General features: G+C 37.7%; 5 protein-coding genes, 1 long non-coding RNA gene and 1 pseudogene across 10 annotated transcripts; 3 read left to right on the top strand and 4 right to left on the bottom strand.

The window, feature by feature from the left end:
- The first annotated feature begins 22161 nt into the window (after nucleotides 1-22161).
- Nucleotides 22162-25953, top strand: LOC127410405 (insulin-like growth factor-binding protein 1). Its single transcript, XM_051645661.1, has 4 exons — nucleotides 22162-22655; nucleotides 22862-23019; nucleotides 24471-24599; nucleotides 24834-25953. Exons 1-4 carry the CDS (start codon nucleotides 22280-22282, stop codon nucleotides 24957-24959), a joined length of 789 nt encoding a protein of 262 aa, XP_051501621.1. The 5' UTR covers nucleotides 22162-22279; the 3' UTR covers nucleotides 24960-25953.
- A 2044-nt stretch (nucleotides 25954-27997) lies between these two features.
- Nucleotides 27998-51661, bottom strand: LOC127410401 (insulin-like growth factor-binding protein 3). The gene is made up of 4 exons (XM_051645658.1): nucleotides 51060-51661; nucleotides 43945-44204; nucleotides 43691-43810; nucleotides 27998-30395 (listed from the first exon to the last, which is right to left on the bottom strand). The coding sequence occupies exons 1-4, from the start codon at nucleotides 51406-51408 to the stop codon at nucleotides 30270-30272; spliced, it is 855 nt and encodes a 284-aa protein (XP_051501618.1). The 5' UTR covers nucleotides 51409-51661; the 3' UTR covers nucleotides 27998-30269.
- A 17306-nt stretch (nucleotides 51662-68967) lies between these two features.
- LOC127410423 (uncharacterized) lies at nucleotides 68968-102423 on the top strand. Its single transcript, XR_007892121.1, has 4 exons — nucleotides 68968-68997; nucleotides 69301-69354; nucleotides 102116-102181; nucleotides 102308-102423. It is a non-coding gene; the product is annotated as an uncharacterized LOC127410423 (long non-coding RNA).
- A 12778-nt stretch (nucleotides 102424-115201) lies between these two features.
- LOC127410373 (tensin-3-like) lies at nucleotides 115202-190204 on the bottom strand. 4 transcript variants are annotated; one of them, XM_051645602.1, is made up of 27 exons: nucleotides 190015-190204; nucleotides 186386-186564; nucleotides 186144-186194; nucleotides 184471-184593; nucleotides 183379-183443; nucleotides 181769-181852; nucleotides 180262-180371; nucleotides 177648-177708; nucleotides 177426-177501; nucleotides 177183-177312; nucleotides 175500-175577; nucleotides 175299-175373; nucleotides 156894-157736; nucleotides 151970-152079; nucleotides 143321-143450; nucleotides 142777-142857; nucleotides 127745-127901; nucleotides 127141-127499; nucleotides 126964-127050; nucleotides 126060-126191; nucleotides 124626-124721; nucleotides 124039-124116; nucleotides 123877-123954; nucleotides 123608-123776; nucleotides 123325-123393; nucleotides 118321-118350; nucleotides 115202-117035 (listed from the first exon to the last, which is right to left on the bottom strand). In XM_051645602.1, exons 2-27 carry the CDS (start codon nucleotides 186533-186535, stop codon nucleotides 116894-116896), a joined length of 3564 nt encoding a protein of 1187 aa, XP_051501562.1. In that variant the 5' UTR covers nucleotides 186536-186564; nucleotides 190015-190204; the 3' UTR covers nucleotides 115202-116893. The 4 variants fall into 4 exon arrangements, with proteins under 4 accessions (XP_051501562.1, XP_051501564.1, XP_051501563.1 ...); XM_051645604.1 differs by lacking the exon at nucleotides 180262-180371 and having other exon boundaries at nucleotides 177426-177446; XM_051645603.1 differs by lacking the exon at nucleotides 175299-175373.
- Nucleotides 190205-191687: 1483 nt separating this feature from the next.
- LOC127410400 (MARVEL domain-containing protein 3-like) lies at nucleotides 191688-197125 on the bottom strand. 2 transcript variants are annotated; one of them, XM_051645657.1, is made up of 5 exons: nucleotides 197029-197125; nucleotides 194847-194985; nucleotides 194555-194664; nucleotides 192974-193128; nucleotides 192735-192870 (listed from the first exon to the last, which is right to left on the bottom strand). In XM_051645657.1, exons 2-5 carry the CDS (start codon nucleotides 194972-194974, stop codon nucleotides 192826-192828), a joined length of 438 nt encoding a protein of 145 aa, XP_051501617.1. In that variant the 5' UTR covers nucleotides 194975-194985; nucleotides 197029-197125; the 3' UTR covers nucleotides 192735-192825. The 2 variants fall into 2 exon arrangements, with proteins under 2 accessions (XP_051501616.1, XP_051501617.1); XM_051645656.1 differs by having other exon boundaries at nucleotides 191688-193128.
- A 21-nt stretch (nucleotides 197126-197146) lies between these two features.
- Nucleotides 197147-204214, top strand: LOC127410483 (maternal DNA replication licensing factor mcm3-like; annotated as a pseudogene).
- A 16504-nt stretch (nucleotides 204215-220718) lies between these two features.
- Nucleotides 220719-225305, bottom strand: LOC127410397 (uncharacterized). The gene is made up of 8 exons (XM_051645644.1): nucleotides 225105-225305; nucleotides 224459-224558; nucleotides 224140-224237; nucleotides 223081-223374; nucleotides 222944-223000; nucleotides 222498-222606; nucleotides 221643-221750; nucleotides 220719-221559 (listed from the first exon to the last, which is right to left on the bottom strand). The coding sequence occupies exons 1-8, from the start codon at nucleotides 225185-225187 to the stop codon at nucleotides 221470-221472; spliced, it is 939 nt and encodes a 312-aa protein (XP_051501604.1). The 5' UTR covers nucleotides 225188-225305; the 3' UTR covers nucleotides 220719-221469.
- Between the last annotated feature and the right edge of the window lie 1649 nt (nucleotides 225306-226954).

Here is a 226954-nt window from a genome sequence, read left to right on the forward strand (position 1 = left end):
GCTACCTTTCTTTTTCACTGGTTTAAAATTTTACAAATGATATTTTATCATCCTTTAATTTTACAAAAACATCTTTTTACTAATATAATAATAATAAAAAAATAAATAATAAACATTTTCTAAAAAAAGAAAACTTTGCGATAATGAGAATTGGAAGAATAAAATGTGCTTATTTGTCCTGAAAAGCCACAATGCAAAAAAAAAAAAAAAAAAAAAAAACATTAAAATATATATTTTTTAAATATCCTAAATGTAGGCTTTATTTTCTTTATGCAAAAATTAACTTAATATATATTATTTTGGGATTGATTTAGGGTTAATTAATCAGGACAGTTTTCTTGACAATCATCCATACAAGAATGTGTTTTGCTGTGATGATCATTTTTGCTTTTTTGACCACACCATCCACAAACCCATGCACCAGTGTTTTTATGTATCTGTGTGTGACGAAAACACTGAGTGTGTGAGCTGTTAAGTGAAATCAGAGGACGACTGATGGGAAAACCGGTTTCCTAACCCAGAGGAGCCTATGTCTTCCTGCCTGGATATTTGTATTAGTCTATGTGCCTGTAAGTTTGTGTGATATAAACAGCAGTGTTTCTGAACATTGAGGCTTTAGGAACTACTGAATATCCGGCCTATTGTCCCACTTCTCTTTTCTGTATGTTTACTCGATTTTCCTGACCAAGAGCTGCATTTTTCCCACATCCAGGATGTGCCAATTCTGAAAGCGTTTTGGGGGAACAGAGCAAAACAAAGGAGGTCTTATCAGGCTGGCATGTGCAAGCAGCAAACAGACTGGATATGACACATTGTACAACCGGAAAAAAACTTACAAAATGCTGCCATGAGTTTAATTGGAGAGAAACTCACATGCTGTATACACTATACACAAACACACGAGGGCACCGTGTCAGATTGGATGGAAATTGCAGTATGACACAGAGACCTACACTGAACTGTTTAGCATAATAGCTTGCTCCAGGTCAAACCATCACTCTTAAATGGCCAAGTGCCAGCTATTTAATATTACCCTGCATCATCCTTTACCCAACAAAAATGTTTCAATAATGTCATAAATTATTGCAAAATTATTTTTAAAGGGGTAGTTAAGTCAAAAATAAAAACTGTCATCATTTACTCATCTTCATGTCATTCCAAACCCATATAACTTTCTTACTGCCAAGGAACACAAAAGAAGGAATGTTCATACTGCTACAGTATTACAGTATATATAAGTGAATGGGGAAAAACACAAGTTAGCTTTGTGTGAGGGACAGGCCAAAATGTATGCTGTTATTCAATGAAAATCTTCCCCTCCGCTGTAGCTTTCAAATTTAATTAGCACATCAAAATATGCAAACTTTCTATGTTAAATTTGGTTTCTGATGTTTGGCAACATACCTGGGGCATGACCATTTTGATGCACCATATTAGCATGAATGCAAATGAAATTTGAGAGCTAGCCTGTGGCAGAGCAAAAGATTTTCAGTGAATAACACATTTTTGGTCTGTTCCTCATGCAAAACTATAGAGCGCAACAGTGCCCACCTACTTTTTCAGCCATCTTGGTTCCGGAAGTATTTTTCCCATTAATTATTCCAGTAGGAATTTAAAAAAAATCCTTCATCAAAGAGTTCTAATCCATGAACTAAACCAACCAGCTCCAAGATGAATCACTAGATTAAAACCTTGGATTTAAAGCAAAAACAAAAAAACTAAAAACTAAAATTAGAAAACCAGACAAAAAGACGAAGGTACAAGACTATGTCCTTTCCATTTGTAATGAGGGAATGAACTACAATTCCATAAAGCATTGCGAACGATGTAATCAAAATAAAAACTATGGAAAAATATAAAATGATTCATTTAAAGTGGTTGGTTTTTAGAATAGAACAATATATTTACATTTTATTGCAAAATATTCAGATATATGCAAATATGTACTGTAAGTAGTTTCAGAGTGTAGGGAGACCAAATCAATTGCATCAATTCAGTGTGTCATGGAAATGGGCGGTCTCTGCTGGGTTCACTTGCCACACTTTGTTGGTCGCTATTCTCTGATTAGTGGATCGTTTCCCTTCAGGATCAAGGGTAGTGTAGTTCTTTATGTGCAATTCCGCTATAAAACACGATAAAAAAAGTTGAAAAAATTAAGATGGATGTCTTCAACAGAAGCATACACTCACAAAGCACTTTATTAGGAACACCTGTACACCTACTTATTTATGCAATTATCTAATCAGCCAATCGTGTGGCAGCAGTGCTATGCATAAAATCATGCATATATGGGTCAGGAGCTTAATTTTCAAATCAACCATCAGAAAGGGGGAAAAAATGTGATCACAGTGATTTCGACCGTGGCATGATTATTGGTGCCAGGTGGGCTGGTTTGAGTATTTCTGTAACTGCTGATCTCCTGGGATTTTCATGCACAACAGTCTCTAGAGTTTACTCAGAATGGTGCCAAAAATAAATAAATAAACATCCAGTGAGTGGCAGTTCTGTGGATGGAAATATCGTGTTGATGAGAGAGGTCAGCGGAGAATGGCTAGACTGGTTTGAGCTGACAGAAAGGCTACGGTAACTCAGATAACCTCTCTGTACAATTGTAGTGAGCAGAATAGTATCTCAGAATGCACAACACGTCGAACCTTGAGGCTCAGTGAGGGTAATTCTAATCTAAATCTCCTTTTGTGTTCCATGGAAAAAGAGAATCATATTGAATTGAAATTAAATGAGGGTGAATATGACCAAAGTCTTTCTAGCAAGTTAGTCCACTGGTGGCCATCTTTGAAACGCTCCCAGGAAGCTATTTCCAGTCATGAAAGTACAGCTCCTGTCTACTTGAATGGGGAAAGACCAAAATCTCCAAAACGGTTGGCCAAAATTATGATCAAGGAACATATTTCAAATCAGCAATAAAATCTGACAACACTGGAATCGTAAATTGTGCTACTTTACCTTAGATTACATTAAAATATATATATATATTTCCCAACTTGTAAAGCTAATGTGCATGCGTATTTTCAATTTGATTGACAGGTGATGTCTGTATTTAAAAGGTGATTGGCTCTTTTACCTGACTTCCTTTCTACATCCGTTGATCGTTGGGCATTCCAATGTCTCCCATTCATTTTAAAAGAAGTGGCCAGTCTCTGCTAAATAGTCTCTGGTATAACATAAAAACATACATTTTGGTGTAAACTTTTCCTTTCAATGCTGAATTACTAGTGCCATTACATGCAGAGTAAATGGAATGGAATACACACAGTCATGCCTAGTGTTTTGAACCTATTGTGAGCTAACAAGGACCTTTGCTTATGGAAACCCTGCATACTTGTTTCTGTTACCAGTCCTGTACCTCATAATAGCAGTGTCAGTTAAGTGAAATCAAGTACAGGTCTGGGCTTGCTCTTCCAGTGCTTAACCAAGCCCATTCTTTACCTCATCTCTCCAACCTCAACCACTAACGATAATCTCTGCCCTCCAGCACATCAACACACACAATGACTTTCATATGAAGATGCTCCCATTTTAACTCCCACTGAACACCCTGCCAGAACTTGTCTTTTCCCCCTTCCTTAACCGTCTGTGCCCTTTTACTGGAAACTGGAAACGATTCAAGCTAAATGAAGATGCACGTGTGTGTATGTGTGTGTGCGCGCTGTGTACATGTTGATGAGTAAGGCGTAGGAGTGTTTATTACCTGTAGGGAGGAAATGACTCATGACTTTTTTTATGGTCGACATACCAAGATAAACACCAGCGCTAACAGGTCATCAGCTTGCACACTTCAAACCCAGCTGCTGCTGAGATCACAACTACACAACGACTTGATTGGTTAAGCTGGCCTCAGATCTGCATGGGGCTATCAATCTATTTCCACTTCGAGTTACCCAACTGAACAATCATGACAAAATACACTGAGCTCTCGGGCATACAGTACAAGTTCAATGTGGACACCATATCTGATAAGAGGAAAACAGTAGATCCACAGTTGCCCAATCCTGGATTTTTTATGGTTTGTGTGTATGGGTTATATATGAAAAGTTTTATGCAAGGAACAGGATGGTCTTAAATTAAAGGTGCTGTAAGTGATTTTTTTCATGGAAATGTATGCTAAAGAAGTAGAATGGCTGAAATCGCTTACAGTACCTTTAATTAAATCATACAGATTGAAAGAGTAATGGATTGCGTGAATCAGTTCAGATTGATTGTTCAGATTGATGACTACTGCAGTATGCTGATGCACTGAACACCAGTGGCATGCACAGACCTCAGCAGGGGTGGAAGGATAAAAAAGGGCACTATACTTATACACCATTTAAAGGAATATTCTGGGTTCAATACAAGTTAAGCTCAATCAACAGAATTTGTGGCATTGTGTTGATTACCACAAATAAATAAATAAATATTAGCAGAACCATGGTAGAATGATGTTCCTACAATAGTAATATTATGGTTCTGAATAAAAAAAATGGTAATTCCATTGGTACTTTTTAGAAAGTGATTAGTCTAATGGCTTATTTGTTAAAACAGTATTATTGAGTATTATTTTTCCAACTGCATTTTTGCACCCTTGAGGGCCACTGCGTGAAGGGGAAGCCACTCGATAGCTCGCTCCAAATGAAAGTGAGAAAATTAATCATTTCTCAAAGGGCCGATCTGCTGTAATGCATATTGTTAAAGGCATCTCCTAGGCATCCATAAACTAGGCTTTAGTTTACAACCACAACACACAAACAGACACACACACCCCTTTCCACCATACTGCTCATGTCAGAGTCGTTTACCGGGGAAACTTGAGAGGTGACCTCAATACCAGCTTTTCTAAAAAACTAACGATGATCTAACTTACAACATTAATCCATAACCAGCCCACAAATGCACACAACACATTGCTTTGCTTACGACGAGCCTGGAGCCGTTGTGCAAGTCCAATGCAGACGAATGAGAAACAAGCGATTAAAAGATCATATATCCATGTATTGAATCACAATATATTAAGCATAAAGAATAAAGAACACTTACTTACTTACACTTAAACTGTACATCCCAAGAAACCTCCAGCAGCACAAAAACACATTATCTATATCAGTGGTTCTCAACTGGTTTTGCTTCAGAGCCCAGATTTTAAATTGGACATCAAATGGCAACCCAGCACAGTACTAAAATTGTTTAGCATCAAAAAAATAAAACATTGAAAGTTTGAATTCAAATCAATATAACCGTAAAATGCATAGACCCAACAAAATGCAACATTATTAACATTGTTTATGATTGAACTGTCTCTTGTTTTATGCTCTCTGCAACCAATAATTCAATGCACAAAACTCATTATGAGCACAAAATATCCTTGCAGCAAGTAAACCCATCCTTAATGTAGTCTGGGCCGTATTTTCATTTACCTTGCACAGTTTTGTTCATAGTTTTCTAGGATGAGGGCTTGTCACACAACCTGTCCATGTTGGAATCTACCTAATTGGCCTAGCTTCTGCCAAGGTGACAGATAAATCTGCACCAAATAGTTTAATTAGCCTTTGACATCAACAAAAATATGGAAAGCGTTTTCTTCTCCCTTTTAAAAGTATATTTATTTGGTTATGCTAATTATACATGATTATATGGTTTGCTGCATTTATTACATGCATTTAGCATTGTTTTTCCTCTGTTGTCCGTACCCTTTTGGAATGGACCTGCGATGAAAACATTCCAGTTAGTCCTCAAAAACCTAATAAAGGCTTTCGGTGGTGCCCCCTTGTTAGAATGCACAATCTATATCATCAATCACACTCTCAATCAATGAAACTCAGTTGCTCAGATTAACAAGCTCAACTTGGCAATAAGAAAGGTATAAAAATAGCAGCGAAACACACTCCACCATTTATTTCAGAATATGATGAGTTTGGCACAGCAGGTTGCAATGTAATGGGCTTTTGGCAGGTCATCAATCCATTTCACTGCCACCAACAAAAAAAGGCATGACTCACTGGCAATGTAATTAAATTTAAGACTTTTATTCCAAGAACTTTAAAATGGCAGTGGTGATCAGAAATAACTGTGAAACCTGTTGCACATGAGAGGTCGAAGTGTAAATGGAATATTGTGAAACTGCAAATATGGAGATACCACATTCTTTATACTGTAGTCAGAGCTGCTTACACGAAAGGGGAGGTATATTTCATGAGCAGTAGAATGGTGGCTCTTGATAAATACCTCTAAAATTTGTTTGATGACAAATTACTTTTGAAATATGTTATGTGTTGGGGCAGTGTAAGTAGTAATTTACTTAAAAAGTAATTAATTACTATAATAAAATTTCTTTTTAACTACAAAAATTAGCCCATTATGCACTCTATTTTGGTGACCGCGCTAGGTGCATTGCTATGCTCAACAACCAATACAATATCCAATTTTTGTAAGAGCGCTAATTCTAAGTGCAATTTTCGTGCTTTAGAGCAAAGCATAACTGGCCGTAGTTGGGAGTGCTTGTGCTATCTGTGCATATATGCACAAACTTTGGGTGTATTCATTGTATGTTAATGAAGTGCCGCAAAGTATTGCGCTGAGACTTCTAACAACCACATCTATTCTTGGTGCAAAGTCTAAACTCAGTTCCTGCATTTGCGGTTGGGGATTCCACCAGCAGATTACATCAAAGAGCTATCAATCTCTTTTAATACTGGCCGTGATCTGTGTGTCAGTAGGTTAATATGATTAATAATAATAATAAAAAATATAATTATAGTAGGTTTATTCTGTATTTTCCAAAGCTCAAAGACGCTGTACAGAAATCAAACAGAGAAACATATAACATATATACATTACAAAACAATGAACAATGAGAGAGCAGCAAAGAAAGTTCCAAGCATCCCGTAACAATGTCAAGACCGCAGGTAAGACATGAGCGAGCAGGACAAGAGTAAACAGTCCCAGATAGGCCAATAGAGAACACATACAACAACACATACATCGCGGTCCGGAGCAGAACAGCTGACAATACAGTCACAGAGCAGGGTGAAAATGGTCCATATTTCTATTTTTCTAATGAATTGCATTAAGCCCATTTACACTACCAAATTCTTATGAATAGGCTGCCTTCATTTAAATCAACATTGCTTGACAGGTAATGGAATATTCTATGTAAAAGGACACAGACGGAGCAATAACCGGAGAAGAACTTCAGAATTATATTGCACTTGACCCAGCCCATTAGCGCTTTGAGCGTGTGATTTTGACAACCCCCTTGTGCCTAGACTGCACAAAAATATCAAAACTTCATGCTATGCCCACTGACTTTGGGAGTATAACTTATTGCATAGCACTGTGCTTAAGATTAAAAAAAAAAAAAACATTGTTTTCTTGTTAAACCACAGCCTATACTTATTTACAAACTTTTCTTTACTGCTTAAATTTATTTTTTCAAAGTATAACATTTTTGCCAACTCTGCTTTTCATTTTTCCAGCAGAAGTGCTTGATTTTTCTCACAAAATAAATGCCCTCTAACGTGACTGGTTAGACATTTTTTTTTTAATTTATTTAATTTTTTATATATGTGCTCTATAATTTCAGTTTCATAATTTAGTATAGGCATTGGTAAATTGCATTCAGTTGATAACGTATGGTCAATGCTAATGCTGTTAAATCCAAATAAATAGAAAAAGCATTGTCGTTTATAGCTTGCAAATCTGTAATTTCTTACAGCATTTCAATCAAAGATCTTCTTCAGGCATTCTATTAATTTCTCTGAAGATTCTTCCAGTTGCAAGTGTATCACTGTTACCATCATGATTTACTCAAAAAGTTTCACAAATAATGCTGGCGATGTGTTGTGAACTGAACCAGAGAAGTTTAATGGTGGTGGACATCCTCCTCCCAGCATGAACTGAACATTTTTTACACTCATGTCAAACCATTTTTTTTTTACTTCTTGAACTGTTTGATTAAAAAAAGAGCCTCATATAATTGCAAAAACATGCAGTGACAGTAAGTCCTCACTTTCTTTGAGATACTATTGTTGCTAAATCAAAATTTTACAATGGGAATGCACATCATTCATAGAACGATTTCATTACTGTTCGCGTAGATGTTAACAGCATTTACTAGCTAGTCTGGTGCCTTCCTTATATGGTGTTTTCATAGGCGTGGATTATGATAATTGTGAATGAACGTACATATGTTATTATAAAAATATTGTAAAAAACATTTAAAACAGGGGAAGATTTTTAAACGATTAAAACCTTCAGTTTCATTCTGTTCGTCACACGGCACTACCGTGTGACTCTGAAGGACTATAAAGGCAGCATAAGTTGTTTGGAATACTTTTAGAGTGCTTTTTTGTCATTCTCCACTTTAGTGTACGCCACTGCATACAAGAGATCAAGTTTGGTGAACTCTGACCTGTGAATCCATTTGACGAGAGGATGCAAAACATCACATGCTGACCCCTTGGCTCAGCACAAATAATACATATTTCAAAGCTGCTTGTTTAATTGTTGCAGGAAAGAAGACAATATATTTTTACATTTTCAATTTAATATTATTTGTTTTTTGTGATGTATTATTTACTTACACTAGAAGCCCTCCCATGTGACATCATATCCTGGTCCGATGCATTGTCTGAAATAAAATTGCATGCTCAAAGCCTAGTGTGACCACCCCTTTAGTCAAAGGTCTGGCTACGTGAGACTAGTGTCCATCAAGTCTGAGTGTTGTTTGTTCTCTGTAAGGCAGCACATTGCTTAAAAAGCTGAAGTTTTGCTTACTGCCCCCTGCTGAAAACAGGTGATATCAAGCTTAAATTCCTCTGATGGTAGGACGATTCCTTACTTGGCCTAGGGATCATCAAACAACATAGGTTGAACTTAAACTCGCATCCCCAAAGGAGCATCAAGCCTCATGATTGTAAGTGATTGGACTTGTATTATGCCAAATGCGTAAATGTAAATAAATGGCATAGAAGACCAAACTCAAGCTAGCCGCAATTACTACATTTGCCAAAAATCTGTCCATCTCTGCAGAAGGGGGTGGAGACAATTACATTTGTTGAATCCAAGAAATGTTTTGAAATGCTGACATTTGTAGCTCAGCAAGTTTTGAGATGAACTCCTGCAAGTAAGAGTTTGTGTGTGCACAAAGGAAAGTTTCCCACTACATTTAAGAAGGCTCAAGTAACCCTAGTGCTTAAGAAACCCACACTAGACCCTGCACTCCTAGAAAATTACAGGCCGATCTCCCTCCTACCATTCATATCAAAAACTCTTGAACGCATCCAACCAAGTTCAAACAAGTCTCCTTTTTTCTTGCATAAAACAACCTTCAAGATGCCAACCAGTCTGGCTTCAGAAGTGGACACTCAACTGAGACTGCCTTGCTGTCTGTTACTGAAGCTAGAGCAACATCCAAATCATCTATCTTCATTCTACTGGACCTTTCTGCTGCTTTTGTCACTGTCAACCACCAGATCCTCCTTTCAACTCTCACAGCAATGGGCATCACAGGAAACGTGCTCTGCTGGTTTGAGTCTTACCTCACAGGAAGAACCTTCAAGGTGTCCAAGTCTCACCAACTAGCCACTGGGGTACCTCAGGGTTCAGTGCTTGGGCCCCTCCTCTTCTCCATTTACATGACATCACTGAGATCTGTCATTAAGGCACATGGCTTTTCCCATCATTGCTATGCCGATGACACAACTCAACCTTTCATTTAAGCCAGACGATCCTATGGTTGCTGCACAAATCTCAGCATGCCTGGCGGACATTTCGTGTTGGATGAAAGAACACCACCAACTCAGCCCAGCAAAGACAGAACTTCTCATTCTTCCAGCTAGCCCAACAGTTCATCATAACTTTCCCATTCAGGAAAACTAGACTCATCAACAATTACACCATCCAGGACAGCCAGAAATCTCAGGGTTATGTTTGACTATCAGTTGAACTTCATAGACCACATTGCAATAACAGCAATGCAATTTTTTCCCAAATGATTTTAGCTGTATAACATTAGGAAGATCAGACCCTTTTAATCTGAGCATGCTACACAACTCCTTGTCCAGGCTCTTGCTGTATCTAGACTGGACTACTGTAATGCTCTTCTGGCAGGACTTCCTGCATGCACAGTCAAACCTCTGCAACTGATCCAGAATGCAGCAGCATGATTGGTCTTTAATGAGCCCAAGAGAGTGTATGTCACACCTCTTTAAATCAAACTGCACTGGTTGCCAATGGTTGCTCGCATCAAATTCAAGGCATTGATGCTTGCCTACAGAACAACCACTGGCTCTGCACCCCCCCATCTACACTCACTTTTTCAAGTCTATGTGCCCCCAGAAGCTCAAGATCAGCGGGTGAGCGGTGCCTCAAGGTACCTCACAGGGAAACAAAATCACTTTCCCTGACCTTCACTATATCCATTCTTTGTTGGTGGAATGACCTTCCAAACCCCACCCAAGCAGCTGATTCTCTAGCCACCTTCAAGAACATCTGAAGACGCATCTCTTTCGTGAGCACTTGACTCAATCCCACTAATCCTCTTCTTTCTTTACAAAAAAAAAGAAATTCTTTCTTGTTCACCACTCCCTCACCTTCCTCTCTACTCTCTACTTTCTCACAAGGCAATTTGCAACTTTGTAATACAGCACTTCTCTTATTACTGCCTACTTAGGATAAATCGCTTCTATTGTACTCATCATTTGTAAGTCACTTTGGAGCATCTGCTTAATGAATAAATGTAAATGTATGTGTCCGAAAAATGAGTTTAGATATGCCTGGACTTTAGCGTTGGTCAAATAAACACCTCTCGTTTGGCCATTTCCATGCTAGCTGGAGAGAGAAGCTAGAGGAAGCCATACACAATGGATGACTTTGCATGGGAGCACATGCAAGAATGTTTTCCCACACACACACATACATTAAATAATTTTGACACTTGGACTTCTGTGCATTTCACACACGCACCCACAAACATACACAAAATCCTGAACAAATTACTGTTATACACTTGCACACCACAATAATTTTCTGAAGTATATAGTGTATGTGACATTAAGAACTAAGGAATAAAAATAACTTGTAAGATCCAGTGAGGTAAGAGTCATCCTATATGTGTGTGTATATATTAGGAATAAAGGCTTGCATGAGAATGGATGGAAACGCACGCTGTGACAGGAGTTCTGGCGCTGGGGAGAAAATGCTTCTTTAAACAACAAACATTCATGGTCACACCCACAATAATCTATGATATTTCTGATACAAAGTCTTGTATTCATAACCAGCAACTCTTTTATTCAACTGTCTGTGGACAATGTGGGTGAAAGGTAGTGTATGTGTGTATGACAGTACTCCAATTAATGTGTGTTTCTGAGTATGTGTGCACACGTGAGTTTGCGTAAGTGTGTAATTTTTTTAAACTCAGAATGGTACGTACAATGGGACCTCATAGGTCTTTCGCTACTGACTGATCTTTTTATATGAGTGACAAAATGCATGCATACTGTATTAATATGTGTGTACTGTATGTATGCATGTGTGTGTGTTGCACAGATAACTGAAAGGATTTTAGATGCACTAATTACATTAGATTCTTGCGGAGCGGGACGTGGTCGTGTGTCTGTCAGTGGGGAGAGAGGAAGCAGTGGGGAAGAGCCATCACCTGGTGATTATTGATACTAAACACCTGTGTCTCATTTCAGTGATGGCAGAGACGGGCTTGAAAAGGTCTGCGAAATGCCAGAGAGGCAGAGAGAGTCTGAACCAGACACACACCCCGGAGCTGTATGCTGCAAAGCGTTTATTTAGTACTTAAATTTGTTCTGACTGACTGTTATCAGTGAAGCTGTGTCTATAAAGTGAAAAGGCTTGCTGAAAAGCACCTTTTTTTGTTAAACTTGGAGAATAAAATCACACTTACATGGACTGCAACCCCAGCTCCCGCTTCCTTCTTACTAAAACCTGCTACACTGATGCCGAAACCTGGGAATTTGGAAGAAGACTGGCCGCCATGGACACCTCACTGCTGGGCGAAGTCATCCGTGCCCTGGCTAGCATCCAGGAGACTCACCACCAAACCCTCCTCGCCCAGGAGTGGTGTTTTCAGGAGCTCCTCCAAGCGCAGGCCAAGGATCGGCAGGCCTTACGGAGCTGGTTAGCTCCAGGCGGGTCCTCCATGTGGCCTCAGAAGTCAGTTATGAAGCCACACCTGCTGCTCTCAAAGATGGGGCCCCAGGATGATCTGGAGGCATTTCTGAGCCTGTTTGAGCAGTCGGCCACTGCCTCTGGCTGGCTGCAAACCCAGTGGGCCCTCCACCTGCTGCTGCTGCTTTCCGGGGAGGCCCAGCTTGTGGCACAGCAACTACCAGCTGAGGACTGCCTGGACTACATGAAGCTGAAAACCTCTGTCCTGCAATGGGCTGGCCACACCCCAGAACAACACTGCCAGCAGTTCCGCTCCCTCACCCTGAGCAACGCTGGCCGCCTGTTTACATTTGCCCAGAAGCTCCGTGATGAATGCCGAAAATGGGTGCTAACCGAGGAATGGTGCGGTGTGGAGGACGTCATTGAGCTGATGATGCTGGAGCAGCTGACCGTTCGCCTGCCTCAAAGCACTGCATAATGGGTCCAGTGCCATCGCCCCACGTCGGTGGATGACGCCATCCAGCTGGCTGAAGCCCACATGGCGGCCTACCCGGAAGCCAGCGAGCAGCAATCCAGATCTCTCTCTCTCTCTCATTCTCTCCCTCTTTCTGCTCCTCCCCTCTTGTCTCTCCCTCTCCTCCCTCTCGCCCTATACCCAAACCGGCGCCCCGCCTCCGCAGGCTGCACTATGCACCAGCCCCCTCCCCTACCCCTCTCCGTCACCCTTCCCAGGATGATGTCTCCGCTGCCACGAGTGCAGCCGGGGAGCCTGGGCCAGTCTGTTGGAGTTGCTGGGAGCCGGGACACATCCAAGACCAATGTCCAGTAATGGAGGAGGGGATGTGGATCCGGGTCCCCAACATGCCACAGACTGCCCCTGATCGAGCAGGGACATACCGCATACCGGTAAAGATTAAGGGGTGTACATACCAAGCCCTGGAGTATTCTGGTTGTAATCAAACCTCAATTCACCACAGCTTGGTGCAAAACACATGGTGATGGTGAGGTGTGTGCATAGGATGTTCACGAGTATCCAGTAGTGACAGCAATTATTCAATTCCGGGGGAAAAAGCATAGAGTGGAGGCCGTGGTTAATTCCCACCTCACACATCCACTGATTCTGGGGACCAATTGGCTGGGGTTTAAAAGATTACTAAAAGCACTGTGTGTGAATGGGTCCTGAAAACTGAAATCTCAGTGTGTGATGTGTGATGCGATGGCTGGGGAGGCGGAGCCAGGGCTGTCCACATCTGTCAGTGTCAGAATGATGCAGGAGGGGAATCCTCCAGCATTCCTGCCCTTAGGGAGTTCCTGGAGGGGGATTTCCCTCTAGAGCAGACACGTGACGAAACCCTTATGCACGCCTTTGACCAAGTGAGAGTAATCGATGGCCAGCAACTCCAGCCTGACATCGCCCTCACATATCCATATTTTCCGATTATCAGGGACCGGTTGTATTGAGTGATGCAGGACACTCAATCCCATGAAAATACAACCCAGTTATTAGTCCCGAGGAGCCGTCAGGAAACACGGGTCACTTAGGACAAGAAAGAACACTGCACCGGTTAATGACCCACATTTATTGGCCAGGCATTTGCGGGGATGTGCGCAGATGGTGTGCGGAATGCCACGAATGTCAGTTGGTGAATCCACTGGCCACCCCAAGAGTGCCGTTGCGTCAATTACTGTTAATCGAGGCCCCCTTTGAAAGAATTGGTATGGACCTCGTCGGGCCATTAGAGCGGTCAGCACGTGGATATCGGTTTGTATTAGTCCTGGTGGATTATGCAACGTGATATCTGGAAACGGTGCTTTTACGCAACATCTCAGCATGCAGTGTTGCGGAGGCACTCTTCAAAATGATCTCCTGGGTGGGGATTCTGAAGGAGATCCTTACCGATCAATGCTCAACTTTTATGTTACGTACACTGCGTGAACTTTATGAATTGCTGGGGATTCAATCGATTCGCACCAGTGTTTACCACCCACAAACTGATTGTCTGGTTGAACGATTTAATCGAACCCTGAAAAATATGATTCATAAGTTTGTACACGAGGATGTTAGAAACTGGGACAAATGGCTGGAACCACTATTATTTGCAGTCAGGGAGGTCCTCCATGGGGTTTCCCCCTTTGAGCTCCTGTATGGACGTAAGCCCTGTGGGGTATTTGACAAACATAAGTTCGGGAGAGGCTTGTTCATCTAGGCCTACCATTCATATCCCAAGGATATATAAGCAGCTGCTTCCCTCAAAGTGGTGATTCTTCCGGTATCCCTTCACCTCCCCACCTCCATATTTATATTTTATTATGCCTATACCAATATTTTTTTCTCTCCCCTTTTTCTCCCCAATTTGGAATGCCCAATCCCCAGTGCACTCTAAATCCTCATGGTGGCATAGTGATTCGCTTCAATCCGGGTGGCGGAGGACGAATCTCAGTTGCCTCCACATCTGAGACCGTCAATCTGCACATCTTATCACATGACTTGTTGACTGCGTTACCGCGGACACATAACGCATGTGGAGGCTTCACGCTATTCTCCGCAGCATCCACACACAACTCACCATGTGCCCTACCAAGAGCGAGAACCACATTATGGTTAAGCAACTGGGCCAATTTGGGTGCTTAGGAGACCTGGCTGGAGTCACTCAGCATGACCTGGATTAGAACTCGTGACTCCAGGGGTGGTAGTCAGCGTCTTTACTCACTGAGCTACCCAGGCCCCACGCCTATACCAATTATTATACAAAAAAATGTCTTTCTATTTCTTGCTTTGGCCAGATAGTCCGGCTGGGGGGGGGGGGCAATCTGATATTATGGACAGGATACCATATCTGTTTACCTTAATGCGCTCCAGGACTACATGAACCAGTGAACTCGTGAACTTTGAACTGGATGACAATAACAGCAGAGTTGCCATTTGTAAGCTTTGCACTGCTAGAGTTTCATGAGGTGGAAAAAACGTTAAAACTTTTAACAAGACTAATTTGATCTTAAACTCATCTTAACTCAGCTTCACATAGCAAGGAATAAGACGAGTTTGTTAAAGCTAAAGCGGAGGCTGCTTCAGCTTAAAGGGATAGTTCACCCAAAAACGACAATTCTCTCAGCATTTACTCACACTCATGCCATGCCAGATGTGTATGACTTTCTTCTGCTGGAACAAATGAATATTTTAAGAATATCTCAGCTCTGTAGGTCCATACAATGCAAGTGAATGGTGGCAAGAAATTTGAAAGTCCAAAAAGCAGATAAAAGCAGCATAAAAGTAATCCATAAGAGTCCAGTGGTTTAATCCATATCTTCAAAAGCGATATGATAAATGTGGGTAAGAAACAGATAAAAAAAATAATAATAATTCTGCTGCTTTTTGGACCTCCAGATTTCTGGTCATTCACTTGCATTTTATGGGCCTTCAGAGCTAAGATATTCTTCTAAAAAAAATTGTTTGAGTTCTTCAGAAGAAAGAAAGACATACACATCTGTGATGTCGTGAGGGTGAACTATCCCTTTAAAAGGGACAAGCTCAGGATTCAGTTAATGTGAGTTAAGAATGTTAATGTGACCTACTAATGTGCTATCTGTTGCAGCGTTTTGTTTATAACTGAGACATAGATAGAAAGTAAAGTTATTATTTAAATTACTTTTGAAGTTGTGTAATTAATTGTCAGTGATTTGAAACAATAGGCTATAGAATAAAAAAGCAGACCGACCGAACTATTGTTATTGGTATTGGCAGATGTTGTTCTAAATAATCAGATATCAGTATCTGAACACAAAGTCTTCTGAAGGCATATGGTAGGTTTTCAGGAAGTGAGCTGTGAACTGTGAACATACTTCTTTCTTAGAGCTCATGAAAGCGCAATGTACGTCAAGGTTTTCACTGAAAAATGACTTGGAATATAATGCATGAGTTGCATGGACTACTTTAAAGACACTTATTCATCCTTTTTTATGCTTGAAAGTGAAGCACTATTCACTGATGACTCTAAGTTAAACACATGAGCAACTTTTGCAATTTACATTACCTTTTATGTCCTGCTGTTTATGTTGGCTCGCTTGATGACAGTGTGGGTGTGTGTTGTTTCTCCCTCTTTCAAAATGGGTTTGGCCCTGACCCTAAACAACACTGTTTTGATGATTTTTTTTTTTTTTTTTTTTTTGCTCTATTTGATGTCATAGTTGATCACACTGATGATACCAAACTCCGAAGTTCCCAGAGACAAAATGGCTAAATGGCTCTGCTTAACAAGGGATTACTTTGTTAAGCTTGTAATGTCCAGGTAATGAACACAATGTCCAGGAGTTTGATTATATTCGGATGGACTCATGCATGCATACTACCACAAGGCTTAACACACTACCCACATTCCTTTATTTTCTGAAAAAACAAGGTCATTTGGGTAGAAATTGTGGGTAAAGGTGGGATTGTCAGGGGTGGAGAAAGGATAATCCATCAAGGTTATTATTGTAAACTAAAACTAAATGTAAAAAATAAATACTTTCATTCTATCAATCCGCAGCAGTCCGCTCAGAATCCATCTGGTTACCACAACGACTCATGCGCTTGGCGCTCTCTGCTGCTCTGTGTCATCGTCCAATGTAAATTAGAAATGCCCAAATGAAAATGCATGTTCAACAAGCTGAAGAAGCTGATCTATTTCTTTGTGCAGCATGTGAAAATGGAATTGAAATGTTTTGCTGTCACTGTAATTGTTCACTTTCTCATGGCCACAGTGTTAAATAAGAGATTTCAGGTCATATTCATATGGTTGTATATATATATATATATATATATATATAGTACAAGCACTTAAATGTGGAAATGTGGAATTGTTTATTAACTTTTAAGTTCCAATGTTGCAAATTTTGTGTAAAAATGCGTAGCTGACAAGAAATTTCAAGCACGCACAAGTCATATCATTATTAAACATGCAATATGACATCATATGGATAGAATAGGCTATATGGAATGTGTACATTTTACAAATATATAAAATGTGGTTAAAATTGTATAAAACAATATATAATAAAATAAATTAACATTTCAAATACTAAAAGATGTTATGTTGAATTTAGCTACATATTTTAATACAATGTATGTATGTGTGTATATATATATATATACACACATATACATACACCGATCAGCCACAACATTAAAACCACCTGCCTAATATTGTGTAGGTCCCCCTCGTGCCACCAAAACAACTCCAACCCACATTTCAGAATAACCCCAGAACCAGCCCATCTGGCACCAACAATCATCCATGCGATTATCTAATCAGCCAATCATGTGGCAGCAGTGCAGTGCTTAACATCATGCAGATACGGGTCTGGAGCTTTCAGTTAATGTTCACATCAACCATCAGAATGGGGAAAATGTGATCTCAGTGATTTGGACCGTGGCATGATTGTTGGTGCCAGACAGGCTGCTCTGAGTATTTCTGGAACTCCTGATCTCCTGGGATTTTCACACACAACAGTCTCTAGAGTTTACTCAGAATGGTGCCAAAAACAAAAAACATCTGGAGAGCGGCAGTTCTGTGGATGGAAATGCCTTGTTGATGAGAGAGTTCAGCGGAGAATGGCCAGACTGGTTCAAACTAACAAAGTCTACGGTAACTCAGATAACCACTCAGTACAATTGTGGTGAGAAGAATATCATCTCAGAATGCTATTCTGAGATGCGGGCTGGAGCAGTTTTGGCAGCACGAGGGGGACCTGCACAATATTAGGCAGGTGGTTTTAATGTTGTGGCTGATTGGTGTATATATATATATATATATACATATATATATATATACATATTTATACAGGGTTGGGGAGTAATGGAATACATGTAACGGGAATACGTATTTAAGATACAGAATATGGATTCCCGTTACATGGAATACATGTAATCGCGAATACTGTATATATAAGTATATATATATATATATATTTCCACTATTATATTCCACTACAGTTACAATTTAAATCATTGGTAATTAGAATACAGTTACATTCAAAAAGTATTTTGATTACTGAAGAGATTACTTTGCATTTTATTGTCATTTGTTTCATTTAATATTTAGTCCTTTCAGATGGAAAACATTTATACATATAAATTATGCGATCCAAAATGCATTTAAACAGCGGTGAAACACTTTCTTATGATGTTTTACGTTCATACGAGCAGACAGAGAAGTAAGTTTGAAGTAAGTTTGGAGCAGAAGAAATAGAAATAAACATTGTGTAAATTGTCAGCTTTACGCAAAGCTATAATGCTATTTCTAGCCTTTTTAAATGCACGTTATCAGGCACAATCATATTTTTTTATCAAGAAAATTCACATTAGATCATCATTTTTTTTTTTTTCTAGTAAGACCTTTGATATTAGGGCAAAAATAGTATACTTGATAATAATTTTTGTATTGTTTTCCTGTAAAAATATCTAAAAATCCTTAAAATAAGATCAATTTGATTGATCTTGTTTTAGAAACAACACTGCATAAGATATTTAGGTTTTGCGGAGAATGTATTTTTAACATGTGTATTTTGTCTTACTGTACTGGAAGAGTTTTTATAGTCAAAACAAGTGAAAAAAATCTACCAGTGCTGAAGAAATAATCCAAAGTATTTAGAATACGTTACTGACCTTGAGTAATCTAATGGAATACGTTACAAATTACATTTTACAGGATGTATTCTGTAATCTGTAGTGGAATACATTTCAAAAGTAACCCTCCCAACCCTGTATATCTATATCTATATCTGTCTATCTATCTATCTATCTATCTATATATATATATATATTTATTTATTTATTTATAGAAACTTATAGAAACTATAAGTTAGCTAGCTGTGTCTGGGACTTCTATTATGGCACATTTGAACATTAATTTGAATGACTGTTCATTCTGTTGCCAATGCATGATTTTAAAACAAAGATAAAAGAAACAATATAATATCCAGTAATTTATTCTGACTTTCTCTCTCTCTCTCTCTCTCTCTCTCTCTCTCTCTCTCCCACACACACACACACACACACACACACACACACATTCTCTCCCTCACACACACACTCTCTCTCTCTCTCTCTCTCTCTCTCTCTCTCTCTCTCTCTCACACACACACACACACACACACACACACACACAGTCTTTTCACTCATTCTGTCTTACACTGTCAATCAGTGATTTGTTTAACATTTCATTTGGCATTGGTATAGAGTTTTTTTATGTTTTCAGAGTTGCGACAAGACTTACTTTCACATGTCAAATGCACTAAGGAGGACTTTGTGGTTAAAGTTCAATAAAAAAAAACATACGAATTATGTGTTTTCTTCTATTGTAATGAAATTAAGTTGGTCTTAATGAATGATCTTAAATAAAGATTTTTAATATTATAAGTATTATGTACAAACTGTACACTGTAAAAAGAATCCTGTTGTTTTTACAAAAAAAAATTAAAAAAAAAAAAAAAAAAAAAAAAAAAAATGGTAGCTGTGGTTGCCAGAATAATTATGTAAAAAATACAGTAAGAATTTAAACAACTTTACAGAACAACCTGTAAATTTTACAGTTTAAAACTGCTGTAATTTACATGACCACAATGGAACTGTAAAAAAAAAAATAATGTTAAATTTACAGTTAAAAAAAAAAAAAAAACGTCGTAAACTTGATATGAGCCTTCTGAAACTGTAAAAATCAGCTTTTTACTTTATAATGTATTGTTAATCACCGTAGTAATTACAGAAGAGTACATGATGACATGAAGTTCACCAACAGTGGCTCTTCCAGGAGCAACGACCAATAAACATGTAGAGACAGTGCTCAGTGTCACTCACACAAACACTAAACACCATCAGGGTAGCACATGTGAAATTAAAATAATGCAGTAAACATTTACTAAACTACATTAAATATAACATAGAACACCCCAAAGTACATAACTGATATGAGAAATAAGAAGAAACATAACTATTCCCATAAAATATAATGAAATATGATGTGTCATGCAGTGTTAGCTATATCAACAGCATTTGTGGTGGGATGTTGATTACCACAAAAAATTTATTTGACTTGTCCCTCCTTTCCTTTAAAAAAGCAGAAATCGAGGTAACAGTGAGGCACTTACAATGGAAGTGAATGGGGCCAATTTGTGGAGGGTTTAAAGGCAGAAATGTGAAGCTTATAATTTTATAATTTTAAAATCACAAATTATTCTCATCTATTATTTGAGCTTTAAAGATGTTTAAATCATCGTTTTTGTGGCGGTCTGCTAAATTACCGGGATTATGGTGTAATGTCGTCATGGCAACAAAGTTGCAAAACTGGATATAACTTTACAAAGGAAAGGTTAGTAAGTGATATTATCACATTAAAATCATGTTAACACACATATTGTTTATGTCTTGTGGCTATAGTTTTCAAACAGTGAGCATTTGAATGTTTACAGATTGGCCCCATTCACTTCCACTGTAAGAGCCTCACTGTAACCAAGATGTTTTGCTTTTATTAATGAAAAGAAGGAACGAGTCGCAATAAATTTTTGCGGTAATTGAAATTTTGCCATAAATGCCGTCGATTGAGCTTAACTTGTTGAACCTGGAATATTCTTTTAACATAACAATATCCTTTTATAGGCTACTTCTGTAAAAATCTGACTTTTACTGAATTATGTATCAGCATTATAGACTCATATCATATGCTATATACTTTAGAACTTTTTTTTTTTCCCACCCATAGTCATTCTTATTTTACAGTAATAAATGTAGCGAAAACTATGGTTACCACTGTGAATTTTTGTAAGAGAAGAATTAAACTGTCACTGTCACCCTGTCCAACATAGCCTGGCAACATTCACAATTTTGAAATTACTCCACACTTGCACATTCTGCGCAGTGTAGCCTTGGCATTCATGTTGTTGATATCTGTTGATGAAAGAGCGTTCTGTTACAGTAACTCAGTGCTGAATGACGAGCGTCCCGCTTTATCTCCGTCAGCAGATACTCGAGCTTATACACGCGCGTGAACGGACAACTCAATCACGTGACACGCAGAGGAACTCTCCACGCGCTGAAGAAAAAAAAAAAAAAATGATGATGCAACACGCAAGACAATTGCGTCGAGCATGTGAGCTCATCAAACTCCCCTGAGAGACATTCGAGTGCCCACAACTACAGGTTAACACATTATTAAAGCTCCCTTCCCCAGCTGCATGTCACATCCTGTATCCCATTCATAAACTCCGCGGTGAGGCCAAAGGCCTCGCGACGCGCGTGGAGGAGAGGAGGAGACGAGTAGATGGCCATGTCGTTATCCCCGCTCTGTCACAACGCGCGGCTATTATTATCATCACAGGAAAGGGGCAATAACAATAGCGGTACTATCGAGCTGTCCAAAACGGGCTCATGTCCTGACCTGAGAGAGGTCATGTACCACAGCGCGAGGGCGCGCGCTCTAACCCCATTACAGGCGCAAACGTGTCAAATTAATGCCAGACCAAAGCACAGGGATGCGATAATTTACCGTCATAAATTGGTCACCAATGCTTGCATAAGAGTTTTTCAAGAGGGGATCTTAATGAATGAGGGGCTTTGTTCGCCCGGTCCTATAATAGATAAAAAAAATAAAAAAAAATAATGCATTTCTCAGTTGCTTAGTTCAGCTTCACTAAACACAACAAACTTGAATGGATCATTCAGTGAAAAACTGCATGAAAAAAAAATATGTATATAGAAATAGGCTTACTGTCACTTGTTTTATTGCAATGAATGACTGCCACTTGGGCACAGTCCAGTGAATTAAGTTTCACACCGTTCAAATGGGGCAAAATCATCATTATGCATGCACATTATGTTCCAAAATAAACATTGACGCACTTTACGCGCTATGTTCAAGGAAGCCCCTCGGACTGGACCTACAACAGCGAATCGGAGGTGAGGGGGAGCATTTAAGAAATCATTGATATTGCCAATGCGTCAAACATGACCGTGTCAGGGGGATCCAGTGCGCGTATAAATACGGCGAGCCGATTCGGAGAGAGGTAGTCATTTTGGAGAGCGCAAAGAGAGCGGTGTCAACCCGAGGAACTCCACGTTTCACTTCAGCCGATATTTATTTATTTATCTATTTATTCTGACCTTTGCTTTGGGATGAGCGGACTGCTTTTGAATATTTTCTGGGTGGCAGCATTTAGCGCACTCTTATCGGCGCCGGGGCTCCGAGCTTCTCCGGTGGTGGGGCAGGAACCCATTCGCTGCGCTCCGTGCCCCCCGGAACGGCTGGCCGAGTGTCCCTTGGTGGATGCCGGTTGTGAGGAAGTCCGTCCGGAGCCGGGCTGCGGCTGCTGCCTTGCTTGCGCGCTGAAGAGGGGCGACCCGTGCGGCATCTACACTGCGCCCTGCGGCTCGGGGCTCCGCTGCTTACCCAAACCAGGAGAACCCCGACCTCTACACGCGCTCAACCGAGGACAAGCGGTGTGCACTGAGACCCCCGAACCCGATCAGAACCAAAACGCACAGACGCCAGGTACCCCTTCTTATAAACTGTATTTTAGCTCATAATTACAGCTGTCGAGATGATCATTTCGCTGACTCAATCTTTGACCCGATTTCATCATCATTAACCGATCAACTGAATAGTTGGTTTTAGATGCGCGTTTTATTTCAGTACTAATTCAACTATTAAATAGCTGCGTATTATAATGATTCTCAACGCACTTATTCTTCTTGCAGATCATCCTGAGACTAACAACGGGGCAACGGCGGTGAATGAAGGCAGCTCTTCCCTCTTTGTGCCCGGGCACGGCAAGCCCTTCGACCCGCGGGTCATCACCGCTAAAGAGAGCATGAAGGCCAAAGTCAACGCCATACGCAGAAAACTCGTCGAGCAGGTGAGTTTAAGCCACTCATTTTCGGAGCTCTGAATCATCACAATCCTAAAAAGTTTATAGACATAAAATGAGACTCTGAGACTCGGTCACAAGGGGGCAGGGGAGGGTTTCTTGGGTTTTATCTTTTGCAAGGGGCAGGGAAAGAATTTGAGGACCTATTGTGGGAATGCATGGCTTGATAGTGCATGTGCTTATTTTATAATATAAACCATATTTATTAAATGAACCCTTTAATGCATGGGAATTTCACCAAACACTCTTACATATTCGTGCCTTTAGAGACCCGGCACATATCTGTATATCTATCAAAAATGGATCTGCATAATACCCAGCTAGTGTAAAAAATGTCAAAATATTTTCATGACAATTTGAAAATAGTATAATGAAATATATTTTGATGCTTTATTTTTCACATATCAAAGAACAAATCAGGACAAATCTAGAACAGGATTCATCACTTTAACACTGAAATTTCATGAGACGCAACTGGCTTTCAATAAAATATTGAGCTACACATAAGATACACATAATCTACACATAAGCTACACATACATATTTTCTCAGGCACTTATTGAGTCTAAAAAAGATGCACAGCTTACATAATTTCAATAGTACACCCAAATGACAATTGTAAAATCATACTGTTCAAGTGTTGTACTTGCTATAGTTTATTTCCATGTTGTTTCATCATCAAATAGCAATGTCAAATGTAAATCAAGTCAATCACTGAGACAACAGCGACACCTTGAGTAAGAAACAGCATGTAAATTATGTATGTGTACACGCATATGAGATACTGATAATTAGAGATAGACCTATATATCGGTTTTACCGATTAATCCACTATATTATATAATATTTGCCTGCCATATTAAAGAAAGAATAAGAAATGTTTTTGACATTCTATAAATCGAATTACTGGTCGATTAATCGGTCATCTTCCTTTCCCATCACCTTAGTTATCGGTATCGGCAAAATCCACTATCGGTCGACCTCTACTGATAATTCACCATTGTTGCACAGAAAATCAACGTGAAATAGTATTTATCTATATGAATATAGTACTAATTTCTCTTGTGAATAACAAAGAAATAGATATCCTGTGATAAAAAAAAAAAAAGACACTCTTACATACCATGGGTCTCTAATGACCCTATACACTTGGTGCTTAAACCAGTATAATAATTATTATTATTTTGTGTGTGTGTGTGTGTGTGTGTGTGTGTGTGTGTGTGTGTTACACTATTCATAAGAGAGAGATTGATAAATACTAACGAGCTGTGGGCACAGCTCCAAAAAATGGATGAGGTACGGGGGGGTTAAAAGAGGTCCCGGGTCTCTAAAGACCTGAGGCATGCGTTTAAGGGTTAAATATGGTATATTCGAATTTATTCTGCTACTAATACATTTGCAGTAGTCTGTCTCTTAATGACCACATTTTATCTCTCTAGGGTCCTTGTCATATTGAACTGCAGACAGCTCTTGATAAGATTACTAAATCACAACAGAAACTGGGAGACAAACTGACCAGATTCTACCTTCCAAATTGTGACAAGCATGGTCTATACAAAGCCAAACAGGTAAGAACAAATCTTCTGTGCTTGTGTGCAAACATGTGCTACAGAAACCAACCAAACAGTCTTCATTTTACATTGATTTTGTGTTGGTACATAAACACTCAACATTGATATATGTGTGCTGACTGAGTGTTAAAACCACAATCAACCAAGAACTTAACTGTGTATGCATGCATTGTGTTTCTAGACAATGAAATAAGCCATCTCACACACAAACTGTCTCATTTGTCTCTGCAGTGTGAATCGTCTCTGGATGGTCAGAGGGGGAAGTGTTGGTGTGTGTCATCCTGGAATGGGAAGAAAATTCCTGGATCAAGTGACCTGCCAACAGATGTTGAGTGTCCCGATGAACTCAACCACTGATCTTTCACAAATGCACACACACTGGAGGATCTAAAGGAACTCAACCACTGATTTCTCTCTTACACACACACACACACACACACACACACACACACATATATAGACCATTATGCCACTGATTTTTATCATTATATTTTTTATCTTGGTATTTATTTATTGTTAGTGGTGATATTTAATTCAGGTACACTGTTTTTGATTTGGTAAATTCCCTGAACTCTCCAAAAAAAAAAAAAAAAAAAAAAAAAAATCTTGAATATGTATTTTCCATGAAGTACCCTGACTTATTTATTTAAACTGAATGTATTCATTTCGATACCTGGATAAGAATATTTATTCCTTATGCCTTATACATATTTTTGTATGGTGTAAATCTGTGTATATTTGGTGTATATAGACTACTATGTCTCTTGTCTTAACCTTCCTCCAGGCTTGCTTTGTTGGGAAGGAAAGAAATGGAAAAAAGCACTGCATGACCAAATCTCTTTGTCACTGTCCATACATTGCCATTTTTTTTAAATACTGTATTTGTTATATATTGAAATGTACTAATGATCTTTTTTTATGATTTGAGATTAGATGGGCATGAAAGATTCTGTATTTTTTTACATGCAAAGTATTGGTCTTCACAGCTTTTGAAACGGGTAATCGCCTGTTCCTACCTCTGCCTTTTAAGTTGTTTATGTGTTAAATCTTAGAGCTTTTTTTTTTTATCAAGTTTGTTATTATTGTTTTTGTTTGAAAAGGACTTTCGAAAATGTCTGTATGACAGTGAGATCACACTCTTGCTGTATTTGTTGATAATGTTTGTGCTGTCTAAATACTGTGGTCCAGTTATTTTTATTATTATTTTTAAGCGATGCAATGTCTACACTCACATTACAGTGAGAAAAGAAGATATACTCCAAAGCAATTGCTCTTGTATAATAAATTTTTCATGGTTTGTAATTGTTATTCATTGTGGGAAAAACAAGAGCTATTTAATAAAATATCTTTACCAGCATTGTGATTGTGTCCGTGATTTAAACTTTAGCCCTCAGGCTTGCTGTAGTGAACTATGAAGCAAGACCCAATTAAACTCAATTTGCAAGATAGTAATGTCAGAACAAAACAACATCTGAACATAACGTGAAACCTGTTAACACAAACCACAAACTCTTTATTTTTTTCTCTTTATTTCCTTTTTTACACCTTGCCGTGCTTGATTATGCTCTGTCTTGTCTATATTTTAAAAATTGCCTGAGGGCAGAACTGTGTGCGCACGCATACAGTATGCTTGTCCTTATCGCGGTAATCTCGAATGGGGTAGACTATCTTTAGCTTGGTATTTTGGGGAACCAGTCTCCACTCTCTACAGTGCCTTTGACCTGGACTCTGTTTGTGCTGGGCGGGCAGTGGTGTGCCCTCCCCTACCCCTCAATGACCAGCCTATATACCTTTATCTTATTTTCACATTTTTAAACCGTAGAAGAAGTCATTTAGCTTCTTCGGCTTCATTGGACATACACAACCTACAATCCTGGCCTGTCCGTAAAAAAAGGGAATTACTTGATAGTTACAGCACAAATACAGAATAATCAATGTGCAAGTAATGTTGCTGTGTAACAACCTGCTTGTAGTTACATTATAACAACATTTTTATAATTCAAAGGGCATTTGCAAATAATGTGAATATATAGAGCACTTGCAAACAGATGTGAAACTCTCTCAAAATGCACAATTTTGGGAAGATTGGGATTATATTCTTGTAGATATTCTTAATGATTTAATAATTCATGCATCATAGGGTTAAGGACACCTAAAATTAAGTTGGAAAAAAAAGTAGCCTGCGGAGTAGCTGACTAGTTTATCCATGTGAGCGATTGTGGCATCACAGCTTATTTTTTTTAATCGGCTGCGTTGACATGGCTCAGACAAGCGAATAACTATGCTAATGTGAATGGGGTCTCTGTGTGTAGATTTGAGGAGTAATGACTTATGTGAGGCTCAAGGTAGAGTATGAAATGAAGTGGTTCAAATATGTTGACCCTGCTACACAGATGAGATTCTGAGTCTCCAATGCCCTTGGCTCTTTGTTATGTATACTAATGACAAAATTACTGTAGCTTTCTGTGAAAGAAACATTGTTTTGAAGAGAAGAAACTCTTAAAAAGCCACATAAGAATGAATGACATTATCTAAATGAATAGATGAGCCCTCTTATACAAATACTGAAGAGAAATCTGCAAAGAGCCATATATAAATCATATGCATCCTCTGTCCTGTCATATGGCTGGACCATACAGGGGTATGTTGCTGGATAAGTTAATAAAAAATAGTAATCCAATACAAATTACTAATTATTTATCTAAAATTGTAATCAGATTACTTTACTAATTACTTAATGTGAAAAGTAATCACATTACTAATTACTTCTAAGTTACTTTCTGAAACACTTTTCTGCTCAACAAATTCCAAATAATGTCTGTATTTCTTTCTTGTTCATTGTTCCACACAAGTCATACACTCACCACCTCACATCTCATTCACAATGACTCGTTTATGGGCCATAATTCATGTTTCCTACATAAATAATATATTAGAAAAAGCATAACCCTATAATGTACTTAAAAGTGAATAAATTAATTGAAAGTCAGTCACTGTAATCTGATTACAAGAATTTAAAAAGTAATGCATTTCACTACCTTTTTGGCAAATTAGATTACAGTAACTAATTACTTTGTAATTAGACTACAACCAACACTGATTGTAAGATGCTGTCAATAGAGCTTATCTTGGCACATGTCTTCAAACCTTTCACTTTATACCTTTGGCTAAATGTAATTTTACTATATGTTTTAGTCAAATTAGAATGTTTTCTTGCAGTATTCTCAAGTACAGGAATAAGAATTGTGCCTTTAACTGGTTTTAGATTTCCTACTTCAGCTGTTTCATGTTTTAGGCTTGTACAAATATAGCAGAGTAATTCACTAAAAGTATATACACAAGTACACATGTGAAAAGAAGCTTAGAAATTAAAGTATGTCATTGTGTAATAAAAATAGTGTTTACATTTTTTATTTAAAAAAGGCATTAAATACAAATTATATTTGAACAAAACATTTCCTTTCTTGAAGAAAGTAATAGCTGTATAATTTCTAGTTTAATAACATAAGCTTTTTAAAGAATCAAAATTATATATATATATATATATAAAAAAAGCAATTACCCGTGAACGGAGGGATCTTTAAAAGTGACTTGTGGGCAAGAAGTGACCCTGGCATTGCACAGAATGATGGTGGCAAGCTTTTTCAAAGATCAAATAGCTTGAACATTGACGTTGATGTTCTTCAAAACATAAGCTTGGCCTCAGCTCTACTTAGTCTTAGCGTTCACTTTGCTTTAGCTTAGTTTAGCTTATGGTTAGCTAAAGATTTAGCTTAATTCATACTATAGAAAGGTCTACAAAACCTGAAGATTCAAATTAGCGAACGATTCAAATGAGGACAGCATCTTTGATAAGCTAACAAATTTGTCCTCGTACTCCGCACAACAAATCTACAACAAAAAAGACTTTAGTGATTATATTCCCAAAAACAGACTGAGTTCTATGTATTCACTACTGTGCAATCAACATGTCATTGAATTGTTTTCAAAGACATATAGTTTGGATCAGCTTATATTTCTTTCTTGGCTTTCTTGGATAAATAATTTCTATCTTTTTAGTATCACGTGCCTCTTTAGACATTTAGCTGGCCTGAAACAAAATATATATTCATATAAAAAAGACACAAGTACAAGTTAAGGAAGGGGCAAATAGCCAAGCATACTTTCATGCTCTTTCCCCATAATCAAGTCAGATATGGTGTAGCACCAAACATTGTTTTGTTTAGTTTCTTTTTTTTCTGTTTTGTTTAGCTGTTTGGGAGGGGGTTAAGCTTTTAGCTGATGCTAGGCTACTGAGCTAATGTGTGGGCTATCTCTCTGGCACCATCCACCTTTTAAATATTTTCTCAGTGGCTCAGTTTCGAGACAACAACACAAGCCATGTAATTCAAAATCAGTTTTCTAACATGGCGGCCATGTCAATATTTAGAGAGACAGAGGGTGAAACAACCCTCACCACTAACAGACACATTTCTGCATGGGTTCATTAAAGCATTAATATCAAAAGTTTCAGACCACACTGATTTCGCAGCATCAATTCAGGGCACTGTAGCATTACGGTTACATTCAAACCCATAAAAAAGACATAGCGATACATGCTTTCAGCAAAGGCCTAGAAATGTGAAGGACAATGATGGCCATACTGAAGCATCTGGAGCATCTATCTTATATTCAAAGTGTGCTCCATGATGTTTTGAAAGTCTGGTGAGATAATGCGCTTGTGGATATATTTTAGGGCCCATTTCAATGCTTTCCAAGCCCTGACTCAGTCCCACTAACTGAATATAAGGCCAGTAGGACAACAGCTCCTAGATGCATTACTTGGGTATAAACCACAAATGTTCAAACAAATATATATGGTAGATGTAAAATAATGAAACAGAAAGAGATATTGGCATTTAACTTTTTCTTAAAAACAAAAAAACAGAGTATGTCCTGGAATAGAATAATTTACAAATTAAACCCTCAATGGTTAAATTGCTCTATAGATCATCTTTTTGAACAAGTATTTGTATTGAACCTTGTTTGGTTGCATGCCAAGGCCATAGTAAAAGGCTGGAGTATGCATTCAATGAGGGGCCAAAGTGCATGAAGTGCTTGTGCTTCAGATGGAGTCGATGGCAAGAGATGCCTAGTGCCACTGAGCATGCCAAGTTTAAATGATGCTACACCAGGAGGGCAGAAACAGGAAGTGGGACTAAGAGAGAACTGCTGATAGTTATGGCAAAGAGGAATACACCCTGTAGCAGGAGAGATAGGGCCAGCTACCTATACACACTCAAATGCACATAGCACGAGTACAAAAGCATCCCTCACATACACAAGAGTACATACGCTCAGACTTTACATGGTGTTACTGAGGGCTGGATTTTGTTTGCGAGTTGAATTTTGCTTGTACTTTCGAATATGTTCACACTTCCCTCTTGGGAAACAGAAAACAGAAAAAAACAAATAGTACAGATCACACTCTCTCTTTCTCCCCACTCCCCTGAAGTGTAAAGTGACTTGTTAATCACATGAGTCCGTGCCTCAGCATACAAGTGTGGAGGTCAGCTTTGGGACAGCACCTTGAAAAATCTCCCCCCACACCCTTGACATTATATTCATGCAGTTCTTCAGGGGAGACATCCTTCTTTCTCTCCCTGTTTCCACCATTCTGTCTCTCCCTCACTTCTTCTCCAGGTGATAGCAGTGGATTTGACCTTTTTCTTTGCCATCGAAGCTGGGTAGAGGCTGTCCGTACTTGTCCACGCACCAGCAGTAACCTCTTCTGCGCCCCTTGGATGGACGACACTGTGGGGAGAGTGGGCGAGACAGGGAGAGAAATGCATAACTATATGATATTTGGAACAGGTATATGCAAAACAGAAAGCATCCTCCAAATGGAAGAGGCAGTGTCATAAACGCACATTTCTCATCGCATCACACTTATGTGTGAGAGAGTAACACGGATACTAGAGCCAGAGAGAACAGAGAGAGAGAGATAGAGACAGAGGGAGAGAAAGAGGGGAATTGGGGTAATAGAATGTCATAAAGAATTTAAGTTGAAGTATAGAAGGAATAGAGAGAGAGAGAGAGAGAGGGAGAGAGAGAGAGAGAGAGAGAGAGAGAGAGAGAGAGAGAGAGAGGATATCTGGAGACAGAAAAGTCTCAAAAATGTGTAACTTAATCAGGTTCTGGAGTAGTATTATATCACATATAAGATTTTTTGTAGTTTATCATGTACTAATGAATTTACACTTTACAACAATTATTAAAAATTATTTGTTAGCACTTTCCAATAAGGGTGTATTAATGAACTACATAGTTAACATGAACTAACAATAAAAAAATTACAGCACTTATTAATTACAGCACTTATTAATAATCTTGGTTACATTCTAATTTCAGCATATACTAATCATTTTTTTTTAAATCTAAAGTTGTAAATGTTAACTTTAGTTAATGCACTATGAACAAACATGAACAAACAATGAACAATTGTATCATTATAAATTAACATTAACCAAGATAAATAAATGCTGCAAAAATATACTGTCAATTGTAATTTCATGATACCAAATGCTTTTACTGATGTTAATGAATAGTCAATTAAATTTTTTAATCAAGATTAATCATAATAATTGTTGAAGTTAATCAAAATTAATCCAAGATTTTTTTTTTTTTTTTTTTTTAAATTTGACACTATATATACTTATTTTCCTGTCAAAATGCATTTATTTCCATCTAAGGAAAGAAAACAGAACAAACAATATGTAACAATATAATGCTTTATTAACATTTTCCAAACAAAACCTTCCACAGTATAAAGATAGAAATCCACTAAAATAGCACCAATTCAAGTAACATTAAACATTTCCCAAAGTCTAACTGGGAGGTTGACTAATTGAAAGACCTAGTCTCCACATACAGAAGGTTGCATTTTCATTGCAATGGGCATTAAATCTCTTAAATTCAAATCCTCCACAATCTGCAGGAAGAATGTGGCTATCAGCTTTCCTATAGCAATCGTGAAGTTCATGATGCATCAGGGCATCAGCGTCGCTTTGAACTCCACATGAAAAGCGCTTGCAGACAAAAACGTCTCATTCTGCATTTTGGTGATGGTTAAGACTTGACAACTTTTTTGTGGTAATTAAAATACGCCTTACATAGGCTGAAAAATACTTGATTTCTATCACAAGTCCCATCTGGGCTTGTTTTGTATATCAAATAGCATTAAGAGCTCTTTTCTCCATTATTTTACCACAGAAGCGCTGTTGTGTGCAGATATTATTTTATTTACTGAGACAACAATCTCCGCAGCTCTATCATAGGAGAGAGTGTAACGGTCAACTAGCGTGCTACGACAGTACCACCCATAGAATGTCTATGGGACCGCCACGTTATGCTATTTTACGCTAAGCTTGTAGGCTGACTTGGTAGAAGGGCTTTGGTGTGTGTGTGTGGCATCAGTGTTATGACACATTACAAATGTTCCGCCCTTCCCAAGTGTTTATGCTGGTTTATGTTGTATTAATGGTATATGCGTTAATCACAATTAAGAAAAGTGAATGTCTTAGGGGGACCTGCGTAGCTCAGTGATAAAATACGCTGGCTACCACCCCTGGAGTTCGCTAGTTCGAATCCCAGGGTATGCTGAGTGACTCCAGCCAGGTCTCCTAAGCAACCAAATTGGCCCGGTTGCTACGGAGGGTAGAGTCACATGGGGTAAACTCCTCGTGGTCGCTATAATATGGTTCGTTCTCAGTGGGGTGCGTGGTGAGTTGAGCGTGGTTGCCGCAGTGGATGGTGTGAAGCCTCCACATGCGCTATGTCTCCGTGGCAATGCACTCAACAAGCCACGTGATAAGATGTGTGGGTTGACGGTCTCAGATGCGGAGGCAACTGGGACTCGTCCTCCACCACCCGGACTGAGGCGAATCACTATGCAACCATGAGGACTTAAAAAGCACATTGGGAATTGGGCATTCCAAATAAAAAAAATAAATAAAAAAAAAGTGAATGCGTTAAGTAAGGAATAAATGACAACGGACCATTGAATTATTGAAAAATAATGCACACCAGAGATGGTAATGCGGTCACGATGCACAGTGGGGTTACACCACAGATGTGCATTATTTTTCCAGAATTCAACGGGCCGGAGTCAATTATTCCAATTATACCACGGTTACTACACCTTAAGACATCGTTCAGGGTTTTATCACAAGACATTTTCTGGTTTTCGTCCCTAAAACGATTTTGTGAGTGGAACTACTTTCTTCCGCCACGGATTCAGCGTCTTGCTTTGATTCCCGAGAGAGTTTGTGTGTGTGCGAGAGGGAGTGCTAACCCTCCCCCTCCCTCTCGCACACACACAAACTCTCTTTCCAATATAGCTACAGGTATGTGAGGCTGATTAGGGTGAAATACATTGAAACATAAACTCACATATTAAAAGTTATTTCGGATAATTGAAACTGTTGTATTGATCAAGTCACGGGGGTGCGGCTCTGTTTGTTGGTCACGACTCAAGTCTCTATGTGTGTGTATATGCGTGTAAGTGTGGGTGAGATGACGGAGCGCGAGGGCTCTATTTAACCAAGATTGAAATAAATGTAAGATAGACATTGTTTGATATTCTTAACCGATTTAATTTAACCAATGACTTTGTTTATATGGTTATTTTGTTTTGGTAGCCTGTAGTGCTCTTTGAAATAACTGAAATAATTGGCGAAGTGATATGGAACCGTTATGCGGTCAAGACCTAGAACTACTTCATAGCTGTGCGTTTACTGGAAAATAATGGCACACCTTAGACACCTTAGAACGTCCGTCAAGCAATCAGAATCAAGCATTTAACAGACCTGTTGTATAAACTTTTTTAATTAATTGCATGCTTTAACGTGTTAATTATGACAGCTCTAATTTTAAAATAAAATAATTAAAAAAATTATGATATTTAATTATTTTTATTATGTATACAAAAGGTTTTATATGAAGCCAGTTCTGTACCTTTTTGTTTAAAAAGTGCTGAATTCAATGGGTTAACTATCCATTTCTTTTCTTGTGTGAGTATATAGTTATTCCTCTGTCTGTCTTTTGGCAGTGAGTTGGAGACATGTGCAAGTCAAACTTCACATCTAAGTTGGAAGAATGCACGACTGCAATTCAGTGTGTTTATGTGTTTATAAGAAATAGATAAATCAATGCATCAAACAGCTGTCTTCAGTGGTTAGGGGGAATTTAACAGACACATACACAGTACTGTAAAATTATCTGTAGTCTGTACTTTATTTCTTTTGTTTGTATTTGCAGATTGTTCACATGCAAGTTTTGACACCTTGTGAATATCACACACACCCACACACACACACACACACACACACACACACACACGTTGGTGCAGCTATCATTACGAGGACTCTCCATAGACATAATGATTTTTATACTGTACGAACTATAGATTATATCCACTAACTCTAACCCTACCCCTAAACCTAACCCTCACAAAAAACGTTCTGCATTTTTACATTTTCAAAAAAAGACATCGTTTAGTATGTTTTTTAAGCGATTTGAATTATGGGGACACTAGAAATGTCCTCATAAACCACATTTATAGCATAATACCCTTGTAATTACCAGTTTGTAAAAATATCCTTGTAAACCACCCAAACCCATCCGCACACACACACACAATTCAGGGCCTATTTACACTGTGTCACCTCATGTGTCTTGATTGATTGAATTGTACTGTTATACTATTGGGTATGCTAATTCCATTTACACTTGACCACATAAATGTTATCTGACAAAATGTATATAAATCTACTATTCCTATGCTATATGCAAATATAATAGATAGGACTTTTAATCGATTACAAAATTGTAATGAAATGAAATACATGATATGCCTATTAATTAATCAAATTTATCGCAATTAATCGCATATATAAATATTTGCTGAGAAAGGCCCTCAAACAACAATTATTTTACTCATAATGGTAAAATAATTATAGTTATTTTAAAATAATATAACATAATATATTTTATAAATATAATAATTCAGATAATTAAAATTACATTATTATGGCAGAAGAGTTAAGTATTGATAAGACAATACAAAAAGTGGCTTCAGAAGGCAATATACTGTTTATTTCTTATTAGACTATTGTTTATTTCTTATTAGACTATTGTTTATTTCTTATAAGACTATCATTGGCCTATAGTCCACAGTAATTCATTTTGCATTTTAATATGTCAGTCTGTCAGAGATAGATGTATTATTAGGGCTTTTACAAGGAAGCTCAATGTACATATACATCAGATGGATTCTTCTGGAGCGTCTCACTTTGGTTGTGCCGCATTAAACGCAGTGTTTTTAGGTCGCTGTGTCAAGTTAAGTGTATTTTGAAATGTAGAAAAACATGTTTCAAGAGCCCTGCATTTGGAATTGTGCTCCGTCCAGCTTTGTTTGAACGCAAGAACACATTCTCATCTTGTGCTGTCGCTAATGTCAAGCAAGCCTGAACCTGCGTCCGAAATCAAGTACTGTCAGATTAGATACTGTATTTGAAAAAGGACACACTTCTCGGATGGTAAAACAGAACATTCTTAAGGTATGCATGCAAGTATGAATAGTTTTCTGACATACTTCATCCGGGGACGTGTGCACTGTCATGTGACCCGAATATATGACGGAATCACAACAACTGAGAAAATATTCTACTCTGGTTTTGTTAAACAAGCACCATTTAAGCACAAGTAACAACTTTCTTGGTATATAATGCACTTACAGCTGAGAAAAGCCATCTGACCCTCGGTTCACTGCCATTCCTTTAAATCCAGTATATTGTACGTGACTTCTCTACAGCTCCCATGGGATTATGGTATCGTAAAGTGTCCAGTCGATCTGCACTTCAGAATCTCGCCAGAAATAGTAGGTCATACGGTATTTCTCGCTTACTGTTTCATGAATACTGAGGCTTCGGACATACTACTCTGTTGGCATACTGTTTTTGGCATACTATTCAGTGAGTAAATAGTAGGGAAGAGTGGATATTCAGACGCAGCATGAGTGTGGTTTGCTCTCTGTAGAGCTGCGCGTAACGGAGGAGGCAACTAAAATTGCTTTAATGATAGCAGTAAAATAGGCAACAGCGGTTATGAGACACATTTTTGTTGTCAGCTTTGTGGCCTCAACAGCCAGATGCATTTACACTAGCTAAGTCACATCCTGTGAGTGAATATCCTCCTGCGGTGGTTTGATTGATCGGATTGCTGTCTGTCCCGAATATGTTTTGGGAAGTTTTTCCACTTGGTCTTTTCATGATTGCGATGAGTAGAAACGCATGAAGAGACCAATTGTAAATACCCCTTTTGTTTTCCATGTACGAGGGGCTTAAATGTCCCTGTCAGCCTGTTGCTGATAGAATTGTGATTTCTGCATTCATAAAAACAGTCGAAAGTGAGAAGATAAATTTAGCCAAGCTAAAATATTTGCCATGAATCATTAAAGAGCTGCTAGGCCTATTTTAGGAAACTGCCATCCACTCAAAATCATCTGGAGCTTATTATACTACACAGGCCAAACAAACACACGCATACACATACAAACAAACACACGCTCACACACCCACATATCCTCATGTGGTACATTCATTAATAAAAAAGAAAGAAAGAAAGAAAAGACAGATAAACAGACATTGTGAGAGGAAAAAGAAGATGAGTCAGAAAGATCAGTGAAACAGAGATCAAACGTGGTTTTATTGAAAGAGTACCAAATGAAATTACCTCAAGTGGAACAAAAGCAGTCTGGGAAATGAAACCTGGCCTCTACAAGAGGCTGCTTCAGATGTTACACATCCTTTCCATTGCAATTGTCTCTTGCTCTGCACCCACTCCATCTCTTTGCTACGTCAAATATTCGGATTTGCCTAAATAAGTAAAATCTCTCTTTTAAAAGACGTTTTGATTGTTTGGTTATGAGCTTATGTCTGTGCTTGAGATAAGAGGAAGATTAGTGTACTGGAAATCACTATTTAAGTTGTAAATTATGATGTCCTGGAACAAAGTGACCGATCCAGCAGGTTGTTCTGATTGGCCGTGATTGTGCCTTTTCACATTCAGTGCAGACAGACAAATTAGTTAGCACCTAGTTAGGACACGGTCTAACCAGCATCCCATCCAACCAAAAGTTATTATGATACATCCATTAAAACCACAGAACAGCTTAATTGATGATTGATTACCACATGTGTATATTTGTGTGTGTGTTTTTATCGGTGAGAGATATATTTAGGGTGTAGGGCACACCCCTGTCAGCGTGGTGATTTCTGGAGACTGTAACACAACGGACCTGTGTAAGTGTGTACTGTATGTGTATATGAGAGAGGGAGAAAGAGAGCACGTGTATGTGTTTGTCACAAAGCAAGCCTTAGTCAGCGCTGGCCCATAATGATGCCCTTATGGGCAGCAGGAAGGCAGAAGGGCATTAAAAGCAGCCAAAGGGTAAACACAGACCCATAAAACACACACAAACACACACGCATACACAATATGTGGATGCAACAACTGCATGTGAATAAGAACAGTGGTTGTTTTCTTTGCCAGACTATGAATGATGTGTGCACGCCTGATTGTGTCAGCTAGGTAGCATGTAGTTTGGTATAGATGGCGCTACCCTGAGAGTACGTGATCATTATATAGTCATTTTGGTGTAATGGCAATCTCAGAGACTAGAAAAACAGCATGGTAAGGGTAAGTTCACCATAAAATGAAAATTCAGTCATCATTTACACACTCTCATGTTGTTCCAAACCTGTCTGACTTTCTTTCTTCCATGGAACATAAAAGGAGATGTTAAGCAGAATCCCTTTCAGTGTATCTTTTTTGCATATAATGAAAGTGAATGGTGATTGAACATAAATTTAAATGATGACAGAATGTTCATTTTTGGGTGAATTATCTTCTTATAGCATCCAATCAAAAAGAGATTGAATTGACAGTCAGGGAAGATTATTGAACGTGTAACATGGAATAGCCTAAATAATTATCTATGGGTGTCTGGTGGGTTGGGGGAGTGTATTTCTGTGTATGCATGCTTTTTTTTCATATGTATTTGTGTTTGGATCTCTGGATCATTCCAGCATGTCTGGCATTCTCCACTCATCTCTCACCCAGCATCACTGAGATCCCATTCAGCGTGAGAGCTTAAGTGGACTTCTGGCCATGGAAGTGGCAGCAGATCAGGGGGCAGAGCAAAGCTCTAGCCCAGCGCAGGAGTACAGTAACCTGGGTGAAAGATGAGTCTGGCCTGGGAGGAGGGTGTGCCGTTGGGGCCGGCATGCATGGCCTCCACTAACACACTGAGCCAATTCATATCATCAAGGCTAAAATTAGCCCGGATTGGACTCTGCTCTCCCCGGGAATGGCCTTCAGACACATATTGCCCCACATACATACACAAACGCTCCCATTACAGAGCTTATTCCAGGGAGTGTAGGGACCCCCAGGCACTCAGGACATCTACAGTTCACTTGTGTGAGTATGTATGCACAGGGCTTGATGGATGATTGCGATCTCAGGGTCAACCGTGACTCGGGCTACAGTTCAAACCTCCCAAATGGAGGATTGAAATTGAGAGAAATGGAATCTGATCGGCTTGATCTTCGTTAGGGACAGTCTCATGTGCTGACCCAGCATGTCCTACAGATGTTTCTCTCTATAACTAGCAGAGATATAAGCAAAGGAGTTTGAATTTAGCTTGTTGTAGGATCTCATGTATAAAGTTGTCCATTGTTATGTCTCTTGCCAGAGCTGTAAAACCAACTTATGCACAATTGATTTGTTAACTTTATCAACCTATTTACCTTAATGTTTACCCTGTGTTTTTCAATCCTGGTCCTGGAGGACCCCAGCAATCACATTTTGGATGTCTCCTTTATCTGATAAATCAAGTTCAGGGGTGCATCTCATCTCGCTCCCTAGCTCCCCATGTCGTGAATTAGTATATCGTGAACACTAATTCTGGCACTGACAAAGGTATTGATCCAATGAGCATTGGGACACTTTAGGACACAATTACCTGCATTCTCATTTTAGATATTAAAACGTACAGTGTTAATAAGAAAGACAAATGAAGAAATCAAAATTCAAAGGAGAGCATTTTTTAAAGGGATTGTTCACCCAAAAATTTGAATTCTCTTACTTTTTTACTATAAATCTCTACTTTCACATTCACATTCTTCTTTATTTGTTTTTGGAGATTTGCATTCTTCGTGCATATCGCCACCTACTGGGCAGGGAGGAGAATTTATAGTAAAAAAGGACTTTGATATATGATGAAATATATAGTATAAATAATTAAACTATAAATTAATGAAATATTAATCTGTTTCTCACCCACACTTATCATATCACTTCTGAAGAAATAGATTTAACCACTGGAGTCATATGGATTACTTTTATGCTGCCTTTATATACTTTTTTGGCCTTCAAAGTTTTGGTCACCATTCACTTGTATTGTATGGAGCTACAGAGCTGAAATATTCTTCTAAAAATCTTTGTTTGTGTTCAGCAGAATAAATAAAGTCAAACACATCTGGGATGGTATGAGAGTGAGTAAATGATGAGAGAATTTTCATTTTTGAGTGAACTATCCCTTCAAGCTACTACAATTCATGCACATTATGAATGAAAGATAATTACAAACAGAATTCTCTTTAAAAGAGAAAGTAAGGCTTTTCTAATTTTACATTTGCGCTCATCTTCTAACGACTTGAGAGTCTTCAAAAGACATGACGACATATCCGATAAGGTAACATAGTTACAAACGATACTTTTTTTTTACATTTGTGAGCCTAAACAGAAAATTATTAGACTTCTGTTTTGTTTACCCTTACAAAACAAATTAGCATGGTTTCACTACAGTAACTATAGATTAACCATGTGATTTAGTTAAACCATAGTTGCTACACAATTAACCATGGTTACTACTACAATATTACAGTAGTAAAACCATGGTTTCAGCCCAAACAAAAAACATAGTTACAACAATATTACTTTAGCAAAACCATGGTAACAATTTTTTTAAATGACTTATTAACAATAATTACACACAATTATAAGAAATAAGAAATGTCACCTTTATATATGTTGTTATTTTAGCGTGAATTTACTCAAGAAGCAGTGGTGTAGTAGTGTCTGAAGAGGTGGGCATACTGTGAATTTATGAAAAACGCATGCACCCGATCTCTAACATTAATTTACATTTATATACAGGTCATGTAAAATGTGTAAGATTTTATTATTATTATTATTGTTATTTATTTATTTATTTATTTATTTATTCTTTCATTAAAATTGGGACTGTTGTAATTATAGTCCCACATAAACTTACAATATGTATATCAGGGTAAGTTTCTTGCTGGCATGGTGTAGAGTATTGTGCTAAGAACAATGGTATGGTAACTTCATGTTAAATAGGTATTTAAATTAATAGGTGTCATTAATGTTCCTTTTATTGGGCTAGTATGAAAATTGTTAATACTTTATTATTATTCTAACTAATAAACTAATTCATAATATGTAATAAACTGTTAAGCATTGTAGCTAATATGAGTAGTAATGTTCACGTTAACACGTTATCTTGTATTACCATATATAGCCTACATAAAAATTAATGGTTATTTTTTTTTATTTGTGTACTATTATGTGCTTTTCTATGTATAGTGAAATTGTTTTCCTACTTAGAAATATCAATTTAACTTATTTGATATCACGAGAAAAAGGCACCACCGACAGCAGTAAAAGGCAAAGAAAAAAAAAAAGAGCATTAAAAACTAGCAGGGGTGCAATAACATGCAGTATTTTAAGTTTAATTACATAAGTTACATTTGAATGTATATATATATATATATATATATATATATATATATATATATATATATATATATATATATATATATATATATATACAGGGAAAACATTTACAGTGCAAATTATAGTTACTCCAGGGATGCTTGAGTATCAGACACTGGAAATGTCCCCCCACTTACTGAAAAGGAAAATATGATTGGTTAGCAAATATGCAATCGCATCTGAAATGAATGTTCTGATTGGTGGATCAGCTTAGTCGGCTTTCTGTCTTGCCAGTGTCATCAGTTGTGCGCCCGCTGCTCTGTGCGTGTTTAGAGAGAACAACTGTACACTTTATAAAATAAAATAAAAACTATTTTATTTTAAAAACAATTTACTCAGCGGTGGTGCGGCATCACGTTAGTAGAATGAAAAAGTTCCAGGGTCAAAAGACTACTCGTTGTACTGGCAGCCACACGTATCATCACTTATTTCAGGTGGGCATACGGCATGTGCCTGCGTACGCCCTAGACTACACTGCTGTCCAGAAGCTGTTTCTCTGATTTTCTATCATTACCTTTACAAGACACTGATCCCTCTTGTTTGAACAAGTCTTGTGATGGCGCAAGCGCTTGTCTGCTTGTGTTTTTCAGCATTTATGCATGTTAAGATGAGCGGAAGAAGAAATGGTTCCCATCCTGCACAAGTATTTTCTAATATAGCCTAATCCTTTTTATTTCACTTTGAAGCTTATGATCACTGTTCATGTTCATGGTAACCAAATAATAATATCCCTAGTTTAAAATAAATAAATAATTTGAATCAATATTTTTGTGTGAGGATCAATATTTTTGATACAACATCAGTATCGGAAGAATCGATACTTTATGATCAATCCGCCCATTCCTAGTAGCCGTTTTAAGGGACACTTTTAGTTCATACTCCAGGGTAGGCACTTTTGGGGGCGTAGAGGGACTGTGGGAGGTGCTGCACTCTGTAATTTGTCAAAAATGACACACAAAGCAATGAGAAATGCAAGGAGTCGGTAGCCACTATTTGTAAACAAACTTTTAGCTACTAATTTGTGCTAATTTTACAATTCCCTTAACAGAATTAACATAAAACCAACAAAGTATCCAAAGAGTATCACGTGTGTGTGTGTTTGAGGGGTGAGCAGAGCTGCTGTCATCTGGTGTTGCTAGGTAAGCTAGCCAACTTTTTTTTCTCCCCTTTTCTCCCCAATTTGGAATGCCCAATTCCCAGGTCCTCGTGGTGGCATAGTGACTCGCCTCAATCCAGGTGGCGGAGGACGAATCTCAGTTGCCTCCGCATCTGAGACCATCAATCCGTGCATCTTATCACGTGGCTAGTGCGTGTGGAGGCACACGCTATTCTCTGCAGCATCCACGCACAACTCACTACATGCCCCACCGAGAGCGAGAACCCCACACTATAGTGACCACAAGGAGGTTACCCCATGTGACTCTACCCTCCCTAGCAACCGGGCCAATTTGGTTGCTTAGGAGACCTGGCTGGAGTCACTCAGCACACCCTGGATTCGCACTCGCAACTTTAAGTTACTTTCAGTGTTCCGCATTATTTTTACCACAAGACTTTTTGATAATTGACTAATCTAGCAATTATTAGAATGAACAATCAAAAATTGGGTGATTAAAGCAAGTTTTAATCAACAGATTTTGCAAAACACTTTAGTGATCGTACCTGGATTCTTTTACATGACAAACTACAGAATCCCATCAGATTTTAACATTAATTCAGTGATGTTTATATTGAGATTTCAATGTTATTTCAACATTAACGCAGGGTGGAGAAATTATGTAGAATCAACATCAGATTGTAACGTTAATTCAACGCCATCAACGTTGAGGCATCTTAAATTTTCTCAATGCTTGTTTGCTACCTGGGAAGTGTTTATTAATTTAAAATCTGGCGTTTTACCCCCGATTTGTGTGAAAAGGAATAAAAGTCATTGATGTTGTAGCGCCTGTAGTGTTCATTTCATCAGAAAACTGCCACGATACGTAGAACAAGCCATGTAAAAATAATTTAGCAAAAATGTAGGTATAGTATTGTGTATTCATGAAACCAGGGAAGGAACAACAGTTCAAAGTGTCGGAGCACGAGCACTATCCACTAATCCATGTTCCCCAATGCTTCTTAATTCCTAACAGGTGCCACTATGAAGGCCTTACATTTTACCTTATATTACCTTATATTCTTATGCAAACCATCTGCAAGACTCCCGTTTCTCACCTTGAGGCTTTGCTGCATGTACTTCTTGAGATATCAGACCTGAATCTATCATAAGTTTTACTCTAATCTGAGATCCCAGCCCTAGAGCCCAGTCAGTTTTTCCATCCTAAAGACCCCCAGTACCTTCAATGGACCCATATGTTCAATAGAACCACATGCCATCTAAACATGTGTGCGGGTATATGTGTATCAGTTAGACCACTCTTACACAGGCAACTACAATACAGAGGTAGCTTCCATGCCCTGCAGCTCCAGCATGTGTTTTACATTTATTCTAAATCTTTTCCCTTTTTCAAAGATTTTTTCAAAACACCCCTCTCAATCCTTTGCTTTCATAGTGGCTCCAGTGTCACCCAGAAATACTGCATAAAATCTGACTCATGAGACAATTAGAACTTCGGGATCGCTGTGGTATCAGTACAAAATGTTTTCCATTCAGAAAAACGAATGAATAATCTGTCTACCCCATTTTCACCCGAACTCATTAGGGCCATTCAGACAGGCCCTTTGGCTCATCCTCTTAATAGGGGGTTTGTGGGTGACTCACAAATTTCCATGAATTCCATTTGCCCCTGCCAACTTCCTTCTCTTATTCAGACTCACTGATGCACCCCGTCAATTGAGGAAACAGCACATACTTTCATGTACCAACATGTACATACCGTACAAAGAGGCCCCCACACAGGTTCCCCCATCACACACAGACACTTTTCTAATGCTGCTTTGACAGTTGCCATGACAGTTCACCCCCTTTTTTTTAGAAGGGTAGTGGTGGAATAATGGTTTGAGGATCTGGGCTGATAACACAAAGGTTTCACGTTTGATCCCCATTGATGATCTAAAAATAGGAACTTCCCCTTGAGCAAGGAACTTAGCCACATGGGGGATAGGCTCTGTAATTGATGTAATGCAAGTTACTTTAAATAAAAAGCATCTGCAAAAGACAAGTCCAGTAACCTGGGTTAAAGCTAATTTACCTGTTTTTTCTTGTAGAAACCCCTTTGGTCACAGTTTGGAATGCGAAAGCCTCTTGGGTTCAGCACATTTGAGATTTTAAAAATGTTCAGAACACTCTCCATCTCCCGGCGACATGGGCCCTGTACAAACACACACAACAAATGCAGAATTAAGTGAACAAATCTATATACAAGCATATCAAGAGACACGAGAATGAAGTAAGAAGAATGGGAATAGAACATGCTGTCTTCCAGCACATGATGAAAGTACTTACATATTCAGTTTCTCTCTTCGACTCCAGACTAAAGTTGTGAAAATCTGTATGGACCTTGCTGGAAACTTGCTCGAATTTATAGCTCTGAGTTTTCTTGGTTTGTTCTTTTTGGATCAGTCCCAGTTTTGAGTGCACTATCTGTGGTGCTCCCTGCATGTCCCCGGATATGACTATCGTCTGCTGGACCATCTCTGCCCCTTCGGATCCTGCTGCCTTGGTACCATTAGAGATAGGCTCCTCTCCTTCCTCCTCAGGGTTATCTGAATTATAAGAGAGGATGAGAGGGTGTATGAATGCACATGTACACTCCAAAAAATCCTTGTCATATTCAGTATTTTTGTCTCGTTTTCCAGAAAGAATATCAAGATCCTTAAAACAAGATACATTGGTAACACTTTACAATACGGTTCTATTTGTTAACAGTAATTAATGCATTAAGTTTCAGGAACTAACCATGAACAATTATTAATTAATTTTTTATTTTATTTTATTTATTTTTTTATCTTGGTTAATGTTATTAATAAAAATATTACAAGTGTCCATTGTTTATTCATGTAACTTTATAATGCATTAACTAATGTTAACATATACAACTTTTAATTTTAAAATTATTTAAAATTAATTAATGATAAGTGTAGGTGAGAAACAGGTCAATATAAGTCCTTTTTTACATTCTTCTTTTGTTTTTGGCAATTCAAATTCTTCATGCAAATCATCACCTACCGGGCATGGAAAAAATGACTTAAATATTGACCTGTTTTACACCCACTGTTTTATGTACTTTTTGGACCTTCAAAGTTCTGTCCACCATTCACTTGAATTGTATGGACCTACAGAGGTAAAATATTCTTCTAAAAATCTTTGTTTGTGTTCAGCAGAAGAAAGAAAGTCTGGTGTGAGAGTGAGTAAATGATGAGAGAATTTTAATTTTTGGGTGAACTATCCCTTTGATAATGAACTAATAATGACCAATACTTTTTACACCATTTATTAATCTTGGTTAATGTTAATTATAGTACATTCTGTCTAATAACATCTTTTGTGTTGAGTAAATGATGACTCAGTTTTCATTTTTGAGTCAACTATACATTTAAAACAAGAAAAAACTAAATTCTTAATATCTTAAATGTATCTCGTTTTAAAGGATGTTTAGTATTTTTACTGGAAAACAAGGCAAAAAACACAAATTCAAAAATTAGTTTTTGCAGTGTGCGATTCTTTCAACTGCAGCTTTGTGATCACAGCCACCTTCACCGTGTTAAAAAGGAATAGCATGAACCTAAAAATCCATTATTCTAACCAGACTCTGTCCCTCAGACAGCTTTTTTAGCCTGTAGTGCTGTCTGATATTTGTTTTATAAGCAAACATGAGACATTAGATGAATGCCTCATCAACTAAAAGTCTTAAGGCTCATGTGAGAGAGACTGAGAAAAAGGCAACAGGAGAGAAAGAGATACAGAAAGGGGAGATGAGGAAGTGGAGGAGTATTTATAGAGGCCTAAGTTAGAATGGTTACAGGTGGAAGACAGACCACCTGACTCGAAACCCAGAAACCAAATACGGCTGCAGGACGGAGCATTTGCCTGCCTTCACTAACATGGTCCGGGACCAACAAACATCACATGCTTTCCTCTCGGTGCCCAGCTGAAGACTTTGCTGTTGGTGCTCAGAAAATCTATTCAATGCAAATGTGGTTTAAATATGGCATAAATATCCTTTCCACTTATTCCACATCATTCCTAAATACACGAACCCCTCTTCTATCCTACTACATAACATTAGGAACTGTATTATACAGTCACCATTCACTTTCATTGTATGGAAAAATTATGCAATGAAAGTAAATGGTGACTGAGGCCAACATTCTGCCTAGCATCTCCTTTTGTGGACCTCCGGCGAAAGTAAGTCATACAAGTTTGGAACAACATGAGGATGATTAAATGATGACAGAATTTTTATTTTGGGTGAACTATCCTTTTAATTGCACTTGATGTCTTAGTACTGAACTTGTATTCTTAATTACTAGCTCCATTACAGAAATAGTTTAATCAAAAATGTATGTTAAAAAATTAATATTTTTGTCATCATAAGAGTTATCAAGAAGAATGACCAGGCTGCTCTTTTCCATACAATACAAATGGATGGTGACTGTCAAGCTTTGTGTTATGCTTCCGCATGTTCAGACAATATATGCAGCACCTTCTTTGCTTGCGCACAGACAGAAGAGAGTGCAATTGGCAACATTAATTAATGTTAGAGAGGAAGAGAAATAAACTACACAAAAGCTCCACTGGTTCTCACATGTATCGTGAATGGGCAAGATTTGAATGTGCAGAAACGTGATTCGGAAGGCAAAAGGCAAGATTTGCAGTAAATAAATTAAATTTGGGTCTGTTCTAGGGCTGGGTATTGATACAGATTTCATGATTCGATTCGGATTCACAAGCTCTCGATTCGATTTGATTCTGTTCCAAATCGATATAGAATCATATGTTTAAAGTATAATGTACCTTTTGCTTACATATGAAATAATTTTTCTCCCAGCTAATGCTGTTAATTATACAGGGGACCGTCTAACTAAGTACATTATGAACAAATCAATGTATTCAATAAATAAATATTATATTATATTACATATATTATTTTTGTTACATGTGTATTGTTTAATTACATAATTTGTACTATTTATAGGTATTTACATTGTTTTGTTGAACATGTGATAAAAACCGGTACATCTCGTCTTTGGACACATTACACAGAACAACTTTTACTCTCAATAAAGGATCTCACTGCTGAATACTCCACCACTATACTACACAACTGCTGAGTGAAACTGAAACATTTACCAGCTAGTTGCCAAACAAATAGATCACATAGCATGAAATTTGGTTGCAAATGAGAGTGACTTCCTCTCATTGTGGTGGAGGGTTGCGCATAGAGTAAAAGAATCAATATCAAGATAGTTTAAAAGAAGATCACAATGCATCGCAAAATTGATTTTCTTACCCACCCCTAGTCTGTTCCAAACCCAAAGCTGTTGAATGGCTTTAGAAGACTTGGAATATAGCACACAAGTCATATGGACCACTTTTATGGTATTGTTATGGTGCTTTATTATCCGTTTTATAGCTTGACAGCCGCCGGTCACCATACACATGCCTTGTAAGGAAAAGAGCAGCCTAGACATCCTGTAGATGATGATGGAAATTTCCTCACATTAATTCTCCCAGACAAAATATGTGCACTTGTAAGTCACTTTAATAAGAAAACGTAAAATTAAACTTAATAATAAGACGACAGCAAGCCAATGTGCACTTGTTTTGCAGGGCAACTTAATCACTCCTTTATAAGTGCCTTTGAGCTGCTATTTATAGTTGACAAAAAGTGTGCACTAGAGACAATGATGTCCCAAGTTGCACTGTAATCTCTGTTTTCACTAACTGCATGGTCATTTCTCAAATGCGAGCAAAAGCAAATGTTAAAAGGTCTAGCGAGGAGTGCATTTGTCAGCTTCAACAAATGCCTGGGGAGAGTGCTGGGAGAAGATGAATTATGGCAATGTTTAAACATGCTGTCCTCTTGGAGTTTTTAACAGCTCTTGTCTATTGAATAAATATTCACTCTCTGGCAGTACAAAATAAAGCAGAGCCCACGCAGGAACGAGAGATTAATAAACAGCTGGAGCGTACGAGAAAGAGATATTTAGAAAGTTAGAGCAACAAAACAGGCCTTTAAAGATGTGAGAGAGAAAGATGGGAAGGGAGAGTGTGGTAGGACAGGACTGGCATCAAGACATAGATGATGGGTCATTTATTGCAAAGGACCAGAATCCGATGGAATGACTTGAATAACGTGAAGATTTGTAGAGATAGTGAACAGAGTTCAGCAGAAAGGAAGAGTTAAGTGAAAACAGATTTTCTGTGTGTGTGGGGGTGGGTTTGGGTGGTTTACAAGGAAATTTTTTTTAGATTGCAACTGGTAATTACAAGGGTATTATGCTATAAATGTGGTTTATGAGGACATTTCTAGTGTCCCCATAATTCAAATTGCTTAAAAAAATTTGTTTAAATGTAAAAATGCAGAACGTTTTTTGTGAGGGTTAGGTTTAAGGGTAGGGTTAGGTTTAGGGGATAGAATCTATAGTTCGTACAGTATAAAAATCATTATGTCAATGGAGAGTCCTCATAATGATAGCCGCACCAACATATGTGTGTGTGTGTGTGTGTGTGTGTGTGTGTGTTGTGCGTAATTGTGGCACACCAAACACTCTTCTGTAACCATGGCAGCTGCACTCCAAACCAGAATTAAACCATGCCTTCATTGGCAATGACATAACAACATCAACAACAAAAACAACAGCAACATAACAACTCGAACAAGGCAAGTAATTGAAATGATGGCATATTATGATAGCTAACAATGTGTAGAACATGCTGTTGCCTGTTTTTCCCTGCATGACCCATGGTTGCTCTCACATAAACAAATCCATGGCTGGAGGAAGCAAATGGAGGGCCATCTAATTCAGGAACTTGGAAAACATCAACATTTAAACCCAGTGTAAACTTTTAAAACTTTTTATTGCTTTTCCCAGCAACTATTGGCCAGTTTTAAAATCACTTAACCTCACTTATTTGTCCAATCCGGAAAGAGCAAACAATTTAACATTCTAGCAAAACGGGCAGTGCATGAATGGGAGATTAAAAAATATGCATGGAGGAAGATAGGGATGTGTGGCTTTTTCTGACTGGTCTCACTTTTCTTTAGCCAAAACTCTGCTTACTGAAATTTCAAAACACTGCCCCCAGTGGCCAAAGAGGTAAGTGTTGTAGGGCGTATGGGCATGTGTGAGCTCCATTTTCAGGGTGAAATGTCCACCGAGGGGCGCCAAAAGCGAGTTGTGATATGAGTTGTTTTCAGCTGTACAGGCTGTAATCCAGTGAAGAGGAATGCATATTTTATAAACAGTAGCCCCAAACCCCAACCCTAAACATAGAGCTCGTCAATGATCATGCGAAAACGATTACTTAATGGTTTCAATGCGGGATCCCAACCCGGGTCTCCCACACTGCTGACGCAATGCGCTTCCGTTCGCGCCACAAGGAAAAGTAAACAAGCTGAAGCCGATGTCTGATAAAAGTACCACTTGTCAGTGAATCGACATAATGTGGCTGATCCTATGGTACCAGAGCTCTTGGAAACAACATGCCGACTTCCTGTGCGATCATTTTGTTTTCTGGGCAAACGTCACTGCAAACGTCACTGCACTGCCACATTTTCGCCAATAGGGGGATATGGGCAGGTGAAACTAATCGCCAAAGCCCTAGACGAGAATGAACCTATTCTGAGAATCCGCACGATTAAGTATATAACTGCACACGCACAAACATCGTAACTCATAACCTCATGATCTCTCATCCCGCTTTCTCCCTGCCACCGTTCCCACCTAGAATCACGCTGGGCCACACTGCTACCAGACCTATCAAGCCCTGCAAAAATATCATAATTCATGTGTGGCAGAGCCATGGGGTGGAGCCACGCACACCATGGCAATTGAGCCCTGCTCTCTGGTTGGCCAGAGTGTGTAATTACCATAAAGTGTGGTATGATCGGAAAGGAGCACTGAAAAGAAACATGGGCTCAAATGAAAGGGCAGCGGAGGGAGAAAACATGAGGTAAAGCACTACTGTAAAATGGTTGGCGCCCCCAAACTGCTTTTTAAAAGTGACTCTAGGGCCTAACAATAGCCTTTGTGTGTGTGACAATATCATGGCTGATTGCTTCAGCACACCACTGCGGCTCTTTCAAATAACTAGAGAGGGTAAAAACAAATTCACTTGGGTAGGCTTGACGTCAGATATGTTACTTGTTTTTCCTTTATGTGTGTGTGTGTGTACATACTTAGCTATAGTTTGGGGCCAAATTTGTCACCAGAAGTGAGCCAAATCTGACAAAACCTCACTTTTAGAGACATTTGGATGTCCTCGTTTGGAAAAAATTATCCATAAACAAACTGAATTATGTTTATTATTATTCGAAACATTCCTTCTATTAGAGTTAAGGTTAGTCTATTGTAACTATAATGAACCTTATATAAAAACAACATAAGTATGTGGTATGCCATCATTTATATAGCTAAGTAAACATGTGTGTGTCCGTGTGTAACCTTTCCTTTCTTAAAGAATTCACTTGGCTGAATGTATTAGCCAAGGTGCATGCTCATTGATTGCGTTTTAATAGATGCACAATAAATGCTTTGGCACAGGTGGTGCTCTGACTTTATTTCAGTAGCTCGTTTAATTTTGAAATGGCTTTACTATAAATACCGAAAACCCACAAGAACGCTTTGTTTCCATGCTAGCTGCGTCTTGACATTCTCAATGGAGACAGAGAGCTCAGGAGTCCCTGAGCCAGTAAACGGGAGAGAGAGCATCATTCACAAAACGGTGATCTCCGCTCTTCTGCATGGGCTAAATATAAACGAATGTGGTATTCTTAACGATTGGGTTGGTGAGGCCAAATTTTAGTGCGCACACACACGCACACAGAGCTGTCTATCTCTAACTCTGGCGTGCGCTCTCTCTCTCTCTCTCTCTCTCAGTCACACGCGCGCGCGCGCGCACACACACACACACACACACACAAACGGCATAGAGAGACCGCTTTAGCACTGAGCCTCGAGCTGGAGAGAACAACGGTGGTAGTGTGGGGCTGTCTCACGGTGGCTGGACTTCATGACGACTGCCTGATACCAGAGGTCGCTGTGTCATGCCGGTAAACCAGTAAGCACTGCATGGAGATGCTAAATACACATGCGTAACATGTATTTAAGAAAAGCGAATGGCATGTAGTGGCTTTAGCGAGCAGTCAAACTGTGTTTCGAAGCTGCATCTCTGTGCACCTCCCCGCCCCCTATATAGAAATGCCAACCATGAGCGCGCAGCAGCAAATGCCAACCTGTGAACATCTGAACCGCGCACATTATGAATAGCAGAGTAACCCGGACAAGTACGCCCGGACAATGTGAAAGCGCCTGTTGGGATACAAGACAGCAATATGAGAGTGATTGCAATTATTAAGCCTTTGCATTATACCCACACAAGCAGTGCGCACTTACCGTGAACCTGTGGATGCGCCGTAGTTTTGTTCGGCGCTTTTGCGCACACGCCTCGTCCCTCCAGCAGAGCCTGCAGCGGTTTGCTCTCCCCTGGGCGCTGTTGACAGCTCAGCCCGGTACCGCAGCGCCTCGTGTACACTCCGCACGCCTCGCCCTCGCTCAGCGCGCACGTCATGCAGCACCCGCAGCCCGGTTCCTTTACTTGCTCGCAGTCCGGGGGCAGCGGCGTACACAGCACACGTGCCCCGTCGTCACACGGCTCGCAGCGGACCACGGGGCTGACGCTGTCGGCCAGCCGGGCGAAAGCTGCGAGCAACGCGGTCAGACAGAGCGCACACAGTCCCGTCATGGAGCCGAGGGGCTACACACACACACACACACACACGCGCACACACGCACGCACTTAGGAGAGACGCCTGAAGAAACTGTGCTCGGCGTCAGATAAATGATTATAGGTCTTAAGCATGAGCTTCTCTCTCAGCAGATGCCTTGTGAAAACAGCGACGTACCGACTTTCTCAGTGTGGAGACTGTTTTACGCTGTTGTCACGTCGGTTTTACTAGGCTACGAACTGAACGGTCGGGTGTCTCCATCTGAAACTTCAGGTTTTATACAGGCAGGGAAAGCATGGCAGTAAGTCACTCCCCCCGGTATGAATAATGTAGTCACCGGTGTCTGTCTTAAGGGACCGCGCGCAGACCTAATAAAACCCCTCAACACAAATGAAGATGAGGGAAATATAGTGAATCTGCGCGCGCGCTTACAGGACAGTTATGGGCACTTGGAATTGCCAAAAAGATAATGTTGCAAGCTTGTCGTGGTTAGCAACACTTGTTGACGCCGCACAGGTAATGAAATTTAAAGTATTCATCATGGAAATTAAGTTCTTAATGAAAACACTATCGTCATATTGCATATTGACTGAGGGACGTCGTTTTACGCGCAAGAGGTGCGCAAGCGCGGGCCAGTGGTTTTGACATTTTGACTTTGACAATTGATACAGACAATTAGCATACTTTGTTCATTTGTTAACGTTAACCGTACAGTACAACATAAAATAATAATAATAAATACATAAATACATAAATACATAAATACTGCGATCCTCACTCATTTGGTCACATTTAATCCCAAATCAATAATAATAATAATGAAAATATTATAATATGAAATTATATTTTGCAAAGAAAATGAGGCCTACATTTTGGACCAGTATTTATTTTTGCATTGTGACGCTGTTTTCAGGACATTTAAAGGGACAGATCACCCAAAAATGAAAATTCTCTCATCATTTACTCACTCTAATGCCATCCCAGATGTGTATGACTTTCTTTTTTCTGCTGAACACAAACTTAGATTTTTAGAAGGATATTTAAACTCTGTAGGTCTTTAAAATGCAAGTGCATGGGCACCAACATTTTTAAGCTCCAAAAAACACATAAAGGCTGCATAAAAGTAATCCCTAAAATGCCAGTGGTTAAATCCATGTCTTCAGAAGCGATTTGATAAGTGTGGGTGAGAAACAGATCAATATAAGTCCTTTTTTACTACTTTTATCACTTTCTATTTTCACTTTCTTCTTTTGTTTTTGGTGATTTGCATTCTTTGTGCATATTGCCAAGGGATGGAGGAGAATTCATAGTAAAAAAAAAAAAAAAGGACTTAAATATTGATCTGTTTCTCACCCACACTTATCAGATTGCTTCTGAAGACATGGATTAACAACTGGATTCTTATGGATTACTTTTATGATGCCTTTATGTGCATTTTGGAGCTTCAAAATTTTGGCACGTATTCAATTGTATGGACCAACAGAGCTGAAATATTCTTCTAAAAACATATCCAGATGTTTTACTTTTACAATGTGTTTTCAATGAAGATTCTCATTACCGTAACATAGTAATTTTTACTGTATCAGTAAGATGCTGTTGTACAAAGTGTTGGGTGTATCCGATTACAAATTAATTAATTACTGTATTTGAATTACTTTTTAGTCAAAAAGTAATGTAACACATTACATGTTAAATTGTTGTAATCAGATTACAGTTAATGTCTTTCAATTAAAGTTTTTACTGTTAAGTACATTACTTGGGCTAAAGTAATATGCACTGTATAATACATTTAAAATATAAATTCATATATATGTCTGTTAGCATTTCTGTGACAGCTGAAGGGTGTGAAGGGTTGATAGGAAAAGCAAAAACTTTAGGAAAAGTGATTTATAAAGTGAAAGGAGTCCAAAAGTGTACTTCATTAATGTATAAATACTTTACAATTTAAAAAATTTTTCACGTTACGGTAATGAGACTTTCATAATTACCATATTTTTTGCCATTGTGGTAATTTGGGTATAAAATGCGTAAAACAATCTTCATTGCCCTAAAATAGGCTTCATTTTCTGTATGCAAAATATAATTATCTATATTTTCTTTTGATTTTGGAGTAAAGTGGGACCAGGACATTTTTTCTTGAAAGGTTTCATGTTGTAAAAGTCAAATCGTGTGAGGTACTGTATATGCCAAATTTGCAACGTAACATTATGAAAAAAATGGCATGTTGCAAACCAAAATATTAATTGAGTGCATGGTGTACAAATATGAAGTGCTTTAATGGAATATGGAGAAGCGGAGCATGGATTTGAATCCACTTTTGACAATAAATACATGGTAAACTCCTTCAGTACTGGTTTAAATTATTTCAAGAGAGCACAGTTGACACTAATATCGACTGATTAATCCACGTGGTTGACATACCAATCTTTCAATAGAAAATATACCTCAGTTATCTGTGCTAAGCCTGTATGCACCAGAACATAATACAAAGTTCTCAGAGACCTATGACTATAATAAGAAAATGGTTACATTCTAAACATCCCAAGGCACTTTTTAAAATGGTCTAGACCACATTCCACCACTGAATATTAGGGCAACTCTCTGGGCACACTTCAAAATAATGTGGAAAATGCTCTTTGGGTGGTCAGGCGTTAGAAGTCTCATGACACCTGCTGCACCAAGATCAGTCCATTCATCCATATAAAATCTCTATTGTCCATTTTCTTAACATTTCCATCCATATATCCATCCATCCATACCTCTCTGTCTCTTTTTTTCTGTCTGTCTCTCCTACTCTCTGGGTGGTAAGAGATGATTAGAGTGTGGGTTGGATGTTGAATTGTGCTGCTTCAGCGCTGAACACCCCTCCTGCCTCTGCTCTGTAATAACACAAAGTCTGAACAGGCTGTACAGCTCCGTGGCTCCAGCTTTGGGAAAATAAAGGCCTACAGGCCTGCCTGCAGACCCCATTGTTGAGACTGGCCCACTGAAAACAAGCAGAGGGGGTAAGGAAATACCCCCCAGCACACCCCCACTAACAGCCACCTCTGCTACTAAGATTAGTTTTCTTATGACTCTGCATATTTCTCCCTCAGTCTCCCGCTCTTGATTTCTTATTGTCTGTTTCTTTCTCTTTCTCTCCTTCATACCTCAAGAATTCCTCACATTTAGGGATTCGGCATGTGAGTGCTCTCCTCCAGTCTCCAGGAGCATTCTGGGAATGGAATGCATAGAGCTTTGCCGAGTGTTTCGGCACTGAGGGACAGAGCGCTCTTGTCCAATGAGGACTCGAACTGCGCCCAGTTTCATGATGTGACTGTAAAATCTGATAAGACAGCAATAGCATTTTGGGGCCATCTATGACAACAATCACAGGGTGAGAACTATAGTAATTCACCTAGATTTGATCAGCATTTTACTAAGTCTAGTTCCTCATAAGTGCAATCATACACAGCCAATAAACTCCCAACGTCAGCTTTCATGTCTCAAAACCATTTGATTGTGTTTAGAAGTGTGTTTGCTGGCCTGCACGGCGGGTATGCGAGAGGTTTGTGCAAGGTTGAGTTGGAGTGTTTATTTCTGTGAATATTATTGCAGCTGGCTGAATGTTTATTGAAAATGCTGTGCTCCAAAGGAGGAAAGCCAAACTGGGGGCCTACATTTTAAGGGCCTCTTACTCTTAATTTCCTCTATAATCTGTCGGAATCTCACACGTTTTATTTGAGTGTCAGTACGTCTCCAACACTTGCTCTCTCATTCGCATTCCTCTCTCTCGTTCTCTGGCTGATGTCTAAGTTGGATGGTAAATCATTAATTATCCTTCCTGCTCTGCTCTGTGTCAGAAATGACAGCCCTCACTATGACACTCACTTAATAAAGGGTTTTATCGTCCATTTCTGGAGTGGGACGGATGGAATTAGAGTTCCTCTAAGGAACATTTTATAGTAAACAGCACATCCTTGATGGCACTGCCACTCCACGCACACAAAAATTCCTTAATGCACTAATTTATCACTTTTACGGAGGCTTTCTGTCACATTAACCATATTAGCTTGCACGTTTTTGTGTCAGGCCGTGTTTTGCTAACATATGTGTACCTCTTGCACACTCAAGTGCGAGTACCTACTCAGTGCGAGGTCTCTGTGCCCATTTGGAGGCTAAAAAATGTAAACAACATTATCAGATAAATGGCCTCATTGAATTTAAACTCTCGCAAAACATAATTTTTCACATCTGACTCAAAAGAACTCATTGCCTGTAAAGACCAACATCATCTTTCCATGGCACATTTCCCAAAACTGCTCCAGATTTCGATATCAACCGTAGCTCAACCAGGAAGGAAACCAAATGCGCACAGCGCTCAGAGGCCAGAGCTAAATATGTCCTGAATGTTTGTGTGCTCTGTTCTTCTGTTGTGCCCAACTTTCTCTCTCTTCAGGGGCGAATAATTTCAGTCACAGCATGTGACTTAACAGTGCAGAGATCAAATTCCACCGTGTTATAATCACTCGCTGTTCGGCTATTGCAGCAGCAAAAAAGAGAGGAGCTAATGGGGGTGGCGTTGGGAGCAGAAAAAATTTGCTTTTACTAGGTTACACAGCATGATCAGAATGGAAATTGAGGGAACTCAGACCGATTTAGAGAAAGCAGGCTTGACGAACAGGTGGTTTGGTTTGTCACTGTAAGAAATACCCGAAAAGCAAAGCGTTCTGAACATAATCATTTTGTGTTTTCTTGCGATAAGCTCTCTGAGCTTTGCTCTATTTTTGGAAAAGCTTTTCCGTGAGAGCAATTCTGAAGATGGAAATAGTGAGCGCACAATAGAGCGTATAAAGCTGAAGGAATGAGTGAGTTCCAAGCATGACTTCACACTGCATGGTTGGAGTATGAGCCAAAACAGATTGAACAGACCCAATAAAGGTTTAGACCAACACTGTCCCCATTCACTAAATGCACAACACACACATACACACACACCTTCACGAGATCAGTGTGTGTCACTCTTGAAATGTTTAACCTCTCAGAGATTACATTGACACAGTTACAATAGTGTTTGAAACTGACAACTGCATGTACCCACAGGTGTGAATCTCAAATCGTCCTGTTCATACAGTGCATCCGGAAAGTATTCACAGCACTTCACTTTTTCCACATTTTGTTATGTTACAGCCTTATTCCAAAATGGATTAAATTCATTATTTTCCTCAAAATTCTACAAACAATACCCCATAATGACAACGTGAAAGAAGTTTGTTTGAAATCTTTGCAAATTTATTAAAAATAAAAAATGAAAAAAATCACATGTACATAAGTATTTACAGCCTTTGCCATGACACTCAAAATTGAGCTCAGGTGTATCCTGTTTCCACTGATCATCCTTGAGATGTTTCTACAACTTGATTGGAGTCCACCTGTGGTAAATTCAGTTGATTGGACATGATTTGGAAAGGCACACACCTGTCTATATAAGGTCCCACAGTTAACAGTGCATGTCAGAGCACAAACCAAACCATGAAGTCCAAGGAATTGTCTGTAGACCTCCGAGACAGGATTGTATCGAGGCACAGATCTGAGGAAGGGTACAGAAAAATTTCTGCAGCATTGAAGTTCCCAATGAAGAGTTTGGAACCACCGGCACTCTTCCTAGAGCTGGCCGCCCGGCCAAACTGAGCGATCGGGGGAGAAGGGCCTTAGTCAGGGAGGTGACCAAGAACCCGATGGTCACTCTGACAGAGCTCCAGCGTTTCTCTGTGGAGAGAGGAGAACCTGTTCCAGAAGAACAACCATCTCTTTCAGCACTCCACCAATCAGGTCTGTATGGTAGAGTGGCCAGATGGAAGCCACTCCTCAGTAAAAGGCACATGACAGCTCGCCTGGAGTTTGCCAAAAGGCACCTGAAGGACTCTCAGACCATGAGAAACAAAGATTGAACTCTTTGGCCTGAATGGTAAGCGTCATGTCTGGAGGAAACCAGGCACCGCTCATCACCTGGCCAATACCATCCCTACAGTGAAGCATGGTGGTGGCAGCATTATGCTGTGGGGATGTTTTTCAGCGGCAGGAACTGGGAGACTAGTCAGGATTGAGGGAAAGATGAATGCAGCAATGTACAGAGACATCCTTGATGAAAACCTGCTCCAGAGCGCTCTGGACCTCAGACTGGGGCGAAGGTTCATCTTCCAACAGGACAACGACCCCAAGCACACAGCCAAGATAACAAAGGAGTGGCTACGGGACAACTCTGTGAATGTCCTTGAGTGGCCCAGCTTCAACAAAGTATTGAGCAAAGGCTGTGAATACTTATGTACATGTGATTTTTATTTTTATTTATTTTTTTTAATAAATTTGCAAAGATTTCAAACAAACTTTCACGTTGTCATTATGGGGTACTGTTTGTAGAATTTTGAGGAAAATAATGAATTTAATCCATTTTGGAATAAGGCTGTAAAATAACAAAATGTGGAAAAAGTGAAGTGCTGTGAATACTTTCCGGATGCACTGTAGCTCTAACCTACTCCTCCAATCTCGTTTCATTAACTGGATGACAGGTTTGACAACTCCTGACTCTAATTCGCTTTTGCTGATGTCATTAGCCTAGTGGTTCACATACTTTTCCCAACCTACACTGTGAATGTTTGAATGATGTTTTCAATATGTACAAGAACTATACAATAATTTGTGTGTATTAGTTACTGTATTGTATACATTATTGTAACTTATATGAAGATCAAACCAGATTTTAAGACAAATTTATCCATAAATGCAGGTAGGGGTTCACAAAAAGGGTTCACATACTTTTTCTTGCCACTGTATATAGCCCTAGCTTTCTCCACTGAGGTGGCTGGTGTGGTGTTTGTGATGTAAGTATTGTTTGGTAATGTTATGCTGGAAAAGTGTAAATAACACTCCCACGCCAGTCACTTTTCTCCCCTGCCAGGCTCATTTGGAGGAAATTAAGTCTTGAGCTCCCTAACTCACTCTCTGTGATGACAGAACCGACAGTCTCTATCACTTACGGGCTGACCGCCAGCCAATCATGACAGGAATGTGAAGGGAGGAAGGGAAGGGATGGATTTTGGGTCGTAGATTAGCTATGGGACACTGGAGTCTGCAAATGCACTTGAGAATAAGCATGTCAATGCAGTCTCCAGAATGTCCTTGAGTTCAAGTAGCTGGGGTGGTGGGCGAAAAAGCCTCCTCAGCAAGATCTGCAAATTCTTCTCCTGTACTTGACTTGAAGGAGGGTAGAACTTAGCAGTGGGAGCAAATTTATGAAATACACAAGAGGAATAATGAACAGTATGTCTATGTAATGGTAATGTCCATGACTCATTTGGTGTGCCAGATTATGTCAGCTTGTGGGCCTCCTGCCGTTTAACTACCTCCAATTTGAAGTGAACTACAGCTTTGCTAGCTTAAAGGAATATTTCTGGATAAATACAAGTTAAGCTCAATCAACAACATTTGTGGCATAATGTTGATAACCACAAAAAATATTTTTGACTCGCCCCTCGTTTATTCAAAAACAGTTACAGTAAGGAACACATTTCACTTTTATTCATTTATTGAAACATGAAAAATTAAACCAAAAAATATTTCTAAATTCAAAAAACACTTAAAACAAACTGAAAATATAATCAAATCAACAAAGTGGTTAAGAAATCATATTAAACCACCATACCTAAATAAATAAATAAATAATAATAAAAATGTACCTCTCCAACTTCTTCCACCAGCCCCTTTTGCAGTGACTTAAAAATCACTCTAAAAACAAGTGAAAAAATACCAATACAAATTAGATCATTAATACAGTTGAACATAAAATATGAACATAATAATAATTGTAAAATAATCCATGACCAATAGATAGTAACACAAATCTCATAAATTTTAGTTTCATAAAACTGATTGTCAGGGGCAGAATTTTATGTTTCACAATATTTTCAGAGTTTGGACATGAACTTTATTACCACCTGCTTGTGGAATCTCCAGACTGCATGTTCAGGAACTAAGTTTGGACTTGTTTCTCAGGAAAATAGCAAATTGTGCTTTGTGCCACATTAACATACAATACACCCACAGTTTGCATGCATACACCCACAGATAACACAAACACTCCCAGCCATGCCCACTTGTGCTTTTCTACAGCATATACCATATACCACCTCTCAGAGATCACGGTAGGCATGTTTTGAAAGGTTTATATATCCGTCTATGTAGTACATATGGGAGCAACTGAGATGCTCGAGTTTTCTTCTAGAAGTCTTACATATCATTCTCCATGAGGTAGTCCTGTATCTTAGTGTTTCACCCAAAAGCCTTGATGGTCTTTCCTGCAGCAGCTCTATAAATGGGAACCAGGTCGTTCCGCTCTTGAACTCTTCAGCTTTTGTTTGCTTTTGTTTTATTTTTCCTTCTTACCACTCCATAAAACATATTTTCCTGAGTCAACATCCGTGCCTGGAATTTTTGTTGCTGTTTTCTTGGACGTAGAATAATGTGCTTCACTTCAGAGAGTCTTCAATCTTTCCCAGCATTTCCCATTTATGGTTAGAGTCACACCATGTGTGTGTTTCACCACTCTGTAAAACCAAAAATCTGAGTTTACTTAATAAGAATTTGGGCATTTGTGTTTTCCAGTACAATTAGAAGTTCTTGCTATGGCTTTTTCAAAACCCCTTACCCTAAGTATTTAACTTCGCTGTGTAACTCATTGTGAAAAACAAAAGGTGCACTATTAAACTTTTTGTCTGGATTATTTGCTTGGCAGATGATAAAACAAACATCCATTAGACTTACATTGAAAGACCCAATCTATATACATTATAGAGACTTTTCATCTGGCAGACAATAAAACAGGTGAAAAAATCCCATAGATTTATATTGAAGGTGGGACCTGAGACATGCGGGTGGGCTCTTTTGAGTTTGCAAAAATCTAGTTTGTTACTGTAATGCAGTGTCTCCCATTTAATGGAGATTATAAGATGACTCTTTAAGGCCTGTTAAAGCTTGGACATCAGCATAACACAAGCTATTGCCTACTTGTTCTCAGAGAGCGGGTGCTTTTCAGGAACAAACTGGAACAATGCCTGGCAATAAATCTATGGTACGAGTCCCTCCAAGCGGGTTGCTGTGGGTTAGTGTGTAGAGAGTGTTTCTTGGGAAACATCTGGAGCTGAATTCCATGAAACACTCAAATGAGGTTTTGGCCATTTCACAGTCAGCGGGGAGCATATCCCTCAACCTTTTAACTTGGAGAGAGAAAGAGAGGGAGGCAGATGGGGGAGAGAAAGATACCGATGAGGGCAAAAAGAAAGTGCAATGGAGAATGGAAAAAGTGAAGAGGATATGAGCTGGGGGTGGGGTAGGGGGGTATCTAGTGGTAGTTGAGAGACTAAGGATCAAGTGTGTGAATGGAATGCTTTCTACTATGTGTAAAATCAAACCAACCTACGCAAGGTTGATTTCATGCATTGTTGGGTTCTGAAGTGTGTCAAATCAGAATTTATAACACAATGCAAAGATGCATTGAATTGTAAGCATAGCTGCAAGGGGTGCTGTATGGGGTATTAGTGTAAAGTCTTCTTCAACGTTCAACGTTACAGCCTTTTTGAGTACTGAAGTTTGTTGCCATCCCAGTAAACCAAGAATGCAAGTAAAGTATGTACAATGGAAATGCATGCTTGCAATGCATTGGACAAGCATTGGCATTTGCTTTTTTGCATAGACCCATTGATGAACCCATATGGCATCTAAGGCTTCAGTTGACCACTCAATTGTCCTTTATTATGAAAAAGCAATCACAGCCAATATTTATTTAAAGTAAAATAATGTGGAGTGGAATTGTAGACAAATTAGATTTCCCAGTGGGCAGGGCTTCCCAGCATGACATTGCAGAAATAGAAAGCAATTAATCGACACAATGTTCTGTAACTCATCACTTGTTGTGGCTGTGGTGGTTAGGACAAAAACTCATGGAACAAAAATCGCTTGTTGTGTTAGATAAATCACTTAATGGTCAAGACACTGTGGACTAGGATGTTTAGCCCGTGCCCAGCTAAGAGACTCTGCTCAGTCAGACATGTTCAGCAGATCCCTGGACTAGAGTTCTGCAAACACATGACCAGAGCGTGCAAAGAGTCATGCTCTGCAGACAGAATAACCCCCACTGGAACTGCACACATTTAAATGAACAAACACACATAAATTCATGCATGTCAAAATACATAAGACACAAATACACACACATACAAAACAACTGCTATACATACACATTTGGTTTACAGCAAACACTGTTAATGTGAGACTTATTTAGTTGTGGTTGGATGATGTTGAGGTATATTATGTCCTTAAATTATGTGTTCATAAATCTTTGTGAAAAAGGGTCAGTAGAATACTGCATAATAGTAATAATAACAATAATATAAATTTTAATCCGTTTTTGTTTTTTTTACAGTATCACGTGGCTCGTTGTGCATGACACCGTGGAGACTCCTGCTGCACTCTGAGATCCACGCACAACTTACCAGGTTCCATTTTAGGAAGGTTGCTGTCTTAGAAGGCGGTGTAGGCAGTGGAAAGGAACTCATGACACACACTATGCAAGAGATACAACCGTTGCCCAATGAATGGGATGAGAATACACCTTACCCTCATGGTGACATCCCACCTTGTAAAGCTTTTCTACACAGACACTCACATGCATGTTCAATCAAATCTGAAACAGTATATGTAGCTGGTGTTTAAAAAATGAGTTTTAAAGCAAACTATTGAACAAACTTAGGTCTTTATATATGGTTTATATGAAAGTGTGAATAATGAGTCCACATAAGTGCTAAGTAACCATATGGAGTATTCACAGTACAGTACAGTATGTGTCAGACTGTATTGGAAAGTTAAGATACACCTTGTCTTGATACGTAAGCACAACTGTCTTTGGAATTGATTTCATTAAATTTACTTCACTTTACATCAAATATCCCTGAGCACACTAAAAGAGGCCAGTTGTGCAACAGGTCAAGGCTATGGGGATGGTTTAGGGGTTCTTAGAAATTCGGGTCCAAAGCATGCTCGGCCTGGGGTATCCAGAACTTTCTACCGTGAACTAAAACAATGGAAATATCCTCTATTGGAGGGTGTTTTGTGCTTTCCATGGGAAATCCAGGAACAAAAAATGTTTATTTTTATTTTTCAGCTTATTCATTTGATTCATCAGGCCAGGTTTTGTTTTTCCAGTCTTTAACTGTCCAGTTTTGGTGAGTCTGTGCCCACTGCAGCCTCAGCTTTCTGTTCTTGGCTGACAGAAGTGGAACCCGACATGGTCTTCTGCTGTTGTAGCCCATTTGCCTCAAGGTTTGACATGTTGTGCATCTGAGATGCTATTCTGCTCACTACAATTGTAACGAGTGGTTATCTGAGTTACCGGAGCCTTTCTGTCAGCTTGAACCAGTCTGGTCATTCTCCGTTGACCTCTCTCATCAACAAAGCATTTCCTTCTGCAGAATCACAGCTCACTGGATGTTTTTGGCACCATTCTGGGTAAACTCTAGAGACTGTTGTGCGTGAAAATCCCTGGAGATCAGCAGTTACAGAAATACTCAAGCCAGCCCGTCTGGCACCAACAATCATGCTATGGTCGAAATCACTGAGATCAAATTTTTTCCACATTCTGATGCTTAATGTAAACATTAACTGAAGCTCCTGACCCATATCTGCATGGTTTTATGCATTGCACTGCTGCCACATGACTGGCTGATTAGATAATCACATTAATAAGTAGGTGTACAGGAGTACATAATAGAGTGGTCGGTGAGTTATGTATGTATGCATGTATGCAAGTATGTGTTTATGACCTACATAGAACCATAGCCAAAAAAGAATGCAAAAATATGAAGAAAAAAAAAAAGGACAACAACATGGTAATATAATACATTATGTGATTCTAGGCCCACATAGAATCTGTGCCCTCTCTCTGGAAAGCTCTGCAGAATTTGAATCTGTCACTCTAGAAGTTCTACGGACCTTTTCCGTGCACCTTGCATGTTCATTGACTTAACATTTTGGCTAATTTGAAAACGTGTGTACCCTTTTTGGTATCATAAACCAAGGGGTCGATATTTGGCTGGTTAGCATGGCCCATTAGCCCCTGCTTGTAGATTTCCTAAATACAACATTCTACAAAAAAGTATACTTATGGAATAAAAGCAAGCAACATATGAATTGCAAATATTTCATTATATTATAGATGATTTGCCATTTTCAGTGAACTCTTGAAAGCTTGAAATAGACTTACTGTATGTTTTGCCTGTCTGCTGTCTTTGATTAACAGCTAAGGATAGTCGCTATTGAAGGGCTTGGGACTCTGTGCTACCTTTCTGGTGCCATTAACCAATCAAAGTTGTTAGGATGTCAATTTCCTATGGCTCCAGAGTGATAATGTTTAATGTATAAAAAAATAATGAGTTAATCATGCCCCCGGACCACAATAAGGAGTTTCCTATCATCGGAGCAATTCAAGCTTGAAGTACCACCTACATGTTTTTACGACTCCCAGTCAGCAGGGGGCAGTAAGCGGAACTGCAACTGTACAGGCAAGAAACAAGCTCTAAAAAGGCAACAAACCACACTTACTGACAGCATACAGCACAAGCTGACAGATGTGTTCTTGCATTCAAACACAGCTGGAAGTAACGCAACTCCGAATGAGTTTTCAAACAACATTTAACACTGTGTTGACGCGACACCACCAAAGTGAGACACTCTAAATGCGTCCTTAGAAAAGCCCTTATAAAAAGTTTACCTCAGACAGATTGATGAATTCAACTGCCAAATGGATTGCTGTGGACTTTAGGTCAAAGATAGGTTTATGTTAGGGAAATAAATTAGTTTTATTTGGGGGCCTTTCAAGGCAAATACTGATGCATGCATTTATTTTGAGCTAATACAATTCATTAATTGGCATATCATGCAATTAATTCTATTATAATTTTAACAGATTGACAACACTAAAATGAATATAAAAATGATAATAAAAAAGGAGTGCAACAATGCTGTAATAAGTTATATATTTATATAAAGTATATTATTCTAAATTATTCTTTTTAATGCATTAATTGTTCATACTATGTTCATTATTTTACATGTTGCTAGAGAACATAGTAAAACACAGTGTATAGAAGTGCTAATGAAGAATTATTATGCACAATTTTATAAAATCCAACTGACCACAGATCCACAGATGTCATGACCAAATCTCGGCATAGCAGGGTTCATAAAATTCTCAACAGGGGTGACCAGTGAAGGTCACCATATAAATCCTAGACAAATGCTGACTCTTCGTTTTGTTTTGTGCATGCATGACAAACTTGGCTTAGATATTTTAATTTTATCACTATTGGATCTGCACATGTGAAATTCTTGATAATTATGTGTAAATATCAACTGCTGTTTCTGAAATCAAAACAACTTGGCCACAGTGCGATTAAAGCAGCAAAGTGCAAACACACAAATGAATCGCTCTTGGAAAACCCACAAGTTGGACCTAATGATCGACTGGAGAAGGGCTTCTCATCTGGGGACAATAAAAACTTTATTTATTTTTAATAGATATTGTTTTTTATTAAAAAGCATTCCACTCAGAATACTTCCTATGCATGATTTATTAGATCTTACTTTTCATCAGAGGAATTAAGGGTGGAGGATGATCCTTCAATTGTAGGAATATGTGGGAATATATCAATAACACATTCCTCACGATCCCAGTATTTACAGTAACAGCACCCAAAGCCCTTAGAAATGCTTTTGTCTGAAAGTTCTTGTTAGTTTATAATTCAGCCAGCGTTGTGGTCAACCAGTTTGTTTTAACTAATGCTCATATCGGAGGTGGAATAAGACAAATCACAATGCTAATCAAAGCAGGTGTGAGTGGACACAGTCATGTGGAGCAGGTGTTTGAGAGTCACTCAGTTCAGTGGTCTACATCATATAGCCTCATTAATCTTGCAGCATGTAGAATGGTAAGAAGCCAAGGGTGGTAACCACTGTAGACACTAGGGTTTACCTGATTACTCATTTAAATAGTCTGATAGTCATCCAGAAGAGTAGTTGACTTGCTGGAGGGTCAGTGTTTACATAAATGACTCAAAATATGCTGCACAGTATCAGCGGTCTTAGCTGTTAATGGGAAGTCCAGCACTTTGTTAACAGAGAGTGTGTGAGTGGAGAGAATGTCCACAAAGCTGAGATGATGCAGGTGAGAAACTAAAGTGTTTCCTATGGTCACTATATCTACCTCAGAAAGATTGACAACCTGACTGAAAATTGACTGCTGTGGACTGTAGTCCACTCAGGGGCTTGTGTTCAATGATATGTAAACAAAGCAAAATATAAGTTTTTCAAAGGCAGATTCCTAAACTTTTTCATTTGGCCTCTCCAGTCTTAAACATTTGAACCTGATCTCAGTAAAATTTTATGACTGTGGCTACCTTTTGCAAAATGTGGTTCATAACATCTAGTGTGGCAGTTCGGAGGTGAAATGTCCACTGCGTGGCGGTAAAAGCGAGTGAAATGTTTTCCCAAACAGATTAGGTTGTTAAGGTTAAAGCTCTGTTGAGGATTAAATCAACAAAACCTACCCTAAACCTAAACAAAACCAATAATGTCAAGCAAATTTAAGATGAAAAAACGTAATTGCGGAAGTAACTACATCATTTTGTGGAACTTCAATGAACTACACAATTTTGGGGGGGGGGGTGAATTGCCCCACCAAATAATGAGTCTGACCTTGTTATATATTTTTAATCAACACTGAAAATAATTGAGTATGAGGTATCGGCCTGTAAGACAATGGCGTGACTGTGAGTTTGTCATATTCAGACAAAAATCTAAAGTCCCACCTCCGTTGTAACGGCCAACTAGTATAGTGCAATCTCCTCCAACAACACAATTGCTCTGATTGATTCAAACGTGAACAGTGGTTCCACGTGTTTTAAATGACTTTTCTTAACTTAAATTAACTGTTATCTCAACACAAACACTTTGTGTAGAAAAAGCCTTGAATTGGGTAAACCCAACAAAATTAGACATGTCAATGTAACCCGAATAAATCAATTATAAGTCTTACATGTACTAACTATTGAAAGTAAAAGTTAGCATGTTAAATACATGTTAGTTTGAAGCACTTTAGAGTGTAGTTTATTAACTATGCTATGGTTAGCATAACTAAATTAAACAATCCCTGTCATGTCCTTATCGTTAGCTCAAGCTCCACTTTTCATCATAATGGTAACCCCCAAAACTTCAACATAACAGAAACACTTCTAAATCTTAACAAAACATTAAACATAAACAAATATCCCCCTTTTGCACAAAAACACATAAAATAACACTTAATTTTATTCTCCCTATCAAGTCCCATGCAAAGCATGCTGGGAAATGGAAATCTCCTGCACTGTAAAAAAAAAAAAAAAAATGCTGTATATTTACGGCCAAATTCCTACTGCAATTTACTGTGATTCTTAAATACAGTAGTTTGCTGTTAAAAATTGTGCATTCTGGGAGATCAAGAGCAGGCTCACTGTGAAGTGACTAGTTTTACAGTAAATAGCTGTTCTGTTCAAGGCATTAGGGGGAAATTAACATTTAAAATCATGATATCATCTTGGTGAAAGCTATAGGGACATTTTGAAATGTATATTTTAACCACCGCCCCCCACCCCATGATAATTTTGTGATCATGATGTTTCTGAACAACACCTCTGTTCTTTATCATCTCACATCAGCCTTCACTTGTCTGTCTAATGAGAAGTCAAATAATAAAAAAAAAATCAACCTTAGAAGCAGTGTACATATTAAATGTACAATTTTGCAAGGATTGAACAGTGTATTTTTAATGAAAAACAAACAAAAAAAATAAAAAACAACAACATGTACACAGTAAAATAACAGTATAGCACTGCATTGTGGGTTATAATGGTGAAGTACCCATAAGCCTTTGCACTTGAATAAGTATGTATGCTTTGGCAAATGCATTGGAGCTACAAAAAAAAAAAAAAAAAAAAAAAAAAAAAAAACGTACAAAATTATTTATTCAGACTTAATAGAAGTCTTAGTTTAATTAGTGTTGCTGTTTTGTTATCAATAGCTGTGTTTTGATTGAAGTCACCATTATGGTGATTAGTGTTCTCTTGAGCTGGCACCTTGGACCTTCCTTATTATTATATTATGTTCTTCCAGCCAGTCAATTTACGTTTAAGTAAAAGACAAGATGTTGCACTGTGCTACTTGGAAGACAAAACCTAAGGTCAGACTGAATATCTGATCATACCTTGCAAATGGCACTATATGTGGCAATAGTGATGCATTACACATAAAAGCAAAACCATAAAGGATATTTCAGCAAAATGATTTCAGCAAATTGAGTGTTTGATGTTTTTGATGAACTTACAGCATAACTTGAGTTGTTATCAAGACATACATATATCAACTCTCGGCATAAAAAACGCAACAGTGATAACAATTAACAAACATACTTTTACGTAATAAGTAAGAGCTGAACATTAAAATACAAGTAACTACAACAAAAACAACGTTAAAATAAACCAGTAAATAGTAAAAAAATCAAAGTAATTTCTTCATGCCGCAGTGCATGCTGGGAACATATCTGTTAATTTCAACAACAGTAGATAGTATGTAATTTGACTGCTATATGCTGCTAAATTACAGTTGTATACTGTAGTTGTAAAAACAGTATCTAGCTGTTAATTTCAGCAACAGCAAGACACCGTTAATTTTACAGTAACATGCTGGTAACCCTGCTGCCAGTTCTTTACTGTTTTTTGACGGGAAAATCTTTAAGAGTGTGCCCAGTTTCATCAATGCTCATTAACGCCACAAAAAGCATTCATGTAGTCCCAACTCAAATGGATTAACTAAACTTCCATTTTACAAATGTAAACGCATAGAATGCTATGAAATCAAGTTGTGACAACATTTTCTAGAATTGTGTTGCTTTAGTTCAAGTAAACTTTTTTTTTTTTTTTGACTGTCCCCAGCAGACCATTTAGCATTGCTGAGCAAAGAGGTACTGTAAAAATAAAATTAAACCTGCACTCACTCATAAGTAGTACAGGCTAATAACGACTAGCTAATAACACTCCAGCTATACTATAACTATTTAGCTACTGTAATGCAATTCAGTCCCAAAACTATCAATATATCAAGTTAGCAAAACTTTTTACTTTGTCACTTTATGTTAACTAAATACCTCCCATTATAATCAACGACGTTGTTCACACTGGAAGGATCCTTTGCATCACGTCACATAGCACCTTCTGTTGACGGACACCCTGATTCTACTTCAGATATCCACTGTACTGTTGTTGATGTCTGGCACGTGGTTTCTGAACATTCTGAGGTGTCGTGAAGCTTTCAATGTGAACATCCTCAGTCGATGCGATGTTGTACGCTTCCATTTCTTTTCCACTTTTACTGAAAGTGTACATCTTAAGAAAATATGCATTGGACGTGTTCTTTTTGTATCAGATCTGAGGTGAATGAAGCCGCAGGATAGACCAGACAGAAGAGGTAGAGGAGGAACAGCTGATCAGGTAAAGATGCCATTCAAGAAATAATATACTGAGGCAAACAAACACTATTGAAAAGATCAGTGATCCAGTCAGGTCATTTTTATTTGTAGTGCCTTTCACAACACACATTTCAAAAGCAACTTTACAGAAAGTTATGCCTAATGTCTTAAAATGTTATAAAGCCCCCATGTACACACGCCAATATAATTATGCTATATTGCATGTGTAATAAAAGTCATGTATTCAATGGAGTTGCTAAAGACCATAGAAATGATAAGGTGTTTTTTTTTTTTTTTTTTTTTTTTTGGGCTTATGTGGATATAGGAGTGTGATGGACAGGGTGAGGACAACAGCCAGGCAGGAATTTCAGATTAGCAGGTAAGAATTTTAATTTCCTGAAATGGAAAATGTTTTGATATGTTACACAGTGAACAACTAGATAAGATACTGCTATGAATATAAATTTCTATTTATCTTGGCATTAATTTTAACTGTTATTTTGCACTGTGTAATGTATTGTAATGAAACAATCTTTTGATCTTAAATGCTTGAGGACTCTTCATAAAGTACAAGAATGTGTTGATGGCTGACAGGGTATTGGCCTATAAATGTTAACCCTGATAGTGTACCTAATTTGTATATTGTATTTTGTACATTGTTTGCTCATCTGCAATACGTCAATATGTCTTGGATGTCAATAAGACATTCAGCAGATGTCTTTGAGACATTTATGATTGACCCTTTTCACACTTCCGCGTTCAGGAAGCGGAAGTCAACATAGTTGGGTAAAGGCAACTATGGCCACTGCCGAGGTGTATGTGTTTTCACAGTCCTTCAAAGTTTTGTCCTTCAAAGGAACGATCTACAAATCTGTCGCCATAAATTGCAAAAATGCAAAAAAAGATGGCACAGTTAACAAATCTGTGAGTTGTACTTGGTGAAACTAATACCTGATGGGGGCCAATGCAGGATGTGAAGGAGTGGAGAGACTCATGTCCCACTCCATCTGACTTCTAACCCTGTCAAACACACACTCTTGTGTCGACTGTGATGTGTAATCATTCCAATGAAACCGTGACAGTACAGCTCAGATTTGAAAGTGTTTCACAATTCCACCTGTGAGCGACTGCTGTAAGTCCTCATCTTGAAAATACTTTCCACAGAACTTCCTCATTTAATAACGAAGTTATCTTCTTCACGTTTAATTGCCTGAACCCACAAGCTCGTACAAAGTTTACCATCTTTTGGAAATTCATGGAAACATAAATCCAGACGTTTTCTTTTAGAATTTGTGCAAATAGGAACACTGTTGTTGCACTAGTTATTACTGTTCTTCCTGAACGCCACCATAGTTTACCCAGCTATGACAACTTCCGCTTCACAAATGCAGAAGTGTGAAAAGGGTCAATTTAGAATGTTTGTAAATCTTTTTAAGATATTTAGCAGATGTTAATTAGAGTGTGATGATTAACAGATGAAAAGATCTTAAACAGACATCTTGGACATGTACATGTGCTGTCTGGGAATAATGTTGTCCTGTTATTATTATAGCATAAGGATAAATAAAACTTGTATTATTTCCCAATGTTAGTACTAGATAGATAGATAGATAGGGAAGCAGAAGGAAATTAAGCAGTAACACTTTAAATGTTACAAAGTAAAAATAAATAAATAAATAAAATAGTCACATGGAAGCATGTTTTCATTTAATTTAAAGTGCGCTTTTCTCCCTTTAATCATGCGTGCTCCGCGTCTGTTGCGAGAAGGCTTGTGTAATCTAAGACTGTATCTGTATAACATTTGATATTAATATAGTAATGATAATCTATTTTTATATTCCTTAATTGATGCATAGAAATGTCTTTGTCAGATTGATGCATTTACAACCCTAGTTAAAATGTATCGCCTTTCAAGTGATGCGCTGTAGTAAAAGTGTTTTGATGTTATTAGTGTGACGAACAGGACAAGTATTTATAAACTGACAACTTGTCGTTTTTCTAATGATTTTTGTGAAAGGGAATAAAATTAATTGTTGTTGTCCATTGTAAATCCTAATAAGTTAGCAAAACTCAAAAAACAAATTGTAGGCAATATGTGATTTTTTTTTTCGCTAATAAACTCTTTGGCTAAACTTAAAACTATCATCTAAGCTCAACTTAAATACTTAAAGTAGAGATAACCTAACTAGCTAGAAGTAGCTTGTACAGTGAATGCTAGCACACTGAATGCATGCTAATTGGAAATACTCTGCTTTGATTAACATAGCAATCACTCAATAAGTAAAGCAATTTACTGTAGAACAATCTTAACTTGTACCTGTCCTCAACATAATCTCAAGCTCCACTATTCACCAAAATTGATTAAATTTTTCCCTACTCAAAAAAATATTTTGAGCATTAGGGTTTACAGTGTAGCGCCTCTAGTGTTAATTTCACCAGGAAACTGCCGCAATACAAACAAAGAGCCCCATAAAAATCATTTTGCAATAATGTAGATTTATTAATGTGATTTTAAGAGACCAGGTTGGAACATTTGGTTACATTCTTGCAAAAAGCCAATACCTAAGAAGTGCATATGAAAGCTATCGAGTTAATAGCATGTATGTGCATTTGTGTGTCTATTAAAATGGTAGGGTGTGTATCTCAGGGCTGAGTATCTGCGTCTGAGTGTAGGAGAAAGTTTGTGGTGTGTGTAGAGTTAAGCGAGTGTGGGTGTGCACGTCTGGGTCTGGTTTGGTCTTTTCTGAAGCGATTTGTAATGATATGCTGCTCTGTCTGTACAACGTGTATTTGTGCCCTAGTGAGACATACAGAACATACTCTCATTAAGTTAAAAGGACGGCATCCAACCACAACGACTTTAGGGCACACACACACAAATGCCCGTGCACTGGCCAGCACTTACAGACACACAAACACACATATTGCCAGTGCCATAAAAAGCAGAGAATTTAGACAAATAACATTTCTACCATCATATTAGGTTTACTTAAAAGAGACTGTAGAACTCCAGAACCAAATGCCAAAAGGAAAGCAAGCCGAGGGTACATTTCAGAAAGTCGCTTTTTAGATGATAGTTAAGACAGACAGACAGACAGACAGACAGACAGGTAGGTAGCTAGATAGATATTTCTACAGTAATAAATAAATTCCTTAACCTTTAGATGAGATTTATTGTGAGATTTTATCCACATTTTAATGATTTGAATTCAATCCATTAATAAATAAAATGTATCTTATTGTACCATAGATCTTAACCATGTTTATTTATTCATATTTAAATCATATTTATTAAAATTAACATTTATTTAGCTTTATGGATGTGGTGTTGTGGTAGCACTGACTTTGTCAATTCTAGGTAATATTCATACTAATATTGATTGTTTTGATAACGTGTGTGTGCTTGTATGTGCATGTGTGATTTTTGCACGTCATATGGTGTGACATACGTCCTGCAGTCCACGGCTATCAGGAGATCAAACTGACCAATCAGAGGGACTTATATAGAAACGGTGCAATCTGTCAGTCATCCCACTGCGGCAAAAGCAATAATGATGCTCCTCCCCCATAGCTGTGATGCTAAAGCGGTTAAATAATTGTGTGCCCACACAATCACACGCACACACAGACCTCCTTTCACACTTTCATATACAGGTTTTCTTTCCTTTACCAGAATGCTATCTTATAACACTGGCATTTGTTGCAACAATAAATCCATTGTAATTTGCATAGTAATTATTGTAGTTATAACAAAATCTGAATAAGAAGAAATGGCAAATAGATTTGAAGCTTTGTGTGGGTTGACCTGCTATCTTCATACACAAATTTACTAGTAAAACCTGTACACCTACTTATTCATTCGATTATCTAATCAGCCAATCATGTGGCAGCATTACAGTGCATAAAATCAGCAGATACGGGTCAGGAGCTTCAGTTAATTTTCACATCAACCATCAGAATGGGGGAAAAAACTATATTTCAGTGATTTTGACCGTGGCATTTCTGCAGACGGAAATGCATTGTTGATGAGAGAGGTCAACAGAGAATGACCAGACTAGTTTGAGCTGACAGAAAACCTACGGTAACTCAGATAACCACTCTGTACAATTGTAGTGAGCAGAATAGCATCTCAGAATGTACAACACTTCGAAAGTTGAGCGACCACGTCAGGCACTTTATTAGGACCATAGTGTTCCTAATAAAGTGCTCAATGAGATTACGTATATGCAGAAGATAATGTGTAATTTGTCATTTTTACATTCTGCATTTATGGCGCTAACACTACTATGCTATATGTGGCCATGATATGCACCGGTTACCATCTGTCATTGTATTATATGATCAATTTTGTTAAAAGATGACACGGATCAATGGCAGGAAGGTGTTTAACAGCCATTACAAAGTGTTTCTGAAAGTTCGGGCTGGCAAGCTGTTTGGAACCACTGCGACGAACTGAAAAACATCTTTTTGGCCAATTTTTTGTCTCCTCATTTGCGCAGTCCTAGCTTTTGGTGCCCTAGGCAATCGCCTAGTTTGCCTATGCCAGAAACAGCCTTGGTGGGGTCTTTCAATTTCAGATGTAATAAAAATCTGTCCCATAGCATCTGTATGTATACACCGTTTTGTAATAATGACTTAATGACAAAGTGTATTACACTGTAATAACCTATAGAATGTGTCACAGGATAAATGTGGTTGGGTTGAATGTGCGCTATTTTTGAATGTGTCCTGTGTCTCGTGAATGGACAGCGTGTGGCCTCGTGCTCGATCTGTCCGCAATGCTGATGCAATTTCCCTCCGCTGATTGCAAGCCTGCGCAGCTGTTCATTGAGAAAGTATAGCACACAAAGAGTTAATGTAAAAAGCATGTCTGTTATGCATATGCATGCATACACATGAAACAAGCATATGCACTCTATGCCTTTTTACGAGACATTTGTGGAAGGCATTTGCTCTGCATTAACTGTTTGTAGCTGACGTGTTGAAGTCACATCACAGCACAACCAGTGAATCGCACAGACGTCAAACAAGAAATTAAATGCTCAAATGAGGATTTCCAGCTACTAATTTATATGAGGATTTGCTTACAAATACACATCTATAGGACCTGATGAATAAACATCTAATGTAATATGAGACCCCCCACCCAATCTACTGTATATGGTGTGTGTATGTTTGTTAGGTCATGAATGTTTGTGTTTGTGTGCTCTCTACATCATTTCCTGGACTGGGTAATGAAAACTTTACAACTCACCTATGACTTTTGAACTCTGGACACATTCTCCCTCTGACCTCTTTTCCCCTTTCTCTGACACACACACACACACACACACACACACACACATAGCCCTAACCTTGACTTTTGGAAATGCTGACTCCAATATACTACAGATATCTGGCTACCAGACAGCAGAGCCGCCACATACTGCAGATGGCTGTTTAAAACAGCAAAATGTCACACAGACCGACTTCGTGTCATGGGACAAACTTTTATAGCATCTCAGATTACTGTCACTGTATCCAAATCTTTTAAACAGAGTGATGATATGATGATGACGATCAGCATTAGGTCCACATTATGTCATGTCACTTGTCAATTTCTGACATGTGGCATGCAACAAAGGCAAATTTTTACCTACTTTTATTCACTTTTACACAACTTACTAATAAAAGTCCTGAAGAGCACGTGAGTTAATATGTGAGCCATAAGTGTCATAGAAGCACAATATGGAGTTTTTCATTTCACATTTGCTTTTTATGACATTATCTGTTAGGCTTAGGTTTAAGGTTTAGGGTAGGATGGTCGTTTTTTTTTTTTATTGGGAATCTGTTTGGAAAACTCGCTTTTACCGCCAATCAGTGGACATTTCACCTCAGATATTTTGTGATACGTGTAATGAACAATGCAATATCATTTAGAATAAATGTCGCCACAGTCACGTAATTTTCATGAGATCAGGTTGTTCTTGAACCATTATTTGATCAGACAACTTGCCAAAAGTTAAGATATTTACTACAAGAATTTGGAAAGTAATTGGATTAAAAATGCAAAATAACAGTTTATTCCTAAAATGATAACTGGACGTCACTTGCTGTGACAACAGTGAGGTCATTTGACAACAATGTTGCATACTACCATTTGAACTCTTTTTATTGCATAATGCTTTGTTTCAAATACTGTTTTTTAAAACAGATAATAGTATACAGTGTAAGTAGTGTGTATGTATTTAATTCATGTTTTTGTGTTTGTGTAGGCCTACTTGCAAGGCAAAGAGACTTGTTTTTTGGCATCCTCATCAAAACACACACACACATCAGAATCAGTCAGGAGGAAGTGAGGGGACGAGCATTTAGAGCATGTCAGGAATCTAAATACTGTGCCAGTTATACATACACACAGAGGAGCTCTCTCTCTCTCTCTCTCTCTCACACACACACACACACAGACACACACAGGTTTTAAGTTAGGCTTCTGAGAAATGTTGCTTCAGAAACAGACTTCAGGGCCTGCACCCTCAAACACATGGAAAGTGTGACAGCCAACTCAAATCAAAGGATGTTTAATCATTGTGCTAGAGATTTGATAAAATTTGTTTCAGTATTTCACACATTCTCACACTCATATATACTTATATTTTTCTCATTTTCTCTTTCTCTCTGTGTACTTTAACACAACTCCTGCTCAGTGATTAGAGCTGGACAGGCCAACACTCCAACTCAATTCATCTATAAATCTCAATGGGAGAAGTCCCTTTCACAAACTTTGTGTCTTGGTCTCTTCATCCTCCCAACAGCCTCTCAATCTTTTTGTTGGTATGACAAAAGAGTGTACATTTGTATTGCCAAAGCGTTTGCTATCAGTATTGGGTAAATTACTTAAAAAGTAACTCATTACATATTACTAATTACTTCTCTGAAATTGTAATCAGATTACTGCTGATTATTTAATAAAAAAGTAATCACGTTACTAATTACTTTTAAGTTACTGTCTAAGGCCACATCCACACTAATACGTTTTTGTCTGAAAACGCATCTCTATGTTTTGGCTTTCTGACCACACTGAGACAGCATTTTGGACAGCAAAAACTGAGCTTTTCAAAAACAATCTCCCAAGTGGATAAATCTGAAAACACTGTCTTTGTGTTTTAGTGTGGACAGAGGAAATGGAGATATCTAAAAACGATGACATATTTGTTGTCATGAGACGCAGTCATGTGATCCATTCGACCTAAAACAATCAAGAAGGTGGCCCATATTGTAGTGGCGTTGATGTGCCTGCTATTCACTTTGATTGCGTTGTTAAAGATAATGTTACTTTGGACAACCTTCACATTGTCTTCCTTCAATGGTGATGGGTTGTTTACTCAGAATTGCTGTTCGGCAGTGGAACATGAGGACAATTGCATTTAAGACAGTATATGGAACGCCAATTTTTCACATGCGCAGTAAGGGGATTTAAGCGTTTTAATACTTTTCAGTATGGACGTGCAAGTTTTGAAAAATAGCAGTGTGGACAGAGAGCATTTAAATAATGAAAATGCCATTTTCAAATGTACCCAGATTAATGTGGACATAGTCTAAAACACATTTGACACACTGTTCAACAAATTCAAAATAGCATCTACTTACATGCCTTTCAGCTGTCGCAGAAATGCAAACAGACATATATAGGAACATAATACATGTTCAATTAACTAATTAATTGAAAGTCAGTAACTGTTCTCTGATTACTGTAATGACACACCAACTCGGGAGCTGAGATGAACCCAGATGCAGGAGTTTATTGCACTGAACACAGCAAAAGCAGATAAGCAATGTGAGGTGAGTATTCAGTTAAGGAACAAAGTCTTTGAACACAGCCTTTGGTCATACAGTGAACTAAGGTAGTAGGCACAGACACACCAATGGTTAATTCCAAACCAACATGTGCCCAAACAGGTAACTTAAACTTCAGACAGGGTCAAAAGGTGAGTCACTTTCATAAACTGAGGAGCAGGTTTGTATAACAAGACATAAAGTACATTCAAAGTTCTCCAAGTCACGTTTCCAGCACATTCAGAGAAGTTTGTTGTATAACAGGTGTCGTAAATCCTGACTGAGGCCTACACATAATCAAAATCTTACTGATAACAACCGCGCCAAAATCAAACAAAGGGAGTCCAAAAGAGACTACAAATACCATGAAGCCTTGCTCACTTTACACCTAAGTATCGAACTCTCAACTCCTATTGGATGAGGTGCACGACAGAACGCCCCTCAACGATGACGTCATCGGGAGTAGAAATACCTCTGAGATCTGAGTAACTTTGCATGCCGTGTGTAGACGCAGCTCATCGCTGCTCTCAAGTGTAGCCTCGTTGCACAAGGAAGTAACATATGACTTGAAACTGTGGCCATACTATCTCCATCTCGCTGGATGAGTTGAGATTACTCTGTGTTCCACCAAACATTCTAACGGATCCGAAGGAGACCGCCGAGCAATCCGCATCTTCATCCGTTCGCCTGCAGAAGTGAAGAAAGAAGATTTCTCTTCCCTCTTCAACCGAGTCGAAATTGCTGATTTCTCTGCCAGCCCGCAGAGAATCAGCAGCCGTACCGCCCACCGACAAAGCGAGGAAATGGCCTCCCGTCATCACCCGATCCTCGAGGAACCGAGTCTGAGTCAAACGAGGGATGAACACACATTCTACCTGCGTCCTCATGCGATTCAAGTAAGAGGTTTACGTCTGGGCAGAGATAGAATATTATAGTGTGGTATTCTTGTGTATCGAGGTTATTGCTTTATATTTATATTATTTATATTATATTATTGGTTACTGATAATTATTTTTGATGATTTTTGAATTTGAAGGATCAATAAGCTAATGTTAATTCTAATCTATGTTTCATTGATTTTAATAATTAATGATTATCTTTGATGATAATTAATATTCTATTGAATTTGACAATTGATGGTTATCTTTGATTGTTGATTTAAAGGAATAAGAAGCTAACACTGATTCCAATCAATGTTCTATTGATTTTAATAATTAATAATTATCTTTGATAATTATTAATTATTGCTAATAACCAAACCCCTCTCCTGAACGTAGCACACAACACAGGCGAGTTTCAAACAGGTGAGTAGATATGCAGTAAACTCAGGTTTCACAAAGTCATTTATCTTGCACGTCTGGAGCAGATCGTTGACAAACAGATGAGGTTAACACAGGTGAGTAGGTATGCCGTAATCTCAGAATTCTCTGAGTCACTTATCTTGTATCCGGAACAGATCGTTGACAATCAGGTAAGTAATAAAAAGAAAAGCAGTATTCCACCCCGGCAGAGCGAAAGGGAAGTCTAAGGTACCTACAACAAGGCCAGGCACTGACTGAGTGTGAGTGTGGGGTTAAAGTGCAAGTCCAAACCAGATGGTAATGAGCTGCAGGTGTGCGTGATTAACACTCAGGCGAGTGAGAGCGGGTGATTGACGGTGAGGGAGAGCCCAGTGCACTCGTGACAATTACAGTATTTATAAAAAAATAAAGTTACATTAATTTTTGACTGAAAGAGTAATTAAGAAATTGTATACAATGAGAAATTGTGCAAAATTATAGACCGATAACAGTATTGTACATGGAACAAATGAGTTATAAGAAAAAATGAAAATATGAAATAATATAAAAGGGAAATGGGAGATATGTCAAAGAGTAGTGCAAATGGACATTATTAACAATTATTTAATACAATTTTATACTAAATAATAAAAAATAAAATATTAATAGGGCAAAATAAAATAATGAAATAAAATAAAAGAATGTACAAAATAAATATAATAGAGTCCAATAACAGTATTTTGAATGGAATAAATGAGGAGTATTAACACATAATATGAAGAAGAAGAAGAAGAAGAAGAAGAAGAAGAAGAAGAAGAAGAAGAAGAAGAATATAGCAGCAAGCAGCGAAGATGGGCCCAAGCACAACTGGTCCATTTCCACCTGGTGACTTTCAGAAAACAATGCAAGGTGGACACATGCATTTGACATTATTCTAAACAATTTTGAAGTAATTTGAGAAAATATAAGAGGACTATTTTAAAGTCTGTTGTGAGAGCCACACTTCCTGCTGCCAGGTGGTGGCGCTATGACCATGACCCAATATAGTAAAATCCATGTGATTAGCCCACAAGACTAAACATACATCTCAATTTTGATCTAAATCACACATTGCACACAGAAGATATAAGGGACTTACTGTTTCCTATTTTTTGCCATTAATTTAATGCCTCACCATAGCAACACCATTCCATATATCAAACATCTGTTCGCAACTTAGCATCTACAATGTCTTGGCATGATGTTGCACAAATTTGGTGCCAGTCACATGAATCCCCTAGGAGGAGTATTTAAAAGTGCAGAGCCTGCGATTTTCATAAAATCCAAAATGGCCGACTTCCTGTTGGGCGAGCTAATGACAGTAAATATGAAAGTTGTTCGGCTTGATGAGAACAATATATGTGCCAAGTTTGGTGACTCTAGGTGAAAATGGGGGTGCTACAGAGACCCCGTTACATGCCTATTTTAAAGGGGGCACTACAGAGCCCCCTCTACATGCCCATGTGTGAACATTCACCCAGTCCTAATGGCCGACGACTCTGATGCGTGTGCAAAATTTCATGAAATTTTAAGCATGCCAAGTGCCTCAAAAACACCCAAATAAAGGAATAATAACAATTAATGCATTGCCATGGCAACAGTATTTGAGATATCAAATATCCCTTTACAAATTTACATCAGCAGTGTCTGGACATTATTCTAAAGAATTTTGAAGCAATTCAGGTAAACAAAAGAGGGATGTTTCAAAGTCTGTTAAAAGTGCCACACTTCCTTATGCCAGTTGGTGGCACTATGACTGTGACCCACAATAGCACATCAATGTGATCAGCCCGCAAGGCCAAACATTTGGCTCAATTTTGATGCACGCAGAAGATATGAAACACTTCCTTTTTCCCATTTTTTTAGTTTAATTTATCGCGTCGCCATGGCAACATAGATATATCAAAAATCTGTTTGCAATTTAGGATCGTCAATGTCTTGGCATGATGTCACCCACATTTGGTACCTGTAACATGAAATCCCTAGGAGGAGGATTTCAAATTCCAGAGCATGCATTTTTCAAACATTCCAAAATGGCAGACTTCCTGTTGGGCGGAGCTTATGACTGTCAGCACGAAAGTTGTCCGGCTTGATGATATCTATACGTGTACAAAGTTTGTTGTTGGTAGCTCAAAAGGGATGTGCTACAGAGCCCCCCGAACATGCCCATCTTCTAGGTGGCCCTACAGAGCCCCCGCTGCATGACCCCCGCTTGCAACTTTGTCCACCCCTAATGGCCGATGACTCTGATGTGTGTGCAAACTTTCAAGAGATTTCACGCATGCTAAGTACCCCAAAAGTACCGAAAACCTTGAAAAGAAAAAGAAGAATCCTTAGAAGAACAATAGGTCTTCCTATTTTCAGAGCTTGGGCCATAATAATCCTTAGAAGAACAATAGGGTCTCCCAACTTCTAGTGCTTGGGCCCTAAAAATAAAACTCTGGGAGAGAGGAATGAGAAATTGTTCAAAATATGTAAAATAAAGTAAGAGTAGTGAAAATGGTTATTATTAACAATTATTAAATCATATTTAATTCTAAAGAATAAAATATCAATAGGGAGAAACAAAATAAAATAATATTCTATCACATAAGTGCACAAGGCAAATCACTCTTTCTCTCTCTCTTTCATTTTGAATGTGATGGTAATTTTTCCGCTTGCCCTTCATTTCCAGCCCTGCTCCCCATGCCCACTTAACTGTTTTTCTCACCCCTCTCTCTCTCTCTCTCTCTCTCTCTCTCTCTCTCTCTCTCTCTCTCTCTCTCTCTCTCTCTCTGCCCCCTTGCACTCCTTGGCAAATGACGAGGCATCAGCTGATTTCTGCAGAGGAAGGGATTTGGTGTTCCATGAAGTCTATTTAAAAGTGCCAATGCATTGCTTTCTATCTCTCTCTTTCTCCCCCATCTCTCTGACTTTCTACCCTCTCTTTTCTGCTACATTTATAATATTGTGGTTTTTTTTTTTGCAGACTTTCTTACCGGGGCCATGTTTTTACAGTCCTTTTAATCGGTCTTTATCTCTGCCCTGCTGCAAATGGAAAAAATCTCACAAACTCCAACTTACCAGCTATTTATGTCCCAATCTGAGCTATAAAAAGACAGAAAAAGAAACTATCCTTGTGGGTATTCATAGAAAAATTCCTCATTTAGCAGATTTTATACATTTTTTACATGTCTAAAAACACACATATAAACATACAAACCATACAGGGGTGTGTTTCCTGTACAACTATGTAACTCACTGCTCCTCCACCAAAGTATGATGCATCACTGGAGAAATTAACAAGCTTGTCACAACTGCTTTTCAAAACCATAGTAACTATGTCACACATCCATCGTTTGAACCACGCAGGTTCAACAATAAAGAGCTGTCGTTAATGACGTTACACGTGGGAGAAGTAATAATTTCTGTGGATATTAAATTATAATTATAAGCTCATTTACATGTACTCCAGAAAGCTGTTTAATGCGAGAAAGCTGCTGAAGACACAAAAGCGGTGTGCACTGTGTAATGCAACAGATGATTGCGCTGCAATAGTGGGTTTTCCCTTTACCTAAGACTTCGGGATTCCCCCAATGCACTTGAGCACTTACACAAATCCACACTCTTCAAACACATAAGCTGTGTTCTCCAACAGAAACCGTGTGTATTATAAGCGCTTTCCCTTAATAGCCTTTTATCTCTTAAACGGTTGCATTCGTGTTTACACTACGATTCAGATCAGGGTAAGCAGTTTTTTTAAGTGCATGTAAATATTGTCAAAGTCTTAACAGAATGAATGATATATATGGAATAAAAGATAGAGAAGCCTCAGTAAAGTAAATTATGTCCACACATCAAACTAACAATGAACTATGCTTCTAACCACAGGTGAAGAGCTGTAGGTTCAGTAAACACCAAATCGTTGAATTATGTTGGTAACGATGGAACTTGCGACCATAGTTGGCTAACAATGCCTTTGGGAAACGCACCCCAGACCAATCAATGTATTCTGTATTATTACAAAGCTCTCTGGAATACTTGATGCTGATTGGTCAATTGTAGAATTCTACAGTCAGATATTTTTGTGTAATGACTTCTAAACTGTTTATTTTGACCAATGTCCAATATTGTTTTAGTTTCAAGTTTGTTGTAGCACTCTGTGGTCTCTTTTATTCTCACATAATAAAATAATTTATTAATGACTCAAACCGATATTTTATGTGCATTTCTTTACTTATTTGGTAAGCAGGACCGTATTAATGCACAGGCTTAACGGGGCTTAAGCCCCAGGGCCCTTGGCTGCAGGGGGGGCCTGAACTCCCACTGTACATCATCCCTTACATATTTCTCTAAAGACTTATTTAATATGCAAGGAAAATAATGCATATTTGAAAAAATTGTGGGTACCATGCCATGTATCCCAGCAAGCCCATGCTCAAAACCTCAAAAGGATTCTGTAAATCTAAAAGACATATGTACAATACCATGACTTTGGATGTTGTACAACTTTACAAACACTGATGCATTAAGAAGGACTGATCTTCTGTCTAAAATGCTTTAAATCCAAACTGCAGATTTGATCTCTCTTTTTTGGCTTCTTTTTAAAGTTGTTCTTGGTTTCTAAACAGTAGAACATCATAGGTTTAAACTGTGGTTCAGTAAGGCTTTTATTTTGACAAACCATGTGTGAGTGATGATTACAAAATAGTCCAAATACCAGAGAGAGAATCCATCTTCTCTTTCCTTTAGTCTCTGATGCTAAAAGGAACATGAATGTGAAAGTACATATGTAATTCACTGAAACATAAACCTCTAGCAGGCCAACCTTCTCACTGTTAGTAGGCTTTCAGTACAGCTCTGAAAACCAGGGATTGGATGCCACCAGCACAATTCCTCACGTTTTCTTTTACACACAAGCCCCTCTGGAGATTGAGGTCACTTGTTGGTCTAGAACTATTTCCTCTTTCAGTGTCAACTTCATCCATAGGAGAGCTCCTCGCCGTGAGATAGAAAAGTAGGCCAGTGTTAAAGAGGATATCTGGCATGGCCATAAAAAGATGGAACGGCAGTGAGAGAGAGAGGAAAAGACAGATAGAGAGAATGCCAGAGACTTCTAAATAGAGAAAGACAGAAGACAGAGGAAAAGAGTATATCTAAATGAACTTTTAGAGCTTTTCTTGTCATATATCATAAATTCCACATCATGGCATGAAATGAAATATTATCTGTTGGTTTTTGCCAGTATGTGCATCTTAATTGTATAACACAGATTTGAAAAATGTCCATTTATCCAAGGCCAATGTTTGGACTCTTGGACAATCTAAAAGAACAGCATACAGTTTGATATAGTACTGAGTGCCATTTTAATTAATATCTGTAAGTTTACAACTCTTTACAATAAGGTTGTCTACCATAACACAATAGTTAACATGGATTAACAACGATCAATATGTTTGTAGAATTTATTAATCTTGGTTAATGATCATTTCTATAATCATTTTATGATCATTTCTACATATACTGTAGTCTAATACATATTTAACTTTGAAAGTTTTATATTAAATTTATTTATTTATTTATTTTAACTACAACTTTACTAAAAGTAAAATACTTATAAATTAACTTTAACTAAATAAATAAATGCTGTAAAAAAATATTGTTCATTGTTATTTCATGATACTTAATGCATTAACCCTTAAACGCATACCTCTGTGCCCGGTTGCATAAAACACCTTAAGTTTTTCCCTTAAGTATAACACTCCACCCCGCTCACCTTTCTGAACAGCACTGTGGCAGCAGTGGCATTATTCAGGTTCCTGGGCTCTACCATCTCACAGAACCTGAAGTGGGAGACCCACATTGACTGATACAGTTCTACTTAGCAGTCATTGAGTCTGTCCTCTGCACTTCAGTAACTGTCTGGTTTTGTTCAGCTATGAAATCAGACATCAGAAGACTACAAAGGACAGTTCAGACTGCTGAGTGGATTATTGGTTGTCCCCTGCCCCCCCTTCAAGAACTGTACACTTCCAGAGTGAGGAAAACGGCTGTCCAAAAATCACTAGACCCCACTCACCCAGCCCACTACCTCTTTGAACTGTTGCCTTCTGGCCAGCGCTACAGAGCACTGAGCACCAGAACCATCAGGCACAAGAAATTTTTTTTTCCCTCAGGCCATTCATCTCATGAACAGTTAAAACTGCCCCATTGAGCTTAGTCTATTTATATTTATCCAACATATCCTACCTCTTCTGCCATTACATTCCCTTGCACTATATGAATATAACAGATTTGTATTTGTACACACACACACACACAAATATATATATATATATATATATATATATATATATATATATATATATATATATATATATATATATATATATATGTCTTATTGTGTATTTTCTATTCACTTTTTATTTTTATTCTATTTTTTTATTATTATCTCTGTCTTGTTGTTGTATTGTTTGTGCACTGGAAGCTTCTGTCCCCAGACAAATTTCTTGTATGTGTAAGCATACTTGCCAATAAAGCTCATACTGATTCTGAACACTTAAAGTGTGATTTTCTATTACCTAAGGAAATTACATGAGGGTGTTGCATATAATCCCTTAGTGTCATGCCCTCCTCAGCCTCTGCTCCTCCAAACTCCTCTCACTCTCCCTTTGTCTAGTCTTGTTTGGACCTGCTTTTACTGTGTTCAGCACTTCCTTGAATCCTGGTTGAGCGTTATTTACCAGTTGGTCATCGTTTGACTTTGTTACCTGGAATCCTGATTTTTAATCTGTGGTTTTTCCTTGTTTTTCTCTGTTTCTTCCTGAGTTGTGCAATGAACTGCATCTGGGTTAAACTCCTCGTCTAGGCTTTGTAACACTTAGACTTATCTTAGCTAAGGGGAACTGTTAAGGAATTTGCTAGTGAGTCAGATTTTTCCGTAATAAAATTCTGCTGTTACCATGGATACAACATGTCCCTACCTACTTTCAGAAGATCGGAAATGTCCTGACCAACATTTGGGCAATTTTACCACATAGAATATACTTTAACTTATACTATTTAATTTAAATGACTAAACTTTCTCAGGATTATTATTAATGTGTAAATAATTGTCTGACCTCTTCTGAAGTGGCAAATGCATGAGGGGAGTGTTGTCACATGACAACTGTTCCTTTTCTCAGCACTTTTCAGGCTGCACCAGTCACAGTCGTTTGTGATTACTGCATAAAGATGTTTTCAAACTAATTTCTGGAGGAAACACGGGCAGATTTCCATTTGTATGATGTACAATCCTCGAAATTAATAGATTCAAACACGAGTTAAAATCTTTCCTGTGTGTGTAAAAAAACCATCCTGAGAATTAATGAAGGACTCCGCTTTTATGTGGTAAGCACCCTCCTGAGGAGCACACCTTTGAATTTGAATGACTGTGCCAGGTAAGGGGTGCATGGTGGTGCAAGATGTTTAGATGCTTGTATAACTGTGCAGAGAACTGATTGCCATCCTAAATCAAGAATATTAGTGGCGGTCAGAAAGACTGTGAGATATATATATATATATATAGCCTATATAGTACATATTCGCAATATATCGCAAATGAACTTGCGGCATGATTTTAATACATCTGTTTATAAAGCTGCAGAGAGTAGAAAATACTAGGCACACTTCTGTGTGTGTGTTCCTATTAGACCACCCTCCAGCTTGTTTTTGATTTCTCATATTGAGTGACGGTCATATATGTACTCCTGCAATATTTTTTCTATCACTGAAAAAATCGCCTTGACCTACTGTACTCTTCAATTTGTTCTATAAACTAAGCCAACTCTTAACGTACACTTAAGGTGAAGTTTTCCCAACCTTAAGGTTTACTTAGAAAAATGGTACTTAAGGGGCTTTATGCAACACTTAATGTGTTTTAAGGGCGTTCTTTAAAAAAAAAAAAAAAAAAAAAATACTTAAGGGAAACCGAAAGGGATTATGACGTTTTACTTATAAAACCCCTTAAAGGACACTTAACGGTTATTTTCTGAAACTCCCTTAAATTTAAGGGAAACATTTACATATACATATATATATATATATATACAGGGTTGGGGAGTAATGGAATACATGTAACGGGAATACGTATTTAAAATACTAAATATAAGTAACTGTATTCCACTACAGTTACAATTTAAATCATTGATATTTAGAATACAGTTACATTCAAAAAATATTTTGATTACTGAAGAGATTTCTTTGCATTTTATTGTCATTTGTTTCATTTAATATTTAGTCCTTTCAGATGGAAAACATTTATACATATAAATGATGCGATCCAAAGTGCATTTGAACAGCGGTGAAACACTTTCTTATGATGTGTTACATTCATACGAGCAGACAGAGAAGTAAGTTTGAAGTAAGTTTGGAGCAGAAGAAATAGAAATAAACATTGTGTAAATTGTCATGTGAATATTTAGCTTTATGCTAAGCAAAAATGCTATTTCTAGCCATTTTTCATAACCTGTTACCAGACACTAACATATATTTTTATCAAGAAAATCCACATTAGAACATTAATTCTTTATTCTCTAGTAAGACCTTTGATATTAGGGCAAAAATCTTATTCTTGATCAGAATTTTTGTATTGTTTTTCTGTAAAAATATCTAAAAATCCTTTAATTTTCCAATTTGTTTTCTTGTTTTAGAAGCAACACTGGATAAGATATTTAGGATTGTTTCAGGGAATGTATTTTAATTTTTTTTATTTTATTTTTTTGTCTTACTGTACAGGCAGATTTTTTAAAGTCAAAACAAGTGAAAAAATCTACCAGTGCTGAAGAAGTAATCCAAAGTATTTAGAAAACATTACTGATCTTGATAATCTAATGAAATACATTACAAATTAAATTTTACAGCATGTATTCTGTAATCTGTAGTGGAATACATTTCAAAAGTAACCCTCCCAACCCTGTATGTTAATATACATATATATATATATATATATATATATATATATATATATATATATATATATATATATATATATATATATATAAGACCTGAATATGTAAGAGTGGATGGTGAAATTCCCATGCATTTAAGGAATAGTTCACTCAAAAAGTTACATTCTGTGATCATTTACTCAACCTTGTGTTGTTCCAAACCTGTATGACTTTTTGTTCTGTTGTGGAACTCAAAAGTTAATTTAAGGAAAAATGACAGCCTTAGTCACCATTTACATTCATTGTATGAAAAAAGGATGCAATGAAAGTGCATGGTGTCTAAGGCTGTCAGAAAAAAGTCATTGATTTGGACTAACATGAAGTTGAGTAAATGAGTAAAAAATAATTTTTGGTTGACTATTGCTTTAAATAATAACATATAAAACCTTATTGTAATTTGTTACCCAGCCATAGCGGTTTATTGCCAATTGTGTGTTTGAGAGTGCTGCTAATTGTGCGTGAGAGTGTGTGTATTTGTGATGATGTAAAGTTCTTATCAGCTGGAGAGAGGGGTGACCAGGTGCATTTCCTCCTGGACTCTGGATTCTGATGCCACAAAAGCTTCTTTGTCCAAGCCTGTTCCCTGACTTTGCACTAAAGCAGTGATTCAGTTGGGCTTCTTCCCCTCTCCAACCTGGTCCTTCTTTTCTCTCTTCCTGCTCCAGAGAGACCAATTAGAGACAATGTAAGTAGGTTAGACTGCCCATTAACTGAGGGCATTGTTAAGCACAATGCCAAAAGGATTGTACGCTAACAATAAAACCCATAAGCCGGTACTAGAGTGTCACTAACATTGTTGGGCTAAACCAAGAGAGCCATTTTGTTCCTATGTGTGAGTGTGTGTGTGCTGGATCACAGACTGCACAGACAAGTTCCTTGTCACTTAAATAGAATCTCTGTGTTCCAATTTTCTATCCTATCTCTTTATCCCTTTCTGTTCCTGGACATCTCCATCTCTCACCCACTGACCCATACACATACAAACACACAGAGTCAGTCCTGATAATGATGGGAAAAGGATGATGTAACGCCCCCAGCCGAGGGGTTTAGAGTGAGATGAGGTCACTTTTAAAAGGCAAACTCTTGTGGGCCCATCTGGGGGTCTTGACCTGTGACCTTGGGGGGTCATGGGGTTCGCCCACTATTGAGGGAAATTAATTTTGATAACCACTTGCTTTTGCTTTTACAGCACATTTACACAATTATGCAAACATACAGTCCTCTGAATAACATGTTATTTCTGTTTTTAATGCATTTTGTGTTTTATTTTACATAGATGTCTGTTTTGTACATGGTATATTATTTGTACTGGGTTTGTCATGGTGTTTTGTTTATTGACAGTGTAAAATGTGCCTAAAATGGGTAATGTTTGCTGGCAACATCACATATTTTCAGCTATGTTTATTAATGAAAATGTATAATGATTAAAAAAAGCATACTACACTAAAAAGTGTTCCTGCATACACCAAGATTAAAAAGTCCATCAGAAGTGTAAATAAGAATGTTAACTTGGAATCCAACATCTAACTTTTATTTCACATGGCTATTTTGTACATACCATATTATTTGTAATAATGCCATATTATTTACCACAGTGTTTTGCTTATCAGGTAACACTTTACAATAAAGTTCCATTTGTTAACATTACTTAACTACATTAGTTAAAATGAACGTACAAGGATCAATACTTTCACAGCATTTATCAATCTTGGTTAATATTAAAATAAGTAAGGAATAATTGATGATGGACCATTGAATTATTGAAAAATAATGCCACCCGCAGCGGAGTTTTCAACAATTCAACGGGCCGGAGTCAATTATTCCGCTTATACCACAGGTTACCACACCTTAAGACATCGTTCGGGCTTTTATCTCAAGACATTTTCTGGTTTTCGTCCCTAAAACGCTCTTGTGAGTGGAACTATTTTCTTCCACTGCAGGTTCAGCGTTTTGTTTTGATGCAGCCCAAGCCTTCATTGCTAGTTCGAAAATGTCACTTTAGAACTAGCAACGGAGGCTTGCACTGCTAGTGAGTGAGTGTGTGTGTGTGTGTGTGTGTGTGAGTGTGTTTGTGTGTGTGTGTGCATGCCTGCGTGTCGTGCGTATGTGTCTCAGCACGTAAGTGTGAGACGAGAGCGAGAAAGAGGGAGCACAAGTGCGCTTTTCAACTGAAATTGAAATAAATTTAGGATATTATAGACATTGAGCACATTTACATGCACACCAATATGCTGATAACTCCCAAAAATCAGCTTATTTAAAAAAATCTGACGAAGCAAGAAAACCGTGTGTACATGAGATTGGAAATAATCACGTTATTATTTGCTTTTGACATCAAACCGTGAAGAGACATGCGCTCAATGCGTGCGCACATTGGATAAACCAGTGAGAACACAGGTAAAGGTGTTTACATGCCACGCAAAATCGGGATAATGGGCAACAATCTACCAGTGTCGATCAGTTTATTGTTACGCCATTTATGACCCACACCGATAAAGGAACACCGTTTATTGCATTTACATGACCACACGCGTTGTCGGCTTATTAAGCATAATTGGTGTAAGAATGTGCATGTAAAAGTTTGTCATTCTTATCCAGTTTACTTAGTCAATGTCCTTGTTTTAATTGGTTATCTTGCTGCGGTAGCCTGTACGGCCCTTTGAAATAACTGAAATAATTTGGTGATGTAATATGGAACTGTTATGCGGTCAAGACCTGGAACTACTTCATAGCTGTGCGTTTACTGAAAAATAATTGCACACCTTTGAATGTCTGTAAACCAGACCTGTGGTACATGTTAATTGTAGTTAATGCATAATGAACTAACAATGAACAATAGTATTAACATTAACCAAGATTAATAAATGCTGTTAAAATATATTGTTTATTGTTAGTTTGATACCTAATGCATAAACTAATGTTTACAAATAGAACCTTATTATAAAGTGTTACCTCTTATTGGCACCGTAAAATATGCAGAGCTAATCATATTCAGAGAAACTTTAAGGCTATATTATATTTTCAGCTATGTTGATTGTATACTGTATATTGATACATAAAAACAAAAACAAAACTGTCTTGCACTAAAAAGTGCATCACCAATACCTGTATCTCCTGTTTATAGGTTTAAAAAGTACATCAGAAATTGAATTAGAATGTTAACTTGAAATCCAATATATAATTTATCTTAATCCAAAGCTCTGTGCCGGATTATCCTGCTGACTGTTAAGAGTCTTCACTCTGTCCACTGGACAGTTCTGACCCTACTTAAGTGTTGGGGAATGGGTGGTTGCCCTTGACAACAGTCCTTTCAGCCCGTGACAATGCTGTTATCCCAAACGAACTTAAGGCTATTTATAAACCCACCTCATCTGTCTCTCATGCACCTCCTCTTTCTCTCTCTGTCATTTGTGCTCTTCCTCTCTTTCTTTCTCTCAATCTCTTTCCTCTCTCTTTCACTGGCTGATTAGCTAGTTTCTATGTCTTTTCCTCCTAACAAGTCATTGGAATCTGGGTCAGAACTCACAGCTGCTCTGGATCAAGAACTGGCATTGGACCAGCATTGGGGCCAATATTAGATTTTAATCAACTATACAGTAAATCAATAGTGACAAAACAATAATTGCAGTCATTAAGCCATAAATCCGTTGTTAAGATAACCACAAAGCAATCCAATAATGTAATTACAAATCTCCACAATAGACAGACTAACCATAACGTAATGAAACGTAAATCACACTACAAGCTTATAGTTACTGAACAGCCATAATTGGTCAAATATGTTCATATCGCATGTCCATGTGAAAATGTTTGCTATTCTTTGCAAAGCTGCATACGAACAATATAATGTTTGCTCCAAAATCTAGTGAGCTGCCTCGCTGCCTACATAGGCAGCATCCAAAGAGTCATAGATTCCCAAAAGTGACCAATTTGGATGCTCTAAATGACCGCAACTCTGTACACCACTCAAACTGTGCAAGGGAAATTCAATTCGCAATGGATTTCAATAGAGTTTGGCGTTAGCATTAGGGATGGGCATGAGTACTCAGACTTGGCAGCAATTTTCAAAATGAAAATGATGATTGATGGTGATCATGCATAATGTGACTTTTCACTTGATTCGAAATTCAGTGACATCTGACAACTAAACACAAACGTGTCAAAGAGGGAGCTTATTTTAAATTTTGAGATTGATTACGTTGTGATTTTGAGGGGTACATTGATTGTCAGAGACATCTCATAGCAACCAAACTGATATACGATGCTACAATGCTATCGTTACGATAATCAAAAGAGAGTGTAATTCACTGTGTTTTGAACACCTGTCTCTGCAAAACATTTGCTAAACACATTTTATTATCATTTAATACAAGAATGTTGGATATTATTGGATATTATTTAATAAAAGTGAATGTTTGTCACTGACTGTAAACCTTCCTGTCCTGGGCGCCGACATGTTTGTGTGACGTAACACACACCTGCATCTCTATGAAATGGGAGTTGAAGATTTCTGCATGAGTTTCCAAGTTAGAAGTCTGACATAAAGTGTCATTCCTTTGCACTTTCCCCAGCTAAAAGGTGGAAATTCCGACTCTCCGAGTTGAATGGAATGCTTCATGAATCATCACAGCAACAACAATTCGGAGCATCGCGGCTTTCCCCACAGGAGCGAACACTTGGGGACGGGGTGGATCTACTGGGGTGGCATGGAGTGGCAAATGCCACCCTAAGAAAAAGCATTACCACCCTATCTGCCACCCCAGCATAAGTATACAAATGTATTAAATATAAATGTAAGTATATCATCGTTGAGTTTGACATTGTATAGGGGTTTATTCATGTCAAACTGCCAAAACTCTCACTGAACGCACAAATGACTAAAGATCCATTGATTTATTACAGCAGCAACCAATCCCGTGATTGTTTACAGCAGCAGCCAATCACAGCATTGACCAATTGCCTACCTACTATTGTACAGCGTGTACAGTGTTTGGGCTCTCACGGGTTGATGAGCTTATTTCCTCAACAACAATGACCACGTGGACAAATACGTAGAAAAAAGAGGTAAAAGATGAATTTCTCAGTAGTTTACAATATTCACTGAATGATTATTAGATACATCGCTGACAGTTATGGGTTGAGACGGGTGAGACTTTTCCTCACCACTTTTTGAAATAGCTTTCGTCAGGTATGTGTATAATCCACAGGAAACATCTCCAGTTCTTGAGTTGGAGTTTCTATTTCATCTGTGTGTGTTTTGACTGGTGATCCGGCACTGAATGTGTTATGATAAGTGTTCATTGCGGCTGTTATCAGTGTCATTTAGCATCAGCAGTTTTGCCACAGCTCACGCTCTTTTCTGTGTCCCCCACTGTGATGGCCTTCTCGACCGTATTGCTTGTGTGTATGTAGTATGTGTGTGTGTTGTCTTTTTCTCTTACTCTCCCCCTCTCTCAATCGCTCTCTGGTGTGGGGTAACCAGGTGAGCTGACTGTTGATGGTGCGCACCTGTGCGCAGTGTGTTTCCTCACATAAATGGATTGTTTCAATGCTGGGTTGTGTGATGGGAGACGGTTGTTCATGAACTGTGTCATCTCGTTCACGGTTGCTCAGGCGCATTTCGGGCTCCTGCTGCTGGAGCGGAGAGTTTGTCGTTGTCGCTGTCTGAATTTCGGAGTTCGCTGTTCTTTCATATACAGAACTGTCGATAAATGTGTTTGTGTTTCCGCTACTCTCGTCTCCCCGCATCTTTTATTGCATTTTAATTTTAATATGTAACACCCATCCACTGATATACAGATGGAATCTTGTTTTATTAAAAAAAAAAAAAAAAAAAAAAAAAAAAAAAAATTATATTTGGGAGAATTTGAATCCAAAACCTCTAAAAACTAAATGCAAAAAGTTACCACTAGATCACTCAGTCATGTTCTTAGTCAAAGTGCTGATCTATATATTCATCTACTGATTAACAAAATTCCAAGACTGATAGTTGCAGATGTAAAAATGAAATGACCATATTATGTGAAATATTTATTTGGGTGCTTGAATCGGTCATTAAATATCTTCGCTTTCAAATTGATTATTCCAGCTGTCACAAAGCTGATAGGCCTACAGGATTTTATTAGCAGAATAACATGGGATATACATGCATTTTCCATCCGTGGGTACACTTAACAAAGGTGGTGATGTTTAGTCCAGATTGCTGGTACTATTCACCTTATTCAGCCCCGCCCCTTTTCCGCACTCTGCTCTTCCGAATTTTGTCATCTTTTTTTTTTTTCTCCCCAATTTGGAATGCCCAATTCCCAATGTGCTCTAAGTCCTCATGGTGGCATAGTGACTCAATCCGGGTGGCGGAGGACGAATCTAAGTTGCCTCCGCGTCTGAGACCGTCAACCCGTGGCTTGTTGAGCACGTTACTGCGGAGACATAGAACGTGTGGAGGCTTCACGGCATCCACCGCGGCATCCACACACAACTCACCACGTGCCCCACCGAGAGCGAACCACATTATAGCCACCACGAAGTGGTTACCCTGTGACTCTACCCTCCCTAGCAACCGGGCCAACTGGGTTGCTTAAGAGACCTGGCTGGAGTCACTCAGCATGCCCTGGATTAGAACTTGCGACTCCAGGGGTGGTAGTCAGTGTCTTTACTCGCTGAGTTACCCAGGCCCCCCCCCCCGAATTTTGTCATCTAACTTCCTGTTTGTATTGCAGCTACTAAGAAGTGTCGATCAAAATGGATTACGTGTGGGAGTACAGAAAGTATTTTTCAGCAAGAGTTAATGGTGTGAGTCTACAGCACCCCTTTACTGTGTGAAAATGATGGTGAGGTGTTTTTTCTGCCACTTAAATGTTCGTTTTTACAACACCCGTGGAGATAAATTGGACCTGGCAGATCAGAATCAGACAGCTATGACACACTGCACTTTTTCATAATACAAGCGTTTAATTGTTATACATGTAATTCTGCTTAATTTTTAGGTTTCAACTTGTTAATATTTTGTGTTAAAATGTGTAGTTGATATGAAATGAAACAGTGACAGCTCATATTACACATGCAAGTTGAACATTAAAGAAAATTAAAAAATTTAGAAGCTTAAATGTGATTAAAATGGTTGTAAATGGAATATAAAATAAAACATACACTTTCACATGTGTATGTATGTGTATAAATATAGTATCACCCCACCCCCCCTCCCGGTTTAATGCTCAAATCTGCTTACCTTAACTATAACGCAATGGGTGAATGACATGAGAAGATGGCCAGAGGTGTCATACAGAGATATTTTTAATGACTTTGTGTTGTCTCTTGGATTTTCATGAGCACAGAAGAATATCAGTATGTCCACAGTGTGACGGTAGGATCTTGTGTATTTATGAATGAAGTACTCTTGTTTTACTCTATAACTCTATAACCTGTAAATCAACTTTGCTAGCTAATTACACTTTGACATCAACACCATAGATATCTATATAGAACCACTAGAAGGGAAGTTCAGAGACAACATTTTTTAAGATGGCAGCACACTAGTTTCACTGGCATATAAGGTGAATATGTGAAGCATAGGAACATTTATAATTTGTTGATGTGTTTAATAGACAGTGTCTTGGTGCTTTGGAGAATAGAGAATTTTGTTACTTATTTTTTATTATGCAAAAAAAAATATATATATATATATATATATATATATATATATATATATATATATATATATATATTTTTTTTTTTTTTTTTTAATGTTGGCAAATCAGTATCAAAATGGTTACCATGTGGTACCTGTGGAAATGTAGTTGTATCACAAATTCATGGACATTTATAATTTGATAGTGACTCCAATTAATGAACTAGTACTTGTTGCAATGAAGCTTGGTACCTTAATCCATAAGAACTACGCATGGGCGCTTGCTTTAGTGTTGCCACCCCTCATAGTCGGCATACCACCCCATTGCCACCGCCTAAAAAATTGTCTAGATCCACCACTGCTTGGGGAGATAAACACACCAGGCATGTGGCAGTGGACTCAAAGCGCCGAAGCAATGCATATACAGCAGGTGAGTGTTTCAAACAGCTAGACAGAACGCAGCTAAATGGAATAGAATGCAGTGTCTTTAAAACTGAACTTCAACTTAACACGCATATTAAAAACACGATGGTTATGGTGTCTCCTGTTAAGCCAACAGCGATTTGAAAATAGACGGTTCAGACAGTCACTAAAAAAACTGGTGTGTGCTTACTAAGATTACTACAGTAACCTGAAGGAAGAACAGACAGACACGCTTTGTGCACATTCTTTCATTGAGTTGGGCAGCACACAAATAAAAATTTTATTTTAACTTTTCAATATTGAATGAAATATAAGATTCTGGGATTGCCTTCTCTGCGAAGGATACATGCGATGCTGTCTTAGAATTAGGTCAAAACAAGGAGGTTAGCATAATAAGGTTGCTTTATACTAAAACCTTGTCATCTGTGGACTCCTTGGCGTTTGAGAGCTCGATTACACTTGATCTGTGCATGTGTCAAGGAAGTTTAATTTATAGTGAAAAAGGAGTTACATTACATTTATGCTGCCTTTATGTGCTTTTTGGAGCTTGAAAGTTTTGGACCCTATTGACAAAAACACATCATATATCCTTAAAAAAAATCTTGTTTGTGTTCGGCGAAAGAAATAAAAAGTAATGCCAGTTTTAGATGGCATAAAGGTGAGTAAATGATGAGAGGATTAGCTTTTTTGGGTGAACTTTTCCTTAAACTTCATTCCAAAACCTAGTGAGCTGCAGACCTCGAAATAAATTTAAGGTGTGCTCCTGATGTGAAGGCTATTCCAGTATTGGGAGCAAAATGATGGTGCCTTCTAAGATACCTCGTACTGGCCAGTTTTTAAAGGTGCACTGAATAATTTAAAAAGTTTTACTTCTAAAGAAATGAATAGTAATTTTGAAACATATGTATAAAATAATGACCACTCATGTGAGATGAAGAGTTCAGTCATATCAGTAACTTTATAAGAGCTATTTTATTGTACATGGATCGGGGGCGCCTCATGGGGGCAGCCATCTTAGCATCACATGACCTGCTGAATACTACTCGCTTAATCTCAGTAACTGCCTGTTATTGGACAGTTTCATTCATGGATTTAATTAATCCTGTCTTACTGTGCAAAGTGAATTCCTACAATGGAACTGGTAACTGAAAACTACTGGTTGAATGATGCAGCATCCAGGCCACTAGCTGTCAGTGTAAGCCATACTTCAACATACTTCATAAAGTTACTGAGTCTACCTTTAAAGCAGTATAGCATGCCTCCTTTGTGAAATGAAAAATTCCAGGTGGTGGACAGATTTGTGAGAAATTCTGAATGAAATTTCAGTAAATATCCTAATATTAATTAATTCAATAAAAAGTTCAAAATATTAAAAAATTCACAATTTCACTTAACATTCGTCCCATCTGAAAACACACACACACACACACAAACACACACACACACACACACACACACACTATACAATAGAAACCTCAAAGAAATTCCAGTGGTTTTAATGGTTAGAATGGGAACTGGATTGACTTTGATGAAAACTAAAATGGTCCCTGTGGGTCTCTACTGGTAATGTGTCGGCTTCTATTGGTAGCATGTTATGTCTAGTGGATACCTTAAGGGACCAATACAGATCTGTAATGGAAACCAATACAAAACATTAAATCCTAATGGGATATGGCCCAAACACTACACTTGTAAAGGCCTATTTGTTGTGTTGTGTTTTATGCAGCAGCTGTGCTATTTGTTTTTTTATGAGTATAACTAGCTTAGCAACATGTGTTAAAGCCAAGCTCTACTAAAATAATTTGTTAAGACTTCCATGCACTTAGCGTGAGGAGCATTATTTGTGTAGTGTCTGGAGCTGCTGCTAATATAGAGCATTTCAAATCAGTCATTTATTTAGTTCAGTCAGTCAGGATGCTGTCTTAGAAGTCAGCTGCCTATGTAGACAGTATACCACTGAACTATTCCTCTCATTTGACACAGGTCAAACCACATACTGTATATTCACACTTTGTGTCTGAATTCTTCCTCACTGACCTGAAAATATTAGAATGAAATCCACCAATTTATCATACAGTGAACTACATTCTTAGCCAAAAGAAACCATATTGGAGGGTAAAAGCTGAGCGGAAGGAACAAATAAGTAAGGGGTAATATACAGTCAACGGGTCGTTATCGAAAAATAAATCCATTGAGGATGATACAAGGCAAGTTCTGACCATCCTGACCACCCTTTATTTTGAGAATGTGACCGTACATTATTATCCTGCGTATTACATGGCTACCTAGTGAATAAAAAAATGGATTTGACTTCAATTCATTTTATTATGTGAGAAGAAAGAGACTCTGGAGTGCTACAAGAGACATGCAACTAGTGTAGAAGATTGGTTGCCAGGGATAACAGTCAAATATACATTATAGTGTTCAAAATGTTTGAAATGCTGCAGTTGACCAATCAGATTTAAGTACAGTATTTGACAAAGCCGAAATAGACAGTGCCCAATAATTCCAAGTATTCCTCACTGCAGACTGTAGCACGATGATGTAGAGGATCTAATCCTCTGTGTAGTGGATTTTAGTGACATAGTGGATGTTTTAATGCATATGCGTTTTCACATTTAAATGTTTTTTGTCATTACTGTAGCCCACTTAAAGATCATGAATATATTTATTCATATAACACACACACACACACACACACACACACACACAGATGTGCTCCGTGTTCGGTTCTGTTTGCTGACGTGTGCTGAACTCCTGATTCACTTTAATCTCACTTTTGCATACTTTCAAACATGTTTGGCTGCTACATGTTAATAATAAACAAGTACAAACAATACACTCCATGGCAGGGGTATTTATTTTGTGGGTGAACAGGAATAACTAGGTCAACTAATTAACGAAATCCATGGTTTTACCATTTTTAAATGCTAAGCTGTATTAAACAAATGTGTCAGTGTAATACTTTAATATGAAGTAATATACTACTCATGTAACGCATAAAAAACAAAACATCCATACGTCACCAAAATCCACTACGCAGAGGATTAGATCCACTACGTCATCGTGCTACATTCTGCAGCGAGGACCCTCTCAATAATTCACTCTCTCAAACATACACACATGGACTCCCTCATTAAGTTTATTGTAGAATTGCTGATGTAATGAAAAGAATCTGCTGGCCTATTTTTGGCAGAGAAGTGAGTATGATTATCCTGTCCACCCCCACACACAGGTTCATTAAGTCTCTGAGTGACTGTGAATGTGTGTATTTCAATACACAGACAATACAGAGAGGGAATAAATCACGAAAATGCTCTGGGCATGTGCTTTACAGCACGTAGGCTACAGCTGAAAGGGAACGTGAGAGTGAGAGACATTCCTGTTTCTGAGTGAGGACAAGAGAAATTGCTGAGTTTATTGTCATGATATAGAGACAGGGTGCCGCAAAGGGAATGTTCTAAAAAATTAGGCATGTGCTTGTGCAGACTATTCGCTTTAAAGCTGCAGCCTTTGGGCATCTTAGCACACAAAGCCTCAGGTCAACATGAGGACCAAAGCCTCCTTAGACTCACTGAGAAGTAGAAGCTTTCTCATTTGAAGTGCACATATGTTTTTCCTCTGAAGAACTCTTTAGAGCATTTGTTTTTTCTTTCTTTTTTTAGTTATAATCTAATCCTCAGTGTCATAAGAACACTGAGTAAATAAAACCCTTATTTGCTCTGAGTGAGCACTGCTTCAGCTCATGGATGTCAAGTTTAAGGCATTCTAAAGCTGCCTTTTGACTGCTTCCTACAAATTACAAACAATAAACTGAAAGTCACTTGATTCTATCGAACCCCGGTCCATTTGCGTTCATCTTACATCATCACAAACACGCATGGAGAACACAACGCAACTCATCATACTTTTTTTTATTTTTTTATTTTGGTGCCATTACGCACAGTAGAGTGAACGACAACTGCATATATGTGCGCTTCATGGTGTAACTCAGATGTCCAGGGGAAGGCAGCTTGCTTCTGCTCGCAAACGGCGTTTTTTGATGAGACAGCTAATTGCAAGGAATTCATTTGTATCTTTGTTTACACTGCATGCTTACTCATGCTCGTGTCCAAGGTGGAGTTATCGCCACTGTCATCTCCTATTAAACCCTATATTTATTAGTCAAAACTAATGATGACTTCATCGGCTAAAACACATGCGCAGATTACTTTACTTCCAGAACGAGTGCGCACCCGAGTCCGAGTTGCTTTCACATTCATGCGAATCGCGCTACAGTTCCATTGCAACTGAACTCAGTCCACCTCCTACAGGAAGTCTGGGGTTCGGTACCGCAGTGAGCTCCCCGGTCCGCATGACAGCTTTCACATTACCAATTTTTCATGTGAACCGTGCTCTGTTCCGAACTAAACTGCCAGTGTGAAAGCACCCAGAGACTCTTCTAAATCTCAACATAAAGTATTAAACACAAACAAGTATCCCCCTTTATATTCATCTTGCACAAAACACATAAATTAATACTTAATTTTAACATTTACTCTGCATATCGAGTCCCATGCAAAGCATGCTGGGAAATGGAAATCCCCTGCCCAGTTTCATCAATGCTACATTAATGCAACAAAAAGTATTCATGTAGTCCCAACTCAAATTGATTAACTAAACTTCTATTTTAAACATTTAAATAGTTTGAATGCAATGAAATCAAGTTGTGACAAAATGTTCTAGAATTGTGTTGCTTGAATTCATTTTAATTAAGTAAATTGAACAAGTAATACAAATATTTTTTGAGTGTACACGGGATGTGATGTATTCCAATCAAAACTTTAAGACGGTGGCTAATGTTATTAACAAACATTAACAAAGATTAATAAATGCTGTAAAAATAACTTGTTAATTGTTTGTTCATGATACCCAAAGCATTATCTAATGTCAACAAATGGAACCTTATTGTAAAGTGTTATCTCAATTTTGATAATATTACAGAGATATCAGTAATTTTATAAAAATGGGTGAAATGTTTTTGACAGCAAAAAAATCTGCATAATTTTGTTTGGATGTTAACTGGCATTTATTATATTGTATTAAGCTGCCTATGGGCTTAGAGGTGACTCACAATCACACAATCTCACATTTTTACACACTGAGCAGCAGATTGGCCCAGTAAACAGTCTAGCAGTTTACTAGCATGTTGTGCTTTGGAAGTGGGTCTACATGGGATGCTGGTGTGCTGGCTTAAATATCTTAACCAGCAAAGACTTGGTCAACCAGCATCATCATAGACTATGCTGGTCAAAAAACAAGATCAGCTTCAAACTAGCACTAACACAAACATTTTGTTAATAAATGTGGCATACTTAAAATACAAACACTCAACCACGTAGGCCTACTCCGTGTACGCCATCAAACCCTGTCAATCCCACCTCATTCTAATAAACATTTTTGGTGACCCCTTCGGAACCACTTTATATCAGGTGTCTTTTACTACTATGTACTTAAGCACTTAATACAATGTACTTATTATGTACATGTATGTTGTTGCATTGCACTTACATTTAAAATACCTGTATTTAATTACATCCGTAGTTACGTACACTGTGAAACTTAGCCCTAACCCTAACCCAACACCAACTATTACCCAAAACCTTATCCCCAACCCTATCCCTACTCCTAAACCTACCTGTACAGTACCTCTACCTCAGTAGCAGCAAATGTGAATCTTGTGAGAATTTTGCAGAACAACATTACACAATAAATATATTGTTTTGTATGTATTTTAACATTAATACATAGTAGTTAAAGGCACCAAATATAAAGTGGAACTACCCCTTCTACCCCATCATCTTTGCTCATAAGCCCTCAGTTCTGCACACAGTTTTTAAGCCAATAACCTCAGTCGTAAATGCTATATGACAAATTACTCTGAAGCCGCAGGAAAATGACAGTGCTCGTTGGCTGATGGCACCACAAGAATGCACACACCAAGCCCTATAGCAACTATGTTGCGGTGCATGAGCCATGACATCAAAAGCAGCAGACGGGAAAAATATACATTCATGTTTTAAAATAAAACAAAAACAATTAATATTGGGCACTGGTAAAACATATACTATAATATTTGCAATATTAATATTTTCTAGATTAATATTTGTGATTTATATGATGCTTACAAAATATTATTTAGGCAGAATATACATTTACTTTTGAATGTCCATTAATGGAGAAAGATTTCCCCCCCACACAATGGTGTAGTTGTGGCCTCTACCAGCAGGGCCTAATTGCTACCCAAGCTAACAAGCCAAACCCTGACACCTTCGGACTGGACCAGCATGGAAATTCATGTAGCACAACAGATGCCAAAAATGTTTCACACAAACTAAAAGCTTCATTCAAAAATACTGAAGCATTTCAGGCACCAGATGACCTTTTGTACCAGTATACCACTATGTTGGACTGTGTTAGAAACAACAGAATCCCTCATCCAAAGTGCCATAGAGCATTTTCATATTTCACATGGTAACATTCACACACTTTTATGGCGTTTCTGCAATCTGCGGCCCATCTGAGAGGAGGTCTAAGAATGTGGCTCTGTCGTATTGCATGAGAGGTTCATGTTGTGTAAAAACTTAAACCCGATTTCCAGGAAAGAAGACATTCAGTCTTCATTTAGAAACCACTGCAATCTGCTATCCAGACACAAACACTTGACAATTTAATAGCAAAACATTGTTAGGCCTCTGTTCTGTCACAGAAGCATAACTTGTGCATTTGGACTCTATGTAATTATCACCCCTGAATGAATTGTCGCTGCTTATTTTAAGACAGAGAGCCTAGGGACATTGCTGTGTTCCAGAATGGAATTAAACATGTCAAGAGTGTTTAAGGAAGACATATGTCATTTAAAATGCTGACAGTCATTAAGCAAATATCTGTTTGTGTGATAAACTGATGACCCCCCTCCCCCTAAATGGCTGTTAACATCTTGGCAACAAGACAGGACACAATGGCACTTCAGCATCTTGCCCAGAACTCCTCTTTAATGGAACAAATTTAATGCAAGTAAGAGCCACTATTTATTCACTGCTAAATATTTGGGCCGAGATGTCTTTTTTAGAGTGGCTGTATATTGAGATTAGGCCAGCTTTTTATCCAGTGTGTGTTAAATTTCTTCTCTTTCTCTTTCAGTTCACCTTTTGACAGCAGGCTTTGTGTACAGACTGTGGGAAAGTTTCCTTTCCTGATGAGGTCATCCCTCAACCCCCGAGATCTGTTTCACTTACACACAAACACACAGGAAGGAGGTATACAACAAGGTCTTGGCTTTTCGTTTGTTTGTGTATGCAGCGTGCAAACATGTAATTATGATTAACTTTATTGTTGTATAGAAAATATAATTTTGCATTAAAATGCAGCATCAATCTGACAGCTTCACTGAGTATCTTTGTCTTGTTTTCCGGTAAATATATATTAAAGTCCTTAAAACAAGATAAATGCACTCAATAATTCTCAAAATTGCATAAGATTAAGGTTTGTTTTCAGATAATAAATCTTGAATAATCTTGGCACTGGTCAAATTTTTTTTTTTTTTAATTTATTTATTTGTTCCAAGATTATTCAAGATTTATTATAAAAAAAAAAAAAAAACATAATAATAAAAAAATAATAATAATAATTATATTTAAGCTATATTCTCTAAAAAAATCTAGATTTTCTATAATATATCTTAAATATTAAAATAATATTGTTGTTGTTGTTGTTTTTTTATATTAAATCTTGAAAAATCTTGGCACTAGCAAAAAAAAATCAGCCAGTGCGAAGTATCTTGAAAATTTTCTTTTGCAGTGTGCATACAATTTAGCTAACAAGGAATGTTTGTTTAAGTTGATTGTTAGGAATATGATTTTTTTTGCAATGTTAAACTGTTTTATGGTTCAGTTCAGTTAAGAAAAGAGAAAGAAAATGAAAAAAAAAACAAAAGAAATTGCGATTATAATATGTGATAATGATGAACTTCATTTGTCATGTATAAAATGTAATTGAGTATAAAAATGCAGCCTCAGTCTGACACTTACAATAAGTGTCTTTGTCTTGTTTTTGGTAAAAAAAAAATATATATATTTTAAAAATGTGAAATCCTTAAAACAAGAAAAGTTCACCTGATATGCAAAACTGCAAATTATTAAAGCTTGTTATAATATATCTTGAATAATCTTGGCACTGGTAAAAATAAATAAATAAATCTGCCAGTGCTACAAAACAAAACACACTTATATTCAAGATATATTCTCTGAAAACAAGATTATATTGTTTACATATTGTATTGTTAAGAATGTGATTCTTTTTTATTTATTTATTTATTTATTATTTTTTTTTTGAAATTTTAAAACTCTTTTATGGTTCAATTCAGAAAAGAAAAGAAAAACCTTTTACACATGCATTTTGTCAATAAATTTGACATACTCAAATACAAATAACCACGTACTCCACGTACGCCATCACACACTGCCTATCACACTTCATTCAAATACAAATTTTAGGTGACCCCCTCCACCCCTAACACATGAATAATTAAGCTCAGGGTCAAAGTGTTTATACATACAGGCAAGCAAAAACGTGCAAAACTAAACACACACATACACAAACAGAGACAAAGGGCTTCACAGAGCTTAAACACAGAGCTCATAGTTCATCATTACCATGACTCTGACAAAGAGGAATGCCTGACAGACAGCTCTCCAGACAAGCACTCACACACTCTCTCTCTCACACACACACACACACACATAAAAATATCTCTTGTAAAACAAAGAGCTCTGTGTGTAATACAGTCACAAACACTTAATCAAACTCTCCCGACGATGACTCTTTCCAATGTGTGTTTAACCAAACATGTGGAGACCTGTGGGGTGTTGAGATGAAGTGTGTCTGGAGAGTTGCATGACTAGCATTCTTCTCAATAAGAAAGAAGCCTTCAGTGAGAAGGTTAAATGTGCACTCAGTAAAATTTCTGTTTATGTTCGCTGACACCTAGCGATGTAGATGCAGCATCTTGCAAAAGTCTAATCACACTGTGAATTCGGCAAACTCATTTACCGATCCTCGAAGCATTGCCCCCAGTGGCCGGAGCAGGAAGTATTGCTGAACGTATGGGCACGTGCAAGCTCCAGTTTCCAGGTGAAATGTCCATAGAGGGGCCCCAAAAGATGTAATACAGTCAAAAGGTATGCATATTTTATTAACTCTACATTCAAACCCTAAACTTAACCATTAGTGGAATAAAAATACAATTTTAGAGGGAAAATGGAACCTCTGAATCATGGTCGTCACTGATTAAGCAAAGGTGAATACTTCCTGGTTTCAGTACGGGACAGGGACCCAGCCTCACCACGGGAAAAGGTACACACACTTGAGCTGATACAAAAATGTCTGATGGGAGATATCGCTTGTCAGTAACTACACAAAATAGAACATTCGGTAGCAACATGTCAGCCCTTACAAAGAAATCTAGAGTTCTGGCAAACTTGCTGTAAATTTGCCACTCATTATTTTCACATGCAAATGAGCTTGTAATTCACTGCAGATGTTTGCCAGAAGTTTGCAGCTCTTCACTGGTTGTGGTGAACCTGCAACAAACCTTTGGCAATAATGTACAATTTTCCGCAAGTTTGGTGCAAAGCTTATTTGTGTTTGAAAATAATCAGAGGCGAATTTGCAGCAAGTTTATGGCAAACTTGGCATGAATTCTCGATTTTTTAAGGGGTCTTCTTCCTGTGTGAACATGTGGCGAAAACAGACATCCTTAGTTACGAATGTAATTATGTAAAAAATTTGCTGTTCGCAGTCAGCCATGATTTATTAAAAACATCAATAACTGCCAATTATTCAGATAAAGCGAATAATTTTCAGCTGGTCATGTGATCTCAACATGGCGATGCTCATGAATGTGCGCCCAGCACCATATGTAGAATAAAGCAGCTTTTACTTTTAGATTGAAATGTCTAGAGTCGTCATCTCACTTGAGTGTAACTTCATTTTAAACTTAGGCTGTTGATTTAACGTGTTAATTCAGTGCGATTAATTATATATAAAATTAAAGCGTACATAATACAAAATACATAAAGCATGTAACTCAGAACGAACACTTCGATGTTTGCACTAAATATCTCTGAAAATGTCTGTTTGTATCTTACCTCAGTTTCATTAAACTATTTCGTTTACATTCAGCTGATCTGTTCGCCACTGAAGTTAGGGGAAAACTGTTTGATATAGATAAACACAACTTGCAAGAAACAGAAAAAAAAATCCAGACTTTAAATAAATAAATGGTTACATGTGTTGAACATTTGCTTTTTAGGGATGTACTGGCAGATTTCAGATATAAAATCAGATTGAATGGCTAATGTTTACTCACCTAAATGAGTAGATTTTCTGTTAATTCAATAGGCATACTGGAATGTTTGAGCAAAGCAATTTGGCGGGGCAGTGGTTATGATGTCATCAGCAATTTAGTTCTATATAATTGATCAGTGGTGTAAACACAACTGAACGATGCACAATTCCGAATGCATGGATCTCAAGATGTGATTTTCAAAATGTAATCCTACGTTTAATTTGACACAGCGACCTAAAAACACTGTTTATGATGCAACAGAACCAAAGTGAGATACTCTAAAAGCATCTGTCTGTTGCATGTGTAAATTGACGCATACTTAAAAAAGCCCTTAATAAATAAATCTATCCTGGACAGATTGACGAATTTAATTGCAAAATAGATGGTTGGGGATTGTATGCCAAAGATAGGCTTATGTTCAATAACAGACCAAAATATAAATGTTTTAATTTTTTAAAATAAAATCTTGCCATTGCACAATCACGATTCAGGCTCGATTACACATGATGTACACTTAGTGTAATCGAACCTGAAATAATGATCACAAAGGAGACTATTGTCAAGCTGTACAGTGAAAAAGGAGTTACATTTGGGTCTGTTCTCACCCAAAACCAACTGGATTGCTTCAGAAGACATCGGTAATCTTAATTTGTGTTCTGCAGAAGAAAGAAAGTCATACACATCTGGGATGGCATGATGGAGAGTGAATGATGAGAGAATTTTCCTTTTGGGATATCTATCCCTTTAAGGTCTTTGACAATGGTGTATTTGTGAGGGTTTGCCAAAAGGGGGAGCTCTAATGGAGGAATGCAGCATGTAGCTGACTCAAGTTTCTTTTTGTCTCATTCTTTCTTGTTTGATTTCCACCTCCACCCTGCTCCCCCTTTCCCCAAGTCCATATAAATGGGTAACTTTGTTTAATCAGTAATCACATCAGAACAAGTGAGACACTATCTCTCTATCCAACCAAACCTCTGAATAAGCAAACCATTATACTCTATTCTCTGTCTCTCACCAAAAAATATGGTAAGCTCATGCTGCAGGCTACCACATTATGTTGAATAAATGTCTTTGGGATTTCTCTGAGGGTTGCATTAACTGCAAATTGTTTTTTGTTTTTTTTTTTGGAATGCTGTATGGAAAATGTACTTAGATACTTGTCCCTATGACATCTCCAAGGAGGTCTATAATACCTGGAGAGAGTGATCTGTTGCATTCGCATTCATCTCAAAGGCAGTTGCTCGACTGGTGCATGAACCCTGGTAAAACATTCACTATAATAATATAATGCTGGTTGATGTCATAATTGTCTCAGCCTCAGACTGCCCACTGTCCGTGTTATGTATTGGATCCTCTGTGTTGGTGCTTTATGTCCCTTGTGATGTTCCGTCTTTGTTTCCCTTCGGTGTCATGCATGTGCTATAAGTTTACTGTTCTACCATATATGGAAAATAGTAAAGCAAGCAACAGCTAAATTAATTTAATTCCTTACATTTATATAGCGCTTTTCTAGGCACTCAAAGTGCTTTACATAGTATAGGGGGAATCTCCTCAACCACCACCAGTGTGCAGCATCCACCTGGATGATGCGACAGCAGCCATAGTGCACCAGAACACCCACCACACACCAGCTATTGGTGGAGAGGAGAGTAGAGTGATGTAGCCAATTCAGGGATGAAGACTATTAGGGGGCTATGATAGATAAGGGCCAATGGGGGAATTTGGCCAGGACACCGGGGTTACACCCCTACTCTTTACGAGAAGTGCCCTGGGATTTTTAATTTCCACAGAGAGTCAGGACCTCAGTTTAACGTCTCATCCGAAAGACGGTGCCTTTTTACAGTATAGTGTCCCCGTCACTATACTGGGGCATTAGGACCCACACAGACCGCAAGGTGAGCACCCCCTGCTGGCCTCCCTACTACCACTTCCAGCAGCAACCTTAGTTTTTCCCGAGGAGGTCTCCCATCCAGGTACTGGCCAGGCTCAACCCTGCTTAGCTTTAGTGGGCAACCAGACGAGAGCTATAGGGTGATATGGCTGCTGACTAAAGTGTAGCTCTGTGTCTGTGTTGTCTTTTATGCAGTGTGCGGTCACCATGGCGATATAACAAAACTGGCGACGAGGATAAAAGTTCCAGTGTTCTTGACTGGTGCTTTAGAAGAAAGTGTAATACAGTTTAAATTGCGCGGTACACGTTTCTAGTGACCATGTATGGTTGGCTAACGTTAGCACCAGTAAGCTATCTAGCAGGTGCACAGGTGGAGCTTGTCACACTCGTAGGAGTCTCAGTGAAATTAAGAAACAAGATGGCCTACACATCATAACATAAGGAATTTGGCTAGTTAACTTGTAAATGGCACACAGTCAGTACTAAATGGCAGGTCTCGTAGGACAAATTGGACCATATGATGAAAATGATGAACACTGGAGTTCATATATGGAGCAGTTTGATTATTTTGTCAAGGCCAACGGGATAAAGGATGAGGTTTTAGTATGAACCTTCCTGAGTGTAATGGGCAGCAAGATATATAATCTACTGCATAGCCTGGTCCAGCTGTCGCTGTACTGAAACAGCTGCCTGAACATTGCGAGTTTGGAACAATGCTGAATGACACTATAAGAGATAGACTTGTGTGTGGATTGCGCAGTAAGACCATTCAAAAGCATCTTCTGTGTGAAAGTAACCTGACATTAGAGAGAGCAATCAAAGTCAGTGTATCCATGGAAATGGCTGCAAAAGAGGCGGAAGAGTTAAGATTGTCCAGTCAAGTTCACAAAATATACAGCAAAAAACAGAAACATGAGAATAGGAAATCATGTTACTGCTGTAAGAAAAGTGGCCATCAGGAACAGGAATGCTAGTTCAAGGACATGGAGTGTAGAACCTGTTGAAAAAAAGGACATATTGAACGTCTATGTAGAAGTAAAAAGCTGACGGTAAATGAGAAAGCAAATGTAACCAAACCTGCTGAACCAAAGGAAAGCCACTTCAGAAAACCGAAAAAGAAACATATAAATTAAGTGAAGAATACAGAAGAACGAGATGATGAATCTGATGAAAATGAATACTTACATGTGATGTCAGTGTCTGGTAGCTCTGATAGCTATTGGGTGACACCACTGCTGGAGGAAGAAGCCATTCCCATGCAAGTGGACACAGGTGCAGTTGTACCACTGGTGGCAGAGACGACTTGCGGAGAGAAGTTGCCACACCTCATTCCAAGTGTTGCTAAGTTGACACTAAAAGTGGACACGGGTGAGGTTGTGCATGTAAAAGGAGTTGTGGATGTTATAGTGGAGCTCAACAAACAGAAGGTAAAGCTACCCCTGTATATTGTGAATGGTAATCACCCAGCACTGCTGGGTCAGTCATGGCTAGAAAAATTGAAGTTAAACTGGCAGGAAGTACATCTGGTCGCAAAAGAGACAACCAGTCTGCCAAACATTCTAAAAAAGCATGTAGAGGTATTTGAGGAGAAACTTGGCAGCATAAAAGACATTACCGTGAAGCTCACCATTAAGCCAGACAATAAACCAAAATTCCTAAAAGCTCGCCCTGTTCCATATGCTATTAATAAGTTGAACTTAACCGTCTGGTAGAAACAGGAGTGCTGAAACAGATGAGTGTTAGCAAATGGGCCACACCAGTTTTTCCAGTAATGAAGAAAGACAGATCAGTTAGAATCTTTGGCCATTTTAAGGTTACTGCCAACCCAGTTTTAACCGTGGAACAATATCCCCTGTCTTTAATTGATGATCTATTCGCAGGATTAGCAGGTGGCCAAAACTTCAGCAAAACAGACTTTTGTCAGGCTTACTTGCAGATGTATGTCAACCCTGGATCATAAGAACTGCTAATCATTGTCACTCACAACAGTCTTTACAGATATCAGTGGCTTCCGTTTGGCATAACTTCGGTCCCAGCTTTGTTCCAATGAGAAATGGATCAGATTCTGAGTGGACTGAATGGAGTGCAGTGTTATCTCGATGATCTACTGATCACAGGAAAAGACGATGAGGATCATATCAGAAATCTGAATGCTTCTCTTCAGAGACTAAAAGTATAGGACCTTCATGTCAGGACAGACAAATATGAGTTCTTTTGCCCTGCCGTTGAATAGCTTGGTCATTTGATTGACAGTGCAGGTCTACACAAGGCACCATCAAAGGTCAAAGCTATCACAGATGTACCATCTCCAAAAAATGTGAGCCAGTTGAGATCCCTCTTAGGACTACTGACATACTACTCAAAGATTATGCCTCACCTCGCTAGCAGACTACAACCTCTGCATTAATTGTTGAATAAAGCCAAACAGTGGAAATGGTCAGACAAATGTGAGAAAGCATTCAAGGATGTGAAGATCTTATTAAAACAATCAGAGGCCCTCACACATTTCAATCTGTTGTTACCTATACAGTTGGCCTGTGATGCCTCGCCATATGGTGTTGGTACGGTATTGTCACATGTCATGCCATCTGGTGAAGAGAGGCCATTTGCTTTCGCATCCAGGACCCTGAGCATAGCTGAGAGCAATTATGCTCAAATCGAACAGGAAGCTTTAGCAATCATGTTTGAGGTCAAGAAATTTCACCAATATATTTTTTGGGTGCAGATTCACCCTACTCACAATGACCATCGACCACTCACTTCCATCTTTGGTCCCCAGGCAGGTATTCCCTCACTCACAGCCAGTCGCATGCAGCGTTAGGCCCTTCTGTTGTCTGCTCATCAGTACAACATTAAGTTCAGGGGGTCTGAACAGCACTGTAATGCAGACGGATTTTCAAGGCTGCCACTTCCTGGCACACACACCGAATGCCCACAAGTGGAAATGTGGGGAACACCCTCATGACCACTGCTCATGTAAAATTGTTCACAAGAACCAATCCAGTCTTGTCAAAAGTGTTGGCTTGTGTCTCTATCGGAAAGGGAGGAGAGATGGCAAAAGAATTAAAGCCTTATCTGATATGAAGGAATGAGTTGACTGTTCAGTCGGGTTGCCGGTTGTTTGAAGAATTCCATTCGAGCCACTGTGGAGTAGTGAGGATGAAGGAGATTGCATGAAGCTATTCCTGTTGGCCTGGCTTAGAAATTGGGGAGAAAGCCAAGGCTTGCCCTGATTGCCAGAACCAGAGGAACATGCCACAAGCAGCTCCCTTACATCCATGGGATTTTCTAGAGGAGCAATGGCAGAGAATACATATCGACTTTGCAGCTCCATTGAAGACAGCTTCTTGCAGCTCCACATGTTCCTAGTAATCATTGATGCTCATAGCAAATGGCCTGAGGTTGCAGTCATGAAGAACACTTCCTCCGAGAAAACCATTGAGGAGCTCAAGTCTGTCAGCCGCTTTGGACTGCCGGCACAGCTTGTAAGTGATAATGGTCCCCAACTGAAGAGTTCCAATCTTTCTTGAGTACAAATGGAATTTAGTACATCAGATTGGCTCCCTATCACCCATCAACTAATGGTCTTGTGGAAAGATTTGTGCAGACTTTGAAGCAAGCTCTGAAGACATCTCAGGGTAAGGGCTCTCTAGGCCGATGGTTGAACATTTTCCTGTTGACATATAGAAATACATCTCATGCCATAACAAAAGTTTCACCAACCACAGCATTGTTGAAATGACAGCTTTGCACTAGACTAGACATCTTGAGACCCCCAAGAACCAAACAAGTAGTGCAGTCACAAGAGCAAACTCAGGTGGAGAGGAGGTGCAAGGCCAAGTACAGGAATTTTAGAAAAGGTGAGAACGTTCTGGCTCGCAACTACTGCAAAGGGGCAAAATGGGTCATACACAGTTCAAATGCAAGACAACATGACATGGAGGAGACATGTAGACCAGCTATTGACTTCAACGACCATCAGTGATGATCCACGTGATCTGGAGGCACATGGCTAAACATCTCACACCAACACCAGCCAGGAATAATTTCCTGAAACTCTGCCCATAAAACCCTCAAGAGCAGTTTTGGTAAGCTCCCTTTCTTCAGCTCCATCACCTGTCCTGGACACCTCTACAGACACCCTAGTAAATACACCATCAGTGCTACACAATAATCACTACCCATCTAGAGTGAGACGACCACCACAAAGATTCGACCTTTAGACTAGTGGCTAACCCAGAACATTTGGGGCAGAATGATCCCCAGGGTTAAGCCTGGGAACTGGGGGCCTGGGTAGCTCAGCGAGTATTGACGCTGACTACCACCCCTGGAGTCGCGAGTTCGAATCCAGGGCATGCTGAGTGACTCCAGCCAGGTCTCCTAAGCAACCAAATAGGCCCGGTTGCTAGGGAGGGTAGAGTCACATGGGTTAACCTCCTCGTGGTTGCTATAATGTGTGGTTCTCGCTCTCGGTGGGGCGCGTGGTGAGTTGTGCATGGATGCTGTGGAGAATAGCGTGGGCATCCTCTGCGGTAACACGCTCAACAAGCCACGTGATAAGATGCACGGATTGACGGTTTCAGGCAACTGAGACTGAGAGTCGTCCTCCGCCACCCGGATTGAGGCGAGTCACTACACCACCACGAGGACTTAGAGCGCATTGGGAATTGGGCATTCCAAATTGGGGAGAAAAGGGGAGAAAATAATAAATAAATAAAACCTGGGAACTTAGGCAGTCTACCCTCTTTCCCTAGTAAGGAAATTATATTAAAAATATTTTTTTTTAAATATATATAATAATAATTATAATAATAATAATAATAATAATTATATATATATATATATATATACATACACACACACACACACACACACACACACACACACACACACACACACACACTACCGGTCAAAAGTTTTTAAACACTTGACTGAAATGATTCTCATGATCTGAAGGCGTATGCTTAAATGTTTGAAATTAGTTTTGTAGACAAAAATATAATTGTGCCACCATATTAATTTATTTCATTATAAAACTAACATTTTATTAAAAAAAAAAAAAAAACATATTTTTTTAGATTGATGACTTGGACCAAATAATAAAGAAATGCAGCCAATAAGTGTACAACATAGATGGGAACTCCTTCATTACTGTTTAAAAAGCATCCCAGGGTGATACCTCAAGAAGTTGGTTGAGAAAATGCAGAGAGTACATGTCTGTAAATTCTAGACAAAGGGTGACTACTTTGAAGATGCTAAAATATAACACAGTTTTTGATTTTGTTTAGTCACAACATAATTTCCATAGTTCCATTTATTTTATTCCACAGTTTGATGATTTTACTATTATTCTAAAATGTGAAAAAAAAATAAAATAAAATAAATAAATAAATAAAATAATAATAATAATTACTATTATTCTAATAAAGAATGAGTGAGTGTTTCAAAATGTTTGACCAGTAGTGTGTGTGTGTGTGTGTGTATATATATATATATATATATATATATATATATATATATATATATATATATATATATATATATATATATATATATCACTTTCTTTCATGTTGATGGTTATTGCTGTTGAATGTTAATGAAAGAAGAAATGAAACATTGCAAGAATATTACCTTGTTTAAATTCAAAGGTGCTATATCAGTTGTTAGTGGACATTGAAAGTAAAAGGGGAGGAATATATTATGTATTGGATCCTCTGTGTTGGTGTTTTTTGTGCCTTGTGATGTTCAGTCTTTGTTTCCCTTTGGTGGTGCTATAAGTGTACTGTTCTGTCATATATGGAAAATAGTAAAGCAAGCAACAGCTAAAGCGTAGCTCTGTGTCTGTGTCATCTTTCATGCAGTGCACGGTCACCATGGTGATATAACAGTCCGTGCTCTATGTCTGAGGCACACTGCACACAAAACTTGAAAATGCTTTCTCAATCAACTCAGCGCAAATCTTATTGGCTGGTTCGGTGAAACTTCCGCGAGTAGATGCACACAGGACGTTTTATCAGTCTGCATGGAAGCCGAGTTGTGTTCGCAATGTTCCACGTTGATAGAATGAGTACTTTGGAGGATGAAATAATCACAGAATTTGCCCAAGTTTGCCAGGTTAGTGACATCAAATCTTTTAAATATATTCAGAGTTTCGTCTGAGTCACATAGCAGAAAGTGATGCGGATATCCAAGAGCAAAGCTGCATTTTCTGCTTTGTTTACTTTGCTATGTCTGTGAAATTCTCTATAATGAGGTTTTCTGTGCTGTATTTAGAATCTCTACGCATTTTCTGCTTTTTTTCTGTGTGTTTTCTGTGCTATCGGTTGCAGAGACTCGCATGCCAATATATAAATTATTAATTTTTTCATGTTGGTCTTTATTATAATATGATACATCTCCTATAACCCTGCCCCTAAACACCTCATATCAAAACCGACTGTGATTGGTTGTTTAACTTGTCAGTTAGATGGCTTTTCCTGTCTAAATGGGTGGTTCTAGGCCAACTGAAGCTGCCATAGAGCCCAGACCTATGCCGTCTTAGGTCTGGCTACGTGAGACTAATGTCATAACTACACCATCTTGGCCAAAATGTATCTTTCTCCAGTGATGGCCATTCAAAAGCTTTGTATTCGGACTAAATACATTGCAAGCAAAATATACATTGCAAATATTTCGTTATATTTTAATAGTTGGCAGTGGACTTTTTTTTTCTTTTTTTTTTTAGACGGCTCTTAAAAGTGCAAAATGGACATCTCTCTGCAGTACTTATGGTACCATCAGCCAATTAGCATTGTCAGGAGTTTCCTGTAGCTCCAGTGATTGTGTGTTGCATTCTCAGCATTGCCACAAGGGGCACTATAGTGGGCATTAGCTTAACCTTCTTAGGCTATTTGGTCATTTTTGACTGATTTCAGATTGTTTTTTTGTTTTTTAAATGGTTTCCTCAGTCTGAGTGGTACAAGACTTTGTGACCTTTCCTAGACTTTAAATCTGAACATACAAAAACAATTTTGACTTGATTCGATGAGTCGAAGTGGTCTTAAAAAAAAAAAAAAAGTACTGCTGTTCGAGATCAAAATTGACCGACCATAGTAAATGGATGGGAGAGACCCTTACACAGAGCAAGTTTTTTTAAGATTTGTTGATTGCGTGTTGTGATTAAAGCAGACATAAAACGAGTCTTTGCCAAGGAATTGTCACTGAATGATATGGGACAGTTAAAAACACTATTGGACTCAATCAAAAATGTAAGTAAAAAAGTTCCATTCATTAATATTTCAAATGTCATGATTGTTAATGATGCTGACACGCTGTCTACACCAGGCGTGTCCGTTGACGCGACGCAGCGGCTTGAGGCTGTCTACACCGGGCACGTCGACACGAACTTCCTGAAATGTTTTTTTGTGTTGTTGGCAGTAGTAGCGGCAGCGCAAAATGGAACAGGACACCTGTTTGTTTACTGTTGGAGTGACGCGCCGCAACGGATGCTTCCATGGTAGACAGCATAATTGATTAAAGCATCTGGTGTAGACAGGGTGTGAGTATTAACAGTTGTGCTTGAGATGAATAATGTAATATATTAAAATGCAATGTGTTGGATGTGCGTTGTGTAAACCGTGAAATGTAAATTTCTAATGTTTTGGTGCTTGTTCATTCTCTTCCAACTGAGTTTAAAAAATGGCTGAATTTGAGGGGCTGCATGCTGTTAGCCAGTCATTACAGTGGGCGTTTACATTGAAGTTAAAAGGAGGAGCTGAGGCAAAAATCAAGCTTTTCAGAAAGATTGTCAGAGACAGGGTGGAAAATTATCATATATTACAAAATTATGAATGTTTTGGTGAAAACAAATTTAAAAAAACTTTACTAACATTATCAGTGGACCTCAGGGAAGATAATGAAACTATAAAAAAAGAGCATTTCTTGACCCCTTTAAGAATGTACAACTTGAGCTGCACTGGCTGAGCTCTCGCATCTGCATTTGTATACTTGCATAGAATATGCTTTTGGCCTCAAAATACTGGCATGTCAATGGCAGCTCATGATAGACATCATATCATAACATACATTTAGAACCATACAATTTCTTTATTGTATTCTGTGCATGTATGTTACAGTACAGGGGCGGACTGGCCATAGGGAGAACCGGGCCACCGTGTTATGCTGAACGGGCCGCGACAGGCTGAAGAGGGCCGCAAAACGACGCCACGATATGCCGAAGGGGGCCACGATATGCAAAAAAGGACAGCGACACCCCTCACACACCCCTCCCCCGCTCAACAACTTTTGGCCCAGGTAAAATCCACGGCCGATTTCTCTTCCCAGTCTGCCCCGTTACTGTAAATAAAACATTAATTTAAAAATATACAAAAATAGTTTGGCTGGACAAGAAACGTGATAGAAAACAAACTCCATCACAGAACTGCCTTTCCAGAATGTGGTACTTGTTTCTTAAAGTAAGACTGGTGCGGTTTACATATTCATGTCTGCTTCAGATGAATCCCATGTGAAACTTTTCACCTTTACCATTTGAAAAGCATTTATACACTTATTCAGTAAAAGAATTTGCAAGGTGAGTTTGGGAATTTATAGGTCTTGCCCATTTGATGTCATCTTGCACATCTCACACAAGGCGATCTATCAAATACCAAGAGTGTTATCCATTATAATCTGACAACTGGCATAACTGAACACTCATGCCATGTGTAAAAGATGAATATGAGTTATATGATAAATATTTCCAAATATATATAAACAAGGTCAAAGTCAATATGATTTTTTTTAAGGCAACCACTTATAATTGACTGTAAATGTTAGCTCACCCCACATAAACAAAGAAATACACAGATAAAAAAAAAAATTACTAAATATTTTGAACTATAAAAATGTTAATAGGGATATCTGATAATGTACACATTTATTTATAAAATCGAAGACATTAAAGTTTTGTTAATTAATATGAAAATGTGAGCACTTTGGTCGACTTCATGTGGATGTGTGCCGAGACAGATCAAAGAATCTAATCTGCAGTTACACCTCCATGATTTTTGGACACATCCTCAGTGATTTCTGTGCCACTAGCAATATGAAATAGAACTGGAAAAATAATTGTAAGAGTGATAGTTAACCAAAGAAATGTGTCTCCCCCTACTGGACATGCTATGTAATGCATGGGCAAGAATCACAAAAACTCCCTTTGGAATGTATCTCGTCCCAAAATAGGGAGTAAAAGTCACAGAATAAAGTTTCATCTTTGACCATACTGATGTTTACTGTCTAATCACAATCAAATGCCATCAGCAAGTAAAGCCGCTAACAGAACAGGAATGAAACTGTTACTCTGTGCTTTGGGCCTACACATTTGAAGGTAAGAACACAGCAGTCTCCAATGTTTGTTGTTTGTGGTTTAATGCAATGCCAGCTTCCATGGCTTTTTTCATGGCAACAGCAGTCCCCAATGCAGTTCAGTAGGAATCTCTATGTGTAATATTGTCTATTTCTTCTGAGAGCCTATCATCACCTTGGAGACAAAGTTGACAATGGCACTGGCGGGCTGTTCAGGGTCATGTTCAGCAAACAGGTGACACATATTCTCTGTGCTGCTTCCACTTTTCCTTGCGATGAAGCCAAAAATCCTATTACACACACACATACACAACAATAAATAAATGTCCACACAAAAGCCACTAATGGCACTTTTCCACTGCACGTTACGGTTCGACTCAACTCGACTCTGCTCGCTTTACTTTTCTGAGCTTTTTTTTCCACTGCAGTTTAGTGCAGCCTCAACGTGGGTGGGATTATAGGCTGATCGTCATAGTTGCACTGCCTCTACTGCCGTGACATCATCATAAACAATAGCATGACCGCTAGCTGTTAGCTACTAGCTCATTGTGCTGCATAAAGCAGTTGATTCATGGTGATTTTACACAAGTGTAACAGTTAAATTGGCGTGGTTGTTTTAGAAGCAAGCTTTCCAGTAGCTGGTCAATTAAATAAAGTGAAGCTTTCAAGCAGAATATAGAGTTAACGTAGCAAAACGTACCATCCTCCATCGTGGACTCCAGCAACGCCATGGCTGAGTCCAGGGCACTCTCCCTCCCATTGCTCACTGGTCTATTGCCATAGATAGCGTCCATTTGGTCAAACCACTTCCACTTCTGTTTGAACCACTCTGGCTGTTGTGGTCCTTGATGGTTCTGTAGTCACTTTTAAGTTTTTTTAACTTTTCCCTACACTGTTGTTAGCCGTGTGCAGCCAACAGATGAGAAACTTCCTGAAAGTCTTTTTCGTTTCGTGTCACCACATCCAGCTCTCATTGGGTCCTCTCCTCGGCTACTAACGAGAGGAATGTCTGCACCTCGTTTATTGACCACGGCGTGGTTTTGCACACAGCGCAAGTCACGTGAACAAATGATACTGCTATCGCTGTTGCTAACTTTAAAACTAACGGGTTGATGTCCCGTGTCACAAATCCAGTGACACTGGTAGTGACGATTCTCTCTGACCAATCAGTGATCTGCAGGGTTTTGACGTCACGTTTAGTATCGGCTCGGCTCGCTTGGAACCTCGACTAAGGTGGTACTAAAAAAAGTACCAGGTACTATCCACAGTGGAAAACCCCCAAAAAGCGAGCAGAGTCAAGTTGAGTCGAGCCGTACCGTGCAGTGGAAAAGCCCCATAAGTGCCATTTCAAGCATGCCCCTTCATTTGTGAGCCAAGTAGATTTTGAGTGCAACTTACAAGATTTGTATCTTTGATAAGATACACCGAACACAAAAGGAGTTTTTATCAAAACATCAAAGCTGCTTTTTTCCATACAATAAAAGTGCATTGGTGATCACTGTGGAGCGATTTTGCTAGATTTATAAAAGAAAAAAAAACTATATGGATAGTGAGAATGTGATGTAGGAGGCTCACTTTGCAGCTGAGCAGCCATCTCGCATCCACCTGGAAAACAGAGTAATGGAGAGGTCAGAACATCACACAGAAACACAAATATCACAACACACCACTTATAAAACCTGTCAAACATTTAGACCAGAGGTGCCCAAACTTTTTCCTGCTTATTAAAAAAACTTCATGCCAATTAAATAAAACAATGCAAAAATAAATATTTAACAATGAACATCAGAGATATGATTCATAGACCAAAAGTGGTTAATGTTCTGTAAAATTATTATCGGAGTGTCTATTTACACTAAGTGCATACAGCCCTTCTTGTTGGCAGAGGCTATTTACACTAACTCCTCCCACCACTGCTCAGACCAAACTCAAGACAGCCACGACAGATTTATTTGGGGTCAACTGCTGATCAGGCATATTTGAATTTTTCGCGATGGGGCAGAGACATCAAACTGGTTAACAGGTTAGACATTAAGTGGATTAAGAGACTGGATAACTAAGTGAATATTTGCTCTCCAATAGTCTGATGGAAACACAGGATTTTATGACAAACTGTGCACCCCATGTGCAGCTGTAGTAGCTCTGGGTGTAACAATGGTATGTGTATGTGTTGTCATGCTGGAGATCTGGGTTCAAATCCCACCCCTTGACATACTTTTTTCCATGTCTCTACTCTAATATTTCCTATAATAGTACTTATAGTAATAAATAAAAGAGATTTCTCACAGTGATTTGGTCACAGTGAAGGTCAGGGAGTTGAAAGAAGGATTTGATCTGGATAAAATTAACCATGATTTTACTGTAGTAATATTGTAGTAACCATGTGTTTTGGAAACTATATAGTTCTGATGCACTAACCATGGTGTTACTACAGTTATTAACTACAGTTGTTGTTTTAATTTGATGTTTTAAGTTGTGTAATTATGTATAACAGATGTTTAAATTGTGCTGTGTTAATTTGATGTTTTAAGTCGAGTTTAATTATGTATAACAGATGTTTAAATTGTGCTGTGTTAATTTGATGTTTTAAGTCGAGTTTAATTATGTATAACAGATGTTTAAATTGTGTTGTGTTAATTTGATGTTTATTGTAGATTGGCGTATGTCTCATCACTGTCACGACTGCTATGTTGATCGGAACTGCACCCAAGAATTTCACACACCATTGCACTTGTGTATATGGCTGTGTGACAATAAAGTGATTTGATTTGATTTGATTTGATTTAATAGTAGTTAACCCTCAGGTGTCGACGGACGTGCCGGCACGTCCTGCTGGATTTTTTCCTCATAACAGCGGAAACACTTAAAATACTCCGTCATTTTTGGCATACAGATAAGTGTAAGACATCATTAGAGACTATAAAGGGTCTACTTTTATTTGAGTACACTCACAATAACAACAAAACCTTGTGCTATTGTAAAATAAAGAAAATAAACAGGGTGCGCTTTCAGCCGTCTCTGTCTCCGCGAGCATCTTAAACACGTCACAAAAATTAACTGAAACTCCGCGAATACTTATCAGACAAACATGAAACATATGTCTAAAGAAAGCTTAAAATGTCTACTTTTAAAGAAAAAAAAATCTAATTTAAAACAAATATTCTCCTGCAATGTAATCTGTATGAAACAAAGCGATGTACGGTTTCTCCTGGCTCAGCTAATTATCCCTAATGTGATCACACCCACCAGCAGAGCGCGCTATTCATACGGTAATGTACTGAGGCGATCAATGCAAATGGTAAACACCCCCAACAGTGCCTTAAAAAACATTAAATTCATTCACTTTTCCACGCATTTGGAAGATGGCATGCTACACAGGTGAGGAAGCTCCTGGATAGTGACAAAGAATTCACATTTTCCTCAGAAGAAGAGCAGGAATCCGACGAGGAACATTTGCATTTTGAAGAGCGACTTGATGCAGCCAAGGATACAATTTCGGATGAGTAAGTCTTTTAGTTTTACTTTTACATATTAGTTGACATGCTATTTTATATAAACATGTACATATTTTACTAGCTGGACTATTTCCAAACTTGCCAGTCAGGATTCAGAGTATTGAAATTTGAAATATGTCCTAATAGGCAAGTTTTAGTTACATTTAAATGTTGTTTCGGCTAAAGGAGGTATTTAAATTGTATGCTGTATGATATAAATATGATATGTAATATGATATAAAAATAATATGAATGTTTAGATTATATTTTAACTAGTGTTTATGCTGCCTCATTATCATCAACAAAGCTTGTGCTTGCAAATATCTGTTCGGGTGTAAATGTGTAAAATGTGCTGTAAATATGCCCATATTAGAAAATCAGCATATAAGAATGATTTCTGAAGGATCATGTGACACTGAAGACTGCAGTAATGATGCTGAAAATTCAGCTTTGATCACAGGAATAAATTGCATTTGACAATATATTCAAATAGAAAAGTTATTTTAAATATTTCACAATTTCACTGTTTTTGCTGTATTTTGATCAAATAAATGCAGCCTTGGTGAGCAGAAGAGACTTTTTTTAAAAATATTTAAAAATCTTACAGATCTAAAACTTTTAAACTGTAGTGTAGGTCTAAAGTTTTTAAGTAAAGACTTTATGTAAAGAAATATATAGTCAGATTACTTCTTTTAACTTAAACTTGATTTTGTGAATAAGCTACAAACATTCATTCTCTCTCAGGGGAGGGGTCTTTGTCTCCTCAGGTGTGAATCACATCAATATTCATGATCATTCACGCCTCCTCGCATATGGCCTTTCTAACACTAAAAGTGTCTTACAAAAGTTAAATGACTATATTGTTTTGTATGAATGAGTATTCAGGATGGTTTTCACATCATTTTTGTAGCAAAAACTCTAGGCTACAAGATCCAGTTCTCAAAAGTCTTGTGAACAAATGTTTAGTATGTGAAATATGGCCTTATTTCAGTGACTTAAATTTTTTGTTTTTTCAAAAACCACGCATAAACGTTATTTTCTCAACAATACAAACATGTACATACATGTTGCTCACATATTATTGTAGCCCAGTTTGTGCTGAATACAGTGTTATCAGACTTCAGCCATTAATATGTTTTTAAGCAACTGAAAAAAGCACAAATGTCAAGGCATGTCAAAACTTCTCCAGGGCCAAAAACACCCTCAGACCCCAGAGGGTTAATAGTAACTTAAATAGTAATTAAATGTTTAATTTTGTGGTTAATATGATTTTACTAGAGAAATACCATGGTGATACTATGGTTACTGTAGTAAAGCCATGATTAATTTTTGTAAGGTAGGGTTAGGGGTAGGAGTTGGTGTAGGGTGTCAATGGGACTCCAGATAAACACAATAAAAAAATGCTGCAGTGATGCCACTATACTGTATGCTAGTATTTAAACAGGGGTGTAAGAGTATCTGCCACTATTTGCACTAGAGTGCATATAGCATCTAACGCTATTTGCACTTAGTGCAAAGAAGATGCTTATTGTTGCTTTTTACACTTAGTGCAAATAGCCTCTTCCAATTATTATTGTATCAATAATAATGTTTTATTTAACATCAAGGCAATTTAACACATCCAGATATTACTTTTGTAAATATTCTCATTAACTACATTGTAGCATTTGGTCATTTTAGTGCGTGAGCACGACACTGACTGGCGCACAGCATGAGAAGCGGAGTGCACGTATGTGCTCATTTATGGCGCGGGCATCTGCCACTGACATGGCAACATCTGCACAACGGACGTCACGAAACAATTAATGTTCAGTGAAAATTCAAATGAAGATTGCGATGCATGTATTTGGAACTATATCAGATTGCAGGGGGATTTGTTTTGCTCAGAGCCTCCATTAATTTCTGACCCTGGATGAAACTAGAGATGGAGATGAGAGGTGTAACATGTTTAAGTGTCTTTCTTCACCATGCAGCTGGTACATTACACAAAGCATTTTTGCTATTTCTGCTTTTCTTGCAAATGTGCAGCATTATGAATAATGAGGGAGAGCCAAGATATGAAAGGCGTTCGCCGTCAATGCTTGCAATTTTATACAGCTTAGTTAATTATAAACAGGAACGATATAGTTTTATTGCATTGCTTGCTTACGGAGACGCTGTATAACGCCATTTGCATGTGGAATTGACAGGTTTAGAAAGGTTTATACACCTGTAACATCTTAAGTTCAGTAACTATGTGACAAAGCGCACTCTCACACTAAATATAACAAGTGCTCAACGCGCTGCTGACAGCTGCAAGAGAGAGAGCGGATTTACCCTTGCAGCTTCTGGAATTACAGTTTGATACAAAAACAAGTTTATTGATTTGATTCGTTCATCTGTATCTATTGGTTTACTAATTAACAGCTGCACTGTAAAGTGAATAAAAGTGTGTGGGAATTTTCTGCATTATGAACGTGGAACTTGTGGAAATAATTAGGATTGTGTGCAATACCGGCAAACCCGCACCGAATTTCAGGCTCTGCAAACTGTATTATATTAAAATATGAAAGTTGTCTTGGTTCCCCTACTTTATGATTTCATTATACAAAACAAAAAAAAAAGAAAAAAATGACTGCAATCTGCTAAATTTTTTCAATGAAAAGCGGCATCAATAGCATTCTGAATAAACTCTAGAGACTGTTGTACGTGAAAATCCCAGGAGATCAGCAGTTACAGAAATACTCAAACCAGCCTGTCTGGCACCAACAATCATGCAACGATCAAATTTTTACCCTTTCTGATGATTGATGTGAACATTAACTGAAGCTCCTGACCCATATCTGCATGATTTTATTAATTGCACTGCTGATTAGATAAATCGCATGAATGAAGTAGGTGTACAGGTCTTCCTAATAAAGTGCTCAGTGAGTGTATATTTTTTTTTAGCAAAACTAACATTTGCACCAGATAGTAAAGGAAAAGCAGCAAGGAACAAGTGTACAGAGTGTAGAGCTGTAATCTAGGCAATGGCAACTTTGAAGAAGATAAAATATGCTGTAAGATAGTTTTGATTAGTACATAATATGTGTTTTGTGTTACATACTTCCTGTCCTGAGGATCGAGGGCACAGAATATCACTGTGCTGACGGCATAGTGTCTCCTAAAGAACAACCTGGACACACATGATAATACAACAATTCAAAATAAGGACAACTTTTTATGTTTACATGCATGTCAAGTTTTTAGTTATAACTTTATGTACAAAAAGGTGTAAGCATTAGACAACAATCAATTAAGTCATTTGCAATGCTTTATGAGAGAGAACTAACCCTAACCTGACTTTACTGAACCTCACTGTTGTATGTTAGAAAGAGAAAAACACTCACTTCCTCTGGTTGTCTGTGAGTGTAATTCCCTGTGAAGACACTTTAAAGTGAACTACAGTGGATGTGGGTGGCGGATCCATACTAAAGATCACAGTCGTGGCCTTTTGAACGCCCTGAACTCCTGTCAAAGACTCCAGCTCCACACTGCCCAGGAACCACACGTTACACGCTGAACAGTACACAAACACAGATACACATGAACATATGGATTAGATCCAACAAAATAAGCATTATCAATGTTATATAGCTTATACTAATTTAACAGTTACCTGCTCCCTGTTTTAGTAGCTCTGCTGCAGAGTTTGTTGATGACTGTGTTTGAGATTCATTCATCTCCTCTAGAGGGTCTAAATAAAAAGCGTGCAGTTTGAATGGAAAAAAACTAGAAACAAGAAACTCACGCAGACACACACACAAATATTGGTGAATACCTCTGCTCGGGATGATGAGTCTGCAGGGTAACGCCAAGGGTGTGATTGAATGTTGGCACACTAAAGCTGTGAGGCTTCCTGTACATTCAAGGATATAGAACACATGAATCAATATATTTTTTAATTAGATTAATTCCTAAGAACTATAATTAGAAGAAACTGCTGAAGTACATTATGACACAAAAAAAAATATGTGGATTACTGCCACTAGAGGGAGATCATGACAGTGAAATTAGCATTTCTATATTGTGAGACTTTGACTAACACTTTAAAGGGATAGTTCACCCAAAAAAGAATATTCTCTCATCATTTACTTACCCTCAAGCCACCCCATGTGTATAATTTTCTTTCTTTCTCTTCAGTAGTGATATAATAGCTGACATTTTGGTATCAATTCACTTGCATTGTCTGGACCTACAGAGCTGAGAAATTCTTCTAAAAATCTTCGTTTGTGTTCAGCAGAAGAACGAAAGTCCTACACATCTGGGATGGCATGAGGGTGAGTAAATGATGAGAGAATTTAGATTTTTTTTTTTTTTTAGTGAGCTAACCCTTTAACATACATGCAGACATTAAAAGATACTTACCAAAATATGGTTCATTAGGGCACCCTTTTAACCGTACACCTTTCGGTGTGCATTCAATCAGGAAGTGTCGCACAAGCTCATTGGACAGGTCCCCCACTGAGACAGGAAATGACATCACAGATAAAACATTAATCATTAATTGTCATTAATTATGAATGCAATAATTACATATATGCATCAAGATTTTTGGAATTTGGAAAGACCCAGTTTACTCTGAAAGATCTACTCTACTCTATAAGAAAGTAAAAATCAACTACATACACAAATAAACACAAACATTCCTGCACTTCGTGATAAACGTTGAGAAAGTCAAAACTGATTATGCTGTATTTTCGTCAAACCCAAAACCCCACTTATGGAGAACTGTGAATCAGGTTGTGAGGGACTTTGTGTGTGTGTGTCTCCCTTCCTTCCTCTGATTGAGATGCACACACTGTTTACAGAGGGGCTCTGGATATGAACGCTCCAGCTGTGTTCACACTCATTCAGCTGTTCCTCACACAATAGTGTTGGTCTGCAAAGTCTTAAACTCCACCAAATATTTAACTGAGAAAGGACCTCTTAACCATAATTTTTTATACAAATCAAACCCAGATTGGACTTGTAATAAGCGCATTCACACGACCCGCTGGAGTGAAGCATCAGCAATACCCCTGCGTCGTGTTCAAGACAATTTGGATGAAGTATCATTACATTGAAAGTGCCAACTCAAAAAGCCAAACAAGTTATTCTCTGCAAGCACTTTGTAAATGTGGCAAATCATGTAAATGCGGATTCACAATTGCTGTAGCAAAGTGGATAGCGTCTATTAATATTTTGGAGGATGAGGGTTTAAAGGAATAGTTCATGCAAAAAAATTCTCTCTTCTGAGATATATATATATATATATATATATATATATATATATATTTGTAATCTTTGTGTTCAGCAGAAGAAAGTTGTACACATCTGGGATGGCATGAGGGTGAGTAAATGTTGAGAGAATTTTTATTTTTATTTAAGAGATTTAATGCCCATTGCTATGAAAACGCAAACTATGGGGACGAAATATTTGTAATTAGTTAATCTCTCACTTTGATTTTGGGAAACATTTAACGTTACATAGATTAGTGCTATTTTAGTGCATTTCTATCTTTATACTGTATAATGCTTTGTTAATAAAACATTATATTTTTACATAGTGTTTTCTTCTCTTTTCTAAAAAGGAACAATATGTGTTTTGACAGGAAGTGTATATGGAGTGAAATTTCAGCACTTTCAAAATCTTCAATTAATCGCGATTAACTATGAAAAATCACGCGATTAATCACGATTAAATATTTTCATCGACTGACAGCACTATTGTTTATACACATAACAGGAGTACAAAAAGAATACAATATGTAGATAAAGAATGATAAAGAGAGAGGTGTCATGACTGTGCCATTTTCGTACTTTTTCTGCTTTGCTGTAGAACAGAGGGTGGGGGCGTAGCCACCTTCATGGCCAATCCATAAGCTCCTCTGAATGAGTGACTGTCTCTGATGATGAAGGAGCCCGGCTCTTTGTCCTTGAGAATGGCAATTGCTACAGCATTAAAGTGGGAGTAGAAAAAAGACACATTCTCCTGTCAGCTTAATCAAAGAAGCATTAATGCTCACTTATAGACCTTAGCCAGACTAAACAGTGCTATTTAATTTAATGCGACTGAAAGCAAAGCCGTGAAAAACAGAAGTACAGTCCTTCCTGTGTGTCATGCTGTTGTAAACTTGAGTGTTGATCATTCAGCCAATAAAACATTAAAAATAAGTCTTTCCACAAATTACCAGTAGTACCAGAATATTTGTTGCTGAGAAGATTTTGAAAAGAAACAATGGCTTCCTAGGGACCTTTTCATACCGGGCACGAAAATTAGTCCACTGACAGACTGAAGTTTCTTTTAGGAAAATCTGTTTTTTTTCTTCAGCAGACAAAGAAAATAGACCGCCCAATTAGGTACAGTATAAGCTTTTGGTCACGTTTCTTGAGCCACCGCTGCTGCTCAATCCAGCGCATAAAGCTATTTTGTATTTTTTTCCCCGCATCAAATTAAACATTCTGCTGACTAAAGCCACGTCCACACTAATCAGTTTTCATTTAAAAACACATTTACTGTGCTACGTTTACGCCTCTAATCCACACTGGAATGGTATTTTCCTCCTCCAAAAAGGAAGACTTTCGAAAAACACTGTCCATAACTGCATCCTTTAAAAAAAAAAAAAAAAAAAGATGAAGTTAGGAAACTAAAAACTGAGGTTTCAAACGAAAACAGATTAGTGTGGGTGTGGCCTAAGATCTATTGAGAAATCAATATCCTTACTTTGCTCTCTAGAGATGTCCTGCTTGTACCAGAACTTTGTCGTATCCTGAACGAACTTCACATTTTCAGTTTTACTGGCAAGGAAATCTGCATATAAGAAAAATCACATGAAATGTGAGGTTGCAAAAGTGAATTTGTGTGTGTGCACGCATGCTTACAGATAGACACACCCCTAACCTGGACTCGGCGTAGATCTAGTAGGTGAGGTGTTATGACTGGCAAAAGACGCACTGATTCCACTCCTGTTGAAAGAGGAACTGAGCATTGTCTCTGGCCCGTCTGTTCCTCTCCTCTTCAGGGGTAGAAGGGGAGGTTGAGCCACATCTAGACCCAGGGCCTCCAGACCTTCTACTGCCTCCAGCAGGCTGCTCTCCAGTCCCCCGACATCCAGAGAGGAGGACAGGCTCCGGTGAGCCCCACGCGGAGAGCTGTGGGAGTTGGGGGCAGACAGGGTGATGGGGGGGGAGGGTTGGGGGGTGTAGTGACTAAGGGGGGTGCTGGAGCCGCCCTCTAACCAGGAATGAGCTGGAGTGGGGCTACATGGATAGAAGGAAACAGTGGAGGGTTATCTGACATATCCTGTCAATAGACGAACACAATCCACAGGGTGTTTATACACTGTTAAGTATAGCCAACATTTAGACAATACTAGACGACACATAAAGCCTATTATTACTGGAATGCTAAACTTAAAAAAAAAAATAGTTTTCCAGTAGAAATATCTAAACATCCTTAAACTGTGTAAGCTCATTGATTGGTTGCTGTTTTTAATTGACAGTACCTGTCTGTATTGACCAATGGGCTGGGTGTCGAGATAGAACGCATGGATCCAAACATCCTCTGACAGGAGGCAGGACTTCCTGTGACTTCTGAGTGGAAGATCTCACTGTCTGATGACGTGGACGTGTGTGTAATGCTGTCCACGTATCCTCGTGACTCTTAAAGGAGACAAACAACAGAAACTTTGAATCAACAAAACTGCCTAAAGTTGTTTAGACTAACATGTTGTAAAAAGTGTTATTTAAAGTTCTTTTTAAGGGGCCATTCACACTAAATGCATTCTTGCGTTAAAAAAAACAAAAAAACGAATTGCAGAGCCACAAGTAGAGAAGAACGCAGGTGTCTTGTAGCATGTTTTTAACAGTTGACATTCTTTTAAACTTGACACGGCGTCTAAAAAACTGGTCAAAGGCATCCATCTAGTGCAAAACAATTGAAAAACAATGAAAATGGACACAAAAACATGTACAGTGTAAACAAATCCTTACTGTGGTATCATTATAAGAACACAAAGTAACTTCAAGACCTGGACACAAACCTTTTTTTCTGTTAGATTCCGTTCTGCAATTTATTATTACATGCCCAAAAAATATTTGAATACCTGCTAATAGTTGCCAAATCCAGGTCATAAATCAAACGGTATTACCATATAGACCACTGTTGTGGTTGTAAGTTTGGCAGATGCCCATACACATACATTCTTCAGATTGTGCACATAACAAACCACAGGGGAGGGACCCTCGAGGAATTTTTCTTTATTTGCCTCCTACTCCCTCCTTTAATGACTGTCTGAAAACTAGCTAGCTATAAACAAATAATTTTGTGGGATATTTAAGATGAATTTAGTATTCCAAAAACTCTTGAAAACTTGGAAGAAAATTCAAACAAAATAAAATATTGCATTGTATCCGGTCCATACTTGATGTATGAGGGTCTGAATCTCTAATAGGTCTGAATTTATTGCATTTTTGATCAAACAAAAATAAAAATAAATAAAAATAAAAACAGGGAGCATAGACATAGCTTGTGATGCTAAAACTCTGCTTCTTCTTCAGCACTGACCGCACCCCTAACCAAACCACATCTGAAGATAGGTTGTCAAGGAGATGCTGTCTTTGAAAATGCTACCAAGAAATTATATAAGCATAAACAAGTACACACACAACATCTGGAAGCAGAAAAGTCTCAGAGTTTTAGATTAAAATGATTACCATACAGTAAATATAGCACTTGTGACTAGTGACCCACCCGGAAAATCCTGAAAATCATTCTCATGATGCTGGAATCCCAACTGTTTCTTCCCTGACATTCATCTGGTCTGCCTTTGGGATTCGACTAGGAGGGGGGGATGGGGGAGTGTACACAAGTGTTTGGTGTTGTTTTGGTGTTTTTAAAGTGTATTTATGGGTTAGAATGAACCAGAAAAGTAGCAATCTTCCAACCACCCCAACATGATCCTCCCAAAACCAACAGCATCAACATGTATCACATCTGAGGGGTCAATGATCTGTTGAACTAAGGCAGCTCTTCAGAAGGAAAAAGCTGGATGACCCCTGGAGCAGATGTGTTCTCCAGACAGAAGAGAGAGGTCAGAGGGCCAAACGTCCCTCTGAGTAGGCCAAAAATAAGCAGCACTGCATTAGTTAAAGTTTACTCAAAAGTGACAATTTATAGGGGGCATGGGTAGCTCAGTGGTAAAAGACACTGGCTACCACCCCTGGAGTTCGCTAGTTTGCTAGTTCGAATCCCAGTGCGTGCTGAGTGACTCCAGCCAGGTCTCCTAAGTAACCAAATTGGCCCAGTTGCTAGGGAGGGTAGAGTCACATGGGGTAACCTCCTCGTGGTCGCTAAAATGTGGTTCGTTCTCAGTGGGGCGCATGGCGAGTTGAGCACGGATGCTGCGGTGGATGGTGTGAAGCCTCAACACGCGCTGTCTCCATGGCAACGCGCTCAACAAGTCACATGATAAGATGCGCGGGTCGACGGTCTCAGACGGGGGAGTTAGCTGGGATTCATCCTCCGCCATCCGGATTAAGGCAAATCACTATGTGACCACAAGGACTTAAAAGCGCACTGGGAATTGGGCATTCCAAATTGGGTGAAAAAAAAAAAGTAACAATTCATCAGTTATCATTTACTCAACCACAAGTGATTCCAAAAACATATGACTTTATTTTTTAGTGGAACATAGAAGTCACTGTTCACTTTGGAAGAAATATGCAATAAAAGTTAATTGTGAATGGGGCAAACATTATACTTAACATGTTTGAACCGTTTGTGTTCCACAAAATAATGAAAGTCAAATGGCTTTGGAACATGAGAGCGAGTAAAGGATAACATAATTTTCATTTTGGGTGAACTATCCCTTTAAAGACTGTTTAAATGAATTAAATGCAGTCACACACCGAATGTGCAAGCCTTGCCAATAGTGTCATGCAATATATTTATCTCACACAATTTGGAATTTGTAGGATGATAAAAGTGTATGAAAGCGTGTTTGTATGTGCATCTGCTCAAACTAGGTCTTTCAGGATTAAATCTCCTGCATGCCAGAAGAGACAAAGGATGACTTCAGTTTTACGGACTTAACAATCTCGCCATTCAAGAGGAGGAATGCACACACACACACACACACGCACACACACACAGACACACATATGTAGTGAGCCAAGTTGAAAAATGTCCAGCTGTTGTGATTAAAGCTGCAAGGCTGAGCTGTAAAAATAGTGGTCAAAGAGAAAAAAAGTTCAATATAGGAGGATCACATACTTTTCATTCAAAGCATTACTTCAATAAGAGAAGATATTGTGTAAAATGTGTCTGCAATAACTCTTTAATAAGCTTTAGCTCCATGATCTCTTTGATTCAGCTTTATATCTGACACAATGGTTTCCACTAATACTTCATTTGCAATGGCGGCATCACACATTTTTTCCCCCCCTTCATTGTAAATACTAATAGTTATTTCAAATTAATAACTATTAATACTATAGTACAAAAAAAAAAAAATTTCTTTTTAAAAATTGTTTACTCAGCTTAAGCTTAATTTTTTACTATTCTTACTAGTTTTAACCCTTTGAGCTTGGATGGGCCCATATTGAAATATTAATAACTACAGTCTTGACCAACACAAAATAGGTATCGTTTTAAAGCTTAGAAGCTGGACTTTACAATGCATGTAGGCATTATGACCAAAACTGAACATGGGCTTTTGAAATTTGCAGACAAATCAGAAGTGTTCCATTTTTTTCATCAGCAAAAACAGTAAACTGATTAAATAGCCATGTGTCATATGTCGTTGGAAAGCTCTCAAAGAGTAGAATACAACCCCTATTTGTTTTACTCTCAGACAAAAATATAGGGAGTAATAGCTAAGTATATGTCTTTGTATGAGCAACTCCTGTTCACATGTCAATGTTTTTGCTTATAACTTCACGAAATATAAATAGAACATAAAGTATCACATATTATTATTTAGAGGAGGTGATTATCTTTAAAACAAGCCCAGACACAACATAATCGGATGTGAAGATCATTAGATAATTGACACGAAGCACAATGTGCACACAGCATGGCAATCTGGCATCTTGCCATCTAGCTACAAACACCTTAGCTTTCCTGGATCAGATGACGTCATCGGAAATGATGTAGCATCATGGAACGCTAAACCAATCATATTGCGTTCAGATGGGTACAAAAATTTATCCATATTTGGGCAGAGAGACATGTAATTGGTGACTGTTATTACATATGGCCACCAGGAGATGGCGCCAAGTACATGACAGACTCAATGATGACTCAGATGGCACAGAATGAAACCCATGCTGTGAAATCTCATTACTTTAATCATGTCTTCATGCTATGCAAACCTTTAGTCACTGTTGTGTTTGCATGTGTAATTAGAACTTATATACAATTACCACAGGCTGCAAATTCCTTAAACTCCTGTAGATCTGTTTTTGGGGGGAGCAGCTCCACCTGTGCTGCTATAGATCGACCCCACCCATCACACAAACACACTAGGACTGATCTATGATGAAATATTTTTGTTGCATGTCCTGCCACATTGTGTAATGTCCCAGCATGTAAATACATGTTTTTTAGGGCACTTACTTATTATTCTGTGCACTTTTTTATAGGTGTAGGCACTTTGTGTGAGCTATTTGGAGGAGATGATGCTACTCAACATTTCATTGTAAAAGCAATGACAATCAATCAATCAATCAATCAATCAATCATGTAGTATTCGTTTGGAGAGGCTTTTGGACAATTGGAGACCTTTTTGGACACTAGGATAAATAATTTTTGTAATGCTATAATTTTTTATTGCTTTGACGTATCAACACAACATTTGACTCAGTTACAGGTGACATGATTGACAAAACAAAAGCAGTTTTTTTGAACAACCTTATATACACCTTGAGATATATAATGTCAAATCAGAAAAATACAGGGGGAAAAAAAAGTGTATTTTTTGCTCAATTGTTTTTGTTATTTTTTCAGCAGTTTCTTAGACTGAGAGTCTCAGAATTTATTATAATCTATATCATTAAAACATATGAAAAGCTTTTTTTCCTTTTTTTTTTTTTTTAATGATACCAAACAATTGACCCACTTTGTGTGTGTGTGTGTGTGTGTGTGTGTGTGTGTGTGTGTGTGTATCCAGGTATTCCCTACGTTGTGGGTACCAAATGTCCCCACAAGGATAGTAAAACCTGACATTTTTGATGTTGTGGGGGCAAACAGTCGGTCCCCATGAGGAAAACAGCTTATAAATCATACTAAATTATGTTTTTTGAAAATGTAAAAATGCAGAAAGTTTTCTGTGAGGTTCAGAGGATAGAATATAAAGTTTGTACAGTATAAAAACCATTATGTCTATGGAGAGTCCTCATAAAACATGAAAACTCAACGTGTGTGTGTGTGTGTGTGTGTGTGTGTGTGTGTGTGTGTGTGTGTGTGAAGATATGAGCCTTTAATTTTGGGCATGCCACTGAAACAGGAATTCCTTAAAAACACCTTCAAGTTACTACTAACTCAAAATGATCAAAAAGTACAAAATCGCAACAGTGTGGAATACCCATAAGCCTTGCGCTACAATAAACTATGTATATTTGGTCAAAACAAGAGAACTTATGTAGAAAAATAATAATTGTTATTAAAAATGTATGTAGTTTTAATTCTTATGACTTTTGTTGTTGTTTTGTTGTAGCTGGTTGACATTTGTGATTTGTGTGAAGTCACAATGAGTGATTAATGTTACCTCTGATGAACTTGAAGCCTGTTAAATTTAAGCCGTTCTTCTTTACTCAATTGTACTTTACAAATGTTCAGTTTACTTGAGCCAAATAAGTACGTTTACTTAGAAAAAGCATACAAACCGATTGCCTTAAAAAAAAATCTAAGTAAGTTCAACTAATTCGATTTTACAGTGTTGATATAAGACTTGCCAGCTAGAAGCTACCCATTTGTCAACCAAACATACAGACCAAAAATAACACTTGTCATAGCGTAGGTATTTAGCACACTAAAATGGCTATGGAATATTTAGAATCCGTTTACGGTCTTTATATACTTTTATTTAATACTACATATTCAAACCGCTGGATACAGCCATTCATGTGTGACTCATTTACATTTATGTATTTGTGCAGACACTTTTACTCAAAGCAACTAATAGTGCATGGAAGGTACACACTGTGATTGTTCTCTGAAAATCTAACCCATGACCTTGGCATATGTTCTGATCTATTGAACTAGTCATATGATGTAAATATTAAGTGTACAAGATTATAATTACATTATATGCATATGGACATTTGACAAATAGCATGGACATGGGCCTTTCTTGATCAACATCAAGGTTTTAGATGAACATTTATATGAATCTATAAAGTGTGTATTTTAGGTGCTGTAACTGCTCATAGTTTCCCTTAAGTTTTTCACCCCATCAATTGCCTTTTACTTTTTTGCAGATTACTTGATTTGCTATCCAATGTGACTAATAGTTTTTTAAAAGTATATATATATATATATATATATATATATATATAAAACGTATGAAGTTAGGTCAACCCTGGTTAAAAAGTGGTAATACACAAACAAACCAAATTGCTTGTTTTTTGGATGGCTTTGTTGAGGGCATAGTTTATGGTGCTGACATCCTGTTTACACCAGGCACATCCATTGATGCAACGCAACAGCTTGAGGCGGTCTACACCAGGCGCATCAACACAAACTTTCTAAACCGTTTATTTGTGTTGTTGGCAGTAGTAGCGCAACCTCATGCAGTACAAAATGGAACAGGACATCTGTTTACTGTCGGCGCAACGTGACGTGCTGCAATGGACGCTTCCATGGTAGACAGCATCATTGATTATAATGGGTTCTATTGCTTTTGATGCAATGTGACTCTCGTGTCCAGTGTAGACAGGGTGTGAGTATTAAATGTTGTGCTTGAGATGAACAGTTTAATATATTTGGATGCAATATGTTGGATGTGTGTTATGTGTAAACACCGACATTTAGTTTTATAATGTTGTTAAGCTGGTTCATTGTCTTCCGATTGAGTTTCAAAAATGGCTATATCCGAGGGGCTGCACAATGTTAGCCAGTCATAAAGCCCAAAGTATACTTCGCCTGTCCGTGTTCCGCGACAGTCCGCATGACGTAATTTTCGTCATCAGGAGTGTACGTGGACAAACACGCTTGCGCATGGTTGACTGTTGAGATAGGAGAGTCCACTAGGTGGCAATACGTTCAGTTGGGCTGTACAGTCAAGCAGTTGTCGAAGAACATATCCTCCTCCATCATTTTGTTGTTGTTGTTCTTGCTTCCTCTAATGGCGGATCCTCAGTTTTTCTTCTTCTTTATCCTTCAGAGCAGATATCCTGTAAATGACACGACTTGGTACTGCCCTCTAACATCTGGTAGCGTATAACAAATCAATTGTAATGTGCATGTGACGAACGCATCCATTCGCGCTCATCTGCGTGAGGTATACTTTCAAAGCTGTGCACACACAACTGTGCGTGAGACGGAATGTAACACGCAAACTGAAGTATACCTGGGCCTTAACAGTGGGCGTTTACTTTGAAGTTTAAAGGAGGTGCTTAAGCCAAAACCAGTTTTGAAAATAATAATTTATTACTAAATTATGACTTTTTAATGCAAAAAACTTGACTAACATTATCAGTGGAGCCCAAACATTCAGCAGGACAGTCTGAATATCCAGCTGCATGTATATAGAATATCCTCAGTTCAATTAGAAATGGAAGTCTTGTTATTATCTTAATTTATTTGTCTGTTTTTGTGTAATATTTACCTATGTTTGTTTGTGCTTAAATGTGTAAGCATTGTATATGTAACACAATGCTAAACTAAAGACAATACTGAATTCACATTTTCAAACACACTGTCCACAAGTTTTAGGGGCAGCTAAAACAGGAAACATTCACATATAAACAAACCAAAATAGCACTCTAAAACACATATATTCCATGTACAGACATACACAAATGTCCTTAACCCTCTTCAACTTGAAAGAAAACTCTTGACTCCGGCCTTTTATTTTGGCATCCCAGATGTTTGGTGTGCAAAAATTAGGCAGTGTGAATGGTGATCACATATTACACAGCAAAAATCCTAAAGAAATATCAAAACATCTTTTAAACAAGATAAATTTACCTGATAAGCAAAATTGCAGACATTGCAAAGACATTAAGATATGGTCAATTTGCAGATTTTGTCTCACTTGTTTTAAGCCTTAACCTTATTAAAAATAGAATAGTATATGCTTAAAAGAAATGCAATAATCTGCCAATGGAACAATTCCCAAAACACCTAAGTTCAGGATACTCTGTCTGAAAACAAGTACTGGAAAAAAATATATATTTTCTTACTGAGTATTTTTGTCTTATTTTCTGGTAAAAAATATCAAAATTCCTTAAAACAAGAAAAGATTACTTGAGAAACAAAAGATATTAAGTCTTGTTTTCAGAAAAATCTAACAAAATTTAATGGGGTTTATGCCTTTCCAATGGGGTAAGAAAAATAAACCTGTTTTCCCTTTAAATCAGTCTTGTTTTCTAGTAAAAAATTCATTCTTCAGGGATAGTTCACCCAAAAATGAAAATTCCCTCATTATTTACTCACCCTAATGCCATCCCAGATGTGTATGACTTACCTTTTTCTGCAGAACACAAAGAAAGAATTTTAGAAGAATATTTAAACTCTATATGTCCATACAATGCAAGTGAATGGTGACCAGATATTTGAAGCTACAAAAATGGGCAGCATAAAAGTAATCCATACGACTGGTTTAATATATGTCTTCTGAAGCGATGCAATCACTTTGGGTGAGAAACAGATCAATATTTAAGCCCATTTTTACCATAAATTCTCCTCCCTGCCCAGTAGGTGGCAATATGCACAAAGAATGCAAATCACCAAAAACAAAAGAAGAAGAATGTGAAAGTGAAAGAGTAGATTTTTAGTAAAAAAGGACTTATTTACACTGATCTGTTTCTCATCCACAGCTGTCATATCACTTCAGAAGACATGGATTTAACCACTGGAGTTGTATGGATTACTTTTATGCTGCCTTTATGCCCTTTTGGAGCTTCAAATTTTTGGTACCCATTCACTAGCATTGTGAGGACCTACAGAGCTGAAATATTCTTAAAATCTTCGTTTGTGCTCAGCAGAAGAAAGTCATACAAATCTAGGATGTCATTAGGGTGAGTAAATGATGAAAGAATTTTAATTTTTGGGTGAACTATCCCTTTAAGAATGACATTTTTACTGGAAAACAAGACTTGAAAATATTTTTGCAGTGCATTTTTTATTAAATTTGCATATTGAGTAAAGATAAAGATGTTCAGACATGTTTTACTCAAAACAAGACCAATATACTGTGTCTACGGTAAATATGATTTCAATGAACTAATGATGCAAATGTCCAAATACAAACAAGAAGAGAAGAGAAGAGAAGAGAAGAGAAGAGAAGAGAAGAGAAGAGAAGACTATGCTCCATGGTGAGGGGGGTATTTACATAAACTTCCTGCTGACAAGGAGACAATTCAAGTCTGCCAGAGATGGCCAAAGCAAATGGCTGATGTTTTAGCATACAAACAGGCAGACAAATGCTCTCTATCACACACACAAACACAAGCACAAAAGCTGATCAAAAGTTGGATTAAAATTAGACAAAATACCTCCTTACATACCTAGAGAAGCAGTCATTCTGAAGAATTCCTCATGAAAGACTCATCAACAGAGTGAAGTATGAATTACCACCCACTGCTGAGTCAAAATGCTCCAGCACGCTCAATTTGTTTTTAAGTGACACTGAAACTCTTCCTTCTTTTCAAGTGCTCATTCACAGTCTCACTATCTAACGTCCACTTTGTCTCTTACTCCATATCTCCCACTTTCTCTCTCTTCTTGAGTGCTGTCTGCTTCCCAGCACAAACACTGACCACGGACGGCACGTCATACAGTTGCTGTCTGTTTTGTCTAACTCTCCCCCTACCCCTCTCTCTCTGCTCTCTACTCATTTGTGCCCAGCCTGAATGAAGTCATTGAGTTTTTGGAATTCTGTTAGACCCCAGATGGAAAACTATTTCGCTCAATTCTCCCAGCAGGACAGTGCCACTGGTTGACTGAATCCAGCTTTTGGGAGGGAGGAAGGGGTACAGACAAGGGGGAGGGCTGAAGGAAAGGAAGAGGGAGGGAGGAACAACTTTCCCCAACTGGTATGAGGGAGAAAGACAGAGCAAGACCCCCATGGCTTAATTAACATGTGAGTTCATGAGCACTCTTCTGCCTTTTGATAAATGGTTCAAGCATTGTTCTGGGCAGACTCTCAAAGTCTGTTTCACCAATCCTGTTTCACCAACTGCAGCACCAGGGGTCAGAGGTGAGAATGTCCTTTTATGGGCACCCTTATGCACCACAACATGTGCTGCTGTTCAGAACATCTACACATGTAAAACACACTCTGTACAACAATATACTGTACATCAAATAAAATAAAATCACTTTTATTGTCACACAACCATATACACAAGTGCAATAGTGTGTGAAATTCTTGGGTGCAGTTCCGAGCAACATAGCAGTCGTGACAGTGATGAGACAATCTACAATAAACATCAAATTTACACAACACAATTTAAAATCTAATATATACATAATTACACACAACACAATATACAGATAATACATACAATGTACATTATACAATACACACAATATAGAATATACATTATACAATAAAAAAAATAGTATATATAGTATATATAAAATGTGCAGTAGGTTGTATTGTACTATATTGACATTCAGGCTGTCGGTTGATAGTCAGTTGCCAGTGTGTTGTTAAGAGAATATAATTTATGACAGTCCAGTGTGAGATAATAAGATAAATAAAGTGCAGTGCTGATGTATTTTGATCGTGGGAGATCAAGAGTTCAGAAGCCTAATTGCTTGGGGGAAGAAGCTGTCATGGAGTCGGCTGGTGCAGGTCCTGATGCTGCGATACCGCCTGCCTGATGGTAGCAGTGAGAACAGCCCATGGCTCGGGTGGCTGGAGTCTCTGATGATCCTCCGGGCTTTTTTCACACACCGCCTGGTGTATATGTCCTGGAGGGGAGGGAAGCTCACCTCCGATGATGTGTCTGGCAGTTCACACCACCCCTTGCAGGGCTTTGCGGTTGTGGGCGGTGCTATTGCCATACCAGGCAGAGATGCAGCCAGTCAGGATGCTCTCTACAGTGCTGGTGTAGAACCGTGTGAGGATGTGGCGGTTCATTCCAAACTTCCTCAGCCGTCTCAGGATGAAGAGGCGCTGATGAGCCTTCTTCACAATGGCCTCAGTGTGGACGGACCATGTGAGTTCCTCAGTGATGTGGACACCCAGGAGCTTGAAGCTGCTGACTCTCTCCACTGGTGCTCCATTGATGGTGATAGGGCTGTGTTCTCTTTCTCTTCTCCTGAAGTCCACCACAAGTTCCTTTGTCTTACTGACATTGAGGGAGAGGTTGTGCTTCTGACACGTGTGTCAGAGTGTGCACCTCCTCTCTGTAGGCTGTTTCATCTTTGTCAGTGATCAGACCTACCACCGTCGTATCATCAGCAAACTTAATGATGGCATTGGAGCTGTGTGTTACCACACAGTCATGTGTGTACAGGGAATACAGGAGTGGGCTAAGAACACAGCCCTGCAGGGCTCCAATGTTGAGGGTCAGTGATGAGGAGATGTAACTGCCCATTCTAACCACCTGGCGTCTGCTTGACAGGAAGTCCAGGATCCAGCTACACAGCGAGCTGTTTAAGCCCAGAGCCCGGAGTTTCTCGTCAAACTTGCCACAGGACCATATCAAAAAGAGGCTAGAAAGCAACCAACCAGAACAGCAACCATCATAGCAATGTCCTGGCAATGTATTTGTGACATTTGCATAGGCAAAAGTTATGTTTATTAACTTTTAATGAATTTTTTTTAGTTACAGTCATTTATAAAATAGTGTATTCTGAATGTGACCCTTGTAGCCCTGCCCCTGTAGCATATACAGTGGCAAGAACAAGTATGTGAACCCTTTGGAATTAGTTGGTTTTCTGCATTAATCATTAAAATAAAATGTGATCTCATCTTCATCAAAGTCACAAGTATAGACAAACAAAATGTGCTTAAGCTAACAACACACAAACAGATATTTCATGTCTTATTGAACACATCCCATTAAACATTTTCAGTGCCGTGGAAAAAGTATGTGAACCCTTGGATTTAAAAACTGGTCGATTCTCCTTTGGCAGCAATAACCTCAACCAAGCATTTCCAATAGCTGTGGATTAGACCTGTACAACATTCAGAAGGAATTTTGGACCATTCGTCCTTACAGAACTGCTTCAGCTCAGGAATATTCTTAGGATGTCTGGTGTGAACAGCTCTCTTAAGGTCATTCCATGGTGTCTCTGTTGAGTTAAGGTCTGTGCTCTGACTGGGCCACTTCAAGTGGTGGATTTTCTTTTTTTGAAGCCATTCTGTAGTGGAGTTACTTTAATGTTTAGGGTCATTGTTCTGCTGCATAATTCAACTTCTACTGAGCTTCAGTTGAGGCACTGCCAACCTGACATTATCCTGTAGGATATCTTGATAAACTTCCCTCGATGATGGAAAGCGGTTCAGGCCTTGAAGCAGCAGCATCACTGTTGGGATGATGTTATCATGTTGGTATGCACTGGCCTTTATATGCCATACATAGTGCTGAGTGTTCTTCCCAAACAATTCAACCTTAGTTTCATCAGTCCACAAAACATTTTCCTTGTAGCGTTGTGGAGTGTCAGCATGGTCTTTGGCAAACTTCAGGCACGCCGCTTCTAGGAAGAGTAGCCACAGAACTAAATTGTCTCCATTTATCAACAATTTCTCTAACTGTGGACAGATGAATATCTAATCTCTTCTGGATAACTTTGTAACCCATTCCAGCTATATGCAAAGCAACAACTGATAGTAGGTCTCCTGAGATCTTTTTTTTTTTTTTCTTTTTACGAGGCATGGTCAACATCAGCAGATGTTTTCTTGTGAGTAGCAAACTCAAAATGTTTGAGTGCTTTTTATAAGTCAAAGTAGCTCTAACCCACACCTCCAATCTCATTTCATTAATAAGCTTTTGTTGACATCATTCACAAACTTTTTCCAACCTATGCTGTGAATGTTTGAATAACGTATTCAATATATTCAAGGACAATACAATAATGTGCGTGTTATTAGTTAAAACAGATTGTGATTGCTCATTATTGTAATTTAGATGAAGATCAAACCAGATTATAAAACAAATGTATACAAAAATGCTGGTAATTCCAAAGGGTTCACATACTTTTTCTTTCCACTGTACATCCATTTTTAGGGAACGTGCTTTCCCTTCATTCCCCCTTCAAACTTCTGTGTAAATATTTAGATTTGTCTATCAGTGAGAGTTTGGCTGGAAGAGCTTCTATTTCTCCTGTTTACTTGGGAATTAAAACATAAGTGGACTGAAATTATGTAACCAGCAAATCTTCCCACATCAGGAAATTAAAATATACAACATATCCTCTAAACATAACCTCCATCCTCTAGACCATCTTTCTGGAGGCTAAACGTAAGATAAATTGTAAACTGTACAAGTTTGTTTCATTATAACATTGTTATTATTATGTAATTAGGCGGAAAAGGTTTTTAAGCTGGAAAGTGGACTACCGGACAACTAATTTGACTTAGAGTATTTAATTATATTTTCCTGTCTCCCAGTACCCAATTCATGTACAGGATTTATCTTACTGTAACCCTAAAATTGTTTTCTTTTGTTTTATTCCACATTTGTAAGTTTATTTTGATAAAATAATCTATAAGAACAATTAATGCTACACTATTATTTTATTTTCTTTCTTAATCAGTATTTTTGGCTTGCTTTCCAATAAAAATATCTAAAAATTTTTTTTTACAAATTGCACCACATATGCATTTTTTTTAAGCATATAACACACTAAAGTCAACTTAAAGTCAAGAAATATTATATCTAAATATTATATCTTGACTTAAGTCTAGTCTTATTATATTACCACATTTAGCATCTCAAGCAAATTTATCTTGTCTTAAGAATGTTTAGATTTTTACTGGAAAATAAGACAAATAAATAAATGAAATAAAATAAATAACTGCACTGCAGCTCCCTCTACAGGACAGGAAGTGTTACAAATCCCAGTGTGGTAACTCAGAGATCGGAGAATGCAATATTTGACCACATGCAGTGTGCACTGATTTTCAGTTTAAATAAATAATATAAATATAAATATATATATATATCTTGTTTTGTTTTGTTAATTACAAGCTAAAATTTGCACTTCAGTTTTAAATTAAATTAACTGTAACATTCAGTCTAAAATCAAACATGAATCAACTCAAACTAAATCACTCATCATAGACATTGCTATTGTTTTGTAATGCAAAAGAGCAACTTAATTCCCCAGTGGTCCCAAGAATTGGCTAAAAGTCAAATTTTTTAACCTCAAATTTCAATCGTAAAGGATCTGACAAATCCTTCTTTTGCAATTCCAGTGTATCTTTATCCTTCCCCATTTTCCTGTGTCTCCTCAAAGATGTAATCAGGCAATAGTATTTCCCTAATTACTAGTAACATAGCTGACAGAATGGCAGAGAAAAAAATGCTGTATGTGCAATACTTCTACATTTTGTGTTTATGTAGGAATGTTTGTGAATGTAAAGATAATTTATTTTATTGTTTTTAAGTATGCATTGACGATTGACTAGTAAAGTCAATAAATGGTCAACAGAGAGACATTAGTAAAAGCTATAGTACTCTAATATAAAGTTTAGACGCTAAGTTCCAGTTCCCAAAGTACTGAATGGCCAGGTTACAGGAAGTATGCATCCTGACCCAGAGCGCCACATCCTGAACCGGAGTTATTTTGAGTAGCACAGATTATTTTGTACAACAGCAAGGGAGACTTTGCTACAGGGGCCAATTTTTAAAGGTCATAATCGTGTGAGATAGAGTTAAATGCTTTCCTTGCCTGGATCAACCAAAGACTATCTATCTGTATGCGGAAGACACACAAACTGTGATATCCGCATGCATTTTTAAAGATGAAGTGTGTGCATTTTTCATTTGTAAAATACTCCTATCCAAGATTAATATGTAGACCAATATTAGTAATACATTTGTAGGTTGTATTTCCCCAAAGAGTGTAACATTGTTGCTTTTTGGTGCATCTTGACATAGCAATAATTACATAGTTCATGGTGGGACTATCTGTTTTTTAGACCAATGGCAGACAGAGGGAGCGAGCATTATTTTTGCAATCCCATTTGGTGGCACTAGTAGCACAAAAATTACACATTCAATTATACTTCATATTTAAGATGGGACTTTTTCCTGGAACGTCCTCTCTAAAGTAGATGTAGACATGATATTGCTACACAAGCACAAGTATGTTGCAATCAATATTAATCACTAGAATATCATAGCAACTGATTACCTTGCCATGTTGAAAATGTCATGTTGTGTTTATTGGTTTGAGAGCCAGTATTTGAAGGGATGAAGTCATGAACACTCTTCACTGTGAGGAGAAAGATAACCGACATAATCACAATTCATTACATCATAGACTGAACATATCTGCTACCCATTATGGAAAAACACTGTGATGATACAGTGATTAGATGGCAATACAATGGAACTTTGATATATACCATTGTTCTAAATAAGAATCACATTAATATACAATACTTAAGTATTTCAATGAATACTGTGGTTTAACCATCATGATGACAGTGTCCAAAAACGGTATAACCAAGGTATTATCATGTTATCGTGTGCAAATAACATGGATATATTAGGGTAATTTTTTAAGTGAATAAAATTTGAATTATTCTGTTAGTAAATCGCTGCTAAAACAGTAGACAGCACATGCAAATAAACAATGCTATCAGCAGGTGCCATTCATTCTTGGTGAAGGTGACTGTTAAATGCAAATGTCTACGTCTCACACACTCACAATACAAACAAAGTGTCACTCTTACCATATGGAGTGGGAGGTGACACAGGGAAAGCTGGTGTGGGTGGAACTTGGTTAAGGCCCTCCCATGGTGGACTGTCAACCTCTGGAGTGAGGTCACCAAACTCAGCTCTGTCAGTGTGATACAGACTTCGCTGAAACAGACAAAAAACAAATATGAGGCATTGTTTTTGGAATGTTCCAAGTTCAATGCAAGTTAAGCTTGATCAAGTTAAAATATAACTTTGTACAGACTTTCAACTGTATATATGTGTACTGTGTATACTCACCAACCACTTTATTAGGTACACCTGTACACCTACTTCTTCATGTGATTACACCGTGAAACAAATGTTTTATTTATTTATTTATTTTTTGGTTCCTGGGTAGTGAGTGTTATTTCCTAATTTCTTATGCCTCAAAAATATAGAAAATGGCTATTATTCCCCACAAAATTTGCTTTTGTGACCAGGACAGTGATATTTTGAAATTTACCTATTTTCCAGAACATTCCAGATAGATTCAGTGCTGAGTAAATTTGGAGTAACTTCTGGAACTTTCTAGAACTTTCTAGTAATATAAAAACAGGAGCCTTAAGCCCACCAGTTCAGTTAAGTTCCAGTTGCCTAAGTGAATACATATCTGCATTTTTCTGAGATGGCAACAAGAGGCTGCAAGCATCCGGCAGATGCATTTTGCTATGTCTGCGGCCAATTTATCAAGATAAGAGTGAAAAAGTACTCCGTGGAAGCATCTGCTAAGATGTGTGAGGCCTACAAGGCATATTTTGGCATGCCTGTCGGGGATCAAGACAAACCCTGGGCACCTCATTTCACCTGCGAGCACTGCAAAAAAAACTCTGGAAGGTAAGATGGACAATTGTTGCTCGGAATTATATGTTATAAAAAATAAAATAAACATTTAAATTGTAAAAGTTTTTAAATATTAAAATGTTTTTACAATTTTCAATGTTATTGAAAAAATATATCATATATGAAAAATGTTGCGAGAATCTCTTACACATTAGTCATAGGTGAAATAAATGTATTTTTGTAGGATGGTACAGAGGGGAAAAGAGAGCCATGAAGTTCACTATCCCAAGAATTTTGCGGGAACCCACTGACCACTCGGGCAACTGCTACTTCTACATGGTGGACCCTTCCAAACGTTGGACTGGCAAGAATGCACCTGCTATCACATATCCAGACCTTCCTTCATCCATTGCCCTGGTGTCACACTGCCATGAGCTCCCCGTACCCACTCCTCCGGAGAGAGAGCAGCCGTCTTTAGAAGAGAGCAGCAAGTCAGAGAGCGAGGAAGACTTTGTAGATCCAGATGACAATTTCAGAGGTGGAGCTGAGGAGAGAAACCCATACTACCCCAACCAAAAAGACCTCAACGACTTGATTAGAGATCTTGTTCTCACCAAGTCCAATGCCGAGCTTTTGACGTCTAGGCTCAAGCAGTGGAACTTGTTTGATGAAAGTGTGCAAGTTGCAGATCAAAGGAAGCATCACCAACCATTTTCCAGGTTCTTCACCCATCAAGATGGGCTCTGCTTCTGTCACAATGTGACCAGTCTGTTCGAGGCAATCAGAATCGCCTGTAACCAGAATGAGTGGCACCTCTTCATTGACAGCTCATCGAGGAGCCTCAAAGCCGTGCTGCTCCATAATGGTAACAAGTACCCATCTCTTCCCCTGGCTCATTCCATGCACCTCAAAGAGGATTACAACAGCATCAAGACCTTGCTGGACTCCTTGAAATATGAGGAGTGCATCTGGGGGCTGATTCGTACAGTATAATTGTAAATCTCGAAAAACTACTCACTTCTAAATCTTTTGTAGTCATTTTTGTATTACTTAGTATAAATACATGTTAATTTGGATTCATATGTTGTTTTTTTCTGACTTTATGTGAACGAAAAGACACAAATTCGCCCGTTTTCTCATTGGAAATAGGTAAATTTCTAAATATCACTGTCCTGGTCACAAAAGCAAAGTTTGTGGGGAATAATAGCCATTTTCTATACTTTTGAGGCATAAGCAATTAGGAAATAACACTTACTACCCAGGAACAAAAATTGTGTTACACAGTGTTATCTAATCAGTCAATCAAGTGGCAGCAGTGCAATGCATAAATCATGCATATACGGGTAAAGAACTTCAGTTAATATTCACATCAACCATCAGAATGGGGAAATAATATGATCTCAGTGATTTCAACCGTGGCATGATTTTTGGTGCCAGACAGGCTGGTTTGAGTATTTTGGTAACTGCTGATCTCCTGGGATTTTCGCACACAACAGTCTCTTGAGTTTACTCAGAATGAGGCCACAAACCAGAGAGCAGTAGTTCTGCAGACGGAAACGCTTGTTGATGAGAGAGGTCAATGGAGGATGGCCAGAGTGGATCAAGCTGACAAAAAGGCTACTGTAAGTCAAATAACCACTCTGTACAATTGTAGTGAGCAGAATAGCATCTCAGAATGCACAACGCGTCGAACCTTGAGGCAGATAGGCTACAACAGCAGAACATGACATCGGGTTCCACTTCTGTCAGCCAAGAACAGAAAGCTGAGGCTGCAGTGGGCACAGGCTCACCAAAACTGGACAGTTGAAGAATGGAAAAACAAAGCCTGGTCTGATGAATCCTGATTTCTGCTGAGGTACACAGATGGTAGCCCCACTGCAAACTCAGCTTTCTGTTCTTGGCTGACAGAAGTGGAACCCGATATTTTGTCTGCTTTTTTAGCCCTAACATATATATATATATATACACAGGTGCATCTCAATAAATTAGAATGTCGTGGAAAAGTTCATTTATTTCAGTAATTCAACTCAAATTGTGAAACTCGTGTATTAAATAAATTCAATGCACACAGACTGAAGTAGTTTAAATCTTTGGTTCTTTTAATTGTGATGATTTTGGCTCACATTTAACAAAAACCCACCAATTCACTATCTCAAAAAATTAGAATACATCATAAGACCAATAAAAAAAAAACATTTTTAGTGAATTGTTGGCCTTCTGGAAAGTATGTTCATTTACTGTATATGTACTCAATACTTGGTAGGGGCTCCTTTTGCTTTAATTACTGCCTCAATTCGGCGTGGCATGGAGGTGATCAGTTTGTGGCACTGCTGAGGTGGTATGGAAGCCCAGGTTTCTTTGACAGTGGCCTTCAGCTCATCTGCATTTTTTGGTCTCTTGTTTCTCATTTTCCTCTTGACAATACCCCATAGATTCTCTATGGGGTTCAGGTCTGGTGAGTTTGCTGGCCAGTCAAGCACACCAACACCATGGTCATTTAACCAACTTTTGGTGCTTTTAGCAGTGTGGGCAGGTGCCAAATCCTGCTGGAAAATGAAATCAGCATCTTTAAAAAGCTGGTCAGCAGAAGGAAGCATGAAGTGCTCCAAATTTTCTTGGTAAACGGGTGCAGTGACTTTGGTTTTCAAAAAACACAATGGACCAACACCAGCAGATGACATTGCACCCCAAATCATCACAGACTGTGGAAACTTAACACTGGACTTCAAGCAACTTGGGCTATGAGTTTCTCCACCCTTCTTCCAGACTCTAGGACCTTGGTTTCCAAATGAAATACAAAACTTGCTCTCATCTGAAAAGAGGATTTTGGACCACTGGGCAACAGTCCAGTTCTTCTCCTTAGCCCAGGTAAGACGCCTCTGACGTTGTCTGTGGTTCAGGAGTGGCTTAACAAGAGGAATACGACAACTGTAGCCAAATTCCTTGACACGTCTGTGTGTGGTGGCTCTTGATGCCTTGACCCCAGCCTCAGTCCATTCCTTGTGAAGTTCACCCAAATTCTTGAATCGATTTTGCTTGACAATCGTAAGGCTGCGGTTCTCTCGGTTGGTTGTGCATCTTTTTCTTCCACACTTTTTCCTTCCACTCAACTTTCTGTTAACATGCTTGGATACAGCACTCTGTGAACAGCCAGCTTCTTTGGCAATGAATGTTAGTGGCTTACCCTCCTTGTGAAGGGTGTCAATGATTGTCTTCTGGACAGCTGTCAGATCAGCAGTCTTCCCCATGATTGTGTAGCCTAGTGAACCAAACTGAGAGACCATTTTGAAGGCTCAGGAAACCTTTGCAGGTGTTTTGAGTTGATTAGCTGATTGGCATGTCACCATATTCTAATTTGTTGAGATAGTGAATTGGTGGGTTTTTGTTAAATGTGAGCCAAAATCATCACAATTAAAAGAACCAAAGACTTAAACTACTTCAGTCTGTGTGCATTGAATTTATTTAATACACGAGTTTCACAATTTGAGTTGAATTACTGAAATAAATGAACTTTTCCACGACATTCTATATATATATATATATATATGCATATATATATACACAGGTGCATCTCAATATATATATATATATATATATATATATATATATATATATATATATATATATATATATATATACACACAGTGCATCCAGAAAGTATTCACAGCGCTTCACTTTTTCCACATTTTGTTATGTTACAGCCTTATTCCAAAATGGATTAAATTCATTATTTTCCTCAAAATTCTACAAACAATACCCCATAATGACAACGTGAAAGATGTTTGTTTGAAATCTTTGCAAATTTATTAAAAATAAAAAAACGAAAAAAATCACATGTACATAAGTATTCACAGCCTTTGCCATGACACTCAAAATTGAGCTCAGGTGCATCCTGTTTCCACTGATCATCCTTGAGATGTTTCTACAACTTGATTGGAGTCCACCTGTGGTAAATTCAGTTGATTGGACATGATTTGGAAAGGCACACACCTGTCTATATAAGGTCCCATAGTTAACAGTGCATGTCAGAGCACAAACCAAGCCATGAAGTCCAAGGAATTGTCTGTAGACCTCCGAGACAGGATTGTATCAAGGCACAGATCTGGGGAAGTGTACAGAAACATTTCTGCAGCATTGAAGGTCCCAATGAGCACAGTGGCCTCCATCTGTAAATGGAAGAAGTTTGGAACCACCAGTACTCTTCCTTGAGCTGGCCGCCCGGCCAAACTGAGCGATCGGGGGAGAAGGGCCTTAGTCAGGGAGGTGACCAAGAACCCGATGGTCACTCTGACAGAGCTCCAGCATTTCTCTGTGGAGAGAGAAGAACCTTCCAGAAGAAAACCATCTCTGCAGCACTCCACCAATCAGGCCTGTATGGTAGAGTGGCCAGACAGAAGCCACTCCTCAGTAAAAGGAACATGACAGCCCACCTGGAGTTTGCCAAAAGGCACCTGAAGGACTCTCAGACCATGAGAAACAAAGATTGAACTCTTTGGCCTGAATGGCAAGCGTCATGTCTAGAGGAAACCAGGCACCTCTCATCACCTGGCCAATACCATCCCTACAGTGAAGCATGGTGGTGGCAGCATCATGCTGTGGGGATGTTTTTCAGCGGCAGGAACTGGGAGACTAATCAGGATCGAGGGAAAGATGAATGCAGCAATGTACAGAGACATCCTTGATGAAAACCTGCTCCAGAGCGCTCTGGACCTCAGACTGGGGCAAAGGTTCATCTTCCAACAGGACAACGACCCTAAGCACACAGCCAAGATAACAAAGGAGTGGCTACGGGACAACTCTGTGAATGTCCTTGAGTGGCCCAGCCAGAGCCCAGACTTGAACCCGACTGAACATCTCTGGAGAGATCTGAAAATGGCTGTGTACCGACGCTCCCCATCCAACCTGATGGAGTTTGAGTGGTGCTGCAAAGAAGAATGGGAGAAACTGCCCAAAAATAGGTGTGCCAAGCTTGTAGCATCATACTCAAAAAGACTTGAGGCTGTAATTGGTGCCAAAGGTGCTTCAACAAAGTATTGAGCAAAGGCTGTGAATACTTATGTACATGTGATTTTTTTCATTTTTTATTTGTAATAAATTTGCAAAGATTTCAAACAAACCTCTTTCACGTTGTCATTATGGGGTATTGTTTGTAGAATTTTGAGGAAAATAATGAATTTAATCAATTTTGGACAGGCTGTAACATAACAAAATGTGGAAAAAGTGAAGCGCTGTGAATACTTTCCGGATGCACTGTACATACATAAATACTGATTTTGAAAATATGACTGATCATGCAAAAAAAAACAACAATACTTGTTGACCCCTCTCCAAACATAGTGCTTATGGTTGTGACAATAAAGCTCTATTTTGGTCTCATCACTCCAAATTAGAGTGTGCCAGAAGCTGTGAGGCGTGTCAAGGTGTTGTCGGGCATATTGTAACCGGGCTATTTTGTGGCACTGGCTTCTTTCTGGCAACTCGACCATGCAGCTCATTTTTGTTCAAGTATCGTCGTATTGTGCTCCTTGAAACAACCACACCATCTTTTTCCAGAGCAGCTTGTTTTTCTCCTGAGGTTACCTGGCAGTTGTGGCTGAAATCTTTCTTGGTCTACCTGACCTTGGCTTGGTATCAAGAGATCCCAGAATTTTCCACTTCTTAATAAGTGATTGAACAGTACTGACTGGCATTTTCAAGGCTTTGGATATATTTTTATATCCTTTTCCATCTTTATATAGTTCCATTACCTTGTTACGCAGGTCTTTTGACAGTTCTTTTCTGCTCCCCATGGCTCAGTATCTAGCCTGCTCAGTGCATCCACGTGAGAGCTAACAAACTCATTGACTATTTATACACAGACACTAACTGCAATTTTAAAAGCCACAGATGTGGGAAATTAACCTTTAATTGTCATTTAAACCTGTGTGTGTCACCTTGTGTGTCTGTAACAAGGCCAAACATGCAAGGGTATGTAAACTTATGATCAGGGCCATTTGGGTGATTTCAGTTATCATTAGGATTTAAAAAGGAGCCAAACAACTATGTGATAATAAATGGCTTCATATGATCACTATCCTTAAATAAAAGATTTTTTTTTTTTTGCATGATCAGTCATATTTTCAAGATCAATGCCAAAATTTCACAATTTCTGCCAGGGTATGCAAACGTTTGAGCACAACTGTGTGTGTATATACAGGTGCATCTCAATAAATTAGAATGTCGTGGAAAAGTTCATTTATTTCAGTAATTCAACTCAAATTGTGAAACTCGTGTATTAAATAAATTCAATGCACACAGACTGAAGTAGTTTAAGTCTTTGGTTCTTTTAATTGTGATGATTTTGGCTCACATTTAACAAAAACCCACCAATTCACTATCTCAACAAATTAGAATACATCATAAGACCAATAAAAAAAAAACATTTTTAGTGAATTGTTGGCCTTCTGGAAAGTATGTTCATTTACTGTATATGTACTCAATACTTGGTAGGGGCTCCTTTTGCTTTAATTACTGCCTCAATTCGGCGTGGCATGGAGGTGATCAGTTTGTGGCACTGCTGAGGTGGTATGGAAGCCCAGGTTTCTTTGACAGTGGCCTTCAGCTCATCTGCATTTTTTGGTCTCTTGTTTCTCATTTTCCTCTTGACAATACCCCATAGATTCTCTATGGGGTTCAGGTCTGGTGAGTTTGCTGGCCAGTCAAGCACACCAACACCATGGTCATTTAACCAACTTTTGGTGCTTTTGGCAGTGTGGGCAGGTGCCAAATCCTGCTGGAAAATGAAATCAGCATCTTTAAAAAGCTGGTCAGCAGAAGGAAGCATGAAGTGCTCCAAAATTTCTTGGTAAATGGGTGCAGTGACTTTGGTTTTCAAAAAACACAATGGACCAACACCAGCAGATGACATTGCACCCCAAATCATCACAGACTGTGGAAACTTAACACTGGACTTCAAGCAACTTGGGCTATGAGCTTCTCCACCCTTCCTCCAGACTCTAGGACCTTTGTTTCCAAATGAAATACAAAACTTGCTCTCATCTGAAAAGAGGACTTTGGACCACTGGGCAACAGTCCAGTTCTTCTTCTCCTTAGCCCAGGTAAGACGCCTCTGACGTTGTCTGTGGTTCAGGAGTGGAATAACAAGAGGAATACGACAACTGTAGTCAAATTCCTTGACATGTCTGTGTGTGGTGGCTCTTGATGCCTTGACCCCAGACTCAGTCCATTCCTTGTGAAGTTCACCAAAATTCTTGAATCGATTTTGCTTGACAATCATAAGGCTGCGGTTCTCTCGGTTGGTTGTGCATCTTTTTCTTCCCCACTTTTCCCTTCCACTCAACTTTCTGTTAACATGCTTGGATACAGCACTCTGTGAACAGCCAGCTTCTTTGGCAATGAATGTTTGTGGCTTACCCTCCTTGTGAAGGGTGTCAATGATTGTCTTCTGGACAACTGTCAGATCAGCAGTCTTCCCCATGATTGTGTAGCCTAGGAACCAAACTGAGAGACCATTTTGAAGGCTCAGGAAACCTTTGCAGGTGTTTTGAGTTGATTAGCTGATTGGCATGTCACCATATTCTAATTTTTTGAGATAGTGAATTGGTGGGTTTTTGTTAAATGTGAGCCAAAATCATCACTTTTAAAAGAACCAAAGACTTAAACTACTTCAGTCTGTGTGCATTGAATTTATTTAATACACGAGTTTCACAATTTGAGTTGAATTACTGAAATAAATGAACTTTTCCACGACATTCTAATTTATTGAGATGCACCTGTATATATATATATATATATATATATATATAAAGTGAAGCATTCTTCAAAATATGTTCATCAGTATGGGTGTATGTGCATCTGCATACCTGAGATGGCTTGCAGATGGCAAAGGTCTGGATGTTCTGGGTTAGATCACTACCTGCACTCCGTAGTATTGAGTATTCAGAGACATCACTGAGCTGTTTTTGCCTCCAACCTGTAAAGAGAGTGAAAGGGACACAGGAAAAAAAACAAAACAAAAACATTTATTTAATGGACATTCACAGAATGACTGCTCACACTCCACTCTGTCCAGTCATTCAGAATATCCGTTCAGCAATGGGATACTGTCTGTGTGGACATACCATACAAAAACATTATATTTACAGTAAAGGAAAAAATAGAAATATCTGACTCTTAGCCATGCTTTTCTAACACTAAAACACCAACAAGCAAAATGAAACATAGTTACAAACAGAGAACTAAAATAACATATTCTCAAACAATGCTTGTTTTGATAAGATCCCTGAGAAGAGGCATATAACTTTACATAAGCAATCAGGGCTATCATACTGTACAATGCACCCTATAAAAACATCATTTTCTAAAACCATGACAAAATATCTTTGGCATTTATATAAGAAATTATCAGTACATACCTTCAGTGATTCATAATGATAATGAAAACATGGTAAGAATGCACAAACAGTACTGGCTTTGTATACTAACATTCTACAGACAAACAAAATTCTTTATAGAGACTCAGCGATGGGGAATGACAACATGTTATCTGTCAGTAGTGGCTCACTTCAAAGGCATTCCTCAGCCCTTACACTATGTAATCAAACACAAACACACACACATACTTGCACCATAGGACATATATCAGGTGACACACTACAGTAATAATAACACTCTGCATTCATCTCTGTTCATCAGGATCAATTAACTCTTCTAATCAAAGACCACTCCATACCAGATGTCTTAGTGCCAGAGCTCTTTGACTTGGGGCTTGCAGCTATAGTCTGTTCCAGAACAATCTAGGATCATGGGATCTTTTTAGTGATTGGACAGGGGACTTGTGCAATGCAGGATAAACGTCTAGAGCACACATAAACAGAGGCTTGCACAGACTAGTCGATTAGTTCTGCGACTGGTCAACATGGGGTCTTGTGCTTTGACTAGTCATGGATCACATGACACAAAGGTTTAATTCAAGCAAAAAATTCTGCCATCATTTACTCACACTCATCTATAACGTATTGATGCTGCTTCTTTTTTCCAAACAACAGAAGTAAATGGCAATTGAGTCTGTCAGTCTCAAAAATTCTGATAAATATCGATTTTTTTGTTCCAAGGACGAAAGAAAGTCAAACAGGTTTGGAACATGAGATTAAGTAAATGATGGCATAAGTTATATTTTTGTGCGAAGTATCCCTTTAAGTTGCACTTGTTCTATACATGAAATATTAGTTTGGTATAATAACCTGTAAAGGTTAAATATATTTGGAATTACGTAAAAGTGAAAATAAAATGGCCTGGAGCACTTTGCGTTCACAAAGGACATCAGACATGGCCTGTCTTCTGATTGGATTTCACCAAAAGTCAAAATTCTTGTAAAGTGCTCTGATACAAATCAAGATGCCCAGAGGTCTACAGAGAATATAAGCAACTAAAGCAAGTCAAACGTGACTGTTGCTTGCGCTGTTAATAGCAATGCAAGCTGCATGAATCTGCAGTGGAGATATGCAAGCTGTCGTTTCTCACCCTCATCATATCAGCTGTGTAAACATTACAGTTTATTCACTCACACATTCTCTGTTGGACTTTTAGTCAGACTGCTGATACTGTACGGTGTATGTTAAGTCATTTACACAAGGTAAACAGTGAGCTGCCAGCTAGAATATGGCAACTAAAATGAGAAGTCTTGCAAGCCCAAAAATAAACTTCTAAACATCAAAAGAAACATGAACCGCTCAACGTGCATAGGTCATAGGATCCATAGTATTGAGTTTGTGAAGACTGTATGGGTTTAAACAGATGTGTTTAGTAAAGACAAACTGACAAAATAACATAATTAGGGTGTCACTAAATAGTTGCCATACTTGTCAAGGGCTGTGTTTTTCTAACACCGTTAGAAATACGATTGTGTCAATTTTTAAACAAAGAAGCAGTTCAGAGGTCACATTTACACTATGCAAGCATTACATACCAGACCTGGATGTTTACATGCTCAAGCAAAGACACACATTTGTGCACGTGCACACACACACACACACACACGTTGGTGCGGCTATCTTTATGAGGACTCTTCATAGACATAAGGATTTTTATATTGTACGAACTATAGATTCTATCCCCTAACCCTACCCCTAAACTTTTTTACATTTTCAAAAAAACAAAACATCATTTAGTATGTTTTTTAAGCAATTTGAATTATGGGGACACTAGAAATGTCCTCATAAACCACATTTATAGCATAATACCCTTGTAATTACCAGTTTGTAACCTAAAAAAGGTCCTTGAAAACCACCCAAACCCGCCCATCCACACACACACACACTCATTCACAGAAATGAAAATATGAAATGAAGGCAGGGCTTTATTTTCTTTAGCTATACCTGTCAGGAGCTGCACACAGAGGACTATTGTATATCGTATATGTCTACTTGTGTGCATTCGTTAGCTTAAATTAAGTCCCTGCCAATATAAATTTCAAACATCACATTTAAAAGAGACTGGACTACACAGGTAGCCATATTGGGCAAGTACAAAAATTGTAGACAGTGTATATAGAGTCTGTGACCCCTTACAAACAGCACTGGGGCAGTAAACATGGTACGAAAATTAACTTTTTTGCCCATCTGCCACAGTGGCTGGTGAATGCCAAATTTAACCAGCCACTTTTATTTTTCATATACTGTATAGATTATATGTTTTTTGTACTATATACTATATATATAGTAGAAATGAACACATATAAACCATACTGTATATAGTAGAGCATATATAACACATCATAATATCATAATATTATTATTATCATAATGGTAAATTTGCAACATACACAGAGGCTAAAAAGTAGACAAGTACAGAAGATAAACTTTTTGTTCAAGCACCATTTCTAAAGCTGTACTGAATTATTATGACTACACATGACAAATCACCTGAAGTTCCAATTTCGCTGCATGCCCTTTGCTTACGGTAATTAGGGATGTAATAAAATATCGATATATTGATTACTGATCGGCACTATTTTATTTATTATTTATCAATATATTAACATAAGCCGACATTTGAATTAGAAGCCTAATCTGTGTGCTTTCAATACACTGACAGTTGCCTTCCATTCAATGTAATCTGATGTAATAGCTTTGGGAGACCACAAGGGGGCATTTATTGAATAACATTTACTGAAGTCGGTCACGGCATGGACAAGATATTACACACACATTACACACATTATGAGCTGATGGCAGTCCAAAGTTACAAACGTTTTTGTACTTCTTTGTGTATGAAACTGGTGTAAATGTGCAAACTTAATGATTAGAAATGGCAACGTTTATTATGCAATTTCCCTGTATGTACTGTAGCATTGTAAAAGGTCTTCCATTCAAGCTGTCAAACCACAAAAAGACATACTTGTATCAACCAGTATTGACTAGAGTAAATAATCTATCCTTTGATAATGATTTGGGTCACATGTAATGGAAAACTATGAAATTTGAGCTCCGTGGCGCTGCAGAATTATTAACAGCCTCCGGAGATGGCGAGCCTGTGGTGTGGGCAAACGTACCTTCATGGAAAATAATTGTTTTAAATTTTAAAACCCACTTTGATTAACCCTGCCTCTCATACTTTACAAAAGTTGTGTTAAGAAATATGTTTGAAAAGACAAAGACTATTGTGCAACAAGCAGCCCTATTTATATCTGAAAAAAAAAACAAATATATATCGATAATCATCTGGAAAATCTTCCGATTATCGATATGTGAAAACGTCATCGATCCCAGGCCTATTGGTAACATATACAGCAACAAATATCTGGATTTGTAATGCCAAAATGAAGTGAACCTGCATAGTTGCATTCAAAATGCATGTACTGTAAAACACAAACTGCTCCATTAAAATAAAGCTAAACTCAGAGCACCTCATGAGGTGGTCGGAAATCATTTGCAGCGTTCACATATACGACACTATTCTTGCGAATTGCTTCCACACGACTGTCAGAGAAGAAAGAGTGAAAATTCTCCACATGCGCGTGTTCCGTGAGAAGCTCTCACGTGTGTGCATGAGTGGGAGAGCGCCACTTAATCTCTGAAAACACAGCAAATCAGGCACAGGCATGACAGCTTTTTTCCATCTGTTCATCAAAATATAATCAGGTGTGTTTGTTCAAGCATGAGTCTGTGTGTCTAAAGGCATTTATTTTCGTATTTCACTCTGAGACGTCAAAATAACTTGCCACTGCACAAAAAGTACCCCCATTTGCTATGTGGCAGGTGCTAATATCATACCCTGGCAGTAACAAGGGTACAATGATGGTCTCAGATAGTGATACCATGGGGCTTTGATATATATCATGGTACCGAATGATAACCATATTCAAGTACCACAGTATTTACATGGTACACCAGAGTACTTCAAGGAATACCATGGTACTACCATGGTACAAGTCCAAGAAAAAGCCATAATACTGTAGTACTCTGTTTTTTTTTGTTTTGTTTTTTTTTTTGGCTACTTAGTGAAGTTTTGGGAATGGTTGTCATCAAAAAGAGGGTCTATAATACCTCAAAATGGCTATCCATTAGCATTCTCATTCATTGCTTGCAAAAATGATTTCATCAGAATACTTGGCTACTACTGAATGTCCGTCAATAGAGAAAGAAGCTTTTGCCATTATAATGGTATAGTAACATTTCTACCAGCAGGAGCTAACTGAGAAGCTAACTAGCCAAACCCTGACCCCTTGGTTGTCGTCAACAAAGCTATTTATTCAAGTCTGGTGAATGTGTCAGGATTAGCTCTTACCAGATTGCATGTCTTTGGCCCTTCCACCAGAGTGCATCTTTCCATTGGTGTGCAGGGAGGCTGAACGGGTCATGTGACCCCTTGCCTGTGTGGGGACTGGCTCAAACTCAGGGTCTAGGTCCAGGATAAGCTGATTAAGCTGTTCAATTGATTGATCTATATCCAAAGCAAGCGTAGCGAACTCATCATTCTTGTCTGCCTCTGACTGCGCCTCTGGAAAGCCATTGCCAGGTAATGAGGGTTTGCTTGCACCCTTGCAGAGCTCCATCTCCTCCCTTCCTTCCAATCTGTCTGATGGAGTGTGCGTGTAAGAACTGGTTGATACCGACTGCTGCTGTTTCACCCATATATGTGTCTGATATCCAGTAGATACTGATGTGCGTGTAAGAGTGTTTGAGGAATTCACCCCTTGACCAACATCTGATTGGACAGAGTTCTGACATCTTTGTTCACCTCTAAGTGAAGACAAACCAGACTTTTCCCTTGAAGAAAGTGTCTCTTTAGAGTCTGAAACAGCAGCAATTGCATCATTAGGGGTGGGGATATCGTCGTCATCATCTATAATGTCTGTTTCACGCTCTTTAAACATAGCTTCACCATTTAAGTGTCTAGAGTTATCAAATGCAGCATCTCTACAACTGATAGCTTTAGGGTCAGGCCGTGTGATGCCTGGAGAAGGTGGTTCCTCCTCCATTCTGAGTCCAGGGATAGCTCTCTGGAGTTGGGTCTGCTCCTCAGAGCTGTAGCTGACTTGGAGCCCAGAGACTAGTCCTCCAGTCCACTGGGAGGAGCTAGAGAGTCCAGAGTCACTGCTCAGAGAGTTGGTGCCTTCATGTGGCTTGGCTGTGGAATAAAGAAGGAAAGAGTCAGTACAAAAGGACCGTCAATAAGGTTGAGAAACAAAATTCTAATTTTTCATTAAAATTTTACCAAAATTCAAATTATATTCAAAATGTAAAGACACTATTTCAGTTAGGGGGGAAATGCTAGAAAACATCAATGATCACCAGATTCTTAAATCAACATTAAGCACGTTTACATGCACACCAAATGCTAATTCCTCCCAAAATTCAGCTTATTTAAAAAAATCTGACAAAGCAACAAAACCATGTTTACATGAGATTTGAAATAATCGCATTACTCTCTGCTTTTAACGTCAAACCATGAAGAGACATGCGCTCAACAAGTGTGCACATTGGATAAGCCAGTGAGGTGTTTACATGCCATGCAAAATCAGCATAATAGGCAAAAATCTACCCGTGTCGACCGCTTTATTCTTACGCCGTTTATGACCTTACACTGATAAAGGAACACTGTTTATTGCGTTTACATGGCTACACGTGTTATTGGCTTAATAAGCATATTCGGTAATAAATTATACAATTAAGAGATTTAGCCAGTTCATGCTCTCAAATCTTAAGTAAAATGTAAAACAAGAAAAAAAGAATTTTCAATAGACAGTTCAATGTATAACAGTGCAACAAAACTACTGCAGTACTCAAATTTCAAAATATTCCCAGAGAGTAGTGGTATTCGGTTGAACTTGGTTGTGAAGCAGTATTTGCAGCTCAGACTCAAAAGTATCAGAATGCTACACAGAGCACAATGGAATGGAACAGAAAGCAGGATCTCAAAACAAACATTCCCAAACGGAATTCCTTTCAATTTGATAGCATTTTAAAACAAATAGCTTTGGGGGCCATTCAGACCAAACATGTTCTTGTGCTAAAACATATAGATGCAGTTCAGTGCTTATAACTGAACATAGGTGTCTCAAGAAAAAGGTGCCCTTTTTTTTTACCTTACACATACTACAAACACAGCGCTCCTGCACGAGATGCTGAGAAAACAGCTGGACATGGCGATACGGTCAAAGACGTCCATCTAGCATATGTTTACATAGAAAAACAATGGAAAAAGAGTGCAAAAACAGTTCTGCGTGAACGTGTATGCTGCAATACTCTAATAAAAGACCAAGAAACAACTGGCAAAGTCCTCCACCCAAGTAATTGTCAGTGCTTGGCACACATCTCAAATTTAATGCACAGTTTTTTAATTTTAAATTCAAATTAATTTTGACAGCTTTACAGTACTATTGGTTCAAGGCACAATATGTAATTTTTTGTTTACTTTAACTTTAACTAGACTTTATATTGACCCCTATAGGTGTCGATGAAGCATTACTCAAAAGCTGATGCCATTGTAGAAATGCCATTGTAGAAAAACCCTATTTCCAGAGATATTTTTTAGCCATTATTAATTTATTACACAACGGAAAGTGTATGATAAAAGCAGGGCTCTAAACAAATACATCTCCTGTAAATAAAAAAAAATCTATTTTGTCAACTTTTCAGCAGTACCACTTCTACTCTTGCTTCTGTGCTACTCTGGTTTACTTAGTAACTCTGTATTAGCGGTACTGCTAAAATTGTTGGCTCCTGTATGATACATTTCTTGTGATGTTCCACATATGTAAGCCACTTTGAATAAATGGGTCTTCCAAATTCTAAATTCTCTAATGTAGCATAAAATAGCTGTTTATAGGTCGCTGATGTGACTGCAGCCTTCATCTCATGTGAATGTACATCACTTAACACATTTGTCAAAAATACTATGCATTTCTTTAGGTGGAAAAAAATTACTTAGTGTGTCTTTAATGTTACCGTGGTGATACAAAGGTGTTGAAAACAAAGTCACACCTATGGTCCCTATCTTCACTAACATCCACCCCCTAGATTAAGAATTACTGTATGTGTCAGAGTCTGGGGTCCAGATAAAATGTAAACACCCCTTCAATGAGTTGTAGACACCTTTGTCATCATACGCTTACACAATTACACTAGACAGGCACCATGATATGTCTTTGTTTGGCCGGTGTGTGTGTTTTCTATGTAAAAACACATCAGTCAGTCGGTGGCAGCAGAACACAGATCGCAGAAGATAACATCATGTGTCATGACACACTCACACACACTCAGAGTCTTGCAATACTGATCCCCACTGAGAATTTTTTTCCACAATTCAGAATAAAACCAAAATGCAGCATCACACATGCAGGCTGTACAAATTAGTGATATGCACGAGTAATCGAGTAATCGTTCTGCACCAGCTAGTCAACTATTAAAAACACTACTCGAATTTTGCAAATTGATTTTCCTTGCATGTTTACCTGCCGTAGGCAATGCCGAATTATCCCGTACTTTCCGTTACAACTGAGTCCACTGTGGGCGCTGTGGATGTGCGTGTGGTGTGATTTTGATTAATCTCAGTGACTCGATTATTTTGAATCAGCTCACCAAAACGATTTGTTCCGATTTATTCCGATTTGTTCATTGATTCGTTTATTGACCATTTCTGCAAATTACAACTTTGCGAATGTAGACTGCATCAAATGACCAACTTTTACATTTTGAATGAGTATTTAGATTTAACTAAAAGCACGGAGTCATTCACGACTTGAACAAGCCTAATTATTTTTTTATTAAAATTTGTGTGTCTGCAGAGTGTTTAAACATATAATGCGTTTCTCCACAAATGACAACAAAGTATATCGATCATATTGTGAACTGATAAGCAAAACTATCTTATGTAACTACACAAAAAAACAAAACTATATAAACTTATGATTTATAATTATGAATTTCAATAGAAGAAAAAAAAAAAGAAAACCATAGTTTGTTGAAGTTAGCTTTTTTTGAAACTATTCTTTGTAACAAAATATAAATTTCACGTACGTATAATACTTGATATTTTTAAATGACATTTTAATTTACAAATAATCGAATACTAATGTTTTGTGGATAAGAGTACTCAACTTCAACATTGCTCGAAAATGCCCATCAATAGTACAAATGCATCCACCCAGACAGACAAACACTGACAATTATCATCATTCCACACTCCAGAGCCAGCAGAGCTTAAACAAGGCATCCACTCTACACAAACTGTAGCCTCCAAGATATACAGTGGCTCCAAAAAGTAGTTGGACACTTACTTAATGTATGAATGTCTTGCATTAAAAGAAAAATATCAAACCAAGTGACATATATTTTAAACAAATATAGCACAAACACCATTTAAGCAAAACATTTCATAAAAAGACATTTCACATTCACAACAGATATTGTTCTAATCGAGACAAAAAGTATTTGGACAATTTCTGTTGTCAAACTTTGAAGAACATTTTCATAGTTAATGATGGAACTGTGGTTACTCTGCTAGGGCACCTGTGTGAACTTGAAGGGAAATGACTTCATTCACAAAATTTTTTTTAAAAAAAATAAAAATCACCAGTTGGTTAAATTTCATTACAAAAATGGCTAAGGCAAGTGAAGTTAGTTATCAGAAAAGCTCTAGCATCATTTGTTTGCAGATACCAATTGGTTTGATAAGTTGTATCTAATGCAGGGACTTTCAGACATTGAATTGTGTTTTGTATACCAGATCACACAATGACAAAAGTGGTCAGTAGAGTAAACTGGTGAAAACATGCAGACTCTCTTAACTAAACCAGTAAAGCTTCCTTAAGTCTCGGGAGGCTGAAATCCAAATACCACGCATGCATGATAAAATGCCACAGCTGGCAACTTTCACATGCATGCATACACATATAAACACCCAACAACTGTGATTTCATTGTCAAACTATCAGTGTTTGATCAACAAAATATCAAAACTAAATAGTATAATGCATTCACCAATTAGAAAAAATGACTATAAACTTGACTTTGACTTTCAATTTGACTTTAACACAATATTATTCTTCCCAAAAATCCATTATAAATGCACTATACATTTCATTAGTGTCAACCGTATTTAGACTGCATTAAACACCCAATGCAAAACTTGTTGCTGTGAACCTTCTTTTTTCTTTAAAAATTACTATAAAATTGACTTATGCAACAGCTTTGTTTTATAAATAAAGAACATTATTTTACCACTGGAGCTTTCAACAACACACAAAACAAATCAAACATTCTCAACACATATTCTTATTGAAAGTACTCCATAGCGCTTCATAAACACACAGAACATCACATACTTAATACTTTCCAGAAACATCCTCTCGAGTCAGACCCCAAAGGTATCCGAGAGGACAACAGATGACTTTGACCATGAAAGGTCTGACAAAGATCATGAGAAAAACACGTTTGACAGAATGAAAAAGGAAAAGAGAGTTTGTACAATATAGTAAAAGAAAACAATAAAAAAAACAATGAAATTTTAAGTAGCTCTGACCATGTTATCTTGCAGGCAAATCTACAGATTGTGCCCATTTTCTCCTTCTCTCGCTCTCCTTCTGTGTCTTTCTCTCTTCATGCAGTTTTAAACAGACAGGCTGCTTGCATTCTTTCCCATAAGGTGATAACAGCTCCCCCGGGTCTCCATTTCTTTCCTCTCCTTTTTTCTTTCTCTCACTCTATCTTTTTCCTCGCTTTCCCAGTTTTCCCTCCTCCCTTTTCTCTTACACTGCTGCATGCGCTCCCTCTCTCTTTCTCCCTCCCTCTCTTTTTCTTTCCCTCTCTTTCTCTCTCTCTCTCTACCTCCACACACAGGTAACCCCTTTTAGGTGCCCCTCCTGGGTGTACGGGAAAATCCTGGCTTGGGAAGCAGTATTCCGCTCAAGCCAGCCAATGCTCCTCAGAATACAGCTGTATTCACCACACACACACACCCACACACACAACACACATACATATGCTTGTTGTAGAGCACACACGGACGCTCTGAGGACCTTGAGCCCTCCAAATATGGAGTGGGGAATGTAAACAGAGGGGCGGAGTTATGTGTGGGTGGAGAGATGGAGCACAGAAATGAGACAGAGGGCAAAAAGAGAGAAAGATAAGGGAGGTATTGATGTAGTAGATAAAAAGAATAGGATAGAAAGAAAGAAAAAAGATAGCAAAAGGGAGGCATTGATATTATAGATAAAAAGAGTAGGATAGATAGAAATGAAAAAAGAAAAAGAAAGAATGAAAAACAGAATGAAAGAAAGAATTAATGAAAAACTGAAAGAAAGAAAGAAAGAAAAAGACAGAAAGAACAAATTAACGAAAAAGTGAATGAATGAAAGATGAAAAATGAGTGATGTGCACGAGTAATCGTTCTGCACAAGCTAGTCAACAATTAAAAATACTAATCGGGGGGGGGGGGGGGTTCCAAATCCCAGGGTGTGCTGTGTGTGACTCCAGCCAGGTCTCTTAAGCAACCAAATTGGCCCGGTTGCTAGGGAGGGTAGAGTCACATGGGGTAACCTCCACGTGGTCGCTATAATGTGGTTCGCTCCCGGTGGGGCATGTGGAGTTGTGCGTGGATGCCATGGTGGATGGCGTGAAGCCTCCATACGTGCTAGGTCTCCGCGGTAACGCACTCAAGCCACGTCATAAGATGCGTGGGTTGACGATCTCAGATGCGGAGGCAACTCCGCGTCTGAAATCAAAAACAACAAACAAACACTAAACACTGGAGTAGTTTTCCTTGGGCAGCAGCAGCCATGAAGTGCAGCCAGCACCTCTTTAAATAAGCAGGACTCCAGGTGTAGCAGGTTAGAGTCTCCACCTAAATCTGATTGGCAGCCTACACAGGAAAAAACAGAAGCCAAAGAGCAGGGGCTTGTAATACCCCCACCCATAAAACTTCTCTGTAGCATGCTTCATTTCTGCCACAGGTCTGCATCGCTACTTTGTTTTCCGTAGCAATGCTTCATTTCTGCCATTGTCCAGCATTGCTACTTTTGTTGTTTGTAGCATGCTTTTGTTTCTGGCTTTGGCATGCATTGCTACTTTGAGTTTCGTAGGATGCTTTGGTTCTGTCGCTGGCATGCTTTGCTACTTTGCTTCCCATAGCATGCTTCATTTCTGCTGCATTTTGATTTTAGACATGTGGCAGTTTTGAGTGGTGGCTCTTCACAACCACTATTTTGCTGTTGTTTTGAAGTCGCTTTTGCTTGGCCATATGTTTAGGCTAATTTATGGGGTAGAGTCTAGTTTTTACTTAATTGTATTTTTCTCTATGCTAGGCTTTAATGGGTTACTTCTCTTGTGTCAAAGAAAAAAAAGAAAAAAAATTGGAAAAGGAAAAGAACCTGCCTTTTGAAAGCGCTAGAAATTTAGGCCTTTAGCTCAACTGAACTGCTACTGCTCTTACTGCAATTACTACTGAATTCAATATAAATAGAAACATTTGTTCTGTGGAAAAGGATGACAATTATTTCACTCACTTCAAGCATGTTGCTAGTTCTTCAGTTGGCCTAAGTGTGTTTGGTAATAACTCTTGAAATGTGTTTTAGTAGATACTCTTTTCTTTCTTCTGTCCACACCACTGTCCTGTTATTGAACTGCCTTTTTTATTCCTTTGGACCTGTCTGAATTGTGCTTCTGCTTTTGTTCCAGGCAGTAGGTATATTGCAGGTATTGTTAGATTTATCTGTGTTTCATTTAATAATTTTTGATTATTTAATGTTTTATGGTTGGGGGTGTTATGAGCCCCTGCTCTTTGGCTTCTGTTTTTTCCTGTGTAGGCTGCCAATAAGATTTAGGTGGAGACTCTAACCTGCTACACCTGGAGTCCTGCTTATTTAAAGAGGTGCTGGCTGCACTTCATGCCTGCTGCTGCCCCAGGAAACCTACTCCAGTGTTTAGTGTTTGTTTGTTGTATTTTTTTATTTTGCCAAGGTAAAAGAGGGTGAGTAACAGAAAGAAAGAAAGAAAGAAAGAAAAAAGAACAAAGAGAGCAAAAGGGAGGTATGGATATTGTAGATAAAAAGAGTAGGATAGAAAGAAAGAAAGAAAGAAAGAAAGAAAGAAAGAAAGAAAGAAAGAAAGACAGATATAATTCATGAAAACTGAATGAAAGAAAGAAAACAACAGAAAGAAAGAATTAATGAAAAAAGAAAAAATGAAAAAATTAAGAACTGATTGAAAGAGAAAGAAAGAATTAATGAAATATTGAATGAAAGAAAAAGAAAGAAAGAAAAAGAAAGAATTAATGAAAAACTGAATGAAAGAAAGAAAAAAAGAAAAAAGACAGCAACCGGGAGGTATTGATAATGCAGATAAAAAGAGTTGGAAAGAAAGAAAGAAAGAATGAAAAACTGAATGAAAGAAAGAAGAAAGTCAGAAAGAAAGAATTAATGAAAAACTGAATGAAGAGAGAGCAAAGAAAAGAGAGAGCAAAAGATTCATTGATATTGTAAATAAAGAGTAGGAAAGAAAGAAAGAAAGAAAGAAAGAAAGAAAGAAAGAAAGAAAAGAGAAAAAACTGATGAATAACTAAATGAATGAAAGAGAAAAATTTCATGAATAACTGAATGAAAAAAAACACAGAAAAAGAATGAAAGAAAGAAAAAAGACAGAAAATGGGAGGTATTGATAATGTAGATAAAAACAGTAGGAAAGAAAGAGAATGAAAGAAAAACTGAAAGAAAAGAAAAAAGACAAACAGAGACAATTAATGAAAAATTGAATGAAAGAAAAAAAGAAAGAAGAAAAAGAAAGAAAAGAGACAGAAAATGGGAGGTATTGATAATGTAGATAAAAACAGTAGGAAAGAAAGAGAATGAAAGAAAAACTGAAAGAAAAGAAAAAAGACAAACAGAGACAATTAATGAAAAATTGAATGAAAGAAAAAAAGAAAGAAGAAAAAGAAAGAAAAGAGACAGAAAATGGGAGGTATTGATAATGTAGATAAAAACAGTAGGAAAGAAAGAATTAACAAAAAACTAAATGAAAGAAAGAAAGAAAGAAGAAAGAAAATCATAAAGAAAGAATTAATGAAAGACTGAATGAAAGAAAGAAAGAAAAGAGATCAAAAAGGCATTGATATTGTAAATAAAAAGAGCTGGAAAGAAAGAGAGAAAGAAAGAAAGAAAGAGAAAAAAACTGAATGAAAGAAAAAGACAGAAAAAACTGATGAATAACTGAATGAAAGAAAGAAAGAGAAAGAAAACTGAATGAAAGAAAAAGACAGAAAAAACTGATGAATAACTGAATGATAGAAAGACAGAAAGAAAGAAAGAAAGAAAGAAAAAAGCAAAAGGGAGATATTGATATTTAAGATAAAAACAGTAGGATAGATAGAAAGAAAGAAAAAAGACAGCAAACAGGAGGTATTGATAAATTAGATAAAAAGAGTAGGAAAGAAAGACAGACAGACAGAAAGAATTAATGAAAAACTGAATGAAAAAGACAGAAAGATTGAATGAAAAACTGAATGAAAGAAAGAAAAAGAAAGAAAGAAAGAAAGAAAGAAAGAGCAAAAGGGAGGTATTGATATTGTAGATTAAAGAGTAGGATAGAAAGAAAGGAATGAAAACTGAATGAAAGACAGAATAAACTGATGAATAACTAAATGAAAGAAAGAGAAAATTTTGATGAATAATTGAATGAAAAAAGACAGAAAAAGAAAGAAAAAGGACAGAAAACTGGAGGTATTGATAATGTAGATAAAAACAGTAGGAAAGAAAGAAAGAAAGAAACCAGAAAGAATTAATGAAAAACTGAATGAAAGACAGAAAGAAAGAAAGAATGAAAAACTGAATGAAAGAAAAAGAAAAAAAGAACAAAAGAAAGAAATAATGAAAAACTGAATGAAAGAAAGAAAAAGAAAGACAGAAAGAAAGAGAGCAAAAGGGAGGTACTGATATTGTAGATAAAGAGTAAAAAAAGAAAGAAAGAAAAGCTGAATGAAAGAAAAAAGAAAGAAAAGAAAGAAAAAGAACAAAAGAAAGAATTAAAGAAAAACTGAATGAAAGAAAGAAAAAGAATGAAAGAAAGAAAGAAAGAAAGAAAAGAAAGAAACCAGAAAGAATTAATGAAAAACTGAATGAAAGAAAGAAAGAGAGCAAAAGGGAGGTACTGATATTGTAGATAAAGAGTAAGAAAAGAAAGAAAGAAAGAAAGAAAAACTGAATGAAAGAAAAAGAAAGAAAAGAAAGAAAAAGAACAAAAGAAAGAATTAATGAAAAACTGAATGAAAGAAAGAAAAAGAAAGAAAGACAGAAAGAAAGAGAGCAAAAGGGAGGTACTGATATTGTAGATAAAGAGTAAGAAAGAAAGAAAGAAAGAATGAAAAAGAACAAAAGAAAGAATTAATGAAAAACTGAATGAAAGAAAAAAGAAAGAATGAAAAGAATTAATGAAAACAATGAAAGAAAGAATTAATGAAAAACTGAATGAATGAAAGAAAGAAAAACTGAATGAAAGAAAAAGAACAAAAGAGAATTAATGAAAAACTGAATGAAAGAAAGAAAGAAAAACTGAATGAAAGAAAAAGAACAAAAGAAAGAATTAATGAAAAACTGAATGAAAGAAAGAAAGAAAAAGAAAGACAGAAGAGAACAAAAGGGAAGTACTGATATTGTAGATAAAGAGTAAGAAAGAAAGAAAGAAAGAATGAAATACTGAATGAAAGAAAAAGAAAGAAAAAGAACAAAAGAAAGAATTAATGAAAAACTGAATGAAAGAAAAAAGAAAGAATGAAAAGAATTAATGAAAACAATGAAAGAATTAATGAAAAACTGAATGAAAGAAAGAAAGAAAAGAAAGAAACCAGAAAGAATTAATGAAAAACTGAAAGAAAGAAAGAAAGAGAGCAAAAGGGAGGTACTGATATTGTAGATAAAGAGTAAGAAAGAAAGAAAGAAAAACTGAATGAAAGAAAAAGAAAGAAAAGAAAGAAAGACAGAAAGAACGAGAGCAAAAGGGAGGTTCTGATATTGTAGATAAAGAGTAAGAAAGAAAGAAAGAAAGAAAGAATTAATGAAAAACTGAATGAAAGAAAGAAAAAGAATGAAACCAGAAAGAATTAATGAAAAACTGAATGAAAGAAAGAAAGAAAGAAAGAAAGAGAGCAAAAGGGAGGTACTGATATTGTAGATAAAGAGTAAGAAAAGAAAGAAAGAAAGAAAGAAAAACTGAATGAAAGAAAAAGAAAGAAAAGAAAGAAAAAGAACAAAAGAAATAATTAATGAAAAACTGAATGAAAGAAAGAAAGACAGAAAGAAAGATAGAAAGAAAGAAAGAGAGCAAAAGGGAGGTACTGATATTGTAGATAAAGAGTAAGAAAGAAAGAAAGAATGAAAGAAAAAGAAAGAAAATAATGAAAAACAATGAAAGAAAGACACAAAAATTGATGAATAACTGAATGAATGAATGAATGAAAGAAAAGAAAGAAAGAGCAAAAGGGAGGTATTGATACTGTAGATAAAGAGAAAGAAAGAAAAACTGAATGAAAGAAAAAAGAAAGAAAGAAAGAAAGAAACCAGAAAGAATTAATGAAAAATTAAATGAAAGAAAGAAAAAGAAAGAAAGAAAGACAGACAGAAAGAAAGAGAGCAAAAGGGAGGTACTGATATTGTAGATAAAGAGTAAGAAAAGAAAGAAAGAAAGAAAGAAAAACTGAATGAAAGAAAGAAAAAGAACAAAAGAAAGAATTAATGAAAAACTGAATGAAATAAAGAAAGAAAAAGAAAGACAGAAAGAAAGAAAGAGCAAAAGGGAGGTACTGATATTGTAGATAAAGAGTAAGAAAGAAAGAAAGAAAGAGAAAAACTGAATGAAAGAAAAAAGAAAGAAAAGAAAGAAAAAGAACAAAAGAAAGAATTAATGAAAAACTGAATGAAAGAAAGAAAAAGAATGAAAGAAAGACAGAAAGAAAGAAAGAGCAAAAGGGAGGTACTGATATTGTAGATAAAGAGTAAGAAAGAAAGAAAGAAAGAAAGAAAGAAAGAATGAAAAACTGAATGAAAGAAAAAGAAAGAAAAGAAAGAAAAAGAACAAAAGAAAGAATTAATGAAAAACTGAATGAAAGAAAGAAAAAGAATGAAAGAAAGAAAGAAAGAAAAGAAAGAAACCAGAAAGAATTAATGAAAAACTGAATGAAAGAAAGAAAGAGAGCAAAAGGGAGGTACTGATATTGTAGATAAAGAGTAAGAAAGAAAGAAAGAAAGAATGAAAAACTGAATGAAAGAAAAAGAAAGAAAAGAAAGAAACCAGAAAGAATTAATGAAAAACTGAATGAAAGAAAGAAAAAGAATGAAAGAAAGAAAGAAAGAAAAGAAAGAAACCAGAAAGAATTAATGAAAAACTGAATGAAAGAAAGAAAAGAAAGACAGAAAGAAAGAGAGCAAAAGGGAGGTACTGATATTGTAGATAAAGAGTAAGAAAGAAAGAAAGAATGAAAAAGAACAAAAGAAAGAATTAATGAAAAACTGAATGAAAGAAAGAAAAGAAAGACAGAAAGAAAGAGAGCAAAAGGGAGGTACTGATATTGTAGATAAAGAGTAAGAAAAGAAAGAAAGAAAGAAAAAGAACAAAAGAAAGAATTAATGAAAAACTGAATGAAAGAAAGACAGAAAGAAAGAGAGCAAAAGGAGGTACTGATATTGTAGATAAAGAGTAAGAAAGAAAGAAAGAATGAAAAAGAACAAAAGAAAGAATTAATGAAAAACTGAATGAAAGAAAGAAAGAAAAGAAAGAAAGAAGGATAGAAAGAAAAAAAGAAAATAATGAAAAACAATGAAAGAAAGAAAGACACAAAAATTTATGAATAACTGAATGAATGAATGAATGAAAGAAAAGAAAGAAAGAGCAAAAGGGAGGTATTGATACTGTAGATAAAGAAAGAAAGAAAGAAAGAAAGAAAGAAAGAAAGAAAAACTGAATGAATGAAAGAAAGAAAGAAAGAAAGAAAAGAAAGAAACCAGAAAGAATTAATGAAAAACTGAATGAAAGAAAGAAAGAGAGCAAAAGGGAGGTACTGATATTGCAGATAAAGAGTAAAAGAAAGAAAGAATGAAAAACTGAATGAAAGAAAGAAAAGAAAGAAAAAGAACAAAAGAAAGAATTAATGAAAAACTGAATGAAAGAAAGAAAGACAGAAAGAAAGAGAGCAAAAGGGAGGTACTGATATTGTAGATAGAGTAAGAAAGAAAGAATGAAAAACTGAATGAAAGAAAAAGAAAGAAAAAGAACAAAAGAAAGAATTAATGAAAAACTGAATGAAAGAAAAAAGAAAAGAAAGAAAGGAAAGAAAGAAAAAGAAAGAAAATAATGAAAAACAATGAAAGAAAGAAAAAGACACAAAAATTGATGAATAACTGAATGAATGAATGAAAAGAAAGAAAGAGAGCAAAAAGGGAGGTACTGATATTGCAGATAAAGAGTAAAAGAAAGAAAGAATGAAAAACTGAATGAAAGAAAGAAAAGAAAGAAAAAGAACAAAAGAAAGAATTAATGAAAAACTGAATGAAAGAAAGAAAGACAGAAAGAAAGAGAGCAAAAGGGAGGTACTGATATTGTAGATAGAGTAAGAAAGAAAGAATGAAAAACTGAATGAAAGAAAAAGAAAGAAAAGAAAGAAAAAGAACAAAAGAAAGAATTAATGAAAAACTGAATGAAAGAAAAAAGAAAAGAAAGAAAGGAAAGAAAGAAAAAGAAAGAAAATAATGAAAAACAATGAAAGAAAGAAAAAGACACAAAAATTGATGAATAACTGAATGAATGAATGAAAAGAAAGAAAGAGAGCAAAAAGGGAGGTATTGATATTGTAGATAAAGAGAAAAAAAAACAGAATGAAAGAAGAAAGAATGAAAAGAATTAATGAAAAACTGAATGAATGAAAGAAAGAAAGAAAGAAACCAGAAAGAATTAATGAAAAATTAAATGAAAGAAAGAAAAAGAAAGAAAGAAAGACAGAAAGAAAGAGAGCAAAAGGGAGGTACTGATATTGTAGATAAAGAGTAAGAAAGAATGAAAAACTGAATGAAAGAAAAAGAAAGAAAAGAAAGAAAAAGAACAAAAGAAAGAATTAATGAAAAACTGAATGAAAGAAAAAAGAAAAGAAAAGAAAGAAAATAATGAAAAACAAGAAAGAAAGACACAAAAATTTATGAATAACTGAATGAATGAATGAAAAGAAAGAAAGAGAGCAAAAAGGGAGGTATTGATATTGTAGATAAAGAGAAAGAAAAAGAAAAACTGAATGAAAGAAAAAAGAATGAAAAGAATTAATGAAAACAATGAAAAAGAATTAATGAAAAACTGAATGAATGAAAGAAAGAAAGAAAGAAAAGAAAAGAAAAGAAACCAGAAAGAATTAATGAAAAATTAAATGAAAGAAAGAAAAAGAAAGAAAGAAAGAAAGAAAGAAAGAGAGCAAAAGGGAGGTACTGATATTGTAGATAAAGAGTAAGAAAAGAAAGAAAGAAAGAAAGAAAAACTGAATGAAAGAAAAAGAAAGAAAAGAAAGAAAAAGAACAAAAGAAAGAATGAAAAACTGAATGAATGAAAGAAAGAAAAAGAAAGACAGAAAGAAAGAAAAAGAACAAAAGAAAGAATTAATGAAAAACTGAATGAAAGAAAGAAAAGAAAGACAGAAAGAAAGAGAGCAAAAGGGAGGTACTGATATTGTAGATAAAGAGTAAGAAAGAAAGAAAGAAAGAAAAAGAACAAAAGAAAGAATTAATGAAAAACTGAATGAAAGAAAATAGAAAAGAGAAAGGAAAGAAAAAGAAAGAAAAAAATGAAAAACAATAAAAAGAAAAAGACACAAAAATTGATGAATAACTGAATGAATGAATGAAAGAAAAGAAAGAAAGAGAGCAAAAGGGAGGTACTGATATTGTAGATAAAGAGAAAGAAAGAAAGAAAGAATTAATGAAAAACTGAAAGAAAGAAAAAGAAAGAAAGAAAGAAAAGAATTAATGAAAAACAATGAAGGAAAGAAAAAGACAGAAAATTGATGAATAACTGAATGAATGAATGAATGAATGAAAGAAAGACTGAAAAAGAATGACAGAAAGAAAGAAAAAAGAGAAAAGGGGAGTTATTTGATATTGTAGATAAAAAAGTAGGTTAGATAGAAAGAAAGAAAGAAAGAAAGAATTAATGAAAAACTGAATGAAAGAAAAAAGAAAAAGAAAGAAAAAGAATTAATGAAAGAAAGAAAGAAAGATTTGATTATTTGGTAGCAGCATTCCTTCAGACTGTTTGTCGCTTCAACTGGGAATAATTACAGACATACAAGTGTGTTTGTGAGTGTGTGCAATGCTATATTTGAGCTTATGTATTGTAAATTGTGAAGGCTGTTTGTGCTCCAACCATCAGTTATCATTAAATTACATGGCTGCTCAGAACTGAATCACACAACCAGATGTGCATCAACCCTCAGTACCATGTGACACATTCACATGCACATTTAGCTGTTTGGATTGATTTTTGTAAAGAGTCGCAGACAGAAACTGCCATCCTTTAAATATTACCCCTTGGAATTTCCAATTTCCCAAGCTTTACTATACAAAACACTTTACTCTGTGCAGCCAAAAGCAATGGAAAGGTCACCCTAACAAGTGCACTAACTTAATAGTTCCTATCTGATCACTGAACTTTATCTGGACGAGGAGAACAAAGTTCATTTTGATGAAGTTAAACACTCACCGAATTCAAATCCATGAAGCAAATTTACTTTTAAATAATAGCAGAGAGTGGGGTAAAATGTGCCACTGGTAAGTGTTTTGGTATGTGGCCATATACATACGTGCCCATCCTTTCTAGCCATCTGTGATTAAGAAGAGCACATGGGAAAAAGATTTTTATAGGCTAAAACCTGTTTTTGCAAGTCAAAGAAAATATTCTACATGCTAGGTAAAATGACATTTACATCGAACCAAATTTATGCACATCAAAAAAGATGTATCATATATGTTGGTAACTTGCCAAAAGTTATCACTGAATTACTAAATGATCCAAGGTACCTTTTTTCCAAAATGGACATTTTGTTTTACCACTGTCTCATTTCTCCTTGTTTAGAAGTAAAATCTAGCACTAAATGTTACCCCACTTCCCACATGGTGGCACTTGATGATTCATTTAGTCTGTTATGACTCTTCTGTGTTCACTTGGACAAAACATTGTACTCAGTTCTTTGAGCATGCCCTCTCTCATCACAGTATGGTAACTGGCAGGTCTGGTTGGGAGCTCATTATGGTCTGGAGACCTCAACCAAGATTAGATGAGGGTGGAATACAAGAATTTTACTATTATTGAAGGAGGTTCATGCCTGAGAAGTCTCATATGTTCCAATTTGCCACAGCTAACAGTGCCCAGATTTAATAAGGGTTTTAAAGATAAAGGGTGTTTCCTGTAGCCTGACAATTACTAGACCATTACCGAGACTTTGTGTCTCTGAAAACTGTTCTTTACATCCCAAAATAAACATGTTCCTCCATGTGCATTCATTCTTTGTTTTCTCTCTTAAAATAAAGAGCCACAATGCCATGGTTTTACCACTAAAGTCACATAAGGGTCCTTATGAGGTCCTGCAAGTATTATGAAGACATGTCAGATTTGTGCATTTCTAGTGTGTTACTAAAGATGTTGTAAATATATATAGACCGATCTGTTTGAAACAGATAAACAACAAATGAACAAAACTCCAGAAAAAGAAAAAAAATTATGATGTGTTACAAATGTTTTTTGGGCTTTTGTAGACTACCTGCATTGACAGACAACAATGACATAATGGCTGATTAACAGAATTGTTACTCCTCCCTTGTTCTTTTCCAAAATTTACTGTTTGAGTGAAATATTACAATATTTTTGGTAAATACTGTGTAAAGTTTGATGTCATAATATCATATATAGGGTTGATTGAGGTTAGTTGTCACAAGGGCTTTATTTCAGTAACTAAAGGTCTTTAGTTAAAGGAATATATCGGGTTCAATACAAGTTAAGCTCAATCGACAACATTTGTGGCATAATGTTGATTACCGCAAAAAACATTTCAACTCGTCCCTCCTTTCCTTTGAAAATAGCAAAAATTGAAGCTACAGTGATGTACTTACAATGGAAGTGAATGGGGCCAATTTTTGGAGGGTTTAAACAAAGAAATGTGAAGCTTATAATTTTATAAAAGCACTTACATGAATTCTTCTGTTAAAACTCATGTGTTATTTGAGATGTAAAGTTGTTAAAATCATCATTTTGGGGTTTTAGGGTTTGTTGACATTACATCGTCATGTAACATTGTTGTAAAATTGGCTATAACTTTACACAGAAAAGGTTTGTTAGTGATTTTATAACACTAAAATCATGTTAACACACATATTGTTTATGTCTTGTGGCTATAGTTTTGAAACAGTGAGTATTTTAACGTTTACAGTTTGGCCCCATTCACTTCCATTGAAAGTGTCTCACTGTAACCCAGATTTGTGCTTTTTTTTTTAAAGAAAAGGAGAGACGAGTCGAAATACATTTTTGTGGTAATTAATATTATGCCACAAATGCTGTCGATTGAGCTTAACTTGTATAAAACACGGAATGTTCCTTTAAAAGTCCAGTTGCATAAATGTTTTTCTTTAGCAGTTGCTTTGTAAATTGTTTCCAACGTCTGACTTAAATTAAAATAATTATTGCAAATTCAATCTTCCAAACTAAAATTTCAATATCATCAAATTTTTTCTGCAGTTGTTGGGTAAACAAGTGAACACAATGAAATAAAATCACACTGGCATTCATTCAGTTAAGGGTTCAATTATGCGATAAAGGTAGATTTTAACCGAAAGGTTCTAAGCTGTCACATGTGCTTTTATACAAATTCTGTTTCCTTTTGCATTCTTTTTAATTATCTAGTGTTTCATAATGTTGTACTTTTTAAATTTTCCTGAAAAGCCATTAAACAGCCTAAAATAAATTTTTAAATACAGATTTGTTTGATAACACATTTTTTTTCTTTGGAATGCCCAATTCCCATTGCACTCTAAGTGCTCGTGGTGGTGTAGTGACTTGCCCCAATCTGGGTGCCGGAGGACGAATCTCAGTTGCCTCCACATCTGAGACAGTCAATCCGCGAATCTTATCACGTGGCTTTTTGAGCACGTTACCGCGGAGACCTAGCGCGTGTGAAGGCTTCACGCTATTCTCCTATTCACACGCCCAACGAGAGCGAGAACCACATTATAGTGGCCACGAGGAGGTTACCCCATGTGACTCTACCCTCCCTAGTAACCGGGCCAATTTGGTTGCTTAAGAGACCTTGCTGGAGTCACTCAGCACGTCTTGGATTTGAACTTGAAACTCCAGGGGTGGTAGTCAGCGTCTTTACTCACTGTGCTACCCAGGCCCCCTAAAGATGGACTTTTTATACTTTAGAAAGCATTTGATAGTTTAAAAGAAGGCATTTTCTCAAATCAGTGTCAATAAACAGCAGGTTCCCATAATGACAACTTACCACATATTATAGTGTGACAAACAACGCTATATAGTCTTGCTATTTAAATCGGACATTGTTGACCCTGCTCTACTGATACAGTATGGAATCAGCCATTAAAAACCCCACACTGTGCGACCACTAATCTTGACATTCTAAAGAACTTTGTGATCACTCATTTAGGTGACAGAGGATGTGTTACCTCCTGCTGGAACATTTTCACATGAGTCCCACTGAGCCAGTGAATCTAGATGGTCATTTTCAACACAACCACAACCTTGAAATGGATAAACAAGCAAAAAAAAACAAAAAAAAACCTTTTTTACTTCAAACAGTTCTGAACCTCTTTCAGCTGTTGTTTTAACAACATTACAGGAACAATCAAACAGAAATGTGAGCATACCTGAAGCAAGGGATGGATCTCCTTCAACGTTCTTGGAAAACAGCACCTCCACCACACCGTTCTCTGGAAATCTTGGATCTTGAATGGAGACAAGAACAAATGATATAGACTGTATGTAATAGAAAAACTGTACCGCACAGCAATGCGGGAACATCAACACACATGACAGACGTGTTTCATGACAGCTGATGAATCAGTGACTTATAAACACACTCTCCACAGCCATGTGACCTTTCTATGCTTCTGTCAATCCAAATGACAGTTATATTGATTGTGTAAGGTTTCCCATTGCACAAGGATGGCAGAAGTGTAGTATATAACTATAGTTTGGGGGACAAAACTGTTCCTAAAGGTGAGCTGAATCTTGCTGAGTCTTTCTCCCTTTTGTAACATCCAGTGATGCACTGCACTGGATAAACGATTCATAAATTGGTAACACTTTACAATGAGGCTGCATTCATTAATGTTTGTTAACTACACTACAACTTAATTAACATGACCTTACAATGAACAGTACTTTTACAGCATTCATTATTCTTGGTTTATGTTCATTTCTACATATACTGATACATTTTATTTACATTAAAAGTTGTATATGTTAACATTAGTTAATGCAATATGAACTTACATGAACATACAATGATAAATTAACATTAACCAAGATTAATAAATGCTCTGAAAAAATAACTGTTTATTTGTTAGTTCATGATACCTAATCAGTGTTGGATGTAATTGGATTACAAAGTAGTTAGTTACTGTAATAAAATTACTTTTAGGCACAAAAAGCACATTACATTTTAAATTCTTGTAATCCGATTACAGTTACTGACTTTCACTGAAAGTAATTACTTTTAAGTACATTACTTGGGTTACAAATATTTCCAAAAAATACATTTATGTGTAATACAATTAAAATGTTCATATGTACATCTGTTTGCATTTCAGTGACAGCTAAAGGGTGTGTGACACTGAACAAGAAGAAAATCGACATTATTTTGATATACAAAAAAACTTGTGCCAAGTGTTTTAGAAGGTAGCTTAAAAGTACAGTAATTAGTAATGCAATTACTTTTTCAATGAAGTAATTAGTAAAGTAATCTGATTATAAGAATTCAGTAATTTGCAGTGGATTCTTTTTTTTTTAGTTACTTACCCAACACTGTACCTAATACATTAACTAATGTTAACAAATAGAACTTATTGTAAAGCATTACCAATATATATATATATATATATATATATATATATTAATTAGTTTATTACGAATTTTTAATCATTAAAATGCAAAAAGTTTAAGGTTAGTCAAAAGTGATTATATTTAGCTTTATATAAAAACAATAAAAGTTTATAGTATTTTCTTATTTCGATAGCCAATTAAAACATGTGTGTGTGTGTGTGTATGTGTGTTTGTGTGTATTTGTCTGTGAGTAAAGAGTTAATTTGTAAGTCTATTTCTCAGATCCGCCTGTGTCTTGTCTGTCATTATTTACGTAAAAACACTGCACATTCACATGCTCAGTCACACACACACACACACACACACACACACACACACACTTCTATTCAGGATCTGAAAAAGAAACACCAACCTGTCTCCTAAAAATAATTTGTAGTACAAACATATTTGGGATTAAATCCTATTATTGTGACGTTATCAAAAGCAGTTTTGGGTCGCACATGTACCTTTGTTTGCATGATCAAGGTCTTCTTTCTTCAGAGAAAGCATTTGTCCACACAGAAAGCCTGTATGGAACTGCACACTAAACACTATCTCATGGGTCCTCATGGAAACATTTTTATGATAACATGCAATCTGCAGGGAAGAAGAATGTCAAATAAACACAATAAGGTTTGCAACATTCATAAGGTCACTGCTTTCTGTTTGTGTATTTGCAAGAGAAAGAGAGGGATGTATAGACATCTCACCATGATATCACCTTTGAACATCTGTGGGGGTTCCAGAACAAAACACATTCTGTCCATTTGATCTACAGCAAGCTGACTGAGAGTCATACAAAAACACTTTGCATGCATGCATAGACACATTGACACATAATACAGCCACCATTTTCACAATAAAACAAAGATATAATGTCATTGCAGAAATACTTTTGTTGTATTTTTTATATATAATATACTGTGACTCACTGTACTCCTGTTGTGTATACAGTCTGCAGGCCTTGATACACTCGGATAAACATCTGACACACTAAAAAGAAACAAACCCAGAGAAAAAATTTTATTGCTCAGATGTTTCATAGTTCAAAAGACTTGGTTAAATGTCATTAAAGTATCTGCTTTTTCTCAAATGTTTCTCCTAAATTCACTTCAGCAAAACTACAAATAGACGCAAATAAGATACTTGTTGAGATACAATAAGAGCAAAGAGCTACAGAATCAATGTAGATTGCAGAGACCACATCATTTGGTCTTGGAAGAATTTTATAAGAAATGTTAACGATGAAATCTTTGACTGTTGATAGCAGGTATCTTTGCAAATCTGAGCACAGTTTGTGACATTGTTGATAGTCTCAGCCTCAGACGGCACACCCATGGACCGCCCACAATCTGTGTTCTACGTCTGATGCTTATAGCACCAATAAAAAAAATGGAAAACGCTGTCTCGATCAACTCAGCGCAAATCTGATTGGCAGGTTCAATGAAACTTCCACGAGTAAATGCACACACACAGGACATTTTATCAGTCTGCCTGGAAGCAGAGTTGTGTTCACAAGTTTCCACGCTGATGGAATGAGCACTTTTGAGGATGAAATAATCACAGAATGTGCCCAAGTTTGCCAAGTTAGTGACATCAGGGGTGCCTGCAGCTGTACGGCTGTATGCACTGTGCATACCATGAGTGCTCCAACTGACCTAAGAAATATTTACTCTCAGAATATTTCATCAATCATGAAATGTGTCCCGTATTTCTATTGGCTGTTTAAAAGAACTAGCAATGCCCAATTTGCAAATGAATAATTTTTCTGAGTTGGTTCTTTTCAGTGAATTGGCCAAACAGGCTTACAAAACGGTTTGAATTGATTCATGATTCAGTACAATTAGTTCAGTGCGCTCTCACACTGAATCATTTAGAGCAGTTTTTCAAACAGTAAAACAGTATCGGGATATTTACGAATACAGAGAACAAACAGCGCTCGATACAGTGGAAATGTGCCAACAATCATCTGAAACAAAAGTCTCTCTTTTTGAGAGGTAACTTTGAGTGTCATGTGAAAAAGGGGCTGTTCAAACTGAACGTGTTTTTTGCATCCGCTCGCGCTGTTTTTCAGTCTTTTTCCATGTAAACATTCACTAGATGAATGTCTTTTGAGAACTGTGTCACGTTTCACTGTGTTTTAGCATCTCTCATGGGAGCGCTGCATTTTTAGACGCTGTCACGTTAAAATAACTTCAACTGATAAAACGCGTCTCGAGACACTTGCGTTCTGCTCTATTCGTTGTGGTGCGTTTTGCTTTTTTAGCACGAAAATGCGTCTGTCTGAACGGTTACTAGAAGAAATGCCTTAGTCAATAGTTACATGAATGCTGCACATCCTCAAGAAAATAAAACAAATGCTTATCTCAAAGTCATCCAGAATTGAACGCTTTGGTGTTGTTTTTTTGTACAAAAAAAAAAAAAACCATGACCCCAGACCCCACTAGATATAAGGTTTATTAGGCAGATTTCTGTGTGTACCCTCAGATTAAATCCTGCAGGCGCCCCTGAGTGACATCACATTTTTTTAAAGATATTCAGAGTTTCGTTTGAGGCACCTAGCAGAAACAAACGCGGGTATCCACGAGCAGAGCTGCATTTTCTTCTTAGTTTACTTAGTTATGTCTGTGAAATTCTCTATAATAAGGTTTTCTAAACTTTTTCTGCTCTTCTGTGTCTTCTGTGCAATCGCTCACGGAGACTCGTGCGCCATAATATAAATTACCCCACCCCCCCATGTTGATCTTTACAATAACCCCACCCATAAACACCCCGTAATGAAACAAACAACTGTGATTGGTCACTCAACATGTCAGTTAGGTTCATGGGCAATTAAAGCTGCTATAGAGCCCAGATCTTTGCCGCAGTCATAGGTCTGGCTACATGAGACTACATTGATGAGATCTCTTTGGAAACTCTAGTGGAGATGCACGTGAAATTACTATCAGGGTTTTTTCTCAGGCAAAAAACAAAACAAAACAAAAATTAAAAACTGAGAAGCAAGAGACCCAAGCAAAAGCTTATTATACCTTATTATAAAATGTACCTACATTTTTGTAAAATGCTAAATTCCACATTGTATGTATCGCAGCAACCACTAGAGGTGCTACAACAATGACTGTTATTCACTTTCACACAAGTAAAACGGCAGATTAACGGTTCATAAATTATTTAGCAAAATACATTTATAATGGCACGTCTGTCCTGAAAATCATGCAAGTCGACATGTGAGCCGAAAGTGTCACAGAAGCACCACAAAATGTCATGGTTGCTTCAGCAATTGCGTTTTTCATTTCACATTTGCTTTTTATAGGTTTAGGTTTAAGGTTTATGGTAAGTAGGTCAATTTTGTTGATTTTAAACTAGGTTAATTAACCTTTTTAATTGTACTCGCTTTTAGCGCCACACAGTGGATATTTCATATTGGAACAGCCACGATAAGTGTAATGAGCCATGTGAGTCTTGTTTAAACCCACTCTTTTAGAGTATAATTTTATGATTTGGAATCTACTAACACAGTGTGTTGTGTGTGTGTTTTTTCCTCACCTGTAGGGTGAAAATCAGGAATGGGATGGATATTGATATGATGGATGAATAGAGGGGAAGAGTTCATGTGGACCTGACGGGTTAGCAGCTTGCCAAACACCTGCACATACCTGAACCATCCGCAAACACCTCTGTCATTCACACTAACATCTCTATATACCAGTCAACAATAAATCCACCCTCACAATACCAGCATAACTTCAAATGAAGTCAACAGATTAGTATAAATTACCTGAAAAACAATGTTTCACAATAATAAAACAGCTAAAAATGCAGTTATCATTATTTAAAAAGAATGCAATTTGAGGATAACGCTTGCAACTTAAAGGTGTTATTGATTATGAAACCTGACAGACGCCACACTTTTAGACATTTCTCCTTGATTTACAATACAGGGTGTGCCTAACTCAAAGAGAACAAATAGTTTCTTTACAGTGCTGCCAAAAACAGCTTCTTTGTGTGATTCCAGCAACTGATCAGAGACGAATATTTATGTTGATATTCTCTGGGCAACCATGGGTATTACAATCATTCACCTTACTGCTAAAAACTGTTTCAAAACATGGGAGAATATAAGGGGAAAAAAAATATGATGCACTAAATAGTAAGTGGAAGAGTTTAAAGTAAAACTCATCCTCAATTTACATGTTCGTACTGTATGCATGTGGAGAGATGGTGGCGTTAAGGATAGTGCAAATAAGAGGCACAAAAAGAGATGTTTCATAGAAAAAGGAAGTGGGAATAATGTCAGGACATCCAAACTGCAAAAAGGGATGTCCTCCTGTCCCGTGACCCTGAATCACTGTTCACAGCTTAACCTTCACTCATTTACAAACTGCTGATTGACAAAAAGTCACAACAGCACCAACTACACAAAGTTTCAAGGAGAAAAGCAGTATACACTACCAGTCAAAAGTTTGGAAACACTTTGATTGAAACGGTTTCTCATAACAATATAGACCTTTGGATCTAAAGGCTTATGCTTATTGCTTACATGCTTGAAATTAGTTTTGTAGACAAATAAAAAAAAAAAAGTGTGCCCTTTATATGAATTTCTTAAATTTTAATTTTTTAATTTTATTTTATTTATTTATTTTTAAATACAGGAGTTGGACTGGATTGTCAGGGGGAAAAGCAGTCAATAAGTGCCCAGCATATGAACTCCTTCAATAATGTTTAAAAGCATCCCAGGTGTCTACACTTCATGAATTTGTTTGAGAGAATGCCCAGAGATTGAAAAGCTGTAATCTAAGCAAAGGGTGGCTACTTTGTAGAAGCTAAAATATAAGCTAGTATTATTTTTTTTAGCCTTTTTTTTTATCACTACATAAATCCCATATATTTGTGTTGATTAATTATTTTAAAATGTGAAAACAATAATAAAGAATGAGCAAATGTGTCCAAACTATTGGCTGGTAGCGTATTTGAAATGTTTCTTTAAGGCAAATTCCTTTACGGCAAAAAGGGCAAAAAGAAGTTGTTGCAAAATAATAATACTAATCCTTGCCTTTTCTGTGATGGAGTCATGAGGTTTGCCATTTTATCACTGCAGAATTTCTTCATGGAGTACAGATCCAATGCTTGCTCCTCACTAGAGACAGAGAGCGGGATGAAGAACATGAAACATAGCTGACAAATTAATGTGCAAACCTTTAAAATCTACACTGCAAAAAAATTAAAATTTGTATTTTCTTGTTTTCCAGTAAACATATCTAAACATTCTTATATACTAATATATATATATATATATACTTGAGAAGCAAAATGCAGTTTTTTTTTTCAGTATATTTTACTGCAAACTATCGTTTTAATTATCTGCAATTTTGTCTTCTTTGAGTAAAAATATCTAAACATCCTTAACACTAGATACAGTAGGCTTAGCAAAATTACATTATATTTTCAATTTAAGAAATCTGAACAATTCAGTAAGATTTATGCTTTAAAAAAACAGTTTGCAAAATGTCTTCTTTTGAGAAACACATCAATATTTAAGACCATTTTTACTATAAATATCCAACTTTTACCAGCCCAGACCAGTAGGTGGCACAAAGAATGTGAATCGGCAAAAATCAAAAGAAGAAGAATGCGGAAGTGAAAGTGGAGATTTATAGTAAAAAAAGAACTTGAATATTGATCTTTTTCTCACCCACACTCATCATATCGCTTCAGAAGACATGGGTTTAACCACTGGAGTCGTATGGATTACTTTTGTGATGCCTTTATGTGATTTCTGGAGAATCAAAGTTCTGGCCACCATTCACTTGCATTGTATGGACATATGGGATGGCATGAGGGTGAGTAAATGGTGAGAGAATTTTCATATTGAGGTAAACTATCCCTTTAAACATAAATCTCACTAAAATTTGTTAGATGTCAAAAAAAAAAAAAAAAAAAAAAAAAAAAAAAAAAACAAGAATTCTAATCTTTTGTTATTTTGCTTCACTAGTAAATACATCTTGTTTGAAGGATGTTTGGACATTTTTATTATAAAAAACAAGACAAAAATACTTAATGTTTTGCAGTGTTGTTGGTTACTTGTGTGAGTATTGAGCAGTCCAATGTGGCTATTTAATATTTGAAAACAGAAAATCTGCATTATCAGTTGGCAAGCCATTTGATAGATTTTGGAACTCACACCAGAGTGAGCAAACACATCTAATAATCAGCAATTCCGTAATCTCAAATGATCAATATAATGGCTCATCACTTCAAATATTAACCATATTGCTCATTACTGGTAGTGTGGACATGGCAACAAATCTCTTACGAATCACAAAACAAAACAATGCTTTAGTACAAAGTCCAATTGTGTCTCTAGCATAGTATCTACACTTAATTTAGAACCAAATACCATTTGTTTCCTTCAGAGTGCTTATTAAATAAGACACTGTTTGCATCGCTCTGAAAAATTAAGTTCCGATCGAGCAACTCTAGGGACTGAACGTATAATTTAAAAACAAACAACCAGATGTTTTGAGACTGAAAACAGAAGCATGTAAAGACCCTTTCAGCGAGACAACATGTATGGAAAATGAGAAATGTCTCAAAAAGCTCACAGGAGAAATTATTTGTCTTTTTAATCATAGTTTACAATGGATAAGAATTTCTAAGTTTTACCTGGTTGAAACATAAGACAGCTGGATGAAAGAGGATATTACCACACCCACCCTGTCTTTGCTGCCCTATGAGAGAGACAGGAAGAAATTAACTAACTGTGTCATTCCTAAAAGAAGGTTCAAGATTTGCAAAGACTTCCTAACAACAATCAGATATTTACATTTTTCTAAAGAAAAAGTGAGTGGTGCTTGCCCAAGCAGGAGGATGAAATACATTTTTGCTTGTCTGCTAGACAGGAGGTTGAATGTTTTGTCTGCTAGACAGGAGGTTGAATGTTTTGTCTGCTAAAATCAGTCTATGCTTTCCAAATATCTGGACTACCCCAGTGGCCGAAGCTGGAACTACTGTCGCGAGCATGCTGCGCAATTCAAGTGCAACTTACTTCTTTGAACAAATGTGACATAAAAAGCAGAGGGCATCAGTTTTTCACTAACATTTAAGCAGTAATTACATTTATATTAATTACATTAATATATTTATACTAACCCTAAACCTAACCCTAACAGTACCGAGACCAAAACTGTGTTCTTTCACTTCTTGGCAAATGTATTATCACGGTAGTTGGAGATCAGAAGAGATGTGATATCAAAGGCACAGAGAAGGCTATTTTCAAGCCTGAATTTGGGTGGGAAAACAGTCTAAACTACTGTAACTTGCCACTTTCCCTTGAATATTTCCATGATTTCCCATGTCTCTTTAATATTTTGGTGCTAAGGTCATGGGGGGTTCACAGTCACATTTAAATAAACATTCAAATAGTGTAATTCTAATGCATTTTCTTCTTCTTTTTTTTTTTTTGCTTGCTTTTTCATCCACCAAGCAACATTGTAAAAAAAAAAAAGTAACACTCCTCTCTTCAACAAGCCTCAAAACGTCAGGCATCATTCATGTCCATAGCATAAATGGTGCAAGACGAGTTACACATTGAAGTTTAATACTTAGGATTAAGGTTTTTTATTTTTTATTTTTCAAATCAATAGTTATAGTGATTAGCAAGCACCACTAATGGAAACATAACAAACTATAGCCTGAGAATATAATTAGAATGAAATTAGATAGAATGAAAACACTAAACAAGTGTAGATGTCTTACTTTGCAGTGTAGGAGTAGCACATGTTCAGAGTGTGCACTGAGCCAGTTGTCCATGCTTTTACACACTGAACAAAGCAGATGAAGGGATGGAGCATGCTGCTCTGGCCAGCCCAAGTCCACCACCTAACAATCAGTGATTTAGGGTAAGTGTTATACTTTAGACCATTATAGTGGAGTCCAAAAGTCTTCAGTCCACAAGTCAAAATGCTTCGGTTTTGCAGTTTTCGAATTGAATAAATATTTTAAATTAAACATTGCAGCGCTACACGCTACAACCGTGTGCTACGTCTTATCCAATCTTGCTGAGAGTGTTAATTCTAAATAAAAATTTCCTGCTAGCACAAAGCGCAAGTGGGCGTGGGTGGGAGTGTTTGTGCCATTTGTGGCAGGCGCGGACTGGCCATTGGGAGAACTGGGACTTTTCCCAGTGGGCCGGCCATGAAATGGGGCCGCATGCGCTGACCGCGTTATGCAGAACACACCACAAAACAGCGCCACGATATGCGGAAGGGGGCAGCGATATGCAGAAAAGGACAGCAACCAGATTTGGTATTATTTTTTTTAACCATTGTGTTATTTTTATTATATTTTAGTTGCATTTGCAGTTTAATTTGAATTTAGAATTTTTTTTCAATAAATTAATTTAATTAGAATCGACCAGTAGAAGTGAAGTGCGTGCCGATACAGTCACTGTTTTTAGCCTTGATTTGTGTTTCAGTAGATGAAAATTATTAATAATACAAACATTCTCCATAACTTCAAGGAGCGAAATCCAAACCCTGAGGAGAACCACATTTTTCCACGCGTATAAAAGGAACGTGTCACTGTTTTAGAAATATGCCTTCAACAAGTTACACGCACAACATAATATACGTCCACATTTCTATTCTTCTAATTAATTGCATAGAGTTTATTTACACAAGCAACTTCTTATTAATGTGCTGTCTTTGTTTATATCACTGGTGCTTGAGGGAATGGACTACATAAATGGACGCAGACGCTGGAATAACCGGAGAAGAACCTCAGAATTAAACTGCACTTGACCCAGCCCATTAGCACTTTGCACGCGCAATTTCCCCAAACCCACTTGCGCCTAGACTTAGTGCATGCTGGCACTAAAATACCAAAACTTCCTGGCCATGCCCATTGACTTTACGGTTATAATTTAAAGCATAGTGCTGCGTTGTGCTCTTAAAATAGGGTCCTATATTATCAGCATGACTGTCTGAGTCAAAAGTAGAATACAAAAATTACTGAAACATGAATTTCAGAATGTCTAAGAATTTGGAATGTGCTTTGTTTTAAAGACAGCATGCATTTGAACTGGCACAGACTTGACAAGTTTGTGCAAAACCTGATGATCCATGTTATCTCACCATGATTTTTGAGAGATCATAGAGCATTTTGTGATGTTACTGAATGGTTGGCTTTGATGACCCTTTGCTCAAAAGAAATTGATTATTGTTACAATTTGACTAATGACTAAGTTCAAATGTAATTTTAAATCACAACTTTGGACTCAAGACTTCTGGTCCCCACTGTTTACTGTTATAATAGATGTACCGTATTTACTGTAGACAGATTATGATAGATTTATATATGTTATAGATTAATCACACAGCATCTGTAACAGTCACATGGCAATTGTCATATGACACATGGCTTAACTTTACCCTGGGATTCATTCTGCTGAGGTCATCCCTGGGTTCAGATAAGTTGATGACCTGTTTGTGGCAAAATATGGGTTTTGTTACACATAACCACAACAGACCCCAAACTAGTATGACACTCAAAAATAGAAATAGCATATTTACACTAAGGTCAGTCAATAAATACACAAAGACTTATGATTAATAGCACAAGTAAGTTCTGGTTGGTACACACTGATGTATGGTTGTTGTTTCTGGCTGCTCACCATGTATTGATCAGCATGTTTGGACTGCAGCATGTGCGTGATACTGCGCAGGTTGTGCTGGTAGGTCTGCTCTGTGCAGGACTGGTGGAAACTTAAGGCAATGATGCGCTCTGTAATGTAGTTCAGGTCAAATTCATATCCATCTGCCATTACAACACTGTTCACTCATGTGAGGAGATCTATAGAGAGGGAGGGACTGGCTTCAGTTCAATAATGTACAGAACTCTTTGAAAGTATTAGTTTTGGTAGCAATGAAGCAAGTATGAGCAAATCTGTAAAGATCCATGGAAAATCTGCACTGGTTGAAACAATAGTCAAGAGGCAGTAACAGCTGGTCATAAAAATCATAGAACAAAGCTTGCTATTCACTTAAAGTTAGCCATCTAAAAGAAATTATGTAAAAAGTTCTGAAAAATCCTAAATGTTTTTAATATGTAACAATCTGCATGTTCTCATTTTAATCACAATTTAAATATATTATTTATGCATGAATTGAAGTGGTAAGCTTGCAACACAGCTCTGAGTTAATATCCTCAGCTCACACTGCTAAAAAAAAAAATATATAAATACTGGTCGCACTTTATATTAGGTGGCCTTAACTACTATGTACTAACATTAAATATATACAAGACTATGTATTTACTGTGTAACTACATGTTGTTCTGCAAAATTCCCACATTTGCTGCTACTGAGGTTGAGGTATGGGTAGGTTTAGGAGTAAGGGTAGGGTTAGGATTAGGGGTTAGAGTTAGGTTTTGGGTAAGGATTGGGTTAGGGGTAAAGTTAACAGTGTAACTACAAATGTAATGCAAGTACTTTAAATGTAATTACAATGCAACAAGATGTACATAATAAGTACATTGTGTCAAATGGTTAAGTACATAGTAGTTAAGGCCACCTAATATAAAGTGGGTCCAAAATACTACTTTAATACATGTTCTTATATCAGACTTAGAATTCTTAGATACAGTGAAATATCTATGCAGAGAGTACATTGAAAAAAATATTTTGTGATGAAATATAGCTGAAAAGCTTAAAGGGATAGTTCACCCAAAAATGAAAATCCTCTCATAATTTACTTACCCTGATGACTTTCCTTCTTCTGCCGAACACAAATAACGATTTTTAGAAGAATATTTAAGCTCTGTAGGTCCATACAATGCAAGTGAATGATGATCAGACCTTTGAAGCTCCAGAAAGGAGATAAAGTCAGCATAAAAGTAATCCATACGACTCCAGTGGTTTAATCCATGTCTTCTGAAGTGATCCAGTTGGTTTTGGGGGAAAACAGTCCAAAATTTAACTCCTTTTTCACTGTACATCTTGCCATTGCAGTCTCTAGACACAATCATGATTTCAAGCTCAATTACACTCCCTAGTGCTTGACTTATACGCAGAGCTCTAGAAAGTGCATTAGGAAGTGTAAATGAGCTTAAAATCATTATTGCATGGAGACTGCTGTCAAGATGTACAATGAAAAAGGAGTTATATTTTGGTCTGTTCTCACCCAAAACCAACTGGATCGCTTCAGAAGACAAGAATTAAACCACTGGAATCTGGTGGATTATGTTTATGCTGACTTTATCTGCTTTTTGGAGCTTCGGAGGCCTGATCACCATTCACTTGCATTATGTGGATCGACAGAGCTGAGATATTCTTCTAAAAATCTTCGTTTGGTGAGTAAATGATGAGAGAATTATCATTTTTGAGTGAAGTAATCCTTTAAGTAGGATACTTTCAACATTGGATATGTTAGTTTAAGCGTGAATTGAAAATATTAAGTAAATTCTACATTTGTACTTAATTCAATCATGTTAACATTAACGTAATAGCTAAATAAGTAAATATTATTTATGATTGTTAATTATCTTTACAAAGTGTCATCATGTATTAATCTTAAAGTAGAAACCCTTGTCATATTTATTTGCTAATTTGAGTAAATTTCACAAGTAAATTAAATAAGTAAAATGTACTTAACTTTTCAAAGCTGGTATTTCCAGCATGGACCAGGCTTGAATAATTAATGAGCTTGCATGGTTTCATTGTTTGTTTGTCTTCTAAAAACCGATCTCAAGGATGAATAGAAACACATTCAATTTAGTAAGCTAGGTCAAGATTTACTGTGCTGACAAATGTTTGGTAATGTATGTAGTTGAAGGCAATATACATGAACATGAACAATATCTGATACTGAAGATTATATTACACTTCCAGGTAAAAGTTTAGACACTTTCTCATTCTTTGTTATTATTATTACTATTACTATTATCCACTCTGTAGATAACAAGGGGTACCTGCTCCAACTATATGTCCCCCAAGTGGTGAAAAAAAAAAAAAAAAGAAAAACCCTGCTTTAAATAAAAAGGTATTTAAAGTCATGAAAAACACCACTCAGTCTTATTCAGTCAAGAGAGTTCAAGCCTTTGACAGGCAGTGTACATACAGTATGTACGAATATTATGAAACTGAAACCTCAGTCTGATTCAGCAGCTACAGTTCCCTTGTCAAGGACTCAAGTCACGAGACATAAATATCTTGCTTTTGTTCTGAAACATACTCTTTTTTTCTCTCTCACACACAAAGGCCACTTCCTCTATTGTTTTCATTCAGTACCTCTCTTCCTCTAGACAGTATAAAGAACGGTTTGTCTCATATTCCTAGGGCATTTCAGGTTTTGTGTGATGACAGCAGCATAAAGCACATGTGTGCAACATCTCACACAGTCCAATACACAAACATATGAAATCACATGAATCTCTAAGCCGACATTTGTCTGACCCTGGTTATGTGACTGCGGAGGGGCAAAAACAGATCCACTGAACTAAAGTGAGACTCAACACAGGTATTAGCCAGTCAGGCAGCCTCTTTTGTTAGCTGACCTGATACAAAGTGGACACACCTATTGACAGCACAAGACTAAAAATAGAAAAAGATGAAGAGAGTTAACTATACAATGTTTTCAGTTCTCTTTTCTATTTAGAAAAGTCATTAATGCTCGGTATATCACTAATACTGCTCACCCATCTGCTTCTAAATATAGCTGCCAGTTCTCAACTAAAAGTTGTTCTTTTTTAAGAATAATACAACTCTGTATATAAAGGTGTGATCTCCGTGTTCTCTTTTCACACTGCATTTCTTAAAGGAATCCTTCACTCAAAACTGAAAATTCTGTCTCGGTTACCATTCACTTTCATTGCATCTTTTTTCCATACAATGAAAGTGAATGGTGACTGAAGCTAACATTCTGCCTAACATCTCCTTTTTGTTCCACAGAAAATACAAACAGCTCATTCAGGTTTGGAACAACACGAGGGTGAGTAAATGATGCCGGTATTTTAGTTTTTGGGTAAAGGGTCCATTAAAGGTTTACCCACCACTTAACTTCACGTACTGCAGTGCACACTTACTCCATGTGGTCCTTGACCGTGGCTGTGTGCCCGATATCAGCAGTGTACGAGTTTCGTCACTTATCAATATTTAATCCTTAACCTGTTTCTACTGCATTTAAGAGGGGGAAAAAAAAACACAAAACTGCTCACCTGAGTGCTGTCTTCTCAGACCCTGCAATTTAAGTGAACAAGTGGTGGATACACACTTTACAGTGTATAATCACAACTGAAAGGACTTACCCTACTGTAGACGACAAACCCTGAAGTCCAGCTGAAACTGTCACCTTATTGTCCACTCTTCTCAGCGACAGACATTCAGAATACGGAAAAATAATAGAACGGGATCGAAAGAGGCTTTGTCTGTACTGCAACGGACAAAGTGCATGTGAGCTCTGTCGCAGTGTATCTGCACACGTTCAACAGTTGTCAGCACTTGTTATGTGGTAAGCATGAGTTAAGAAACATTACCAGGGGAACACACCTCCCTATTACAATGAAAAACCCTTGAGTCACACAATGGACATCTGATGTGGTAATGCTGAATACTTTATTTCTTGTTTTACAGGCCAGAATTAATATCAAACAGATGATATTATAAAATATGCATACAGTATATATATATCATTGTAAATTGGTACTTCCTAATTAATTCACAAAGCTATGTGAGCTCACGTACGTTCTTTCCAGGTGTAAACTTTAACTGGGTCATACTGGTTAAATATTACCAGCTGTTTCATTCTACATCCTTGCTGTATCTAGACCTGTAAGATTATACCTGTCATCACAAACAGAAAAAAACAGTTCTGGAAGACTTGTAGAATAGTGTCAACAAATTTTTTTTCTTCTTCCTCAACAAATTGAAACATGGCAACAGTGGAAACTTTAATCAAATTTGTTTACATTATTGCCAAAAAATGTGAGGTCCGTCTAGTTGTTGCTATAAATATAGCCGTGTCCAAAAGCCTGACACGACATTGACAATTCTTCTAATTTGCATACAATACAATTTCATACCAATTATCAGCATATTTTTGTGAAAAGCTGAATTTCAGAATGTCCTAGTATTTGGTATGTCCCCCTGTTACTTTAACTGCATGCACCTGGACATGGACTACACAAGTTTGTACAAAACTTGATGATCCATGTTATCCTAGCATCAAGATGGGAGCAAGGAAACCTTATTTTATCTCATAACATTTCTTTTAAAAAAGTAATTTTAATCATACTTACATAAAAATTTCTATTTACCTCCAAGTTTAAATTTTCAATGTGGTCTCAGACTTTTGGACCCCACTCTACAGTATATTTACTAAACTATTTAATTCCAAATGTTGTAATTTAACAAACAACTCTGTATCCATTAGGAATGCTATCTTCAAAATGATTTTTATTGACTTCTAGAAAGAGATTATATTTTTCTAAGCAGATCAAAAGATATAAACAGCAGCATGGCTAGTTAAGGTCATACTGTACAGCATAGTAATTTTGAGGTCACAATATATATCTGCTGCCCCCTAGTGGGAAATCAGTCAAAGAGAATTAAGAAACTTTTCAAACGAAAATTCTGTCATCATTCACTCGCCACTCAACATGTTGTTCCAAACCTGTATGACTTTCTTTCTTTTGTGGAACACAAAAGGACATGTTAGTGAGGCTAACATTCTGCCTCACTTGTCCTTTTGTGTTCCACAAAAGAAAGAAAGTCAAGTAAATACCCATTGCACTCATTCTAACAGTAAATACAGATTTTAAATCTGAGGCTTTTCATTTTTAATATATTTTTTTCTTAATGAAGCAAAATTTCACAGTTTCATTTGATCATATGCAGGTTTTATGCGGTCTATTTATTGAAAAAAAATTTTTTTAATAAATTAATATATATATATATATATATATATATATATATATATATATATATATATTTATTAATATATATATATATATACACACTCACTGATCACTTTATTAGGAACACCTTTACACCTACTTATTAATGCGATTATCTAATCAGCCAATTGTGTGCCAGCAGTGCAATGCATAAAATCAACAGATACAGGTCAGGAGCTTCAGTTAATGATCACATCAACCATCAGAATGGGGATTCTTATTTGATCTTAGTGATTTCAACCGTGATTTTTGGTGCCAGACGGGCTGGTTTGAGTATTTCTCTAACTGCTGATCTACTGGGATTTTTACACACACACACACACACACACACACACACAACAGTTTCTAGAGTTTACTCAGAATGGTGCCAAAAACAAAAAAACATCCAGTGAGCGGTAGTTCTGTGGACAACAACACCTTGTTTTTGTGAGAGGTCAACGGAGAATGGCCAGACTGGTTCGAGCTGACAGAAAGGCTACGGTAACTCAGATAAACGCTCTGTACAATTGTGGTGAACAGAATAGAATCTCAGAATGCACATGTCGAACCTTGAGGCGGATGGGCTACAACAGCAGAAGACCATGTCGGGCACTTTATTAACACCAAAGAGTTCCTAATAAAGTGCTCAGTGAGTGTATATATTAACAGCAAAACTATTTTGAGTGTCTGTTGAAGCCTGAAACCAATATTAATATGCATAAATTAAATGATAAAAAAAAAGTTTCTCAGTCAAAAAGTTTTTAAAAGGGTAAAAAAAAAAAATTTAAAAAAAAGTAAGAACAGTTTATGTACATCCAGTCTCAAGTCTATATTTTCACTACAAACCTCAGACATAAGTATCAGGATGAGCACGTTTGGGTTGTTCTCTTCTTTTGGTTTCATAGCGGTCACGCTCCTTATAGTAGCAACTGACATCTTGGAGTGTTTGGCCAGTTAGAAAGGCCCCAACAGCATACAAAATTGTGGTTATGATTCCAAACATTGCGACAGCTGCATCCCCCCCACTTACACTACAGTTCATCCAGGTATATCCGTTGCGCGCATAAAGTCGTTCGCGTCGAATGCATACGTCGGTTGAGTTCACAGAGATCACTAAATGCAGGTACAAACCCACCGCAATCACGTAAGCCACTGCGCCAATTATCTGGAACACAAATTGCCCAATCAGGAGCTTCCTTGGCAGCAGGTGGGCGGGTTTACTGCTGGACACTACAAACAGGAGTGAAAGTGCACAAAAAGTGAGACAGAAGGCCACGCCTCCATAGACTCCAGGTGCTCTCATCTGTCCATACTGCATGTCAAGATCACGCACCTGCTGAAGCTCCGTTCCCTCGAAGGGAATGATGGCGTCAACAAAGCTTGTTCCGCCCATGCCCATCGCAGACATGCCCAACTGAGCCATGTGAGCAGCTACCACGCAGATAAACACCAATGCATTGGTCAAGACAGCGCATATCAAGACAATACCTGAAAACACACACAAAAACATACAATTACTCAAAAAAAACTGCAAGCCAGTCTAGATGAAAATCACTTGATCTGCAAGTACACATTCTAATATTATTGTGTAAGAATGAACATGTCTGAATGAATGAGCATGTATCCGTGTGGGAGAAACAACTGAGAGTGTGCCCTGTATTTGTGTCATACAATGAAAGAGCTTTTGTGAATACAGGTCACCTGCTAACATAACAGCAAGTGAACAATAAATAAAGATTTTCACAGAATATGTGCTCACACAAACATTGATTCATATGCTATGCTTGATGTACACTTATTGAAAACTTGATTATGAACACCTGTACATCTACTTATTCATGCGATTATCTAATCAGCCAATCGTGTGGCAGCAGTGCAGTGCATAAAATCATTCAGATACGGGTCAGGAGCTTCAGTTAATGTTCACATCAACCATCAGAACGGGGAAAAATGTGATCTCGATGATTTTGACCGTGGCATGATTGTTGGTGCCAGACAGGCTGGTTTGAGTATTTCTGTAACTGCTAATCTCGTAGGATTTCCATGCACAACAGTCTCTAGAATTTACTCAGAATGGTGCCAAAAACAAAAAACATACAGTGAGCGGCAGTTCTGCGGACGGAAACGCCTTGTTGATTAGAGAGGTTAACGGAAATGGCCAGACTGGTTTGAGCTGACAGAAAGGCTACGATAACTCAGATAACCACTCTGTACAATTGTAAAGAGCAAAATAGCATCTCAGAAAGCACAACACGTCGAACCTTGAGGCGGATGGGCTACAACAGGCAGAAGACCACGTCCGGCACTTTGTTAGGACCATAGTGTTCCTAATAAAGTGCTCAGTGAGTGTATGTGTTCATTAAAAAAAAACAAAAAAACAATAGTGACAATGTCCAGAGTTTTGCATATCTTTGCCAGATCGCAAAGAGTAATGTATGGTTCTTCATGACAGATTGGTATCAACAGGCCTAAAAAAGATAACCGGTTAGACAAGAAGGAAGGAGGAAACTACATAGTGTTATGTCAAAGGGCGTGGTTTGAACTAGAGAAAAAGCAGACCTGTGTGTGTACGCATGTTTAAAAAGACATGAACCAAGAATTGACACCCATATTCAGAGAATTCCCACAAACAGGTTTCAGACATTTTGACCTAGCTGTTAAAAAATACAATTCCAAAAACGTATTTCAGGATTAGGGGGAACCAAATGTAATAATGTAAGAATCAACCATAGAAAACCCCAAATCAGTCGAGCAGTTATTTTAATATGGTGCGCGGGACATGCCTCCATCAATTTCTCTGGTGGTAAAAGCCCTGTAATCTTCCAAAATGCATAATGCAAAGATATTTTTATTGCAAAAATTATCTCACATTCATAGTTGCTTATATCCCTAATGTCAGTGAGTGAATGCCTACCTCTCCTGGAACAGACATTAGAGCATTTGGACTCCCTGTGTTCCTCTCGAGGAGCACTCCTCGCATTTCTCTGAGAACCTCTCGGGTAGTATGGAGGCTGGCCGGATGACCTGGGTCAGACACAAAACCATTGCTGCTGAGGTTCCTCAAAGCCATACATCTGCTAACTAAATGATAACATACTGCATGAAAGTAAATATTACTTCCATCTCTCTTTTTTTTTTTTTTTTTTCCTGGAAAAAATTGTTTTACCTGTAAATTGTTTTTTGTTTTAAAGTGTCATGTTACCCACCTGTCACTACCTGATCGTCGGTCATTTGGACTGTCCCGTCGGCTGCGGGGCTCTCTCTCTCTCTTCTCACTGTAGTCTCCTCCATTTCTCTCTCTCTGTGCACGCTGGTTTCTGGGCGGCTGGCTCATTGCTTCATAAGCTTAAGGAAGGGAGAGATGCTGTTGAGTGTTATGCATTTACACTGGTTGCCAAAAGTTTGGAATAATGTACAGATTTTGCTCTTACAGAAAGAAAAGATACTTTTATTCCCCAAAGTGGCATTCAACTGATCACAATGTATAGTCAGGACATTAATAATGTGAAAAATTACTATTACAATTTGAAACAAATGTTCAGAACTTCTTAAACTACTTCAAAGGGTCTCATTTTAAAAAATCCTCCACGTGCAGCAATGACAGCTTTGCAGATCCTTGGCATTCTAGCTGTCAGTTTGTCCAGATACTCAGGTGACATTTCACCCCACCGCTTCCTGTAGCACTTGCCATAGATGTGGCTGTCTTGTCAGGCACTTCTCATGCACCTTACAGTCTAGCTGATCCCACAAAAGCTCAATGGGGTTAAGATCCATAACACTCTTTTCCAATTATCTGTTGCCTAATGTTTGTGTTTCTTTGCCCACTCCAAAATTTTCTTTTTGTTTTTCTGTTTCAGAAGTGGCTTTTTCTTTGCAGTTCTTCCCATAAGGTCTGCACCTCTGCGTCTTCTCTTTACTTTTGAACATGAAACTGGTGTTGAGCAGGTAGAATTCAATGAAGCGGTCAGCTGAGGACATGTGAGACGTCTATTTCTCAAACTAGAGACTCTGATGTGCTTATCCTCTTGTTTAGTTGTACATCTGGCCTTCCACATCTCTTTCTGTCCTTGTTAGAGCCAGTTGTCCTTTGTCTTTGAAGACTGTAGTGTACACCTTTGTATGAAATCAGCTTTCAACTGTGTTTGATATAATGGCAAGTGAATGTCTAGTACCAAATTAGCAATTTAGCATGATTACTCAAGGATAGGGTGTTGGAGTGATGGCTGCTGGTAATGGGGCCTGTCTAGATTTGATCAAAAATGACTTTTTTCAAATAGTGATGGTGCTGTTTTTTCACATCAGTAATGTCCTGACTATACTTTGTGATCAGATGAATGCCACTTTAGTGAATTAAAGTACCAACTTCCTTCCGAAACAGCAGAATCTGTACATTATTCCAAACTTTTGGCCACCAGTGTATATTACGGTTTTCAATCCCCCAGGAATGGAATCCCCCACCCAAACACTAAGCCAACCCAGGGATCCCCAACATACAAATGTAACGCTTTATAATAACTTTCATTAATAACAATAAAAGATTACAAAAACAGTATTACTGTCCACATCAATAATGTACAACACTTAAAAAATATTTAGAATATTTTTTAAGAAAATTCGATAACACCTTACAATCCGGTTCCATTCGTTAACAATAGTTAATGCATTAGGCATCATGAACTAACAATGAATGAAACATTTTTTACAGCATTTATTAATCTTTACTAATCCCAGTTAGCCTAAATACAATTGTTAGATCATGTTAGTTCATAGTGCATTAACTAAATGTTGAAATTAACATTAACCAAGATACTGTAAAAGTATTGTTCATTGTTATTTCATGTTAACTCATGTTGTTAACTAATGTTAACAATTAGAACCTTATTTGTAAAGTGTTACCGCACATTCATTTTGGTTACTGTTAATTTTTACATTAAAAGTTGTAATCATTCATTAGTTAATCAATATGAATTTAAATGAACAATATTTTGATAAAATACCATTAACCCAGATTAATAAATGGACAATAAACAAACCCTCTGAATGACAGAGTAGTGCAATCTCTATACAATTGTGCTTTCAACACTATAGTAAACACGAACAAGTCAATAGTAGCTTAATTACATTTTAGAAATGCAAGCTCCTACTTTAGCTATATGATAATCAAAAATAGTTCTTTTTATGTTTATTGTTAAACAAAATATGTTTTTATCCTTTAGCCCCAGTTTAGCGCAAAACAGCTTCCAAAAACAGAGCCAACCGCTTGTCACTGAAAGTAAAGTTTTGCTCGTCTCTAGTTTAACTTGACACCTTAACAAAATGAAACTTCCGATCTATATACGCAGATTCACAAAACATCGTTTATAAACAAACCGTACAAAGACGACTTACTTGCTTGAATGACGTCGGTCACATTTGTTTTTGTTTTCCAAATCAAAACTCCACTTTTTGACCGTACCTACTCAGTCAACTCTCGCGATGAACGCTACTTCAGTTCTGCACCTGTAGAATGGGTGGGGCACAGGCTGAGTCAGGTAAGGAGCACGTGACAGACGCGCAGCCGTAAAAACAGAGTGTCAAGCCTGGTTTATTCACTGTCCCGATGAGGGACTCAACAGAAGTGCTTATGTCTTGAATCAGACAAAGTGCATGAATCCATTGTAACGTGAGAAGAAAAAGAGTAGCGGGTCGTTGCGGTTGCCCGACCGGAGGCTCCTGGAATGTCGCAGTAAAAGAAAATTAGATCATTTATATGCTGGTTATGCAGCTCTTTGTCAGAGTGTCAACCGTAAAGATCGCACAGCAAGAAACACAAACCCCTACTTAGATCATAAAATAGGTCTTTGTCAAAGTAAGACACTGTGATGTCTTTATGTATGGGTTTCTAGTATGATATCAAGTAAATCTCTCTAAAATATTGGCTTTGTCAAATATAAAGAATAATTTAATACTTTGTGGGTTGCATGAAAAAAGACACTGCAAGGCACTTGGCATTTCACAAGGGCCACACAGTCAGGTGAAAATCTTGATTACTTTTGTCTTTTTAGTGTTCAAGCAAAGCTGTTCACAAAAGTGAAAAAAGCTTTACTTGTAATTCTCAGGATCCAATGACTTCAGTGTGCCAATTCTTTACAATTTTCTTAAAATGATCATCAAATTCATTTTTCTGCTTTGAGCTAATCAAATGCTCCGAAAAGGTTAATGAGCCTAATTAACATAAGTGATTTACCTCACCTGTCGTCTGAGACAGACATCTGATTGCATTTCCTCCTGTTTCTCTCCCTAATTTACTGAAAAATATAATCAGATAGAGTTCCTGATGTCGTAGAAACAGCACATTGGCCAGAAGTAAGTTATCTTTCTAATTATCAAGCTTTTTCTACTCTTGTATTTATAATGTTGGTCACAAAGAAGTTGAACAAACCTTGCAATGTCAGTTGTTTGATGGATATGTAGTAAAAGACAATGTGAAAAGATTGTATCCTTTGTGTCTTTGATTTTTTTTCATGTTGAACCTCATATAATTTGATCTTTTTAATACACAGGTGTAGTGAAAATGGAAACTGGGCTTGAGGACCTTGAGCTGAGAGAGTCCCAGAGAGAGTACCTGGACTTTTTAGATGATGATGTGAATTCTGATTTTATTCTCTATCCTTCTGTCTTTGAGCTATGGAGGGTCTCTTGGTTTGATTACATTTAAAGGAATAGTCCACCCAAAAATGAAATGTCTCATTTACTCACCCTTATGCCATCCCAGATGTGTTTGATTTTTTTTTTTCTTCTGCTGAACCCAAAGATTTTTAGAAGAATATTTCAGCTCTGTAGGTCTATACAATTCAAGTGACTGATGGACAGAACTTTGAAGCTCCAAAAAGCACATTAAGGCAGCATTAAAGTAATCCATAAGACTTCAGTGGTTTAATCTACATCTTCAGGAGCGATATGATAGGTGAGTGTGAGAAACATCAATATTTAAGTCAATTTTAATTATAAATTATCTTCCCTGCCCAGTAGGTGGCGATATGCACATAGAATGCTAATAGCCAAAAACAAAAGAAGAATGTGGAAGTGCAAGTGTAGATGTATAGTTTAAAAAGAAGGACTTGAAGGAATAGTTCACCCAAAAATGAAAATTTGCTGATAATTTACTCACCCTCAGGCCATCCAAGATGTATCTTAGTTTCTTCATCAAAACAGAATTTAAGACTTTTAGGATTTCATTTCTGGCCTCCTCCTCTAAACAATGCAAGTGGATGTCCTCCATTTTTTGATGGTCCAAAATGCATATTTAGGGTGCATCAAATTAAACCACATGACTCCAGTCGACAAATAAAGGTCTTCTGAACCCAAACGGTTGATTTATTTTTAGAAACAAAACAATACTTTTTAACTACAAATGTTCGCTTCCGTACATCTCTGTGACCTGCGCTCATGAGAGGGATGACGTAAGCTCGTTGGTCCACGTTGACCGATTTACAAACTACATCTGTCAGTTTGTCCCTATTACTTGACACTGCTCTGATTAATGCTCTGTTCATGGACTGTCTTCTCAGTAGACTGCTATAGAATGCTTTTGTTGAGCTTGTGGCTTTCCAGAGAGCCCTGAAGGACCTTGTGGCTTCAATAGATGCCACTTATGATAAGCAGTTTGAAAATGTTTGTTTTGAGGGCAGCTTTGGGAGCAAACATGTATCTCCATGTACTTTTAAGTGCATGTTTTCTGGGAAACCTTGTGTGTGTGTGTGGAAGGCATTGTGACCAAATGTTAAGATATTGCAACTTCATTTTTACACTAAGTACTTTTGATAAAAGCATGATATTTCACATAGACACCATTGGAGTTTCTATACAATGTGACTTGCTATAGACCATATGCCTAGTAGTCCTCTGACTAACTTGGGGTTAATTATGTAACTCAAGGATGTATTCACTATGAAATCAGAGTGTGATGTTATTTTGCAATTGTTTCGCCAACACTTCACAACAACTTTGAGACTGGTTCTACAACTGTTCAAAATCTGAATCACGCTATGATTAGGTCAGAGTTATGGATATATACAGTCTTAGCTTACACCTGAAATATACATATTCCACTTTCATCATCGTTGTATGCATAAAATGCTTGGGGGGGGAAAAAATTTTATATTGAGGCCTCAAGTCCAAGAACCAATTTGATGTGACTGCAGGTTCCTTGATCAGACTTAAGATTATGTGTAGTGTCCACTATTGTCCAGCTACCAAGAAAATCCTGGAGTGAAAATACACTGATCTTACCTCTTTGGATGCTTTTCCTTCCAGTGCCATCTACCCAAACAAGGTGAGTTCTGTTTGTTTGTTGGAGAACCACCAGATGGTGGTTCTATCAAGACTTAACAAGGTTACCATGATTTTACCAAGGAAGACAACAATATTTGTTGGAACAACATTCCTATCAAAGTGACAGTCCAAAAGCTAACAATGAACTACCCCTAAAAGTTGATTAGATGATAATGTTGTTCATGCCCCTAACCCTATCATTCACCCTATCCCTAAATTATTCCAGAACCAACAAATATGTTGATCCAGGAGCATGTCCTACTTTGTTGAATCAAGGCTCCCCAACCATACAATGTTGATTACAGATTCCTTTGTTTTAGGTACATAATTGTACCCTAAGGACCTACTGTATTTTGTTCTTCCGAGAACAATGTACCATTTGTTTTAAGTATAATTATGTACCCAAAACGAGTTGTTAACTCTAACTAGAGGTACAACAAATGTCTCCTTGAGGGATACCATCCCAGTGATGGCCCTTAGTACCTAAAGTGCTAAATGGTACCTTTTTTATTTTGTGATCTATGAAAAACATGATGTTTCTGTGCTTGTCTCGGATGAGGAAAAGAATCCTCTAGAGACTGAGTTTGGGTTGTGCTGCTATAAGGATTACCAAACATTGACCATTCAGGAGATGCCAGAGAAAGCCCCTGCTGGACAACTGCCACACTCTTTTGACATCATCGTAAATGATGACCAAGTTGACAAGGTGAAGCCAGGTGACCGTGTGCAGATTGTAGGAGTCTACCGATGCTTACCTGCTAATCAGGGTGGATTCATTTCGGGGACCCTCAGGTGTGCTTATTTTTACACTTTCATGTAATCTGTATTGGAAATTTATGTCCTCAGGCAAACTTATGATTCTCTACAGAACAATTCTGTTGGCCAACAATGTGAACCTTATGAGTTAGGAGATCGTGCCTGCCAACATTCTCTGCAGATGATGTTGCCAAGATCAAGAAGTTCCACAAAACTCATTCCAAAGTTAGGAGGAGATAGACAAATTTGTCACGGAATTGTTTTATTTATGGCAGTTGAGTTTAGACTTGAAAGAAATTTATACTAAGCTGATAAATTTTGTTTGTGCTATGCAAGTGAAGAATGTTTGTATGTTTCAGGATGTCTTTGAGCAACTCCATCATTCCTTGGCTTCCAGAATCCATGGCCATGAATACATAAGAAGGCCATTCTGTGTCTGCTGTTGGGGGGCAATGAGACCAATCTGAAAATGGGACATGCATCAGAGGAGACACTAATATTCTGCCCATAGGTTTGTAATGCATGAATACCTGATTTAGCTCCAAGTCTACTTAAACTGACCAGAAGGGACATATTTAAGGGCTCATCCCTTTTTATTAAATAGCCAATAGCCTTTATTTTGTCACAGCCATGTACAAGATGCTACTTGTTATTGCTAGCTATAAGTAGGTGATATTAGAGGTAGGGACATTCTCATTTTAGAAAGCATTTTATAGGATGTAATAAAGTGAGTGCAGTGTAAGTCGTCATTTTTTGGACTGTATTTCTGTAAGACCGACTATAGCAGTTCTACACACTTAAAATTACACTAGCATATACAGTCAAAAGTGGTGCCATTACAGTTTTCTTTTATTTTTTTGGTGCCATTTTCAGGCGACGCTTCTGTTGCAAAATCTCAGTTGTTGTGATGCGTATTGTTCACGGCACCAAGGGTGATTCCCACCACCGGAAGAGGCTCATCTGGGGTGGGTCTGACAGCTGCTGTCACCACTGGTCAGGAGACAGGTAAAACTTTTTTCATTCTAAAGGAATAGTTCACCTGAAAATTACTATTGTCATTAGCTCACCCCCATGTCATTCCAAACCTGTGTGACTATCTTCCATGTAACACAAAGATATGTTGGGCAGAATGTTGGCTTTCACTTTCATGAGATCTCTTTTCCATACAATGAAAGTGAATGGTGTCTGAGGCTGTCATTCTGCCTAACAGGTGTGTCAGTCAGACAGATGTGAAACTACATGAGGGTGAGTAAATTATGACAATTTTCATTTTCGGGTGAAACCTAAGGCATATCAGTTTACTTGGTGGCCATCTTGGCAATGTCCCTGGGCAGCTATGTTAATGCATTTAAGCACAGCACCTATTTACTTGAATGGGAAAGACCAAAATCTCAACCTTCTCAAGATTCCTTTCCATAACATGTTAAATCCGTTATAAAATCTTACAATAATTGTATCTGAAATGTTGCTGCTTTAGCTCAAATCACACTAAAGCTTTCAGGCTAGTCCAGCTAATGTCCAAGTGTGTTCTATAGTTAATAAAGTGCCTGATAGTCAGTGTTCAAACATTATGCTAGTTAGAAAATGTTATAATCTAATTTGTTTAACTTTGTTTCATCATGATTAGGGTTGCCACCTGTCCCGTAAAATACGGGATCATCCTGTATTTTTTAAGATTAAATAATGCATCCAGTATTGAATCAATACAGGATGAGATTTGTCCCGTTTTTAAGGTGGTCTTATGGAGTCATGGTGAAATTGTTCAAGATCATTCATTTTAACATTGATATTAGTTGAAATTTTGACCTACCTTCGATAATGGACCATCTGAAAAGTCCACACATTGTGCTAAAACTGTGGAAGGTGTGGACCAGTATAAGACCCCGTTTAAAACATTGGGCTCCAGAATTCTCTCCTGTCCCTATTTGATCTGCTTTTTATTGTTATGGATCAGATGGATCCAGATCGTGATTGGGAGATCTCTGAGCATGTTCTGTTTATGCACTGCTACGGAGTACCAGGGGAGTCAGAGGGAACGGGTGAGACTGCCATCTGGTGGTCATCAGCAAAAAGGGCACACTGGAGATGCATGGAGATCAGTGGTTCTCAACACTTTTTCTGGTGGCAGACCATTTCAGAAGTAAAACTGTGGACCCCAATATCTGGGAGAAACCACCAACTACCTCATAAAACCATTACCAACTAAACAACCACCCCAGTTACCCACAGCTAAGTAGTGTACTAAAATTCCTTATACCCGATAGCTTTAAATAGCTTTGCAAGTGACAACTTTTAGCTAATTATCAGAAATGAGTCAACTGTTCACTAGCTAAGTAGTTGAGACCCCGAACTGTTACGTACAATGACATACAGTATAACTGTCAATTACACTCTTGAAATGAGACTAACATTATCACAAATTAATGTTAAAACAAGCCGTTAATTGTTTATTAGTTGATTTAAAGGTGCACTCCATTTTTTCCTAAAAGTTTTACTCCCAAATAAATCTTTAGTAATTTTGAAATGTATGTACAGTTGTGCTCAAAAGTTTGCATACCCTGGCAGAAATTGTGAAATTTTGGCATTTGATTTTGAAAATGACTGATCATGCAAAAAAAAAATAAATAAATAAATAAAATGTCTTAGGATAGTGTCAAAGGATAGTGATCATATGAAGCCATTTATCACAGTTGTTTGGCTCCTTTTAAAATCATAATGATAACAGAAATCACCCAAATGGCCCTGATCAAAAGTTTACATACCCTTGAATGTTTGGCCTTGTTACAGACACTCAAGGTGACACAGGTTTAAATGGCAATTAAAGGTTAATTTCCCACACCTGTGGCTTTTTAAATTGCAATTAGTGCCTGTGTATAAACAGTCAATGAGTTTGTTAGCTCTCACGTGGATGCACTGAGCAGGCTAGATACTGAGCCATGGGGAGCAGAAAAGAACTGTCAAAAGATCTGTGTAACAAGGTAATGGAACTTTATAAAGATGGAAAAGGATATAAAAAGATATCCAAAGCCTTGAAAATGCCAGTCAGTACTGTTCTTAGTCACTTATTAAGAAGTGGAAAATTCGGGGATCTCTTGATACCGCCAAGGTCAGGTAGACCAAGGAAGATTTCAGCCACAACTGCCAGAGGAATTGTTTGGGATACAAAGAAAAACCCACAGGTAACCTCTGAAGTAAACGACCACTTTGACTTATCAAGTCTAATTGTGTGATCAGATGGCAAGTGGAGGAAAAGTCACCAAGTCTTGAATATTTTTTTTTTGGGAATAGTATAGGAAGTTTAACCAATGGAGTGAGTTTAAAGGGACCAATATGGATCCAAACATTAGAAATGTTTTTCTTTTTTTTTTTTTTTGACAGTTTTTGAAATGTCCTTTTTCACCTTTTTTGTGACCACTTTAAGTCTGCCCTACTGAAGGCCCTTAAGGTGACCAGATCTCAGTCTGTGGCAGTGTCAGAGCTTCTGACTCTCATTAATAAAGGCTAGGATGAGTTTGACCAGGATGAGGTTAACCACCTGCTGGAACACATGCAGAACGACAACCAGGTCATGGTATCGGCGAATGTGGTGTTTCTTATCTGAGGAAGCAGTGTCATGGTCAACAGTATCTTTTGCAAATTCAAGAATGTAGATACATTTATTCCAAATGTGCCACCACTTTGTTAAACACTAACAAATCGTCAGTAAACTGAGCATCTAATGTTTGAATGTTTTTATTTTTTGCATTACTCAGTTTTAGTTTCAAGTGTATAAATACAACAATTCAAGGAGATAATGTATCATGTTTTTGGACAATTTTCCATTGTGGTAAAGAGTTGGCATTAGAGCTATTTTTATGCCAATCAAATGGAAAAAATAAAATAAAATATTCATCATTAGAACCTATGTGCCATACATTGTTAAAGGTTAAAAATTCGTGGTAATTCAGTATGTCCAAGTCAATGTACAAAGTCTAGGTATCAGTGTAGGTTCTTATTGCATGGAGATATGTTATCATATTCTGCATTTGAGGTCTCAAGAGCTTGCTTTGTCATCCATTGTCCCTTTTTAAATTGATTTTTAGTGTTCTGCAAGAGTTTAATGGGGGTTTAAAAAGTTTTTTCATAGTGTTAGTTATTTTTGATGGGGGGGGGGGATTCAGATATACTGTATGGATACTCGCAACCATCTGTCCTTTCTGGTTCAATCTCTCCGTCTCTTTCCACCTGTCTTCTCCTTCGTAATCTTCGCACAAACTCAGCAAAATAAGAAACGTCCTTGTATTTTCAGCAACCTTAACGTGTAAATATTTGTATGAACATAATATATTCAACAACTAAGACATAAACTGAACAAGTTTAACAGACATGTGACTAACAGAAATTGAATAATTGTCCCTGAACAAAGGGGGGCTTAAAATCAAAAGTAACAGTCAGTATCTGGTGTGGCCACCAGCTGCATTAAGTACTGCAGTGCATCTCCTTCCCATGGACTGCACCAGATTTGCCAGTTCTTGCTGTGAGATGTTTCCCCACTCTTCCACCAAGGCACTTGCAAGTTCCCAGACATTTCTGGGGGGGAATGGCCCTAGTCCTCACCCTCTGATCAAGACGTGCTCAATGGGATTGAGATCCAGGCTCTTCGCTGGCCATGGCAGAACACTGACATTCCTGTCTTGCAGGAAATCATGCACAGAATGAGTAGTATGGCTGGTGGCATTGTCATGCTGGAGGGTCATGTCAGGATGAGCCTGCAGGAAGGGTACCACATGAGGGAGGAGGATGTCTTTCCTGTCACGCACAGCTTTGAGATTGCCTGCAATGACAATAAGCTCAGTCCGATGATGCTATGTTACACCGCCCCAGACCATGACGGACCCTCCACCTCCAAATCGATCCCGCTCCAGAGTACAGGCCTCAGTGTAATGCTCATTCCTTCGAAGATAAACGCGAGTCCAAACATCACCCCAGTGAGGCAAATCCGCGACTCGTCAGTGAAGAGCACTTTTCGCCAGTCCTGTCTGGTCCAGTGAAGGTGGGTTTGTGCCCATAGGTGACATTGTTGCTGGTGATGTCTGGTGAGGACCTGCCTTACAACAGGCCTACAGGGGGATCACCTGACGCCATGCAAGGAGCAGACATGTGAGGGACGAGCTCTGCACACTTTGCTGAATTTGATTTTCATGTTATAATCTGGTGAATTTTGAAATACCCAGTTACACATTTGTCCTTTGTTGCAAAACATGGCAAAGAAGTCAAAATCCTCGAGCTCGACAGGCCTACAGACCGAGGACTCTATTTGGATAGCGTGGCAGGAGAAGGAATCCAGCGTCAGTTGTCCAACATGTCGGTGATGTTGACGAAGATTCTTGCTGACTTTGAGGATCTCGCTGTAATACGTTGATCGATTATGGCGATGGAAATAAAATTCTCTGAGTTAGGTATAAGAGTGACTGTTGAAAAATGAATCGATTTTTCTGGTATCTTCGGAGAGGGAATTAACTGCTAATCCACCCGTGACCAAAGTTGATTTGGAACATCTCCTTGAAAAGCTTGAAGATCTTGAGAATAGAAGCCGCAGGAATAATGTTCGAATTGTTGGAATTCCTGAGCATGAGAAGGGCAGAGAGATGGTGAAATTCCTAGACAAGTTTTTCCCGAGTCTTGACATAACAGGCCACAAGCTGGAAATCGAGCAAGCTCACAGAGTGCCGGCTCAGAGATCTGCTGAGGGAGACAGGCCCAGATCGATTCTGGCCAGATTTCTGAGATCATCCAATAAAGATCTTGTTTTGCGCCAGGCGAGGAGCAAAGGGAAACTTTCTTGGAAGAACCATAATATTGTCTTGTTCCCGTACTTTGCGAGTTCGACGAGAGAAACGTGATCAGTTCAAGGAATGCAAGAAACTCTTACATCAGAAAAAGATCTCGTTTGCTCTGTTTCCTGCCAAACTGAGAATAGGAACGAAGGTCAGTCGCAAAATATTTACATGTCCAAAACAGGCAATATCTTTTATAGAATCAATGTTTGAGTAAACTATTGGATGTTTCTCATGTGAGTGGGCCTGACACGCTGTATTTACTCTTGAGGAAGCTGGGCGACATTTTGGGGTTTTTGCGTTGGCTCCGCCTAGCGGCTGGAGCTTGTTTTGTAATGAACACTTTTCCTTGAAACTTTTGCATTGAAGTTCCCGGACAGTTTGAGAGTGGACACTACGGATGACCGCAAAATATCTACATGCTCACACAAAGGATGTCTTTTATAAAGTTGATGGATTGTGTAAGTCATGGTATATACTTTTATGCAGCCTCTGAGTGAATTGACTTGATCATCCAGGGAACCGGGATGCCAGTTTTGTTTCTTTTTGTATTGGTTCCGCCTAGCGGCTGGAGTTTGTTCTATTGAATAACACTCCTTTGGAACAGCTGTGGATTAATCTGTTCGTTCTTCGTGCTTATTCCTCCTGCTGGCTGTAGTCTGAGTGTTTTTTTTTTTTTTGAGACATTGGAATGAATACATCATCCACTGAACTCATAACAGCCAGCACACTGAACATTTGTTTGTCTGTCCGAGGAATCTGAACTGTTTTATATCAGCTGGAATTTGTTTTGTGGATGATCACACCATTGAGACAGTACTGAGAACGAATCTACACATTCTTTGTGTCCATTCTTCCTATTTGCTGGGTTTATTTTAAAGTATTTTCTGTTATGTAATTTGTGAGGCAAAATTGAGCAATCCGATAGCAAAGTTGTCGTGGAGGCTCGTGGGCGTTCATGGACCTATTGAGTTTAAAGGGATTGTTGCCAGTTGGCGCTTTCGTGTGCGGGGTTAATGTGCACATTTTTCTTTTTTCTGTTTGTTTTGTTCGGGGGTGGATTGTTTCACTAATGGGGAATGTGGTCTGTGTAATCTTGTTTTTCACACAATTTATATTTTTTTATTATATCCTTGTCAAATATTAATATGAGTGTACTATCTCCACATAGAATGTAAATGGGTTGTGGCATCCCATAAAAAGAAGGAAGGTTAGTACTTTTCTTAAACGTAAGAAATATGATAGTGTTTCTTCAAGAAACACATCTCTCCCCGCAGGAAGCTGAAAAATTTGGGAAGATATGGGGTGGACATGTTTTTTGTGCTGGCTCAAGTAAGAGCAAGGGAGTCATTATATTGATTAATAAACATCTACAATTCAAATGTCTCAGACTAAAGATAAATTAGGAAGAGTCATTATTGTGTTAGTTGAAATTCAAGGGCAAAGGTTGATTTTTGGCTAATATTTACGCACCTAACGCTGATGATCAAGGCTTTTTTATAGATCTTGAAGGGATGCTGCAAACCGCTGGCACCCCTCATGATATCATATTGGGAGGAGACCTTCATCTTTTGATGGACTCAGTCCTTGATCATAGTGAAGCAAAAATGTGTAAACCCCCTAGAGCAACACTGACGCTTCACAGGATGTGTAAAAATCTTGGTCTTACGGATATTTGGAGACTTTTGAACCCATCTGGTAGGGACTTTTTTTTTTTTTTTTTGATATCCAAATCCGTCATTTCATTTGTTGTGGATGGCTCAATTGGAAACATTTTAGTCTCGGATCACGCCCTGGTGAATTTAGAGATGTTGCCACATATAGAGAAAAAGAAATCATATAGTTGGCGCTTTAATGTATCTCTTTTGCAACAAATGTTAAAGACTGAAATCTATGTTTATATGGAGACCAACTGGTCCTCGGTATCCTCTGTGGGCGTGGCTTGGGAGGCACTTAAGGCGGTTCTTAGGGGTCGTATCATACAGTATGCCTCATTCATCAAATCCAATGCACGAGAACTTGTGGAGTTGGAAGAGAATATAAAAAGTGCAGAGGCAGAGTTGAAGCGCCGTATGTCAGCTGATGGCCTCAGAGAATTGACCCAATTGAAATATAATACTATTTTGTCACGGAAAGTGGAGTTTTGGTTATTCAGGGCAAGACAGTTATACTTTGAGTCAGGGGACAAAGCAGGGAAGCTTTTGGCTAGATATATAAAGCAGAGAGGGTCTCTTTCTATCATTCCCTCAGTGAAATCTGCTGGTTGTGAAATTTTTACTTCAGCCATTGATATTAATAATGCCTTTTAAATAGTTATATATTGATCTTTATAGTTTCATGTCTTTGTACTGATGAAGGTATTAGAAACTTTGTGGAACCATTAGAACTTCCTAAACTAACGACTGAACAAAAAAACCCTCTTGATTCTGAGATAATTACCTCATCAAGCTCCTCCAAGGTTAAGTCCCTACCTACTGGCAAGGCTTCGGGGCCAGATGGTTTTACCGCTGAATTTTTCAGATCCTATGCTACAGAACTGGCTCCACTTTTGTTAGAAGTTTATACTGAATCATTAAAGAATGGAAAGCTTCCGCCAACCATGACACAAGCCCGGATCAGTCTGATTCTTAAAGACAAAGATCCAAGTGAGTGTAAAAGTTACCGTCCAATCTCCCTGATCCAACTAGATGTAAAAATATTGTCAAAAATTCTGGCTAATCAATTAAGTTATGACATCTCTTATACATATAGATCAGGTGGGGTTTATTCGGGGCCGTAGCTCTTCTGAGAAAATCGGGCATCTCATCAATGTTATGTGGTCAGTGGCGAATAATCAGTCTCCGGTCGCTGCCATATCACTTGATGCCGAAATGGCATTTGATATGGTAGAATGGGATTATCTTTTTATGGGTTTGGAAATGTATGGGTTTGGAAATACTTTTATTGGATGGATTAAGTTGCTTTATAGACACCCTGTAGCAGCGGTACAAACAAATGGATTAATTTCAGATTATTTTGCTTTAGATAGGGGAACTCGGCAGGGCTGCCCTCTTTCCCCTTTATTGTTCTGTCTTGCCCTGGAACCATTAGCAGCTGTGATAAAGGAGGATGATTTTCCAGGGGTGGCGGCGGGAGGTGTGGCGCATAAACTTCTGCTTTACGCAGATGATATTTTATTATTTGTCTCTGAACTGACTAGATCTATGCCTTGCCTCCACAGAATTATTAATTCCTTTTCCAAGTTCTCAGGATACAAAGTTAATTGGTCTAAATCCGAAGCTTTGTCTCTGACAGCGTACTGTCCAGTAACGGCTTTCCAGCCGGGTCCCTTCCAGTGGCCCAAACAGGGCATTAAGTATTTGGGGATTTTATTCCCAACAAATTTGTCTGATTTAGTTAGTTAATTTTGACCCTTTAATAAAAAGATTTGAGCGATGTGGGCAGGTGGGATTCATTACATTTATCTATGACTGGGAAGGTTAATGCTATTAAAATGAATTGTATTCCAAAATGTAACTACCTGCTACAGTCCCTACCTACAGATGTCGCCCTCTCTTATTTCAAGCAATTCGATAGCATAGCGAAGTCCTTCATTTGGAATGGTAAACGTCCCAGATTGCATTTTAATAAGTTACATAGGCCGATTGACAAAGGTGGGCTAGGCCTACCCAAGATTTTGTTTTATTACTATGCGTTCAGTCTCAGACATTTGGCTCATTGGTCGCTTCCACCTGAAAGAGCCCCTCCCTGGTTTGTTATTGAACAGGCAGTTCTTGCCCCTATTTCGCCGTTACAAAGCATCTCTATCAAACTAATTGGAAAAGTTACACCCCGTTATTTCGCATTTACACTCGGTATGGACTAAAGTGTCCAGATTGTTTAAACTGGACACTTATTTAAATGTTGCCTCGAGCATATGGCAGAACCCAAGATTACATATTGGCAAGTCTCCTTTCTGCTGGCCAGAGTGGATTGTGAAGGGGGTTGCTACACTCGGTGACCTATATGAAAGTGGTGTGTTGAGATCGTTTGAAAACTTGGTCCAACATTTTGGGATCCCCAGACCTCAGTTTTATAGGTATTTACAATTGTGCCACCTGCTTTGTACTATTTTTGGGAGTAGCACACAGCCCCCTGAGGCGGCAGATGCTTTGGGAGAGGTGATTGCGGCTTTCGGAAAAGGTCATGAGGCATCAGTGTACTACTCCTGTTAATTCAGAGTATGGGGGATGGAGTTTTAACTTCTATTAAGAAATTATGGGAGAAAGATTTGAATTTGGTATTGGAGGATGGAGTGTGGACTAAGATTCTGAAAAATGTCAAGTCTGCATCTAGAGATGCAAGGGTTCACCTTATACAATTTAAGATTTTACAAAGATTTTATTGGACCCCCTCTAGATTATACAGGCTTGGTCTTAAAGACACACCCACATGCTGGCGATGCCAATCAGAAGTTGGAGACATAGCCCATGTTTTTGGGGATGCGTTAAGATCCAAGATTTTTGGTTAAAGATTCAGAATTATTTGCATGACATTCTGGACACTCAAATTTTACTTTGCCCCAGACTTTGCATTTTGGGCGATGGGGAAGTTATAAATTCGGGTGACAAATATATAAAAAATTGGGTTCTGACTAGCGTGATGATCGGTAGACAAATTATTTTAAGGGGATGGAAGTCAGACGGAGCGCCATCATTTCCAGAGCGGTGTGCGGAGATGGGGAGGGTGGCGGCTTATGAGTGGATGATAGATGGAAGGCTGGGGCGGGAGGACTTATTTTTCAGGAAGTGGGGTTGGTATTTGGCAGTTTTGGAGGACTCTAGGGGAAGGAATGAGGAGGGAGATGTTTATAATAAATATACATAATTAAATATTTTATTTTTTATTTTGTGTGTGTGTGTGTGATTTTGTGACCACGGGTGTTCTTTGGGGTAGGGTGGGGTTGGTGTTTGGGGAGGGATTTTAATGAGTGTTAAATGTTGATTCGGTGTGTATATATGTTGTGTGATTCTCTGTTGTGCTTTCTTTTTGAATGAATCAAAAAATGTTAATTACAAAAAACAACAGGCCTACAAGCCCTCAGTCCAGCCTCTCTCAGCCTATTGCAGACAGTCTGAGCACTGATGGAGGGATTGTGTGTGCTGGTGTAACTCGGGCAGTTGTTGTTGCCATCCTGTACCTGTCACGCAGGTGTGATATTCAGATGTACTGATCCTGTGTAGGTGTTGTTACACGTGGTCTGCCACTGCGAGGATGATCAGCTGTCCTTCATGTCTCCCTGTAGCGCTGTCTTGGGCGTCTCACAGTACAGACTTTGCAATTTATTGCCCTGGCCACATATGCTAATCCTCATGCCTCCGTGCAGCATGCCTAAGGCACGCTCATGGAGATGAGCAGGGACCCTCGGCATCTTTCTTTTGGCGTTTTACAGAGTCAGTAGAAAGGTCTCTTTAGTGTCCTCAGTTTTTATAACTGTGACCTTAATTGCCTACTGTCTGTATGTTGTTAGTGTCTTAACAACTGTTCCACAGTTGTATGTTCATTGAACAAGCATGGAAAACATTGTTTAAACCCTTTATAATAAAGATCTGTAAAGTTGTTGAAAAAGGGACTTTTTTTTTTTTTTTTTGGCTGAGTTTAGTACAATGAACTTACAACAAGACCCAGGCCCATGGCCACTGCCACAAAGACACTTATTGCCACTGTTGTTGTGGAGCTGCCAATGGAGTTGTCAATCTCTGATCACAAGTGTCTAACTGGTTTCCAAAACTCTCCAGATTGAGTGTCCAACAAGCTGCTTTGTTATAAACTCTCCTATTCTAGTTTGAAGGTATTTAACAGGTGTGGATTTAAAAAAAAAAATTATGCTTTCCACAAATGTTGTTAGGTAAATCTTGTGTAAACCCCTGTAACCGCAAACCTTCCAGCTACAAGAGGAAGATGGCATCATCTCCCTTGAAGCTTTGACACTTCAGACGACCGTTTGTGATGAAACTGCTGGTGCCATAACCTAGATGCTGGTAGAATTTTCTGCCATTTGTGTTGGTGACTATACTGCCCACTTTCCTAGGGTCGCCCAGTATCTCTCTTTGCAGTATCTCATAAATATATATATATGAGTTAAGAGGTATCTGTACTTAGCAGATCGACAGTAATGGCTCAGAGCACAGTCTTTTTGGCCCTGTCCAAAGTGACACCCTAGCTGTTGTGGTCTCTGTAAGGCAAGTCAGATCACTCAGCTGCCATTTTCGTAACACCCCTCAATGTAATATGACAGGGAAGAGTTAATAATATTTATGAGTAAAGCAGTGTCTCATTGGCTAGGTTTAGGTGCAGGATTGGGTTATCGTTTCTCTGACCAATTAGGTACTGAATCGTTCAATCAGGTATTGCTTTCCTCAAGTTATTTTTTATGACAATGGTATCATAAATTGTAATCTTTAGCTCAAAACACATATAGACTATTTTTCAGGCTGGACCAGATAATGTACATGCATGTTTTCAATTACAATCAGGTGACACATGGGACACCCTACGGCTTCATGGATCTCATAGATGTGTGGAAGTGGAGACTGTGAGGTTCTGAAGATATGGATTTAGCCACTAGATGTTTGTGGATTACTTTTATGTGCTCTTTATGTGTGGGTTTTTTTTTTTTTTTTTTAAGCTTAAACGGTCTGGTCACCATTCACTTGCATTGTAAGGACCAACAGAGCTGAGATATTCTTCTAAAAATCTTTTTGTTCTGCTGAAGAAAGTCAAACAAATCTGTGATGGCATGAATGTGAGAAAATTAGGAGAGAATTTTCATATTTGGGTGAACTATCCCTTTAAGCTTGGGTGCGAGAAATAATTTGAACTACAAAAAATTACTCCTCAGCTTTATTTGAACAATGAGTCTTATTTGTCAAACTTCTGTCAATATACTAATACAAATAATTGAAGAATAATAGAACCATAGGGCAACTGATCTAACACAGAAATCAATCCAAAAACAAAGTGTGTTAAACTGTATTCATTAAACTCGCTGCAGTTGTATAGCCTGTTCAACTTGAGCAGGTCACTGTCACTAAACTCCATGTGTTAGCCAATCACATCCAAGAATTATGGTATCTTGGTAACAATAGTTGGCTCTTCGCCTTTTGTTGAAGGATGTCTTACTATAGTGCATGACAGAACCATAATCATAGGCCACACCGAGTGAGGTTGACACTGTCATCATATGATCTGAAGTTGTGCTCTGCATTGTTTCTCACTTAGATAAAATCATAACAAAGTTGGCACCTTTTTTAAAGATGGTAGCACCATCCAGCAAAAAAGGTCATCAAAAGTGGAGACTCCACCGAGACTGCCCTGCTGTCTGTCACCGAGTCGCTGAGACAGGCAAGAGCTGGATCCAGATCATCCATCCTGATTCTACTGGACCTTTCTGCAGCCTTTGACACAGTCAACCATCAGATTCTTCTCTCCATCCTCACTACTCTGGGCATCACAGGAACTGGGCTTGACTGGTTTAATTCCTATCTCTCAGGTAGGTCCTTCAAGGTAGCCTGGAGAGGTGAGGTGTCCAAGTCACATCAGCTACTTACTGGGGTACCTCAGGGCTCAGTGCTTGGACCACTTCTCTTCTATATAGACAACATCACTGGGACCCATCATTCAGGCACATGGTTTCTCTTACACTGCTATGCTGATGACACACAGCTCTACTAGTTTTTCCAGCCTAACGACACCTTGGTGACTGTTCGAATCTCTGCCTCTTTGGCAAACATCTCGGCCTGGATGAAAGAACACCACCTGCAAATTAACCCAGCCAAGACTGAGCTCCTTGTCTTTCCAGCCAACCCTGCTGTTGAACACAACTTCACCGTGCAGCTGGGTTCAACTACAGTAACACTTTCCTAACGGTCAGAAATCTAGGAGTAGCCATCGATAACCAACTCAATTTCACAGACCACATCTCAAAGACAGCACGATCATGTAGATTCCTCTTCCTCTCTGAACATGCCATACAACTTCTTGTCCAGTCACTTGTCATAACTAGACTGGCCTACTGTAATGCTCTCATTGCAGGCCTCCCTGCATGTGCAATTCTACTGCTGCAAATGATCCAGAATGCAGCAGCACATCTGCACTTTAATGAACCAAAGAGAGCGCATGTCACACCACTCCTTGTCTCTCTTCACTGGCTGCTGGTTGATGCACACATCAAATTCAAGGCTCTGATGCTGGCATACAGAACAGTCACGGGGTCTGCTCCAGTGTACCTAAATCATTTATGCAGAGCTATGTTCCCACCAGAAGCCTGCGGTTGGTTAAGGAACAGCACCTTGTACCAACACAAAGAGGCACCAAAACACTTTCCCGGACTTTCGGTTTTGTCGTACCACATTGGTGGAATGACCTTCCCGACTCCATCCGTTAAGCTGACTTAATTTCTGTCTTTAAAAAACAGCTAAATACACATCTTTTCCATGAGCACTTAACCAGTCACTTATTTAAAAAAAAAAATGTATAATATATATTTTTTTTCTTGTACTTTATTCTGTCTTGAATACTACTATTCTGATGCTAGTGAAACTTCAATGCAGCACTTTTTGTACCACTGTCTCAAGATGATTCGCTTATGATGTATTATTCCTCTTTTGTAAGTCGCTTTGGATAAAAGTGTCTGTCAAATGAATAAATGTAAATGTCATCAGCTAAAACAGAAATCAGCTGTGGTAGGTTTTACTAATTGTTGTACATGTAGTAGTTTTTTTTTTTTTTTTTTTTTTTTTACCTTGAGGATTCTTCAGTATTAAATATTTTGAAAACAGTATGTAAAAGTGTATGTTAAAAAAAAAAAATGGGAGTTTAGCTATTGGTTGCATTTGAGAGAAGATTTCATGAATCTTTAAATATGTGGTCATAGAGTGCATTCTGTATCAAAGCATTGACACGATTATCCACAGTTCAGTTAACAGACACTGATGTTGTTTTGATATTATAAAGGGTTTTGAAAATGTACGCTCACTAAGCATTATTAGGAATGTCTGTACACCTACTTATGCATGCAAGTATTTAATCAGCCAATCGTTTGGCAGTAGTGGGCATGATTGTTGGTGCCAGATGGGCTGGTTTGAGTATTTCTGTAACTGCTGATCTCCTGGGATTTCTACACACAACAGTATCTAGAGTTTATTCATACTGGTGCCAAAAACAAAAAACATCCACTGAGTGGCAGTTCAGCGGACAGAAACACCTTGTTGATGAGGGAGGTCAACGGAGAATGGCCAGACTGGTTCGTGCTGACAGAAAGGCTTTGGTAACTCGGGTAACCACTCTGTACAGTTGTCAAATCAATCAAATAAAATCACTTTATTGTCACTCAACCATATACACAAGTGCAACAGTGGGTGAAAGTCTTGGGTGCAGTTCCAAGCAACATAGCAGTCATGACAGTGATGAGACCTATACCAATTTAAAATAAACATCAGATTTACACAACACAATTTACATATCTAATATACACAATTACACACAACACAATATACAAATAATAATATACAGTATACAATATATAATACACATAGAATACACTATACAATATAAAATATACAGTAGATTGTATTGTGCTGTATTGACATTCAGGCTGTCGGTTGATAGTCAGTTGCCAGTGTGTTGTTAAGAGAGAATATAATTTATGACAGTCCAGTGTGAGATTAATAAAGTGCAGTGCTGATGTACTGTATATTGATCGTGAGAGATCAAGAGTTCAAAAGTCTGATTGCTTGGGGTAAGAAGCTGTCATGGAGTCGGCTGGTGCGGGTCCTGATGCTGCAATACCGCCTGCCTGATGGTAGCAGTGAGAGCAGCCCATGTCTCGGGTGGCTGGAGTCTCTGATGATCCTCTCAGTTTTTTTCACACACCGCCTGGTATAGATGTCCTGGAGGGAGGGAAGCTCAACTCCGATTATGTGTCTGGCAGTTTGCATCACCCTTCGCAGGGCTTTGCGGTTGAGGGTGGTGCTATTGCCATACCAGGCGGAGATGCAGCCAGTCAGGATGCTCTCTACAGTGCTGGTGTAGAACCGTGTGAGGATGTGGTGGTTCTTTCCAAACTTCCTTACCCGTCTCAGGAAGATGAGGCGCTGGTGAGCCTTCTTCACAATGACCTCAGTGTGGACGGACCATATGAGTTCTTCAGTGATGTGGACACCGAGGAACTTGAAGCTGCTGACTCTCTCCACCGGTGCTCCATTGATGGTGATGGGGCTGTGTTCTCTGTCTTTTCTCCTAAAGTCCACCACAAGCTCCTTGGTCTTACTGACATTGAGGGAGAGATTGTGCTCCTGTCACCAGCGTGTCAGAGTTTGTAGTGAGCAGAATAGTATCTCAGAATGCACAACACATCGAACCTTGAGGCGGATGGGCTACAAGAGCAGAAGGCCACATTGGGCACTTTATTAGGACCATAGTGTTCTTAAAGTGCTCAGTGAGTGTATACTAGGTATTGAGAAAAGCATGTAACTAATTGTAAAAAAAAAAAAAAAGAAAAAAAGTGTAAATGCAAGCATTGATAAATTTAATTATTATCCTCCTGAATCTCATCCCACACTTTGATGACATAATCATCTCTGTCACATCTGGACTGCTCATGCAAACCCAGAGCATGCAGAAACTCATGCTCCACCTTTCCTAAACGATCACAGTTTGCACCAATTTACAGCTCTTGTTTCCCAACTTGCTGATTCCCCACAGAAGAGTAACATCTATGAAACAGACAATCATCCTGGATATCATCTTTTTGAAAAATGTTACATGAAACAAACTACACGTGTTAATTTATATGTGAAAAGAATTTAGATTTTTGCATGTTATGTGTAGTAGGTATAATGATGTGTAGAATGAGTGTAATACTTTGAATCACAGTCTATGTTTCATGTGTCAGTTTTCTCACTCACTGCCTTTAAATACAAATATGTAGTTTGGCTCTCCACTCCAGGGTTTGAATTCAATGCAAGTCTTGAGTCTGTATTGCTCAAATGCTTTTAGTATCATGCCTTTGGCACAAATTTCTATTTCCAATTACATAAGAAAGAGAGAAAGAATAAGGAAAAGAGAGACAATTTGAGCGAGCGATGGGTAGAGAATAAAAAGTTAGAATGAGAATATCAGGTACAGGTTAAAGTAATAATTTAACTGAATTAAAAAAATTAATCAATAGTTTCACCTACCAAGGCTGTTGTCTAAGTTGTATGGCACAGTTGTAGGCCAGCACTACTTTTCAACCAGAATGCCGTTTTTGCTTTGTGCCCGTTAACTACAAAAATTGTTTTACAACGAACAAAAAAATCTAATGAAGAAAATAAGAGTATTTTTTTAATTTTTTTAAGTGTGTGTTTTTATTAGGGTCTTACAGGTAAGTCAGAATAAAAGGAACAAACAGTATGAAAGTCACAAAGAACATTTGAAATAACTTTGAGACACTGACTTTGTCTACCACCATGTCCCCTTCCATCAGGTCAAGCTCTGCCTCTGTTAAACAAGACATTAGTTACTACAGTAGTCACTAGTAATAAAATAGTAATAGTGTCTTAAATGTTGCTATATATTCAACACAACATATTGTTGTTTCCACAAACCTTCACTTGTATCAAATTTATCCTGGTCTTTTCCATTATTTATATCAGTATCTGTCCTGCCTATAAAAAAGTCAAATAAAAACTATTTAAAGTAATTAATAAATTAATACATTAATACATTAATAAATAAATAAAATATCCAGAGGATAGAATATCCAGATCATTGTGAAAATGGTATAGATTATTAAAATATTAAAATTGCTCACCTGTGAGTGAGGATGTTGGCTTTGAAAGAAAATATTTTAGTGATAAGTGTCAAAGAAGCACATTTTTTTCAACAAATTTGTAACTTGCAAGCCTTTATTGTGTAAATATTGCCAACTACTTTGTTAAGGTCAAAGGTCACACAATATACACAGTCCCAAACAGGATCAATACATTTCAGTTCAACAAAAGTTGTGTTAGTTTTGCTCTAACATATGATCTTACATAGCACTGAATTAATTAATATATGATTGCACACTCAAATGTATACCTATATGTACACTAAATAAATTGTTAACCTAAATAATGTGCTTTATTTGTTAACATCAATAATTAAAGGAATATTGGGTTCAATACAAGTTAAGCTCAATCAACAGCATTTGTGGCATAATATTGATTACCAAACAAAATTAAGTTAGACTTCTTTAAGAAAAGCAAAAATCTAAGTTACAGTGAGAGACTTACAAGGAAAGTGAATGGGGACAATTTTTGGAGGGTTTAAAGGCAGAAATGTGAAGCTTATCATTTTATAAAAGCACTTACAGTAATTCTTCTATTAAAACTTGTGTTGTTTGAGCTGTAAAGTTGTTTAAATGGTCATTTTTATAGTCATTTTAGTCTAAGCTTTAGTCTAATATCAATGGTTTGTTGACATTAGATAGAAAAGGTAAGTAAGTGATTTTACATATTGATTACGTCTTGAGGCTATACTTTTGAAATAGTAGGTATTTTAATGTTTATAGATTGGCCCCATTGACTTCCATTGTAACTGCCTCACTGGAACCCAGATTTGTGCTTTTTTTAAAGAATAAGAGGGGCAAGTCAAAATTATAATTTTTTTTGTAATCAACATCATGCTAGATTCGATAGAGCTAACTTGTCTTGAACCCGGAATATTCCTTTAATTTATTATTTATTAGACAAATATATTATATAACATTTCTGGATCAACCTGAATACATTATGTTACATCAACAATACCAATTTTATGGATTAGGTAGAAATAGAAATAGCTCATGGGTAATGATTAATGATATTTCAAAATTTGTATTTATTGACTTCAAGCAACATGTGCTAAAATTTAATTATATTGTAGAAAAATAGGTTTAAACAGGTTTAAAAAATATATATATAATTTTCTGACTATTATTTCATGTCAGGTTTTATATGGTTAAGCTTTATTCTTTGTATAAAAGGGCTTTCGAACAAAAATGTTTATTATACTATTCATTGCTATAACTGCATGTTTGCCCTGCATTACAAAAATAAATTGGCTTAGGTGGTTGGGAAAAAGAAAATATTGCTATTTTACTTTGTGTGGTTCAAAAGTACTGATTAAACTAGATACATAACGTTTGTCGAGACAAACTAAAATGTTGGTCTGACAAAACATTGTCTGAAAGTTTAATGTAGTTTTAAATGCTTTAAGTTAGAAATTTTTACAGGTTTTACCGTAAGAAAGAAAGAAAAGAATGAAGGAAAGAAAGAAGAGAGCATCTTAAAGCAGATTAAAGGGCTTGTGTGTACGTTTTGACAGCTGAAGTTTGAAATTCACGAACATTCAAAAACAGACTAAAATTTGAACATTCTGTCAATGTAATGTATTCTAGGGGGTTTTTGGACACTTTGAAAAGGCTTAAATGATGCATTTGCAGGGGTTTTCGATGAAAGAATAATAATGGTATCCAAGCTGTAGGGTCGTTCCAAACAGAATTTCCCAAAAATTGACAAAATGACCGCTATTTTTGAGCCCCACACCTTTCAGCCCTTCAAAAGCTCTCACAATGGAGGATGAAGTCTTTGAAGGAAATAGGGTGTAGGGATGATCACTTCTGAATGGAACTGCACCCCATCATTCAGATGATTAAAAAGATATAGCAGCGTGAGCCAAAACTGCCTGAACTTTTGAATTTCACCAAACCCTTGCACAGATACTGTAGGAGCCTACTGTATTTGTTAATTTCATCAATATTTAAAGTGTTTGATGAAGTTAAAATATTCCATAACTTATAATGGCCCCTATAAATATATGCATTTTGTATGCATAATATGTAGTATTTACATTGAGTTTACATTATGTATAACAAATATTAAAATGGTACTGTCTCTTTAAGAACAGTGGCTGTTCAGCCACCCTGTTTCAGTTGAGTGCTTTCTTTACCACATCCGGGCTGTGTGTTTGAATTAATCTGACTGTAAATAACAGAACAGGTATTAAAAGAGACTTCAATAAAGGGGGCTAAAAGAAAACTGGCCCGGGGCCCTTGCTAGTTATAATCTGCCCCTAATGAGAATATAGTCATGCTAAATTGATAGCTGATAAAAACTTTGTTAAGATGTATAGGAACTGTTTTAAAAATACAGTCTTGCACACATAAAATTATAGCATTCAAACATTTATTTCACAAATTACAATGGCATATTTTTTATATAAGTATACTTTTTATACAGGGACTGTTTTGAAATACAGTCTTCAAAAAGATCAAAATATAGCTTTAAAACCTTTATTGCACATGGGGAAACGTGTGGGAGTTTTAAAAAGCATACCTCCAACAGAAAAACAGCAACATATTCAGACATAGTCAAATATGGCAGTGTTGATTTAAAAAAAAAAAACAACTTAAATGGATGTACACTCAAAAAAATATTTTAGCCTATTTATAAGGTTTATACATTTCAATTCCATAACAAAATTCCATCAGACTGAATTGTGTAATTTAAAAAAAAAATTAATTATTAATTAAACCTCAAATCTTTAGAAAACATTAACAGAGCCTGTATCTGCATAGAAAGTGCATGAGCTAAATTGTGCAAAATGAATCAGAATGAAATTATTATATAAGTTACTTGAGTCAGATCATTTAAAGAGTGAACGAAACCTGAGATGTCAATTAGCATATGTTTGAAAAGACCCGTTTCAGACAACCAGTTAATCAGACAAGCACTTTGCTCAAGCATTTGATGAGCAACATACTATGTTTAAATCATTTATTACATTGGTGATATTGGTAAATATTACTTATTTCTGATTGCTTTCAATACATACTTGTGGTTAAGGTCAGGGTCGTGCAATAATCTTGATTGTTCAGCAGCTAAACCTGTGTATTGTGCTGTCAGACATCTGGAACTGGGATCAAAGTGTTTCTTTCATATGATGCCAGAAGGGCACACTGAATGTTCATCTCATCACTCTGGTTAATGTTCTGTCGATAAGAGAAATAAAGTATTACAGTGTGAACATAAATTTATTTGAGTTATTTGATTTTTGAATGTATATATTACTCACGGTCACGTCCTCAGAGTAGTAGCAGTGGCGCAGATTGAGGTGGCCAATGAAGTTGCGGCTGTAATACTGTGGATCACCATGGGGCATCACCACACACACAGGACACACCTAGAGGGCACCAGAAGGCGCACAAAAAGCTTTGAGCATGTATATTTATCTGTCTCTCACCCAAAGCAACAGCAGTCAACACTATTCATTGAACTTACTGATATTCTTTAATACTCCACTACTTAGTCATATTAAAGAGACTTAGAATAAGTATCTTCCATCTGGATCCATTATTACATCAATGTTATGACACATATACTGTATACTTTCAAATTTCAAAGTAATTGCATATGCATTTCAACACATTAGATATTAGAACCACCCCATAAGATCCAGGGCTCAACAACAAGGATGGCCTGATGGTCCGGGGCTATTTTGAGAGTTATAATAAGTGTGGGTGAGAAACAGATCAATGTATATTCCTTTTTCACACATTTTCAAAAAGTGAAAATGAAAGTGGAGATTTATGGTAAAATATTGATCTGTTTCTCAACCACACTTAGTATATCCCTTCTGAAGTTATGGATTTAACTTAATTTAAACAAACAAGTAATGTGTCACACTGTATGCCATCGTTTTTCAGCAAAAGTGTTTTTATGAATTCACAACTATTACCATTACAGATTTGTAACTATAACGTGTCTTAACATTTAAAGAAAATTTTATGTACTTTTACACATATAAAATGTGTAGCTAAAAATACCTATTAATTATATTTGTGGAAGGGCCAGTGAAATATTGGCATGGCCAGCAAATTTTTTTTTTATTGTTGAGCCCTAAAATCTGTACTCATGAATCCTGACTGACCACACGTTTGCTGTCATTGGCATGTTGGGCATTGCAGTGGTCTCGTAGATCTAGTTCATCCAGTCCATTTTCCTGACAGTAAGGACATGCAAATGTCCTCACAGTGTCGCTGAGAAAAATGATGAGGAAAATGAAAGGTGATGGCTGAGGAAAGTGGTGATGCACAAAATACCTCTGGAAAATGGACTACAATCTTCTATTGCAGTAGACAGTTCTCAAAATACATCATTTTAGAAAAAAAAAAGAAAAAGAAAAAAAATAGTCAAAGAATATATTCTTGCTTAAGTAAATAGAAACTGATTGTAAGTCTCTATAATTCAAGTTATCTATATTTGGAATAGCCTGTGTTTTGGTAAAGATAGGCATAACATACGAATTATGCATATGTTGGTGCAGGTGTGCATTGTGTGTATATATGTCTTTGTGTGCTTTGAGGGGATAGTTACTCCTGAGATTGCTGCTGTTGCCTCACTTCCAATAGAGTGATCTCAGTTTGCCATGACCTGTGAATGAAACATTTCCTGGTAAATCCAGTATTTATCAATACTTGCAATCAAATAATTATAGTTTTGCTGGGACTTGCCATTCATTAAACTCAGCCTCCAAATTATCTTGTAATGGGGCGGGTGCTGATGCTGGGGCAGCCTGAATTGGACCACTCAGGGCAAAGTGAACAGTTGCTGGATGGGTGGCAGTAGTGGCAGGTTGAGTTCGGATCCGTGGCAATGGCAAAGGAACAGGTTGTGCAGAAGCAAATGTGAAGGAATTTAAAATGGGAGGGGCTTGACTTTGTGAGGCAGGAGCCGGGGCAGCCTGATTGGGCAGACTGCCTGGAGGGGCAGCGCCTGACTGTGCATCCCCAAGCATATCTAGTATACTGTCAAAGGTATGTAGATTCTTTAGAATTTCACATTTTGATAAAAAATAAATAAAAAAACTTTTGAAAAAAATAAAAAGGAAAAAAAAAGAATGTTCATTGGAATACTGTATTTAATTCCATTAAATAAATATTCCAGGTTCAGAGCAAGTTAAGCTCAATCGACAGGATTTGTGGCATAATGTTGATAAGGATAATTTTGACTTGTCTGTCCTTTTCTTAAAAAAAAAAAAAATCAAGGTTACAGAGAGGCACTTACAATGGAAGTGAATAGGAAAATGTTTGGAGGGTTTAAAGGCAGAAATGTGAAGTTTTTAATTTTATAAAATCACTTACATTAAATGTTCTGTTAAAACGCATGTATTATTTGAGCTGTAAAGTTGTTTAAATTGTCATTTTTACAGTAATTTTAAGGTTCGTTGACATTACATCATTATTGCAACAAAGTTGTAAAATTGACTTTAACTTTACACAGGAAGGTTTGGTAAGCGTTTTTATCACATTAAAATCAAGTTAGCATGCATGTTTATGTCTTGTGGCTATAGTTTTGAAACAGTATTTTAACATTTACAGATTGGCCCCATTCACTTCCATTGTAAGTGCCTCACTGTAACCCAGATGTTTGCTTCTTTTAAAGAAAAGTCTAAATTAATTTTGTGGTATTCAATTTTATGCCACAAATGCTGTCGATTGAGCTTAACTTGTATTGTATATTCCTTTAAAATTACTAAAATAACTGAACTTGTAAAGTTGCCTGAGACTTGCCTTCGTATGTTTGCAACACGTCTTCCTGAATTGAATGTTTCAGAATCCCTTGACAGGATCTGGTGCCGAGCCCTCCGCCTATCAAAAGGACTCTGAGTCTGAAATAAAAAGAAATCCAGGAGAGGGCACTGTTCATTAGCACACAGTCTCTGATCACCTCAGTATACCGATGCTACATTTGGACTAGAATTCTACCATACTATTCTACTCACCATACAGTGACTACATACTGCAGAAGTAGTACGAGTAGTATGGTACGATACTATTCCAAAGTTAGCCGAACATATTTATTGTACATTTGAGGAGGCTGTTCCCTTACCAATGGATTAAAAGCAAAACCAGGACAGTCTAATTGGCTTCTGCAGTGTGGACAATGAGCTCTATGTCGAATAGATTGACTAAGGCATCTCTGGCAAAATCTAGACATAGAGAGAAAGAAAGAGAGAGAGAGAGAGAGAGAGAGAGAGAGAGAGCGAGAGAGAGAGAGAGAGAGAGAGACTGACTCCCTTCAGCAATACTTTCACTTTTGACTACCAGGAACTAATCAGGTTGTTTACCAAAAGTAATATGCTTATCGAAATTAAAATGTTGAATATTGAGGAGGGGAATTTTCACAGGTTATAAAACGCTATACATGAAAACTAGGTTCCAAAAACAAATGAAACCAAACAAGCTAATATATCAGCATAACTCGTCAGATATTTTGTAGCAAATTCTCAATAAAAAACACTTCAAAATAACTTTTTTGGAGGATTGATTTTTTGAATGAGTTCATCTTGCAGCCTGTGTCAACAAACCTCTATCAGTTATGATTTGTTTTTAGACAACTATATTTCATTATTATATTACATAAATGAGCATATTCTCACTATTACTGACAAAGCTTGTTTTTTGTAATCTATGAGTTTGTCCATTTACAAAGTGACCAAATAAGACAAATTTTAACATGAAAACCACACACTTACACTTTTCCACAGCAGGCAGAAGGCTGGGAAGGATTCCGTATTTTGTCCTTACAAACAGGACACTCGTCTTCTGAAGTGGACATGTCTAAATCCTGTGCTCTATGACCTGCCTACACTACTGTCAGTCTAGCCTTTACTGATGGCTTTACTTTCAGGTTCCTCAGCTGAAGTGTACAATTCAACTTTCTTATGCCCATAAACAGGGAGTGTATACTATAAATTCTATGTACTTTCCTTTCATGATGTTAAAGTAATAGATCTGGCTTAACCTGAAAGTCGACACCCATTTTGTAAACAAATCATATTCATGTCTGAGTTTCACATGCAGAGTTCCAAACCTTTTCTATGCTTTCAATTTGAATTACAATAGTTTAACGAGGGCTCATTTAAAGTGACTGACAAGATCAAGTCTGTCTTATACTTCAGGCTTTCTTATGCAACTTAAAATTTGTCAAGACTATTTAACGGACATTCCCAGTAGTTAATTAACTAGACTCAAAGGCATCATTTTATGGGTAAAACCACTTTTTGCCTTTGCCAATTTTGTCCCCACCATTTTTTTAAATAGCTTTTGTCAGTTAAGTGTCTGATTCAGAAGAAACATATCCAGTTCTTGAATAGGAGTTTCCATTTTGTTCATGTGTGTTAATAAGTGGTGATCTGGCACTGAAATTTGTTATTTTTAATGTTATAACGAGTGCTCGTTGCGGCTCTTATCAGTGGCGTTGAGTAACAAAGGGCAGCAATGTTCTCTTATGCAGATGCAGGGTCTGCTCACTCTGCAGTTCCGCAGCTCTCTTTTCCAGTTAAATCGCAAAGCAAAGCCCGTCCATCCTTCCATCTATCTGTCCATCTGCTCATAGTCCATCTGTCCATCCATCCATCCATCCATCCATCATCCATCCATCGTCCATCCATCCATCCATCCATCCATCAATCGTCCATCCGTCCATCCTTCCATCTATCTGTCCATCCACTCATAGTCCGTCCGTCCATCCATCCATCCATCCATCCATCATCTGTCCATCCATCCTTCCATCTATCTGTCCATCCACTCAGTCCGTCCATCCATCCATCCATCATCCATCCATCGTCCATCCGTCTGTCCATCCATCCATCCATCGTCAGTTCGTCTGTCCATCCGCCCTTCCATCTATCTATCCATCTATCTATCTATCTATCCATCCATCCATCCATCCATCCATCCATCGTCCGTCCATCTGCCCATACATCTATCTATCATCTGTCTATCCTTCCATCCACTCATAGTCCGTCCATCCATCCATCCATCCATCTTCCGTCCCTCCGTCCTTCCATCTATCCATCCATCCACTCATAGTCTATCCATCAGTCCATCCGTCCATCCGTCTGTCTGTCTGTCTGTCTGTCTATCTGTCTGTCTGTCTGTCTGTATGTCTGTCTGTCTGTCTATCCATCCATCCATCTATCCATCCATCACTCATAGTCCATCCGACAGCCCATCCATCCATCCATCCATTGTCTGTCCATCCATCCTTCCATCTATCCATCCATCCACTCATAATCTGTCCGTCCATCCATCCATCCATCATCCATCCATCGTCCATCCATCCATCATCCATCCATCTGTCCATCCATCCATCCATCCATCCATCGTCAGTTCGTCCGTCCAGCCGCCCTTCCATCTATCTATCTATCTATCTATCTATCTATCTATCCTTCCATCCATCCATCCATCGTCCGCCCTTCCATCTATCCATCTATCCATCCATCCATCGTCCGTCCCTCCATCCTTACATCTATCCATCCATCTACTCACATTCCATCCGTCAGTCCATCCATCCGGTCCATCTATCTACCTATCTATCCAT

This window comes from Myxocyprinus asiaticus, chromosome 19, assembly GCF_019703515.2.
Source record: "Myxocyprinus asiaticus isolate MX2 ecotype Aquarium Trade chromosome 19, UBuf_Myxa_2, whole genome shotgun sequence".
Classification (NCBI taxonomy): Eukaryota; Metazoa; Chordata; class Actinopteri; order Cypriniformes; family Catostomidae; genus Myxocyprinus; species Myxocyprinus asiaticus.

Coding starts and splice junctions, on each gene's coding strand:
- LOC127410401 (XM_051645658.1), bottom strand. CDS start 51,408: ATGACGGGACTGTGTGCGCTCTGTCTGACCGCGTTGCTCGCAGCTTTC. Junction 44,205..51,059: donor GGCGCATCCACAGGTTCACG/GTAAGTGCGCAC, acceptor CTTATAATTCAG/ATAACCCTGAGGAGGAAGGA. Junction 30,396..43,690: donor GTTTCTACAAGAAAAAACAG/GTAAATTAGCTT, acceptor CTCTCCCCACAG/TGTCGTCCATCCAAGGGGCG.
- LOC127410400 (XM_051645656.1), bottom strand. CDS start 194,974: ATGAGCCAGCCGCCCAGAAACCAGCGTGCACAGAGAGAGAGAAATGGA. Junction 194,665..194,846: donor CGACGATCAGGTAGTGACAG/GTGGGTAACATG, acceptor TGTCTGACCCAG/GTCATCCGGCCAGCCTCCAT. Junction 193,129..194,554: donor TAATGTCTGTTCCAGGAGAG/GTAGGCATTCAC, acceptor GTGTGTTTTCAG/GTATTGTCTTGATATGCGCT.
- LOC127410405 (XM_051645661.1), top strand. CDS start 22,280: ATGAGCGGACTGCTTTTGAATATTTTCTGGGTGGCAGCATTTAGCGCA. Junction 22,656..22,861: donor CCAAAACGCACAGACGCCAG/GTACCCCTTCTT, acceptor TTCTTCTTGCAG/ATCATCCTGAGACTAACAAC. Junction 24,600..24,833: donor GTCTATACAAAGCCAAACAG/GTAAGAACAAAT, acceptor TTGTCTCTGCAG/TGTGAATCGTCTCTGGATGG.
- LOC127410397 (XM_051645644.1), bottom strand. CDS start 225,187: ATGTCCACTTCAGAAGACGAGTGTCCTGTTTGTAAGGACAAAATACGG. Junction 223,375..224,139: donor CGTGTTGCAAACATACGAAG/GCAAGTCTCAGG, acceptor TACCTTTGACAG/TATACTAGATATGCTTGGGG. Junction 222,607..222,943: donor CAACAGCAGCAATCTCAGGA/GTAACTATCCCC, acceptor CATTTTTCTCAG/CGACACTGTGAGGACATTTG.
- LOC127410373 (XM_051645602.1), bottom strand. CDS start 186,535: ATGGCAGATGGATATGAATTTGACCTGAACTACATTACAGAGCGCATC. Junction 126,192..126,963: donor GGACATCTCTAGAGAGCAAA/GTAAGGATATTG, acceptor TTAATGCTGTAG/CAATTGCCATTCTCAAGGAC. Junction 124,117..124,625: donor CCCTAATGAACCATATTTTG/GTAAGTATCTTT, acceptor TTGAATGTACAG/GAAGCCTCACAGCTTTAGTG.